General features: G+C 39.2%; 4 protein-coding genes and 1 long non-coding RNA gene across 14 annotated transcripts; all 5 read left to right on the plus strand.

Moving 5' to 3' along the window:
* Positions 1 to 12,720: 12,720 nt before the first annotated feature.
* Positions 12,721 to 137,004, plus strand: KCNIP2 (potassium voltage-gated channel interacting protein 2; the record flags this gene model as incomplete). 5 transcript variants are annotated; one of them, XM_081328955.1, is made up of 9 exons in its annotated part: positions 12,721 to 12,793; positions 127,822 to 127,924; positions 129,746 to 129,929; positions 131,491 to 131,560; positions 133,023 to 133,093; positions 135,376 to 135,483; positions 135,602 to 135,706; positions 136,564 to 136,626; positions 136,957 to 137,004. In XM_081328955.1, the coding sequence occupies 9 exons, from the start codon at positions 12,721 to 12,723 to the stop codon at positions 137,002 to 137,004; spliced, it is 825 nt and encodes a 274-aa protein (XP_081185081.1). The 5 variants fall into 5 exon arrangements, with proteins under 5 accessions (XP_081185081.1, XP_081185084.1, XP_081185085.1 ...); XM_081328958.1 differs by having other exon boundaries at positions 129,809 to 129,929; XM_081328956.1 differs by lacking the exon at positions 12,721 to 12,793 and adding an exon at positions 94,247 to 94,364 and having other exon boundaries at positions 129,809 to 129,929.
* A 12,866-nt stretch (positions 137,005 to 149,870) lies between these two features.
* On the plus strand, positions 149,871 to 189,516 carry OGA (O-GlcNAcase). 6 transcript variants are annotated; one of them, XM_081329859.1, is made up of 18 exons: positions 149,871 to 150,337; positions 154,319 to 154,370; positions 157,284 to 157,381; positions 159,015 to 159,145; positions 160,873 to 161,044; positions 164,935 to 165,033; positions 165,179 to 165,463; positions 166,258 to 166,416; positions 168,120 to 168,730; positions 169,542 to 169,716; positions 173,896 to 173,981; positions 174,840 to 174,944; positions 176,795 to 176,880; positions 178,587 to 178,779; positions 180,719 to 180,878; positions 182,045 to 182,067; positions 186,728 to 186,790; positions 189,359 to 189,516. In XM_081329859.1, the coding sequence occupies exons 1-18, from the start codon at positions 150,112 to 150,114 to the stop codon at positions 189,395 to 189,397; spliced, it is 2,763 nt and encodes a 920-aa protein (XP_081185985.1). In that variant the 5' UTR covers positions 149,871 to 150,111; the 3' UTR covers positions 189,398 to 189,516. The 6 variants fall into 6 exon arrangements, 4 of the variants coding, with proteins under 4 accessions (XP_081185985.1, XP_081185986.1, XP_081185984.1 ...); XR_014026730.1 differs by lacking the exons at positions 186,728 to 186,790; positions 189,359 to 189,516 and adding an exon at positions 184,141 to 184,449 and having other exon boundaries at positions 182,045 to 182,552; XM_081329860.1 differs by lacking the exons at positions 186,728 to 186,790; positions 189,359 to 189,516 and adding an exon at positions 184,141 to 184,449.
* Positions 189,517 to 189,792: 276 nt separating this feature from the next.
* On the plus strand, positions 189,793 to 196,898 carry NPM3 (nucleophosmin/nucleoplasmin 3). The gene is made up of 5 exons (XM_081329862.1): positions 189,793 to 189,996; positions 191,156 to 191,241; positions 194,063 to 194,182; positions 194,749 to 194,842; positions 195,448 to 196,898. The coding sequence occupies exons 1-5, from the start codon at positions 189,921 to 189,923 to the stop codon at positions 195,558 to 195,560; spliced, it is 489 nt and encodes a 162-aa protein (XP_081185988.1). The 5' UTR covers positions 189,793 to 189,920; the 3' UTR covers positions 195,561 to 196,898.
* A 14,451-nt stretch (positions 196,899 to 211,349) lies between these two features.
* LOC308669284 lies at positions 211,350 to 223,210 on the plus strand. Its single transcript, XR_014026736.1, has 3 exons — positions 211,350 to 211,488; positions 213,596 to 213,681; positions 222,928 to 223,210. It is a non-coding gene; the product is annotated as an uncharacterized lncRNA (long non-coding RNA).
* Positions 223,211 to 226,950: 3,740 nt separating this feature from the next.
* FGF8 (fibroblast growth factor 8) lies at positions 226,951 to 245,650 on the plus strand (the record flags this gene model as incomplete). The annotated part of the gene is made up of 5 exons (XM_081328562.1): positions 226,951 to 226,982; positions 227,152 to 227,188; positions 229,291 to 229,471; positions 240,040 to 240,146; positions 245,363 to 245,650. The coding sequence occupies 5 exons, from the start codon at positions 226,951 to 226,953 to the stop codon at positions 245,648 to 245,650; spliced, it is 645 nt and encodes a 214-aa protein (XP_081184688.1).
* Between the last annotated feature and the right edge of the window lie 42,708 nt (positions 245,651 to 288,358).

Raw genomic sequence — 288,358 nt, forward strand, 5'->3', positions numbered from 1 at the left:
TGACCCTGAATCACAACAGACCAATACATTACAGAAGCAATGAAATTTTTCCCAAACAAGGAAGCAGCTCTTCTTGCCAAGCCTTTATTTCCTCCTGAGCTTTAATCCTTGCTTCATCACAGTTAGCCTTTTGCTTACCCGTTCATCTCTGATTTTCCAAGCAGCCCATGCTGGGAAAGTATGATGGCTTCCCTCTCCGCAGACTCTTATCTTAGTCAAGGCAGAATCTTCTGATTTTCCTAGGCAATTTGTGGATAATTAGCCATGCTATCTGACTTTAGCACAGCCACCTCTACTCATCTTTCCCTCATACTGTGCTTCAATTTTCTGAATTTGTAGTGAACTGAAACCTTGGGGCGGCCAAGTCACCTCTTACATTAAATCTCTGCAGCATCAACTGCAAGCACCATGGCACTGAAACTCTTAACTACACTTGGGACTTGAAGATTTCAACCAGTGGTGTTTTAGGTTGCATTCATAAGAAGTAGTTACTTTGCTATCACCATTATCCTTGGATTCAGCAGCTTGTAACCTACCCTTCTATCCTATGCTGTTATTCCCGGTATGGTTCCTTCTTCATTACAACAGCTTTAGGGAATGCCTAACTGTCTCATCTGCTACAAACAGATCTGAACTCTAGATGATCTGGATAATCTCTAGACAACCGTAAAGAGTTGTGGAAGACTTTGCAGCTCAGATCTGGTAATTCTAGTACAAGACAAACTTAATTTGCTCAGCAGTGAGGCAATCAGCCTCAATACTCATGTTTTAAAAAAGAGTGGGGAAATGTATCGAGTGGTTAAATTGTGATAGTAATGATTAAATAAGCCACAACTGATTGCATTCACACATTATACTTAGTCATAAATAATGCTTAATGAACTGCAATGGCAAGATACACAAAAAAACGAGGCAAACCACTTTCTGACTTAGTGGAGAGCTTTCTAACCTCATGATCCATATGGCTGCTACACATAGTCATGTGGATCAGTTCTTCTCTCCCTCTCTGTGTGTAGTGCCATCCAGTTGATGTTAACTCTTAAATAAATAGTACTGAAATCTTAAATCTTCCTTCAAAGGGGGGCTTGACAGTCGGCCCCTCCTACCAAGGCTCCTCCTGGAAGGCAAGACACAGAATTTTTACATGCACCAAGGAGAGCAGTAGTTTCCCCTCGACCCCCCTCCCGAGGGTTTACCAGGGTGCTTCTGGTGAAACGTCTTAACCAACCTAGGGACCTGGACATTCGATACCGCCACCCAGGATGCCTCAGTAGCCGGATATCCCTTCCAAAGCACTAGGTATTGCAGCCGGCCCCTCCGCACCCTGGAATCCAGAATCTCCTGTATTTCGTACTGCCCATTGCCCACAGGCCCCGGGCCTACTGACTCCCCCCTTGTCTCAAAACTACCCAGCTAAGCTTGTTATCTTATCCAGTACTCGATAGGTTACAATATATTCCAAAAAATATGTATTTTTTATTCACAAACATACTCAAAGGTGAAATGGTGTTCATGAAAACCAGTTCGTCCAGACTGCAGGTTCCAAAAACCTAGTGGTCTTGCTGGCTGTTTCATTTTCCAGAGAATTGGAAATGAAACCAGAGTTTTGATTATCCTACAACTGATTCTTACCATAGGAAATTGCTAGTTGAAAAGAGAAAAGCAGCAATGACTTTGGGAAGAATGGAGGAATCATCAAATTGGTTTTTAAGATACTGCAGAAAGAGAAAAGGAGAATGGTTCTATACATTACATTTCAGAAGACCCAATTTTAATAAGTTTAAATAAATAATAGATGGACTAAGGTAGGCAGAAATCCTCAGTCTGATGTGAGTGCTGGAGACTTGGAATTTTCTAAAAAAATAAATAAATCTGGAAATACAATTGCACATTATTCCAATATGAAGAAAAATGAGGACCAGTTAAGAAATCATTACAGCTGCGTAGGGAGCTTTTGACTGAGCCAAGAGTTAAAAGGAGCATATATATAAAATGAAAGACGGATGTAGTCAAGTCAGAAATATTTAAGTGCAAAAGGAATTTCAGCTTACAAGAAAAGCTAAAGGCAACAAAAAGGGGTTTGGAGACTACATCAGTAGTACAGAAAAAGCTTCCATTGCTCAAAGACAATAATAAGTAATGGAGAGAGAGAGTGGAGCTCCTCAATTCCTTTACTCCTACTTTTTTCAGTCTTTTCCCCTAAAGGAAATTCAACTGGACCTAAGCAGAATTGAAACAAGGAAACGGTAACACAAGATAAGTGAAGAGATGCTGTAGTCAGGAAGGGTCCCACTGCCATGAAGGAGTAAATCAGCAGAACCAGATCCATTACTCCTGAGTTTGAAGAAGCTTGTAAATGTTATCTCAGAGCTCCTTTCTGTGGCCTTTGAGAACTTACGTAGATGTGACAGATAACTGGAGAAAAGCAAATGATGTTCCTATCACAAAAAAGGCTGGGGTGGGGGAGCATCTATTGTTATAGACCAGTCATCCTGACATCCAGGCAAAACTTTGGAACCAATTATTATGAAAATTTAGAAAATACATTGTTTGGCAGCAAGCAACATAGATTCATCATGACCCGGCTGTATGTCCAAACCAACCTGATCTCTTTATTTGGTGTTCATTTCTGCTTCCCGTCCTCAGAAATGCAATGGGCATATGGCCAGTAAAGGAAATGACAAAGCTTCCCAAGAGGTCCTACTATGGGAGACAGCAAAATGCAGGCTCAATTATACAGAGGATACAGAGTTGATAGAGCAGTTATACTCAATAAGCATAGATCAGTGAGTCCATGACAGACTGGAAGTTAGGTATGGAGTGGCATAAGATTAGGCTGATTTCTAGATCCTCTTCATAAATGATTTGAATGAGGGGTTAGAAAATATAATTATCAAATTTGCAGTTAGCACAAATCTTGGGGGGATGTAGAATTAAATTTCAGTGCTGACATTTAGAATGACTTGTCCAATAGAATTCAGTCATAACCATGGGAATATGCAATTAATCAACAATAAAAGAGATCAGTGATCTGTATTTGCCTAATGAGCTGCTAATTTGTATCCCTCCAACGCTATATTGTGGCTGGAAAGAGAAATTTTATAGTGCTAAATTAGCATGTTTTGCTTTAGTTATGACCAATATTATTATATGTGATAAATCAATTAGTCAATTAATCAGTCAATACAGTATCCATATTGTTATTCTTTGGTTGACTTTTACTTTACAAAGTTACTGCAACTTGAACATGAAACTTATACAGATGAGACTCAATAGTTGGTGCACCATAATTTCTGCTGCCCCGTCACCCCAATTTTTTATACTCAAATCATAGATTTTGTAATTTGTAATAAAGAATCCCATTCATTTCCACCTTGGGTTGCTTTAGACCAGTAATTTTCAAACCTATCAAGTTAAAATATATATTTAACTCCCAGAAATCCTCAGCTAGCATGCTGGCTGGGGAATTTTACGAGTTGAAGTCCACATATCTTAAAGCTGTCACATTTGAAAATCACAGCTTTAGACTTTCAGAAGCAAACTCTGAGCATAATGTTTTTGTAAGCATGTGGTTTTATTCTCTGTTGAGAGACTGACTCTTTTCTGATATGTACAGTATCTGCTGGACTTTTTCCTTGTTCACTGCCACATGTTTAAAATTAAAGGTAAAGGTTCCCCTGCACATGCATGCTAGTCGTTTCCGACTCTAGGGGCCAGTGCTCATCTCCGTTTCAAAGCCAAAGAGCCAGCTCATTCATTAGATTGAGTGTTCCTAGTGCAAGGAACAGTTAAGGGGCACAGCAGTTATTCCCAGCATTGTTCTGTTAATAATGTTCCAAATCTTTCTCTGATATCCCATGGATCCAAAATGCATATAACTGTACACTTGTTTGGCTTTATCAGATTAACATATAATTAATCTTTAAGGCTTTATAAAATTCTCCACCTGAGGGTAAATCAAGAAGCCATTGGAGATTTATTATGTGAAAAGTTATTTTGGATATTAAAGTATGACTCAAAACAAGTTTCTGTCCTCCAAGTCACTGGACAGAAATTACTTTGGCTTCTAGAAATTGTCTTGGAATTTAAAAAGAAACATGAGTTATAACACCCCGTTAGTGGTTTGCCAAATTTCCGGCACTGGAACTCATAGAAGAAAATGCAGGGGGATGCTGGTCATGTCATCACCAGGAAAATAAAATTAGCTTCTCCAGCAAACCAGATGGAAGGTGGCTTTAAATGGGTACATGCATCTCTTATTGCCAGGAAAAACAGAACAGGCAATGAAGGGCAAAAGACCAATCAGCAAACATGGTGCTGGATTTGGTATTCATGTCTTAAATTCCAATTTATTCCTATTTTTAATTAGTTAGTCATGGCAAGTGGTATTGAAGTAGAAAAGTGTGAAAAAATATCTTAACACAAGTGTCAGCAGCATAATAAATTATACTGTTTATATTTGCACTGACTCAGGGCAGTTGACAATATGTTGCCAACCTGGGTTGATCTTGATAGGGCTAAGCAGGATCTGACCTGTTTAGAATTGGATAACAGACTACTAGGAAATCCAGGGCTGTAGACAAGATTGAACTCCATAAACATCCCAGATGAAAATAAAAAAGAAATCATGTCCATAGCAAACATAATGACCGTATGGTTGTTTTAAGTGATACAGCATGACATAATTTTTTACCAACTGCTATGGCTAGAGATAACAACAACAACAACAATAATAATAATATTGGAAGGGACCTTGGAGGTCATCTAGTCCAACCCCCTGCTGAGGCAGGAAGGCCTATACCATTTCAGACAAATGGTTGTCCAGTCTCTTCTTAAAAACTTCCAGTGTTGGAGCATTCACAGCTTTTAGAGGCCGGTTGTTCCACTGATTAATTGTTCTAATTGTCAAGAAATTTCTCAGTTCTAGGTTGCTTCTGACCTGTTTAGAATTTCCATCCGTTGCTTCTTGTCCTGCTTTGGTGCTTTGGAGAATAGCTTGACTCTCTCATCTTTGTGGCAGCCCCTGAGATATTGGAACACTGCTATCATGTCACCCCTCGTCCTTCTCTTCATTAGACTAGACATTCCCAATTCCAGAAACCGTTCCTAATATGTTTTAGCCTTCAGTCCCCTGATCATCTTTGTTGCTCTTCTCTGTATTCTTTCTAGAGTCTCAACATCTTTTTTACATTGTGGTGACCAAAACTGGATGCAGTATTCCAGGTGTGGCCTTACCAAGGCACTGTAAAGTGGTATTAATACTTCACATGATCTTGATTCTACCCCTCTAGGGGATTCTATCCCACTAGGACTCCAAGATCCCTCTCAGAGTTGCTACTATTGAGATATTTCAGTTCTATCCATATTCTTATTTCAACAGAACCTATTTGTATGGCAAGGTGTCTGAAAGCAGAAATATGCAGTTTCAATTCCACATCCAGGATAGCCTGTTAATAAAGTGATGTGCACTAAAGCAACCTCCTTTTAAAGCTTATGCTAAACACAATTGGGTTAATGCCATGTTCATGTAACTTGCAAAGGTCAAAAAGTTAACCATCTTTCAAAATTTGATGGCTACTTTGCATAAGACAATGGTTGTGTTCCCAAACATAGTGAACCACAAACTACCCAGCCCAGTGTACTCTTGCCTAGTCTGTTGTGTAAATGCATTCAATATATAAGGTGAAACTGTGGATGCCAGAACCTGAAAAGGAAAGAAATTTGAAGGTAGTGATGAATAGTTCCCACCAACATCTGGTTTTATTTTTCTGACATTCCTAAGAGAGCCATACCCCATCCAACTAATTTGTGAAGAAGGATGGGAAAAGAATATTGTAACCATGCTTAGAACAGAACTAGATTATTTGGGGGGGGGGGCAAACCTTGAACATGCCTACTCTAAGTGAGATGTATAGAGCCCCATGTGTATTTACTGAATGGAGAAAATAGATCAGCTGACTTGTTTGGCATGATAACCACCCAACATGGTTTTCTATTATTTGATGTTCAAGTCCATACAAAGCATGGATGGGTCCGGAGTACCTTAGGGAGCACCTGCTGCCGGCATCAACTTCCCTCCGCCCTGTGCATTCCCACAGAGAGGGCCTCCTCAGGGTGCCACCAATCAGAGAATGTCGTTTGGTGGCCCCCAGGGGGAGGTCCTTCTCTGTGGGCGCCCCGGAATTATGGAATCGGTTGCCGGTTGAGCTCCGGATGGCGCCCGACCTCCGCTCCTTCCGACGCGATCTGAAAACGTATTTATTTGAACAAGCCGGCTTGGCCTGATGGGGAATGGGTTGGGTTTTTTATTGTTCTTAATATTTGTATTTATTGTTTTTACCTTGGGCATTATGTTTAATTCCTTTTAACTTTTGTATTTTTGTATTTTATACATTTGCCCTGTTCACCGCCCTGAGTCCTTCGGGAGAAGGGCGGTATATAAATAAAATTATTATTATTATTATTATTATTATTATTATTATTATTATTATTATTATTATTATTATTATTATTATTATTATTATTAAATATTATTGCTCAGTATCATTAGAATTTTATCTGATGTGCATTTAGGAATAATAAATTTGACTTGATTTGATTTGCATAAATTCCAAGATCTGGACTACATATTATCTTGAGATAATAATGTGTAATATAAATAATTAACATTTTCAGTTATCTAGATGATTTTGAATATATAGTCAGTGTTGTTGATTTTCAATCACTTAAGAATAATAATTAAAACTGTTTTCCTCTGAACTTACCTTGCTCTAAAAGAATGCTTGGAGAAAATCCAGTAATATGTCAATTTTCCAGGGTGATATGCTTGGTAATGGTATTTATCATGTTTTCTTGAACTTAGCAAATGCTCAGAGTCACTTTCATTCTTATTAGTACAACTCTGTCTCTGTTTCTAGTTAGTGGATCTTGGACATTTAGTACAAAACAAATATTACACAAATTGAAATCTGCCCATTCTTGCATTAATAAAAACATGAAGTGTAAATCTATAGAAACATTTATTCTAAGAAAAAAATACTTATTAATTGCTAATTAGTTTAACATGAGGTTATTCCACCCTGTTACAAATAGAGATAGCTGAGATAGATTTGTTCGTAGAAAAGGAAGTTTGGGGGTACAATACAATGTACTTCATTAGCTAGAATTTGCATTTCTTCCTTATTTTGTCCTTAACAAGATGTTCAATTGTTTTACCATAAATTTAATTTTTAAGAGCTGTTTCCCCCCCCCAAAAAAATGATTAGTCTGAGTTCTGCAAACCTGCAGTAATGAACTTACAAGAACTCCAACAGCTCCTGCTCTTCTCCTCCTCCTGATGCACTTTTTCTTATTCCCTCCCTGCATATTAGACAGCAGCATTTCTGCTGATTTTGACAGTTTGAGGAACTTCTTGGCTGTAGGTCCCTAAACCTACACCCAGTAAGCTGGCTCTATCTGCATTCATGGTCCTCAGTTTCAGCCTTTCCTGATAAATGATTTGGTTTTCTAGCCCACCATCTCCATTCCCTCTCGTCAAATATGTAAGATTCATTTTTAATGCTGGTTTGTGACCGTAATAAAAATCGATTGATTGATTGAAAATTCATTTCTTTTCCTGACATTTTCTTCTCTAGTCTTGCTTTGCCTCCCAAATAACTCAGCTGAATCCAGCTGACCCATCTTTCTCCTGCCTTTGCGGTTTTGCTCCTGTGATCCTTTGCTCCCTTTTAAAGGCTACTGGCACGTTGTTTCATAGACCTCTGTCCACTGCACTAGTTCAGTATCAGACCCCTTCTGAAAGGAGGGGAGCAAAGTGTCAAATGCATAGCGAAACTGCTGAATTCCTTGCTCAGGATTTAAAATGCAAGCAGGGAAAACCTCAGCGTAATCGTTTTCATGCAAGATCAGAAATAAGTTTCTATAAGAAATGCAAGAATCTGAGAAAGAGAACAGAAAGCCAGAAGAAAAACAAGTAGAGCTAAAGAAGCAAGGACTGCATTCTGGCTTGGGGGCCTGATTTCCCAACCTCTTCTAACATGCATGGATCTGAAGAAGGAGTCCTTTCCATCCTGGCTTTCTGAACAAGGAAATGTGGAAGAGACATCTGATCTATTTAGATGGTGAGATGTGAGGATGAAAATTACAAGTTTACTTCTTCCTTCTCTTGAACACGGAAAGTACAGAAAGGTTGTTGACTGGGTGGGTAGGAGACTGATATTTGCTAAGGCCAATTCAGTGCACATCTTAGAAGTCTTTATCCTTCCTTGCTCCCCACCCGAAATTATTAATTTCCCTTTTACTGGAGATTCAGGATCGCCAAGGCAGCCCGAAACCCTTGGGCTTGCCATTGGTATCCACAATAAACACGACAAGGATGGGAACATTTAATATTAGTAGGGAAGTCTTGTTCAGTGTTGCTGATCTTTCTGGCTTGGTTTCCTCCTATGCATTCAGGATAGGCTGGAGGGTTTCCCCCCCCAAAAAAAATCTAAATTTAGCTTTTCCTTTGGACTTGCATTTTTCAGTAAACGATTTAGAGTACATTGTAGCTTTGCGATGATAGTAATTTCCTGCTTTTGACCCCAGAAGGCATGTGAATGTCTTTGTCAGGTAGTCAGTAACTTGTTTGTAAGTTGGCAGGCTGTGGATTATATAAAGTAGAATCTGTCACATTCAATTATAATCACAGATTAGCTGAATTAATGAACTGATATAGACTGAATCTCTCAAGTGGAATGAATTGTCATTCAACTACTGAATTCATTAGAGGAAATAAATGCCATAATCTCAATCAAACAGTGGATCTGATAAATATCACTCTTTACAGCCTCTAATGTATGTGCCCTTCAGACAGACAGCTGTCAGTCTGATAGCTGTAACTCCCTCTGTGACACTCAGTCCATCAAATGAAATTAAGAGTGACATTTCACAAGCTTAGCAGTACTTAGCAGCTACTTGCATTTTCACTTTTCAGAGGGAATACAGCTTTCTTTCTGGAAAAAAATATTTCTCATTGCTATTTATAAGATTCTATTAAATCTCTTCTCTCTAAGTTTCTTTGTAATAGTAGGAGAATGGTACAGGGTAACACATATACTCACACTAAGTTTCCTTTTTTCCTGTTCTATTAAATTTGCTTAAGAGTTTATGGAGAACTGATGAAACCTTAGCTCTTAGCAGCTGGTACTCTGTCCCAAAGGTCTGAGCAGAATTGCTGCCCATTTCCTTTCTCTCCAGAAACAATTTAATCCCAAAGGAAGGATACCATTAGACTTATTCTCTGAACCAGGATGATAAAAATGTATAATAAAACATAATTGATGATTTCTTACCCTTAAATTTGCCCCAGGAAAAAGGCTTCTTTCTTTGCCTAAATGCAGTTATCTTTCTCTTTAGGGTTGAATGCATCAGCTGTTTAGTATCTATCCACTCAATGGCAAAGCATTTGCAAAAAGACAGCTTGCTGAATGGCCAGGGGAAATTAAGGCAAACTGGCTACCAGGATAAGAATGATATTAAAATCATGTTCTCAGATCATATGAAAGCAATATTTAGCATTTATTTATTTTCTATGGCTGGTCATCTCTAGTATGTTACTCTGGGCAGCTAACAATTAAAAACTGGATAAAAACAACCAAATTATAGTTAATGACTGAACTATAGCTAGTGATTTAAATTTAGATTTTATTGTATTTTAATTAATGTAAGACACCTCGAGTGCTTATCCAAACATAAAAACAAAGTTTATAACTGAATAAAATATTAATTGTCATGGTTTCTGAATTATCTATAAGCAGCAGTCAGCAAGTCTTGAGCCATCCCTTTTTCTATGCGCTATTTTTACTTCTATACTGCTTCATAGTGCTTTATACTTTTACAGCAATCTCTAAGCAATTCACAGAGTCAGCATATTGCCCTCAAGTACTGGGTCCTTATTTTACCGACCTCAGAAGGATCGAGGCTGAGTCGAACTTGAGCTGGTCAGGATTGAACTCCTGGCCATATGCAATACTGCATTCTAACCACTGCGCCACCATGGCTCTTATAATTCTATACTGAGTGGATTTCAGATATGCCTCAAGCAGCTGAATCTCCCTTCCCTTCCCTTCCCTTTACATTAGAGGCCATTTCAGTGTCAAAGCAGTTGAAAAATGTCATTAGTTGAGGTCATTTAGTCCCACTTATGTGGAATAAGACCCTTAAAAGCTTACTGTCTCCTCTTTATATTCATACATAGAACTATGGTGTTGGTCACCTTAGGAAAGAGTGGGAACAAAATTAATTATATGAATTATCTCTATTACAGCATTTCACAAACAAATGCTCAATAATGTGAAGTGAGATTTCCTCCGATGAGTGTCGCTTGGTATCTGAGAAATGTTTATTTGCCAGATATTTGTGAAATGGTTTGTAGTTTTCACCCAAGTTCTGTTTAGAAGTTTATACAATTATTTTCCACTATCAAGAAAACAGATATAGGTAATCCTCATTTAGTTACCATAATTGGTACTAACAATTCAGTTCTTAAGTGAAGTGTCTGCTAAGCAAAACTGTGACTCTGCTTATGTTTCTACTTCAGCTTTCTTTTGCTTTATGAAAGTCATAAATGCAAGGTTTGGCCACAGAATTCTTTTTTATCACCATTCTAACTCTGAATGATTGCTAACTGAGGCAATTGCTAAACAAGGACATATTGTTCAAGGCAGTCCCTGTCAATCTCATCTAGATTTATCAATGCTGAATATGATCATAATGAAGACATAGTTGGAGCAAACAAAGGTCAATGCAAAAGCCCTGGAGTTTGGCCAGGGAATATACTGCTACTCTGGCATTTATTCAGCCACAGAAGATGTGGCTTTCTACCATATCTACCATCCTTTTGCTAGTTCTCCACTGCTAGGAAAAAATATCTCAGCACTTTTACCCACGATAATGTCACATAGTGGCTTAGTGCTGCAAATCAATGGGCTGAAATTTTAAATGGAGCAACGAAGACCAGAGAACATACAGTATTTATGCACTGAGATTCATCATTTGAATTAAGGGAAAGTAAGGTGCTATGGCTGCATTTTCAAGCCATGCTTTGGTGATTTAAAAAGAGTAAAATTGCCAGAATGATAAAGAAGAAAAAAGTAGATTGGTTCTGTGATATAGCAGGCAAGCCACCTCCACCTCTTTTTCTAATCATGGAAGGGGGCGGGGGTGTCAACAAGCTATTAATGGGCCTTTGGGATACTTCTTGTAGGAATCCTATCCAAACATGCTTTGTTTGGTAAGAATTCTGCAGAGGATAACAGCGCCAATTAGTCTTCATTATTGGAGGTAGCGGGCATGAACTCAGAGGAAGTAGTGATCCTGCTCATGTGTCCAATAAGTACAAAACCCATTCTAGAGGTTGGGTCTCTGACATCTGAAGAACATCTTGAGAAAAAGCTCTCTCAGATCAGCTGCCCTCCAAATACATTGGATTAGAACTAATTCCCAGCCAGATTAGTTTGTTTTCTGAGGAGCTGATTTCAGAGATGTACTTACCCTGTACACCCACAGGCTCTAGTAGCCACTGGCCAATTCTGCCTGCCTTCTGGCTTTGTCAGATTCTCCTCTTCCAGTACAGCAACAGTTCTCTTCCCTCTCGCCCCTCCCCCTTTCAGCTGGACCCAGGACTTGCCTTTCCCCCACCCCCTTGACAGACTTCCTGTGTTTTTAGTAGCTGGAGAGACAGAAATTCAACAGATGAAGTGTTTCCATCTCAGTATCTCCGTTGTAGCCAGGCTATAGATAAAAGAGACTGTTTGTCATTTTATTTAACTAAGACCTGGTTCACAGGGGGTGGGGTGCTGGTGCTAACCTGCTCTTCTGAAGGTAGAGTAAGATTTGGCGGAGCGTGTCAGTTGGCCGGCACGGATCCTTCAGAAGCGTGAGAGGTGTGTAAGAAAGCGCGAGCACTTGTTGGCGTGATTCGCTCAGTCCCGGGTGAAGCGCTCACCTCCCTCCCCCACCTTGCACGCCCCGTCTCTTGTCCTCGGGGGTCTCCGCGACAGGCCGAGTGGGTAGCTCTGGGGTGGCTCCTGCCCCCGCGAGCCTCTGGCTCCGCCAGAAGTGTGGGAGGACGTCTATTCTTGCGCCAATTTCCCAACGACGCCGTCGTGCGCGTTTGTGTACAGGTGCACGTGTCTCCCAGGCCCTGAAGACACGTGTCTGAGGGAAACTCTTTTCCTGCGGGAGCCCATTTTGCCCCTGGGTTGAGTGCAAGGGAGCGCCCGGATGGACGCCCGGGAGTAAACCGGCACCCTTCTGGCGTGGGGCGGTGCGAGAGGGAGCTCAAGGCGGTCCCCGGGAGAAAGGCACCCAGCCCGGGAATGGGGTCTGGTTCTTCTCCTTTCGCCCCAGCTACAGACGGGCAGAGAAGAAGCGCGCCCGTGTGAACCGGAGAAGCAAACAAGCGGCGGTGCACAGAAGCTGGCAGGCGAGTTGGGGGAGCAGCTCGGAGGCTGGGAAAGGAGGCGCTTGCGCTTCTTCTGTTGCCGGGGAACTGGACGCCGGCTGCCCCTGCCCGGTCCCGCGCCCCCGCCAGGAGGATCTGCAGAGGGGGAGGGGGGCATCAGAACCGGGCGCCCCGGGCGCCACACCTGGCAAGAAAGAGAAGCTGTAAAGGGAAAGGAAGGTGTGCAGCCAGGTCCCGCCCTGTCCCGGCTCCCCGGGGCGTCTCCGCTCCGCAAGATGCGCGGCAAGAGCAGAAAGGAGAGCCTTTCCGATTCGCGGGACCTCGATGGTTCCTACGATCAACTAACCGGTGAGTTCCCCCCAAACTGGCAGCGCATTCTGCTGAGAGCCGCCGCCTTGGCTTGAGGAGGGGGAGGGAGGGGGGAGGGCTAGGAAGATGCAGCATCCCTGTAACAGCAAACTGGGTGGAGGGTGAAAGAGGTCCCACGCAGTAACTGTTGTCGACCCAGCACCACCTGCCAAAGGTGGGGTTTTCCTCCGTGCATCCTTGTCACGATCTAGGGAGGGGTTCTTTAGTCCATTTCTGAACAAAACTTCCACTTGCACAAAGTGATGGTGCCGAGGAGAGGGTGTCGGGTTAGGACGCTGATTTTGTCCCTTGCCATCTCGAAGTAGGTGTATGTTTGTACGTGTGCATGACTGAATGGATTTACAGGCTGGAAAACAGAACCTTTTTATTGCTTGGCTCCTTAAAATGGTCCAAGGTCTGGAGCTAATGCTGGCTGCGATGCCTTCTCCCAAGACTCGAAGGAGATCTTAATGAACTTACTCCTCGGTCTAAAACCAAGGTAGAAGTTGGACAAGATCCCCTTGAGATGGACAAGGAAATCTTCAATAAAAAAAATAAAATTCAATCAGAAGGAATTCATCTACGTCTTTCTGCTGCCTCTGCTCTGTATATTTATTAGAGGGTCTTAGCCGACTACAGAAGGCACAGACCCCGATATCTATACAAAGGGCTAGTAGGAAGAGATGCCTTTCCCTACCAGGAACTAACAAAACCTCTTCAGAGGTCCGGTGCTGTCCGTGGTGCTGGAGTTTGTCAATGCTGCTGGGCTCTCCTCTGCACACGGAAGAGCAATTTCCTCTCTCTGTTGCCCCTGAACGTCATTCAAGCGATTCGATGCCTGCAAAATTGGCTCTTCAGCCACAGAGATATTTTGAGCTCAGTAGAAATTCAAAGCCCACATGATGTCTTGTCTCTCAAGTGACTTTAACACATCAATATGATTTAAAATCAAAATGTAATTTAAAAGAAGCTTAGGTTCCTCCCAGTTGTGACCTTTAATTGTGGAACTCCTGATCTTGTGCCATTCATATTTTGCTATCCAGGTAGGAGTTTGATTTCACAGTATATTAATCAGTCTTCATATTTCCGTGTACCCTTTTTATCTGAAGGGAACTGAGCAGAATTAAAGTCAAGAATTTTTGTGTTCTTCAACTCTCCCTTCCACACAATCAATAGAGCCATTTATCCCTGGTTGATTTTTGATACTATAAATTCACTACTGCTCTCTTTTTCTTTTTACTTTTTCATGTAGTTTTATGTTTAATATAAAGTTATAAGCAACAAAGAGAATATCATTAAAGACAGCTACTAATCTCAGGTGTTGTATAACAGTGTTTTTCAACCACTGTTCCGCGGCACACTAGTGTGCCGCGAGATGTTGCCTGGTGTGCCGTGGGAAAAATTGAAAAGTAATTATAAAATACTTTCTTTGTGTTTATTTGATTCCTATTCAAGAGAATTACTTTATATATAGTCAATATAGGCACAGAGTTAAATTTTTTAACATTTTCTAATGGTGGAGTGCCTCGTGATTTTTTTCATGAAACAAGTGTGCCTTTGCCCAAAAAAGGTTGAAAAACACTGTTGTATAACATATATACTTTGAGGGGCAAGTGGATAAAAATAACATAATAAACTTACTACTTAGTGAAATGCTGGGCACTCGTTATGCAGCACACATACAGTGAATGTCTATATGTTATATTTTGATCATCTCTTCTTCATTTACAAATGGACAAATTCTCTCTTGGAACTAAAGTTCACATCGTAACTGCTGAAAAGAATATGTATATATGACTTTTGCTCTAGTTCCATTTCCTGTTTTCTTTATTTTTGGTCAACCTTCTCACTGTTAACAGACATTACCTTGCTATTAATTCCCTTGAATCATTCACATTCATCTTCTTGTCAGCTTTTTAGGCATAGCTGTTGTGCCTATAGTGGCAAAAAATGTAGCTGGTCCAGAGACTTAATGAGGGACCATGGAATACAACAAAATACTTTGGGGAACTTAAACCATGGCTTCTTAAGACCACACGCAATTACTATTTCATGTTTTGGTATCACTTGAACTATAGGAAATATTTCCTAATTGAGCTGTAAAGAAAGTTCCGTGAATATTCATCTCTTATTGATAGTATTGGAAATGGATATTTCTTCCAAGAGTCCAAGTAGCAGCAAGTTATATGTGCAAAAGTGTGGAACACAGCTGAAAACAGTAAACTGATATCATTCTAAAATTCATATACTCCTGTGTTTCTTTATAATACTATCCAAATAGCTAACTGGCTGCAATCAAGTTAAGCTTTATTATTATGAGTGTAATAACTTTTGATCTTCTGATATTCTTGTTGTTGTTGTTATAATTATTATACAATATAGCCTGAAGTGGACTCTGGCTAATGTATAACAGCTAATATTAAATGAAATGAAATTAGACAGTTTGAACTAAAATCATTAAAACAAAGCAGGATAGCCTCCCCCCTCCCCCACCACATGCACATTGACCCCAGATCTGGGACCAAGTTTTAAAGGCTTTTCAGAAGCCCAGGACACCACTTCCAGGGCATCCTTTTCTGAAAACTCCAGCTCCATTTTAAAACCCATGCATCTAATTTATTGATCATCTTACCCCTCTTCTACTTCCTTCAGTCTTACCTAGTACTTATTTTTCTAATTCATTATCCACCTGTGTCACATGACAAAATGTATTGTTTTGTTTATTTTTCTCTCAAGAAATCTCTGAGCTTTTATTTGATCCAGATTGGATGTATTGATCCTTCTTACAATCTGTGATACCACTTGTAACTTTCTCAAAATCCCTAATTTGAAATACCTATCTTCTTTCCCTTTCCATTTCTCAGTGTCTACTTTTCAAAGATGAATTTGCAGCTTGAAATATTGTTGCTTTCACCTTTCTAATTTTTGTTGTCACTGAAGTATCCTCCGTCTTCATAATCTCGTCTAAGGTTCGCATTGTCTTACTTCCTAGAATTAATCTTTTCTTGAGCACACTGTCCACCTCAAGTTTAAGAAAACAAAAGTATCTTCCACCTTCACAGCTATTAGTTTAGTCAGCATGCTGGTTGACATGGATCTGGATTTCCCACTTTCTATTTCTTTCTCATAATAGCTTAAATCCTCTTTACTTTGGGATAACGAAGTGATGCCTAACTACAAATTTCAAATTGTTAATATTTTGTCTCTACTTTTAATTCTGGTTTCCCCCCCCCTCTCTTCTAAATCTATCATTGTTTTATTGTATTTACTTTAACATAAAAGAAATAAGTGCTGTTATATAGATAGTCCTCAACTTGCAACCATTCATTTAACAACTGTTCAAAGTTACAGTAATGCTGAAAAAAGTGTCTTATCCCTGGACCTTACACTTACAACCGTCACAGCATTCCCACAGTCATAATCAGAATTCAGTTGCTTGGCAACCAGCATATATTTATGACAGCTGCAGCATCACAGGGTCATGTGATTGCCATTTACGACCTTCTGGGGGGTGAAGGTTGGGTTGGCAAGCAAAGTCAATGGAGGAAGCTGTATTCAAGACTATGTGATTTGCTTAACGACTGTGGCACAAAAGTTCATAAAATCAGATGCAATTCACTGAAGTGCAGTGTTTGATGATGGAAGCTCCCAAGTGTGGCCATAAGTCGGGGACTATCTATAACTCATATGATACATCTTGGTTACCATCCTAAAAAAACAACCCAACAATCTTTTGAGAACAAATACCTAACAGCAGTTTATTCAGTTTTGTTATGCTGGCATACCTTTTTGTTTTGTCAGGCATCTTTGTCAATGTCATGAAAGAAAGTGACGTGGGCAAATAGGAGAACTGTTTTTTTCACCAATCAAATCTAGATCGGGGCTTGGCCACGCTTCATTTGTAAATCCCCTTTATAAAGGTTTTCCAAGGAAGCAGGGAGGTTTCCTGCCAATTGTCTACGTAAAAAGCCTTAAGTAACAAGTCTGAAATAAAAAAAGTTAATCCAAGTTTATTAAAATCCTAAGGATGATTGTGTGAATTGATACAGAGTAAGAAACAGAAAATCCTCTCTGCTTTTTTTGGTTTATGTCATACTCCCTGAAGCACAAACTTTTGAAAATGGTTCTTAGCCCTAGCCATTGACTTCTTGGCATTGGCCTTAAGAATCCCTGGAAGACAGTCTAGTGGTCAGGAAAATTTTGTGCTCACATTCCTCGCCCAGCTTAGAGTCCAAATATGGCATTACAATCATGCCAATAGAAATTGCAGTTTCACTTTCAGCATTAAAGGTAAAGGTAAAGGTTCCCCCGCACACACGTGCTAGTCGTTTCTGACTCTAGGGGCCAGTGCTCATCTCCGTTTCAAAGCCGAAGAGCCAGCGCTTGTCCGAGGACGTCTCCGTGGTCATGTGGCTGGCATGACTAGACGCCAAAGGCGCACGGAACGCTGTTACCTTCCCACTGTTGTGGTCCCTATTTTTCTACTTGCATTTTTACATGCTTTCGAACTGCTAGGTTGGCAGAAGCTGGGACGAGTAACAGGCGCACACTCTGCTACGCGGCACTTGGAATTCGACCCGCCAAACTGCCGACCTTCTGATCGACAAGCTCAGCGTCCTAACCCACTGAGCCACCGCGTCCCTACTTTCAGCATTACATCTGGCTAAAAAAACAATCTGCTTTTTCAAGGAAATGGTAGTAACAACATCTTATCTTGTTACTAAATCTTAAAATAAGCTACAAAACAGGTACAGTTGTTGCATTCATTTATAGGCAGTTGCAGCTGTTGTAAAAATTGAATATTCTTCGCAAACAGAGTATTTTGCTGTATATATGCAACTGCTTGTAATGAATAATTGGCTATTTTTTGGTACATTATAGGGTACATTTTCGGTACATTTTTTAAGAGAAAAAGGACCTTGCAGTGGGTTAAAACTGGATGATAAGTATCTGCAGAAATGGCTGTGCAGTTTATTCATATGAGTAGCCTTTCAAGTAATACCACCTGAAAATCCACAAGCTCTCAAAGTGGTCCTGTAAGCAATCGAAATGCTAAAAAACATTGCTGCGTGCATGAAGAAGAATCTATAAGCATTAATTCTATACCGCTCTAACTCAAGATGTTAATTTATAATAATAAAATTATTACAGTGATTTAATTGAATGCCACTTACCATTGGAAGTGGTATGTTTTTGTTTTCTAACTTGAAGGTATTACAGTAGTGCTAGTGTTTCTTTTTTTTCTTTTCTCTTTCTACAATCCCAGGGGTATTATTTTTCTTAAGGCTTTCTGCATACTGTAAGCATCAGTGGAGCCTCTTCTATCCAAAATAACAGTGAAGTAATGAATAAATAAGAGTACATTACAGGCAGCAACGACTGAATCCTATTGTCTTCAAACTTCATGAAAATGATTAATTGTCTCCATCTTAAACCTCCCCTAATACAATCTAAACCTGTAGCACACAACAGATATAACATTGGATATAGCAATTTTTTTTTGAGCTGAGAGTTTAAAGGTTCACTGTGAAGGAAGCTAAAATATGACCTGTGGATTGGATATTAGTTCCCAAGTCTTGATCCTTCGTGGCCTTTAGACAATCTCAGCTACACATGGGAAAAGGAAAAAAAGCTGGTCTCAATCCTAGATGCATACATTTCTATTTTGGTAGCCACTTCACCACCACGGTGCCTTGATTTCCCTAGAGCGTACAGCCATCTACCTTGCAACTTCTTTGTCATGCAGTTGCTGCTGAACAGCTGGTGCAAAGACAGTTGCATTTGGCAGTGGGTGAATGATCACTATAGAAACAGCCTGCAATGCACTTGGGATGCTGACAAGGCCTACATTTCCTTCACTCCCTTAGAAGTGACAGGTAAAGGGCTACTGTAAGTCATGTTGCTTCTGTCAAACCGCTCAGTGGGAAGGCTGCACAGGCTTGCCTACTGTATATGGTAGCCAACTTGTATCTGTCATGAATCCCCTCATAGCAGAACTATGGTTCAAAGCCTGTTAGCCCTGCAAGGTAGTCCAGACAAGAAGCACAAGCAAGAGTACCAGTTCTACCTTTTTGTAAGGCTACATTAACAGAATCTAGCAATATCGAAGGCATTTCTCTCCTCCTTTCCTTTTATTCTCTGGAAAAATTGAGAGGGCCTCTTCTGAAATGACTCTCTTTCTGTGAGCTGAGGTATCTTTAATGTTGGTTTCCAGTCTTCAGCTCTCCCTCCTGTCTCCCAAGGACACTCTCACGTACCATTATGTACTGTAAGCCAAGCATGGAGTATGGTCCTGTCACCTTGAAGACAATAATAATAATAATAATAATAATAATAATAATAATAATAATAATAATAATAATAATAATAATAATAATAATAATAATAATAATAATAATAAAGTTGGAAGGGACCTTGGAGGTCATCTAGTCCAACCCCCTGCTCAGGCAGGAAACCTTATACCATTTCAGGCAAATGGCTGTCCAGTCTCTTCTTAAAAACCTCCAGTGTTGGAGCATTCACCACCTCTGGAGGCAGGTTGTTCCACTGGTTAATTGTTCTAACTGTCAGGAAGTTTCTCCTTAGTTCTAGGTTGCTTCTCTCCTTGACTAGTTTCCATCCGTTGCTTCTTGTCCTGCTTTCAGGTGCTTTGGAGAATAGCTTGACTCCCTCTTCTTTGTGGTAGCCCCTGAGATATTGGAACACTGCTATCATGTCACCCCTCACCCTTCTCTTCGTTAAACTACACATACCCAATTCCAGCAACCGTTCCCTATATGTTTTAGCCTCCAGCCCCCTAATCATCTTTGTTGCTCTTCTCTGTACCCTTTCTAGAGTCTCGACATCTAGAAATGGAGGTGTCACGACCACTTTCAACTTTTTCTCTGCCTAGGAGGAAGCAATTAAAATTATAGTATTTCATATACAGTTTGACTACCAGGCCACAGCATCATGGACCAGGCCTTCCACCTACTTGTCCCCTATCTCAAGTGGGATATTTTGAAGGGCTGCCTCACATTCTATGGCCTAAAAAAGAAGAGATCTGATCACTGTATCCATGATGTTATTGTATTAAATATACAATTACACATATATTTAGAAAGCAGCGTGGTATGAAGTATTTCTAATTCTATGATACCTTGCAGTGTGTGTTTCTGCATGTGTACACATGTTTATGTGTTTGTAAGTATCTTCCTTTCCATACCATTGCCTTCTCACCCCCTTTAACTCTTTCAACACCCCAAGGCTTTGGTCTCTGGTACAATCTTGCAAATTCTCACATAAACTGTCTGGTTTCATGCTTTGACGTCTGTGGGGATAATGGTTCTCACATAAAGAAAGCTTTCCACCACATGCTCATGGGGGGAGGGGGAGTTTCTGGGCAATTCCTGAATGCTGACAGGACTATGAAGTGATCTCACTTATCTTGCTCACTTTGAGATTTCAAGTGCCAAATAGTTTGCTGTAATTGGGGATGCTGCATCTTGTGAACTAAAATTTGCACTATGATTATAGGTTTATATATGTACTTTGTGGCTACCACCTTCTTTCTGTGTGTTTTGTCCATTTCTGAGACTATGGTCTCTTTTGCTTTCCTGGCTTTGAAACTCTCTTGTTGCTCAATCTCAATCTTGTAATTTCGCTCAATTTCAAATAAGATATTCATTTTTCTAGTGGGCAGATGTGCTGTATGTGTGCAGTTGAGTACTGAAGGCTGTTTTTGTAATGTAAAACATTTGAGTTATTCAAGACATAGGGAGGACAATATTTTGTATTTTCTGTTTCTGCTTTGCAATGTTCAGCCTGTTTGAGTTGGGCAAAAACTGAACAGGACATCTTAATCAGGACCTCTCAGTTTGGAGAGACAAAAAAATAAATGAGAAAATATTGGTCCAGCAACAAATTTGCTTTGAGATGTGAAAGCAGCTTGTGCTATTTTACTTACATTGGGAATATGGTGTTGTGCAAATTCTGTAAAACAGAATAAAAAGACAGAAGTTGTCTAATTTCAGCTTTGATTTCTTGAAGTATTGGTTATCAGTTTCCTTAATTTCCAGACAACGTGGCCCAAAGTTGAATAAAATGGCTGCTTCAGTCTCCTTCATCTGGAGATTAGGGAGGAGAATAATAAGAATATCTGCATTGCTGCTTATGCAAATTTAATGAGCAATTCTGATGAAATTCAAAATTAGAAGAATCAGCTGTTTTCCCTGACCTTGTTATTTGTCTGATCAAAACCAAAGAGACTTTCACCATATGGGATTAAAGCAATGAGTACCATCTATTCTCCTGTATAATAATGCCTCTTTCGGATACTATCTCTATCATGACAGTACTTTGGGTGTCTTGGGGAAATTTAGTGTCCAGGCTGAAACTGCCCAATCAGGAGGGGTTCAGGATTTCATGCTCCTATGCAGTAAAGACACGAACTGGATTTGGTTTTCTGGGTGGGTAGAGCTAGCGGTCTGAAAGAGGAGGAGGTTTCTGCAATTCCATTGTCATGGACAGCTCACTTTCTAATGAGTTTCAGACTGGTAGTTATTTTAAATTTCTGCAGAGCTGGAAAATCAGTTAAAATGTGCAGCAGGTTCTTGATGTTTCTAGATAAATTCTCAAATGGGCTTGGAGAATTTCCTGTTTTGACTGTTGACAATATTGATGAAGCCCTGTTGATGTGAACATGGAGGTGGCCTGGATAATTGACACTATTTGTCCTAAACACTCTCTTTGCTCTAGCAGAGCTTAAGCAACAATTTTGTTTGTGAGGAATCCACGAATGCAAGACAGGAATATTTGGGTGTCAAAAACATCTGAAGTCCTCCTCCCTGACAATGGATGCATCAAAGAGGGCCTATATCTGTCCCCTGACTGCATTTGCACCAAATGGGCCAGCAATCATATCATATGGCTCCTCCTACATCGAGGTGGAAGAGAGTCTTAATACTATTTCTAGGGAAGTCAGTCTAACACAGTTAAAAATTCATTGTAAGTAGTACTTATTCTTTGTGGATAAAGTTGATTAGATTGCCTCAATTTAGCTTCCATTATTGGGGAATGTAATTTTTGGCATTTTCTTGTTGAGATTGTTTTAGAGCTTGTAGATCTGGAGAGGTGAAGTTTGTCACCTGCTTGCTTGATCTTTGCTATTTCCAGCTGATTAAATAAGCTCAACTCATAAACTGTACCTTTTAAAGGCAATTTTAACAGCCCTACTGAACAGCCCTCCCTTACTTCAAAAATCTCTGTGAGTATAGGTTGATCTCAAATATTTTATTCTTGAATAATATGCCTGAAAAAGTGGTAACTTTGCAGTTCTGAATTGACCCATTTCAATTATATTGCATCCATAATGTAGTACTGAAATTGTTTTGGTTGTCTTGAATAACCTGATTCTGAAATTAGGTGGGAAAAGCAGTCCTGCTAGTTCTCCTAGGCCCTTCAGCAGCTTTTCATAGTGTCATGGTATCCTTTTGGGCTATCTAGTGGAGGTAGAGCACTATTTTGCAAATTCCAGTCCTTCTTGTAGGGATTTCTGTTGGAACCCAGGACATTAATTTATATTGTTCCCCATGCTATTTGGTTTAAATATATAAGTGTTGTGGGAGGTCCTTCAGAGCTTTGGAGAAGGGTGCCACTAACATGCAAATGATATCCAGCTTTGCAGCACTTGTTCAGCAAGGGTAGATCAGACCAAGAACTGAACTCCAACATCTACTTCTACTGAGGCTAACTATATCAGAATCTTGCAAGTCTGATTGGGTTGTAGGAATGTCCTTCTTATGGTTCAGTGAGTTAGGAAAACATCTGCCTGAGTCCAGTGGTGGGATTCAGCCAGTTCGCACCACTTTGGCAGAACAAGTAGCTAATTTTTTGTTGCCTGGGCCCAGAATAGACTTACGGAAGTGGCATCCACACAGAGAACCAGTTGTTCACATATTTGAATCCCACCACTGCCTGAGTCTCTCTGAATATCATAAGTCTGCTGTTCAAACCATGTTTTACCCCTCATCATCCTGGCAACAGTGCTTGCAAATTTGTGTCAAGGTGATCTCTCTTTTTCTACACTTACTTTTTTAACTCTAAGGAAGCAATCATTACCCTTGAACGTTGCTTAATCCCAATAATGAACCGGACGGGACCGAATAAAATGAAGATACTCAATAATGAAAAAGCTGAACTCAAGCAAAGTGATGGAACTGCAATCTTTCAGAAAGATGGGAGTAAGGAAGCATTAGCTGACTCTGACTCCAGCTGTCAGTGGATTTGCAAGTGGCAATTGTGGTAAGGGGTGGGTCTGTGCTACCATGGCTAACATGCCAGCCATGACTGTTCGTGAACCTGTTGGACTTAATGATAATTATATGCAACAGGTTGCTACCTATCTTGACTACTGCAAACTGCTCTGTGCAAAGTACAGGAAGTCCTCAACCTATGACCACAACTGAGCCCTAAATTTCTGTCATCAAGCAAGACAATTGTTAAGTGAGTTTCGCCCCATTTTATGACCTTCCTTGGCACAGTGGTTAAGAAATCTCTTCAGTTGTTAAATTAAAAGTACAGTTATTAAGTGAATCTAGCTTCCCCATTGACTTTGCTTGTCAGAAGGTCCCAAAAGGAGATTACATGACCCTGGGACATTGCAACCACCATAAATACATGCCAGTTGCCAGTTTTGATCATGTGACCATGGGGATGCTGCAATGGATGTAAGTGTGAAAAATGGTCTCAAATCACTTTTTCTAGTGCTATTGTAACTTTGAACAGTCATTTAAAACAAATGGCTGTAAGTCGAGGACTACCTATAACTCTTAAAAAATATCTGTAAATTATAGTAAATTATACTATCTGTAAAATATAACAACTAGGCTGATAACTCATGTACGATACAGGAATCACAGGATACCTATGCTGAACATGTACACTGGCTATCAACTGCCTATGGGGATCAATTTAAGATGCTGGTGTTAACCTCTGAAGATTTACATAGCCAATGAGCTTAGGGCCTAACTATCTGACAGGCTGCTTCTCATACTATGTTTTACTCTGGTTGCTTAGATTGAGACATGAGCCCCATTTGAAAATAGCCCTGTTGCCAGAATCATGCTTCTATTACAAAGAAAAGAATTGTGTCTTATGTATCTTCTGGGCTATGGAATACTGTGCATGTGACCTCTTTTCTTCCAGGATTTAGGAAGCTGATGCAATATCCACCTCTGGTGGTAAGTTTTTAATTGTTAGACATCAAATTGTTAGACATAGACATATTTTAATGGTCTTAATTTAATTTTGATTTTGATTGGACTGAGTTTATTATCATATTTTGTATATGGCTGTTGACAGCCATCTTAAATATCTACATAAACAGAAAGGTAGGGCTAAACATTTAATAAATAAATATTGGCATACAATATTAGGAATATGGCAGGTCTTGAGAAAGAGCAACTCTAAACCTACCCATAATCGCAGATGTGGTTTATAGAGGTTGTGTTGCATAAACTCATATTCACTTTAAAAACTGGTGGGTGAAATCCTTTGATTCAGATAATGGGTGAACAGCAAAGAGAAATATGGAATTATTGATTTTCTGGGAGGTATGTTCTCTCATCTCAACTCTGATTGACTTGTTCCTGTATATGTAGCCTTTAAATTTCGGAAAGATTATAAAATGAGTTTATTAAAATGAGAATTACCCATTGGGGAACTTTGGGTCAGATTAAAGTAAAGGCAGATTGGTTTTTCTAATGAATGGCTATCCCACTCCTCCCCCTGCTTTTCCTGCTTTTCGTTTTTTTATCAGCAATGGTTTCATTAAACAAAGTGCTTTTAGTTTGGTTTGAGGCAGATTGCTACCCTGAAAAGCTGGTGATTAATCAACTGGGTCAATAGCTTCTCTTTTTACAGTTGGTATATATAGTAAATGCTGAAAGAGGCTTCAAAGATTGTTGGACTCTGAAAAATTGTAGACAAATTTGGTGACATCCTGGAAACTGGAGATGCTATTAATATAATTGAGACTGGAGACTGCCCTTACTGAACAGCAATTGCAATGAATGTCCATTTGCAAGAAGTCAGTATAGCCATAATAATACAAATGGTCAGTGGAGTTACATCTTCCTGGGATAGACAGTAGCAATTCAACTGGGGGAGTGTTGTATTGTGATCATGTAAGACAGGGGGACGGGGCAAAATTTAGGAAATCTACCAAGGGCTAGGTGAAAGTTCTTTCTTAGTCATGTTTGCTATCCTGTTAAGTCTCAGTAGGATTTTTAATAGGGTTCCTTGAAAGGGGAGGGGGAAATGCTAGGGAGGTAGGAGACAAAGACAACCTGGATGCACAAAAAGCTCAGCAAAAATAAAAAATGTCACACATGTAAAAGATGAAAAAAAAGACAGGTCATCAACAAAAATCCATTGAATAGTGCAGATTTATTTATTTTATTTTATTTATTTTAATTCCATTTATATCCCGCCCTTCTCCGAAGACTCAGGGCGGCTTACAAGCTTAGCAGTAGCCTTCATTCTATGTATATGCCCGCTTATTAGGGCTTTCACACACACCCCAAGCGGCATTATTACAAAGTCAGCTTAATTGCCCCCAACAATCTGGGTCCTCATTTTACCTACCTTGGAAGGATGGAAGGCTGAGTCAACCTTGAGTCTGGTGGGATGCGAACCTGCACTGATTGCAGGCAGCTGGTGTTACTTAAGGAGGCATTAGCCGACTGCTCCACCAAGGCTATAGAGTTGTTGTTGGAAAAGCTAAAGCTCTGAATGAACAGAGGTTACAGAAGGATTGTACCTGTTCAAAATAAAGGAAGGAAAAGGAAACTACATGCCATCTGATTAGAGAAAATGGCAAACTATAAGAAATAATAAGACAAATCCTATTTTGGTTCAGGATTCTCTAGGAAGAGGAAATGCATTCTACCAGGCAATTATGTGTGAGTTCAGCTCTCAGGACTGCATGGCTTACAATCATCTCTCAGTAGTAAAGATGTTGCTCGCAGTCTGGATGAATCTGCCAGCATCTTAAATATACTCCACCAATTACCAGAAATCAGCAAAGGTCTTGCTAGCCTTTCTTTGTCTCATTTTTTGAAAGGATAATTTCCTTCATAGACTATAGAAGTGCTTTCAATTTATATTTTGACTTGGGCAAAACATTTGAGAAAGACTCCCTGTCATGCTGATCAGCAAAGTTGTTAATTATGGGCTGGATGGCATATCTGTTAGATGAATCTACAGTTAATGATGCTTGAAAACCATAGTTAAAGAGTGTTAATCAATGGTCTGTCATCAAACTGAAGTGAGATATCAGCTAAGATGCCACTGGCCTGGTACTCACTAATAACTTAGATAAAGAAGTGGAACGAATGTTACTGAATTTGTAAATAACACAAATTGATGGGATAGCTAATAACCTAGGAGAATTTATTCAATTGCTTAATATTGGCTAGGTCTGCAATATTATTGTTATTATTACATCATTATCATCATCATTTTAACAGCTGTAGAAAAAAAATTGAATTTTTGTCAAGGTGCATCTTTTCCTTCCAGCAGGATTCTTCGCCAATCCCCCCTTCAAGAAGGCAGCATGTTGGCTGACCTCATTCCAGAGGCACAGCAAGAGTTAAGCTGCTGAGGCAGCAGTTTTTCCAATCAACTGAAAAACGAGAGGAAAAGATCACTGCCACTGGTCTGGGGACTAGTCTCTGTAAAAGGATATTGGAATCATGGCTGATCACAAGCTGAATATGTGTCAGCAATGTTGCATTGCCAAAAATGAGGAACGCAATTAAGGATGGTGCCCTTCCTGTTTATGTTTAGGAAGGCAGTCAAAATAGTTTTTCTGCAGAATGGTTAATGTGCAATATTATGATTATTATAAGGTTTTAAATATATAAATTGCTTATTGACTGGATTTGCATTGTGACTTCTTATTTTATGTGAACTCTTGTAAGCCACTAAAATTCCTTGGAGTCCTCTGTGGATGGGTGGATGGATGGATGGATGGATGGATGGATGGATGCATGGATGGATGGATGCATGGATTTTAGATGGCATCAATATTCAATTCCCAAATCATGGGAGGTCATAGTTCCATTATGTTCTGCATTAACCAGACTATTCTTGTGTCCAGCTCCAAAGATTCTAAGAAAGATTCAGAGAAACTAGAGCAGTCATAAAGAAGGGCAATTAGAATAATCAGAAGACTAGAAATTAGGTCTTATACAGACAGATGTAGGAACTTATTGTTAATCTTGAAGGGAAGTTGAGTCACTGGGCAGTGGGAGATTGTAAATGTAACTTTTCAGTACCTGAAAATGGCTTAGCGGGTTAAGATTTAAAAGATACCTTCATTCTCTCCACAGAATATCAAGATTTGTTTTCAGTTGTGTTAGCGAGCAAGACATGGAATCATGATCTTAAATAAAAGGAAGACAGATTTTAGATTGATGTGAGGAAAGAAATCCTTGACTGTATGAGCAGTCTGACAGCCAAATTAATTGTTGAGGTTGGTGGTGAATTTTCCTTTGTTGAATGTGTTTGAGCAGACACTGCCATCTGTTGAAATTGTCTTAATTTGATTCCTGTACTGATCAGGAATGAACTTGATGTCCTAAATTGTCTCTTCCAAATTTATAATTCTGTTGAACAGGAAAAACGATTACAGGATTCTTATGAGGTTAAGATCGTGGGCACTTTGCAAGCAGAATTGCTTGAGGAATAACCTCTTCCAATGTTTATGTAGGATTGAATCTGTACTGTGAAGAAGATAGTATTTTATGTATGTATGTATGTATGTATGTATGTATGTATGTATGTATGTAGTGAAGAAGGTAAGCATATGCTCATTAATGTACACCTTTCATAGTGTGAAGAGGCCATGTGTAATTGCTCTGCTTTCTGAAATCATAGCTATTCACTCTCTTTTACTGATGATAACATTCTGAGCAAGGATTTTCCTCCTCATTTTTCCGGTTTTGTGGTTATATGCACAGAATATATATTTATGGCTTAGCTGGTTAAGCTTTATAAGATGACTTCATTATACAGTCAGTTAATATGCCTGTGCTGTACACAATTTTAATGTGTCATGATGCAGAGCATTGTTTCCCTATCTAGTGCTCTCTAGGTCTGTTGGCTACAACTTCCTTCATGCTCAGTTCTGCTGGGTTAAGGTTATGGTAGTTCAACAGAACTGGTGGATGCCAGGCAGATAAAGGATGCTGTGCGAGAGTGGGTGATCTGCGACATCTAGCTCTTTCTGAACGTGAATACAATCGCAATCATTTCTCATAATCATAATCTTGTCCATCATTCTTGAGTTAAAATCTCATCAGCCTCTCAGCAGGACTGATGAGATTTTAGCTCATCAACTATTGACAAGGTACAATTTGCCCACTGTGCGCAGGGATAAGTAGCAGTCCCCTTTTAAAGAAGTAGAAGCTGACATTAACATTATGGAAACATTTAGAGTGCTCAGAAGCAATTGAAGTCACAAAGCTAAAGCAGTGCTGTCAGATTACAAAGAAAGGTATGTGTAGGCTAGGAGCGAGGTAAGGTTTGTAGAAATACAAAAACACCTACACAGAAAATCACAAAAAAACAGTCTCATATGATGTGAGCATGCTGAATGGGTTTCTTGAGTTCATATCACACAAATGTACTGCAAAGGTTTGATTTGGGCTCTAGGTATCATGTGAACACAATTGCAAGATTTGTAAATGATGGTTTATGGCTTAGGAGGTGATACAAGCCCATTCAATTGTGGCTTGATAAACTAGGGTTAAGTAGGATATATAATTCAGCTCTAGTGGGGTTGGGGGTAGATTGGGGAATAGAATGACCTGGCAGGCATTTTGAACACAATATTCATCAATGTCTTGTTATGGGTTTCACTTCTAATAACAAAACTTCATATCTTGAGTTCTGGGGGAAAAACCCTTCCCTGACGTGTAATATAGATAGTTCTCAACGTATGACCTCAACAAGTTGTCTACAGAACAACCTGTGAAGTTCAAACAGTGGTGTTTTTTTTCATACCTAGGGCTTCACCAGAGTGATATGCCATACTTTGAAGAGTGGGCTTTTTTATAAAAAAAAAACATTTCTCTCTTGAGGGCACGTGATGTAATGGCCTTGACGGCTTTTCATGATTTCTTCATATCAATTCTATATATATCTTGCATTTATAGAACAGTAAGCTGGCCAGTGGAAGATGAGTTTCCTGTATTTTATTGAACCTTTGTTCTTCCCACTAACAAACAACTAACACTGTACTGGGCAATCCTGATATAAAGGTTGAGGAATGCACATACACAGAGAGAGCATCTAAATTCGTATAACTGAAACTATATTATATTCTAATATTTACATATCAAATTTGGTAGTCACAATGTTTAGTCACCTTTATTATGTTGTCCTTATCATATTTTTCTCTACTACTTATTCAAAAATATATTGAATTTACATTGACCATATAAAGCCAAACTCATGCCAGACATTTTTTTATGGACAAACATCAAGAATTCAACAACTCACATAAATTCCTGTATCAATTATCTTTATAGAATAGTTCTTCCTAGCCACCTCATTTTATTCTTTTGCAAGAGATTTCTAATGTTCAGTCACAATACTTTAGACATTGTTTAACTTTTTTTAAAATATATTTTATTTTAATCAATGTCCAATTAAATAGCATTAAAATTTAATGGAGACATTACTGTGTTTCAAATGGACTTCAAATAATCTTAATTCTTTTTGCTATATAACCTGTTTAGGATCAATTTTCATCTTACTTTAAAATGATAGTTCAGTATATATAGAATGGAGAAAATGCAGAACTTTTTAGCAAGTGCATTACTAAGTATCTTTCAGTTGGAAAATATATCGGTGAAAATAAATTTTTCAAGTTCTTTGTTTCTTTGATTTGAGTTTCTTTATAATCAGGTTCTCACCTGCTTTAAGCCAACAAGATACATTTTCTTTTGTTTCCTCTTTCCTTTCTATTATTTTCTGCCTTGTCAGCAAATAAAGACATTCAAGAAATATGTACATTCATTATAATACTATAATGACCATAATATAGTTCTAGAGCTCATACATTGAATGAGCAATTAGCCTTCTCTATCCTTGCATTTTTCTGTGGTCTAGGCTGCCCACCTTGGATCAACAGAAGAAACCTGTGCTATGATAATGCTCACAAGTATTGAACAAATAGTTTTCTTAGCTCCACCCAATCTATTTTATTTTATTGAAGTTGTTTTGAGGATAAATGAAATGTAAGCCAACTTGACTGCTGAAAAGCATTACTGCTTCTCCTCCTACCATTTGCTAAATTTGTGGTGAGAATTCAGTGGGTCTAGATTCTCTTTGTAGCCAAAGCATCCATGGGCAGCAACAACACATGGATTACAATGGCAGGCTTCTCCAACCCTATGCCAACTATTGGCTATACTGCCTAAAGGTTATTGGATGCATAAACCAACTTATTAGAAAGGCTCCTAGTATGGGAATACAACAGAGCATGGCCTCAGAATTGAAGGAAGCTGGCTCATTCATTGCTAACCCTTTTCCATCCTGGAAAGTTTTATGAGATTTTTTTCCCCCCTGTAATGTTGGAAAAAGACTGTTATAAGAATGGGGGGGGGGGAATGCAGAAATAAAGTTGGAGCTTCTTATAATCCTAAGAATTTACTTTCTGTAGTTTTGCTTTCACTGCATTTGAAAGTTATTGTGTCCTTGAAGTTGGGCTACAGAGAGAATAGCAGGTGGAAACTGTGGAATGGTTGCAGATGGCAATGGATAAAAGTTCTTGGGAAATAGAATGCATCTATTTCTTTGGAAACTGATGGCTGAGACCCAGAAATAGAGTGCATGTGATAATCCTGATTGCTTGATTGCTTGATTGCTCTTCATATCCCATTTAAGCAAGTTGACAAAAGTGAACTCATGCACGTCTATGCAGATTCTCAGTCATCCAGGTCATGATTGTCCCAAAGGTGCTTTTTCAAAAGGCAACTGGAACTTTGTTTTTCCTTGAAAAAGTTTTGCTTCTCATCCAAGAAGCTTCTTCAGTTCATTCAGTTCTTCAGAGCTGAAGAAGCTTCTTGGATGAGAAGTGAAACTTCAGTCATAATCTTAGCATGGCCTTATTAATGTAGTAGCAAAAGTAGTCATTTGGTTTGCATACAAATCTGCCTGAAGGAATTTACAATGTAAAATTCAGGAAAAGAAATAAATGTGGAAAAAAGGGGAAAGTAGGCAGGAATATACAGAGAAGTAATCTGAGGCTGTTTCCAATTCCAAATGCTTCAATTGCACTTTAAACCAGATTTATAGTGGTGTTATTTAACTTTTCATATATAGATTCACTTACTTTGCTGTGTCAATATTGTGTATCCCATAGAATTGCATGCACAACTGTCCTTAGCAACTGGTTGTTTTATGGGCATACAGTAAATATTGCAGAATAGCTGTTCTTCACCTCGTGAGAACAGGACAAAGAATATCAAGGGTAGGAAAGGCAATGAAAATTAGCCTAACTTCCTCCTAATGTCTAATTTACGTATGGATCAATTTTTAATTCTCTCACCTGAAGCACGTTTGAGGGGCCTAGGAAGTCCACAACTTCCCCAGCAAGTTATTTCCTAACTGCCATTTCGTCAGCACCAGAGCTTGTCTCTTAGCTGGATTAGATAAATGAACTTCCATGTGGATACTCATGTGGCTCTTTTCTAGATTTTTGTTTTCACATTATATTGTCAGAGTCTTTCTCAAAAGCCTGTAGCTTTGGAGATCCCTGTAAAGCTGTAATCCAGGCAATTTTACAATTCTGCCAGTCTTCTACATTGCTCCTTCTGTTCCAGAAACTGGTCTTCCTCCCTGTTCAGCCATGTCCCCTCTGACTTTTTACCCTGATGGAAAGAAGCTGGGCCCATTTGATATTCAAGCCAGATATGCTCACTCTTTCACTTTTTCCAATAAAATGTCAATGAATTCCAAATGGCATGAGTTCCAATGATGAAAGTCTGAATTGCCTTGAGAGTGGGTCCAATACTCTGCAGCAATGAAGGTATGAAATCTTCTTGAAAGTTGTACTGCTCCAATTTTGACTGTCAGCTGAGGACATAAAGGAATAGAAGGAATACCCTCCAGTAGAAGGCAACCCAGCCAAGGGCTGGTTCAAAGGTTATTTCAAAAGCAAGAGGTTGCTTCCTCTGTTTCTGTAGCAAGATGCTTTGTGCATCTTAATAAAAAATTGCCAGTGGATGCTAGTAATATGGAGAACCCTGCAAGGCCACTCTGAAAACAAAGAGCTGGAGATGTTGTTGGAGCACCTTCATCTCCGGAAGCAAAGATTCAGGGCAGAGTTTTCCCACTTGCAATGGTACCAAGGAAGTAGCAGATTTAAGAATTTGACACACCACATGGCTGCTTTGCTGGAGGTGAGATGTGACGGATAGGGAGGTGACAGTGGTGTTGATTTGCAGAGGTAGGTTATTCCTCACATGCTAAATCCATGGTCTCTGTGGATCTGTCACATGTTCTTTATTTTCTGCAGAGAAAATGCTTGAGTGTGGGGGAAAAATGTGAAAAGCCACAGGCATATTACCTATTTCACTTAATACTTGAATGTTGAATGAACCCAGCTTCTTCCCAGCATGTATTCTATTGCTGGTTATGAGTTCCTTTTTTCTGTTGCTTCTTAAGCCTCATGATAAGCCGGAGGATCTCTTTGCTCTCCTCTCAATTTGTTAATGTGGTTCAGAGCTAGTTTGTTATATAACTAAAAAGGTCAGCAAAGCTCTGTAGCTTTGATTAGTTTTTCACCTGCAGGCTTTTTCTTGTGGATGTTTTTTCTGAATCCCAAGGCTTTCTTCCAAAATAGTTCCCTCTTTATAACCAATGTCGGGCCTGACCTATACTCTATTTGTGGTACCTGAACTGCTACTGGGATCTATGCATCCATGCTTCATTGAGAGGGTTCTGTTAATGGTGAACGTGTTTATTTGCTTGTTTGTTTGGTTAGGCAGAAGTTTAAATTTCTGCAGGGGAAACCCCTGCTTTTCCTTGCCTCAAAATAAATAGCCATAATAGCACTTAGACTTATATACTGCCCCACAGTACTTTACAGCACTCTCTGGACAGTTTACAGTGTCAGCATATTTTCCCAAACAACCTGGGTCCTCATTTTACTGACCTCAGAAGGATGGAAGGCTGAGTGAAGCTTGAGCTGGTCAGGATCAAACTCCTGGCTGTGGGAAGAGTTAGCCAGCAATACTGCATTTTAACCACTGTGCCGCTAGAACTCCTATATAAATAAAGAAAAGAGCAAAAGGCTAGGGGGATAGGCAGTGTCAGGCAAGGCTGCAAACCAAATCATATAGCCAGCTTTCTCTCCTGCTATGTCCTATCCAAGACCTTAGGAATGAACCACATCTTGAAGTCACATTTCTTGGGTTGTAGCCAGAGCCAATTCCTTCCACAAGAAATCACTTGGCTTTTCACACACGTCCACATTGTACCTGCCATAAATGTGCTATTTTTTCTTCTTCTTCTGAAAGCATTTGTGTTAAATCATGCACAAGGAACAGGTCCCTGTCTTAGCAGGCTAAGTAACATGCTCTTGTTGGGGGTGGGAAATACTGTATGCCCTGTGAAGTGGCCTTCTTACCAATGCTACTCCCACTTATTCCCACAGCCTAAATGGGGCAGCTGCTGCAGACAGCAAGGCAGAGCATCACCTGCAGAGCCACTATCCTGGCAGTTTTGCTGGTGGGGGTTGCTACTCTATACAATGAAGTTGCTTGCAGCACTAGCTTGATAAAAGTATGTGTAGCCTAGCAACTCCCTAACCTTCCATTCTCCTACTCAGAAAGCTTCCTTTTCTATTGTAATGCTGATTCCTGAATACTGAATCTGCTTTTCCCCCTCACTGCCTTCTTCCAAGGTAGTTCCCTGTTGGGAGCAAATGCCGGTCCTGATCTGTCCTCCATTTATAGTACCTGAATATGTTTGCTCTCTCTCTCTCTCTCTCTCTCTCTCTCTCTCTCTCTCTCTCTCTCTCTCTCTCTCTCTCTCTCTCTCTCTCTCTCCCTCCCTCCCTCCCTCCCTCCCTCCCTCCCTCATAATTACAATCCTGTGAGGTGGACTTCCCAATCCTGGGAAGAATGAACTTTACCAAAGTCATCCAGAGAGGTTCATGGAGGTCAGTGGACTTGAACCTGGATATCCTCGGGTTTTAAATCTTCCCCAAACATTTTAATTTGCCCAAACTTCAAGTGTCTGCAGAATCTGTGTAAATTTGAATTAGTGACATCTGCAGAGGGAGTCAGAAAAGATGAAAATGATATATCTACAAAGGGCTTCCACTGTTGCAATCTCCATCTTGACTTCACACACACACACACACACACACACACACACACACACACACACACACACACACAAATGGAGGCCACTGAACTTAAACACACATAATTTGCCATATGATTAAATAATGCCTGGATTTCTGTATTAGATGAAGCTTCAACTCCCATTTTGCCATCAGCATATTATTGTTGACTCCATGGTCTGGCCTGGCTCATCTAATAACAGCCTCAGCCTGCCAGATAATGTATCTCTGACTTTGTACCCTTAGGCAATGTTGATACCTAAGAGTCGGTGCTCCCAGAATTCCATAGCTTCATGGAGGATTGTTTGGCAGAAATGCAGAGAAAGGCAGGAGATAAGACTACCATATTTGAGCTGATAAATCCATGTTATTGTCAGAAGGCTGTTCTTCCCTGTTGCTGTCTTGGGGATCATCTAAATTCATGCAACCAAAATATAACAGGAGGAGGAATTCCTACTAGAAAAGATTCCAAAGGGACAACATATAATAAATGTCCCATTTTTTAAAATACTAGGTTGGGCTACAAAAGGATGAGTCAGCTCCTCCCCACCTCTTCACCATCTTGGACTGTTATCTCCTTTTGACCTGGATGCTCTATTACCCCCTTGGTACTCCAGTCATCTCTGCTTCCTGGCTTACTAAATAATGTGATTAACTCTCACTAATGAAGTGCTTATGGTCTTACGCTTCCCCAGTTATTTAATTAGCTGACTGTAAAAGCAAACCTTATGGCCCTGGGAATTCTGAAAGACTGTAATTAACTCAGAAAGAAGGCATGTAGACAGGCCCTTCCAGCAAAGAGTTAATGCAGAATGTCACAATTCCCCATTCCTAGATATTAAAAAGGGACGCGGTGGCTCAGTGGGTTAGGACGCTGAGCTTGTCGATCAGAAGGTCGGCAGTTTGGCGGGTCGAATCCCGAGTGCCGCGTAACAGAGTGAGCGCCTGTTACTCGTCCTAGCTTCTGCCCACCTAGCAGTTCGAAAGCACGTAAAAATGCAAGTAGAAAAATAGGGACCACTACGGTGGGAAGGTAACAGCGTTCCGTGCGCCTTTGGCGTCTAGTCATGCCGGCCACATGACCACGGAGACGTCCTCGGACAAACGCTGGCTCTTCGGCTATGAAACGGAGATGAGCACCGGCCCCTAGAGTCGGAAACGACTAGCACGCATGTGCGGGGGAACCTTTACCTTTTTAGATATTAAAAAGAAAGAAAATATTGCTGAGAAGTCACTCAAAATTTCAGAGAAGAAATGGGACCAGGAGAATGAATAGCTTGTGACAGCTGAATGACCAAAAGGGACACCATAGGGAATAGCTAGCACCTTTGCAACAGCTGAGAACAGCTTATGGCCTCTTGTCCTTCCTTGGCTCCCCATTTCAATTTTATCCCAAGAAAAGATGGCATGGGGATGGGAAATGGCTTCCATTTTAGTAGAGAAAATGGTTGGGAAATTTTGGAAGCAATCATCCAGCCAGCTCAGAGTAAATGTACTTGATTATAAAATGGGAGGAGAGAGACTATATATCCAAAACTAGCTTGCAAGCCGTAGAATCAGGTAATACTGGTTGAATATTGCCACACTATTTACTGAACTGGCACTATGAGTTAGCTGCAGAAACATGCCCAGCCTATTGGCTTATACTTCATTTTCAGGCACAATAACAGACTGATTTATTTATTTATTTCAAAGGGACACTGCTTTACCTATCACCATTTGAGGGAAATTTGTAGTAGGATGCTAAACAGCATGTATATACTTTCTTCTGCCTCTAGTTTTCCTGTGCTCTTTCCCGAACCTTTCAGCTGTTTGCTTCCTGCTTCTAAAGTCGCATCTGCCATTGCATTGCTGCTGAAATTCCATGAAAAAATATGGCTCATTTCAGGATATTGCCTCCTGAAATCCAATGCCTTGACAGCAAACTGTCATCTGCATTTTGCCGCCTTGTAAAATCCTTGAAGCTATACACTTCTAATGAATTCCACAATGACTGTGCAGGTATTTCCAATTTAAAAATAACAGTCGCAAGGAATCTGGTTTGAGTCTGTTACATTTGAAAGAGAGAGTTTAACTTTTTACCTACTCTTCATACTAGTTAAATTTCACACGTAACTATAAATAATATCAGCAAACTAAACTATTCTTTAAAACGTTGACTGAAAGTTGCATGCTGGGATAATTAAGAACTGATAAAAAAGGGTGAGAAAGATAAGGAAATCTTCATTTTAGAAAGGTATATTCCACAGTCTAAGTCTTGTTCCCCACAGCTGTTCATTAACAGATTAATGATGAGAGTCTTAGTGCATTAAAGTGAATTGCAAGCAGTTCTGAGGCCTCCATATAAATATGCATTTAATATTTATAATATGATTGACAAGGTACAGAGTATCCTTTTGGCCATAACTGTTCTGCTGTTGAACCTGTCTGGTTTCAAATGTTGATTGTTCCTATGGTAGTTCACAGTTACTCAAGGTCAAAGAGATAACAATACTCAAAGCATGCAAACCAAAAGAGAGTCTCTGACAGATGCTTGCCTGAAAGGTTAATTTTTTCAAAGAGAAGCATGTGAAGGAATAGTCCTAAACCAATCCAAGCTTACGAGAGTCAGGTCAGGGCTGTCAGCCAGTCCAAAGATCAGAATTTCACAGGCAGAGTCCACACACACTGTCACATAGGAGCCAGAGATCAGATGATTGTTTCCAGAAAAACAAGAACATAGGTTTTAAATCAGGCTGCAGCCAGAGATTTGCTCTCTTACTTGGTAAGAAGCATCCTAGAACATCTCTGCTCTGTGCTCTACTTGCTGGATGTGGTGGCTGGGAGGCCTTATATCAGGGGTGTTAAACTGCCGGCCCGTGGGCCGGATGCGTCACACCAAAACTGTGCCCACCCCACTGCCAGCAATGGGGAAAAAGTCATGATACGTCATGACACATCACGTGACATCACAAGTTTGACACCCGTGCCTTATATCATCCTGATCTGAATGTTCCAGCTGTCCAGATGGTATCTGATTTTGATCAGTTTCATGTCACTCTTGACTGTCTGTCTCCTGAAGATGACGTTCCACAGCTTCTGCTGGAGCATCTTCTTCAAAAGTCAAAATCAGTTTCTGCATCCTGCCCATGACAATAACTACTTCGTAACAACAATATACATGACACACAATTAGACTAAATTTAATCAAGTTTGCAGATTAAAAGAGAATAAAATGAAATCTTGCCAGGAGACCAAAATCACATCTCCGTATTCTAAAAGAAGTATAGGTATAAAAGTATAGAAGTAGTTTTTTAAAAAAACTAACCTACTTTATTCCCCTAGCTTTGGGGAATCAAAGTGCTGTACAGAAAAATATCTAAGTTTAGCCTTCTTAGAAGTTTATCACCTATAGATTGCTTTGTGTGCAAGGTGCTAGTTTTCCAAATATCATGTCCTAACCGATTTAGGACTTTTATGCCAGTATTGCTAGCCTGAATTGGGTTTGGAAACAAGATCTAAGCCAGTGAGGTTGGGGTGAGATATGGCCTGGAAACTGCAGCCCAGAAAATTATTTAACTGCAGCATTGCACTTTCTACAATGGCATATTTCAGCTATGGCTTTAAATCTTAAATTCAGGAGGAGTTTTTATCTATAACTTGTTTTAAAAAATCATATAGGATTTTGTATGCAGTGTGAGAGCTTAGACAGTGAAAGTCACATAAAACAATTCAGGAGCATGATCTCTCATTCTCTAACTACTTTATTGGAGCATATTCTATAAGTATAAAAAATTATTTGTGGGAGAATCTGAATTTTTCCAGCGCCATAAGTATGCACACCATGTATCTATGATGGTTCTCACGAAATATTTTTCTATTCTCCTCTGGACTCATTTTTTCTTGTTCTGATGTATCAGTTCCTTTCTCAAGGAAAAGTATGTTTATTAATACTGGCCATATCATCATCATTAGCAGACTTTTCTTTCAGTTTATCAGCTCTAAATGGTGCTCACCGGTGATTTAGTCTGTATTCATCAACTTTCTTTTCTTGTTCTTTTTTTGTGATTCCTCAGAAGTGCCTATAGAAATAAATCTGTCTCTGCTCACATTGAATGTTGAGTTGGTGATGCACTAGCCAATCCAGAAGCATGAGCAAGGAGGTCCATTTAGCCCAGACCTGAAATTCAAAGGAAGGCTCAAATTTAGTTGTTTGCTATTTCTTATTTTATAAAAAATCAAACATGTCTGTCTCTTTGTGGAGGAATTTTGTCTTGTCTATCATGTTATTGTACTTAAAGAAATGGAAGGGACTCTCTGAATCTGAAAACATCTGGCTGTCCAGTCAGATCTTTAGAAAAGGACACTGGAACTTTCCAATCACAACTAGGCCATGTAACCTATTAATACCATGTAAACCAAGTGCAGGAATGCAACTAGTGGCATATCCTTATTTCCTGTTTAAGCTGCTCCTGGCCTGTGCTTATGTTGGTTTGATCCTGAGTCAATTTAAGGAAAGTCTGAGCAGAGATATTCTTGCAATAGCTTGAAAAGTATTCAGTCTGAACAGAAGCAACCACATCCTCCCATTTTATTATTGTTGTGAGCTACCCAGAGATGTGTTTTAAGATGAAAGCCATACAAATCCCTTAAATAAATGAAATATCAAACTATTCTAGAACAAAATTACATAGATTATACTAAAATTTTGTGATTAGAATGCCCAGTGTAATTTTAACCACACATACCCAGTTGGGATCAAGCAATGATCCCAAGGGAAGGGTGCACATCTGTTTCACATATGCTACAGCTACTGGATCCCTCTTTACATTTCTTCTCAATCCCAGGAACTACATCAGATGTTCTGATGTAATTATATATACAGGCTGCAATTTCAACAACTAGAAGAAGCCTTGCTTCTACTTCTTGAATAAGAAAATTCTGTGGATTTTACACAATCATGGGATGGCATAATAGTACAACTGTTTACTGGGAGTTGGGACCCAGAGCCTCACTTGACGAAGGTGCTCACTGTTCAGCCTGATGAGCTTTGCTAAATGTCAGGTCTCTAATTGAGGCTCTCCACTTACCTATATTTAATTCTGGTTAGGTTTACATGAACACAACATACTATCTTGCTGTTATAGCAAGAAGGAGAATTTGAATTCCAAATAGATGCTCTTTTAAATGTACCCCCCCAATTCTTATGAGTCATACACTATTTATTAAAAACATCTCCATCTCTGAACCATCCTTTTCTATTCCAACTGAAGTCATGAATATATTTCCTCCTATATTGTAAAACTATGACTCCGCCGCCTTTCAATTTATTCAGGCATAATTTCCACGTGAATCTAGCAATGGTACTTGTGTTTTATTGTCTCTGACCCGAGGTTATTTCTATGCGAGAAGTTTGCCCCATTGGCTTCATCCTATTAATTCCGGTGATTTAGCCTTGGTGGAGCAGGGGGATAATGCCTCCTTAAGTAACACCAGCTGCCTGCAATCAGTGCAGGTTCGCATCCCACCAGGCTCAAGGTTGACTCAGCCTTCCATCCTTCCGAGGTAGGTAAAATGAGGACCCAGATTGTTGGGGGCAATTAAGCTGACTTTTTAATAATGCCACTTGGGGTGTGTGTGAAAGCCCTAATAAGCAGGCATATACATAGAATGAAGGCTACTGCTAAGCTTGTAAGCCGCCCTGAGTCTTCGGAGAAGGGCGGGATATAAATGGAATTAAAATAAAATAAAATAAAAATAAAATAAATTCCATCTTATTTCCACAATATCATATAAATGTTCACTATGGCTCACTATTAAGCCACTTTTCAGCAGAGTAGAGCAGTGATGGCCAGCATCCTACCCCATTCTCCATATTCATCTCTTCTTGCCTGCTGTCCATAGGGAAGAAGATAACAAGCAAAGAATGCAAGGGTGGCATATTGAGAGCACGGAGGAGCCCTAACATTTTGGCTGATAGAGGTAGGGGGCACTCTGGGATGCAAAAGGAGGCAAGGCAGGAGTTCCTTTTGATAAGAAGCTGCCTGCTCAACAGGCCTAGGGGCAGCTCTGTGAAATTACCACAACATTTCCTCTAAAGCAGGAGCTGAGCCAATTACCAGCTAATTACCTCAACTGTCCAAGCTTTATCAGAATGTTATACTGTACACAATACATCTCCCCTTAAGTTGTTATTGCAGAGGGATGCAGATATTATACAATGTCATGCCCCCATACACAATACCACCTCTTGAAGAAGAGAGAAATTTCTTATTTTTACACAATGTCTACCTTGTGTGGTATTTTTGGTTACATTGATCACCAGGAGGCATAGTGTGACTAGGATTCCTCAGACATGGGTAGCTAGATAACTATGGGGTTCAAACTTTCTACCAGAAACGGAAGGCATAGACCTTTAAGCTATTTTAGAAATCGTCCATGTCCACAGAGTCCCAATAAGGAAGAAACTGGTTACATGGTGCTTTCCAATAGTCAGTATAATTGAAAAATATCACATGGGATATACACAGTGGTGGGATTCAGCCAGTTCACATCGCTTCGGCAGAACCGGCAGCTAATTTTTTGTTGCCCAGGCCCAGAATGGACTTCCAGAAGCAGCATCCACATAGAGAACCGGTTGTTCACATATTTGAATCCCACCACTGGATATACACTGTGGAAAAAAAAGTCCATTAAAAGCCCATACACAGGGGCATGATGTAATGTAATAGATGCTCTTTCTGGTCTAAAAGCTTAAGGGTAGATGGGATGTATAAACCATTCTGATAATTTTTAGTGTATTCCTTCCTGTATCCACCAAGCACCAAAACATGGATCGTTTCTGAAGTTAATGCACTGTATATAATCATCTGTGTGAAGGTCTCTGAGTTCAGTTCCTGACAGATTCCTGAATCCCATAGAATAATACCTGACTACCCATGTCTGAGAAGCCCCATTAAGGATGTATTGTTTTTTTCCCATTGGCTTGCAGTCACCCTGGTTTTTCACACCTTCCCTACAACCTAAATACCCTACATCAGACATTCGGACTGGTCTGGACTCCGACTGGGCTGAGTCTGACAGAGGTGACACGAGCGGTCTTGGTGATGTTATCTGGGAAGAGTTCGATCCTGTGACTCCAGAAGATGTGGACAGGATCGTGGGGAGGCTGAGCTCCACCACATGTTTATTGGACCCGTGCCCCTCCTGGCTGGATTATGCGGCTCGGGAGGGGACACGAGGCTGGCTCCAGGCAGTGATAACTGCTTCTTTGAGTGAGGGTAGCTTTCCCGCCACCTTGAAGGAGGTGGTGGTGAGGCCCCTCCTCAAGAAGCCTGCCCTGGACCCGGCTATTTTGAACAACTATCGTCCGGTCTCCAACCTTCACTTTCTTGCGAAGGTTGTGGAGAGCGTGGTGGCGCATCAGCTCCCTCTGTTCCTGGAGGAAGCTGATTATCTGGACCTGTACCAATCGGGCTTTAGGCCCGGGTACAGCACGGAGACGGCATTGGTCGCGCTGGTGAATGATCTCTGGCGGGCTCAGGACAGGGGTTGTTCCTCTGTCCTAGTCCTAGTAGACCTCTCAGCGGCTTTCGATACCATCGACCATGGTATCTTACTGCGGCGTCTCAGGGGGTTGGGAGTGGGGGGCACTGTTCTCCAGTGGTTCTCTTCCTACTTCCTGGGACGTTCGCAGTCGGTGCTGGCAGTAGGGCAGAGGTCGGCCTCGAGGCCTCTCCTTTGTGGAGTTCCTCAGGGGTCGGTCCTCTCGCCTCTCCTGTTCAACATCTATATGAAGCCACTGGGTGAGATCATTCGTGGTTTTGGGGTTGGGTATCATCAGTATGCTGATGATACCCAGCTCTTCATCTCCACCCCAGTGATGCCCTCGATGTGATGTCTCGTTGCCTGGAGGCGGTTCGAGTCTGGATGGGGAGGAACAGGCTTTGGCTCAATCCCGACAAGACTGAGTGGCTGTGCGTGCCGGCATCTCGGGAAATTCAGGCTATTCCATCTTTAACCATGGGGGGTGAGTTATTACCCCCCGTAGATAGGGCTCGCAACTTGGGTGTCCTCCTGGATTCACAGCTCAGTCTGGAAGATCATATAGGAGCTGTGACCAGGGGGGCTTTTGCCCAGGTTCGCCTGGTGCGTCAGTTGCGACCCTATCTACTGCAATGCTCTGTACATGGGGCTGCCCTTGAGGACCACTTGGAGGCTTCAACTGGTGCAGAATGCAGCCGCGCGAGTTGTGATGGGGGTCTCCCGATACTCCCATGTAACACCTCTACTCTGCGAGCTGCATTGGCTTCCAGTTGCCCTCCAGGTGAGATTCAAGGTGCTGGTGATTACCTATAAAGCCCTAAATGGCATGGGTCCGGATTACTTATGGGAGCACCTGCTGCCGGCGTCAACTTCCCTTCGTCCTGTGCGCTCCCACAGAGAGGGCCTCCTCAGGGTGCCGCCGGTCAGAGAGTGCCGGCTGGCGGCCCCCAGGGGGAGAGCATTCTCTGTGGGCACGCCAGCCCTTTGGAATCAATTACCAGTTGAGCTCCGGATGGCTCCTGACCTTCGCTCTTTCCGCCGTGATCTGAAAACTTACCTATTTGAACAAGCCAGCCTGGTCTAATGGGTTTGGGGTATTTTAATTAGTAATTTTTAATTATTTATTGTAATGGGCTAGTTTTATTTAATCTTATTTTTAACTTTTGTATATTGTATTTTTATTGTATTTTTATTGCCCTGTACACCGCCCTGAGTCCTTCGGGAGAAGGGCGGTATAGAAATTAAATTAATAATAATAATAATAATAATAATAATAATAATAATAATAATAATAATAATAATAATAATAATAATGTCAAACACAAGGCCCAGGGGCCAGATGCGGCCCGCGAAGTGGTTTCATGTGGCCCGCAAAGCCATCCTGGAAACAGTGAGGGAACGGCCCCCACTGCCTTGGCCCTGGCTCAGAGACCCTCCTTCTGCCAGAGACCCTCAGATCTGTCCCACTCCTGCCCAGGCCCCCATAGGCACCCTTGATGCAAACGATGTAGAGCTGGCCACGCCCACCCAGTAGGCCATACGCACTCTACTCTAGTCACGCCCACCCAGTAGGCCACGCCCACCCCGGTCATACCCACCCGGCCCCCTGAGGGCAACCGCAATGCTGATGTGGCCCTCAATGAAATTGAGTTTGACACCCCTGCCCTACATGGTAAGGGAAATTCTCCTATGTGTCCATGTTGTTGTTGCCTGCTTGTTTCTTTGCTTAGTAGTGATGATACTGTTATCACTATGGGGAATTCTTAGCCTTGAGGAATTGCTGGAAAATTTATCTTCCCTCTGAAGAAATTTGGAGAAGTTATCGTCCCAATCTGTTGCCCAACTTACTTTTATTATCCAAAAGACATGGCTTTATAGTTTTCTGCACTAAATTTATAAATAGCCTCTCACTGTGTGAAGGATGATTCATCCTTTGTCACAAGGGATGCCCCTGTGCCAGCATATCCAGCTATTTGGCAAATCTAAAGATATCAGCCATCAGAAAAATTAAAAGAATGTACAGTAAGTGTCTTCTCCAAATCCAGCTGAAGTTTGTGAGTATAATGGCCAGCATTTGTTGAAGACCTAACTTCTTTCTTGTTTTGCAGTGAAATATAGTATCCTGCTAGTACATTACCTGTATGTTTTTTTTAAATTTTGCTCTTGTTGTCATTGACCTATGTGAATTGCACTTGGGAAATTCAAATGTCACCCAACAACCATTCTACTTGCTGAGTGACAAGCAATATGCAGATTATCCACACATATCTCAGGGGATGATTATAGTTCTGATTCTGCTTCCTCGGGAACCTTAATGTGCCTCACCCAAGCACTGAGGGGGCAAAACAAATGTACCATTAATTGGACCCCTGAGGCTTGTAGTTGAGCAGTGGCTCCTTGCTTAGTGGTTATTAATGTGCTTATTTGCATGCTTATCTGCAAAACTGAAGAAAACAAGGATAATATTATGCTGGTAGGACACAGTTGGACTTTAATTTGGCTCATCTTCCAAACCTTTTATCTATTTGGAAACTCATTCAGGATTCCACATGGAATCTTGAAAGCAGGAAAAGAAGGCAGAAGTTGATAGGCTGGAGAACACCCATGTCAACTGGACAGAATCTTAGCTGTGTTGAATCTATAAATATTAGTGATGTAATTGAATAATTGTAGCAGGACAGTATTGTTGAATACTGGGTTCTTTGCTTCAATGACGAGACGAGGCGAGTGAGTTCAGCAAAGATCATTGTTTATTGCTGCAGGAACTGAACTGAGAAACAGGGCTGCGAATGCAGCAATTTATACCCTGGCCTCTAGGTGGTGGCCAATAGGTTTAAAGCAACCTATTGCCACCCTAGAGACAGCCAATGCGGCGCTGGAGACAGGTTGTCTGAGGAGCTGGGAGCCGTTAGTCAGCTTCCCTGCTTAAGCAACCTTCCAGCAATTAACCCACATGGTGTTCCCTTAACAAGACAAAGCCCAATACATTACAAGTATAGTACCTGAAACCTTTTGTTGGATCAGAAAATATTACAGAGTTTGTTTTAAAAACCAGATCTGTTTTCCTGTTACCTTGTTCCTCAAATTTTTACATAATGAAATATCAGCTTTTTAAAAATAAAGTTTAAACCCACTACTTTTCTGTGGCAGTTTCCTAAAGCACTTGATAATGTTTCATAAAGTTTAATGTTCAAAAGCGGCATTTGGCTGGCCCAAAACCTTCCCAGCCAGAAAGAACATTGGGCTGGCCATTTTTAGCATTATATCAACTGGCCATTTTTAGCATGGCATCACAGTTAACTCGGATTTAAAGAAAAAGATTAATAGTGGCAGCCTGGCTTTCCATTAGATCAACAGATGGGAATTCTATTTTGGTGTGGACTACTTGTACAGTCAGAATTAGCTTTTTTACCTCTTTGTAGTGTATGATGATTTCACAATACCAGTTTTGAATTCATGAATCAAAAGACTTCAGCTGGAATATTGTCAGAAGTTAGTCATGTAATTGTGCACAGAGGGAAGTACTGTTTCAAGTCCTATGAAGCCAACTTAATGTTCAGAAAATTAATATAGTACAACCAATATGTACAGGAAGCATTAATCCTGAGAGAAAGAGACCAAATGAAAAACTATAGCAATTGCTTTCTGCATGCAAGGATATTTTGTAATGGTTGAACATTTTAATGCACAATCCATCTGCATTTTGAGGAAGTACAGCCCTTCCAGATTTATGGGGTGAGTTATCATCAGTATGCTAATGATATTCATTTATACCATCTCCAACTCCTAGTGAATTAAGTGATGCTATTGAAGTCTTGTCCTGGTGTTGGGAGGCTGTGGGGCTATGGATGGAGAACAACAGTTTCAAATGAAACCGGGCAAAACCGGTTTAAAAGGTCTTTTAAATCCTGGTCTGTACTATCTTTGCTGCTGAATGGGATGGCACTGCCCCAGATAGTCCTGGTGTACAACTTGGAGAGGGTCACAGTTTTGGCTAGGGAGTCCTTTGTACAAGTTCAAATTGTATGCTAGTTGTACGCATTCCTGGATTGTGAGACTCTGCTCACATTTACTCATGTCCTGGTCATTTCTGCAATCAGTAATACTGCTAATGACTTTGAGCCCAAGCATTTGCTAGATAAGTACCACTGGGCCTTGTAAAGTACTCTACATAGGGAGCGAAGAAGCAATGAGCAGGGAAGGATGCTTTTAGATTCTATGTACCAATACTCTTGTTAATGATGATACAAAAAGTTTGCCAACCTAAAAATGGATATGAAGTTTTTATCATAGTTGTGTCATTCTTTGGTATTAACCAAACAAAAGTCTGATTTACTTTAATATAACACTTTCTTTACTGATGGCACTAGTTTGGATTAGAGATCAGTGTGAATTTTAATGTAGTTATCCCTATAAAGTGATCCAGTCTCAGCAATGTTGACTGGACATCTGGATTCATTAAGGCTCTGCTTCGTGCTGTGCCAAAATTTGTGTTACCTTTTCTCAAAAGCTTTCTTTCTATCTTCTTTTTTAATTTTCTTCTCAACATGCTTATAAATTTCTGTTGAATTGGTCGTTAAGTTTTTGAACATACTTTATAATCGGATGTGATGGAAGGAATTTCAATCTGTATTGTCCTCTATTACTTTTCTTCACTCACTCTGAGAAGACTTTCCTCACTACGTCTTCTGTTGGGATCAAATTGAGGTATAATGAAAAATTCACACCCATTTATCAGAATGCAATTAAATAACTGCAAACAAATACATATTTATATTCTTCCCCTACTCTACTTTGCTATTAAATAACTGCAAGAAGAACCAGTTACTTATCAGTAATTTAAGCTCTTTTATTAATCATATGTGAATTCATACATACAAATTATGCGCTTGCACAGAATCCATTCTACTCCTATTGCTAACAGATTTGGGGCAGGATTTTTGGCCTACCACACATAGGATGCATGACTATGCATGCCTCTTACTAATACTTTCTGAGGCCAACGTAATGGGTCTGATAGCAAGAAACCCTGGTGTTATATGTCACCAAGTGGAGGCTGAAGGCTGGCTACATGACTTTACAGATGACAATCTAATATCTTTAGTTACAAGTGGTAGCCAGTTGTATTTCACTGTGGACTCCAATTCAGCAACTGGTGAGTAGTTAGGCTGCATCTACCTGGGCTTGGAGGTCCAAATGACAGCTTTGAAAAAATATAGAAGGCTAAATCCAGGTAACTGACCAGCACAGCTCTGACTAAGGAATGCTAAGGAGGAAAGCTGCAGATGTTGAAATAGGTCCTCAAATGCCCTCAGATACCAAGCTTGGTCTGTTCAACTAACAATGTTTTTTTAACCATTTGGAGAAATTCTGATCTGACTAGTCAACACTTTCAGATATTTTCTGAAGAACAAAGAACAAACACATCCTTTTCAGTGAAGCAGATTTTGTTTTTGTTGTTTGTTTATTTATTTATGTGTTTGTTTGCTTATCTAATTTATATGACCACCCATTTCACAAAACAAGTGACTCTGGGTTGTGTACAAGAAAGCTAAAGCAATTAATAAATACCTAAAAACTTGTAATATTGATTATTGAAAGCATTAAAATCTGTAAAAGCCAAGCAAAGACAAAGAACTAGTAAGCGAGGGAGTGTTAATAAAGTCAGTTTACCAGTCCCCTGAAGTCCCCGGACCTGACGGCACAATGAAATCTTGATGGATTTTAAGAGGTTCAGATCTGATGTTAGTAATAATATTCATTCCAGAAATTGAAGCGATTTTTTTTCCTCACAAGTTTGTCAGCCTCAAAGGGCTTGACATCAATCTTGAAAGCCTGTCAAAGCAATTATCCAAATCAACTTATACCTAACATAATTAAAGTGGAACTACTCTGAGTTTCACTTTTTCCCCCTCCCCTAGGCTAAGAAATCTTTTTTCATAATGGCTCCTCTTTTTTCATAATGTCTCCCCACTCCATGTCCCCAGCATTTCTTAGACTTCCCATCGCATAAATCTACACAGTTTGTTGAGGTATGCTGTGATGCTTTGGGTACCAGCCAGATGGATGCAAAGGAGCCAAAAATATCTGGTGTGTTGTGTTCCAAATCAGTCCAGCCTGAATGCTTCACAAATAATAATCTGTTTCAGTGGAGAAAGTGCAGAGGCTATACCTTTGGTGAGGTTGTCATACTCAGGATTCCTTAATCTGTAGTAAGGTAAAGGTAAAGGTTCCCCCGCACATGCGTGCTAGTCGTTTCCGACTCTAGGGGCCGGTGCTCATCTCCGTTTCAAAGCTGAAGAGCCAGTGCTTGTCCGAGGACGTCTCCGTGGTCATGTGGCCGGCATGACTAGACGCCAAAGGCGCACGGAACCGTAGTGGTCCCTATTTTTCTACTTGCATTTTTACGTGCTTTCGAACTGCTAGGTTGGCAGAAGCTGGGACGAGTAACAGGCGCTCACTCTGTTACGCGGCACTCGGGATTCGACCCGCCAAACTGCCGACCTTCTGATCAACAAGCTCAGCGTCCTAACCCACTGAGCCACCGCGTCCCTGTAGTAGAGTGAAGCATGTTTGGCATCTGACCCCAATGGAATGTTATAGTGTTATTACACCTGTAAGAGGAACATTGAAAATCATGGGGACCATATCCCAGAGGGAGCAGCTGCCAAGTTTTCAAGCAACACCAAATGATTCTAGCCATCAGCTTTAAAGCAGATATTATTATTATTATAAAATTTTTATTCATAAAACATAAAACTCAGTCAACTGAACACTCAAATTGACTGGCACTAATGGTTGACACGGGTTGCTGCCAGCATCCTAGGTATCAACCAGGTATCTCCTTAAAATGTAAGATGTTCCGAGTAGTGCAGTTTTTTGTAGCTGTTAAGGAATTTATTGTGCAGGGTCTCCTCGTGCTACCAAAGAGTTGCACAGACAAGGAAGGGCACTGAGAGCAGTAAAAGTCACACACAGAAATACACTGAGTTCTAAAAACAAAAAGTATTTTACTTTGAGGTGGTGTAAAAACAAAAATGCACAGTCAAAAATAAACAGTCCAAGTAGCAATCCAAAATACAAAGTCTTCTTACCGGTCCAGAGGTCAATACACAGTTCAGCTTACAACAGTAGTAAACCAACAGCAGAGCAAAAACAGTAACAGTAGAAAGCAGTGAATTCAGAGAGAGAAAGAAGCTACGTTCCTAGCTTCCTCTTATGGCCATGAGAACACTTACACACCCATTGGCCAATTAACTTCTTAAAGACATAGCATTATGGTTAATATATTTTCAACCCAACATTGTAGGCTAACACCATATGCCTAACATTCTCCCCTTTGGGTAGAATAATATATAACTCTTACAATCTTATGCACATTCTTTCACAATTAGCATTGTGTTTCACAGCACTTTGTACCTTCGTAAAATGGTCTGCAATATTTACATCAGATGGACAATACTCTAACTGTATTAATTTATCTTTGACACATTGTCTGACATTTAAATAACGAAGATCAGTATGTTTAGATCTTGTTCTTACTGCAGCATTATTAGCCATCTTTATCGCAGCTTGATTGTCCTCATACACAATAAATGGATCATTTACATTTAAACCCATATCTAACAATAATTGTTTGTACACTAGCAGTTCTGTACATAACACTGATAAACATGAAAATTCAGCCTCCATTGTAGATAAGCTTATGTGTTTTTGTCTAATAGACTTCCATCCAATCAAAGAATCACCCAACATTACAGCCAACCCTGAGGTAGATTTACGACTGTTTGAATCAGAGGCAAAACTCGCATCTGCATATGCAGTAAGGATTAACTCACGATATAACGAGTAGTGAATAGTCTGCTTCAGATATCTTAATACTCGTTTAGCTGATTGCCAGTGTCTAACAGTTGGATTATTGTTGTACCTAGCTAATTGATTTACACAGTAAGAAATATCAGGTCTAGACCAATTACTCAGATACATAAGACTTCCTATCAAAGATTGGTACATAGTCTTATCAAATACAGGACTCTTAAAGTAGTTGCCCTTAGACTGGGTGCAAACACCTCGTCATAATCCTCAGTAGTTTGGGCAAAACCTTGTGCAACCAAACGTGCCTTATGGGTTATAGTTCCATCTACACCCTTCTTTATTTTATATATCCATTTACAACCTATAGCTTGCTCACCAGGTGGCAGTTTTGCTTTCTGATAAACCTTAAGATTCTGCAAAGACTTCAACTCCCTGTTCATTGCAGCTTTCCATGATGCTTGTTCCTTTTCAGGATACATCCTGATCTCATCATAGTTAGATGGCTCTACACTAACTTGACATACTATACTAGCTTCATAGCGATCAGGTGGATGTCTGATACGCATTGAACGCCAAGGAATTACAGGGCTTTGAATTTCTGTCTCCTTTCCTTCCTCTGATTCATCTATTATCTCCCCTATCTCCTCTTCATCTTTTATATTTACAGGAGATGTATTATCATTACTAGTTACGTTATCAGAGGAGTCCTCAAACACTAGAGGATCAGTATTAACAGTTACTTGCTCTAACCTATCCCAACCAACGTGCTCAAGGAATTTTGCACTCGCACTGTTATATACATTAGTTGTGCCTCGTTCCCAGAAACGATAGGATCTGTGATTAGCTTCGTAACCTACGAAGTATAATTGCCTAGCCCTATGTTGGCCTTTACTCCTGAGTTGTGCAGGAATGTGGACCCAAGCTGGGGTGCCAAACGTGTGCAGGTAATCAAGGTTTGGTCTTCTACCATGCCATATAGTATATGGTATTTTACCAGTAGAAGTATTAACAACTATATTCAGAACATGGTTTGCACATTTTGCTGCCTCCCCCCACAGTCTATCTGTTAAGCCAGAATCTTGTAACATGGTTCTCATCATGGCTTGTAACGTTTGCCCACGTCTCTCAACAAAAACATTATGTTGAGGCCTATAAGGGGCTGAATGTTTATGCTCAATGCCAGCTGATTGTAGCATATCAACAAAATACTTATTTGTAAATTCAGTACCATTATCAGTAATTATGCACTGAACCTTTCTCTTTGTTTTTCTCTCCACGAACTTCAGCCAGTTTGCAAATTGTTGGAAAGTATCTGCCTTTGACTTAAGCAGATAACAAAATCCATATCGAGAGTAGTGGTCAAGGATACTTAAAATATAACATGACCCTCCTAAACTTGGTTTCATGGGTCCAATTAAATCAGCAAACACAACTTCCAAAGGTACAGTTGTTTTGAAGCTGTTTAACCTGTTGGCAGGAGTTGCCTTGCTCTTTTCCTGATTACAGGCATTGCAATTCAAATACTTACTACATGGCTTCAGTTTAACTCCTTCTACTAATTCCACTGTTTTACGTAGTGAGTTAAAGTTTACATGCCCTAACCGCCTATGCAATAAATGTATACATTCATCATGTGGCTTCTTGTTCTCACATATTGAGTTAGCTTTAACTGTACTAACCTGGTTACTTGTGAGAATGAATAAACCATTTTTCAAATTAGCAGTTACACAGGTTCCATTCCTCTCAATAGTGCATTGCTCCCCTCTGAATGTTACCACAAACCCAACTTTAACCAATTCCCTTACAGATAACAGGTTGAATCTTAGCTTAGGTATATATAACATAGGTAACTGTTCATCAATGCATGGACAATAGGAATTACCTTCACCAGAGGCCTTCATCCTCCAACCATTGGCTAGTGAAACATATTGGTTGCTGTTTTTCATATTAACAAACCTCTTTTTCACTTTAGTAATGCATTGTGAAGCCCCACTATCAACAACCCACAATTCATTGTTTCTGGATGTTGATTCACCAGAAATAGCCAAACCAATGCCCTTCTTAGCCTTCCCACTGCTATTCACATTCTGTTTTTTACCCTTTCTACAGAATTTGGCTATATGCCCTCTAGCCCCACAAGAATAACATTTCTTGACGTTGTAAGCAGTGGTGAATTGCTGCTTCTCTCGTGGCTGTGTCTCTCTCAGCTGGTCTCTGTCACGCCTTCTTCTGGACTCTTCCAGCAGTCTCCCAGTAATGTTAGTTCCTCTCTGGTCAGGACTTCCAAAGAAGAAACATACCCATCATAACTCTCATCCAAAGATGACAGAATAATGTAGACCTGATGCAACTCTGAAAAAATCAGCTCCTTTTCATGAAGCTCTTGAAAAGTTGCCTTCATGTAATTTAAATGGGTCAGCATATCTCCATTCTTCTGCAGACGAGCCCTAAACAGCTTACGTGTAAGGTGTATATGTGCACCCACACTGTCACGAACATAAAGCCTTCGCAAAACATCCCAACACCTAGCAGCAGACTCCTCACCACGAATATGGATAAGCTGCTGGTCATTCAGTGTTAGTCCAATAATGCAAAGAGCTTTCTCGTTGCTTCGTTTAAAGTCGTCTAACTTCTTTGCATCCTCTTCATCATCTGGATCCCAAGCAGTAGTATCTGGTGGGTTATTTACAACAGCCCATAGTCCTTCCTTGCGCAAAAGCAAGCAGCATTTCGTGGACCAGGAAACATAGTTTGTCCCATCCAACCGGGTTATCCAGGAGCTGCCTGACAACAGTTCCTGTGCCATTTTACACCAAATACAAACTCAGCTAGGAATACTGTGTGTACTAACTCTCAGTACAGGCCTGGGCCCATAACCAGTGTTAAGGAATTTATTGTGCAGGGTCTCCTCGTGCTACCAAAGAGTTGCACAGACAAGGAAGGGCACTGAGAGCAGTAAAAGTCACACACAGAAATACACTGAGTTCTAAAAACAAAAAGTATTTTACTTTGAGGTGGTGTAAAAACAAAAATGCACAGTCAAAAATAAACAGTCCAAGTAGCAATCCAAAATACAAAGTCTTCTTACCGGTCCAGAGGTCAATACACAGTTCAGCTTACAACAGTAGTAAACCAACAGCAGAGCAAAAACAGTAACAGTAGAAAGCAGTGAATTCAGAGAGAGAAAGAAGCTACGTTCCTAGCTTCCTCTTATGGCCATGAGAACACTTACACACCCATTGGCCAATTAACTTCTTAAAGACATAGCATTATGGTTAATATATTTTCAACCCAACATTGTAGGCTAACACCATATGCCTAACAGTAGCTTTGCTGGAGTTATTGTAGGAAGCTGCAATTTCTTGATGTATTTTGCAAAGTTTTTGGACATGGTTCCCAGTGCCCCGATGACAATGGGTATCACTGTTACACGTTTCATCCATAATCGCGCAGTTTCAATGGCCAGGTCGCGGTATTTTGTAATTTTTTTCAGTTCTTTTTCTTCGACTCTGGCATCTCCTGGTACAGCTTCGGTTCTCTATGACTGCAATATCTGGTGTGTTGTGTTCCAAATGACGATCTGTCTGTATTTGGAAGTCCCACAAGATCTTCACCCTCTCATTCTTGAAAACTTTTTCCACCCTATGTTCCCATGACTTTTCAGACACAGGCAAGTCGTATTTTTTACACAATGCCCAGTGGATGAGTTTAGCAACTTGGTCATGTCTAGCTTTGTAATCAGTTTGCACGATTTTGCTGCACTCACATATTAAATGTGAAACAGTTTCAACTTTGTCGTTGCAAAGTTGGCAATTTGGATTGTCAGTAGATTTTTGTACTTTGCTTTCATGGCATTAGTTTGTAGTGCTTGTTCTTGAGCAGCCAGTATTAAGCCTTCTCTTTCTTTCTTGATGGTTCCCATCTTAAACCATGCCCATGTCAAGTTATTATCACATTTTCCTTCAATCTTTTTCAAATGCTGTCCATGCAAAGGTTTGGTTTTCCTTCTATTTAAGGAAATATAAGCCGTTTTTGCTTATATTCTGCCTTTGTTTCTGTTATTTTGATTATGCTCTCTGTTTTCACAGCTTGCAGCAATTTTTCTGTACTTTGATTTACATAGTCATTCAAACTTCATTTTTCTTCTTCTACAGTTTGGTGGATTTGCAGTAGCTCTCTGCCCCTATACTTCTTGGCAGGTACAACCTGTCGATGTCACTTCGTGGATGTAGAGTGTGGTGCATATTCAAAAGTTTACGCGTTTTCCAGTCTAGGTGTTCCAATTCAGCCAATGTCCATTTCATAATTCCAGCTGGGTAGCATATCACTGGGACTGCCCATATATTAATGGCTTTAATTATATTTCCAGCATTCAGCTTTGATTTTAGTATTTTGTGGACTCTCCTGATATATTCCTTTTGCGTTGACTCTTTGACTTTTCCATTCAAGATGTTATCTGCTTCCAATATGCCTAGGTATTTGTAACCATTATCCTTTGCTGGTGCTTTCATAATACTTCCATTTCCCAGTTCTATTCCTTCTATTTTTCCCATTTTTCCTCACTGCATGAATAATATAGCACATTTTCCAAGTCCAAAGTCCATTCTAGTGTCGCTGCTAAACAGTTGAACTGCACTGAGTATTGATTCAAGTTTAGTGTGGCTTTTCGCATACAGTTTTAAGTCATCCATGTATAGTAGTATTTTGCCATGCTGGCTTGAGATGTGGTATCCCAGTTTTGTGTTTCATAATATTATTGTCAATGGAATTAATGCAATTTTGAACAGTAGTGATGAAAGTGAGTCCCCTTGGAAGATTCCTCGTCTGATGTTGATTTCACCAATGTTCTCCCCATTTGCTGTTAGAACTGTTTTCCATTTTTGCATATTTGCTTTCAAAAATGCACAGATGTTTTTGCTGATTCCAAAGTTTTCCTAACACGCATTGATCAAACTGTGGGGTAATGAGTCAAATGCTTTCTTGTAATCAATCCACGCCATATTTAAATTTGTTTTTCGTCATTTTGCATTTTTAAGTACCATTTTGTCAATGAGCAACTGATCTTTTGTTCCTCTTGATTTTTTTATAATTTCCTTTTTGTTCTGCGGGATACAAATTGTTTTACATCAGATGATTGAATACTGAATTTGCCAGTATTCTTGTAAAAATTTTGAACATTGTTGGCAGACAAGTAATTGGGCGGTAGTTGCTTGGTTCTGTGCTCTTTTCAGAGTCTTTCATTATCAAGTATGTTCGACCAGCTGTTAACCATTCTTCACTTGTAGCATTTTGAAGCATTTCATCAAACTGAGTGGCCATGAGGTGATGGAGGCTGGTGAGGTGTTTCAACCAGTATCCATGCAGCTCGTCCAGGCCAGGTGCACTCCAGTTCTTGACCTTCTTTACTTGTTTTGCAACCATATAGGTGGTTATTACAATATTATCCATTTTATTTTGTGTTGCTTGTTTTTGGATATCTTTGATCCAGGCAGTTTTATTATGTTCCACTGGGTTTTCCCACAGTTCTTTTCAAAACTTTAAGGTTTTTTTTCTTTACATGGTAGAACGGTAGTTTGGACTTTATTTTTGTCAAGTGACTGATAGAAGATGTGCTGGTTTCTTCTGAACTGGATGTTTTCACGATATTATTTGTCCTTCATATCTTTCAATTTTCTTTGCTGTTGCTATTACACGCTGTTTTAGGTTTCCCATGATTTCCGTTATTGTTTTTTCCTCCAAGTTATATTTTTTGTATAAACTATTTTTCAGCTTTTCGTTCTTTAGTTTTCCTTCTTTCAAGTATTTCAATTTGCTGACAACTCGTTGTTTTTTCAAGTTGAATTTTCCACTTTGGTGTTCCAATGGGTTTCTTTTGGGGCATTTTATAACCCAATTCTTCAGTTATAATGGTGGCTGTACTGTACATTAGTTGGTTTGTTTCATACAGTGTGCTGGATGGGATGGAAGTTAAAATGTTGTTCACAGCATTTAGTAAATCTTTCACTCATTTGCTATGCACTTCATGGATGGCAAGCAGTCTTTTTCTTTCTGTGTTTTCTTTGATGTGGTTTTCAATCTTCTCTTTCAGTATTTTCACTAGATTACTTAGCTCTACACTTTCGAGTTGTTGCACAGGGGAGTCTTCATCCTGTGTGGCGGCTTCTTCTGCTGGTTGGTCAGTTTGTTGGTCAGTTTGTTCAGGTATTGGAACAATTTCTTCAGCCTGTTCATCATCATTGCTTGTTTTTTCTTTTTAGCCAATGTTCCTAGATGTTGAAGTTCCACATCTGTAAAAACTTTATTACGGATGATGAAACGTCTTTGATCCATTAATTGTTGTTCAGTTACGTCACTTTCTGGGTGCTTTTCCTTCCACAATTGCATCATTCTTTTTTGAAATCCCCTGGCTGTTGGTTCTGCCTGGTAGTAGCATTGGATGATTTCTCGATTTTCTTCAGTTGTCCAGGTTTTGCGCTTTTGATCCAGTTGCTTTACAGTTGTATGCTCTGGTTCCCCAGCACTAGTAACTGAGCCCTGTGACCCATTTTTCGACAGATGTCCAAGAGCCATAGCATCTGACACGGTCCTTGTTGATCTGGGCGATGACCAATCGTATGGATTTTTTTTATTTCTTCTCATCATTGGTGATGGGAGGTGCCTGGGTTGGTTCACAGTGGCTAAACCACTACCAATCTGAAGACCGGTAATCCCATCACCATAGGGACCGCACCCAATAGCCGTCCAGACCCAGCCACGGGTTGTTGTTGTTGTTGTTGTTGTTGTTGTTGTTATTATTATTATTATTATTATTATTATTATTATTATTATTATTATTATTATTATTATTATTGAAGGGACCTTGGAGGTCACCTAATCCAACCCCCTGCTCAGGCAGGAAACCCTATACCATTTCAGACAAACGGTCGTCCAGTCTCTTCTTAAAAACGTCCAGTGTTGGAGCATTCACCACGTCTGGAGGCAGGTTGTTCCACTGATTAATTGTTCTAACTGTCAGGAAATTTCTCCTTAGTTCTAGGTTGCTTCTCTCCTTGACTAGTTTCCATCCATTGCTTCTTGTCTTGCCTGTTGCTCCACATTCAAAAATTTGAAGGCAGTGGAGAAAAAGTTTCTTCAGCGGCATTCATATTTGTCTCTGTTAACTCTCTCTCTATATAGAAATAGATGTAGGATAAAATAAGCGAATTCATATCCCACTCCACATTGCAGGAGGAGCAGGAAGGAAGTAATGAAAATAATTCTAAAGCAAGGTAGTTTCAGGATATAATTAAGGTAACGTTGTGATTCATCACTGTTTACTGTTGGGACCCTTTTATAGGCACAGCAAAATATAAATGCAATGATTGAAGGAAAGTTCATTGTCCTTTTAAAACAATGAAGTAATTCAAGTAAAAAAATTAAGACTGTAGTTCTTAGATAGAATATACACAATTGTTCCTTTTGGCAAATGCACACGAACTTCCAGTTGCACAGAGCAGTTTGGCAAATGTTTCTCCCAAAATTTAATATAATATGCTTGGGAAATACTGTACAAAAAGCACAAACCGTAGAATTGGATCAACCAGTGTCTATGCAGTGGAGGTGAGAAAATTAAACAAAGATGCCACTGACAACTCTGGGCTGGAATCCTGTGGTCCTAAAGAATGATAAAATTGATGATGGATGAGAGCAAGAATTATATCTGCACACTAGCTAAATTGGGGGCTGTCTCAAAATGTCTATGAAAGCTGTGCAGGAAAAGGCTAATGTTTTGCTAAGAGGGGAATTCTGAGCATGAGACAGTGTTATTGAGGGAAATTTCTGGTTATGGGAATGTTTTTGCAATGGACAGGTCTAGTTAGGTAGGTAATCAGAATGATTAAGTAACGTCATTGGTATACAGTAGTTCTGTTCTATAGACCAGCACATGGAGTGATTGGTCTCATGGCTATTATGCAGTGCTGACAAAAGGCAACAGCTGATCTGAAGGGAGAAGTCTGTTATCACTGGAATTTGCAGAAGGAATTTTTCTAGGCCATAAGGAGCAAAAAGGAACAAATTGTTGCCTGACAAATGCTTTCCCATGAAACTACCACTCAAAGCAAAGCAAAGCAAAGCAAAGCAAAGCAAAGCAAAGCAAAGCAAAGCAAAGCCAAGCCAAGCCAAGCCAAGCCAAGCCAAGCCAAGCCAAGCCAAGCCAAGCCAAGCCAAGCCAAGCCAAGCCAAGCCAAGCCAAAGCATGTCAAGAAATGAAAGTAGGAAGAACCTGAGGACAAGCTATTCCATTCTTGGCCCTACTATGTGGCGCATTGTAGGATTTGGTGCTTTTTCCCCTCCTGCTAAACATCTACAAAAAGCCTCTGGCTGACCTCATTTGTCACCATGGATGAGATATCATCAGTACACTGATGATACTCAATTCTGCATTTCTGCCCCGGGCAAATCAAGCTATGCTATAGTTGTCTTATTCTGTGCCTGGAGGCTGTAGAGATCCTGATAGGCCTCCAGGAACAGGTTTCAACTGACCCTGGAAAGATGGAATGGCTTTGGGTTTGGTGGCCAACTGGTTCTGGGACTATGGCATTTTTGGTGCCGGATGGGGTTGCGCTACCCCAAACAGACTGGGCTTCTCCTAGAGTCACAACTTGTGTTCAAATAACAGGTTACATTTATGGCTAGGAGGGCCTTTGCACAGCTTTGTGTTATGTGCTACTTATGCCCATTCCTGAATTGGGATTCATGGTCACTCATGCCATGGTCATCTCCTGAATGGACTACTGTAGTACAGTTTACACAAGGCTGTCCTTGAAGAGTATCTAGAAGCTTCAGCAAAATGCAGTGGCTTGAGCGGTCTATGTGCGTACCTAGAAAGGCTCTTGTTACACCTCTGCTCCTCTAGCTGCATTGATTAGAAATTTGTTTCCAGGTCCAATTCAAGATTCTTTCTTTGATCTTTAATGCCCTTTTGAGGGACTACTTCTTAGTTACATCCAGTGCTTTTTTTGTAAAAGAAAAAAGTGCCGGAACTCACACGTCATACAACCCGCCTTGCCTACCCTACAAAGTTCCATCCAAAAAAGGTGTTGGAACTCCGTTCTGAGTGTTCTATGACAAAAAAGCCCTGGTTACATCTGTCCCTCCCATCACATCTGGGAGAAGAGGTATGTTACGGGTCCCATCTATTAAGGAGTTATATCTGGCAGAATTCTAGGAGATGGTCCTTTTCTGCCATGGCACTGCCATTTGCAACATAATACCATCTGAGGTAAGGTGAGCCCCATCCTTGTTAACTATCTTTTTTTGTATATAATTTTTATTAAAACTTTAAAGCAGCAAGATAAAACTAACATAAATTAAAGTAAAGAAGAGAAAGAAAGAAATCAGAGAAAAAGCAAAAAGTGCAAAGTAATAGCTAAAATGTACAAACTATTTTATATTGAAAATTGAAACTGAGGAAGAACAGGCTAAAGAATGTATGATAAAGCAGGCTAAGAATTTTAGTTATAAAATACAGATGAGTCAGTGGGAAAATATGTGATTAAAGGGTTTGAAATTTATGTTGTGCTATGTTCTCAAAGAATTTTTTTATCACATGATGTATGATTGGTACATAATACCAGATAAATTATATAGAATGCATAAACGTACTTAAAATGTATGTTGGAAATGTGAACAACATAAAGGGAAATTTTATCAGGTTTGGTGAACATGTAAAAAACTAAAAAATTTAGGCAAGGTAGAAAGTTTCCCAATACCTGTCAGATTTTTTTGTTTTGCTAGCCCCATATTGTCTACATTTATTTTGCATTCAAGGTATTCCCATTATTAAAAAAAACCAAAAAGTTTGAGATTCAAGGGCTTGAACTGAGGGCTTCAGGTAGAGAAAGATTGAACTCTGTCACTAAGATATGAGTGTTGACAAATCTTGAGCTCCCAATGTTAGTTTTGAGATGCCTTTTAGGGAAGCTGTCTTGGCTTTTGGCTCTATAAGTCCAATTTTTAGCTGTTAAAAAAGTTGTTAGTTTTGTGGGTTGTTTTTTTTTAACTCCAATCCCTTAGAAAACTGTTATACTCAAGTACTCTTTTTCCCAGTAACAAGTGTCTGGTAGCAATTCTTTTTGTTTTAATGCCTGATTGGTGGCGCAGTGGTTAGAATGCAGTACTGCAGGCAGTTCGATTCTCACAGTTCAAAGTTGACTCAGCCTTCCATCCTTCTGAGGTTGGTAAACTAAGGACCCTGTTTGTTGGGGGCAATATGCTGACTCTGTAAACCGCTTAGAGAGAGCTGTAGAGCACTGTGAAGCGATATATAAGTCTAAGTGCTATTGCTAAGTGCTATTTCTGGGTAAGTAAAACTGCACGTTTTGATCTGGAGGTTTTACCTAAAAGATTGTACCCCCGTGTTTAGATCTGTTTGTTCAAGACAAAATATTGTAAATGTGTGTGCAAGGGGAAGGATATTAATGTTTTGAGATGAGGAATAGCATAATTAGAGAATGGACATTGGCAGAAGTCTACCTTAGTATCACAATTAGATTTCTTAATTTAAGCACCACATAATAAAAGTTTTAATTGCTTTCTGAATGGATAATATATAGTTACTGATTTTAAGCATTTGGGATTGGATATTATTACAGAAGCAATGCTCATCCCTCCTGGTTTATTAAGTAGCTCTTGGAATGCTGACGCAGCTTTTCTCCAGAATCAAAATAAGGATTATTGTATGAATACTTATTTCTCAGTATTATCTTATATTTTGTAAATGTCATATATTAATTATGACCAAATAGAGATACACATACGAGCAAGTGAGCAATTTGCTTAGGGCAAAATATCTGAAATTGACAAATGTTTCTGCTAACTAGAAAGGCCATGCAAACCATCCTGATAAGACAGGACTTTTGACTAGATGCCCATACAATTGGCTCTCTTTCCCCAAAAACAGCGTGCAGAAGAGTGCCCAGACGCTAACAATCTATAGCCCCAAGAATTGCCCCACCTGCCAGACCATCTATACATGCATCCCATCTGAGAGAGTTTCTCTAGATCACAAACAAACTCTCTCACACACCTTTCTTCTGCTTGAGATAAAAACAGTGTAGTATTTTTAAAGAGCAGAGAGGACTTGGCAGGACTAGAGAAAACTGTGAACAAAGGCTGTGAAAAACAGGGGACTATCCTCCTTTCCCATGGTGGCTGTCAGGGATGAAAGATCAGGTCTACACATGAACGTCCAATTAAACTGATTTATTGTTACTGATGCCTATGCACAGGAATATTCTCAACTAATACTTAGCACCTGGTAGGAGTTAGATAACAGTTAATGGAGTTCAAGGGAGAGTTGGACTTATTTCGCTTATGGCTATGTAGAGATTCTAGACTGATCCCTCTTTTAACTTCACCCCCAATTTCTGCCACTCCTTCCCCTGCAGTTTCTGATTAATGTTGGGAAGCTCAGGAAAAAGGGAGATCCAGGTAATTGAAGCAGAGGAAATATCTGTTTCTGAACTCTTCTATTTATGTAGAAATCATAGTTTGAACTATTTATTTCAAGACCTTGTGCTATGTTTGATTGCTGTTTTCTGTATTGTGTAAAATCTTGTTTATCTCTCTACATAGGTCATACAACTAACCATTGAATCCTTAGTTTTCATCCAGGTGGGTTCATGAAGTTATGCTGTTTCTACAGAATATTCCTCCGCCGTATAATATTAGTTTCGAACTCTTCCTCTTTTCTGGACTGTCTCTGGGATGGTCAAGCACATGATAGAATAAATAGGTTTGGATTATAGAGCATTTTAATCAAATATGGAGTTATAATGGTTGGTTACTAAATTTTATAATAATCATGAATAGTATAATTGAAGATATGAGAATAAATGAAATACTTAGTGAATGGTTCAGCATTGTGCAGGAATTAAGAATGGGTAATATCCCTCTAATTGTTTAATATATGTATAAATGTAAAAGGAACTCTTGTAATGATGCTGTTGACTGGGGATGTGATTGTATACTTCTTTTTAATAGAGATGATACCTTGTTCTTGACTGCAAAATGATTTGCAATCAAGAATGCAACTAATTTTGCTTATCCCAAAGGCAACAGAATAATGGAATTGTTCATAGAGTCACCTTTTATGATATCACTTTTTATATCTACAGATTTCACTTGATATTATGGTTATGTTTCTGTCGGGTGCCTCAGACCCAGTGGTGGGATTCAGCTGGTTCGCACCACGCGGCATCCACACAGAGAACCGGTTGTTCACGTATTTGAATCCCACCACTGCTCAGACCAAACATTATTTCTTGGCTGAGTTTCACGTTTGACTGCTGATTTCAGTACAAGCTGAAGCAAAGTCAATGGGGAAACCAGATTCATTTCACAATCATGTTACTAACTTAACAACTGCAGTGATTCACTTAACAACTTTGGCAAGAAGGATCATAAAATGGGGCAAAATTCACTTAACAATTGTCTTGATTAGCAATGGAAATTTTAGGCTCAATTGTGTTCATATGTTGAGTATTACCTGTGTAGATATTGTCTGGATTAAGAAAAGCATTCTAGGTAACACATTCATTCCAATAGTTGCTATTCTCCCCCAAAATGAAAGATTTCATTTTCCCGTCTCTCTAAATCTTCTTTACATCCTCCAAACCTTTTCAGAATTATTTTTAAACAAATAATCTTAGTTTGGGGTATATTAACTCCCAGATATTTAAACATCTTGGCCTCAGTACAAAACCAATCAAATGGTTTTTATCCACCTTTATCATATTTTAGGTAATATTTTGGTTTCTTTATTAATCTTAAAACTATTTACCGGTACTTTTCCATATTCCATTAATTTATTCATTAAAACACAAATTTTCCTTTCCTTTCCTTTCCCTCTGTTTTTAACTCCTGGTAACTACATAGACAATGGTTACATAGGTAACCATTTACCTGAAGAGCCTGAAGTGGAACTAGAATTCATAATCGCAGTTTCTAGCCAGTGGTTTTAACCACTGTACCAAACTGGCACTTAACATTTCACTAGAATCCTCTGTTGTTAAAACAGTTCGTCCACATAAGCTCTTCACTTATATCTTTGTTGGCTAATTTTTATCCCCTGTATTCTCTGGCCTTGATGTCTTTTACCAAGACTTCTAAAGCTATTATGAGCAGGAGTGGCAAAATGGGACAACCATGTCTGGTTCCTTTCTGAATCATGCATGGTTTGGATAATTACCCATTCATGACCACCAGAGCTTGTTGCAAAGTATATATTGTTCTTATAAATGCCATGGAATTTTGTCTAAATTTCATATATTCTAACATTTGAAATAGAAATTTTTAGTTCAAATTGTTAAAACTTTCTCAGCATTAAAAAAAAAGAACAAAGCTGCTTTTTTCATTGTGAACCTCTAAATCAGGGGTGTCAAACTGCCAGCCCGCAGGCTGGATGCGTCATCCGGAAGCCACATCCACCCCATTGCCAGCAATGGCATAACTCTCCCGATACGTTGCACGACATCACGTGACGTTACAAGTTTGACATGTCTGCTCTAAATACTTTAAAACATTTAAAACATATCTAACATTGTCTCTCATTTGTCTATTGAGTACAAATCCACACTGATCTTTATGAATACTCTGTGGTATACACTTCTTCAATCTGTCAGCTAAAATGGTATTAACAAGTTGATAATCACTATTCAAAAAATGAAAGGTCTATAATATTTTGGTAGTTATAATCTTGATTTTCTGTAGGTATTAAAGAGATATCAGGGCCACATTTTCAATTGCTAATATTGTGTAGAAGAGTTTGATGAAAGTTTCTCCTCTGGGGAAAAATATTTGGAGGAATAAAGCAGGAACAAACTAGGTCCAGGGACATAATACGTCAAAGCTTTTGGAAGATGGAGAATGAAGGATGTTTAATTTTCATCTTGGTCCTTCAACAATTGTCACCCCAGCACTCCTTTGGAAGAAGAGATATGGGGACTACTTGTCCATAGAGACATGCTCATGACTCCAATGACTCCCTGGGTTTTTAAAAAACAAATTGAAGAAGATATAACTGCTGAATAGTTTTATATAATTCATCAAGGAAACAAAAACTCAGTAGTAGTTGAGAGACATATGGGCAACCTTTTAACTGGTGAGAGGAGCTGCTAAACAGCTGAAGCACCTTAAAATCTCATTGAGGTAGAGAGATCTGGTTGATTACTGGCCAGTTACCTAAGCTTAAAGACTCTATCATTAGTTCATTGCTAAACAGCCATCCCTATCAGAGAGTTCTTCATGTTAATGTTTTGTAATTTGAACCTAGAAGAGCAACAGAAAGAGGCTGTTTACCTATCCTTTTGTGACAATTTTTCATAAATCTGAAAATATTTGTATTCTATTATCCTTTGTATTATCCTTTGTATTCTATTATCTTTCCTCTGTAGAGGGAAAAAAATGAGATTATCCCTGTTTTGGGGCATTTGTTCCAATATTTTAAGGAGAAATGAGTTTCCCATTTCTTTTATTTGACACCATACTCTTTTCTATTCCCAGCTTCCAGAATGTCAAATTAGCATGATGTTTGTAGGTTTTGTTTTCATATATATCAAATTTATCTTGATTAAATCAATTATTATTTTCTGAGATTTTATTTTTGTTTTGTCTTGAGCTGTTTTGTCCTAGTCTGCTTGATCTTTGGTTATTGGAAAGACATTTTTAGTAGCATAGAAAGCTTTCAGTCTCTTAATATGAGCGGAGTACATAGAATACTCTTCTGCAACATGATGCCAGGGGTGTGTTAGCTCTGTGTAATTGGTATTACAGTGCAATTAGAGGCATTCTTATTTTGGTTGTTCACGCTTGGGGCTGAATGCACTTAATGGTGCATAGTTGGAATGCAAACCAAGAGACTATGGCTAGTTTCTCTCACATCACTGGATCCAAATGTGAGAAGGACTGATTCATCTAAAGAAACACTTTCGGACTCTTGATGCAATAGTTTCACATGTTCTCTTTGCTTTATGTAATAACAGCAAGTATACTTAGTTCTCAATCTCCTTCCCTAACTCTGCTGCTCTCAAACTGCAACTCTCATGGGCCATTTTGGTTTGCAGTTTAAGGAACTGTAGTCCTAACACATTTCAAGGGCAGAAGCTTAAAGGCTGAATTAGACAAAAAGAGAATCTGATAGCTAGGATTTCTTGGTTTTTCTGAGCAGCTGGAGACTTCCTGCAATAACCAGCATATCCCAGCAAGTGCAAAAAATGAGTGGTGAAATGATCTGGCTGGCAGGAGAGGTTGGGTAGTAAACTAATGAGCTTGCTGCACAATTGACTTAATTATCTATTATGTGCAGAGCACCTTTTGCAAAGTAATATTTGCAGCTTTCTCTGCAAATGTAGAGAAGAGAGCCATGATTAATTCCCAACCTGCATGTGATGACATGACATGTAATGACAGCACACCCATTGTCAAAATGATTGCAAATCCTGGAGGCTAATAGCTATGCAAATATTCTTGTTATCTGCCCTATTTATTTTCTTAGTCTTACACCCTCTTCATATATTTGAGGTTTTCTAGCTGTCATACTTAGCGGGAGGGAAGATGGTGTTATGACTGCTGCCCTGAGGTTGCTCAAGAAGCATATCTGTCCTTGCTGACAAATACCTTCTGGCTGTAGATCACTTCTACTAAATTAGATATCTCAGTTTGGTTCAATTAGGCAACTCATTGTTTGTTTGTTTTTAACCAACTCTGAAATGTTTTGATGAAAGCAAAGTGTGGGGTGGTGGAGAAGTAGGAGTTTGGAGGCAGAACTGGTTGCAAACTTGGAAATACAAATAGCTCCAGAGTCCTGCTCTTGACTCTTGAAATCCCAGTCCAAATGGCTCCTTTTTAGAAAATTTCATACAATTAAGTACATGTAAAATGCATTCTTCACCCAATAATTTGCCATGGAATAAATGAAATGATGGCTCTTTTTATTATTTTACATAATGGTTTTGAATTTCACAACTGCAGGTATGAGAGCAAATAATTAGGTATTTTTTATAAAGGTATCAATTTAAACTGTTTACAGTATGAAACATTCAACAGATCTTAATCATTTTACTTATTTTTCCCCCTAGTTATAAAGACCCTTGGTGCTCCCCAGGCTAGAGAAATATCAGCTAGGGATTATGGGAGTTAGAATCCAATACATTTGGAGTGCCTCAATTAAGGAAAATCTCTGTGGCTAAGGCTTATTATCTTTGGAAGCGAATGCGTACTCTTGCTCACCAAAAGTCTTCAAAGAAGTTGGGTGGCCAGTCCCAGAGTCCTTGGGATATTTTGCATGTTAAGTTAAGGCAGAAATTTTGTGCAAATCCCTCTTTGGTGAGTATCAGCTAAAGGTTATTATCTATGAAATTAAAAGTTTCAGTGCTGTGTGGCCACTGCATACAGGTAGTCCTTGACTTACAACAGTTCATTTAGTGACCATTACAAGGGCATTGAAAAAAGTGACTTATGATCATTGTTCACAGTTACAACCTTTGCAGCCTCCCTGTGGTCCTGTGATCAAAATTCAGGTGCTTGGCAACTGGTTCATATTTATGATGGTTGCAGTGTCCCAGGGTCATGTGATCACCTTTTGCAACAGTGGGAAGTCAGCCCCCCCCCCGAGAAGGAAATATTAAAAAGGCAGAATATTATATTTCCTCAAAAGATCTTAAAGAGGCAGAAAATCATGCCCAGTTTTTCTTAATAGCCCCAAGTCTCCCTCTCCCAAGCAGAAACCAGCTCTGTAGAAATGCAGATGTAATAATCCATTCAGGAAGGTTGGAGCCCTCCAGCTAGAAGTTTAGGAAGACAAAGAACCTTAAAATCTACATACCCCACTCACACTCTAAGACTGGACATAATAGGATTAACCCACAGATGCCAAAGGGGCACACTCAGACTCAGGTTAAAGAACATGACACAAGAAATACAAAGCTTCAAACAGGAAAAGGAAACAACCTGAAGAGCCCCAGAGGGTATAAAAACCCACTCCCTAGATGTGCTCGCTCTCTTTTCTTCCACAGCCATCTTTTTGTCTGGCTCTCCTCTTCAATAAACTGCAACCTTCTTTCTAAAGTAGTCACCATGTTGTTTATTTCCAGCTTGGACAGAACCATGATGAAGACTTTTCCTTCGACACAACCTTCCGACAAGCAAAGTCAATAGAGAAGCCAGATTCACTTAACAACCGTGTTACTAACTTAACAACTGAAGTGATTCACTTTTAACAAACTGAGGCAAGAAAGGTAGTAAAATGGGGCAAAACTCATTTAACAAATGACTCACTTAACAACAGAAATCCTGGGCTCAATTGTGGTCGTTAGTTGAGGACTACTTGTATAAATATTCTTTAGCTAGGCGAACTGAGAATAAATATTAATTTATTATGTTTGTTATTTATTATGTTTATTAAATGTTTGGCACTGGAAAACAGGATGCATATTAGCCCTTCTCTATTCTTCTTAACTTCAGTTTATTCGGGTTATTTAATGCATAAAGTTGTGAAGTTATTTTAAGACAAGATCCTTGTCTGAACTTCTGGACGGTGTTGATAGCCTTGTTTATAGCACTAAATCCCTGGTAGCCCTCTACCTTTCTACACTTCTTTTTTTCCCTGCTATTGCTCTTACCAGATGTGCTAATACACATTTCATTGCTAGCAGAAATGATGTATTCCCTGTGCTATCAGGATGCTTTTGTTTAGTGCTAGCCCAGATAGTTCTGTATTAAGAAAATTGATTCTTTGCCAAGTATTTCTCTCTGAAGTTTTGCAAAGTTGGCAACACCTTTGGCAAGAGTTTCAAAGGATATCCCATAGAAAACAAGGTCTTGGTATTAGTCTAAGGACAAGGTCTGCCCTCTATGTACTTCTGTGAATTCTGTATACAGTATCCAAGAAAACATGCACAGGATGCATTTTAGATAATAAGAGAAAGGAAAGGATGATAGAGAAGGAGAAGTACTGTAGTTCACAAAGGTCTTATCATTGTCCAATATGTATTCTGCAAGATTGTGCTATCTCTCTGCTCTAGAATGTTAAGGGAAGCATGAGATTCAACTTCCATGTTGGTGACAGGAATACTTGTACTGTATCACACATAGTTGGATTTTGTACTAATCAGGCAAAATTAGGCAAAGGAATCTGTTAAAACAGGCTTAAGCAACCTGGTGCCCTTCAGATATTTTATATTTGTTCTTTGATCTTCCCCATCCACTATAGATTGCACACATGTTCTGAACCGGGAAAGAAGCCCTATTCTAGACCAAAAATGATAAGTCCCTGGAACCAAATAGACAAGGATTCACAGCCACTTGGTCTTGCCAGAAAGAACCTCTGTCTTTTTCTCCCAATCCAGGTCCCGACAGCTTTCAGGCACTGATGAGTAACCATTAATGAGCACTCTCTGAATATAATTTTCAAGCCACCCATATACCTTAATTCTCATGCTATCCAGCCCAGAGTCAAATAGCTTGTTAATCAGAACATCATGGAGTACTTTGTGAAATACTTTGTTGAATTCTCTCTCTCATGCATTGCATTTTCCTAAATCTGTTAAATAAGTTACTCAATGACAAGGAGATAAATTTGGTAGGCAAGACTTAAAATATTACTGAGAGATCAGTGCTGGCTTCTGATACTACAGCAAGATGCTTTACAACTAAAACTTCTGTAGAACTTTCCAAAATATTATATAGTTTTCCAGATCCTTCTCCCTTTTTTCTCTTCCCCCACCCTCTTTCTTTGAAGATAAGCATAATTTTTTTTCCTCCAATCCTGGTACTTCACTAATTCTCCAGGCTACTTCAGAATTAATAGACACTATTTAACCAAACCAACAGCGTCCCAAGATGCAATTAATTTGGTCTGGAAAATTTAAACACATTCAAAGAAAAGAATTATTCTATGATCCTGATATTTTCAGTGGTCTGCTCTTTCATTTTGCTCTTGTTAATTGCCATGTGGAATACATATCTTCTTGCTGGAAAAGATTGTTCTGTTATAATTCCTGATTCTTTCTCATCATTTTATTTTGAACTTACGCTACATGCTCTTTTTGTTGTTGTTCACATTGTTCCCCAACAGGTTCATTATTTTGGCACTATCTGCATATTTCTGGACTATCTGTCAAGTTTCCGACGGGCTTTTCAATAACAAGTAAAATGTCATTGCTTGACACTATCTATATGTGTTCTTTTGTACTGATCTGCTCCTTTCCACCTCCAATATGTGTCACTTCTTAAGCATGCTTAAATTAGCTTCTTTTGCTATTGCCTCTCCCCCCCTCCCTATTTAACCCATTTACTACATAATTTTTAAGAAATTCCTCCCTATGTTGATTTTCCCCCATTAATTTCCTGGAAGTACCACACTTGACAGAGTTTGTCTCCCATGGATGTCAACATTATTAACGTTCCTTACCACTTGTTTTATCTTTGTATCTTAATGTGCCTTCTTAACATATCTTTGAATTTGTAAAAGACATTCAATTGCCTTTACTTTGTTAAGGAAGTAGAGTTTCCCCATTAGAGATAGGTGAATGACAAATTGCTCCTTTTGGAATACTATTGTCATAGAACCAGCAAGAAAAGAAGAAAGGCTGGAACATATTTTGATTGAAAGAGATCCTGGGAGGATGAGGTGATTATGGGGAAATAAAAACACTTAGAAATTATATTTGCATCTTTAAATAGCAATGAAAAGTAGAGGCAAGAGTTTCTGTCTTATGCTTTCTGTTAGTAAGTTATCTAAACTAGAGCCACCAAAAATAGTTGAGAAAGAAGCCATTTGCTTTCTTACTGAACGGAATGAAGCAGCAACCATAACACCTATGGAACGGAAAGTCAGGAAACATTGCACAGTACTGTGAAAACTTGAAAGAATACTATATAATTATTGCTTCTTTTTATTGCTGTCAGATGTTATCTGTGCTTTTATAGTTTGTTTTTATCCATCTAACTGTATCAGTTTCTTGGATGTTAGTGCCCCTTTGTGGTGATATTATGTCTCTTCAGTCTATAATGTACATTCACTTCAAAAGGAAAAGCTCTGAGTGTTGTTTCCTCCTCCTCCTCCCCCCCCCCCAATTTGCAGACACAAGGCATCTAAGTCAAGTTGTCCACTTACCAGGTGAATTATAGAACCTGAAATCTAATAAATTATTTTTTTTACTATTGTTACTATTGTATAGTAAAATTACTTTTTACTACTTACTGTTCCACATCCTACAATATGGATTGTTTCCATTTAGTCTTCTCAAACCAAAACAGTCCCAGTCTTATCTCTTCCTATGTTTTGGTTTCAGATTTGATCTTCTTTATCATTTATTTATTTTTTTATTGAAAAGTTTTACAGTACATTTTATTTTTAACAAAACAAAACAAAACCCCTCCCAACCCCCTCCCCTCTCCCCAACCCTCCCCACTTTATCATTTATTTTGTCTGTATACTTACAGTATTGCAAATGGCGTCTATTGAATGGAAGGTCATAATGGGGTCCTCCTTCCTGTGGTTTGGAAACTGTACAAATACTGATAATCTTAAAATTCCATCAGCCTCCAGTTTCCAGGCAACTTCCATTCCAAACGCTTTTGCCCAAATATAAGACAATTATATTATAAAATGATGCTTCTGTCATCCTTTATCTTTGCATCTTATTTTTGTTTACTAATATTTATCTGTGTAAAACTTCATTTTTTTAACCTGTTTCTGTAACTTGTTCAGATTGGTCTCAATTTTATTTCCATCTCTTGGGGTGTTATCAAACCTGCCCATTTTTTTGTCATCTGCAAATCTAAAAAGCATTCCTTCTACCTCTTTATCCAAGTCAATAAAAATGGTTAGAAGATCCAGGGCTGAATATTGTGGCAATATGGTGCATTCTAGTTTGATGAGGTACCTTTGATGAGAATTCCATCAATATTATTTTTCAGCCACTTAATTGTCATATCATCCAACCCATGAGGTACTTTGTGAAATGCTTTTATTAAAGACAATATATGGTATTTGAGCAGTATTTATTACATAGACTGTTAAGAAAACTACCCAGTCAGAAATGATTAGTCTCTTCCAGTTTTGTGTTGTGGAGAGAAGGACACAGGAAGGCAGAGCTCTGCCTTCTGCACCTGATTTCACCCTGCTGGGGGCCCCAAAGAGGTGATGAAGAAGGAGGGGTGCCTTGTCGATCATGGAGAGATGACGGTCTCTCCATTTGATCAAAGGAAAGCCATCTAAACCGGCAGGGGAAAGACCGACCACACCTCTGCAGCCAGCCATTAGCTGCTGATGACCGAAGAACAAAAGCTTTAATTATCACATTTTAAACAGCATGTTTGGACTGGGTGAGACTCCCAAGAAGCTTAAAACCATTTTAATTTTTTTATGGGGGCAGAAATACACAATACTGAAGTGAAAATAATACAAAGCTACAGTTTTGATAAATCTGAGAACTGAGATAATAGTTAAGATGTTCTATTTGGGGAAAAAATATTGAGGTGAAATATAAGAAATATAAGAAATCAACCCTTTGTTTTAAGAGTGGAAAATGGGCTTTGAATGACATCTAGTGGTAGATTTGAGTCTAGCACTATAACTAGCTCCTTGGCTGCTAGGTGACTTTCAGCTTAAGGGAGAACAGCTAGCAATAAAGGAAAATATTTTGGCATATTTATCATCCTGTCCTTCTTGGACTGACTATAAATGCCTACTGAGCTTGGACTTTTAATCTCAAGAGCAAGTGGGAGAGAAAGAAAAATTTGACTTTTGAATATGTCTGGCTGCAGGAAGATTGAACATTTTGAACACTTGGAACATTGTGGATTACAACCTTGCCTGACTGAAAATTTTCAGGATACTTGAGACAAAGGATTACTATAAAATATTGCCATTAGGACTGGATTATAAAGGCTATATATAAAGACCAGAAAACTAGAGGAAATTTTGTTCCACTCTTATTGAGACTGGTGATACTAGGGGATTTCTAGGAATGATGCCTCAAGAAAAAACAAATACCTTTCAGAAGGAAATACTTTCTATGCTACAGCAAATTCATCAAACAATTGTTGCACACAAAGAGGACATAAAAAGAAACCATAATGAGACTAAAAATAACCTAGATGATTGTTGTTGTTGTTGTTGTTAGCTGCGAAGTCGTGTCCGACCCATCGCGACCCTATGGACAACATTCCTCCAGGCCTTCCTGTCCTCTACCATCTTCTGGAGTCCATTTAAGCTCATGCCTACTGCTTCAGTGACTCCATCCAGCCACCTCATTCTCTGTCGTCCCCTTCTTCTATTGCCCTCGATCTTTCCCAGCATTAGGCTCTTCTCCAGTGAGTCCTTCCTTCTCATTAGGTGGCCAAAGTATTTGAGTTTTAGCTTCAGGATCTGGCCTTCTAAAGAGCAGTCAGGATTGATCTCCTCTAGGACTGACCGGTTTGATCGCCTTGCAGTCCAAGGGACTCGCAGGAGTCTTCTCCAGCACCACAGTTCAAAGGCCTCAATTCTTTGGCACTCAGACTTTCTTATGGTCCAACTTTCACTGCCATACATTGCAACTGGGAAGACCATAGCCTTGACTATACGCACTTTTGTTGACAGGGTGATGTCTCTGCTTTTTAGTGTGCTGTCTAGATTTGCCATGGCTTTCCTCCCCAGGAGCAAGCGTCTTTTAATTTCTTGGCTACAGTCCCCATCTGCAGTGATCTTGGAGCCCAGGAAAATAAAATCTGTCACTACCTCCATTTCTTCCCCATCTATTTGCCAGGAATTGAGAGGGCCAGATGCCATGATCTTGGTTTTCTTAATGTTAAGTTTCAACCCAAGTTTTGCACTCTCCTTCTTCACCTGCAACAAGAGGCTCTTTAGTTCTTCTTCACTTTCTGCCATTAGAGTGGTATCATCTGCGTATCTTAGGTTGTTGATATTTCTTCCAGCAATCTTAATTCCAACTTTTGATTCATCTAGCCCTGCCTTTCTCATGATGTGCTCTGCATATAAGTTAAATAGGCAGGGCGACAGTATACAGCCTTGCCGGACTCCTTTCCCAATTTTGAACCAATCAGTGGTTCCGTGTCCAGTTCTCACTGTTGCTTCTTGACCCGCATATAGGTTTCTCAAGAGACAAATAAGATGGTCTGGTACTCCCATCTCTTTAAGAACTTGCCACAGTTTGTTATGATCCACACAATCAAAGGCTTTAGCATAGTCAATGAAGCAGAAGTAGATGTTTTTCTGGAACTCCCTAGCTTTCTCCATGATCCAGCGTATGTTGGCAATTTGATCTCTAGTTCCTCTGCCTCTTCGAAATCCTGCCTGTACTTCTGGTAGTTCTCGATCCACATACTGCTGAAGTCTAGCTTGTAGGATTTTAAGCATGACTTTACTAGCATGAGAAATGAGTGCAATGGTGCGATAGTTTGAACATTCTTTGGCACTGCCTTTCTTTGGAATTGGAACGTAAACTGATCTTTTCCAATCCTGTGGCCACTGTTGAGTTTTCCAAATTTGCTGGCAAATTGAGTGTAGCACTTTTACTGCATTGTCTTTTAAGATTTTGAATAGCTCAGCTGGAATACTGTCACCTCCACTAGCTTTGTTGTTGCTCAGCTTTTCTAAGGCCCACTTCACTTCACATTCTAGGATGTCTGGCTCGAGGTCAGTGACCACCTCATTGTGATTATCAGGGACGTTAAGCTCATTCTTGTATAGTTCTTCTGTGTAATTTTGCCACCTCTTCTTAATCTCTTCTGCCTCTGTTAGGTCCCTGCCATTTTGGTCCTTTATCATGCCCATTTTTGCATTAAACGTTCCCTTTATTTCTCCAATTTTCTTGAAAAGATCTCTGGTCCTACCTATTCTATTGTTTTCTTCTATTTCTTTGCACTGTTCATTTAAGAAGGCATTCTTATCTCTTCTAGCTATTCTCTGGAATTCTGCATTCAATTGGGCATATCTTTCTTTTTCTCCCTTGCCTTTCGCTTCCCTCCTTTCCTCAGCTATTTGCAAAGCTTCCTCAGACAGCCATTTTGCTTTCTTGCATTTCTTTTTCTTTGGGATGGTTTTGGTTGCTACCTGTTGTACAATGTCGCGAACCTCTGTCCATAGTTCTTCAGGCACTCTGTCTATCAGATCTAATTCCTTAAATCTATTTGACACCTCTACTGTATATTCAACAGGGATATGATTTAATTCATACCTGAGTGGCCTAGTGCTTTTCCCTATTTTCTTCAGTTTAAGCCTAAACTTTGCAAGGAGAAGCTCATGGTCTGAGCCACAGTCAGCTCCTGGTCTTGTTTTTACTGACTGTATAGAGCTTCTCCATCTTTGGCTGCAGAGCATATAGTCAATCTGATTTCTGTGTTGACCATCTGGTGATGTCCATGTGTAGAGCCGTCTCTTGGGTTGTTGGAAAAGAGTGTTTGCTATGACCATCGTATTCTCTTGACAGAATTCTATCAGCCTGTGCCCTGCTTCATTTTGTACTCCAAGGCCAAACTTGCCTGTTATTCCAGTTATCTTTTGGCTTCCTACTTTAGCATTCCAATCCCCCATGATGATAAGGACATCATTTTTTGGTGTTAGTTCTATAAGGTGCTGTAGGGCTTCATAGAACTGGTCAATTTCATCCTCTTCAGCACTGGTGGTTGGGGCATAGACTTGGACTACTGTGATATTGAATGGTTTGCCTTGGATTCGAACTGAGATCATTCTGTCATTTTGAGGATTGTATCCCAGTATTGCTTTTCCTACTCTTTTATTGACTATGAAGGCTACTCCATTTCTTCTGAGGGATTCTTGCCCGCAGTAGTATACCTGATGGTCATCTGAATTAAATTCACCCATTCCTGTCCATTTTAGTTCGCTGATACCTAAGATGTCAATGTTCAATCTTGTCATCTCTTGTTTGACCACGTCCAGCTTGCCTTGATTCATGGATCTTACATTCCAGGTTCCTATGGAGAAAAAATCTTTACAGCATCGGACTTTCCTTTCACCACCAGACACATCCACAGCTGAGCGTCCTTTCGGCTTTGGCCCAGTCGCTTCATTCTTTCTGGCGCTACTAGTACTAGCCCTCTGCTCTTCCCCAGTAGCATATTGGACGCCTTCCGACCTGAGGGGCTCATCTTCCAGCGTCATATCGTTTTGCCTTTTGGTACTGTCCATAGGGTTTTCATGGCAAAGATACTGGAGTGGGTTGCCATTTCCTTCTCCAGTGGATCACGTTTTGTCAGAACTCTCTGCTATGACCTTTCCGTCTTGGGTGGCCCTGCACGGCATAGCTCATAGCTTCATTGAATTACGCAAGCCCCTTCGCCACGACAAGGCAGTAATCCATGAAGGGGAACCTAGATGATATAAAGGACCAAATGGGCAAATTGAAGGTACAACTGGAAAGCTCCCAGACAACAACTACAAAGTATGAATAAATAAACCAGAGATCAGAGGGTGAAGCAGAAGAAATGGACCTAGAGATGGAGGAGATAGGAGAAGAGAAATATGGATTGCCATACACAAATAAAATACTGCAAGATCTACCTATAACAATGAAAATACAAAAGACCCTTTATTCCTTTCTCATCTGATGACATGGAAGAAGATTCTAGAAAATGTAACATAGAGTGGGTAGGGGAAATGTCTAGGGAATATGGATGCGTGGAGCTCCCCCCAAAAAACATTCTACCTAAATTGTCTTTCTCATACCAAGCAGCTTTCACAAAAATAAAGAAAATTCTTGGGTGATTTAATTGCCTTGGACTGGAAAACTGCTTAGCAAAGTCAGAAATTGAGAGTTAGACTTAAAAAACAGAGCATTTGATCTATCAGAGGGGGCACAATCTATTTAATATACCTGTTTGAATATGATTAAAAGGACGGATGACCCTTAGATATAGCTAGATTTTTACAGTGGAAGATATGCTTTAGAATTAAAATAGCATTTTTCTTCTTCTTTTGATATGGGAAATTTGAAAATAAGAGGAGGATTGGTATGAATAAACTTTTTAGCTATATAAATGTAATTAATATTGAGAAAATCATAACTGACAAAGATACTTTAAATATTGATGGGAAATCAAACTTTAATAAGAGCATGAAAAACAGGATATTGACTTATGAATTGATATTATTGTTATTTCTATGATATTAGTAAAATATGATAAAGATGTCTATATCTAATTTTATATACATCAACAGTACTAAGAATTGTAATTGTTTAATGAGGTCAAAAGGGAAAAAATATGGGGAAGAAAGGAAGATTAAGGAAAAAATACTGGATTGTGCAGAGTTATATTGAAGAAGTCAATGTTAAATATGTGAACCCAGACAACATGTTGTTTACTAAGCTCTAAAGACTGTAATTTTTTTTAAAAAATAAAACTTTTAAAAAAGAAATGATTAGTCTGACAATAAATCCATGCTGACTTATAATCACTACATTTTTTTCAAGATGTTTACAGCTCAATTGTTTTATAATCTGTACTAGAAACTTGTCAAATATTGATGTCAAATTGTCTAGTTTTCTGGATCTCCATTTTTCTTCATTTTGAAGAAGGGGACAAAATATTCACTCCTCCAGTCATCATAATACTTTAGCCATTCTCCAAGATTTCTTAAAGGTAATACATAAAAATTCAACTAGAACTTCTGGAAGTTCTACAGAACCAAATGAAGTAATCTGGCCTTGAAGATCTGAACCCATTCAAAATAATAAGCATTCCCTTATTATGTATCCTCCCATTCTTTCAACCATCTTCATAGTTGCTTGATAGAACACATACCTTCTTTTGTTAGAAAAGACTGAGTTAAAATAGTAAAGGTAAAGGTAAAGGTTCCCCCGCACATGCGTGCTAGTCGTTTCCGACTCTAGGGGCCGGTGCTCATCTCCGTTCCAAAGCCGAAGAGCCAGCGCTTGTCCGAGGACATCTCCGTGGTCATGTGGCCGGCATGACTAGACGCCAAAGGCACACGGAACGCTGTTACCTTCCCACCGTAGTGGTCCCTATTTTTCTACTTGCATTTTTACGTGCTTTCGAACTGCTAGGTTGGCAGAAGCTGGGACGAGTAACAGGCGCTCACTCTGTTACGCGGCACTCGGGATTCGACCCGCCAAACTGCCGACCTTCCGATCGACAAGCTCAGCGTCCTAACCCACTGAGCCACCGCGTCCCTATATGAGTTAAAATATAGCTCCATAATTCTGATTTTTCTGTTATCTGGTACTCTTTTGTTGCCTTCACTGACCACAGGTACTTTGCTTCCCCCCACTCTTCCTTTTCATTTGTAGACATCTGAAGAAACTCTTTTTACTGTTGGTACATCCTTCCTGATCTCATGTTCTTCTAAACTAGCTTTCTCAACAGTTTTATAGCAATTCTGGTATAATCTATATGTATTCCTCTCAAGTGACTTGTCCCCCCCTTCTTCTTCTTGTATGTTTGAGTTCCAAATTTTTGTTAAACTTTAATGAAGCCAAATTAGTTTTCTTCTGGTGTTTTCTTTATTCCCCCTTTGGTACTGCTTGCAACTACATTTTTAATATCTCTTTTTTAAAGGAATTTCTGCCTGTGTTGACCTTTTCTTCTCATTAGCTTCTCCAACCATGGAATCATATTTATCATTCTCTGAGTTTATTAAAATCTGCTTTCATGAAATCCAGGCTATGAATTTGATTATTGTCAGTTTTTTCTTAATAAAAATTCTAGTATTTTTAAGCCACTTTTCCCTACGGTTCCTAGATCTTCTCTTATTTAGTTAATGTTCCTGTAAAGAACCCCTGGATTTGTATTGATCAAATCCATGTGTGAGGTTATTTTGAGAAAGAGATTGAGAAATGCAAGCTGGCCAAGATGTGTAATTCTAACACAACTCAATTTTATTGCAACATAAATAGAGATCCATAAAAAATGTCTCTGGTCTTAGTGTAGCAGAATTCCTGGAATGTGGAGCTTGGTGGTAGATAATGCTCTCTTGATCAATGGAACCTTGACTGACTTTCTCCTCATTCATGGTCTTCCTGCAATTATCTTTATTGGTATATCTGTCCAGTGGTTCTTTTCGATCATCTGCAGCATGGAGAGATTTTTTTTTAAATTACTATTTGTTTGTTTGTTTGTATTCCTAAGCCACTTTCCAAGTGGCATACAGTAGATAATAGTGGGTAAAAAAACCCAAAATAATAGCAAGCAATATATTTCATTATAGCATTAATCAGCACAATTAAATCTAAAAACAAAACAAAACTTATATACTCCAAATGAAGTTTCCCACAGCCTAGTAGTCACTAGTTGTCACTCCTAGAATAAAAGTGTTACCTCAGCAAATCCCAAAACACTTGACACAGTCTTGACTACTGCTTGCTGAACCAGTTTACCTTTCTAGCTGGTCCTCAAAGTTAGCCTCACATAATGCAAACTGCAATAATCCAATTGTGAGGTGATAAGGGCATGTGTGACCATGTTTAGTGCTTCCTGTACAGACAGTCCTTGTGTAACAACTATTCATTCCACAACTGTTTAAGGGGGACTTGTGATGTTTCCAGGAGTTCTATAGCTGACACGGTTTCCCCACAGTTACACGGTTTCTCCAATGTTCCCTGCCATCTTCCCACAAGCAAGTCAGTGAGGAAGTTGGCATACAATCAGAAATTACAATCGCATGAGATCCTTGCTTAACAACTTGCATGATACTCATTTATTGACAGCAACTGAGACTGGTTGGATTGCCATTACTAAGCAACATGGCACGTGACATCATACTTTATGACCCCATTGCTTAGTGATGGAGTTCCCAGTCCCAATTTTGCAACCCAAGGACTATCTGTACTATAAATAGTCCTTATTAATGCACCAGATGCAATTGTGAAGAAGTACTCCTGGCCACAGAAAGCAGGACTTCCTACAAATTGTGAGCCAGTTTTCAGGAATCACCTCCCCAGACTGATAGTTCAGCAAGGTTACTATTGTCTTTCACCTCAATTGGATCTGTCCAGTTGACATCCAATTCTGTATGGTGCAACTTATTTTTTTTCTTCCAAATGGTGAGCAAATTCCTCAGAATGATCCAGCGACAGTTCTTCCAATGCAAATTTCCCCAAGAATGGGTCTCTTTAAGTCTGCCAAATGCCCTTCTTAGATGCAGTAAAAGTGGAGAAGTAGACATATTCAGAATAGACCTATTCAGAGTTCTTATCTGTTTCCAGCTGCATTTGTCCTTAATTTGTAAACCAACCATGAGAATCATCCCATTCTTTGTTATAGCTATGAAATCATACATATATATACACACACAAACACATAGACATCTTTATCTTTCCATAAAATAATTCAAGTTCATGTGTTTATTATTATTAAATTTATTTGCCACCCATCTTATGGTTCTAGGTGATTCTGAAACACTTAATTCATATCTGAGCATTATAAATATACAGAGCAGCCTTTTACAGCATATTCTTTTTTATACGTTGTCGGATTGGTAATATACAGGCATACCAAAATTCTGTGAGTTACCAATCAATAGAGGACACTCTTGATTTATGTTATTTATTTCCTGATTCCAACAATTGGCTTCAATCCATCCCTTTCAAATCTATGATCACTGTAGTCTGTAAATCACATGACTCATCCTACATTTCTATGGTGAAGTTTAAAAAGTACTTTGTCATTGATTCTATACAGTCACTAGCATAAGTTCTTGGAAATAAAGATTTGTTGGAAAAATATTGCAATTGAAAAACTAGTCTTTCTGATGCTGGAAAATGTAATTTCATAAACATGTAAGTCTAGGTACATTTTTTTGCTGTTTTTCACTCTAATTTTTGTTGCACATGCTTAGAAAGTTAAAGAAAAAGTTACTGTGTCCACCCCACATCTTTCTTTCCAATTGTCCACATCCTCCTTTGTCTGTCCAGATACTTGCTAACCCTACATGAGAATGCTTGTCCAATCCATAGGTGGTAATTGGTGAACAAGGTGCATATTTATTCATTAAATTTATATGGCTGCCAGTCTCGGATGAATGATTCTCAGCAGCTAACAATTAAAACAGTAAAACAATAAAACTGCAAATAACAATAAAAATAGCAGCCGAGCAATGTTACGTAGGAACCATCCACAATCAATATGCCAAGAGATAGGCTTGCCAATATTACCAAGACTCCAGGTTGATAGCAATATAAAATCTTTTTTATTTTTATTTTTTATTAGTTGATAGTGCAAAATACAAAAATATACAAAAGAAAATAGTGGGAAAGATGGAGGGCAAGAGAAGAAGGGGACGACAGAGAATGAGGTGGCTGGATGGAGTCACTGAAGCAGTAGGCGTGAGCTTAAATGGACTCCAGAAGGTGGTAGAGGACAGGAAGGCCTGGAGGAACGTTGTCCATGGAGTCGCAATGGGTCGAACACAACTTCGCAACTAACAACAACAACCAGGGAGGGAAAGGGGGAGGGAAAAGTGTAGAGCAAAAGGAAAAAAGAAGGAAAAGACACTGACATCTGACTCCCCTTGGTGCAATAGAATACGATAATAGCATCAAACTTCAACTTTTTACTTTTACATAGTAATATAAATTGGCCATGTCTATAGAACAAATCTAGCATTTTTTTCTACCTCAGGCACAAAGTCCAGAAGTGGTTTCCAAGTAGAAATAAAAGTAATTGTGATTTTTTTTTCTTTAATCAAAACAGTCAATTTAACCGTCTCTGCTAACTCCATCAACTTTTGCCGCCATTCATCCATGGTGAGAATCAAAGTGTCCTTCCAATTTTGTGCCCAAAGTAATTTTGCTGTGGTCAATATTTATAACAATTTTATAAACATTTTTTTCACCAAGTCTTTATCCATTAAACCCCAAAGAATTATATATATAATTCCTCACAGCAAAGAGAAGCAGAGATGGTCAAAACTGATTCTTTTATCCAAGGAAGAGAATATATCTAACCTTGTTTCTATTTTGATATTGCTTCCGGATTTTGTGCTTGCAATAAAAAAATGAAATTTTGATTTTGTTTTTGCTAATTAGATAGGTTTATTATTATAGAAATGGCTTGTACACACTGTTCTGTAAAAGTATAAAGTTGCAGTTTTAATGTTATCTTCTACTGTGCTAAAGAGAGTTGGAAATTGGTGCCTTTTAATTTTCTTTTCCCTCTTTGCGCTATTCTTTTTCTCTTCCCTCCCCCTCCTCTTAGTTTTCTATTACTTTTTTGAATTTCTCTTTGTAATTTATATTTTGATAAACCAATAAAACTATTATCAAAAAAAGTTGTGAATCCTACTTCAATATTTCTTTACTTCGTCATATGCCCACTGTAATAGGTCCTTTTACATTTGCATTTCCTACATTCATTTAAAATACCTTTATATATTCTTGACAAATCATCTGGTGTTAAATACCAGCAATACAACATCTTATAAAAGCATTCTTTTAAATTATAATGTAGTGTAAATTTTAGACCTTTCGTTCATATGTTCTCCCGTTGTTCAATCATTACATTATACCCAAATTCCCTACCCACTGAATTATGAAATACTTTACATATTCATTCTCCAAATTCAAATTCAGTAACAATTTATAAACCTTAGCAATAATATGTTCATCACTGTCATGCAGTAGAATTTCCAATTCACATTTCACAAGTCAAACCCATAACTCTTTTCGTCTGATTTAAATCTTTCTTTCAATTGTAAATATGTAAACCAATGGCAGATACGTCCTTCTGACTCTAACTGCTCTTTAGATTTGAGGATAGGATCACCAAAATTAAAAGATATTAATTCACCGTAAGTCCATCAGTCTGATTTCGCCACCATTTCTTTTCTAAAAAAAAAAGCTTCCTGGCGGGGACACCCCAAAGAGGCATCTTCACAGCAAACCTTGTTATATATTTATTCCAGACTCTTAGGATGTCACATCTAACAAAATGATTATTAAAATCAATATTTACTTTAACCTTGTCATGCCATAAATAGCAAAACCAAGTCTTAAATAACTTGCAATAAGTCAGCAGGATTGGAGCTAATTTGATCTATGGATGTATGAGGGCCGAGAAGGTGAGTGTCACAACTGAAAAAGCTCTCTTCCTGGGTCCTGCCAAATGACATTCCTGTATGGAGAGGATCTGAAGCAGGCCTCTTCTGCCAGATCTAAGAGAAGGGAGAGAGACTACAAGGGAGAGACATGGTCCTGTAAGTAACCCAGCTCCAAGCCATAACAGGCTTTAAAAGGAACCACCGGCATCATGTATTATACCTGGAAGCAGACTGGCAGCCAGTACAGCTGATGAAGCCAAACAATAAGGTAAAGGTAAAGGTTCCCCTGCACATGCGTGCTAGTCGTTTCCAACTCTAGGGGCCTGTGCTCATCTCCGTTTCAAAGCCGAAGAGCCAGCGCTTGTCCGAGGACATCTCCGTGGTCATGTGGCCGGCATGACTAGACGCCAAAGGTGCACGGAACGCTGTTACCTTCCCATCATAGTGGTCCCTATTTTTCTACTTGCATTTTTACGTGCTTTCGAACTGATAGGTTGGCAGAAGCTGGGATGACTAACAGGCACTCACTCTGTTACGTGGCACTCGGGATTCGACCCGCCAAACTGCCAACCTTCTGATCGACAAGCTCAGCATCCTAACCCACTGAGCCACCGCGTCCCTGTGCCAAACAATAGGCACCCATAATTTCCTGAGCTGCCATATTTTGTACTAAGTGAAGCTTCCAAATATTCTTCAAGGGCAGCCCTATGTAGAGTGCATTACATTGCAGTAATCCAAGTAGAGGGGTGACTAAGGCATGAGTGACTGAGCAGAACCTTTGAAATGTTGCTAAGCTTGAATCCTGTGATCGTAACTCAAGGAAAGAACTACTATGAAAAAAGGAGTAGGAGTTCCACCAGTTTCCACTAGATGTCCTTTTTCTCCATCACTTTCTTAATTAGCTTCTTAATAACTAGACAGGAATGTTGGGAGATTCTGCTGAGTGCTTGTTGGATATAGAAAGTTAAGTGATCATTTCAGCTCCTCTGTGTAGCATATTCAAAGAAAAATTGCATGCTTTATTTTTTGAAACAAATCCTTTTTAGACATAAATCCCCCAAGGCATGAAATATTTTTATATAGATCAACAGGAGTCACAATACTTTGCTCTTATCATTGTGCTAAATTTCAATATTTAGAATTTATCTACTTTTTTTTAAACTATCTAGATGTCTTTGGCTGAGTTCATATTCAGTGCTAAACTAGGATTTTAAAAATGATGGGCTGATATACTTTACAAAGTGGCCTGGGCCACAGATAATATTAAGCCATAATGTGAGTTTGGCTTTACACCTTTGTACATGTTAATGTTACATGTGAATCCAACCCATTGTATATGTTAAATAATATCAGTAAAGCCACAAGTTGGTAGCACTATCAGAGTTTGGCTGATCTTTAAAAAGCTGAACACTGAACCTGTTTAAGACTTTGATAGGAAATTTCAGGGCTGGGGGGGCTAGACTGGGAAGTCAGAAATATATCCTGACACTTCCTCCATGTAGTCCCCAGGATATGTTTACCTTAATCCAAATTAATGGGGTTTTCTGCATTTCTTGTTAATATCAAAAAGTAAGCTGCATCTGAGCAGGAAAATGATGTTTTAGCCAACTCCTCGTTTCTGCTTCCTGCAGTCCTGTCTCTTTCGTGCCTAGACCAAATCCCTTTCTTACATATTATTTTCAGAAACCATTCGCGCAAGTTCCTCAACTCCTCTTTCCTCCTTTTCAAAAAAATGTAGACTTCTCTAAATTATTCCAGCTCAGGGGGCAGAGCTCCGGGTGTGCCGGCCGCTCCTGCAAATGTTGCCAGTGCAAATTTCGCGTGGTGTTGGATCTTTTTTCAGATACCGAGCGCTTTGATCATTCGCCAATGCCTCCCGCAGGCGTTTTGTCTTCGCCATCTGTGGCTTCTCCTCTGCTTACAAGGAGAGTTGGAGAAGTCACTTTGCACTCGCCCCATTGTTGTCCAGAGCAGTTTAGCGCTTCGGAATGAACATCCTGGGAGGCTCCAGTAGAAGAGCCGGGAGGAGGAGGGGGAGGCAGCACCCCATTGGTCAGCAGGACCTGTGGAGTCAGACCATTGCCATGCCAACCTAGCACTGCCTCTGGTTTCCTGGCAGCTGTCTTGTGGAGAACTGGGTGTGGCGGAGAAAGATGTCACGCCAGGCAAAGCAACCAAGGATCCGAAGAGGCATCCGCCTGGAGTGGGAAACTGCTGGCTGCTGCCCTCTTCGAGGAACCGGGACAGCCGATTGACCGCTGCGTTGTTGGCGGCTCCAACTTCGCTGTCCGCTCTTCGTTGCAACTTTGCTGGAAATTCCTGCTCAACTGAGCGTCCGGGAAAGGATCGTCGAGCAACTCTGGGTTGAAACGGCGGCCGCTGCCGGTCCCTTCCTTCGCCCAAGTGTCGGTGCACGCTGCGATCTTCTCGCCTTGGTGGGAGGTCACCCCAGCTTTGGCTCTGGGCGTGTCTGTTGGCTGGCCATCTCTGCTCTTCTAGCGTCCCCGAAGCCTTCAACAGCCACCAATCTCAGCTGGATCTTTTCTATCCAGTCCAAACTTTCATGTCTGAGATCAGAGCTCTCTCTCTCTTCGATGGTGGCTCTGACTTTTCTTGCCTGAATACTGACTGTGTAATAGCTGAGAGCAGAAGACACTCTTCTCTCCGAGTTCTACTAGGTTTCAACTGGTCCCGAGAGCCTGCTGGTCCACAGCCAGGTGTGTCCCCCTGCCACTGTATTGCTAGTGCCATGGCTCATTGCCAGCAACGGTGCAAGAAGCAGCTGGGGCGGGCGATCCGTTTCTTCTACCAGTTTGTAACTGGGACCTTATATCAAGGTAGGAGTTCCCAGCATTCTGGAGGAGGGATGGGCTGGGACATGTGTGGCTGGCACAGCAGGCACAGGGATGATGAGACCCTACACATATTTTGTGTTTGTGTGGTGGGCCTTTAAAAATAGCTGAGCTCTACAAGCAATAGAAGGGGAAAGTGCTGTATTGCTCAATACCACCATTGCAGTTGTAGGTTATTGTGGTTCTTCAGAGAAGGAAGAAAACACCATGTGGTAGACATTATATATAGATCATAGGGAGCAAATTTCATTGGATTTAGACAATAGGCATATCTCTGTTGTGACTCAGTACCAGATTACGTTTGGCTTGAGGTCACCAGGGTCAGCTGATAACCTGGTAGATACTGTATAAGCATCACACCCTTTTTCAGAATTCTTCTTTTCACACTGAAAGAACTGTTATGTTAGCTCCCATGTCTTTCCTCCATACCACTCTCTACAAAGCAATTAGTCAACTTCTTCACTGATAGATGGAAACTTTGCTGCTTAAATGAATGCATCTACCCAAGAGATGTTCTGGGAGGAGAGCCAGGTTAAAGATCTGTTGGATCCAGTCTTTGGATTGGAGCTCACCTCCTTTGATTTTACATTCAATAGTCCATACTTTTATCTGTATCAGGGAAAAGAAGATGAGCTAGAACAGATTAGCCCTACTTTAGCTTTCTTCCAACCTGATGCTTTATAGATGAATTGGGCTACGATTCCCACAATCATTTGTCTCTAATCCCCATATTGTAGGGAGTAGTTGATGGGAAATATATTAGCCTGTCCTCTGACCTACTTTATCATTTAATGCTGCATGTTTCCTTTGTACTAATCTACCTTTGCCCTAATCTGCAGAATCATTGCATTCTTTCACCCTGGTCTTTTCTCCACAGACTGTATGACAATTTTCAAAGAGTCTCCATGGCTTAATCATGCACCCCCCATCTTGTAAAGGAGTAGCAAACTATTTGATCACCTTTCTGCTCTGTAATCTATGGAGGGACCCAATGTTTCATGGCTGCATAAATATGTTTCTGGACCAATGGCAAATTGACTTTGCCTTATCCAGGTCCAGGCCCAAATGGGCTGCTTTTACATGATATACAGTACTATAGCACATGATATACTACATCATGATATACTATAGCACATCCTAGATTGTGTGTGAACCCAGTTGATATGGTGATGTTCTGTCTAGGGTACCATGTTAACAGAGAAAATTGGGTTAAGTTAGGAAACCATATAATGGGCAAACATGTGACACACACACATGGCACACATAGAATGGTGTTGGGGATTGTTATTTGAAAAACTGAAGGGCCTCTCTCTCTCTCTCTCTCTCTCTCTCTCTCTCTCTCTCTCTCTCTGTGTGTGTGTGTGTGTGTGTGTTGTAAAATTCTTCTGTTTGAAGCATAATAATCCATCTGCAGTATCTCTCAGCTCCAACTTTAGTATATGTGTATTTTATCCCAAATATGAACAAACAATAGAAGTAATATATATGTTTGAAATATTGCTTATATATATAATTTATCTAGGTTTTATCTTGTGGAGATAATAATTCCAATTTATCATGAGGGCTATTTTAAATTAACTCCCAGGATCTGGAGAGTGAAATGGGGATTCTAAATGATGGTGGTATCTCCGGCTGCATATGGGCTCATAGAGAAATTGATGCTGATCATCAATGCACCGTCAGACAGCATCATGTTGAAATGTGTTAGCAAAGTGCTTAATGCAATATTGCAAAGAAAAATTCCTGCCTTGTGTCATATTGATCTCGTGGAGTGCTTTACAGTTGAACTAGAATAAACCTGCAATTTATTCTATTTTGTATCTATGCCACTGCTTGCTTAGTGCTGAAACGGTAATTGAATATTCAGAAATATGTTTTTAATCATTTGGGGGCTTTGCTATGCCAGAACCACAAACTCTGAAAGGAGCTTATTAGACCTGTTACTACATTGTTTATTACCTAAAGTCCTCCTAGATGAATACCTTGATTTTCCTACTACTGAAACCTCAGAGGCAAATGCAGCCCCTGAAAGACATACAGTAAAAAAATATATAATCAAATACAAGGGAAGTCACCTTGACTAAGAATTGTAATTGTTGTCATTTTAAGAATAGACACCACACTGTAATTTGTGCCCTGATTCCAGCTGCCTTCTTTGGGGAAAGTAGCCCCCCAGCATATTACTCAAAAACCAAATGTGCTCTCCTGTCCTCAAAAGATTGGGCATCCTGTTCTCAGTCATGTAACAGGCATACTCTGAGCCATTGGGGGATTGTCAGGCCTGTGCAATTTTCTTTTTTCCTTTGAGAAGTGGAACAGCAGAATTATTTTATCTCAGTTCACAAGCAAAAAAGCACAGGGGCTACAAGAGGATTCAGTGAATAAAATTTGGGAAGGTGAGTTCAACTTTGTAAGGGTACAAGGTGTACATATCAGATTTTTACTCTTCAGAAAGTCTTTGAGAAACATATATAAAGGTGAGAAAGAAAGTATATTATGAGTTTGTTGCCTTAGAAAAGCATTTTAGGATAAACTTAACAAGTTCAAAGTATGGAGTATTTTGTGAAAGTATTAAGTTGAATGTGCTAAGAGTAGAACATGAAGTATAGCATGTATGAAAAACAATTAGTCCTCATTTAGTGACTGCCTGTACAGCAACTATGCACAGTTACAATGAAGATGAAAAGGAAAGCTGAAATAAGATTGTAAGCATGGCCACTGTTTCACTTTGTGACCAGTTCACTTACCGTAGCTTATTTGAACATAATTTTGTGAAACATATTTTTCTTCAGGATTGCATTCTTACTTTATTAGATCTTTTACTTATCTGTTAAAAGAGTTTCAGAGTTGCTAACATTCAAATAAGTTTAATACTCAGTTCTTTTTTGTAGTAGGAATTTTTTCAGGAAATCTTATTTAATTAAGGGCACTATTCTATAGTGAATGAAAAAAAACCTGCATTTTTCTTAGTATACATTCACATATTACATGTTCAATGGCAAGCAGTTTTCCTACTGTTTCATAGTCCAGGCAGTCTTGTATCCTGCAGATGGCTTTAGAATAGGTGACATTGGACAAAGAGAGAACATTCTTAATTAAATAACCAGAATGAAGCAGTAACACCAGTGGCCAAAAATAGCCTTTTGCCAATATTTGGATGTACTTTATTAATAATCGACTTTCGCTCTGATCAGTAGTTCTATAATAAGATTCAGCTGTCAGCGACCTAAATTTAACTGTGATAATGACAGATTAAAAAAAACCTAAAAATGATAATACATCATTAGATCACCTTAGCAAAGACAAATAATCTGGCTGAATGAGCAGCTCTGAGAAAAGGGGCTCACAGTGCCTCCCTGCCCTCACATGATGCCTTCTAGATGTTATGGAATTCTACCCCAATCATTCCTTCCTAACATAGTCATTCCTCATAGTAGTTGACAACCATAGGAAACGAAAGCCAACATATATTGAAGGTAGTATAATGGAGAAGGATGTTGTGCCATGCATTAGAAGGAGACATAGGAGAACACAGGAGAACAAACCTATCAGGATAAGATTCAACAGTCCATCTGCATTTAAACGACAAAGGCCACCCTTTTAAAGACAGCAAAGTCCACATTTTGGACAGAGAGGACAGCTGGTTTGAAAGATGGGTCAAAGAGGCCATCTAAGTCAAACTTGAACAGCCCTCTCTCAACAGAGGGGGAGGGATAGGACATCATTTATCTTCAGTCTACAACAGAGTCCTTTCAGCAGTTCCAAGAAAGCTCCACACCCATTTGCACCACTCAGGTGACCTTGAGGACACAGATAAACTTCCAAGTGGCCTCAATGATTCTGTAAAAGAATGCAAATGAACAGCTGTCTGCAAGGAATATAAATCCTTCCATTCCCCACCATCCAGTCAGAGCTGAAGAAGGTTCTTGGATGAGAAACAAAATATCTTCAAAGAAAAACAAGAAAGTCCAGTTGCCTTTTGTAAAAGCACCTTTGGGACAACCATGACCTGGATGAGAGTATCTCCATAGACAGAGAGGTTCTCTTATTAAATCAATGAAAGCAAACCTATAGAAAAGGGATTTAGTGTGAAAGGGGGAATATAAGAAAGACAAAGATTTCCCAGTTTTTATTTATTTTACATATTTAAATACCAACCCAATCTATGTGATTGTAAAATCTACAGTCAGTCTACCTAAACCAGTTATTTATTATGTGCTTAAATAAGCTCTTGGATATCAGGATGTGTTTGGAATTCATTGCAAAGAGACCTTCTGGTTCTCCAGCCTAGATTTTGATAAAGCCTTCTCATCCCTTCCTCCCCCTCTACACCTTACCCTTATATTCCCTTTGGAGAAACTGAGCTCTTTTGTCAAAGTAAGGGAACTATGTATCTCCATGTATCCCTAGCCAAAGAAGTCAAGAATTATCTGGTGGTTAAAATTAATGACTTCATAATGACTTAGTTATTAAAAGAAACTTAGAGTTAGAAAGGGACAGTCTAGTTTGTCATTGTATAAATGGGATTATATGGAAGAGGCTTCTTAGGGAAACAAAAGCTGCATTCCGTTTAGTCAGGCAGCAGTGAGACATGCCGGTACATGCACCCACTGGAATTTGGTAAACTAGGTTGCCTGGATCCCATTATGGGTTCTCTGTATCCTCCACTCAAAATATCACTGCCTCTTCTGGGGGGAGAGCCTAATCAATAAATGCTGCTACCAGCTTCTGCTTTTCTTCTTTTTCTGTAGCTTATGGTACTTGGATCATGTGATGAAGACTAAATTCCTGGACAGAAGGGCAGATTCATGGGGAAAAAATATGAGATTTTATTATAAACATTGTGATTAACATAAAGGTAAAAGGTAAAGGTTCCCCCGCACATGCGTGCTAGTCGTTTCTGACTCTAGGGGCCGGTGCTCATCTCCGTTTCAAAGCCGAAGAGCCAGAGCTTGTCCAAGGACATCTCCGTGGTCATGTGGCCGGCATGACTAGACGCCAAAGGCGCACGGAACGCTGTTACCTTCCCATCGTAGTGGTCCCTATTTTTCTACTTGCATTTTTACGTGCTTTCGAACTGCTAGGTTGGCAGAAGCTGGGACGAGTAACAGGCGCTCACTCTGTTACGTGGCACTCAGGATTCGACCCGCCAAACTGCCGACCTTCTGATCGACAAGCTCAGCGTCCTAACCCACTGAGCCATCGCGTCCCTGTGATTAACATACTAAATGGAAAATGAAGCTGTGGAAAAAAAATGAAAGAGAGAAGTCTGTAAGGTTTTTCTCAGTGGCTGCTCCTCCAGCCAAGAATACATACTGTATATGCAGAACCCAGGTAGAACAAAGTAAAGCAATGAATAATAAAGGAAACACAACTCAGATCATTCTCCATAAAATAAAATTCAGCATCTAGTTTCCACTTGGATTGCTGTATATTTCCTGTATCTCTGATTCTTCTCCTTGGAATCCACCCCCCATCTATTCAATTGTGTCCAATTCTTCAAGACTACCTAAGCAGTTTTCTTGGCAAGATTTTTCAGAAGTGGTTTGCCATTGCTTCCTTCCTAGAGCTGAGAGAAAGAGACTGATCCAAGGTAACCCAACTGGTTTCATGTTCAAGGCAGGACTAAAACGCACAGTCTCCATGTTTCTAGCCTTATGCATTAACCACTACATCAAACGGGCTCTCTTGTTCTGGGAATTAGGCCAGTGTCTATATGGCTTTGAACCAGACAGAAAAGGCAAGGCAAAGATAACATTGAGCTTGATCTTGTTTTAAAAGCTGAGATTCTTGTTTCTATCTGGCAGTGTAGCATTGAGTTTTCCTGGTCTCTGATAGTTTCTACCTTTGGCTACTTAGATTGACAGGTTAGATTGTGGGGTTCTTTTAACTGCTCTTTCCCTTTCTTTTCTGAATCTTTGGGAATAAGGTTTCTTTTATTCCCTGCACAGGTTTACAAATTCCAGTCATTCAACTTGGAATAACTTACCAGATGTTTTAGAGGCCACTGTGGAGCCATACCAAAAGCTATGAGTTGGTCAGCTGGATAATCTATTGTTTGGCATCTTTAGCTGATCCTCTCTCCATCTGGCATTGTCAGAATGAGATGGACTCTGTCTCTAACTAGCAAAGAGGATCAGAGTGGTGGGTATTGGTGGTTACAATCCACCGAGTCTGGATAACACTTGTTTGGACAGAGACTTTTTAAGCAGGATTCTTATGAGGTGCTGGAAGGAAACCCATGCTCTGTTTGACTTTTATATTTAATAGCAATGGCTTTGACTCAGAATGCCTTGTGTCTATGACAGGGGGGACTGGCTACAATGCAGTCTAGTGTAGGCATCAAGCATTGTGGCACCCAGCTAGGGCTCAGATTTTGAAACCTTGCTTATGTGCTGCTTTTATCTTCTATTTATACCCAGACAGGTGGGTGACTGGCTAATTTTAGCTCTGTGCCACTGCTGCCTTGCCAGGGAACTGGTGGGTGGCTGAGTCTATATTTGTGAGAAAGAAAGTGAATACATGCTTAGCTATATTTTACAGATGAAGTGAGAAAGGAAGGACAGTAGCACCTGGTTCTTGGGCTTGAGCTGTATGTAAGGATGGACAGAAATTATTTCGTTGCAATACAAGGAAAAATAAAAATCTGATTAAGTTTATTTTGTGATAGTTAGGGTTCTCAAAACAGAGAGGTGATGCAGAAGGAGTTGGCTGAAAGACTGAATTAGGAATGAAGAGACCCTAGGTTCAAATACTGTTTCTTCCATGAGCTAGTTTTGTAGCATTAGCTCATCAGTTCTCTCTCAACTTCACCTGTGCTGAATGGAACAATAATATTAACTGCATATAGGATTATGGAAACTAATGCTGCATAATTTCAACATCTGTAACCCTCACCCATAGCCATATGGACTGGGGCTACTGAGAGTTCAGTTCTGCAGTACCTGGAGGGCAGTGCTTTTTTTGTAAAAGAAAAAGGTGCCGGAACTCACACACGTCATACAACCCGCCTTGCCTACCCTACAAGGTTCCATCCAAAAAAGGTGCCGGAACTCCGTTCTGAGCCTTCTATGAGAAAAAAAGCCCTGCTGGAGGGTCTCAATTCTCCACCTTGATTTTGAGGTTATTGTATAGTAGGATAGTAGGGCCAACTCTTTCATTAAATGGGAGTGAAGCAACTGCCTCAAGCAGGCGGCTAAAAGCAGGTGAGTAAAAAGCAGAGGCAAGATGCTACCAAGAGGCATGGGTATCACATGACCTATCCCAAACTCTTCAAACTTAGATGTATTCAGTGGTACAGTAACCTAAATGTATACACTAGGTGTAATTATCTTACATTTCTACAGTTGTAGAAATATATATTAGTACTATATATTACTTCAGTTGCAAAATATTCAACTTACTCAACATAATCATTATTTTGGAAATGAGTATCATTCCAGGAGAGGTTTTCAATACTTTTTCAGATCAATAGACATTTCTATCTATTTAGTAACATTTCTCTCTATCTTTTCTCATGAATTTAGCTCTTTATCTGAAAAAGGTTGCCTACATCTAGCATATTGAATACACACTGTATACACCTCAGCTGAATTGCATACATATATAACGTTGTCCTCCTGCTATTCCTTTCCAGGACATTTTGCAGAAAAGAAGTAAGAAATAGTATCTCCAAAAAATTATTGGCATGTAATAAAAAATGAAAAAGAGAATACAGCTACCAATAGTACTATTATATCTCTCTATAGCTTTCTCTCTTAGCAAACCATTCTTGCTTTTACTACGTTTGTCCACTAATACATATATTTACTTTTCTTCCTAAAATTGCTCATTGTTCTCTTCTTTAGGATCTGTCCCATATTTTAAAATTTTTCTTTCAATCTATATTGCTGCCTATGCACAAGCAAATCTAGACAACTAACAGCATTAAAAATAATATAGAAACTTACAATAAAATATCCAGAAAAAAGAGCACAAACACAAACCCCTGTAGTGTTAAACTCAGAATTAATATTACTAGATATATGTAATTCCTTGATTATCCCTTCTTCTTAAATCATTCACTCTTTTCTTCACAGAGGTGTGTTGCAGTTTGATCTTCACTCATTTTTTCTATATGACTAAACCACCCCTAACATATCCATATTTCTTTCACTTTTTTTTTCAGTCCACCTTCATTTAGCACCTATTCTTGGCCTTATTTCTCCTTATTTTACCATACACATTTCTTGGAATGATCATTTAGGAGGAAGGAAGGAAACCCATGCCCGGTTTGACATAGAAATTATGTAACCACAGTGAAATAAAGGACATTTGTGTTATACAAATGCTGTGTTTCTGTGAACAAAGGAGAAAGTGATAACACTATTTAGTCATGTGGACTGATCCATGGTTCTAACTCCAAGATATTTGCTATGCAAACAAATATTGTTGTTGTTGCTGAAGTTCCCTCATGACCCTTTTAAGTATCAGCTAGATTGATTATCATTATTGCTGAACACATGCCAGAAGAAAGACATCTATGCGATGTGAAAGCTTGAATAATGATTGTAAACATGGGACAGGAGAATTACTTTGATAGAACTAGTATCACAATTAACATATCTGATGCTTTTATTCTTTATTGAGCTGTTTTTGTCCATCTGATTGTTGAAGCTTAGATGCAAAGATTTTAGATATCTGGAGGTGAGTGAAAATTAAATGACTCTGTGTATTAACACACCTGCACATGTACCTTTGCAAAATAATTCTTCTGAATTTGTAATTTCATTATAACTGCACTAACAGCTGATCCGAGATTCAATTCGTAGTTTCTTTAGATGTGGCTGAGAAAGAGTCAAAACTCTAGACATATACTACAACTATTGAGCTAGTTAAAACATTGATAGAATCTCTTTGGTAAGTAAATACAGATTCCATCTTTCTACTACCATGAATTTCAGAGCAGTATACCTAAGATTTTCTAGCAGTCTCATATACAACTGGTGATCAATCCCATGCCAGTTAACTTATGAAATTGGCAGCATCACATGTTCTTCAGCTATGTTGAGAGTGTCCTAGACAACCTTTTATGGCTTTCTGGACTAAATAAGAGGAAAGTGTTAATATCTGGATTTAAGATAGTGAACCAACTCACTATCCTGAGCTGTAGGCTATCATGTTAAAGGAAGAACTATATGAGGAAGAATCAAATAAGTGAATACAAGAGGAAATTGAGATTACATAGCTAGGGGTTCTGGCTTCTGATCTTCACACCCCTGTAGGAAAATATTGCCCAAAGAGGAGAGTTACACTGTCTCCCAGAAAGGCAGAAGAAAAATAAGAAAAACCCATTAGCTGCCAAACATTTGTAATCACTGAATACATGCAGTACCACTAAGTACAGTTCAAGATTTTTCCAATTCATTATTATTAAAGCTCATTAAAAACAAAGCGGGGGGAGGGGGGAATCCTGATCAGCCAGGCAGAAATGCTTGCTGTGGAACAGAAAAAGACTCAAGCATCAGAGATATGAGAATGGCAGCCAATTCATGGAGGATGTGTTAGTGGAACAGGGCCCAATCTTGATCCAGTAACATATCTTCTCTTCCTATCTCTTGTATGCCCCCCCGAGTTCCCCCCGGGCCAGCCAGTTATTTTTAGATAGGCGCCATGTGTTGGAGAAGAGCAATTAACATAATTGGTCAGGGGAGCCAGGTTCATGTGCATGGCTGAGAGCTCAAGATTGCCTTGGAGAAGCTAAGGTAGCAGAGACTCAGGGAGCCCAGGCAAGAGGAGAAGAGGGACATACCCGGCATGGCGATATGGAGAAGGAATCCCCCCATAGTGACAGCCTCCTGTACGCTTCCCTGATTGTCATTCTCCTGATCATATCCTACTGGTTCACTACAAAATGCTTCAAGATCCTCAGTGGCATTGAAGGTAGGTGTGGGCTGGGAGGCCCTGGCAGTGGGCAGAAAGGAATGGCTTCTTGCATAGTAGGCAGGCAGGCAGGCAGGCAGACATCTGTATGAAAGTGGGAGAGGACCCCCCCCCAATCTCCTTTGTTCTCAATTTCTTTCCATTACTATTAGTCCTTTTGCCATTCTGAACTATCAGCATATTTCTTGTGTAACTACTTGTCTCCAGTTGTATCTACTCTTTTGCAGGTACCCATTTTCTTGGGAATATCCTCTCCGTGTAGGAAGCTAATGATCCACAAATACTTAATTTTTCCCCCGAGGGATATTAATGGTTTATGGTGATGATCATATAATCATCCTGCATCATTTTGTTGTTGTTGTTGAAAGCAACGTCCTTCTTGCTATAGTTGACAAAGTGCATCCTTAAGAGGAGGCTATTTCATTTATATCGTATTTTATAGGTTTTTCCGACTGGTCATAGTGGGAATAAAATGCTGCACTATGGTGGCCTTCCTTCTAAACCAGCACAGTTCTCATTTTAAAAAAAAAAGGTCATGCCAAGATATTACTTCATGCCCCAAACTGATCTATGATCTGATGGTCATTCTCTGTATTTAAATTTCTGCATTTAGAATTTGTGGAACTCAGTTCCTTCTTTTGTTCTGAAAACCTTAACATCTAAATTCCAGTATCAGTTGCCATGACAGGGGAGGGGGAAAGCCCTCTTTAGTTATGAGTGACTGTGTTATGCGGGTTAAATGAGCTTAGCTTCTGAACTCAGTGCTTTCTTGTTCTGCTCAGATCAGCTCCTGGAACTGCACCGAACGAACTACATGCACATATACAAATGCCTTTTCACTTTGCTAGGGAAATAAAAAACATAGCTTTTGTTTCCAATGGTTTCCAATGGCTGTAAAATTGAGATTTGTAGATATTATTTGCCATAACGTCTGTAAAACCTTGGAGATGGGTCTACAACTGTATCAATTTTCCAGGACTGCTTTAGCTGACACTTTACAGAGAATTGCCATAATCTCTTGTTCCATCATGTTAAATGTCTGCATGCTAGCAGTATTTGGAGCGGGGTGTGTGTGTGGTGTGTGTGCTCCTTTGCTCTGCATTCTTTGAAGCAGATCCTAATTCTTACTATTGCGTAACAAGTTGCAGAAGCTTTGACTGAGTTTTTGTTTCACCATTTTACTTTACAGTACAATTTTGTATGTGTAAATGTGCAAGCAAACATATTGAAAGGTGAAGTGAAAAATTAATATTTAGAGATTGGATATAGCCTGAAAGCAATATCTCCAGGACAGGAATGAACAGCAATTTTAGATGGGTGCTGAATGATCTTCATTGAGGTTTGAAGCACAGGGATGTCTCCATTTTCTAGCCACATTCCCTTCTGTATATAAGGGAAATTTGGAAGAGGTTAGCTTGGGAAAATTGTATTTATTTGAATTGTCAATTAATTGGATAGTGGAAGGTTATCTTCTGCATCAAGAACATACCTCATTTCCCAAAGAGAGATCTATATTCAATAAGGTTAGGGGCTATAAGGGTCAAGAGAAGCGACTGCATTAGTAAAATAATGAAGTATTCTGAGTCTGTTCACATTATTGGAAGGATCATATTATTGGCCTATGGCTACTGCCTTCTCTCATCCTGGAGTCCCATATCTCACTGTCATTCAGCACCCAGGAAATGATCCATCTGTACACCACACTAATTTAATCAGTAGAGTGGTGAAATTACCATCACTTTCTGTTTTGAAAGCATCCCTGAATTCCTGTCCACAGCTAAACTAGTTTCTTTCCCAGGTAATGAAAAACACTGTGAATCCAGAAAATACATGACAACTTAAGGCTCCACACATTCTTAACACTTACCACCACTGTGTTTTATTATATAAGCCACAATCAAGAAAGTTCACTGAATATATTGCCACAAACCTAGATATGTCTATAAATACTTAGTCCACAACATGATGGATTAGTTGAAGCTTCCAAATAGTCTTTGAGAGTAACACTATGGGGAATGAGGCACAACACTTCAGCCTTATGACAAAAGCAAACCTATGCCACACATGGGTCCAAGTGGTGCACAAGGTACAATTCCTGTCTACAGCCTTCATTTATTGATCAAACACAAGCTATGAATCCAAGAGAATTCCTGGATGGCAGTTCACCTCCGGATTGGAGAATGAATTCCATTGCCTTTCTTTGGAAATAACTGTCTTTCAAATCCATCATCACTCCAACTCATTGGGATTCAGTTTTGTTTCACCTCATCCAGACTCTAATATCCTCAAAGCACTGGATCAAGCCTGCCAGGCCTAGAGTGCAGATGTGTAAATGAGTATCATCAGTACACTGATGATGCCTTACTGAAAGCTGATGGATGACTTCTAGTAGCTTCAAATAAGGTGTTAGACAACAGAAGATTGAGAATCAAGCCCTATCAAATCATTTGACAGATTTCCTGAGGGCTTGACTTCTCCCTACTGTCCCTACTGACTGAACTGACCAAAACACTGTTTCTCTCCCCTCCCCCCATCCTTGCAACTAGCTCATGATCAGTGATACTGAAGGCTGCTAAGAGATCAAGTCAGACCAGGAGAACAGGTATAACTAGGAAAACAAATGTTGATATTATTATTTTTTTGCTAAAACCAAGGTCATTTTAGAGTCTTGCCTCATCTTACCTAATTTGTAGATTTTGTGTTCCACATTAATAAAGGTATTTGTTGATACTTTCTTTATGAATCTGGTATAAAACATTCAGAGTAATTTCACTCATTATAAATAATTTGTTCACAGTTTCAGTGTGCCAACTATTTTACTGTTCATTATCTCATTGCTTCAAATATATCTGTGAAGAAGGTCATTATCACTTCCACTTTAAGGATGGGAATATGAGACCACAGATATTTCCGCATGAGACAAAATGCAGATGTTTTTAGTGGGATAGTCCTGTAACTCTAGATCCTATGCCAGGAACATTATTATATTTGTATATAATGGAACTGCAATTAGCTCTTTCTTTTTGAATGTTAATTCTAATAGCTGCATAGTCCATCTTAGTAGTAGAAAAAGTCTGATGGGACTATAATGGGAGGAGGGAAGTGAGCTGCAGTGGGGGAATTTAGTAAATCTTTATGCCTTGCCTCTAGTTTCAGCTTTTGGGGGGAAACTTCCTCTATGAGTGTCACTATACTAAATTATATCTCCTTGACTGAGTTCAGAGAACCTGCCAAAAAGGAAGGAGTAATACAGACGCTTACCTTGTAGTAGTTCATTTCTAACCAGCGTGTAGCTGTCCAAAAGATGGATGCAGCAGGAAACACAGAGCTGGGTAGAGTACAGAGTCAGTGATCCTGGAAACAATTAAGACAATGCCTTATATTTCATGAGCAGAGCACAAGGAAGGAAATCGCTACCGTGTGCTGCCAAATCTTTTTGTGTTCATCCAATGTATTTCTTTCTGGGGATTCTTGTACTGAGCAGGGAACTGGATTAGGAGATCTCATTCTATCATCTTATATAAAGTCCTGTGTTGTAGGGAAAACCTTTGTATTCTGGATTTGATAGATTCAAGGACAGCAAGTTGTTTCTAAATGTTATTCCAAAGTCACTACTATTATAATGTCTATTATTTGTTTAGCATGTACACAGCGGACAATTTATTAGATTTATATGTGCCACCCATTTTGTCTAGAGGCAAAAATGAACTTTAGGCCTTTTTTAAAAACATAGGTTTAATATGCATTCATTTTCATAAATGATATAGGGCACATTTGCACTATCAGTTCTGTTCCCCAATTTCAGAAAATAATTTGAAGATTTTCTGCAATCAGCATTGAACTACTGGCATAGAAATGATGAGAATAAGGAGCAAAAATTATTGCCCTGCTCTGAGCTGCTGTATGTCTTGCGCTAACATAAGTCACTGTATTCCTGAACTCCTACTATATGCAAAAAAGTGGAATAATTTGTAAACGCATAGCTACAGTATCCATATCCCTATTCCATGTTACATTATAATGTTTGCCATCCAGAGTCACTTGTTGAGATGGGTGGCTATAGAAATCCATCTATCCATCCATCCATCCATCATCCATCCATTCTTTTCTTTTCCATGTTGAAATAAATCAGTGGCATTGATGTAATGTTGCTTATTCATTTTTGTTTTAATGACCTTAATGTTATATGCACAGAGTATATAAAGTAAAGCACAGATGGAATTGCTTTTTACCAATGATCTATACCAGGCTTTATCAATTAGATAACACATTAGAACTACAGTTCCCAGAATTTACAGACAGCCTGGCCAATATAAAATATTTCTCTGATGCATCGACTTACAGCTTGTCCACTGAGTTTAGATTGCCATCAGTTCTAATTTGATAATTAGAATCAACTAAATCTTCGTATGTTAAGATCAAGCATCATAAAAAATGTGCTCACTTTTATATTAATTATGGTCATTTCCATAATCAGAATGAAGCCACCTTGAAAGTAGAACTGAGTAAAAACCACAAAATCTGGGTTTTAGCTTATCTGACATGGTTCTTTTTATTGTCTCTGTTTACTGTAAATTCAGTGGCTATTCAAATCTAGTTCCTAAGGAATGCTAATTAATCTAGTTCCTAATGAATGCTAATTAAGAAATGTCTTCCTTGTGCAGTCTTTTGTTCTAATTTGCAGTTTTATAAGACTGTCTTGACAGTTTCTACAGGCACTTGACTCACGAGCTTAGTAATTATACCTGAAAATAGGAGTATGAAATTTAACACACATAACTCTCAAACTGCTTTATACACATGACTTAAATATAGATTTTGAAGGAGTGGGCAGTGAGATAGATGTGATATTCTTTTGTTAAATGAGAAAATTCTGCTTAGCTTTCACATAACATCAGGAACATATATACCTCAACATGATACAGTAGATTTATCTACTAAGGTTTTATATATTGATAAGGATATAGCATAACTCATAAATAACAGTGTGAACACGATTAATATTGGTACTATGGTGAGAATTTTGTGCATTTTAACTTGTAGTATGAAAAATAAATTTCTCTTCTGAAACAAAGTTTCTGCTTTAATGGCCTTTTTTTATTTTGAGTCAGTCATTTTCTCACAGTCTGACCTGTTGTATTTCATAGGGTTGCTCTGGGTACATATTGGAAGAATAATGGTATGTATGCTATGTTGCTATATCCTCAAAGAAGATATACATCTAACAAATGAATAAATAAAACATTTCAGCCCTGTGTACTGCTGTTGTGATGTCGTTTCTGGACTACTTCTGTTTTCCTTTCTATGTTATTGCAGTTCAATCAGGAAACTCATGGTGAACATGACTTTATATATATATATCCTATCAGGTATGATTTGATGGTTACACCAGTCAGACCAAAATAGTCTTCTTATTGCACGAAATCTGAATGAAAGGAGGGAGAGAGAGAAAGAAGTGTGTCCTTATTATCTGGAATGCTCCCTAGTTTCTAGTCCATTGGAATTGTAAATGATTGTGCTGTTGTTTGTCTCTCCTGCAGTTTCATGGCTTTCACATGAGAATGTTAATTTTTTTAGAGGATAAAAAAGAAATGCAACTTCTTTCAACTTATCCAAGTAGTGAATTCTGTCCTTGGAACGGGTGTGAGCTGCAGTTTCAGCACCCTGGACACTTCATCTGCTGCATTCAGTACCCTACCGTATTCAGATAGATGACCAAAATATTCTACTATGGAGAACATAATATGAAGGAAGCATTCACAATCTACAATCAGAGTTTGAGAGAGACTAATTGTCAGCCTTCCTAGGTACTGTAGAATTGACACAAAAAACATGACCAGATGAGCTAATTATACATTATTGTAAGGCTACATTAATAGAATCTTGCAAGTCTGATAGTACAAATATCCTGCTGTCTCTTTTACAGCCTGGGAAGTTAGGGAGGTGTCTTTCTGCCCATTATGCAGCTGTGGGCTATGCCCCCTCTTATCTAATCATTCCCTAGGCAGCATCTCTTCCCTCTGTCTCTCAAGATCATTCCCACATACCATTATACTAATGGAAGTTGAAATGTTTTTTTAAATCACAATCCAGGGCCTTTCTTTGAAAAATAATCTCTTTCCATAATTTTTGAGCATAATAAGCTTTGTAATGGAGAAAAGAAACACTGATAAAATGTGGAATGTATTTATATTCAGAAAGAAATTGCAAAAAGTTTTTTATTATCTTAAATGCTTTATTAAATTGTAAAAAGATTTTTATTATCTTAAAAGCTTTAACTTTCTTACAATCATTATAAAAGTGGTAAAATCATACTTTTATTGGTGGCTAAAAACTTAAAATAATTTTATTGATAACAGAAGCTTATATTAAAAACCAATATGTTCAATTAGACTATATTAAAATTTTGTGGAATATATGTATTTTATGAAATATTATTATATTATTAAGAGACCAAAGTTCCAGAATTCACATTCTGTAAGCAGATTGGTGATTTCTCTGCCCTGTCCAAGGGCCCTAAGCTACATTACTGTATGAAAAGTTTTAAGAAGTGCTTAAAATAGCATGAGTAATCTGGTTTTGGAGTGGGGAGATACAACAAACGTTTTGGAAGTAGTACAGATCAGATTAACTATTAATTATTTTTACTAGCTATTATTGCAGCAAAAGCTTGCAATTAAAGTTTTTAAAAAGTTTCAGTGCTGAATTTGCTCCTAAGAGAGGTTCATTAATTCTGAAGTCTCACAATCCTCCATGTTTTGTTCTTGTATGGCTGGGGATGTGAGGTGTTATGGGAGATTCATCTTTGAAGAGGATGGTGCAAGACTTGGTCCATTATTAGGTGTTAAATATTGAATCTGGTCCAAATGAGTCTAGTTGATTAGTAGCTGGTCCAAAACTTCAGATTCCCTTGTGGACATTGTGGCTAAGAAATCAGCCTTGTTTAAGCACTGGCTGTACTTTGTACCTCTCTTTTAAAGTGACTCTTTTTTATGACAGTAGAGCGTATTATACAAGTAGTCCTCAACTTACATCCAGTGCTTTTTTTGTTATAGAACTCACCGGAACAGAGTTCCGGCACTTTTTTTTTGACGGATTTTCCAAGTTTTAAAAGTAACTTTTGAAAATTGAATGTTTGGTCCACATGGACTTGAATCGCCCTGTTGAGCACAGCAGGTCGGCGGCAAAATTATCAAAACGGTGCATGTGTGTCGAGTCTGATGCATGTGTACTTCGTCCAACTGCTCGGCTTGCGATTGGCCATGTGGTCGCGCACGGAGAGCTTACTGTGGGCGGCGACCATTATGTTTCATTACACAACTGACATGTGTGGGTGTGTGTACAGTGATTGACTACATGCGAAAGGTAAATAAAAGATTAACAAGATGTGAGTTCCGACACCTTTTTTCTTACAAAAAAAGCACAGCTTACAACTATTCGTTTAGTGACTATTTAGAGTTACAGTGGCACTGGAAAAAATGACTTATGACCAGTTTTCACACTTAAGACCACTGCAGCATCCCCGTGGTCACGTGATCAAAATTTGGTCACCTGGTAACTGGTATATATTTGTGATGGTTCCACTGTTTTGGGGACATGTGGTCACCATTTGTAATTTTCCTAGCCAGTTTCTGACAAACAGAGTCAATGGGGGAAGCCAGATTTGCTTAACAACTGCAAGATGCACTTAATAATTGTAGTGATTCGCTTAACTGTTGCAAAAAAGGTCATCAAATGGGACAAAAAATCACTTAACAACTGCTTTGTTTGGCAATAGAAATTTTGGGCTCAATTGTGGTTGCATATCAAGGACTACCTATTAAGCTTCTCAGAGAATTTTTCATTTCTAAATCTTAATGTTATATCTTCTGTAAATATAAGAACAATCCTGTCTGGATAGCACTAAGATTTTTAGTGATTTTCAAGATTTCTTACCTCCTGGAATGAGAACATTTGCTGTCCTGATATTTGGTGTGGATAGCTTGAAGAATGCACTTTTTTACCATATAATGGTGTTGTTTATAATAACTTTTGTATCGACTTATAACAGTTCATTTAGCGACCGTTTGAAGTTACAACAGCACTGGGAAAACTGTCTTGTGACTGTTTTTCACACTTATTTATGACTGTTGTAGCATCCCCATAGTCACGTGATCAAAATTCAGATGCTTGACAACTGACTCATATTTATGATGGTCACAGTGTCCCGAGGTCATGTGATTCCCCTTTTGCGACCTTCTGACAAGCAAAGTCAAAGGGAAAGCCAAATTCAACAACCATGTTACTAACTTAAATTACTGTAGAGATTCACTTAACAACTGTGCCAAGAAAGGTCGTAAAATGGGGCAAAATTCATTTAACAAATGTTTCACTTAACGATAAAGTTTTCCCCGCAATTGTTTTTATTGGGTATTGTTGTAGATTGTGATGTTAAAGAAACTAACTTGATGTTGAACATGATAACAGCAGCACGGTTACTGGTGGGACAATATTGGAAGGATAGTTTGCCCACTGTAGAAGAATGGGTGTTTAAAGTTTCGAATCTTGCAGAAATGTCTAAGATTTCTGCTTATTTGAAGGATCATTCACAGGAAAGATATATTTCAGTTTGGAGGAGATGGATAAATTATATTCAAAACAAATATGGGACTAAAAAGTACCATTTAGCTTATGAGTAGATTTTAGTGGGATATTGTTATTGGTACGTTGTTTGTAGTTATGTTAAAAGAGAGTTAAAGCGCATTATGAATTTGGTTAATTGTATATTATGCATAATTTTTATTTAGAATATGATTATTGTAACTATAATCCTGTATTTAGCTCTGGGAAGTGGGGGGGGGAAGTGGGGGGGTTTGGGGTGGGAGGGATTTGGGGATATATTGTAAAATTTTGTTTTTGTAAAACTCTTTAATAAAAAAAATGTTTCACTTAACAACAAATTTTGGGCTCAATTATGGTCGTACGTAGAGAACTACCTGTACTGCTGTTTGATGGCAGTAATTACACATTAATGCCTTGTTTAAGCTTTCCTTGTATATTCTGTGCAATATTTTGCCAAAGTTTCTCCTGCTGGGAGTGTGGAATGGATGAATCATGTAGAAAAGGTGATGTGACTGTTTGATGGGGTACTTCTCATATACCATTCTGAATTTTTTTCTGCATCCTGTGTCTGTGCTAATAGCAGGGCTAGGCCAAGAACTCCTCTGCTATGTGTGTGTGTGTGTGTGTGTGAGAGAGAGAGAGACACTGCCTGTAAGTCTCTTTCGGTTTGCATGGTCCTATCAACAAGACTTGCATAGCACAATTATTATTCCTTAATCTCAATTATGGAACTAACTAACATATAGAATACAGTTTTCCAGATCTGGTCATGAAAATACAAAAAAAAACATGATGAAAGATGGTGAGGTGTTTGGAGGGTCCTATAAAGAACTGTTTAAGAAACTAGATATATTTGTCCTCAAGGAAGAAGGTATAGACCAGGGGTAGGCAACCTCGGCTCTTTTATGACTCATGGACTTCAACTCCCAGAATGGGAGGCTCAGGAATTCTGGGAGTTGAAGTCCATGAGTCATAAAAGAGCCGAGGTTGCCTACCCCTGGTATAGACCATTCTCCATAATTCCTGAGGACAAGAATCAGTGGGGGTGAAACTTTACAGACAGAGATCCTCACTTGAAATAAGGAAGAATGTTCTGGCTGTAAGATATATTAAACAGTGGACAGCCTACCTCCTGGTGTCTTGAGTCCTCAATCAGTGCAGGTTTTCAAGCAAAGTTTGGACAGCTATTTGTTTAGGATAGTATAAAACAGAGATCCCCAACCTTTTGGGCACCAAGGACCAGTTCCGTGGAGAGAGGTTTTTCCATGGACAAGAGGGTGTGTGGTTTTGTGTGCTGTCTGCATCTCGTGGATGGGGCTTTCTCTGGCATGCCACAGCCCGGTACTGGTCCACAGACCGGGGGTTGGGGACCCCTGGTATAAAAGATACCTGCCCAAAGCAGGAAGCTGCACTAGAAGATCTTCAAGGTAATTTCATAATATAAGAAGTTGTGTGTGTGTGTGTGTGTGTGTTTGTACATATGTGTGTATGTATTTTATAAGGCTGGCCAACTTTAGAACAGTTCTGAATGGTGGGAATAATGAAATCATTACTAAAACTTACAAATTAAAAAAGCCACAGTTCTTGGGAAGAAGCAATCATCCATTCTAAAAACAGTCCAGTATGCAGAACCCATCATTCATTGCAATCAAAGTCCTGAGGCAGAGCTAATTTGTCAGAACGCTTTTAAATATGAACAGGGTGGTAGCCAGATGGAACTCAGAGAAAATGTTTTTCCAGAGGGCAGGTGCTGCAACAGAAAACATGCTTCCTAGATCCTATCAGACGACAGTGTTTCACAGATGGAACCTGGAACATGCCAACTCTGCCTGATCACACAGTTCAGGCAGAAACTATGGAAACACATGGTCCCTTAGATAACCAATCCCTATGCCATGAGGTGACAGCCAGCACCTGGAATTACACCTGTAAGCCTTCTGGTACTAGATAAATGGCTGCATTTTATATTTTTTTAAACAGAAGATCACCAGTTGCTTGCTTCTTTATCCTCATAATCCAACTGCAATTTGTATCTAGATACAAATCTAGCACTAGTCCAATCATCCATAGGTCTACTTAGAGTTCACCTCTGCTTACTTTTGAGTAATTGAGTTTTGAATTGCAGTCTGGATTTACATTCATTCCTATGCCTACCTATTGAGAAGAGAGCAGACTTTCTACTTTTCTTCCTTCTCCCAGGATAGATAAATAGTATAAATCTGTAGCCCAAATAAAAAAATGTTGAGGAATAAATGATGTGTGGATGGATGACATACAGCAGTTACCTTTCTTTTCTATTTTAGGCAGTTATCTTTTTTTCCAAAGGACTAATTCTTCTTGCTTATCTTGCATCCGGCTATGCCAGATGGCCACAAGAGGCCACTCTGCTATAGATCTATCTCTATCTACCTGTTTCCCTGGTAAAGAAAGCAGACAGGATATTGACCGTATAAAGAGAGTTGCTGAAGAATGAAACATTACGGGGTAGCTTGTTAATGTTTAGATCTTGACTCTTACAAACAGCAATCAGTTTCCATGGGATAACCTGTCAGGATAGACAGTATGGCAAGAAAACATCACAAGTTGCTCAGGTATTTCCTGACCAAGTCAAATGACTTATGGCCACAATTGGGATCTGAATTTCCATTGCTAAATGATGCAGTGTTATAGTGCAATGTCACATAGTCACATCACTTAGTGACTTAGCAGCTACATTTGTACAACATTCTAAATTTGATTAATGCTATTGCTGGTTTTTTGTTTTATTTTATAGTTAACAGTTTAGTCGTTCTGTGAACTTGGCATATCTGGTTAGTTACCGTATTTTCCGGCGTATAAGATGACTTTTTAACCCATGAAAATCATCTCAAAAGTTGGGGGGTCGTCTTATACGCCCAGTCGTCTTATACGCCGGAAAATAGTACATAAATCAATCGAGCGCCCCCGTTCTTGCAAAGCAACTTCAAGCCTCCTTAGTCCAGTCCCCCCTCCAACGTGACTCTCCCTTCCCACCCCCAAGAGCGTCTCAGCCCCTTCCCCTCCCCCTTGCAAACGCCAGACCCCGGGAGCTCTTGCGTCTATTCCAAAGGGTGGGTGGAAGGAAAAGCCCCTTTCGGCTCCGGCTTGGCTGCAAGTCAGCGAGCCCGGGAAGGCACGCCCTCCCCTCTCACTGTGGAGGAAGCAGGGCAGGCTGGCATCAGGCGGGAGCCGGCAGGGCAGTCCTGCACACGCGCGCACTCCCCGGCTGCTAAGGAGTGCTCCTTAACAGCCGGGGAGTGCGTGTGTGCGCAGGACTGCCCTGCCGGCTCCTGCCTGACGCCGGACGGCTCCGCCGATGCTGCCTCAAAAGGGAAGAGCGTGAGGCACCTGCCATGGCTCCCCGAGGACTCCTTAGGAGCCGGGGAGCGCGTGCGTGCACAGGACTGCCCTGCCGGCTCCCGCCAGACACCAGCCTGCCCTGCTTCCTCCACAGTGAGAGGGGAGGGCGTGCCTTCCCGGGCTCGCTGATTTTCTGGCGGATAAGACGAAAAATCTTGAAAATCATCTCAAAAGTTGGGGGGTCGTCTTATACGCCCAGTTGTCTTATACGCCGGAAAATACGGTATGTTCAGTGTGTTTTGTGAATCTAAAAATGGATTAATTTCGTGACCAGGTTAAGGATTTTTAAAATTTATTTTTATCCCACCTTTATTACTTGCATAAATAACTCAAGGTGGTAAACATACCCAATACTTCTTCTTCCTCCTATTTTCCCCGCAACAACCCTATGAGGTGAGTTGTTCTGAAAGACAGTGACTGTCCCAAAATCACTCCCCCCAGCTTTAATGCCTTGGTAGGCAACCTTGGCTCTTTTATGACTGGTGGACTTCAACTTCCAGAATTCTTGAGTCAGCTGACTCAGGAATTCTGGGAGTTGAAGTCCACAAGTCATAAAAGAGCCAAGGTTGCCTAGCCCTGGCCTAAGGGTTTGTAGCCTGGTGCCTTAACCATAGACCAAACTGGCTTTCTTTGTTGTTTGAATGCAGCCATTATGTCTGAATTCCTTTTGTCTGTGGTACGTACAACATGCAACTTTTTAGATCTTCTTCTGAAATCCCTTCCTCTACAGGTAGTCCTTGACTTATGGCCACAATTGGGATCTGAATTTCCATTACTAAATGATGCAGTGTTAAAGTGCAATGTCACATAGTCACATCACTTAGTAACAGCAATCCTGGCACTCCCTGTTGCCACTGTTAACCCACTTCCACCAGTAATTAGGCAAAGACCCACCCTAATCCAAGCCATTTCCATTTCTCTCAGCTCTGAGCCCCGGAAAGATAAGGGACTGCTTACTCTTGAACTCCCCCAAACTGCCTATTCTCTCTCTCTCTCTCTGCCCCCCCCCCCGTCATCTCTTCCTGCGTGGCTCTGGATCTGCTTGCCATGCTGAGGATCAGGAACTTCTTGGGGTGCTGCCAATCAGGAGCTACAAAAAGCCCCTGAGTTGCAGCACAGTGCAAAACTGTAGCCACCCCAAGAAAACCCAGCTGTCCTAGCAGCGGGGTGCCAAATTTCAGTCACTCTGGGAAGCCCCAACCTACCCCAGTAGCTCGATACAGAGCTGCAGCTGCCCCAAGAAACCCCACCCCAGCAATGTGGCGCCAAAGCCCAACCTTCCCCAGCAGCATGGCACAAGATGCAGCAGTTGTGGAAAGCTCCAACCACCTCAACAGCACGGAGCAAAGCTGCAGCCTCCTCAGGAAGCCCCAGCCATTCCCAGCAGTGTGGCACAAAGTCGCACTCACCTCCAGAAGCCTCAGCTGCCCCAGTCAGTTATCCTCACCACCCAGACTCTGCTGCCCGAGCTGAACTTTGCTGTCTTATTGCTTCTGTTGCTGAGAGTTGTGCCTGCCCTGGGCCTTTGCTAAAGCAACTGCTGGTCCTGTGTGGTCATCTTCATGGGGAAGAAAGCCTCACATGGCCAGCAGCTGCCTCACAAAGGCATGCTTGGTCATCAGCAGGAGCAAGAAGATGGCAAAGTTCAGCTAGGCTAGAAGGGGCCAAAGAATGCAGGGACCAAAACAGTGGGTGGAGATAGGTGATTGGGGGGGGGGATTTGAAGTGCCTCTGTGGTTGTAAATGCAGGTGGACTGCCAAGCACCTGAATTTTTATGACTTGACTCTGTAGACGCTGCAATGGCCCTCAGTTTAGGAATCAGTTGTAAGTCCCTTCATTTAGCACCACCGCAACTTTGAATGGTTGCTGAACAAAGGGTCATAATTCAAGGACTGTTTGTACTTCAATTCCCACCAGACATATTCTCCTCTTAGATCCCTAAATTGGCTTCGGTGTGTCTTGGTCCTTCATTTCATCATCTGCATTTCAAGTGTGCAGAAGGGAACCTGCTGCAGAACTGAAGGGATCTTCTTGGCATATTATACTGTAGATTGACTATAAGATTGACTTTTCCTGAGGAGATAAAAGAAGACAAACATTTGATGGATCCTAGTATAAGATGTATTCCCTTGGATGTTCATCTCTGTGAAAAAGGTGAGCCATAAGCAACCTTTTACCAGCAACACAAGATTAGGTTAGATTCTTTCATCACGTTAACCAACCTTGATAGCTGTTTATTAAATAAGCTTCAAAGTTCTAACATAGAACATTCTAAGCTCTATGATATTGTTTGCAAACCACACTGGCTAGGTGCATGCATTATACTTTAGCTAACCAGCTAAGACAAGCAAATGTCTGATGCTTAGATCTCGGCTCCCAAAGAAGCCGTATAAACTTAAGAAATGTATGAAGTCATGAAAGCTTCATTTACTCTTCCCTGCAGTTTTTAGAATTACAGTTGATGCAACCAATCTATTGTTGGCCTTTTTACTTTTAGCCTTGAGTGTTTTTGTAACATTGATTTGGCTCCCTGCTATTGCAGTTTCAGTTCCCACATGCTGGCTTTTGACAACTTTGGCTTTTCTTTTAATTGACAATGATCTTTCTGTGCTGCAACATTGACTCTTGCTATTCATGCCATATTCTACGTCTCCCTGGATCTTAGCCAAAGCTGGTACAGGAAAAGCAATAGCGGGGACTATACGTCGCTCAAGCAGTAAACAACAGCCTAATCAAGGAACTACCAAGGAGAAAGCAGCACCCCATCAACACTGGCAGCAGGCTGCTTTATATTGTTGTTGTTGTTGTTAGCTGCGAAGTCATGTCCGACCCATCGCGACCCTATAGACAACATTCCTCCAGGCCTTCCTGTCCTCTACCATCTTCTGGAGTCCATTTAAGCTCACGCCTACTGCTTCAGTCACTCCATCCAGCCACCTCATTCTCTGCTGCTTTATATAAACAGAGACAAAACCCGCTCACATCTATGACTGAGGATGTTACCTAGTCTGGTAACCAAACATTTGCAAGCAAACAGCCAAGCTCAGAGAACACCAAGGATTCCAGAGAAAAAGCATCTGGGTGGGGTAGAAGACACAAAGACTTAGAATCACCTGTATAGGTTTGCCTTAACTGAGACTATTAAGAGTCTATCAGGTTTCATGCAATGTTTACTTCCTTTCTTGATTACCTGAATAAGCTGTATATGGAGCAACTCTTTAAAAGTATTTGGGAATTACAATTCATGTGCCATGTAGCAGGTAGGCAGCATTTTTATTTTATGTAAGAGGTTTCTGTTTTTATTTGGTTTTATAATTAAAATTACTGTGGATGTTTTAATAGTTATATCGTGTACCTTATAAGTCACTACATAGGATAAAAATTGGAACAATGTAGTAAACGTTGCAAAGGAACAGAAAAACAAGCTGCTTGATTATAGTAAAGATATGTTTGTGGTGCTACTGTGTACCAGATAGAAAATCAGGTTTTCTGATATGTTTCAGCACCAATTCAGTATTCATCTTCCAGACAAAAAGGCCTATTTCCTCAAACATAAGTTTTATAACTACTGATGCTCCAGGTTTGCATTTCTATTTTACTTATTCTAACAGGCTATCTGCTGCATCATCCATAATTATAATTATTCTGCATATATTTAAGATTTACTTTATCTCAGTCTATGTTTTTCACATATGGCTTTCGTTTGACCTCATTAGCCTACCTTGTCAATGTAACATCCAGTTCTTGAACTGGAACATCTAAAAAGGTGTGGCAAAAAACAAAGTGAAGATCTATCAACCTACCTACTTACCTACCTACCTGTTCACTCATTTTTACAATGTTTAAAGGCATTTTTTAGATTTTTTAAAAATGTTGCCTTTATTACTTTACAGCAGGGGTATCAAACTGATGGCCTGCAGGCCAGATGCGTCATCCCAAAACCGCACCCACCCCATTGCTGGCAATGGAGAAAAAGCTCTGATATGTTACGTGACGTCACGTGACATTGTGAGTTTGACAAGTCTGCTTTATAGGTAACTCAAGGGTATGAGCGTACCTAATACTCTTTCCTCTTCCTATTTCCTTCACAACAACAACAACAACCCTGTGAGGTGAGTTGGGCTGAGAGAGAGTGACTGGCCCAAAGTCACCAAGCCAGCTTTCATGCCTACGGTGAGATTAGAACTCACAATCTCCTGGTTTCTAGGCCAGCATCTTCACTTCTACACCATTCTTCCTCCTCTTCCTATTTTTGTGTTTTTTGAAATGTGTTAGTAACTGGAGAGTAAAACTATTCAAGAGATCATAACCAATTGAAGTCAATTTTTGTGATATGGGGGACCCTTGCCTTCTTCCTGCCTTCTAGAGTTGGAGCTCCTGTCTTAAGATTCTTCTGCCTGCAGAACTGACGCCAGTGCCAGCCTGGCAGCTTCCCCCGGGCTATGTTTATCTGAGTGATGTGCATAGTCTGGATAGAGCCTCCCCCTTTTCTGAATCCTGGCACCAGGCCTGGCATTTTTCTTGACTTTGGTGCAGGCAGATCCTTCAGCATACTGAATGAGGTGTCAGTTATGTTGGTAATTAGAAAATTTTGGGACTGCTGACACTTCGGTACATCTGTAGCAGTTCAACAACAACAATTTTTGTTTTCTTTTATATCAGGCCGTATGGTAAAAAGTTGAAATAGAAGTAATTGGCAAGTGAACAAGAGGGGGATCTTACAAACGTTGACATTTTGGGCTTAAAGAATTGGCAAATGCTATTAAATTTTATTTTTTTGGCAATTTGATTTTACCAAACTGAAGAAGTGGCAGCTTTTAAATTTGTGGTATGTGCTTTGTGTATCAATTTACAGCATCCAGAAATATACCTCCCTATTGCCATTCATCACATCTTTCCCAATCAGTTATCCCTTTAAGTGCTGAATGAAACATTTTTGAAGTGGAAACCCTGAAATCTGCAGTATTTCCATAGAGGCCAGTTCTTCAAAAACCAATCTGTTGGGTTTCCTGTGTATCCAATGGTTTAGTTTATCATTGATACCTTGACTTCAATGGATCTTATATTTTAACTAGCTTGAAGTAATAGTAGTGTCGTCCCTTCCCCAGTCTCCAGCAGGTGAGATAGCAAAAATACTTGAAATGATGGAGAATTTGTCTAACAGAATTATGAAGAACAATAGGAATAAGAATTGGGAAGAGGCCACATGTAATCAGATATCAGTGTCTGTGTGGGATGTCTGTGTAGGCTGGATATGAAGGAATTATGGATGACAAGCAGAGTGCTGAGACAGTGCTGAAAGTTTGCAGGACATATGAGAATATACAGCATTAAGTTCTTTCCTTTGCCCCAGGAGTTGGACCAGAGCAGTCAATCTGGGCCCAAGTCTCTGCTCAGTGGAGGGCTGGGATTTGATATACTGAGGTGTCACACAAGGGAGGTACTCTGCATAACACTCCCTCCCCAATTATACTCCACCTCCCTGAGTGTAAGCCAAGATCCTCTTAACTCTCCCATCTCCTTAGCAACTGCATTAAGCAAATCGATTCAGTTGGTGTCATTGGAATGGGATGGGAGGGCAGGGCTCCTGCTGCACATCTCTCTTCAGCCCCCCCCCCCCCGTACTTATAAGCTTTCTTTGGTCTTCCACACTCCCTCCCGCCCTTTTTCTTCTTTGTAAGCCAAGCAAACGTAGCCTCTGAGCTACTAAGGAGAAAGTCCCACTTCTTCTTCTCTTCTGTGACTTACTTAGGCAAAGTCCTTTGGGGAGGGCCAGAGGTGCACTAGTACGGATTCTGATGCAGAGTGATCTTCCACAGCAGGACTGAAAGCAGAGGCACAGGATGCAAGAATCCACAAGCTAACCTGGGGTGAGGGAGCAGATTAGGGTGGGCTGGGGGCTGGATGCCATGAGTCCCTCTCACCATGAACCTGGAAGGCCTGGAGATGATTGCTGTTTTGGTGGTTCTGGTCCTCTTCATTAAAGTGCTGGAGCAATTTGGGCTCTTTGAGCCTGTCTCCTTGGAAGGTAATGTACAGGGAAAGTGGGAGGGAGAGGGGAGTAATGCCATACTTCCAGGGCTGGCGGCAGAGTCTGCTTTAGTTAGTGAAAGTGATCATTCTAATCATGATAATGAGAAGTTAAGTATTTTATTAAATAGTGAAGATACTCGCAGAGTTTCTGCTGGAGGACTTTAAATGGATGCTAAAGGATATAGAAATGGGACACAGAGCAGAGCCCATATGGGGTGGAAGCAGCCAAAAGACATGGTGTTGGATGCATATTCAGGAAAGAAGCAGCAAAGCCAGTCTTGGATGAGAGAAATGGAAACCACAGTGTTTTCTTGCTATTCAGTGTTCATTTGAGGATTGAAATGAGCTTTGAGTACATAAAATTTCAAAGCAGCAGGTCCGTCAAACAGGCACCCGTCGTGGCAAACTTTTATAGCTGTACTTGGTGTACCTTCTCTAACTGTGTCTGGTGTGTGAATAGGCATGCCAAACTGGTCCTTTTTTTTGCTTGTATTCGCTCACATGTGAAAAATATTTCTGATATGGTATGCATGTTTAAGAATAAATGGACTGTGTATGAATAGGTGAAGTATATGATGAAAATAATATGTTTTTTTATATACACATTTTCATTTTGTTCGAAAGAGCTGTAGATAGTTGAACTGACTGTCCAGTTCTATAATCTATAGTATGTATTAATTAGTAGGGGGCAAATCTGTATACATTGCTGAAAGTTTGCTGGGATCTCTTCCCTTTTTCATATTTGTCCTTTCTTTTTTCAGAAAGGTCAGGAAAGCATTTTTTTTAGTCAGAACTTCTAGGGAAAGAATGAGAATCCTCACTGCAGAGTTACTGGAGGGTTAGAGACATTATGGAATGTATGTTCTCTACATAATTAAGTGGGTCTACTGATTTTCTTTAATACAGGAATAAGATATGGGGTAAATAAACAGTTAGCATATACATTTTCTCTAATGAGGATCTGATTTTCTATTCCTGCCAATGGGTTAGACAATTGCTTATTATGGACATGATTTTAAATCCTTTAAATAAAATTAAAGAAGCAATTCACTACCCAAAAAAATGGATAAATGAGAAGGCTCTAGGCCAGTTTATATTTTGCTTGCCCATTAATACCTGTACAAATTTAGATTCTATGTTACTTTTTCTACTATTGGCATCAATTTCTTTTGAAATGTTACTTCAGGGAAGTGTGTTTCCAGGTTTTGGGAGTTTCTGAAGGGCTTTCTTAAGTAAGGGAATCCTGGATTTCCACTCAACCTCTTCAGATTTGACTGGATATTCAATTTCAATGTATCTGAAGGTGTCCTGATTCTCACCATTAGTTTAGAGAAACAGCCTCTTTATGTAAGATAAGTTTCATGTAAGCAGATTGTTTCACTGGGACAATAAAATCACTTTGTCTGTATTTTCTCCCCTTAGCATTGGGTTTTGTGCTATTGTATTATATATCTTTATGCACGTCTTGATCATATTGTTTTTCAGAATCTTATTGGTTATGTTGAGATTGGGATTTTCCAGAGATCTCTCTGCTGGAAAAGAACTTCCAGTGACCTTCCAGGTGATTTAACTAGCAGAAACAGTATAATTAAAGTGTTTGACTAAGCCAAATTTTAGCCTCAGGGTTTCTTAGATAAATGTTATACCAAAATGAATGCAGTTATTCATTATGTACACATGGCAGCATAACCCAACCTCATGTCCTTAGAGGAATTGCATTGTACTCCCCATCATCCCCAACTAGCATGCTTATAGATATTCTTTTTGAGAATGATGAGAATTGTGGTACAGTTTTTCAGAACAGGTCAACTGATGAGAGAATTTAAATTTTGTATAAAGCATGAACACACAAATTTGGATATAGAAGTGCAAAAGTAGCCACCCACCCATTTATTCTGATATGCACATTTCTTTATAGCACACAGAAGATATAGAAAATTCACATTTCTAGAGGGGGATACAAATCACTCTACAGAGCTCCATTCTCTTTTGTCTTGCATCTTTATAAACACTCCATAGATGATACACTTTCCTGTGTGCTTCATCTTAGCTTGGCGCATATGGAGAAGAAGGATACTCATGTGCAAATTCTGTTTCTTTATTTTAGTTCGGCATTCAACACAATAATTCCTCAGCATTTGGTGAACAAACTGGGCCTATTAGGTTTTAATACTCCTTTATGTAACTGGATACTTGATTTCCTTATTGATAGGCACCAGGTTGTGCAAGTTGGAAGAAAAGTTTCCAACTCCATCTCCCTGAGTACAGGTTCCCCACAGGGCTGTGTCTTGAGTCCATTACTGTTCATCTTGATGACCCTTTACTGCTGTGCCCAATCTGCTACGAATCATATTGTGAAGTATGGAGATGACACGGCAGTGGTGGGTCTTATCCAGAATGACAATAAAGATTCTTACAGGAAAGAGGTGAAGGCTCTGGTGGACTGGTGCAATAGAAGTAACCTGGTTCTGAATGTTAATAAAACAAAGGAGAACATTGTAGATTTTAAAAAGAGCCAGCATAGCCATACTTCTATATCAAGGCTGCAGCTGTGGAGGTGGTCAGCAGTATCAATTATCTGGGGGTACAGATAACTAAAAATCTGACTTGGTCTCTCCACACATCATCCTTAGTGAAGCATCTTCATTTCCTGCATTAGATGAGGAGAGCACATCTTTCTCCTTCTGTCCTGACCACTTTTTACAGAGGCATGATTGAGAGCGTCTTAACAAACTGCATCACTGCTTGGTTTGGTGGTAGCAGTGCCTCAGATAGAAAGTCCATACAGAGAGAGTGGTAAGGACAGCTGAGAAGATTACAGGAAGCCCACTTCCCGTTCTTTGGAGCACTGCTTATAAGCACTACGTGCTTAGAGCTTGAAGCATTGTTAGAGACCCCACACACCCTCTTCACAGTCTGTTTCTGTTTCTCCCCTCTGGGAGGAGGTTTCAAAGTATTTCTAGCAGGACTACCAGATTCTATAACAGCTTTGTTCCCTATACCATCTGCTTGGTAAATTTGCAAGATTTGTTTTTCTCTCCATGTATATGTATACATCTGAACTAGACTGTGTTGTTTCTCTGGGTCATGTGTATGTATGTGGATATATGCATATTTTTGTCATGTTTATGCAGTGTATGCAGATACTCACCCTTTGAGAGCTGTATGCAATGAAATCTCATCTTAATGTGTGCTGATTAATGTACATTTATAGTGACAATAAACTTATTATTCTATTCTATTCTATTCTATTCTATTCTATTCTATTCTATTCTATTCTATTCTATTCTATTCTATTCTATTCTATTCTATTCTATTCTATTCTATTATCACTATATGAGTTGGTTCATATACCTCTGCAGTTACAGATATCCATGGCTGCAGATCAGTCTTTCTAACCTGATTTTATGAAGTTATGTTGGACTTCATCATATTGAGTTACCAATAACTTAATTTCTGGCTGTAGATTATGGTGGCCAGGAGCGAAAGGAATGGCAATTTGACACATTTAGAATTGTCAGGTTGAAATACAGTTAGGAAGAGTCTGCAAAGCAAAAAGTCAAAACTATTTGCTGCTCCATTATACCTGAAGAAATAAAGTTAGTGACAAGTTCAGGAACAAGATTCACAGCTCCTCGAATCTGTCCCTTCCCTCCCCACCAGTTGTCTACAAAGAAATTCCAGAAGTTTCCTTCTTGAATCAGACTATAATTAAGGGGATCTGCACTTCCTGATAACCTCAGCAAAAGGACAGGTGGTGCCTTCATTTAGAGAATAGGGGACAAGCAGTTGCAAATTTCAGAAGGGAAGCCCTGAACATTCCAAAGGAGATTAATTTATTGACACCTGATTCTTTAAGCTCTTTGCAATAAGGTTTTAAATCTAGTTAGATAACTCACGACCAGCTGGATCATCCTTTTAGAGATATTTCCTAAACAGAGAAGACCATAGTGGGAACAGGAGCAATTTCCAAATCAGGTGAAATTGAGTTTTTCCGAGTAATCAGAAAAACTGTTTAATGCAGTGTTTCTCAATCTCAACAATTTTTAAATGTGTGTACTTCAACACACATCTTAAAGTTCTGAAGTTGAAAAACATTGGTCTAGTACGTGTGTTTGTGTGTGTGTATGTTTTCCACCAATACTCAAAAGATACATCCATTGAAAGAAGAACAATTGGTACTTGAATTCTTGGCAGGGGTACAAAGGGTAAAGAAGGGCATCCATCAACTGGGCCTTGAATGAAACAGTGGATTGGCTAGAACCTTTGGTTATTGTAGCTGATGTGGAGGAGGGGCTAAAATCAGGAACAAAGACTAACCTCTGAAGGCCGCATCTTGGAAAACCCCATAGTGAATTTGTTAAATCTATCTTCTTCTTTAGTGGCAGTATTTTTGAATCTCCAATGCTACATAATTTGGGCAGAGAGCATATCTAGAATAGTAGTTTGCAGTAAGATTATTACAAGTTTCTGACTTCAACCACACCTAATTAGGCTTTTTTAACAATTAAATATTGGGGAAAAATACATCTCTTATTATTACCTTATTGACAGTGCAAATATTGTTCTCTGAGAATAGGTTACAGGGCAATTCTAGTGAGTCTATCTTCAATCTGCTATGACTCTTTTGAATGATTGGCTCTGTCTTAGAGATTAATAGAAGGCATTGGGTAACCAATTTGTTAGATATGTCTCATAAAATCTTTTAAGAATAGTAGGTGGACTCTGAAAATCTTATAACCATCTGTAGCAAATCCAAGAACCAGCCTCTCTGTTTTCTAAATATGGCAGAACAAGACTTGAAGACAGAATAAGAAGTACGCCATAAGGACTTGTTTAACACATTATGGTAAGGTCTAATCTAAAAACTTACAAGTGGAATATAAAGGCAATGCCCATTTATTATTTTCTCTTCCCATAACTGATGACCAAAGGTATATATTCTTCTTGAATAGAAGGGTTCCACATTTCCACAGAATCATATAAAGCTGATCTTCAAGGAAAAAGAAATAAAATGCACAGATTGGTACAGATGTTACAAGGTTAGGCAACAGTAGATGTAAAATGGATCTTTGAATTGTAGGCAATTATAAGCTGAAAATGAATCAGCAGTGTGATATAACTGCAAAAAATGGCAAATACAATTTAATTACTTCAATAAACATACAGTTTCTGAAGCACAGGAAGTAATTTTTCCACTCTATGCTGCCTTAGTTAGACTGCACCTCAGGTGCTATGTTTACTTCTAGTTATTTATGTTAAGAAGGTTCAGACAAAGGCAACAGCTGGTCAGAGGACAGAAAACTGAATCCAGTGATAAGATGCTGAGTGAAATGGGTAGATAGTATTGAGGAAAAAAAGACTGGAGATAATAAATTAAACATTGTGCTAAAGAAGAGGGGGTCAGAATCCATTCTACACTTCTCTGATTTATAATACTTACTGCTAATGTGATTTTATATTTTTATATTTTTCTGTGGTTATTTTTATATGTAGTTTTACACATTTGTTGTGTACTGCCGCATGTTGCTTCAGTGAGAAGGGCAGCTATATAAATGTTATGAAAAAATAAAATAAAATAAATCAAAATAGAATATGCAAGATTCAGACTAATAGTCTGTAGGAAGGAAAAGATAGTTCCAGTGTTAAGAAAACATTCCTAAGACAAGTTTGATGCTGAAATCAATTGTCCTGAGAAGTAGTCTGCTTTCCTTCACTGGAAATTAATTACCCATATAATTAAGGATAGGTTAGACAATCATCTCTTGTTTTAATCTGGATCCCTATAAATTGAGCTGGGGGCTGGATCTGATGATCTACATGACTTCCTTGAATTATACAATTCTGTCTGTCATTAGAAAGAATAATGTCTCCTCATGGTTCAAATGCTCTGTTGGGCAGGTAGGGGAAGGATGATGGTGTGACAGGGTTGTATCATCCAGTTTAATCAGGTGTTTTGTAGGGTGCCTGAAATAAACATCCATAGTGAAACAAATTCCAGCTGCTAGTCAGGTTGGCTTCTATGTATGGAATCATAGAATATCTTCAAATATCTTGTGTTAGTCCTGCCAAATATAGCTTGAGATACTATTTATGATGCTGTAAATATAGCCTACAACTTCACTGTATTAGAAGAGATCAAAGCTTTATTCACTCTTAAGCTTGGCAGAATTGCTTTCTTCTGCATTATTTTTCCCTGGTAAACAGTAGCCTGATAAATTTATTTGAGAGACTCTAGTTGGTGAATTCTGTTGATTCTCTTCTTACCAGAGCTAGAACGAAACCGCAGCATTTTTATTTCCCCAGAGGACTTTTTCAGGAAGAAGTGCCAGACAAGACCCTTTCTGATTTTTGTGTGTGTGTTTTATTTAATATATATATATTGATGCTCCAGATTTCTATATCATATATGGACTTCCTTCTTCCAACAAGGAAGCATATTTTTGGGGTGGCTTAGGGAACATTCATGTAGGTCAGTCCCTGCAACTGTGCCCAAACTGATCCTTATGTCTTCGGCACTCAAAACTGTCTCTACCTCTCTCCCCGTGTTATTTTTGACCACGAAAGTGTTCCCAAGCATTGCTGTATCATGCTCCCTTTAATGGATAGAATCCCTCCATCAGCCCACCACAATCAATCACCCTATATCTGTGGTTGTGCCAAAGAGTGTGCTGTGTTTTTTTTTCTGGCTGCTGCCCAACAGAAAAAGGGACAAAATGAGGTAGGTGAGAGTTGCTGAATCAGGAGACTGTTGATGCAGCAAGCCAAAAAAAAGGAAAAAACCAGTCATCTTCATATTCTACAAGTTTCCAGAGTTTTTTGTGTTAATCTGTTGCATCTTAAAGCACCTTGAGAAAAGGAAAAAGCACAGGAAAATAAAATACAGAAAATAACAGAAAATCAGTGATTTATCTATTGATAGTTGTCATTCAGAAAAGAATTGTTCAGCATGATACAGACCAGTGTTTTTCAACCTGGGCAACTGTATGATGTGCAGACTTCAACTCCCAGAATTCCCCAGCCAGCAACACTGATGAATTCTGGGAGTTGAAGTCAGCACATCGTAAAGTTGCCATGTTTGAGAAACACTGATACAGACAGTCTTGAATCAGTTCATTAACATATGTAAGATGGTAAGCAACAGTGATAAAGATTAAGATGATTAAGAAATAATAAACTCCTTAATAAAATAGGTTCAGCGACATAATGTATCTTATGGTGTTTTCCCCCCAAAGAATTACCACCTTGAGGTCAGCAACGAGATGCTCTGGCTGGTGAAATGTCCCTCATTGGTGTTTTTTTTGAAATTATCATTTCTGATGTCTGATTTCTTTCTATTCATTATTTTAAATAGATGCTGAAAACTTTATATAGTGTAGTCCAGACATGTCAAACACAAGGCCCGGGGCCCGGATCCGGCCCGCGAAGTGGTTTCATGTGGCCCGCAAAGCCATCCTGGAAACAGTGAGGGAACGGCCCCCACTGCCTTGGCCCTGGCCCAGAGACCCTCCTTCTGCCAGAGACCCTCAGATCTGTCCCACTCCTGCCCAGGCCCCCATAGGCACCCTTGATGCGAACGATGTAGAGTTGGCCATGCCTACCCAGTAGGCCATACACACTCTAGCCATGCCCACCCAGTAGGCCATGCCCACCCTGGCCATACCCACCCGGCCCCCTGAGGGCAACCGCAATGCTGATGCGGCCCTCAATGAAATTTGAGTTTGACACCCCTGGTGTAGTCCATAATGCTGACATGATATAATCATACTATTAGAAAATAATGGAAATTGTATTTCATCTGGAGGGCACTACTCTGGGGAAAAAAACACCATAATCCTTTAACTTTACTGTAATCACTTTATTATGATGCAGCAAAAATCTTTTTCCAGATCTTCCCAATGTCTTTCTTTTCTCTACCAATCTATTAATACACACAAATAGTACAACTGTCATTGCCAGATTATTGAGCAAGAGATATTTTCACTGCATTTTTTGACATTGAATGGAGATGAAGAAGGTCTAAGATGAAATTACTAAAAGGAAGTTTAGCTTGTTAAATAGTCATCGCTTATAATAGCTGCTGAAAAGCTATACAGGTAATCCTTGATTTATGACCATAATTGAGTGTGGAATTACAGTCGTAGGTTGTTGAAATTGTAAGTTGAGAAATCCTTTGACTGGACCCAATTTTTTGACATTTTTTTGATGGTCATTAAGTAATTGGCATAGTCATTAAGTGAATGCCATGGTTGTTAAACGAATCAATTTTCCTCAATGTGTGTTTTTTGCCAGAAACCTGAAAATAGGTTGTAAGTAGCTTTGGGGAGGTCTGTCATAACTTCAAATGGCTATTAAGTGACTGGTCATAAGCTGAGGACTACTGGGAGTGCTTCAATAGGCAAGCTGTGAGTGTAAGCTAATCACACGTAAACACTAAGTTTAAACAACTTCTGATAAAAGCTTTTTGTAAATGTATACAAAAGTGTTTTAATAGTTTAGGAAGGCTCCACCACAAACCATGCCAGGCAATGCCAGGGATTAATGGCATCTGGAGTGGTGTCCTTGGAACCCATTCTTTTGAAGGACATTGCCATCTTTTCTACTACCCACAAGCTTCAAACTGGCTAACACATTGGTGGTCCAAAACCTGGACGTATTAATAGGAAGAGAGAGGGTCTATAGGGCAGATTGAAAATCTGGTGTTATTGATTGTGGCTCTTAAAATGCTGGCATCAATAATTCAGAAGAACAATTGGCAGGAAACAGAGTAAGTGTGTGCCTAAGTGAGGATGTGACAGAGCTTGCAGGGAGGAAAGAAGAGATAAAAGTCCAACTACAAGAAGCTTGCACATAATCAAGTCTGCAGTGGATACTAGACAAAAGTCCTGATTGAAATTGACAAGTGTGATTCTGTGCACTAGGAAGAAGGGCACAATTAGAGAGCCAGCTGTGGAATAAAAATGTGAATTAAGGTGGTAAGAAGCTACCACTAATCCCCACCATCACCACAAAAAAGATGTAGGTTAGTGCTTCTTTAAACTTCCCAGCAACTTCCAAAACATCTTGGATGCAGAATGGGAACCCTGGCATATGTCAACCATTTGCTGGAGAGATCAGAAAAGGCGCTTCCAGGACCTGCCTTGTTTTTAAAATGCAGCTTTCTTGTTTGAGTTCATGTTCAACATAAACATTGGTAATATTAGGCATCATGGAGCTTCTGAGAATAACAGTGATTTCCTCTTGTAATGTCTGTGAGGAAATCCAAATTATAAATTTAGTAAATTTTAGTATAGACCAGCTTCTCTTTAAAAGAAAAGCACACATTTTATCAGAAACACACATTTTCAATTAGAGTGGCATGCCTTTAGCTGTTTTGATGCTTCCTATTTGTTCCATGGCTCCTCTTTGGAATTTATTTTCATGGAAAATGAACCAAAATATATTTAAAAAATACCTTTCTTATCATGTTTTGCAAATGCAGCATATAATTACTGAGAATTCTCTATCATATTTACCTTAAAGAGGAATTTTTAGCCATATCAAAAAGCTGCCAAGCCCAGTTGCAAAAAGCCAAAGCAATGATGAGAAATTTACATGAGATAACAAAAGTTATGAACATTCCAGGTTTGTTCTCATTTGCTTACTCTAAGATTTCAGTTTATTTTACTTTTATTAGCTTCTCACCAATAGGTTTGTCTTCTTTGCCTATCACCTGCCATGAGATGAACAGTTTTGCAAGGGGTTCTTTTGGGGATCCACTTGGTGCCACCTAACCTCTGTATAAGCTGAGCCTTATAGCAGATGTTTTTTAAGGGTACTGACCAATGTTAGTGATATAATATTTATTTAGGATTTAAAATAATATTATACTTTTTTGCCCTTTCCAGCAGTATAAAAATATAAAGGCATAGTGCTTTTCACCAGCCATAAGTATTTATTTATTTATTTGGATTTATATACCGCCCCTCTCCCAAGGGACTCGGGGCGGTGTACAGGGCAATTAATGTGAAACAGAAGAAACCTGTCACTAGAATAAAGGTTAGTACAGGGAAAAAAATGAAATACAATTGTAACATAGACAGCAAGAGGCATGAATTCTCATTTAGGTAAGAATGGGATAACGCACTATTATTAGTTTATATTTTCAGGGTTGAAGTCACAAGCGGAGGCATAAGGGACTTATAACTGCTGCAGAAAAACTGGAGTAACTTAACCTGTTCTGTTCCATTGTTTGGAGCAATCTTCCTTTCTTTTTCTCTAATATTTTATTCATATGCTTTATGTATTTTAACACGTTCATTTATATTCATCAGAATGGTCTGTCATTTCAAAAATATATTTAAAATATAAATACTTAATATCAAAATAAGGGACAATGACAGAAGCAATAAAATAGCAATATAACACATAGTGAAAAACAATTTAAAGCATTTGAGAATCATAGTGTCTTCATCTGGCATTAGAAATAGGTGCTAAATTTAGTGTCAATAAATTATAGTCAATTGCTTGTATGCCATAATATGAGTCAACTGAGTAACCCATAAGGCCATACCTCCCATTCAACATGTCTGAATGAAAATTACCAGTAGTTTAGGTACTAGAGTTTAAGGTACTACAGAGCAGGTACCATGATAGAAAATGCTCATCTCCTGAGTCCCATCAAAAATAACTCCCTAAATGACAAGGACCTGCAATATGCTTCTGGTAGACTTGATGTAATCAGGAAGAGTGGTCCCTCAAATAACCTATCTTAACAACATGAAAGGCTTTAAAAGTTAAAAGTAGCACCTTGAATTGGAGCCAGAAGCAAACTGCATACTAGTACAGCTCATAGAGCAGAAGTATAACAAATACCACTCTAGGGCCACATAGCATTCTGTACCAGCTAACGCTTCCAGTTATTCTTCAAAGGCAGCCCCATGTAGAATGCACTACTGTAATCTATTCAGGAGTTGACTAGAGCATACGTGACCATAAGCAAAGCCTCCCAATACAGACATGGGTGCAACTGGGGCACAACATGAAGTTGTGCAAAGGCCCTTCTAGTCATGACTCTCACCTGTTGTTCAAACAGGAGTCATGAGTTCAGGATGATCTCCAAGCAGACCCCCAAATTGCGTACTGGGTCTGTTTGGGGCAGTGCAACTCTACTTAGGATGAAAGATGATATAGAACCCAAATTGGCAGGCCCCAAACCCACAGCCATTCCATCTTGCCAGAGCTCCAGTGAAGACTTTTGTGCCTCATCCAGACTCCTGGCACCCCCAGGCATCAGGATATGACATCAACAGAGTTTCTCAGTTTGTCAGGGCCAGAGATGTATAACTGAGTATCATCAATGTAATGATGATACCTCATCCCATGATGATGCATGAGCTTATCCAGTGTCTTCCTGTAAATATAAATAGGAATGGAGAGAGCACTGAACTCTACAGCACCTCACACAGTAGGAGTCAAGAGCAGGATATCTCCAATCACCACTGATGGGTACTGATTATGGAGAAAGGAGGAAAACCAGCATAATACAGTATCTCCATCCCTAAGCCTTAGAGCTGATCCAGACGGTAACTATGGCGATGGCATTAAAGGCTGCTGAGAGATAAACAGAGCCAAGATGGGTGCACAACTACCCTACAGCTCCTGCAGAGATCACCTAACAGCATAACCTCTCATATTCAGGCCTGAATCCCCACTGAAAGGGTTCCATGTAATCCACCTCGTTCAGGGTCCTTTTGCATGACCACTTCCAGCACCTTACCTAAAAAGGGGAGGTTAGATATCAGGGAAAGCGATGGCTCTTTTTTATTATTTATTTTATATTATCTAAAAAGGAGTAAAACGTAAGCATAATGGCGATAGAGATGTAGATACACAAAGAGTATTCTAACAAAGATGTGAAAGAAATATGGCAAAGAAAAACCACAATATACCATTATAATAATATATGTGAAGATTTCTTGAGGATAGGGACAAGGGCCTCCTTAAGAGATGAAGGAACAATCCTCTCACCCAAGGAAGAACTCACCACCACCAGAACCAGCTCACATGACACTCCCCAGGCAGCTTTAATCAGTCAAGAGGGACGTGGATCTAACAGATGACCAACCTTACAGTCTTGAGAACCCTCTACACTTCCTCAGGTCCATCAGGTTCCTATTCCTAGATAACAGGACAGAACTCCAAAAACCAGGCTTTCTCCTGGCACCTGCAACAAAGCTAGTGTCTTGTTATAGAATAGTTTTATTCTATTTCAGTCATTACACTTTCCCCCTTCAATTATTTTCCTTTCACTGATTTCAAATAACATATTATGCATATTGCATACATAAATAAAGAACTGGTTGACCTGGAGGTTAAACGTAAGAAGTAAAACCTAGGGGAAGGGTTTTTAATTGTGTTTTATAGATTGTAATGAGCCACCCAGAGTCATTGTATGAGATAGGTGGTTGTATAAGACCCGTAAACAAACAAACCCCACAATGCAGGAAAAATGTTGGCTTCCATCTCATCTCATTTTGATAAAGAAAAAATAAACTCGAGTCCTTTTTCAACAGACAGTTTTTAATGTATACATAATGCATGGCTGTGCAGTGGTGTTTTTTTTAGGTGGATGACTTTGGATAAATTGTAAGAGTTTATAATTTGATTAAGGTTTTTGCATTGTTTCTGCAGAAAAAAAGAAGAGTTGCATTGGTTGTCGTGTTATGCCTCTCTGTATATTATAACAATGCATATTATTTGTTCTGTGTCCTCCCAACATTCCCCAAACCCAAAAATGTGTCTTTCTTTGCAACAAATATGCCAACACATTCATTTGTAATGCTGAAACACCTTAACAGAGGAATGATGATAATGATGATGATGATGATGATGTTGTTGGAAGGTACCTTGGAGGTCATCTAGTCCAACCCCCTGCTCAGGCAGGAAACCCTATACCATTTCAGACAAATGGCTGTCCAATCTCTTCTTAGAGACTTCCACTGTTGGAGCATTCACAGCTTCTGGAGGCAGGTTGTTCCACTGATTGATTCTTAAGTGAACTGTTAGCTTTCAGAAGGTGATTTTAATATGAAAAATATAATAAGTTAATTCACTCTATCTTTGAACATATTTTCTGGGGTAAATTATATGTTTAATGGCTGACCTTAGAGGGACTATAATAATTGTTCAGTAGGCAGTATGTTATTAATTAGTTAGAATGATATCCATTTCCCCCCCAGAGCTTTATGCAGTTTACCTGGGAATTTCCCTTCATTTTATTCCCATAACAGCATTTGAGATAGCTTAAGCTAAGAGAGGAGGACTGGCTGAAAATCATCCTGTGAGTTTCCATAGCTAAGGGTGGCCTTGAATCTGAGTCTCCTTGGTGCTAGTTCACACTTTAACCACAGTACTACAGTGGCTTTATTACTCTTGTAAAGCAGATTCTCCTTAGGAAGGAAATTCTTTTCACTATGTTCATTGAAGGAGGTATGAGTATGACTTGGGATGTAGATACTTATGTAGCTGTGTTCTTTTTGAAGTTTTATAGTAAATTCTTCATTTGGCATCCCAGCTTCCTTTAAGCTGGTGATTAGTTTTTCATATGATCCCATTGATAATATTTTTTCATATGATTACTTTCTAAGAAGGTGACTAGAGAGTTCAGGTTAGCTGAGAGTTTAAAGTCTATACCATGAAGCAAGCAATCCTATAATAGAATATAGTAGCATGTAACAGAAAGGGATAATAGCCCCCCACCCCCACCCCGCCCCAAACACACACACTAAATGTAAAGGTAACATATCAAAATTGTCACCAGAGCTAACATTTGTGGAGCATTACAGGAGAATAAACAAAGAATCAGAGGTGGCAAAAACTGGCGTGAAAGAACAGGCTGAAGTAGGAAGCTTCTGCTATTCAGGTTACTGCTTAGAAATGGGGTGAAAATATTTTTACAGTCCAGGATTAAAAAGGACCAAAGCCCAAGATATGGACAAATAAAGACATGTGGTGGACTTCTGTTCAAGACAGCAAAGGGATAATATAGCTCTTGTAGCCATTTTTGAAAATTAAAGGTATACTAGCAAAATAAATAAATAAATAAACTATGGCTCACCAAAGTCATGCTTGATACTCTTTAGATGTCCCTACATAACTTATTAAACAACTTACAGGAACTCTAACCATGGAAAAATGAAACTGACAGATTCTTATGCAGTACTTTTTATCTTGAAATTGCAGATCAGAATGAAGCTATATTTGCTTCTGGGCTGATTTATTATTTATTACCCATTTAGAGGTTATTTTCTGGGCAATTTGATCGTAAAGCTGTGTGGTTATCAACTGCTGCAAACGCAGCTAAGGTTTCCAGGTGTGTGCTTATAAAAGGGTGATGTACATATTCTGTGTAGGAATCATCTGTCTCTTCCTAGTTAATATCGTGGTAGATATCAACTAGTTTAACATGTGCATTAGATCTCAACAAGGACAAAAATGTGTGTGTAAGAGAAAGAGTGACTAGTTTTTAAAGTTACTATTTCAACTGCAATTATTATCTGTGGTTAGAAGTAGCTGCCAAGAGAGTAGGTAATGAACTGATGAAAGCCAGGACAGCAAAAATGAATGAAATACAGTGTACGTGGTTTCCTATACCACTTATTCTTTTAAAATGCATGATCAGTTGCTGCATTCTCAGTGCTTTTGCTCAAATGAATTAACCATGTTGTTTTCTAATTTTTGTTTTAAATCTTTTTACACCTGCTCCAGACTTATGCCTATATAACTAATTGCCTTTTAGTGTTCTCAAATTTAGAATTACATTTTAAAACTAAGACCTGCATCAATATGGTCACAAATGTAGTTTTGTGCCTCCTTAATATACAAAACTACAAATGGCGTGAAGAAATAAACAAACAAAAAGTCACCTTGCGATTGTTTAATTTTCATGCCTGAGCTGAGAATGTGGCAGGATTCAACTATACTATTATTTTTATTAACTATCTAGCAATTGTGCAGCAGGGGATAACAGTATGTTTCCAAGTATCAATTCCTTGAATCCACAAAATCTGCCAGTGTGTATTACACTGCCCAGATATGAAGTTTTTTCATGATTTCACTGCATGCTCAGTACTTGGATTTGAGACTGCTAAATTGTGGCTTCTAAATGCTGCTGGCAGAAAAAGAGGATACATAAACATCTGTGCTCTTTTCCTTTCTCATCTTTTTACTTATTGTTTCCTACAATCCACTTTGATTGAGAGGAATGATTATTTGTTTTAGGAGAGTTTTGTGCTGTAACCGAGTTGGACTCTTTTTTGTGTGTGGCAGCACTGAGGTTATGCATGTTTGTCTTCTTTGATTCATTCCATGCTTATTATGGCTGACACTCAGAGGGAATGATTGGGGTAGATAAGAGACGCCGTGATGTGTTAATTCCTTGTGGCGCTTGTCATTTTCTTGCAGGCAATCCATCTGGTCATGCTAAAAAAGCCTTGAAGCAGCGGTTCCTCAAGCTGCTGCCCTGCTGCCGCCAGCCTAAATCCATCCCCTCAATCAGCGAAAGCAAGTGATACTTTGTGCCTCTTTATTTTCTCTGTGCTGTGACATTACAATATCCAGGAAGGGGGGAAAAGGATTCCCTCTGTACAGAATTTATATAAAATCCTTAGATAGTTCTTTTCTTAAAACAAATTTTAGATCAAATGTATATTGTAATAATAATTACATGTTAGTAACACCTAAGATACAAAATGGATACCCAAGGCAGATTTTCTGATTTGAGCCACTAATATTATACCATTGCTTTGTGGTGGAATTGGGTCTTTGTTACCTTCTCTAAGTGCTTACTACAGTGTGCAGAACCATTATGGGCATCAAGGTTTGTGTATTTATTCCTAAAGTACTGGCTAACTCTTGTTGAGAGATGGATCCTTTCCTCTGCCTATTGTAAACCAAGCTTTGTAAGACAGGTTTGTTCTGTATTTATTAACATCATGCCAGACACAAGTTAAGAATGTACTTAATGTCCACTTTCAGCATATTGTTCAACTCATTACCAGTAATAATAGTTGTATGCTACTGCCAAAGCCTGGCCTATTCTTTCAGGATGTTTTAGTGATCTGTGCAAAGTTTAAATAGTCCAAATGATAAGAAATAAACTGTTTTTCTTTCCACTCTTTTCTGATTTTGAAATACTTTTTTATCCTAGCCCCTGGGAAAAATAAATTCATTAGGGACCTTTGCAATATATCTATTGTATATGTATTTATCTGCACTCACACACTTCCCTTCCATATATACTTCAAGCAATGTACTGAAAATTGTCTTAAATTGAGAATACAAGGGTTCTTTTGCAATTCTCAATAGCTTATTAAGTTCATTGCTGTGATTGGCTAAATATCCTTGAGAATCTGTGATTTACCGATGTCAATATGCATAGGGACTAAAGGATAAGGATTAGAGTTCCACAGCTTCAGATTTCTTTTTACATATTTGTGTTTGAGTCTAGAAAACTGGCAGAGAGAGACATATGTAGCAATGCTTGTGTGTTGCACCTCTAACTTTTATTCTCTTGGCTTTTGTGAATTAGTTTATGGTTTTACTTGCCTTGCAACTAATGAATGATCTATCAGCAATTTAACAAAAAGACAATGTTTTTTAATTCCTGAAACTTTCTACCCTCTGTCTTAGAAGGTGAGACATTTCATTTTGTTTGTCTGCATTAAATCACTAAGAAACTGTTGAGTTTGGCCTTAGGGCAGTGTTGGATAATGAAGGAATATCTTTCAGGTGCAACAGCTCTTTGAGTATTCAAAGCATATTTGTAGCTTTGCTGCCTACTGTAAATATTTCTCCCACCTGTTTGAAGATTTATATGCCTTTAGGTAGTCTAACAACATTCCACATTTTTCATGTGTTTTCTCATCTAATTGAATGTAAATCCCCGAAGTTATTATTGTACAGGGAAGTGGCAAACATATATTATTCATTTCTTGTGCTCATGGATGATAGGGTAAGCTGTGGCCTCCAGTTCCCATCTAAACCTATCCTGAAATTTATTTTTCTCATTTTGATTCCTTTTAAGCATAACAAGCAGGGGAACCTGGTTGATACTGCTCTATTATGAATAGACTAGAAGTCTACTCCTCCTCTAGCCTATGGTGTGATCACTGGGGCTCTGAATTTCTTACTATGCCTCTGTTTTAAGACTGTATCTTCAGAGGTTCTGTAGCATGCATACATATTTAAAATAGATTCTTTTACCAGAAAATAAAAAGAGGCATTTATTCTTACGTTCAGTCAAATGTAATGAGCCCTTTTGTGTCAGTCTGAGGATTGGGAAAAAAAATCAGTATCTGCAAGAGGAAAGAAGATGGAGTGAGCAAAGGGAGGAAGAAACTGAGGTTGTGCCTTACTATACTTCTGAGGTTCTTCTTTTTCCCACAGACAGCATAGAGGATGAGCTTGAGCTCTCCACTGTTTGTCATCGGCCTGAGGGTCTGGAACAACTACAGGAACAAACTAAGTTCAGCCGCAAAGAGCTACAAGTCTTATACCGAGGTTTCAAGAATGTGAGTTGAAAAGACTCTCTCCCCTTTCTAGCTGGCATTTCCTTCTTTCCTTCTCTGCATTCTCTTGAGTTGCTTCTTTTTTAAATGAACCACCATAATTATTTATTTACTATATGCTCATGTTATTATACCATTGGTAATTGCTTATTTATATCCTAAAAAACGTGAACAATTCTGCAATCCTTTTTTTTGCAATAAGATATTTTTTCCTGATTATCTAACTTAATACCCCATTCTGGTAGCAGTTTTCTCTTCAGAATTGACCTCTATACTATCTTCTGTCTTTATTGGGACTTCCAACAAATATATATCCCCCTCTTTCTGAAGGTCAAACTGCATTCAGCTACACTTCATTTTACTTTATCCTCCCATTATCTTCATTATTTGGAGACCTGAAGAAGATCACAGTAAGTAGGTGCGGAAGGATTAATTTTATATCTGCAACATTTTCTTTTCTCTCTTCAGTTTAAAAGCAAGATAAAAATCCACTCTCTGTTGTTGCCAATTTAGTTATTTTTCAGAACATGAAGGGTGAATTTTACACTTGAAGGAGAAGACATAAACCTCCCTTTTGATTTTAGTCAACATAACACACAGCAGTATAAAGGGGGAAAAAATGAAGCCTGCTATATATTTATCACATCAAGTTGCTTAAAGACATTATAGAACAGCAAAGAATGATAATTGTTATACAGATGACTTTGTACTATTTTTGTATTATTTTTCACATAAAGCTGCAGTTACACCATTTAGTTCCATGTAATTCAATATTCTTATTTTCTTATTTTCCTCCATGGTATTCTCAGAAGTTTTCTGCAACTCCAAAACCTTCCATATTCTTTCTATCCTACCTCTTCAAAGTCCAACTTTTGCTTTCACAGGGAAAACCTTTTGCAGGTATAAACATGTCACAGCACCTAAATACTTTTTTCAAGTCTTCATTGCAATCCTACCAAGTTTGAGAGCCACTTTGCTGTAGTGATTGAAGCATCAGGCTGTGAGTTTTAATCCCACTTTAGGCAGAAAGCTAGCTGGGTGACTTTGAGCCAGTTACCTTCTCCCCACCCTAAGAAGAAAGCAATGGCAAAATTCTGACTCTGGCCAAGAAAACTGCAAGGATTTGTCCAGATAGTCATCAGAAGTCAACATTGATTCAAAGACACCAAAAAACAAAGAAACAAACAAATAAATAAATCAAATCTTCATCCTACCTTTCCTACCAAATGCTAGTCTGCAGCATATTTCTTGACTGCTGGGTCCTTTGCTATTTATATTTGATCCTGAAAGATAGCAGCTATCCACCACTATTAATTTCTCTGCCAATGTTAAGGCTGGTTGCTACACTTGTTGCCCCTAGTTTGACCTTCCCATTTGTCCACTGCCAATACCCCAGGAGATAACTAATATCCAAGTTCTTCAAAAGGAGAGAATTCCTCTTTCTGTTGTTGTTTGATGGGGAAACTAAAATCAGTTTCTCATAGATAACACTGCTTGCCGCACCTGGGATGTTGTAGATTAGCAATTCCAACTAGTGAACAATGTACACTTTTCTATTTGATAGGAATGCCCTAGTGGGATTGTTAATGAAGAGAGCTTCAAGCAGATCTACTCACAATTCTTCCCACAGGGAGGTAAGTCCTTTATCAGAAGAGCTAATATTTTGGAAATGTTGCAAAGCTAGGTAAGGAGAGTGAGCTGGCAGTTGTTGGAAATAAAACATGAGAGACTTTACATCCTAAGCTATAGTTTCCTTACCTTCATTGCCAAACATATATCCCTGGAATAATCCTCTGTCTCCCTCACAGGATAAAGTAAAAAATGTGAACACTGTTCATTGGATCATACATCAAAGGAATAGTGACTTTGTCAACTGTGACACTTTTAAATTTGGCCATTTTCTTTGCCTGATGTTAAATTGATATTTTCCTCATTTAAAAGATATATATATATATATAGTTATTTAACTCATGTAATCATGACTTTGGATAGCGCATATTAAATATAAACCAAACAAACAACAAGTACAGATAAGAAACCATACAGAATTGTATGTTATCTATAAACAATGTATCGGATAACATCGTTAGTAGCAACCAGCTCCAGAAGACAGATTTATTCATCATCCTGACCCAATAACTGGGACAGAAAGCAGATTTTCAAAGGTTTCTGGGAGGCAGACAATGTTTGGGCCATTTTAAACTCAGAGGGAGGAGATCATTTCAAGGGATCTGCCACAGAACAAATCCCAATAGACAACATAGTCTCAGGGAGAGGATATAAAGCTTACCCAACATGTGAAAGTGGGTGGGATGGGCAAAAATGGTTAAAGTCAAGTGATCCTACAAATAAATAGGCTTTGTTTTGAAATGAACTTCATGATTATGTAATACAGAACAATTCTGTAAAAATGATACTTGTTATATTATCACCAAATCCTAAAGTTTTGCAATAGCTGGATGTGTTATTTCCTTCTTCTAACTTTCCTTTAATTAAAAGAAATTTATTATGCCAGTTCTAACCTGGCATAACTATCGACTCATATTTGAAAAATGAGGGGCTTAAGGTGCACAACTATTCTTGGAATACTGTATTCTCCGTTCTAATGGAGTATCACCAGCATAATCAGAATAGTGATAAAATGTTCAGCCTCCACTTTGGGAGACTTTTAGTTGTGGCTTTCATACTTTTTCTGTAGATGTCCTTTCTGGCGTGTAAAAGATAGTACACTATATTGCATGGCTCTCTCAATTAGTTTCACAGAAAGCAAAATTCAACAGGATGCTACATTGGTTGCTGATACGGTCTTAATGGTATTTTTACACTGTTGCTCACTTGTTACTAAAAGTATTCTTAATTTGATATGTATTTGTATTGATACATTCTCTTGTATACAAAAGAGGATGGTAAATGTTGAAATAACTACATCTTTTGCATCTAAGAGTGAGAGATTATCAAGTTATGGTATCTACAATTTCAAAAAAGTTTCAGCTTAGCTATTTTCTCTAAGTTTCCTGACAATCAAATGATTCAATAAAATCCACTAAAATATACATACATGGTAGTTCTTACTAGGTTTGATGTATCTGTTTTTAGATTCTAGTACATATGCAACTTTTCTTTTCAACGCATTTGATACTGATCACGATGGCTCTGTCAGTTTTGAGGTAAGATTCCATGTACTTATTTATTTATATGTGAGCCCCTATAACACAAAACTAAAAGCAACTGTACCTACTCTTATTTATTATGTGTATATGTGTGCGTGCGTGCGTGCGTGCACACACACACACACAGCAATTAAAGAACAAAAACAATAAAAACAAAGTAAAATGAAATATATAACTGTCAGGATTTTTTTTTTAAAAAGGTGGTAAAATAACCATCTCACAGGCTCTGACAATATGACTCCCATGGCTGGGAACACAACCACTTCTTCAAGGCCTTGACAAAATCCAGCAGAGGTGGGTCCAAGGAATGATGTATTATAATAGAAAAGGCTCATTTCCTGGGTCCTGCAAGATGACACTCCTTAATTGAAGGACCCATAGCATGTCTCTTCTGCTGGATCTGACGGGGCAGGTAGAAATGATGCCTAGGGATAGGCCTTCTGCAGAGTAATTAGTATTTTTGAAGAAATTTTATTTACCTTAGCAGTTATACTCAGGACTCTTATAGACAAATGAAAGCATAAATAACACAACTTTGCAAAAAAGCAGTTAACCTCCTTTAACCTCACTCCACAAAGATGGGCTACAATAGAATTTGTGCTGATGGAAGTCACTTTGCCTTCCAAGAATGCTGTGTTCAGATGAATACCATGTCTAGTTAGATTTTTTTTTAAAAAAAAGGAATACATACTTCTGTATTCTAATTTTGAACCTTGCCATTCAACGAATCATTGAATAATAGGCCATCTGCTGGTACTATCAGAATCTGTATCTGTCTAGTAACTGTTGGAAATGTAGGCAAAAGCCAGGCACATATTATCACCTTTGGTGGACATGGCCTAAAGCAAAAAAAATTTGATGAAAAATACACATGTGGTTAAAGAAAATATTAAGAAAACATGTACATTTTAAGCCAGAACTATTTCTCTTAGATATAATTACAGAGAACAATGAGAAAAATGTATATACTTAATATAACATGTATTAACAGCAGCGAGAATTACATTTGCAGAGTTTTGGAAAAATGAAGAAACACCATCAGAAGAAGATATAATTAGGAAAATTTTGGATTGTGCAGAAATGGATAGGCTTACATTGAAAATGAAAGGGAAATTAGATACAGAATATTTTTAAACATGGGATAATTTTTATAAATGGCTACAAAAGCGGAACAGAGAGTAGAAATGGAAGTTGTATTACTATCCATGTTAAATATGTGAACCCAGATAACACATTGTTTATTAAGTACTAAAGATATGTAACTATAAAAATTTAATAAAATATCTATAAAAAAAGGATCTGTATTTATGTGCCTCAGGGTTTAACACACGACAGAATACATATTTTAAAAGGGGTGTTTATCACTAACAATACAAAAACAGGACAAAAACTATGCCAAAGATTTCCAGCAATTCTAATTAAAGGAGAGGTTGAAAATAATTGCCTATACCTGTGTTATATGTATTAAACTACTAAATCTTGAGCAGTTGTATCTTCATCCAAATATTCTTCTCTACCATGAATGGATAGATAAAATCTGTCAGTCTATACAGGTAGTTCTCAACTTACAACCAGTTTCTGTTGCAAAGCAAAACTCTTATTGAGTTTTGCCCCATTTTACAACCTTTCTTACCACAGTTGTTAAGTGAATCGTTGCAGTTGTTAAGTTGGTAACATGGTTGTTAAATGAATCTGGCTTCCCCATTGACTTTGCTTGGTAGAAGGTCACAAAAGGTAATCATATGACCCTGGAACCCCGCAACTGTCATAAATATGAGAAAGTTGCCAAGCATCTGAATTTTGATCTTGTGATCATGAAGATACTACAAAGGTCGTAAGTGTGAAAAATGGTCAAAAGTCACTTTTTCAGTGCCATTGTAACTTTGAACAGTCACTAAATGTGCAGGTTCGCATCCCACCAGGCTCAAGCTTGACTCAGCCTTCCATCCTTCCGAGGTAGGTAAAATGAGGACCCAGATTGTTGGGGGCAATTAAGCTGACTTTGTAATAATGCCGCTTGGGAGGGGTGTGAAAGCCCTAATAAGCAGGCATATACATAGAATGAAGGCTACTGCTAAGCTTGTAAGCCGCCCTGAATCTTCGGAGAAGGGCGGGATAGAAATGGAATTAAAATAAAAAATAAATAAATAAATGAACTGTTGTAAGTCGAGAACTACCTGTGGTCACTGGATCTACTTTACATTCCTGCAGCATATCACAACTGTAGTAGTGCTTAGACTGTATTTCATGCTTTCTTCATCACCTTGTCTCTCTTGCAGGATTTTGTGGCTGGTTTGTCCATTATTCTCCGTGGCACTATAGATGATCGGCTCAGTTGGGCCTTCAATCTCTATGATCTGAACAAAGATGGCTGTATCACCAAAGAGGTACAGACAGTAACAGAAATCAGTAAGGCCAGAAGATGATGAACTTTGCTTGAATCTGCTTCAGTAAGAATCTGCTGGCCACATTGGCTAATAATTCTTTCTGTGTTTTGACTTTCAGGAAATGTTGGATATAATGAAATCCATTTATGACATGATGGGCAAGTACACTTATCCAGTCATGAGAGAAGAGGCACCCCAGGAACATGTGGAAAATTTTTTCCAGGTAAGCTTAGTAGAGTATTTCCATGTCAGTATCCTGCACTTTTTTTCATGGTCAAGAGTATGTATTACTTTGGTCTGCCTTTTTGGGAGGACAAAGCCTTCCTCTTCCTCTTCCTCCTTTCCCCTTTCCTTCTGGTTCCTTCAGTCTCAGTCCTGCCCATAGTATAATTCCTATAATTATGTCCATGAACTTTTTTTAGCAACTTGATTGTTTCTGTCTCCTTAAATCAGGTGTGTCCAATCTTGGTGACTTTAAGACTTGTGGATCAACTCCCTTGCTGTTTGGGAAATTCTGGGAGTTGAAGTTCACAAATCTTAAAATTTCCAAGGCTTTTCTGCCTTAAATATTTTCAAAATAATAATAATAATAATAATTTTATTTGTATACTGCCCTTCTCCCGAAGGACTCAGGGCGGTGAACAGGGCAAACATATAAAAATACAAGAATACAAATATTAAAAAAGATTAAACAAGGTGCCCAAAACTAACAACAATAAGTTAAAATGCACTAAAACAATATTAAAATCCAAACCCATCACCCATCAGGCCAGGCCGGCTTGTTCGAACAAGTAGGACTTCAGATCGCGTCGGAAGGAGCGAAGGTCGGGCGCCATCCGGAGCTCAACCGGCAAACGGTTCCACAAATCCGGCGCACCCACAGAGAACGACCTCCCCCTGGGGACCACCAGAGATATAAAGCCATTTTCCACTAGTCAGGCTTTTCAGATCATAGACATGTTGCTAAACCAGCTGTCTCTAGGCTGGAAATGTGTTAAGATATTATAGGGTATTTCTCTGCATTTGAAGGTCTTCTAGGAATCTACTTCGTTTCTTCATCAATTTTCATTTACATTTCAGAAAATGGATCGGAACAGAGATGGTGTGGTGACTATCGATGAATTCATTGAATCCTGTCAGAAGGTAACACCATTGTCCTCCTGGCATTTTAATCCTTCATAGCAGTGAATAAGGAAAAAATGCACAGCCAGTCCTATTCTTTGCTCTATAGATGAGAACTTTTTATCATCATCATCAGTGAGATCAGGTAGTGATATTTCATTACTAGCTCTGGTTTATATTAATACTATTGTGGCGCAATTGGGGGAGTAAGGTGAAGAAGTTGGAAAATACTGCTTCAGCCAAGGCAGGTTGTGAGGAGAGTGCTGAAACAACATTTTTAGTAACAGTAAAGCTATACCTTCTTAATTTCCCACTTTTTCTAAGGCCTCGATTCCATCTTTTCTCTGGCAGGATGAAAACATCATGAGTTCCATGAAGCTTTTTGACAATGTGATCTAGCTGACCACACCTGGAGCCAACACCGTCATATGCACACCAGGGCTTTCTCTGAGGCACTCTTCCCTTGGCTGCATGGACAAAGCAGGCCCATTTTGTGGAGACAATCCTCATGTACTCAAGATCCAACTGGGGTGGGATGGGGAATCCCTACAAGGGGAAACAAATGGGAGTCTTTGTTTGGATTCAGTAAGGCTAGGCAAGGAGCGTATCCTAGAATTTACAAGCTCTTATTCTAGGAAATTAACTACAAAATGAATTGCCTCCCCCCAAAAAACTGCACTGACCTATCACTATATAATGTGCTTTTCCTTAAGACTTCTCAAAATCACAGCAACCCCATGATCCTACATTAGGGCTTTCACACGCTCAAATGGCAATGTAAGCATCAATTGTTAAAAACTCTTGTAAGTGCACTCTTACCTTCAAGGAAGGGAGTCCATCTGATCTGCACCAAGGTTCTCACAGCACATGGAGTAATATTCTAATGCTTCCAACAAGTGGAGGCAATATTTTCCAGTGTTAAGATATCTTGCAGTTCCGCTGTTACATTCAACTGAATTCAGCTTTTCTGGAGAAAACTGCAGAAGAATGGTATTTTGCTCTGGAAAAAAAATTGTTTGCATACACACACACACACACACACAAGTGTGGGTACTTTGTATCACTCCAGACTTAAGTGCAAAAGAATTATTAGCTTTTTTTTAGAAATCAGGAGATAAGTTACAAATTATGTTCAGATTGCTATTCAGAGAAAAAGTGCTTAACCAAATAATTGGGTCAAAGATTTTCACTGCTCCCTGACTTAGTAAATAAGGTGCAAACGGAACTAGAAACAGGGAAATTTACTTAGTAGAAATGTTTAGGTCAGAATGGGATCTAAATCTGTTGGACTTGTCTGAAATGGTATAGGTTCTCCTGCTTGAGCAGTGGGCTGGAGTAGAAGACCTCCAAGGTCCCTTCCAGCTCTATTCTATTCTAAGAAAAAATTCTATGAAGCCTCACTGGATGTGTCACCAGATGTTGATGTTACGATATTACTATTAATTACTTTCTGCAGCTAGATACTCTACAGAAATACCAAGAGCTCCAGTATCCTTAGATGAGAAACAAAGGGATCAGCTAAGTTTTGGATAGCAATATGCTTAATGCCATGGTAATATTAATGTATGAGGGCTCTGGACTCGTGGGATTAGGGCAAAATTTAACATTGTGCCTTGTCTTTGAATTTTATGTATAGACAGCTTAGAAGCAGAAGTAGTGTTGAATGGAAGGGGGAACCCACATGAGAGGAACAGGAAAAAATCTATTGGGAAAATAGAGGGAGATACACCTGGGTGTTCCTTTCCTGTGCCAACAATCTCTTTTTTCTGTAAAGGAACTTTCCCTTAGCACTTGCAAAGGGTTATTTTTATGATTTTGTTACTATAGCATTACCGTGATAAACAGCCTATGGGCCCTTCAGTTGTCAAAGCATTACAAACAACGAACAACTTCAGAGCATGCTTGCTCCAAGGACATGCCAGGTTCTATACAGAATATAACAGCAACATAACAGACATGTTGAATAGGCACAACGGGGATGTAGTAATGGGGATGTGCTAGTGAAATCATTAGTAGAGGAAAAACTTAGGGTATTTATAAAGCACTTTGAAAAAAAAGTGAAGCCTTTTTAAAGGGTTTAAGTAAAAATAAAAATAAATACAAGGGTGCTGATAATGGAACAGCTGTGTAAACTCAGGACTACAACATGGAAACTACACGAAAAAGGAAGAGAAGTGATGTGGAGTAGAAATATGAGGAAAGAGGAGAAACTTAACACTGAATATATTGGCAAAGGTCAACTTAAGGGAAAATGTAATATGGCAAGAGATGAGACCACTTGGGATATTCTGAATAGACTGTAGGAAAGATGCCCAGCACGAGGGCATAAAGTAATGAAGATATACTGAATCAAGATAATAGGCAATAGGAAAATAGGTAGGCTTTGTTATTTAAATTCAAAAACAAAACAGGCAGCAAAAGTGAAAATTCTAACAGATTCAAAGCTGAATCATAACAGACCAAGAAAATACCAAAGTATATTGTTATCACTATACACTAGCCTTTCCCCAAAATGATGCCCACAAATTGACTGGGCTATTATACATCTAAAAAAAAGTGCTGCATCTGAAGAAATCCTGCAGAATTATTAATACAGCAGCTTTTAAGAACTCCCAATCAGCACAACCATATTATAGAAGTTACAATCTTAATAAATGAAAGGCACTAGATTGAGAAGTATGCAACAGTTAATATTTAATAAATAGATGGCTATTTTTCATCTTTTCATCCCCTGAAATAAATGGTTTGTTCTAATATACAAATATTAAAATTTAATCCACATTTCTTTTTTAATGGCAGTCTGCACTGGTATTTCCTCTTAATAATCAATCGTGGTAACTTCTGATTTTTCTTTTTCAGTTTCAGATTTTTTTCTTCCAGCTCTTAATATGTATTAGGGTACCTTGTCAAACAAAGCAAGCTTCAAGGACTTCTGCTGTAGGAATTGCATGAGGAATAAATATTTCAGGACTCCAAAAGAAGTTCAGGAAATATTGGATTGAGTCTAGAAATGGAACTGCCTGGCTCAGGATTTATTAGCTATGCAAACAGACTGCCATATGCACTGTAGCCACATATGGCTCTTCCCCTTGAGATTATTTTACATTTTGCTAATCCATTATGCCAGGGGTCTTCAAACTGGGCCCTTTTATGATTTGTGGACTTCAACTCCCAGAATTCCTCAGCCAGGAGTTGAAGTCCACAAGTCATAAAAGGGCCCAGTTTGAAGACCCCTGCATTATGCCATATTATTAAGATTGCTGGAATCTGCTTCTGGAGAAAGTTTAGTACCACCCGTTAAGATGTTTTATTATAATTTTTTCAAAGAAACATTTTCTTAATATTTTGTTGTTTTTTCTTTTATTTGATATAAAAAAAACTATTCTTAGTGTATTTTCCTAGTTTCCGTATTTCATTTCTGCAATCTCCCTCCATACTTCTGTTGGACTAACCTCAGATGAAAGTCGATTCAAATGATGTTCTTTAATTCTCAAAAGGCCCAAAATAGTAGCGGAGGAGAAGAAAAAAAAATCACTTCAGTTCCCTGACCATCTCCAATGGCCACTCAGGTCAGCCAAAATAATTGGTATTGCCTTACTAATACCTGTTTTTTATTCTCTAATTTTTCCTTACAACAGTTGGGTATATGATGTCATTGGAATTAGCTGGTTCCATAAAGTGGCCATTCAATTTAACATGCACAGCATATTACTATCATACTTAAGTTTTCCATACTGCTAGGGACAGAACTGTCTTCCTGTGATATGGAAGCTCAACACAAACAGCATGGGGGAAAGCTACACTTTGTTTCATGATTAATATGGAGAAATGCCACATGGGGAAAGATATTGGTGCTGATAAATATAAGTGGGGCAAAATTAGAGGAGTAGCCTCTGATATTTGTGTTAGAGGAATTCCTCAGCCAAAATGGATAGAGATATGACTGCTGTCTTATATTATTAACAAAATAATTTATTTTTATTTTGCCTAACTAAAATATATTTCTTATTCAAAAGAATGTAAGATTGCCAATACTTGTAAAGCCCAATTTACCATCCAACCCATTACAGTCTTGCCTTCACTATCAGCAGACGATATTTTCCTACTCCCAAGGACATAGATATAATTATAATACTGATTCCTTGGAACCAAGAACAACACAAGAATTTATTCAGCGTACTTTTATTGTTGTTGGCCTATAGACAGGAATCTTGCCAGACTAAAGCACAATCTGCATAACTATTAAATATACCCTATGAAAGGTTACAGAGGTTCCACTCTGGCCTTCTTCCTGCATAGCAAGGATTCTAGACTGATTTGCTCTTTCGTAAAGACTCCTCCTGCAAGTTTGTACCACATTCTACCACAATATCTCATTTACAGGAGACGGAAAATGAAGAAATGTGCATTGTGATGTCATAATGTAAATTCCACACTTTACTTGTGCCAGATATTAGACCTTAAGTGCTGTACAAAATTTCCACTTGGAGTTGCTATGTGTGAGCTGGGTGGCTATATAACTCTATTAAATAAATAAATAAAATATTTGCAACGTTTATGTGATGACACCATTATGAACCTATCGTCATTTTGACATCATCACAGTTTGTTGCACATACAGGTGAACTCGTTCCTCTATTTTCTCTTAATTCAGATACAATTTTAGATCTAGGGGAAATTATCCTGGGAGCAAATAAGGAACTGCACATCAATTTTCTGATCACAATGAACTCTATAGCTCTTTTGCCATCCGGTTAAAATAAGGGCTTCTATCCCCGTTTGAGGAAGCAATTCTCCATGCAAGGGTATTTTATATCTGAAAATAGTGTCTTAGGCTACATATAAAATTTCAGTGAATGCAGACTGTCTTCCTAATATCTAATAAAGTAAGTTTTCACAATTATGGATGGCACAATTTATGAATTTACTACCACTTCTGCAGATACATGTTTATGGGTAAAGTGAGAGTTTCGATTTGCTTTAGAAATTACGATTACATGAACCAATTATTTTATAAAACATGATGTCATGTGTCCTTCTCATTTGGGATTACATTTGCTATTTTCCCCATCATATTAACTTGATTTGGTTCATAAACCGACTCTGAAACCTATACAATTCTTTCCTAATTTGATCCTTCCAGATGTGTTCAGGTCTTATCACTGCCAATCAGCAGTCCACTAGAGTAGATGCGGATGATAGGATTGATAGCTCAACACATCTGGAAGGGTTAGTTTGCAAAAGTCTGCTCTAATCTATCTTTCATCCTGACATATTGATTTAATATGTCTCCATATTACAGTATGCTTTACAGTATGCTTTGTTAAATACACGTGTGGGGCTGTATTCAGTTCTGGAAGTTGGAGACTGCTGCTGCTGCTGACTGTTCCTTACTCACATACTAGCTGCTTCCTTCTACCTGTCTTTCATTACAATCAGTAGTGGGGCCAAGCAGCCTAATTCCACTGCACAAGCTCTGCTATCAGCTTTGCATTTTCATCTGTATATATTTTGTATAATAACAATCAGCTATAACAATAAAATGCACACCTAATGGCTATGTACAAACACCATAGCCTCTGCTACTGTTTGCTTTGCTATGTTCTTTTCACAATGAGTTTTGAGGTATTATGTTCTTCAAAGGGAATATTTACTCTTCCCTTTTTCTCTTTAGTGTCCCTTCTACCTTGGTTCCTCTCATTTCACTATAAGGTTATGAGATTTTCTAATAAAAATTCCATCTAAAGCCTGCTTTCTAAAGTATAGCACAGTGCATTATAATCAATTTTACAGATTTTATATAAAATTGTTTTTAATACCTGTTGGTTATATTTATAGCTCACTTTGTCCTTTGGCAGGGAATAAGTAGCTGTTTTAATATTACATTCTGATTCTTCTGACAAGTGAAACTTCTGATTCCCCAAATTAGATGCTAATACAGTACATTCTAACTATATTTTGCATTGTAATGCTGCCATTACAGTCATAATTAGAACACATCTAATGCCTGATGAAACTCAGATCCATTTTGTACTTTTAGACATTATCAGTTCAGGTATAATCACTGTCTCACAATTTGTCTGCAAAAAGATTAAGGTAAAGGTAAAGGTTCCCCCGCACATGCGTGCTAGTCGTTTCCAACTCTAGGGGCCGGTGCTCATCTCCGTTTCAAAGCCGAAGAGCCAGCGCTTGTCCGAGGACGTCTCCGTGGTCATGTGGCCAGCATGACTAGACGCCAAAGGCGCACGGAACGCTGTTACCTTCCCACCGTAGTGGTCCCTATTTTTCTACTTGCATTTTTACGTGCTTTCGAACTGCTAGGTTGGCAGAAGCTGGGACGAATAACAGGCGCTCACTCTGCTACGCGGCACTCGGGATTCGACCCGCCAAACTGCCGACCTTCTGATCGACAAGCTCAGCGTCCTAACCCACTGAGCATCTTTCTTGATGAACATACGGTACTGTGTAAACTCATGCAAATATACATATGATCTCTATAACAAACGTGGAAACTATGCAGCCACAACTTCTATTTTCCTTTTGCCAGGGCTCATTAAAGGTTGTGAAATTTTATTTCATAATACAATTCAGTATTCTGTTATTTTACTTCCTTTTATGCATTAAATCCCAACTGCATAAATCATGTAGATGCTCAAGATTCCATGAATCTTTTCCTCTAATAAACTATGATCCATTTTATTTCCTTTAAAAGTACATTTATAGTACACCCCATTTTTGTGAAATATGTTGCTAGCTTGGGTTTTACCTAATCAGATTGCTAAAACTTACCATGATCTGTTGCCTTTTGAAGTATTTCTAAACAATTTCCAAATTGGAATTTTCCTTCTTTCTTTCATTTATACTCTGAGGAGTCCTCTAGAAACTCAGGACAGAATACATGATATGATTAAATTCTCCATGCTGCAACCATTTTATTTTTACAGGATTACGAAGTAGGTTAGACTGATTCAATGTAGGGTATACAAGCAACTTCATGGCAATCTGAAGATTGGTTTCTCAAGCTCTGTCCAACTCTTGCTCATGTATAGGAGTATGTGAAGGGGTATATTTCTCAAAGTGCCAATTATGAGGGTCTCAAATTAGGAATTTATAAGTAGACTGACTTATAGAAAATATCTTACTGTAATTCTTTCCCCATGCCTGTTTAATGGATAGTCAGCAAAAATAGAAATGTTGCCAGGTTGCCACCCATTTTATTTCTTAGGTGGGAAATCACCTACCTAGAAGGGAAAGACAACTAGTGGTAAAGATGTTATTTTATAATGATAGAAATAATAATGTACTTTCCCTGCTTCTACTGCAAACATGTTACCCAAACTAGTCGACAATATGCCGACTAGGCCTTCTTATCCATGCTGCAGGTACATTCAGGGGGAAAAAAAGGTTGACCCAAAATCGTGGTTAAAATTAGGAATTTACCTGATTGGCAATGCAGTATGTTTGTGATACAGCAGTAAGTTTGTCTCACATCACTTACTTACATGCTAAGTGCTTTGTTTCCATCCCAACAGATCTAATCAGCTCTGCAGAAGTGATAAAGTGTAACAATCAGCAAAGAAACGTAGAATGAAAAAAACAGTGATATTGTAATATTTCATTCATATACTAACAATTTGAATTGTTTAGTTTAAAAAAAGGAACTAAAATATGAGAATTCTTTAATAAGTATCCAAAAACAAATAAGATGCAAGTTATTGTTTTATATATCAAAATCAAAGAATGCAAAAACTAAATAGCTATGCTATTGATATATATATGATATATATATATATAATGTTTGTTAAGCATTCAGAATACACTTCCTTGGTCCCAGACACGGGACAAATCTTATTTCCTGTTTCAGCCTAGCCCAAGGCCATCTACAAACATTTAACACATATCTCCCTTGCTTCTCAGCTAACAAAGAGAGAAAGAGAGAGAGCCTGTGGCCTAGGGGTTAAAACAACTGCTTAAGACGCAGTCGGCCCAGGTTCGAATCTCAGAAGGGTATGGCTGACTGATGAGAACAAATAAGTTTGAAATGATCATATCAGTCTCCCTTTATTCTTTGTTAGCAAGCCAAAAAATGTACACACACACACACACACACACACACACACAGTGCCAAAGAATGTTCAAACTATCGCACCATTGCACTCATTTCACATGCTAGTAAAGTTATGCTTAAAATCCTACAAGCTAGACTCTAGAAGTATGTGGATCGAGAACTACCAGAAGTACAGGCAGGATTTCGAAGAGGCAGAGGAACTAGAGATCAAATTGCCAACATACGCTGGATCATGGACAAAGCTAGGGAGTTCCAGAAAAACATCTACTTCTGCTTCATTGACTATGCTAAAGCATTTGACTGTGTGGATCATAACAAACTGTGGCAAGTTCTTAAAGAGATGGGCGTATCAGACCATCTTATTTGTCTCTTGAGAACCTATATGCGGGTCAAGAAGCAACAGTGAGAACTGGACATGGAACTACTGATTGGTTCAAAATTGGGAAAGGAGTCCGGCAAGGCTGTATACTGTCACCCTGCCTGTTTAACTTATATGCAGAGCACATCATGAGAAAGGCAGGGCTAGATGAATCAAAAGTTGGAATTAAAATTGCTGGGAGAAAGATCAACAACCTAAGATATGCAGATGATACCACTCTAATGGCAGAAAGTGAAGAGGAACTAAAGAGCCTCTTGTTACAAGTGAAGAAAGAGAATGCAAAAGTTGGGTTGAAACTAAAGATTAAGAAAACCAAGATCATGGCATCCGGCCCTCTCAATTCCTGGCAAATAGATGGGGAAGAAATGGAGGTAGTGACAGATTTTATTTTCCTGGGCTCCAAGATCACCGCAAAGAGGGACTGCAGCCAAGAAATTAAAAGATGCTTCCTCCTAAGGAGGAAAGCCATGGCAAATGTAGACAGCACACTAAAAAGCAGAGACATCACCCTGACAACAAAAGTGCATATAGTGAAGGCTATGGTCTTCCCAGTTGAAATGTATGGTTGTGAAAGTTGGACCATAAGAAAGGCTGAGCACCAAAGAATTGAGGCCTTTGAACTGTGGTGCTGAAGAAGACTCCTGCGAGTCCCTTGGACTGCAAGGCGTTCAAACCAGTCAGTCCTAGAGGAGATCAACCCTGACTGCTCTTTAGAAGGCCAGATCCTGAAGTTGAAACTCAAATACTTTGGCCACCTAATGAGAAGAAAGGACTCACTGGAGAAGAACCTAATGCTGGGAAAGGTTGAGGGCAAGAGAAGAACAGAACGACAGAGAATGAGGTGGCTGGATGGAGTGACTGAAGAAGTAGGCGTGAGCCTAAATGGACTCCAGAAGATGGTAGAGGACAGGAAGGCCTGGAGGAACATTGTCCATGGGGTTGCGATGGGTCGGACACGACTTCGCAACTAACAACAACAACCTTTATTTAGCCAAATTGGTTTTCCAGAAAAGGCCTGAGCAAAACCATTCTTCACAAATTTCTCTTGCTCGCTTCCTTTTTCATACCATCCAGGATGGGCACTCGCCTCTCATCCCACACCTCGAGCAAATCTCCAATAGGTAACCTAATTCCCATCCTCGAACTACAGCTAACAATGTTCCCCTTCCGATGTGGGGTTCAATCAGCTTAGTCAGGTCCCTAACGGCACTTCTCAGCCACTCCTGTCCGTTTTTGGGCACTAAAAAAAAATTGCCCAGGAGGACTTCGGTTCCCTAATGAAGTACGGGCCCCTCCTATTGCTGTCACTTTACAGACCAAAAGGGGTCTGAGAAGGACCTGCCGCAACAGGTACACGGCCTACTTCTACCTTACTGCCTTCAGTTTTCAGACTCAGGAGTCGTCTTGGAGGACCTGTGCTTTGTGCAGTAGTATGAGCCCCTCCTACAGGTGGGCTTTGCTTACAGGGCCAGCTGGTTGCCAAAATCCAATGCTTTCACTCACTCATTCCATTCCATTTGCACACAGCTTCTCCTTTTTCCCTAACAAAAGGTTCTGCGCTCTGGCCAAACCCCCATGCTTTCCAGGGTCTGCCACTTGAACAGATCCTTTCTGCGGTTAGGAAAGACCAGAGGGAGCAAAATCCAATTGTGATTGGGAAAAGGATCTTCTCACTCACACGCAGACACATACGCACATTTATTTTGCTCCCCTGGACTTTAAAGTTAAAATTTAGAGGTACTTACCTTACCTTTTTTCCAAAGCAGCCCTTGAGTTCAAACCCAAAACTCCCTTTACTACCCTGGCTCCACATGGGCAGGACCTGGGAAACCCATCCACAGACACAAGGAGTCTGCTGCCAGCAAGATGGGGCTTACCAGTCTCAGTCCTTTGGAGAGGTTAGCTTGGAGTCCCATTCTGGGGTGCCAAATTGTTGAAAGAAAAGTCCTTCATGGTTCAGTCCAAGCCGGGAATAAACAACATGGCGTCTGCTTTAGAAAGAAGGTTGCAGTTTATAGAAGAGGAGAGCCAGACAGAAAGATGGGTCTGGATGAAAAAAGAGAGGGAGCATGTTATGTACTGGGCTTTTGGTACCACACCACATGCGTTGCTGGAGAACTAATGGTTCTCTAGCAACCCAGACAGGACGTCTCTGGTCCTGTAATTGGTCATCTTTGGGAGGCAAGCATGGGTTCAATCTGATTGGTTGCTACCAGAGGGTCTGGCCATATATTGTGGCAAGGTGCACCCAAGTCCTCAGTACAGTTCCAGCTTAATAAAAGAATGAGTTTCTCTGTACTCAGCTGTGCGTCTTCATTCCTGCTCATTAGAGCCCACAACATAATAGAGCACATGTATGGAGTGGGTTTTTATACCCTCTGGAGCTTTTGTTTGGAGTTGTTTCCTGTTCCTGTTTGAGGCTTTGTATTTCCTGTGTCATGTATTCTGACCTGAGTCTGGATGTGCCCTTTGGCATCTGTGAGTTAATCCTATTATGTCCTGTCTTAGACTTTGGATGGGGTATGTAGATTTTAGGTGTCTGTCTTCTTAATCTTCTAGCTGGGGGCTTCCAACCTTCCTGGATGGATTACCGTACATCTGCATTTCTATAGAGCTGGTTTCTGCTTGGGGCTATTAAGAAAAACTGGGCATGCTTTTCTGCCTCTTTAAAATCCTTTAGGGAAATATATTTTTCTGCCCTTTTAATATTTCTTTCTCTGCGGGGCTGACTTCCCACAATGCTATTAACTCACAAGCTGGTGAAACGTATGTTGATATAAGAATTGATAAGTCACTTCTATTTTCAAAACTATAATGTATAAATCTGTATTCTGGAGTTATTTGCAATCCTAGGGATCAAGGAAAAGATAGTTTATTTCAATTTTCCTTTTCAGAACTGGAAAATAAGTGTCAGAAGAAAAAAACAACTTTTCCAGCTACAAATTTAAATCTTACATAAATTATGTAGGATGCACTAAGCAGCTGATGAAGTAAGCTGCAGCTCACAAAAATTTATGCCTTTTAAGAAATTGTATTAATCTGAAACTATGCTTACTAGATTCCAGATTTTTTTTTACCTGTTCTGAATTCTCAACCTTGAAAACTCACAAAAGGGTTGAATTTAAGGTGGGAAAGATGGAGATCCATGAGTCCAAAGCTATGCACTCAACATACTGTAATTTGCAATACTGTAATTTGCAAGAAAACAGCAGTCAATCTTGAGGGATTTCTTTCTAAATTAGGCCACTGGTGTATTATCTTCAGATTACCAACCTTCCAGTTTTTTAAGGACTGATTACTTTTTAATATTTTTTCTGCCAATTACAATCTATTATTATCAGTACTTGACATTAGGTAATATTTTATTTAAAAGCATTTGTATCCCCTGCTCCACTGAATCTTGGTAACTATATAAAATTACTGCAAATGTAAATACTACAATATAACCAATATCAGGTGTGCGAATTATTTTACCATTGAGCAGTTTGTATCCCTTTATTGTTTTTATAAATAACTCAGATTGGTGAACATATCCTACATACTTCCCAGCACACACATATCCTACGATTATCAAATCAACAGAATTAAATTAGCTAGATTGGTATGGTTTTACTAATTAACTCCTAGATTCTCTCCTCGTTCCTTCTAATCCACCCAAACTATTATAGTTTTCATCAGCATTGCCCTTTCTCTCGTGTAAGGAAACTCAGGCTACCGGCTTGCCAGCGAGGTCGAAAAGAAAAAAACAATCACAGAAGGCAATTGCGAAGTTGCCAAACACATCCTGAATTACTAAGGCAGCAGTCAAGTTGGAGTCGGAAAGTTTACTTTTTTTCCGGCTTGGACAGGAATAAGAGATACCGTAATATATTTAGGCAACACATTTGTAGTGGAGAGACAAGCTTCTTCGCTGAAAACTAGAGGGAAATTATTGAATAAGCGAAACAAATTAATGCCGCTTTTCTATCTCAGGACTGCTTGGCAGCCGATAACTCTCCAGGCTTTGTGACGGGATTTTTTACAACTGAAAACACGACATTTTAGTTTGTAAAGTTTGTAAGTTTGTAAAGCCGCCCTGAGTCTTCGGAGAAGGGCGGGATATAAATGGAATTAAAATAAAATAAAAAATAAATAAATTTCTGGTTTACTGGTGAAATATAATATTTCTAATACGTATTGCTGAGTTACTTTATTTTTTTATCTTGTAGGTTAAACGGACGAAGGTATGCAATAGTTTCCCCTAGGCGCCGATAACGTTGCTCAGCAACCAGACACAAAATACAGTAAGAAACGGCTCCTCCTCCTCAACCGCTTGGAAATGAAAATAATGCTGAAGGCAGGCGCTGAACGTTTCAGCTTATACAAGACTCCACCCCCTTGGACAATATTAGCCTAAACCAGGGGTAGGCAACCTCGGCTCTTTTGACTCATGGACTTCAACTCCCAGAATTCCTGAGCCAGCTTGGCTGGCTCAGGAATTCTGGGAGTTGAAGTCCATGAGTCATAAAAGAGCCGAGGTTGCCTACCCCTGGCCTAAACAAACTAATCACTCCCTTTCGCGCTTTAAATTCTGCGCTTGCGCTTTAACAGTGGCTACTTTATTTTCCTTCTCACTTGCGCCGTACCGCCCCCGGAATCTGTCCAGCAACTACGCACGCGCATTAAGGCCTTGCTGCGAAGCCAACGCCTGTCACATGCGCAGTTGAGCAAGGCTTCACGTTTGCGCATGCGTACAGGCGCCTCCCCTCCTCTGACCCTGTTAAGCATGCGCAGTTGGTAGCCTGCTAGACCCTCACGCCTGCGCTGTAAGGTTTCTCTGTCCTGCCCCCACCCTTATAATAGTCCGTTCGTTCTCTGGAGCCAGCGCTGAGTGGTTTGTTCGCGGTTCGTGTTTCTGGCTGGCGCGCGGAGGAAGAGAGGTGGAGCTGCACGTGATCACCCACCGCGGTCCCGGCTGGAAATCAAGGGAGCGGAGCGGTTGGTTCCGGCTTGGACCGGTTGGGGCTGGTTTTCTCCGCGCAAGCGCAGCCTACCCTGGTTTAGAGTGCAGGGAAGGGCGATGGCGGCGGACGGCAGCCCCGGAGTAGATCTGGCTGGGATGGTCGCTGAAAGCCGGGGGGAGCCCCAGGGCGCACCCGTTCCTAGTTCTACGGCCGTTTCCTCACCCCGAAGTGAGTCGTCCCCTACACGACCGGACCCCTCGGGCCCAGAAGAGGTTGCCGAGAGTGGCTCCGGGGCTGTGGGCAGCGCGGGAGCACGGCGCTTCCTCTGCGGCGTTGTGGAAGGTAACGGGGAGATCTTGGAAACGGGAGGGACCCGGGGCTGGGCCACGATAAAGAGCGCCGAAAAAGAGGACCCGCCATTGAACAAAGCGGTGCTTCCCCCCTCCTGCCTTCCTTACTCTTTACCTCTTTGTGTAGCGCCTGACTCCGCCCTACCAGTAAAATCTGGCGGCGGTGGAGATTAACTTGGCTCCTTTTCTCCCCCGTTTCAATTGGTCGCTTTCTGTGAGCTTGGCAGGAGCCCGATGATTAACATACCGTCGGGCGTGAAATTAAGTCTTTAAAAGAAGAGTCACAGATTGAATTGTTTGCGAAGGCTTTTTATGTATGCTTTTTTAAAAAAAAATGTTACAGCACTATAGATAAGATGGATGAAAACACAATATAATATAATATAATATAATATAATATAATATAATATAATATAATATAATATAATATAATATAATATAATATAATATAATAATATAATAATATAATAATATAATATAATATAATATAATATAATATAATAATATAATTAATATAATATAATATAATATAATAATATAATATGAGGGCTGTGGGCAGCGCGGGAGCACGGTGCATCCTCTGAAGATTAATTATCTGGGCTGCAAACTTTCTGAATATTTAGCAGATTGTTCCCACTAGGCTATAGTGTTAACCACATCTAATAAACATGTTTGATAGGGTAGATGTGTGCTCATCCATGATCGCCTGTGAGGCCTGAAATTTAAAATTAATAACTCCTCATTTTCTCAGACTTTTTCCCAAGCAAAGGCTGATGTGTTCGTTTTAATCAGTTTTTTTTAATCCCATTTATATCCCGCCCTTCTCCGAAGACTCAGGGCGGCATACAATCTAAGCACAAATCAATGTGCTTAGCAATAGCCTTCATTCTATGTATATGCCTGTTTATTAGGGCTTTCGCCCCCCCCCAGCGGCATTATTACAAAGTCAGCTTATTGCCCCCAACAATCTGGGTCCTCATTTTACCTACCTCGGAAGGATGGAAGGCTGAGTCAACCTTGAGCCTGGTGGGATGCGAACCTGCACTAATTGCAGGCAGCTGGTGTTACTTAAGGAGGCATTAGCCCACTGCTCCACCAAGGCTCTTGGTTACTAAAAATACTGAGATTTTCTTATTTATGAATTGTAATATTTATGTGTTGTATTGATATTTTGTTATCTTTGGTTTTTGGTTTTTTTATGCATTGAAAGCAATAACTATTTTTAAAATGACTAACTCAAGGTGCATTCACTGGATATGGGAAATACATAATTGGTTATTTTAAAATTAAAGGCCCATATAATTATTAGATTTACTGTTGCCTACAAAAATAGACTACTGCAGATTTAGGAAATATTTTTGCTTAGGTACTGTACCATTTTCAATTCTGTAGTGAACTTAAAACATATAGCTAAGGATATCATTGAAATCTTGGATTGGTTTTCTTTCTACCCACATAGTAACCATTTGGCTGCAGTTAACATTTGTTTTATTGGTTTACGCTATAGCAAAATATTTGTCTCAGAACAGAGAGAAGCAGTGTTATATAAAGAAAAAATAAGCTTCTGTTTAATTATTGTAATATGGTTAATATCCAGGAAGATGCATCTAGGTTAATTACTTTGTACAAACTTCAGGAATGGAATAATAGAATTTGGATGATTAGCAAATATTTCCAGATGTGCAGTAAATATCACATCAATCCCAGTATATTGAAAACATTAATTGAAGCTGTAATATAGTATGTGCTTATTCAACTGCATATGTGCTAAAGTATAGGTAAAGTGGAATGCAATGCATAGATTTAATCCTTCCCCCTGCCTTTTTAAGAATAAGAAAGTTAATAACTGATTGATGATTTTAACAACCTGAGAGGAGCGTAACAGCTTCCAAGCTGGCAATTGTTAAAATTTTTGTGCTTATAACTATAGGAACTTAAAGATTTCAATCTATTTTAGTATAAACATTTTGTATTATAAGTAGCAGTTGTTCTGAATTATGCTGGGATGACTTTATAAACAGAATTAAGAAAAAATACAGAATGGCCATTAGAAAGGAAAGGTGGTGATTAATAAAAACATTGTTCTGTTGGTGAGCTGATGTATATAGAAATAGATATTCCTCCCAGTTTTGGGAGATGGAGTTGTCTCTTTTGCTATTTGGATTGAGCACCATGATTGGTGATAGCAATCCTTTTTTTAATATTCACAATTTTGAGATTAGTAGTTAAAGTAATCATGGATCCAGTCAGGACAAAATACAGTAACTGAAGAAGCATAATCTGTGGTTTTGGAATCACAGAGAAGATATTCTTCCACTTTCACCTCAGAGGACCCTCACAGTGTTAAAGGCTTCCATCTTTAAAGGATGTGTGCTAGAAGACTTGGTATGAAAACAAGATCAGAACAAGAGAGGTGATCTCTTGAGAGTTAATCAAGACTTGTAACAATGTTAAAAAATTTCACTAGCATTTTGAGTAGCCACATGGAGATCTGTGGGAGAAGATGTGGCTATTGGAACTAATACCATTATCATTAACGCATTACAATCGATTTTCAGATAGACATTATTTCAAAAGCTTATTTTTATCCAAATACATTGGGACAAATCCTAGTGTATGATTTTTATGCAGGAAAAGTTGGAAGATTAGATTATAGATTAATTCTCCAATGCCTCTTAAACCATTAAACTGTATCTGCAATTTTGCAATAAACTTGATTCTGAGGCTACTAGTGGAAGATCAAGTGGCAGCTGGATATTTCTTCATATACCTTAAGTGTTTATTTTTGTTATATAAAGCTGCCCTGAAGTGTTTAGAAAGTAATGTACAGGTACTGCAAACTATGGCAGTTATATTGTTGACTGATAACACATTTTACAGGATGTATAATGAGAGTTTTGAATTAACCTTATTCAAAGTTGCCTTTGAGCTCAATTCATTTATAAAGCTCTAAACTGCTTAGGGCAAAACTAATTGAATGACTTCTACTTTTTAAATGAATCTTTCCATAATTTTTGAATGCTATTGTTTATTTTTAAAAATACTAAACATCTTCAAGCTACCTTTACCTTTCCAAGATAAAATTAACAAAAAGGCTGGGTGACAGATGGGCCAGTCATAAACTCAGCCCAACTCACCTCATAGAGTTGTTGTTGTGGGGAAAGTAGGAGGAAAGAGTATTATGTATGCCATCTTGAGTTACTTATGGTAATAAAGGGAGGCTAAAAATCTAATAAACTAAAAAGCAGCAGGTCGGCAATAAAATACCCAAAGACAAATGAATCATTTAAGTTTTTAAAAAACTGAAATGATGGAAACTTTTAGATTCTAATTGTTTCTAAAATTTCTAAAATAGGGTGCTATTATTGCTATAGAAAATCTTCATCTCACCCACCCTAAGTACTTTAGAATGGGTTTGTGAGAAGGAATACTGTTGTGAATCTTAAACCATTAGTAAGTAATATGGGTGAAGCAGCCTTTCAAATAACGGTTCGAAAAACTTCAATAATAATTCTTACACTTTTGGCAAACAATTCAGATGACACAATAAAGAATCAATTATATCGTCTTGATCAAATTAGAAGCTTTGCAGTCATACAGCATATTACAATGTTCTTGCCAGATATGCATGGGTAACTGAGGTTAAAATGAAACATCTTCAAATAAGATATTTATTTAGCATAGAAGCAAAACGGAAAATAATTCTTGGCTGCTACTGTAATCTGAACCATCAGTCCAGGAGAATTCCTAAATTCTATTCTTGTTCTTCAAAGTGATACACTCCATCTGCTCACATAGGATTTCTGTTTCACCTGTTTCTCACAGATGCAGAAATTAGGTAGGCAAGAGAAGATTATAAATTCTATTTTATGTGAATATTATGAAAAGGCATTGGTCAAAGCTTTCTATTGTGGAGGCTGATTATTTCAAACTAATTTTAATACTTAAATTTTGCCTTCAAAATTTCTTACAGGTTTTTATGGAAGACCTTGGGTTATGGAACAGAGAAAGGAGCTTTTTAGAAGGTATAAGACATCATGCTTGTTCTGCAGTTTTATGCTATGTAATTGATTGATTGTCCAAAATGCAATTAAAGCATAGATTTAAAGAACCAAATAATAAACAGTAAGTTATTACAAAATTCTCTAATTGTTGTCTTCATTAATTTGCAACAAGTTTTCCAAAATACCTATGTGGATGTCACTTTATGATTAATAAATTCATTATTTGTGGTTTAAAAGCAAACAACTGCTTTTAATTTTTCTTCCCTTAATTTTTTAAAAAAGCAGGTTCCAGAAAATAAAGTAATGCAATGTTGTTCCTTATGCTTCAAGATTATATTTCACATCCCATTGGCTTACATTGGTTCCAAGTGGTTTGGAGAAATTTGGGTAATTCTATTGATATTAGGGACACGATTCTGAATAAAGATCCATCCACAAAGAAATGACCCAATCATGAGTATTATCTGCAGTAAAAACATGAAATTTACACGGTGGGAATAGGGATATCTGAGAAATAAAAGGATTACATATCTCACCCTTCACTGATGTGACATTTTTCATTTCCACTATCCACAATAAATATCTTTCTTGGGGATATTCTGCTGAAATATAATTTAATTCAGCTATGATTCTTCTTTTTGGCAACTCCAGACATAAACTTTACCATAACAAGCTTAACTATAACGTAAGCATCAGTATTCTAAATTGGTTATAGAAATGTCTAATCTGAAATATGAGTAATATCAGCAATCTGAAGTGACTTCTATTGTGCAGAATGCATTTATTCAGCTCCAATTTATAAATCATCTACGTATCCTTGACTGCTTTTAATCATAAGTTTTCTAGCAGTGAGGTTTCCTTTTGAAACTAATTTTCATCCTATTTCAAAGAGCTGGTTGTTGGTTTTTAAAGTTCTGAATAGTCTGGGACTTCATTATATCAAACAATCTAATTGGAACTTTCTAAAAAAATTGTATTTTTCTATATTTATACAGGAACATGGTACTTTCTGTTGCACCTATGGTACTATGAAATATGCTTCCAGAATGTTTATTCAGCTCTTGGCTCTCAAAAGATTTGGGAAACAATTTTTTACCTTTGAAAACTAGTAACTGTTTGACCTTTTATTACCATTGTGTTTCTTAATTGTTTTTATATTTTCCTTTATATGTTTCAATAGCAGTAATTCTCACAGCAGTAATAGTGAAAAATTTAGTGGTGGCAGCAATGTTTATTGGTGGTTGATTTGTTGAGTTTTTTAAAAAAATACCAGCAGCAGCATTTTGGGCAGGCCTGATGGATATACAGCCTATACAGCCCTGTTAAAATGCCAGATTTTTGAGATGTAAAAAATGAGACCAAGATAAATCAATTCAGAATTGTTTTCATCTTTAATATATAAGCTATACAATTCAATTGTAAAACAAACTGAAATTGTTTAGTGGGGGGAAAATAAAAAAATAGAATAGTGTGGCTACATAAGTGTGCACACCCTCTTATAAGGAGGGATGTAGCTATGTTCAGAATTGGTCATATTCAAATTAATGTTAAATAGCAGTACTCACCTGCCATCAATTAAAATGACTCTGATCAAGCCCATATAGTTTAGCCGTTCTAGTAGAATTTTTCTGACATTTACTCGGTAGCCTCTTAAGCAAAAACCATGGTCTGCAAAGAACTTACAAAGCAACAAAGGAATCTCATTGATGGAAGGTATCTGTCAGGAGAAGGGTATGGAACTATTTCCAAAGCATTGCATATTCCATGGAACACAGTGAAGACAGTTATGAAGTGGAGAAAATATGGTACAATAGTGACATTACCAAGAACTGGATGTCTGTCCAAAATGGATGAAAAAGAAAACTGGTCTGAGAGATTGCTAAGAAGTCTATAGTAACATTAAAAGAGCTGCAGGAATTTCTGGCAAGTACTGGTTGTGTATTTCATGTGACAATAATTTCCTGTATTCATATTTTGGGCTGTGGGGTAGGATTACAAGATAGAAGCCTTTTTTTTACAAAGAAAAACACCCAATCCTGGCTATATTTTGCAGAAAATTGCATCAAAACTGACAGAAGCACGTGGGAAAATGTGTTGTGGTCTGATGAGACCAAGATTGACCTTTTTGGCCATAATTCCATAAAGTATGTTTGTGCAAAAATAACACCATGCATCACCAAAAGTACACCTTCCTCACATGGTGGTTTGGAGTTGCTTTTCCTCAGAACTGGGGCTTTGGTCAAAATAGAGAGAACGATGAACAATTCCAATTACCAGTTATTTTTGGCACAAACCTTTGCTAAAATGCTGAAGATGAGGAATTTCACCTTTCAACATGACAATGACTCAAAGCATACTTCCAAATAAGCAAAAATGGCTTCACCAGAAGAAAATCAAAGTTTTGGAATGGCCCGGTTGGAGCCCGGACCTGAATGCAATTGAAAATCTATGGGGTGACCTGAAAAGGATTGTGCACAGGAGATGCACTTGCAATCTGACAGATTTGTAGAGCTTGCACAATGAAGAGTAAGCAAAGATTCCCAAGGCAAGATGTGCCATGCTGATAGGCTCCTATCCCAAAAGATTGAATGTGGTCATAAAATCAAAAGATGCTTTAATAAAGAATTAGTTTAAGGATGCGACCATGTTATTGTAAAATTTTTATTTTTCCGACTAAAAATTCAGTTTGTTTTTCAATTGAATTGTTCAGCTTATATGTTATATTAAAGGTGGAAAAAATTCTGAAGTGATTTATCTTGGTGTGGCTTTTTTTTTACATCTCAAAACTCTGGTATTAACAGGAGTGTATAGACTTATATCCATTGTATAGTATTGTATAAATATTATTTCAACTGGTAGTGTACAATTTAGCATGGTTGATGAGCAGTTGCATTCTTAGCTTTAAACATTTTTTTTAATCTTTTAACCTTATAGACTTCAGAAATGGGGACTAAACACTTACCTATATGCTCCGAAAGATGACTACAAGCACCGTATGTTTTGGCGAGAAATGTATTCTGTAGAGGAAGCTGGTAATTAACCTCTTTAATTTTCAAAAGTTATTTAGTTGACCACAAATTAGCTAATGAAGCAATCACAGTATCATTCCACACCTAATCTAATGGAATATAGAAAAATCAAAATAGTGAAACTCTTAACATACCAGTTCAATTATTAAATTTACAAACAGATCAAGGGGATCAGAATGAGACCCCTTCCTTTCAAGATGTATAGCAGAAGCAGTAATGCAACAATTAAAAACTAATCCTTCTGTTAATACAACCAACCTATATCATAATCCAAAAAGAGCAGATAGAAAACCCAAATTAGGTAAGCAACCACACATTTGATAGAAACGTTTTAGTAGAAGAAGCAAATACCAAACTATATTTTTCTCGTCATCAGAAGAAAGGCATACTAGACGGATGGATGGATAGATAACCTTTATTGTCATTTTTTACTTTGGGCACATTGGCACACATTAAAAATGAAATTTTGTTGCTCTCAAAAGTGTACACATACATAACACATTTAAACATGCTATATAGAACATGTATAAACCTACACCCTTACAAGGGACGCGGTGGCTCAGTGGGTTAGGACGCTGAGCTTGTCGATCTGAAGGTCGGCAGTTTGGCGGGTCGAATCCCGAGTGCCGCGTGACAGAGTGAGCGCCTGTTACTCGTCCCAGCTTCTGCCAACCTAGCAGTTCGAAAGCACGTAAAAATGCAAGTAGAAAAATAGGGACCACTCCGGTGGGAAGGTAACAGCGTTCCGTGCGCCTTTGGCGTCTAGTCATGCCGGCCACATGACCACGGAGACGTCCTCGGACAAGCGCTGGCTCTTCGGCTTTGAAACGGAGATGAGCACCGGCCCCTAGAGTCGGAAACGACTAGCACGCATGTGCGGGGGAACCTTTACCTTTACCTTTTACACCCTTACATGGAAATAACATATAAATATTAATCATCTTGAATACATAGTGGAAAGAGGAAGCTTTAGAGTTCACAAGATTAATACTGTAAGGAACAAAACTGACTGAATCTGGATGTTCTTCCACGAAGCCTCCCAGAAGGTAACAAGGAAAAGAGGTCATGAAGAGGATGTGTAGTGTCCCAGTGCTTATATGCTATGTCCTGGATGGAAGGGAAAGAACTGTCAATAATCTTCTCTTTTCGAGACCAAAGTCCAAAGAAAACTTACCCATATAAGCCAAATTTAATAGTTAAATTTACATGAACAATAAAAAAAACTTGCATTAAAACCATATTAAGTGGATGATAATATACTGCAACACACCAGAACTACATAACAGAATTAATTACTTGCAAGACTTCCTTCAATACAATAGACACACAAGCAACTTCATCAGAAAGTTGTTCACCTAATTGAATGTAACACAGAAATAATCTATCAACAGGATAGACCTCCCTGACATCAAAGGTGTTTCAGTATCTACCAATTCAGCCATTTGTAACTAGCAATGTTCTTCGTATACTTTTTCAATCCAGACTCTGCATACTGTACACAAACATAATATAAACCTCAATTAACATCCTTAATCACTTTTAATATATATATAAAATTAAAACCAATATATTTAATTTGATGAAATAGATTAACTTATGGTCACTTCTTGTTAAAATAATCGGCTTTTATTTCTAGAACAGCTCATGACTCTGATTGCAGCAGCTCAAGAATATGAAATACAATTTATTTACGCCATTTCCCCTGGACTTGATATTACTTTCTCAAACCCTAAAGAAGTATCTACATTGAAACGCAAGCTAGATCAGGTATTGACCATTTGTGCATATTATGTTGTTTAAAATATTAATGAGATCATAATTGAAGTATAATTATAGTATAATTATTCACAGGCAGCAATGTTTGAAATACTGGGCCCTTTTGTGCTAACTTGTAATATGGATTATTGGTTATAGCCTAGGCCTATTGTAGCAATGGAAATCTGACTTGAATCAAATAATTAGAACAATTGTAGTTATTTTTTATAGCTGACAGACTTGAAATTTATTGCATGTACTCATTAAATATTATCAATTAATATTTAGCTCTGATTTTGTTCCATGTGCACGGGTTTTTCAGAACTATTTTTGTACTACAGTTGACAAGTTATAATTGTAATAGAGCGTGTCCGTCATGGTTGTAACTCCTGATAGTTGTAGATTGGGTGACTCATGTAACCAACCTGATTTTACAGCCTTTTAGTAGTGGTTGTTAAGTGAACACCATGGCCCTTAAGCAAATCAATGGTTTGCTATGGACTGGTTTTATCAAAAATTGGAAGTAAAACATGGCCATGTGACTATGGATGTTGCAAATGGCCGTAAATGTTGCCTGGTTTTTGACTGCCTAAAGCACAGTCACGTGACTGAGGGGCCCCTGATCATTGGAACTTGGAATATGGGTCATAAGTATCCTGGGGGAGTCTGTTGTAACTTCGAACAGTCGCTAAGTATTTATTTATTTATTTATTTGATTTGTATACCGCTCTTCTCCCTAAGGACTCAGGGCGGTGAACAGTGACATAAATATCAAATGCACAAATACAGATATTGAAAACATTAATGTAGAAGATAAGTTACCTTAAAACAATAATTACAATAGAACCTGTCAGACCAGACCGGATTGCTCAAACAGATAGGTTTTTAGGTCGCGTCGGAAGGAGCGAAGGTCGGGAGCCATCTGGAGCTCAACCGGTAAACAGTTCCATAGGTCGTAAGTCAAGGACTATCTGTATGTGCTTACCTCATAGAGTTTTTATAAAGGTAAAATTGGGGAAGAAAAGCAGGATACAGTATTTGATGCATATGGTGACATAACAGTGCCATAGAGTGTGAAGATACAGTGTTATCTTCAGACAGCATTTGTCTATAAATACATTTCAAAAGATTCTCTTTGAAAAATAAGATATTCATGAGGTACTGAAGGAAAACTTATCAGCCTCAGTCCAGTTGATTTTGTAAAAATGCAGCATCAATATTAAGTGGTTAGATCTGGAGAATTTTGTGACTTACTCAGATTAGTTTTCCACATCATGCTATAGCTGAAAAATAATTTACAAGGTTAATGAACTATTTTTGGTAAATGTACACAAATCCAGTATCATCATTACTAAAAGTGTTCCTTTGATTTATGAAGGAAATAGTAACATTTGATTGCAGTTATATGCACATGCACTTTTTTGTTGCATAATGAATATTGTATTTGATGAAACGTAGCGGTTGCTTAATGTGACATAGTGCAATATTAGGTCTTTGCATGAAATGAGGCGAAATACAATAACGTATGTATTCTCATTGTTTTGCTTTGCTTTGCTTCCTTTATTCTTCCTGTGTAAACGTATGTGCAATTGAAGTGGGGAAAAAACATTTTGGCTAGGGGGTGGGGTTTTGTTTTGTTTTTACCTGAACTGTGGAGCTAAAAATGAAATAAATTAATAAATTTGGAATAGGTTTGTTAATTCCTAATTTCAATGCTTAGCGTTTTGTCTTTATTTTAGGTTTCTCAGTTTGGTTGCAAATGTTTTGCATTATTGTTTGATGACATTGATCACAATATGTGTGCAGCAGATAAAGAAGTGTTCAGCTCCTTTGCCCATGCTCAGGTTTCAATCACCAATGAAATCTATCAATATCTTGGAGAACCAGAAACATTCCTCTTCTGCCCCACAGGTAAGCTAAGCTAAGTTAAATTCTGAACCATAGGAAAGGCAACTAACTCCCTTTTAGGAGGGTGCAGTCAACAGAGCTCCACCTGAACTCTGTGACCGGTTTGCATGATTTCTTGCTGATAGTTATTCCGATGGGCAGTCTCTTGAGTCTTCACAGACAGATGAAGATGTGGTGATGAGGGCAGCACCTTGACATGTTATTTGGAAGTCATGTTAGCCAATGGACTCCAAGAAAGTGAAGAAGGTGCTCTCTGATACATACTCAACCACTTGTTGCTTGGATTCCCTTCCTGGTTCCTTCAGGGGTGATGTACATAGGGGCTGGGGCTGCTAGGAGATTATGAATATCTCATTTCAAGAGCAGTATTATCTGCAACCAATGCTTTGTTGCTTGTTATTGTGGTTCTCGTGACAGTCTCATAATTGCAGTTTGTATAAATAAAATAAGTAAAAATAGAATAGCCAATTACTCTGTTGTATTTAATCTTTTAAATCTCTTTTTAGAGACATTTGTGTTGTTGATAGATCAATACTTCATAAAATCACAGCTTTTGCCTCTACATCTTTGATTCATATTAGAAAAATACACTATGTTATGAGATTGACATTTCCCCCAACATTGAATCCCCAAATTGAGAGCAAAGATCTTTTCTCTATTCACTGCAGTAAGTAACTATATTCACCAACTGAGCTTTTGCAAGACATTGAAAACAATGTTTACAAAGAGCAAATAATCTCTAATGCTACCAGAGTGATTCTATGGAAGGGCTTTTATTATAATTTTTATGAAAGGCTAGTTATCCACTAAGGATGGAACAGAAAACAGGCATGTTAAAACTTATACATCTTGGAAAATAGTCTGTCTTGACTCAGCTTTGCATTCTGATAACAAGGAGAGGCCTTCTTTCTTCTCAACTTCATTTCAGTCAATAGGCAATAGGAAATAACAACAAGAAGCAGAAGATCCAATGGAGCAGCTGCATCAATCTCTAAAGTAGATGGTAATGTTTGTTTTTCTCTGTTTGCTCTCTCTCCTTTTAGCCTGGATGGCTCCTCTTCCTTATCTTTTTGCTGTACTGAGTTGGTGTTCATTTTCTGCTAGAGATTCTATACAAAATCACAATATCTATTTCAGTAGTAGAATAGCCACAAGGAGAACTTCAATTGTGGCATGACAGTAAGGATCCATCCAGTAGGCCATAAAGTTGCCTTTAGTCATCCTCTGGAAGTTCCACAAAGCTGTAAACTGATACGTGGCACAGATGCAGGGGTATGTTGGTTTTGAAGCCCAGGGTCATGTGAAGTGACCAAAACCTGCTGCAACCACCCAGCAGATGGGGGGAATAAAAACCAACCCCCCCATCCCCCCCCTCACTGCCAATCCTCAATAGAAATGCTCACAACAATGAAAACCTCGGATAGGAGGAAGAGTGCCGCCAGGCGGGCAGGCAGGTGTCTTGCTCAGCTGTGGCTTGGGGGGCACTTTTCAGTGCCATTGTAACTTGGAACAGTCACTAAGCGAACTGTTGTAAGTTGAGGACTACCTGCACTTCACTTTTTTCCTTTTTTTGTCGTCAAGTTTTTGACACCTTGCTAGGCGACTGGTGGCTCAGTGGGTTAGGACGCTGAGCTTGTCGATCAGAAGGTCGGCTGTTTGGCGGGTCGAATCCCGAGTGCCGCGTAACAGAGTGAGCGCCTGTTACTCGTCCCAGCTTCTGCCAACCTAGCAGTTCGAAAGCACGTAAAAATGCAAGTAGAAAAATAGGGACCACTACGGTGGGAAGGTAACAGCGTTCCGTGCGCCTTTGGCATCTAGTCATGCCGGTCACATGACCACGGAGATCTCCTCGGAGAAGCGCTGGCTCTTCGGCTTTGAAACGGAGATGAGCACCGGCCCCTAGAGTCGGAAACGACTAGCACATGTGCGGGGGAACCTTTACCTTTAGGTGACTGGTGGTACTCGGATGTTGCCATATCCTAAAAGTGGTACAATGGGTGAAAAGGTTGAAAAGCCCTGATCTACATGAAACCACTACGTGAGGTTATTTGCCAACACAGGGTGTGCTCCCATCAGTGTGTTGATGATACCCACTTAGACATCTCCATTTCTAGCTGGGCAGGTGATGCTATTTCATTTCTGAATCAATGGTGGAGAGTTTGGATAAGAACTAGCCAGTTCCAATTCAACTCTAGCAAGACAGCAATTTGGGGAGGCTTCCCCTCCCCCCCCAAGATCTGGTGATATGTTATTTCTGACTCAGCAAAGTGGCACTTCTCCAGACAGAACTGGTGCCCAATTTGGGGGTTGTCCTGGACTCATAGTTCATTAACCAATGGTGGAGGGCTTTGAACATTGTACCTTTTGTGCCAGCTATGCCTGTTTCTGGACTGAGAGGCCTTGGTCATTTTCCAGTGGGACTATTAGCACATGGGGCTGCTCTTGAAGACCACCCAGAAGTTGCAATTGATCCAGAGTGCAGGGTGTGCCCATTGTTGGATGTCCCTCAGTTTGCCCATATCACATTGTTGCATGAACTGTTACTGCTTCTCACTTGCTTTTCAGGTACAATTTATAGTACTGATTATTACCTTTAAAGCTCTACATTGCACAGGGCAATGTTATTTTGGGACTGCTCTTCATGAGAGTTCTTGCCTGCCTATTAGGTTAGATAGGATGGACATGTTCAAGATGCCTTCCCTTAAATCTACTGCGACCTAGGAAGCATGCCTTTTTGAAAACAGCCTTTGACTTGTGGAACCTCTTCCCACGGGGATCCAATAAGCCACCCACCTTTTAGCATTCTGAAAAGCTGTAAGAAAAAAAAGTTTTTCCCGCAGATCAGGTGAGATTGGTACCTGAGGATTGTATTTTTTGTTGGATTGGAGATTGTTGGTTGGATACCAGATTTTTGGTTTTTTAATGTTTTTTTTATTCTTGTGAGCCACCCAGAGTTGTGTTGAGTTATGTTTCATAGGATGGGTGGTCATATACATTGTTGAATTAATGAATTTTTTCACTGCATAATTCATTCAATTTTAGCAAATTAATAAAAAACTAGATAACATAAAGTGACATATTTTTAATTTTGAAATTCCCTTTCAGCCTATAAAGTTCCAGAGAACACAACCGATGATAAAGCATCTTTGACTATGCTATGCTAAATTGGTGGCACTTATTATTGATACAAGATTAATACAGCTACTAATTATAAACTTGGATATAGGCTTGATATCGCATGTTTCAGGAATATTTTCACATCTTCATATGTTGTTTTAGAATTCAGAAAAAACTATTGCAAGTTTAAAAGCTTAAAATATTTTTTTTCTTGAAATATTGTTTTCATGTTTTCTGGAACAGAATTGACAGAACTATCGAACTATAATTTAGATAATTATAAATTACCTAAATTTATATCTACTCTGGAAAGATCCTAAAATGCGGAGTAAGTGAACCTGTTTCTTATACGCAAGGACCATCAGAACTAGCTGTTTTCCGCATGGAATATTTTGCATATCCTTATTCTTAACTCAGAGCCAACTTTTTTGATTTGAAAAATTCTGAGAATAAGCTTCTGCATTCTCTTAGAACTCTAAAATAATAACCAGAAGTCTAGTCTGTTGCTGCAGTGGGTTCTCAATCCATTAAAAATACAATATTGATGCTTATTTTGTTTGCATATTATTATTGTTTATTTATTGAATATATGTCGCTCATTTGAGTATATTATAAATACTTTAATAATTTTAGGCAATACTAAGATATAGATACATAGTTCATATATCTGGTTTCCAATATCTACAGTAATTCTCTTGGCAGAACCCTATCAGTACCTGAAAGTTCTCTGCCTGTTTTGAGCTTTCAACTTAAAAATGTTGTTTTCTCTCTTCCAGAATATTGTGGCACTTTCTGTTATCCAAATGTTGCTCAGTCTCCTTACTTGCGAACTGTAGGAGAAAAACTGCTACCAGCAATTGATGTATTATGGACAGGTGAGCATCAGTATTTAGCTCTAATTTGAGCAAGGATCACCAGCTTAATTTAGCCTTTTTAAATGAAAGTTTTAGTGCATTTAAATGTTATTACTTTTGAATATACTATGTCCACATTTTTTTAATCCAACTATTTCCATTTTAGGTCCCAAAGTGGTATCTAAAGAAATTTCAGTGGAGTCTATTGAGGAGGTTTCAAAAATAATTCGCAGAGCTCCTGTTATCTGGGATAACATTCATGCTAATGACTATGATCAGAAAAGACTGTTTCTTGGGCCATATAAAGGCCGATCAACAGAACTCATTCCACGCTTAAAAGGGGTCCTGACAAATCCAAATTGTGAATTTGAAGCTAATTTTGTTGCAATTCACACTCTTGCAACTTGGTACAAATCCAACATGAATGGAGTGAGGAAAGATGTTGTGATGAGTGAGTTGATTGATTGGATAATGCACATTGTCTTACATAATGATGTTTATCTGTCTAATTTATATAGCTGCCCATCTCACCAAAAGCAATTCTGGATGGCATACAACAAAGATTTATAGGAAGATTTACATTCAAATCAAATGGCTTTCTTTAGGAAGTGTGATGCATTATCTAATATGAAAACATATTGTTGATAGTTGGAAGGGAAAATTTTGCAATCCAGTTAATATTTAAAAAGGTTGCTAACTTTACAATGTTGACAGCTATGGTAAAGAGTGAATACAGTGGCTCCCCAGAGCTGATATTAATGAAGTTTTCAAGCATGTTGACAAAAAAGAATAATGAAAGAGGAAAACAAACAAATGGAAGAAAATAATAGATTAAATGCTATTAGTGAACATGATTAAAGTTTAGATACCTGTTTCTTATTAGATCACTCATTTGACAAAGGTTCAGATTTTAAAAAAAATCTCAGGCTTCTAATTCTTAGGATTTCTTACTAAAGAGATCAATAATTGATTTTTATGCAAAACACCAAATGAATTATGTGTATTCTGGAATTATTTGGAACAAATTTTATCTGGCTGCTATAGAATTGCCTTGCATAGCCAGTTTTAATCATTTTAAAGGTCAAACTTTAGAACAACTGCAAATTACGTTACTTTAATGAAGAATTATATTAATCTTAAAATAGTGGGTGGTATTAACAATTAAAGAAATACTATTTAAATGCAGACAGCAATTTTGATTCTTGCTTTCACTATTTAATATGCTGTTTCCTGTATTTTCTGCAGCTGACACTGAAGACAGTACAGTGTCAATCCAGATTAAACTAGAAAATGAAGGAAGTGATGAAGATATTGAAACAGATGTTCTTTATAGCCCACAGATGGCTTTGAAGTTGTCATTAACAGAATGGCTGCAGGAATTTGCAGTACCCCATCAATATAGCAGTAAGAAAGATTTATAGTTTTGTTTCAGTTTTAAGCTTGAATAGAATGAAGAATGTTCTTCAAATGAACATTTCCTGCTCTCGGAAAACAAAATGCTAAAGAAAATTCCTGTACTGTTATTTTAGTTTAAAATGATAAATTCTTATTTTGCATTATATTTATATCCTGTTTTCCTACTGGGAATCTTAATGGAGCATACATGACAATCTTATTTTATCTCACAAGAGCACTTCGAAAAAGGTTTGATTGGAATATAGTGGATGAGCTAAAGACATCCAGTAAGTTACATGTTCATTTCATTCTTTGTCTCAAAATTATGCCCATTTCTCCAGATGGAAAAACATAAAAGGCACGGTAAATATTGTCAAGCTACCTTTAACACAGTCTTTTACTCAGTCATAATATTGAGATGCAGAGAAAAGCACTGAGATCCAAAGACTTGATTTAAAAGGTTATGTCAGTGCTGCCATGTTCTTGACGTAGTTGAGGGGAATGTGGAGGCAAAGGAGATTCAGATAAGCTATTTTATTCCTAAGAAAAAGACTTCATTTTATCTAGTACTGCTGTTTGATATATTTATATCCTATCTTTCTTCCAAAAGCTTAAGGTGGCATAGGTAGGGATCTTGCCTAAACTTCATTTTATCCCCACAATAGAACTCTTTAAGGTAGGTTGAAGTGGAAGATCTAGTGAGGGTGGACAGAACTCTGGTATTCCCAACCCTAGTTTGAAACTTTACATACAACAACATTCCCAATAATTATTTTATGGGTTGTAATATAATGAACCGTTAGTGTTCTCTCTTGTGCTTTCTTTTTTGGTTAGGTAGCCAAATCTATGAATAAGCAGTGTGATGTGGTTTTTAGTTCATCTGTATAGAGCAGGCATGTGTCAAACCCGTGACATTATGCGATGTATCGGAACTTTTCCCCCATTGCCGGCAATGGGGTGAACACGGTTTCAGTATGATGCATCTGGCCCACGGGCTGGCAGTGTGACATGCCTGTCATAGAGCAAAGGGCGAAGAGTAGTCACTATGTAAGAATATGGATGAAGAAGAATACTCAAGCAAATAACCAGAGAAATGTAGTTGAGCTGTTACCATATTACTGAAGGACAGCGTTGAAATGGTTACGGTTTCTTTGCTGGACCCAGTTCTATAGCTCTTTATGCAGGTGCTGGCTATAAAAACTCTCAATTGTTTCTAACCCTGCTGGTCTGGAAATTCTAAAAATGTTTACATTTAGTAAGGTTTCTGCATAATTAAACATAAGAAACACTTGATTTTGTAGTCCAAGGACAAACAGAGAGGAAGTTTTGAGTTCCTTTGGTTTTCTATCATAAAGCTTCCCTTCCATGATTTTCAGTAGAAGGGAAATGCTTTCTTTAGGGCCAGGAAAAGGTTGAAAAAGAAGTACATTATTTCTTCACCATTTTTGTATTTCTGAGAAAGTTAAATAACTTGGTATCAAAAGTACTCAGATTTTAAGTCACAATATTCCAAAAAGATCTTACTGCATTCTTTATATATAAAAAATGAAAAAAAAATCATGATGTAACTGAGACTTTTCAAGAATCTTAGTAACAAAATGAACACTCCATATTCATGTTTTTGTACAGGTTGACTATATGAAGGAAAATATTTTATGTGAAATAGTTGAATAGGTAAGAATAAAGATTCCCTATCTGCTCTGTTTTCACAGGTAGGCAGGTGGCCCACAGTGGAGCCAAAACAAGTGTGGTTGATGTACCTCTAATTGCACCATCCTCTTTAAATTCTACCACGGTGGTTACCACTGTATATCAAGAGCCCCTCATGAGTCAAGGAGGTGCCCTAAGCAATGAGTCACAGACTCTAGTGAAAGAGGAGGAAGAGAAGAAGCAGTTAGATGAGGAACCAATGGATATGGTGGTGGAAAAGCAAGAGGATGCTGACAAGAATATCAGCCAAATATTGACTGACATCTCTGAAGCAAAAATGTCAGAAGAGTTAAAACCAATGGATACTGATAAAGAGAGCATAGTGGAATCAAAATCTCCAGAGATGTCGATGCAGGAGGACTGTGGTAGTGATATTGCCCCAATGCAGACAGATGAGCAGATTAACAAGGAACAGTTTGTGCCTGGTCCCCATGAGAAGCCATTATATGCTATTGAACCGGTGACTCTAGAAGATCTACAGCTACTTGCAGATTTGTTCTATTTGCCCTATGAACATGGACCTAAAGGGGCTCAAATGTTACGGGAATTCCAGTGGCTCAGAGCAAACAGCAGTGTTGTCAGTGTGAATTGCAAAGGAAAAGATTCTGAAAAAGTGAGTGACTCTTATATTATCTTTTAGTATTATAGATGACACAATAACAACAAAAAAATACTAAGGAAACTTCTGGGGTAAACCTAATGTAAAAAAAAAAACATTGAGGAAAATGTGCCTGCAGACAGTTGGATATTCATTTCCTTGTCCTGTAATTCTTAACCTGTTACTCTCTAGTTACATTGAGCCTACAAGTCCCAGAATTCTCTGCTATTAATATCCAGTTCCAAACAAATATGTCCAGTTAGGAAAGCCTACACTATAGAGTTTGTCACAGTTTGCATGAATTGCCAACTCCTTGGTTAACTGTTGATAGGTATGGAAGAGATAGATGAACTTTGGATGAATCTTTTTTGGCAGGACGGAAGCAAAGTGGATAGAATTAAGAACAGGTGATCAAAATTGAGCCCAAAATTTCCATTGCTAAGCAAGACAGTTGTTAAATGTGTTGTGCCCCATTTTATGACCTTTTTACCACAGTTGTTAAATGAATCGTGGTTAAGCAAATCTGGCTTCCTCTATTGACTTTGTTTGTCAGAAGCTAGCTGGGAAGGTTACAAATGGTGATCCTAGTGCAGCTGTCATAAATAAACGCCAGTTGCCAAGCACTTGAATTTTAATCCCATTACAGGGATGCTGCAACAGTTGTAAATGTAAAAACCAGTCATGAGTCACTTTTTTCAGTGCAGTTGTAACTTCGAACGGTTACTAGATGAATGGTAGTAAATTGAGGACTACATGTATGTGTGTGTGTGTGTATTTAACTGCTCGATAAAAATGGAATATAAATAACTGGAATGAATTCTATTAGATTGAAGAATGGCGTGGTCGAGCAGAAAAATTTGAAGAGATGTGTAGCTTGGTGATGGGAATGTTCACTCGTCTTTCCAACTGCGCCAACCGGACAATCCTTTATGACATGTACTCCTACGTCTGGGACATCAAGAGCATCATGTCAATGGTGAAATCTTTTGTGCAGTGGCTAGGTATGTTCTTTAGGAACCAATTATAGTGGCAACTAGCATATATGTTTGTCTTCAATTAGCCCACGGGAAAAAGAGAATGTCAAATATTTTCATATTGGGATCATGTTGTACTTAAACTACTTCTGTTTTTGTGCATTATTTTGTGGTTTAATATTAAACTGGTAAAAAAAGCACAAGTGAACTTACACCGAATAGCTCTTGATTTATATATATATTTTTCCTTGGGCTAATTAATCTGATAGTTTTATCTCTGAAATGAGTGTTGACGCAGACTGAATGCACACTGGACTACATTATTTAGAATTTTCAGGCTTATAGCAGAATTGGAAATGACACTATGAAATGTGACCATACCTCAGCTATCTGCTGCTTGCTCTGTTTCAATAATGTTATTGCTGTCTTCAACAGAACAGTTGCAGATGTGACCTTTCACTGGGCTTGGCCAAGAGGGAGCCGAGCTTTGTAGCCTTTCTCTGCGCATGCGAGCTTTAGCATAAGGCTATTCTGGTGCAAAAGTTATTTGCTTTGACACTTGCAAGGAGCCTAATTTTGGGCAAGGGTAAGAAATTACAGAGCTCTGGAGTCTGCTTTTATGCTGGACCGGTGGTTTCTGAAGCCAAAACCAAGAGCTATTTTTTTTTGTCTGCAGCTTTTTAAAAATTAAAATATTTTTGGGAATAGCACCAGCATGGCCTGGGTTCCTCTAGTGACCTCATTTCACTTTCAGGTTTCAATCCAGCTGTAAGGAAATATGCTGTGGACTTGTTTGATGTACACAGCAGGCAGCAAAACTGATGGTTTCTTGTCACCATTTCTGTAGTAGTCACAAATATCTTCATAAGCTCACTGCTCTGTATTGGATCAGCCTACAGTTCTTGGATCACGTAAGTCATTAAGATTATATAAATAGTTGCATAAAATAGAATCTTGGGTTGAAGCTTAAGATAGCCAACATTTTTGAGCTTTTAGTGTGTAGAATTTTTGCAGTGGGAGTAATTTTTCCCAGATAAAAAAGGGAATCATTCAGATTTAGAGCATTATAGTAGCGCACATTGTGTCCAGCTGCTCTATACGTTTTTATGAAGAATTTGACTTACTTTGCTTCCATGTTCACCTTGGATTAGGTTTAGAGATTATATGTAATTTCCGAGAAAAGAACAAGAAAATAGCATTAAGCAATCCTTATTGCCTTCAAAATATTTTTTCTATCATAAAGACAAAAAGAGATATAGAAATTAGAAATAGTTACACAGCGGATAAATAAAGTTATTCTCTGACAATTCTTTAAACATTGTCAGCTAACTTGCTAAGGCAGAAACAGCACTGCATGGCTATGTAGGTTAAGATTGTGATTTTAAGCTAAAACGTCTCTGCAATTACTTTACTGAAATTCAGTGACAAACTAACCCAAGTCAAAAGATTAGGCTTGTTAAACAGAAGATAAAAGCTAAATTTGTTTTATAAAGATAACAGGGACCCAATGTAAGGGACTAGAAATATAAAATTTCCATATGATAGAATTGTATAGTGAGGGGGAATTTCCTAGAACAACTAATTCAACCCCTGCCATCTGTAGGAAAATCAATAAAAGTACATGTAAGAGATAGCTGTCCAGTCTCTTCTTAAAAACCTTCAGGGATGGTGAACCCACAGTCTCAAAAGATGGACTGTTTCAGCTTCTAAATTTTTAGAAATACAGAGTAAGCAAACTAAACTGACAAACCTACGCTGCTCATACCATGCTGTGCAATAAGTAAAAACACAGGCACACAGCAAGTCATGGTATTCCTATGCAACATAGAAATAGTGGCATTGTTTTCATAGGGTAGAAACTGAAGTAGAAATCAATGGATTGAGCATAGGATTCCAAAATACAAGGTAATATTATTTGAAGTAACTGAATAATAACGTATTAGGTAAAGGTAAAGGTTCCCCCGCACATGCATGCTAGTCGTTTCCGACTCTAGGGGCCGGTGCTCATCTCCGTTTCAAAGCCGAAGAGCCAGCGCTTGTCCGAGGACGTCTCCGTGGTCATGTGGCCGGCATGACTAGACGCCAAAGGCGCACGGAACACTGTTACCTTCCCACCGTAGTGGTCCCTATTTTTCTACTTGCATTTTTACGTGCTTTCGAACTGCTAGGTTGGCAGAAGCTGGGACGAGTAACAGGCGCTCACTCTGCTACACGGCACTCGGGATTCGACCCGCCAAACTGCCGACCTTCCGATCGACAAGCTCAGCGTCCTAACCCACTGAGCCACCGCGTCCCTTTAATAACGTATTACCTTCTGAATAAAAGATGCTGGGAGTCTATGTGGGCATTAAAATCAAGACTAAAGTTACCTAGCAGTAATTTTCTTAATGAACTAAGTATGTCATTCTATTTTACTGTGGAGATAAACCAGACAGAACTGTAATAGTAAGTAAAATAGGTTCTCAAACTACTAATTGATCCTTGGGGGAAAAATTTAAAATAAATAAAATCCACTAGAATCTACATTATTTTATATTTTAGCTATACAGGTTGCTCCACTTGGTGCTCTCTTGACAGTAATTGATCACCAATTTTGTACATTTCATGTTCTACTCTACACTTTACCCATACGAGGGGATAAATAAATAAATAAAATACTAAACTGCAATGTACAAAAACTTAGATCGGAACAGTATCAGTGAACATTCAAATGCTTAGTGGTCCACTGAAGGCTGATTTTCTTACTTTTTCTTGCAATCCAGCTAGCATTCAGTTTATATAACTAGCGTAGATAATTCTACTATGGATTACTAATGCCTTCTACTGTCTTCTTCCCCAATGTGTGCAGATGGGAGAATCTTCAGCACAAGTGTCTACTGCTATTGGATGGACCACGCCAGATGCTTTCAGCGTGTCGTGATTAATAAATTTAAGATGGGAAAGTTCTGATTGTGAGGCAGCTCAGATTATCAGGGTTGTAGGCATGGGCTGAAGTCACATTTGCGCAGCGACTTAGGCATTAACTCTTGATTTTCATTCATACAGCTCTTCATTCATGCAGCTCTATAAAATGTACAATAGTTGAAGTGCTAGTTACAGTGTAATCTCAAAGGAGAAGTATTTCAAGTTACCTGTGAAGGGGTTCTGTATAAAGTCTCCATATATGAGAGACTAGCAAATAGAAGCAGTCAAAGCTCAAACTGGGCTCTTTGGGTCACTTCAAGCTTGCTGTGTTAAAGGCTTGCTTTTATAATTTGAAACCAAGGAACAATATCTAGCTTGATTCGCTTTGAGACTGCCTGGCTAGCATGATGTGTGTGACTACTGATCTGAGATTGTTACTTGAACAGGAAGTAGATCGCTGTCCACAAGAAGAAACAAACTTGCGCAGCTTATCTTATCAGAAAACTAGATGGGTGATATACTCTTCACATCATTTATTTATCTCCTTTTTAAGAGCTTAATTATACTGATTGGTTTTCTAATGTCTTAAACAGAATTTTCCTCAGAATTGAGTCACAGTTTAAAATTTATAGCTTCATCCTTAATTGTGCCAAAAATTTAAAGGCATATGGTAAGGCTGGCTGTCAGACATTATACCATTTCTAATATAATTGTGGAATAACTGTAACTGAAGCCATTGTTGCCTTTCTTGGTAATGAAGTATAATGCTGTGTGGTTGAGAAGTAGATAATATTGGTTTCTAATCTCTAAAAAAAAAAGAGGCTTTTGTTCTGCATAGCTGTTTGGGCTATATTATTGCATACCAGACCTAGTTTTCTGGCAAGATTCAAACCGTATGAACATGTGACTTCAGACAGGTCCAAGTATTTTTAAAGGGCTGTGGTAATGGCTAGTAACTGTACGTCCCTTACTGGGTGAAACTAGACTTTTGTTTCCTTATATGTTGTATATTTCGTGTGCCTTTATCAAATGGAGAATCTTAGCAGCTTTTAGCAGTAGTAGACTGTCTGCGCTCTAAAGCTATCATTGTAACATTCTTTTGATTTTACTAATAAAGAACACAAGCGCCTTATGATTAGGAAGCTATGTACTGTGCAACATTATTACAGCCCAGCAAGCTCTTGGATAATAGCTCAGTTAGAGAGCTTTTCCCACAAATATGTGTTAGCTTGTTGGACATTTTAGTATCTCAGGACAATCCCCCTTCTCGTAACATTCTCCGCTTGGATCTGATCTCCACAGGGTGTCGTAGTCAATCTTCAGCACAGTTCTTAAGTGGAGACCAAGAACCCTGGGCCTTTAGAGGTGGTCTAGCAGGAGAGTTCCAGGTATCAATATGAATTCACAACTGAATGACATTGTCTTTGTTTGAGAAATCTTTTTTTTCTTTTCTTTTTTTTTGCGCGTCGGAGGGCTGGAAGGCTTGGTCTGCCGAAGGCTTTCTGGTTCAAAACCCAAACCTGATAGGTTGTTTTAAAATAATTTTCCTCCCATTTCTACAGTAATATCCCAAGGAGATGCTGCCATTCCCACGCGCATGCGAAGCGCAGCGGCTTTAGTTGTACATTTCACATTGTTTCTTTGCAGGTCGCACAGCGTTTTTATCTGCGCCCGCAATTGCACAATGCGCGCCTGCTTGTCTTCCAATGAGAACTCTATGAGCAAAAAGATTGTGATGTAGTGTAGTTAAGAACTCTTTTCAAAGCAAAGATTGGTTGCATTCTTGACAAATCAATTGGAAAATCAGTTTTAAAAGTTGGGGTTTTCTTTCTGTGTTTGAATTTGCTCATGGACTTTTCAGGGCCTTACTTTCTTCCCCCTCACAGGTGCTCTCTGCGCACAGCCAATTGAGTCAGCACGTTGCTTTGGGTTAGTGTCTCTGGCCAGTTAACCCTCTTCAGACCAAACCTTTCCTCCTGACACATGGCTATCTTATGCTGAGAACATAGATGAGATTTGGCAAGATAATACTAAAGCAAAAAATGAGTTTAATGTTAAGTGCTGTAACAGTTGTGTATCTTAGACTTCTATTCAGATAAAATGGTCCTTACGTTTGTAAAGCCTGCAAAACCCTATCTTCCTCTGGGGTGCCTGCAATACCAAAAGTTATCTTGGGAGTCTGCAGTGCGCACCCAAGAATGTATTGTCTCTTGCTTCTCACTTACATTAACTTTTTATTTTCACAGCGTTTGCTGCCTATTGAAGGAGCAAATGACCTCTTCTTTCAGCCTCCTCCTCTGACTCCTACTTCCAAAATCTACACCATCAGGCCCTATTTTCCTAAAGATGAGGTAACCTAAATTCTTTCGTGGTCTTACGAAAACTCGATTTTTGAGAGAACATCTTAATCTAGGCAGCTGTTTACTTTTTCCAGAGTCCCTTGAATGCCTAGAAAATGTATGGCTTGGATAGAAAAGGTTATTATTGAAGTAAGATTAAATGATTCACTCCAGGTTCATTGTAAATAACATGCAGTCCTGGCATTTTATTTATGCCAAAATTTTTCCCAAATTGTAGAATACAGTTAGTTTGCTGCTGTTATTTCTAAAATAAATTGTAAGTAATACTTTGGCTGATTGCCTTCATAATACACCTCAGTCAGAACTTCACATATCCTTGATACTTTGAAAACAAAGTCTGAACGTTTTTAATTTTGAGTTTTGTAATGCCAATTCAAATCAAAGAAGGTGGAAGACTAATGTACATCAATATCCTTTCAATTCTGTCCAGTGAATTTCAATGCTGAGTGGAGTTTTCAAGAGTAATTTTTTTATATAAATCCAACTTAATTTATATTACCGTATATACTTGAGTATAAGCCGACTCGAGTATAAGCCGAGACCCCCCAATTTCACCCCCAAAAACTGGAAAAAGTTATTGACTCGAGTATAAGCCGATCCGCGCTCTGCAAGCCTCTGCCGCCAGCAGAGGCTCGATCCGCCATTTTGCAAGCCTGAATACACAGGAATACCCTGTGTGGCCGCGGCTCTCGGGGAAGCCCTGGCTGTCCGCTTCCTCGCTCCACGCTGCCATTCGGGGCCCGCGCGTTCCCCGGGCAAATCGCGGCGCCCAGCAGGCGAGGAAACACGCCTGCTCCAGTCGCCCCCCCTTCCCTCAGGAGACGCGAAGCAAGTGACCGCCCGGAGCTTACCGAGGACTTGCGCGCGGCCGAGGCTTCGGTGTTTCCAGGATCGCGCGCACCTCTCCCAAGCCGCCGCCGTCCGGAGACCTGCCGAAGTTTGGGGAGGTTTGGGGAGGTGCGCGCGCACCTCCCCAAACCTCCCCAAACGTTGGCAGGTCTCCGGACCTCCGCGCCCTGCCTGCCTGCTTCTTTCCGCTGCGGAAAGAAGCAGGCAGGCAGGGCGCGGAGGTCCGGAGAACTGCCGACGTTTGGGGAGGTTTGGGGAGGCGCGCACCTCCCCAAACCTCCCCAAACGTCGGCAGGTCTCCGGACTTCCGCGCCCTGCCTGCCTGCTTCTTTCCGCTGCGGAAAGAAGCAGGCAGGCAGGGCGCGGAAGTCCGGAGACCTGCCGACGTTTGGGGAAGTGCCCAAACCTCCCCAAACGTCGGCAGGTCTCCGGACCTCCGCGCCCTGCCTGCCTGCTTCTTTCCGCAGCGGAAAGAAGCAGGCAGGCAGGGCGCGGAGGTCCGGAGACCTGCCAACGTTTGGGGAGGTTTGGGGAGGTGCGCGCCTCCCCAAACCTCCCCAAACATCGGCAGGTCTCCGGACCTCCGCGCCCTGCCTGCCTGCTTCTTTGGTTTGGGGAGGCGCGCACCTCCCCAAACCTCCCCAAACTTCGGCAGGTCTCCGGACGGCGGTGGCTTGGGAGAGGTGCGCGCGATCCCGGAAGCACCAAAGCCTCGGCCGCGCACAAGTCCTCGGTAAGTTTTTTTGTTGACTGGAGTATAAGCCGAAGTGGAATTTTTCAGCCCAAAAAGTGGGCTGAAAAATTCGGCTTATACTCAAGTATATACGGTACATTCTATTGTCAGTAGTTGCAATATCTTTGAAATATGAATTGTTACAGAACCATGACTAATAAATGAGCATGTCTGTTTCATATTGGAATAGTATGACTCCCAAAGAAAAACAACATGCTGTCACAGAGTTTAAGTATATTTTTATGTATTGTGTCTTTAGGCATCAGTGTACAAGATTTGTAGAGAAATGTACGATGATGGAACTGATCAGCCTTTTCATAGTCAACCAGACCTAATTGGAGACAAGTATGTATTATTTTGACAGAAATTTGATTGTATTGGGTGTATATTTTGTTTGTACAGCATTGTATACCTATTCCTATCAAAAACTGTAATACAATTCATTGTATATTACATTTGTGCATTGTGACATTTTTGTAGTTTTCATAGCTATGGTGACACGGGGTTAACTAATTATTGGTCATACATTACAAATGTTTAAGATTCTTGTTTCTGAAAGCAACTAAAAATCTCAGAGAAAAAGCCCTAAAATAGTATCTGACTATTAAATACTTACGGAGTTAGAAGCAAACAAATTTTTATAGCATGAACTATGAATATAATATAAATTTCTCCTGAAATTTAACTTCTGAAGTTAACTTCTCCTGAAGTTAATAAACTTTGGATGACTTTCAAAGCTTAATACTGCAGTTAACTTAGAGAGAACTATTTACCTCACATTGCTAAGTTGAGGTAGGGATATATAGTCATTATAGGGTTGTGTACAATGTTCCTTGCATGGAGCAACTAGTTTCAGGTGGCCTATGCCTGGATTGATGCCTGGATATTCCATACAGAAGCATTTTGGGGTTGGAAGAGAAGGATATAGGTAAGATTGTCAGCTATGGTTAAAGGGTGATGATAAAGGAAAGTGTTGGGAATCAGGAAGGAGTGTGCAATTTGGTTGGATATACCAACCTAGAATTCAAGAGTGGCACTAAGAAAACGTGGGGAACGGAAGCTGCTGGAAAGATAGGTAGATGAACCTGTGCATGTGGCATACAGAAGGGAGTGGGAGAAAGGGTCTTAATAACAAAGAAAGATTCGTATTAAATAAGTTTGATTTCTGAAATATAATCATACAGAGTTGTTTCATTATTAAGTATTTGGCTTAAGTAGGATTATTAGTTTTAGTCCCTAACCTGGAACATTTGAGATTTCTCTCAGCTAACATCTATTGCTTTGTTATTTTTCTGCTGAATTCTTTTCTTCAAGTGGAATGTCTTGCTAGGGTGGTATGCATATCTTGCAGTTATAATTGTTCAAATCTTCTGTCACTGTTCCATGTCAGGGACTTAATATTAGAATGTTGAGATCAACAAAATGCTGGTACAAAAGGCAGATATTTTATAAAAATTCACTCTTCAGAAATTTCTTTCACGTTAGTATTATAATTTAGGGGAAACAGATTGTTGTGCTATTCTTTAGTAGATCTAGCTTTACTGTTTTATTTGTCCTTTCCCTTTTCATGCTTGATCTAGAGTTTCCAGTTTAAGAAATGACTAGTTCAGATCTCTTTTCTTACTATCTGAGGCAGCTTTTTCCGAATGCTCTTTCAATCCACTTTGGCGTGTATTTTCCTGAACTGATATGGCCTCATCTTCTCTTTTTGCCATTACCTCTACAGTTTTTTCAAAATTTCCCATAAGGTATTACCAGATCCTTTAAGTTTTTAAATATGCAGTTTCATTAGAAAGCATAGCACATATCCTACTAGCCTTTAATGATACAGTAACAGAATGTTTTTGGTTTGAAGGCGTTGTGTAATATGCACAGGTTTTACTAATTTCATTCATTAATCCAGATCTTCCACATTTTGTTCCCATGCATTATATCAGTGGTTTTGCTTTTCTGTGGATGTATTTTGCGGCTGTTGTCTATTATTTAATTTAGTTTTTGTGATTTTAAGTTTTTGTTGCTTTTGGTCTCATTCACTATTCCTTTCCTCTCAGGTTGGTGGGTGGCTTGCTTTCTCTGAGTCCAGATTACTGCTTTGTTCTGGAAGATGAAGATGGCATCTGTGGTTATGCACTGGGTACTGTTGATGTAACCCCTTTCATTAAGAAATGTAAAATTGCCTGGATTCCTTTCATGCAGGAGAAATATAGCAAGCCAAGTGGTGATAAGGAACTATCAGAGGCTGAGGTTAGTCATGCCAGTTTATGTATGATTTGAACAAGTAATATGAGTACATGTTTCAGTTCTACTTTAGTGGGAACAATTTATTCAGGTCCTTTCCAATGTTAAATTTTAGACTTACAAAGTTTATTAATGCATATGATAAAAAGTTACTACCATGTTCCTCCGAAAATAAGACCCACCCCCAAAATACGCCCTAGCTTGATATTTTGGGGTGGGCCTAATTATAAGCCCTGCCCCAAAAATAAGCCCAGGGGGATGGGTGTGGCTAGCACAAGAGGCAGTGAGCGTGCGGGAGTCGACAGTGTCCAGCAGCCTTGGCACATTGCAAGTATGTCCGAGCACAAAGGAGGTAGGCAATTCTGGTGCAGTCAAGCCAAGAAATGGTGGGATGGAGTGGGTGGCACTTTGGGATCACCTTCCCCCGCCCCCCCCCCCTTGTGCTTTTGCCTCCGCCTGCTGCCAGAGCCGCCCCTCAAGCCTCCCACAAGCCAGAGGGCTGCACAGCACATCCAGATTGCCTGCCACCCCCTGTGCCTCTGGCTCCCCCACACACTTTTTGCCCAGAGGCTGTTGGCTGTTTTGCTTATTAGCTCCGTTTCAAAGCGCCCCATTTGCAAGCAGACAAGGCTTCCAAACTTTCTCTGGGTGAAAAGTGTTTGGGCGCCTAAGGGGCACTTGGGAATGGAGCAAATCGCTCTGTTTCCAAGTGCCCCTATAGGCGCCCAAACACTTTTTGCCCAGATGGAAAAATGACGGAGACTGGAAGCTTTGCCTGCTTGCAAATGGGGCGCTTTGAAATGGAGCGATTAGGAAATAGATGAAGCTTCCAGTCTCCCGTCATTTCTCCATTCGGGCAAAAAGTCTGTCTGCCCTGGGAAGCCCTCGTAAGCCATTGCGGCTGCAGGCAAACAGATGGAGGGAGAAGGCGGCCGGCTGCAAAATAAGACGTCCCCTGAAAATAATGGTTCTCTTGGTCTAAAAAAGAATATAAGACCCCACGGTATAAATTAATTTAGCTCTTTGCCTCAAAAACCTTTATTTTTTATTTATAGATATAGATATGTATATATATGTATGTATATGTATGTGTGTGCGTGTATATATATATGTCTGTGTATATATATATATATATATATATATATATATATATATATATATATATATATATATATATACACACACACATATATGTATATGTATATGTGTATGTATGTATATGTATGTGTATGTGTGTGTATCTTCAGTTCACTGTTTGAATTTGAATTGAAGAGGTTGGATTTCATTCTTAAAAATTTCCTTGAATTATTGTTTGTCATAGCAACCATTTTTATAGGTATATGTAACGTTTTGAGTGGCCCAGGAAGAAATAATTCAGCTTGAGGGGAAATGGAGAAAAAGCCAAGGGCTGATGGCTGTAGGGAGGCACAGGGAAAATGAGAACTCTAGTGGAACACAGTTGGTCCTCAATTTATAACAATTTGTTTAATGATTGTTCGAAGTTACAGTGGCATCGAAAAGAGTGACATATGACCAGTGTTCGCACCTCCAACCATTGCAGCATTCCATGGTCGCATGATCAAACTTTGGGCACTTGGCCAAATACAACTGGCTTGTATTTATGACAATTGCACTATCCTGGGGTCATGTGATCACCAACCTTCTCAGCCGGCTTCAAACAAGCAAAGTCAGTGGGGAAAGCCAAATTTGTTTAGTGTACGATACACTTAACAACTTCAGTAACTCACTCAGCAACTGTGACAAAAAGTCATCGAATGGGACAAAACTCACTTAATTGCCTTGTTTAACAACAAATTTTGGCCTCAATTTTGGTCGTAAATTGAGGACTACCTGTATGCTATGCTTGGAGTACTAAGAGAAGTCAGTATATGCACCTGCATTGCCCTATTTCCTCCTGAATTTTGTTTGTATTTGTATATTATAGAAAATCATGCTGAGCTTTCATGAAGAGCAAGAACTTCTGCCAGAAACATTCCTTGCCAACTTCCCATCACTGATAAAGATGGATATTCATAAAAAAGTGACAGATCCAAGTGTCGCTAAAAGCATGATGGCCTGCCTGCTGTCCTCTCTCAAGGCAAATGGTAAACTGCTGTTGTTGCATTTCAGGTTACTGAGGTATTAAGAGCAGTAACTGCATCCTGCAGTTCAGGAAAAGTCATAACTTTACACACTTAAATATCAGGTAGGGAATGTAAATAACCAGGAATGTGCAAACCATATCCCTTGCTTATTGATACTTTCAGCACAGAATAAAGTGGTCAGATTTGTAATCTAGGAGTGATATGTAATATTCATGTTTAAATTATAGTGAGTTTCACATGAAACTATTTTCCAGAAATGTTTAGAAATAGCAAGAATTCAGTAGTTTATTTTCTTACTTGATGCTTGCCTTCAGTAACATGAGGAAGACTTATTATTGTGTGCCTCTCCATCACATTATCTTAAAATCTATCTTGGAAAGCCTCCTTCTGCATCTGAGGTTCTAAGAGATTATCAAGAGAGGGTCGGTGGTTACAATGTTCACGTGGAACAGTGTTCCCAGTTTACTTATGTATCTCTGTTCAGATGGACTTTTAGCTACTTAACTTCCTTTGGAGTTGTAAATACTAAAAGGCACCTGTCAATAATATTGCCAGTGAGCTCTTGGAAGTTTTGTTCTTACTGACTTTGTCAGAAACCATTGCAATGGAATAAATTGCATATTATGTTTCCATTCACAAATATGGACATCTCTAACATGTAACGATTTAGAGTTGACTCATTGCTGATACTAAAGCATGATAATTTATGCATTATGCATTTCCTTTGGATTACCAGTTCTTTTAATATATATAAAAAAGAAACAAAAAGCCCAAAGAGGCTATCGGGAACACACACATAATAGCCAATGCAAGGATTTGGGGATTAAATACAGAAAACCAGTTAAAGCTAGTTCCATATGCCCAAGACGTTTGAACTTTATGTTTTACAGAAAACCCTGAAAAATGTTCTAGAGCAGTTTATAAGAGCTCCAGACATGCTTGAAGTGACTTTCTGGATGCTTGGCAATTTCATGAAGACTGAAAAACGTTTATCATTCTGCTGTGCGTGATTGGAATTTTGATCAAACTTTAGCCCTGAATGTAAAATGATCTACGCTGTTCTGTGTTCAGTCACCAGTCTAGATTCTCCCTGCTTCTACTCCCTTACCCAACGTCTTCGTTTGATTTTATTCATTTGCAAATCTCTTGTTTCCTTTTTTTTTTAGGTTCTCGTGGGGCTTTCTGTGAGGTGAGACCAGATGATAAAAGAATCCTGGAATTTTACAGCAAACTGGGATGCTTTGAAATAGCTAAAATGGAAGGTTTTCCAAAAGATGTTGTTATCCTTGGAAGAAGTTTGTAAGGGATTTTTTTTAGTGAGCATGTTGAGACTGGAGCCAGCTAACAGTTGGAGAGTAGTGAGCCTGAGTTTTGTTATTGTCTGCCCTTTCAATGGCAGAAGTCAGCTGGCCTGACAGGAAAAAACCACCCATTATTACACTCTCCTGTATTCTGCTGAAAACAGTTTGAAGAATGCTTACTGGTCATCATTTCCTGGTCTTACACAAAGTGCCAAGGGATACTGCGTAGCTTCAGGAAAAGATTCACAAGAATTCTCCATCTCTGTATGCAGCAGAAAGGTCAACTCCTTTTTCTAGTGAAGTGGGATGCAACATGGAAGTGGGATCTTGTATAGAGAAACACAGGGTACCTGTGCAGGTCATTTTATGAAAGGTGAATGATAACTCATTGTCGTGTTGGCTGTTTTGCTTATTAGTAAGGAAATGGCCAGCTCCTCTGAAGAAAATTGATTAAGCTTTGTGCTTTGTAGGGATAAATTGTCCATTTGTCTATGGGGTCACTCAGTGGCAGAAATGTAAATTTCAGTGTGTAAATATATACATATATAGATATATATAAACTTGCTTAATGCTGATGCTTTGTGTTTAATTGTTTTTGTAATTATTTTGCTTTCCAAAGCAAAGTGTAATTATTCTGAGGCAGCACCTTCTATTTCAAAAAACAAACAAGAGGCTCAGGCTTACATTATTTCTGGTCTAGTCTGCTATGTTTCATGTCCTTTACTATAATGCCAGTTTGAAAGCTTTTTAAAAGTGCTGATCTAGAGGGATTGATCCTTTAGAGAATGAATTTTCAGTAAATAGGTAAATATTGCTACCAAGAAAATAAAAACTTACTGACAGTAACTCTAGTGATTGCTACTGAGTTGTTCAGCTGTGCTCAATACGTGGATGGACAAATATTACAACCTCAGTTCCCCATTCTTCCCTGTACAGTCTCATTAAATCAGGGTCTTTTAAGTCATACATATTTGTTACAGACTTCTGGGGGGGGATAACAAATAGCACATTTTATAATTATTTAATTATTACCTAATTTTAATATTACTGCCTGTTCCAAACATTTAAGGTTTTTACTGCAATCTGAAACTATGGAGTTGTAGGAGGGATGATGGATGCACTCTTTTGTTCTAAGAAGCTGTTAGCCAACATAATGCTTCGTTATTTTCACCTACTACAATAAACTATTTTTCCTTTGAAACTATATCTTTTTAGTAAAGATAGAAATTGGACCGATCTTATGGTTTGTTTGTTTTTTAAATGAAATTCCATACACTTTTTAACTGGCATTTTACTGCCATTTTAATTTGCACCCATTTCATAGAAGCTAGTGTTTGGCCTTGGTTATATTTGCTTATTGATATTTGATTTTCACTGAATGAAAAGCAGAAAATTTCAGCTGCAGCAAATACATTTCATTTGAGGAGCAAAACCATGGACAAAAGGACTTTCATGTTTTTTTATGCTTTTCAGTGAATGTTAAACAGCCATTTCATTTGGTTTTAACTAGGCACCGTGTGTGTATTCAGTAGTTGGAATTATTGCAATTTAGTGTGGGGGGCATCTGGATTTTTATACTGTTAAATATAAATTTATCACTGTTATAAGTTAATTGTGTGCATCATGAAAGTTTGAGTCAGTCACTTGCTCTGAGTGTATCAAGTGTAGCACTGACACAACTTTCAGAGACGGTATCAGTTTTCATTGCATACAGTTGGAATGCAACTTTCATGACTGTCTTTAGATCTGCTGTATCTGTAACAAAACAACAGATTGTAAAATTGTATTTGGAAACCATGTGAAAAATAGAATAAATTGCAAAGTCAATGTAAAGGCATGTTTTGGAATAATGTTAGAGAATGAGGAAAATTAGCGGAGAGAAATAATTTTCCTGTGTTTTATAACTGTCTAATGATTGTATGGTAGCAATGAATAGTTCATATTTTGGCTCCACTTTGCAGGTTTGGATATAGCAAATCTGCCTCTTGTGTTCATTTCTCTTGGGCGTGCTGTTCTGTAAATACAGATGAACATTACTGAAGGCTACTGAAGTAGGTGTTTATTCTTATTGAGATTTCACAGATAATATTTTCTAATTTAAAAGAGAATAGTAACTCCAGGTAATAATTGTCAAGACCACTGCTCACAGCACACCTCCAAAGTCCTAAAAAACTTCCAAGGATCCATCAATTAGTAATTTTCAATGTGACGGAATGAAAAATGAGAGTAAAATGTTATCTGTTTTATTAATTAAATGAAAGTGAATTCTACTTTTCCTTTGCTCCAAATAATATGGACCCTGGTCTGCCGATAGGAGAAAGTATTGTAGTTTAGGATTGAGCTGTGGGGTCCTTGGTGCTCTTTGAGCTTGGTTGCTTTCTTGCAGACTTTTCATTACCAAACTAGGTAACATCATCAGTGCTAATAGTGATATCTAGTTTGTTAATGAAATGTCTGCAAGAAAACAACCAAGCTCAGGGACCCTAGTAGTCAAAACCTAACCGTAACTGTATTGAAGTTTATATTTTGCCCAATAGTTCTAGATAGCAGAAAGAAAAATAAAGGAGGTGGGGGAAGCTGTGTAGGGACTTATACTTAATACTAGTCCTATCTTTTTGATTCCATTTTAGTTGATATATATATATACATATATAATTTTGCTGCCATTTCTGTCCTGCAGTACAGTGGACAGTGTGGTAAATATCAGTACACTTTGCAATGCAAGTCAGTTCATTAGCCTATGCTAGTTGGGAACTACAGAAATTGTAGCCTTAACACATCCAGATAGCTGGTTTAGCCAATTAAGCAAGGACTTCAAAGGCTTCAAACTGAAGTTTCATTTGCCTCATTTGGATCTCAAGTATGTTAGTTGCTCAATTTTTCAGATTTATCTGTTTTATATATCATATTTTTTATCTTCAATTTCATACTGTTTAAACAGAAAAGCATTTTTTTTGTGGAAAATTGCCTTCTTTGACTTCATAAAGGTTGGGAATAGTATTATCTAGATTATGTGAAATGGAAACTGTCATGTTGCTCTTTTGTCATTTGTCTGATTTTTCTTGTTCTATATTTTTAGTTCCTATTTCTAAGTTTAATAAAATATTTGACTTGGAACTTGGGGATTGAATAGGTATTTTTTTACTGGCCCAAGTATTTACTCTTTGAATTTCTTCCTTCTATGCTGCAGTCTGTACCAGGAAAGATACTTAGAAAACTAGACTTAGATCACAGTGTCATGCAGAAGTCAGTTAGTAATTATTGTCTTCAGTTGGGGGTCAACTCAAGCATTTTAACATGCTTTTCAGTGTAGAGTAGAAAGTTGAAAACTAAGGATCCTGCCTATTACAGTCATGATGGTCATAAAGCAGGTCATCCCTGACCACTCTGATTTTATGACCTTTAATTTGTGGTGGTCGTTAAAACACTGGTCATTAAGTGAATCCATTGTTTGCTGTGGGATGTTTTTGCTGAACACTAGAAGTAAGTAAAAGCTGGTTTTTGGCAAAAATTTAAATCACAGTCATGTCACTGTGACACTGTAAATACCTATAGCTGTGGGCTGGTTGCTGAGTGCCTGAAATGCAGCCATGACTGGGGGGGGGGGTCAGCGGCTGTTAGAACTTCGGAACCAGGTTATAAATACCTTTTGGAGACTGTCATAACTTTGAATAGTCTCTTAAGTGACCAGTCATTAATCAAAGACTACCGATATGGCAGTCCCTGGGTAAAGAACGAGTTCTGTTCCCTAACTCTGTCTTTAACCCGAATTTGTATTTAAATCATACAGGTTAACATACCTGTACTGTGTATCAGGAATAAATAACAACAACGTTATTTACAATTTTTTTGTAAAGTTTCAACTTATAACATTTATAAGTTTTTTTTATAGATTTTGTATCTTAAAACTGAGTTATAGAGGAGACAGACTTCCAGCAAGGAAAACTTGTTAAATTCACAATCTTCAGAGAAAGAGTTATGAGGTGTTTTTAAATGAATAAAATGACATGGACATAGAATTGCAACTGTGTTCTCTGTGTTACTTCTTACTTTTAAAACAGAACAAAGAATTCTAAAGAAGAGTGAAAGAAAAATGAACAAACAGATACAAAACAAATGTATTCCATATATTAACAAGCTGAGCAAGTTAAAGCATTTCTGTACCAAGAAAAGGACAGGGCAGTCTGAGAAAGAGAATGGAGAGGATGTCTGTGGATAGAGTAACTTGTATCCCAATTCTGTGGAGATTTTGCCAATATTTGGTTGTAGTTTCAAGCCTCAAATTATGAATAATTATTATAGAGCTGTTGTGTGGAGTTAGATTTTTTATTATACTGAGTAAAGGGATCAAATGAGGGGAGACGCCCTGCCATGAGTACTCAGGAGATAAGTTGGGACAGAAAGACAATACAATATGTAATTTATATTTGTTATATACAGTATAATGGATTTCTCACTCCAGATTGATGAAAAAATGGAACGAAGGTAGACTACACAAATCAAGTTCAATTGCAAACATCCTGCTCTTTTGTTCTTCAAAATTCACAGGACTTTGACAGAGCAGGAAGGAAACTGCTACCGGGAAGAATATGGTGGCTGCTTTTGCCAGTGGTATGAGAGTCTTCAATCTATTGAGATGGGAAGGCATAAACCAGCTAGCAGGAAATCTAATTGGGATAATAATCCTTTTGATTTTACTGCACATAAATAAAATGCTAGAAATAGATCATTCAGCAAACTCCCCAACTCTTCATAGCTAGAAAATCAATCAAATCTCCGAAATGTCCTTTGTGAGCCGATTTTTCTGCCTGCGCTAAGTTGCATCGCTGACCTTAATTGGTTTTTTAAATTGCTCCAAAACAGCAAGTCTCCGGCTCAGTACAGACACTGCCTTTACAAGATAATAAGGCCAAAGGTGAACATTATCTCTTCAAAACTACAGAAGAAAAAATATCTTGCCATGATGCTATATATCAAAAGTTCTTTCTGAGAAGGGAAACTGGTTGCCTCAATAGATGATCTTTAGGAATGTAAGACTGCTAATAGCAGAAGGTAACACTGAGATAATGTTACTCCCTGCTCGAAGCAACTATGGACTGTCAAATTCCCCCACGTTTTGACTAGATCATGTAGTCTTAATATGTAGCTGGTGTATATATAGGCTATTATTTAGGAACTGCGTTGGGAGGTGTCGTAGACAATTGTTATTTTTGCATTCTGCTTTCTCTAAGGAATTATTCTTGGGTACTTTTCCTCATAGAAAGTGCAAAACAAAAGAAATCTTAATCCTTTTGGAGCTTTTATCTCTTAATATTTTTTCAAGCACATTTCCTCATTTCTCTTATTTTCAGAGCATCCTAATCACTGCATGACAAATGAAAAATAAAGCGTTACTCCTAGTAACTAATAAAGCGTTAGTTACTCCTAGTTTTCTATCATGTGCAGACTTGATCATTATTCCCAAAACCTCTTCATCTAGGTGGTTCAAAATACTAAATAGCAGAGAACCCTGTGGACTCGGCTCAATATTATGCCATGGCACTCTTCCCAATCTATTTTTAAGATAATTATAAGAAAATGAGACTAATGACATGTTTGCGACAAGCCCATGGTGGCTTTTGTTAATTGTTGCCTCTCTATTCAAGGGCATCTGTTTTTCTATGTTAAATCAACTTCAGCACATGTCCAATAAAGATGTCAAGTTGACAGTCGTGAAATTCCTAGATTTCACATGACAGAAAGTTTGACCTGCATCTCCATGGAGAACTTCAACTTTCAGGGTTTTATAACATAATTGTTTGTTTCAGTTCTTGCCACATTTCTGTTGGGTTTAGGACTAAAACTTGACCATTCCAAACACCGAACTTGTTTTTCTTCATTCTCTCATTGACTTGTTTGTATGTTTGGAATTATTGTCTAAGCTTCAGCTGACAGACGGCTACATACTCTTGGAAAAGTCTCTTGACACAAAGCAGAATTCATACTGTATCTTGTTAAGCAAGACGAGTTGTTTGGGTTCACAGTGCAGGTAGTCCTCAACTTACAACAGTTCATTTAGTGACCATTAGAAGTTGCAATGGCAATGAAAAAAGTGACTTATGACTAGGGTAGCATCCTCAGGGTCATGTGATCACCTTTTGCAATAATATTATTTTGCATTATTATTATTATTATTATAACCTTCCAACAAGCAAAGACAACAGGGAAGCCAGATTCACTTAACCGTGTTACTAATTTAACAACTTCAGTGATTCTCTTAACAAATGTGACAAGAAAAGTTGTAAAATGGCACAAAACTCACTTAACAAATTTCTTAACAACAAATTTTGGGCTCTGGTTATAAGTTGAGGACTACCTGCATAATTTCCATGCTTGATAGTTGGTAGGATATTGTTGGTTGATGCTTGTTACACCCATTTAGCCTCCAAAATTCCACTTTTGGTGCTGGTAATGACCTTTAAAGCCCTACATGGCATGGGTCCGGATTACCTACGGCAGCACCTGCTGCCGGCGTCAACTTCCCTCCGTCCAGTGCGCTCCCACAGAGTGGGCCTCCTCAGGGTGCCTCCAATCAGAGAATGTCGATTGGTGGCCCCCAGGGGGAGGGCGTTCTCTGTGGGCGCGCCAGACCTATGCCGGTTGAGCTCCGGATGGCCCCCGACCTTCGCTCCTTCTGACGCAATCTAAAAACCTATTTATTTGAACAATCCAGCCTGGTCTGATGGGGTTGGGGTTTGGATTTGGTTTTAATATTGTTTTAATTATTGTTTTATATTGGGCATAATTATTTAATTCTTTTTTAACTTGTATGTATATTTTGATATTTATTGCCCTGTACACCGCCCTGAGTCCTTCGGGAGAAGGGTGGTATAAAAATTTAATAAATATAAATATAAATATTCCTCCAGAAGTCTGAAGAGTCAAGGTTTTTGTGAAACCTAAGACAAACATCAATGTTCTCAATAAGGAATTGCTTGCAACTTGCTACTCTCCCATGAATTCCTTTTTTACCCAAGATGAAAGAGGCCTTGGCAAACAAATCCTTCAATGTTATTTTCATTGTATGTGATTTTAGGAATTATTTTGAGAGGATAGCCGCTTTTTATTTCTATTCTCCATTTTAAGACAGTATCTCTGATATGTGGATTGATGGAACTCCCTTTTATAATCTTTTTCCAGACTGATAGGCATCAAGAGGTTTCCCCAAACTGCTTCTGACCAGGCGTGACCTGACTTGTGTGGTGAGAACTTTGCTTCAGACTCCCTTGTAAGCCCTACATGAAAGTCTGATACTGTTCATTGGTAAGGAAGGATCGGAATCGGAGAATTTCCATCGGTTACCTCCCATGCATCACCTTCCTTTCAGAGTGTTTTGGATTTCAATTTCGGGGTCCTAACGCAAAGATGTCCAGCAGAGGAAAGATTTGTTTCCCACAACGGGACAATCTAGATTTTTTTTCCCCTTTCGACACTTACATAGTTTAGTTTCAGAATCTTACTCGTGTTTTTTTTTAAACGAGAAAAATTGTAATACACCTCGGTGGGACACGCGACTTCTGCAATTTGTACTGTATGAATAAGGTCTTGCCTCCCTTCCCTTTCTGAGCGGACAAGCTTGTAATTGGAGAAAAGCTGCGTGGCCGATTGGAGCGGCCCTGGCGGGGCGGGCAGCAGGCGGGGCCCGATCTGAGCGTCTTCCTGCCGTCCTTTTTCCTTTCGGCTCTGAGCTTCCTGGCCAGATATGGCCTCTTTCTTGGATCTAGAGAGCCTGGACGGTGAAACTACGGCGCCGATTTGCACCAGTCATTTCGTTTTCGGTTGGTAAAGATGTGTGTGTTTGGGGGGGGGGGACTTCGCAGGCCGGAAATTTTGACTGGCGGTCGTATTTGTGAAAGGAGTTGTGTGTGTTTGTGTGGGGGGGTGCTCGAAGGCAAAACCAGGCGCTTTGCGGGAGGAGGTTATTTGCTCCGGGAGTGGCGATCGTTTGGGAGGATTTGATCGCTCTCGGATCACTTGAATAGGGCTTTTAATGATTGCATTCGCACGATACATTGAACTGCATAATTAAATAACCGTATTTCGGGTCTTAGGCTGGAAAGCTGAGCACGTGGGCGCACCACGTGCTTCCCTGTCCCGATTCAGCTCGTGCTCTCCAGCTCCTCTCTTGCGAAATGTTTCATAAATCTCATTGAGCAGGGTGGAACTTAATGCGGGCAGGGCTCAATTCCCACTCATATGTTGGAGAAATTGCAGAGCACGGCTTTGTAACGTTGATAAACTAAAAATTAAAGCTGTTAAAACTTGTCTCTTGTTTTTTTCCCTTCTTCTTCATGCAGCCTGGAATACTGATATGCAATAATAGACAGTTCTGCCTGGTTTAATTTGTTTCTATAAAGGTTGATGGAGAGGATTTGAAATGCAACCTATCGCTGAAAATTATCGCCAGATTTTTTTCATAAATTTTTTTCATAAATACTTTTGTTGAGCGGAGGCTTTGAAGTAAATAAAGGACTAAGCAACGTGTTCCTTTATATAACACTAAAACATCATTGGTAAAATCTTTAGATTTTGCTATTAATTCTGAAAATCAAAAATACTTGTTAATTCCTTTGGCTTTAGAATCAAACATAGCACTCCCATCTTTTCAAGTTGGGGAAAACATAGGAGAGATCAATACAAAGCACGTTGAAAAAGCATCACAGAAGAAGACAGTGATGAACTGTTTTTGTATTGTTACCTAAAAAGTGAAATGGATATTTCCATGAGGTAGAAGTAATCAAGCACAGCTAAGAGACCAAAAGCTTTGGGTCTCAGCTTTTGATCATGCTGGATTTATTTTTGGCTTCTGCAAAGGAAGAAGTTGAAATGGGTAGCATTTTTGCAGTTGGAGAAACTTATCTCTTCCATTTAAGAAAAATCTGTGGTTTTTTAAAAAAATGTCTTATTGTTATAATCACTTGTATTTTCTCCTCCCAGGATGTGAGCTGAACAGCAGTGCGCGTTCCTATACTTTTAAAGTCTCGGAAGAAGATGATTCAGAACATGTCCTAGCTCTGAATATGGTAAGAGATTTCACTCTGAAATGGGAAGATTAGTTACAGGCTATTTCCTAGCTAGTGACTTACAACGTTACTAGTCATTGCTGGGGCAGTATAAAGCCTGTCCTCATTATTGTTACGTGGCTTCATAACAATACATTTAGTTTCCAGAGATTATGAAGAAATCATGCAGGCAGATGAAAAGGTGCTGGAGAGAAGATGATGGATCACTTAGTTCTTCTTACACTCCTTGATTCCTATCCTAGTAACAGAGCTAGAAAACTCCCTTTTTAGACAACTAATGGGGAAATGCAGAAAGTTGATGGAAAGGGGGATGGATGGGTCATATCTGATGATGAAAGATTTTTATTTTTGATACTTGTTAGTAAAGTAGAATTCTGTGCAGATTACAGTGCATGAAACTGCGTATCTTCTGTAGCCAACATGGAAGTAAAGTCTGTTCACTTCATGCTCCAACACTGGAGGTTTTTAAGAAGAGACTGGACAGCCATTTGCCTGAAATGGTATAAGGCAGTGTTTTTCATCATCAGATATGAGATGTTGCCTGGTGTGCCGTGGGAAAAATTGAAAAAACACTGACCTAGGAGACAGCGGTGAGAGGAGGAGGAGGAGGAACAGCCGTGGGCGGAGCGGCGCTGCAAGACTCTGGCGGGGAGCGCTGGGCACCGGAGCCTTGGCTAAGCTGACGGCCCTACTTCACTGGAAGCAAAAGCCCGGGAAAAGAAGTGGGCTCGACCTCTCTAGGCACCAGGGCTCCACGGCAGCGTAGCTCCGCCCCCTTCTCTGGCTTCGGAGGGTCTCTTGCTGAAGAGAGAGAAGCTGGGGAGAGGCGACCGGCTCGCTTATCGGAAAAGGACGGACAGGCGGCCAGCCCGGCTCGCCTGAGCTGTCGCGTGGTTGGTTGCCTGCAACGTTCGAAAAAGCTCTACTTCCCCAGCACGCGCCGCTTACTCCTTACTCCCCGCGCGGCTGAGGATGCGAGACTCCCGCCTGGTCGGCTGCCTGGCTCCGCTTTCTTTGCTCGCCGCGACCCCTCGCCCCAGCCTGAAATAGAGGGATCTGACCGCTTCGCTCTTGGAGGCTTCGCTTGCGTCTGAAAAATTACATGGCTGATTTTTTTTTTAACCTCTCCTTTTGATACGTTGCATAATAAAATGTCCTTTGGACCAAAGCAATTAAAAACCTTTGGGGTTCCCCCCCCTCTGGAGTGAAGTGCTTTTGATGGTAAAGTGAGAAAGAAAGAAAAAAGGAAGGGAAAAAAGGAGAAAGGGGGAAGGGGAAAAGGGAGGGAGAAAGTAAAAAAAGGAGAATAGAAAAGAAAGAGAGAGAGGAAGGAAGGAAGGAAGGAAGGAAAAAAAGCAGGAAGAAAAATTAAAAAGAAATGCAAGTAGCTTCCAGTTTCCACAACAAGTAGAAAGCAAGAAATTGAGAGAGGGAGGGAAAGAAAGTGGGAGAGAGAAAGGCAGGAAAGAAAGGAAGGAAGATAGAAAGAAAGAAAGAAAGAGAAAAGAAAGAGAGAAAGAAAGAGAAAAAGAGAAGAAAGAAAAGGAAAGAAAGAAAGAAAGAAAAATGAAGGAGAAAAATGCAGAAAGAAAAATTAAAAAGAAATGCAAGTAGCTTCCAATTTCCACAACAAGTAGAAAGCAAGAAATTGAGAGAGGGAGGGAAAGAAAGTGGGAGAGAGAAAGGAAGGAAGGAAGATAAAGAAAAGAGAGGGAGGGAAGAGAGGGAAGGAAGGAAGGAAGAAAGAAAAGAAGAGAAAAAAATACAGAAAGATAAATTAAAAAGAAATGCAAGCTTTCCTTTTCCTTCACAGCAAAAACAAACAAAAGCCCCAAAATAAAATAAAATAAAATAAAGAGGCTAAGAAGAAGAAGAAGAAGAAGAAGAAGAAGAAGAAGAAGAAGAAGAAGAAGAAGTTGGAAGGGACCTTGGAGGTCATCTAAGGTTTCCTGCCTGAGCAGGGGGTTGGACTAGATGACCTCCAAGGTCCCTTCCAACTTTATATTATTATTATTATTATTATTATTATTATTATTATTATTATTATTATTATTATTATTATTATTATTATTATTATTAGGTTGATAAAAATGCTTTGCTGGCAAAGCTGGTTTAATATCTACCTGCTTAGACAAAATGGCTATGAGACTTTGTATTTTTCTTCATTGTTATGCCACAGAATGCAGCGTGTGCATGCGTGTGTGCATGCATGCGCGCATGCATACTCACGTATACAGAAAATCAAATATTTTGCACTGAAGGCTGCCTTTTCTGATTGTGTCATCTCAGACGTTACTTGCTTAAAAGTATAAAGCTAGAATTATCCTATTAGAACAGAATCTCCTAGGTGTGTTGTAATTATGCATACAGTACTTATTTTAATCAGCAAATATTGCTAAGCACATTGATTTGTGCCTTAGATTGTAAGCCGCCCTGAGTCTTTGGAGAAGGGCGGGATATAAATGGGATTTAAAATATTGACTGCAAGAAGTTTAGTGACATATATATATACCCTGTGTTTGAGTGTATTTTTTCCTTATACCTCCCTGTTTTCCAAAAGCACCCCAAACTTTCCTGAGTAGATTTTGAAGGCAGGTGCATGAGGGCTACAGGATTGATTTAATGGGATGGATTACACAGCCCACAAATTGGCTGATTTGCTGTTTTGGATTCTGTTCATGTTTATTTGTTACCGAATGATTTTGTTCTGTTCTGATTCCAACTGCTTATTGGAAGATGTTCAGCATTAGAGCTCATTTTATTCTTAGCTAAGCATTCCTCAGTATGCCTCTTCCGTTTTGTTTCTCCTCCCCTTTTCAAGGCTTGTCTGTCCGAGGGTGCCAAAGATGAATGCAACATTGTGGAGGTGGTGGGTCGTGATTATCAGAACAAGGAGGTTGCTGTGCCTGTGGCCAACCTGAAGCTGTCGTGCCAACCCTGGGTAAAATGATCTTTTGGGAATGTGGATGTCTTGAAAAAAATCAGCGTGCAATGATTCCGGGATGTTGATTTGAAAGACCTGATAAGGAAAGGAAAATTATCTGCTCTTCCAAACACGATTGGCAATACTTGGGATAGCCTCTCTGATATGCTTCAAAGTTTGAGATGCACAACCAGATTTTCCAGAGCCTGCCTTCTGTGGTTTCTCTAGACTAGGCCAAAGAATGTTCATGCTGAATGAAATATTTGGTATTTAATCAAAAAATCTTTCTGGACCCATGACTTTCAAGATATTATCTGTTTAAACGGGTTAAATAGGTGGCTTGATACAAATTCGGATAACTGGATATATAGCACTGGTATAAAAGGTGTTAACAAGAGTTAAATTTTCAAATTAGGAACACAGTATTTCTTCTTAATTATATGAAAATGTTATGGCTCATACCCTCCCCCCCCCAAAAAAAAAATAGCCACAGATGTAACAAAGCTCAAAACCTGTTGAACTATATGAGACTTGGAGAAATTCATCTAGTTTCACAATTACTCTATCTCCTTATTTTTCCACAGTTCTGTTTAGATAATTTTGAGTTCCAGCCTCCTGTGACCTTTCGTCTGAGCTCAGGGTCTGGCCCTGTTCATCTTGCAGGACAACATCAAATCTGTAAGAATCTGGGAGTGGGATGGAAGAAACTATTGGGTACAACGAGCATGTCATAATAGTTAAGGGACATAGAAAAGTAGTAGTTCTTTCTGGAGGTAAGGCCACAATTCCAGGTTAAATGTCTTGGCTACCCCAGCTAGCATGGTCAATATTGCGAATTCTGGAGCTTTTCCTGGTGTGGAGTATAAGCTGATTGTTGTCATTGACATGGAAAAGAGACCTGCTGTCTAACAGAACTAGCATTTTTGCCCACCTTCTGGTATGGAGCAATGCAAACCATTTAGGATATTGTGTGAAGTACTAAATATGAGATGCTCTGGAAAATAATGGGTAATAGGAAGGATAGAGGCTTGAGGAATTCTCTAGAACAGCGGCTCCCAACCTTTTCGTTCATTCAAGGTTCCGATGAATGAGACACCCTGCACCTCAAGAATGCTTTTGATATATTCTCGCGCCCTTACAAAAGTTCGAATTAACGGCAACGAATTATGCATATGCACTATAATTTCGAAAACCCAAGTTTTCATGCCCCCTGGAATATTGTTGAGCAACCCGGTTGGGAACCCCTGCTCTAGATGGTATAATGAACCCACATTGTTTCTCAGTTCACAGAAAAAATCTCTCAGATGATGACTTCAGTGATGAGGAAGAAGAATCTGTTGACCAGGAGGAAGAGCTTTCTCCATTCAAGCCAGCCAAGAAAAAACAAAAATCATAGCCGAGCTTCTCTGTAGGTACCTGTTCAATTGGCTGAGAATGCTCATCCTGAGTGGAATATTAATATAGTTTTTGTTTTCGTTAATTAAGCTTGTAATGTTATTGTAGGTTACCATGGGCAGTTCTCCATTCACAGCATTGGTACTGACTTCCTGAAATCAGCCTGTTCCTTTAAAGGCTCTGAACAGGAAATGTTCTAGAGCAGGTGTAGGCAACCTTGGCTCTTTTATGACTCATGGACTTCAACTCCCACAATTCCTGAGCCAGCCAGGCTGGCTCAGGAATTCTGGGAGTTGAAGTCCATGAATCATAAAAGAGCCAAGGTTGCCTACACCTGTTCTAGAGCAATGTCTCGTTTAGCTCTTTAACCCCATCTCTGCTTTTATATCCTGCATAGCGTGGTATAGTGTGGAACAGAACTTGCTTTTACAGATGGACAAGGAAAGTAGCCATCTGTAACACTATGATAGGGACCATCCACTGTGCAGCTTTCCTTGTCCTGGTAGTGTTAACAGACACATGTGCTGATCTTGGCAGCAGTTTAATGAAGTTGGTCTGGGATCTCTGCTCCTCTCCAAGGTGAGAGGAGCGGTAGAACCATCTAGGTGTGGTTAGCTGTGGGGCTAAAAAATAGGTGTCCGTATCCTAGATGCGTTTGCTGTCATAACTGAGATTTTTATTTTATTGAGATGCAACTGGAGCTGAATTAAATAGCTCGCTGAATCTGGTGGCTGTTAGAAACAACAGGTGTTTCTTATTCTGTGGGGGGGGGAAATCTGAGTTGTTGGAGAACTGCAAGTGTGTAACTCTCACTCCTGGAAAAAAAAATACTGTGATGCTTTCTAGTAAGAGTTTCTTGATACTAAGAAAAGTATCCAATTGTAAGTCCTTTGTTCCTGATATTTATTTTTTCCAAGTAAAATGCAGGGTCCATTTTCCAAATCTGTTCTTATATCTGTTTTTAAGGTTATATTTTTTTAGTGAACATTATGTACTTCTCAGGAAATGTTACTGACTCCATTTTGCTAACTTTGGGTGGCTCCTAATTTTGTTTTGGTATGAGCCGCATTCCCTGCAATAGTTGGTAAATTCAATAGTTAATGAAGATAATTTCCTAGATTCGCTTTCTGAGAAAAAAATAAAGATGTATTTTTTATTTATCTTCACAATTTTGAAACAGTGTTCGGTATTGACCAGGTGGAGTTTATTACAATTTATAATTCAGTACAAGCTGGAGAGACAGGTTTTTACCTTTGATAGATAGTTGAGAATGCTTCCTGTATGTTTTGCCCTTGTTACTGGTGTGCTTTTTTTAATAAACACATTTGTTATACATGTTCTCTTTTGCTTTTTATTTTCTTGAAAGATGTTGAGTGTTCAAAAATACAAAATGAAGTACTATTACTTCATTTTTCTATAATTTCTTTTCATTCCCTTCCTTAAATATATAAAGGCTTTAATGAGAATTTTTAGTATTTTCTAAAAGAGGCTACAGTTATCGTCACTGTTGATTTGGATTGTGCTGCCACAAGTAGGATTGTTTCAGCCTTGCAAGGATTCATTTGCTGATCAATAATTACAAAAGTAAAACTTTAAATCCGCATTATTTGCTACTCTTATGCTATTTCATCCAGCTTCCTAATCCCGGGTTTATTCCTATTAAACCTGTTAGTCCAGACATGTCAAACACAAGGCCCGGGGGCCAGATCCGGCCTGCGAAGTGGTTTCATGTGGCCCGCGAAGCCATCCTGGAAACAGTGAGGGAACGGCCCCCACTGCCTTGGCCCTGGCCCAGAGACCCTCCTTCTGCCAGAGACCCTCAGATCTGTCCCACTCCTGCCCAGGCCTCCATAGGCACCCTTGATGCGAACGCTGTAGAGCTGGCCACGCCCACCCAGTAGGCCATACGCACTCTAGCCATGCCCACCCAGTAGGCCACGCCCACCCTGGCCATACCCACCCGGCCCCCTGAGGGCAACCGCAATGCTGATGCGGCCCTCCATGAAATTGAGTTTGACACCCCTGTGTTAGTCTATTTACATAGTGCTTTGCTTTAGCTTTGTGTGCTAATTCTCCGATGCTTTTCTCTTCCAGCTGTGTTTGAGGAATGCAAACAGTTGTCTGTTGAATGCAGCTCTTACACAGGCTCTGCCACAGGGTGGCTTATTGTTAGGTGTTGCTCCATTCACACCGGCTCCCTTCCTTTCACTTTCAGGCTGTGCTATCCTACAGACTCTTCCCCAATCAGGTTTTTTTTTTTAACCCAACCAGTGTTTTGTGGCTCTGCTGGGTGAGTCACTCAATAGCACCCTTCAACATTATCTTTCCTCATTAATTTCTTGGTTACAATGCAAGCTTACTCTTTTCTACAGACCACTTCAAGCCTCCTCTGTTTGCCTGCCTTTTGGCTTGCTGAAGGTCCAGCAACTCCTTCGCTATCCTGTATCATCTTCCTGGGTTTCTCTTGAAAGTTGTCTCCGCATACAGACTCTCATACTCACTCCAGCAGCATTTTCCATCAGAGACTTTCTGTTACCTGACTGGGACAGAAGCAGAGACACTACAGAGAATACAGTCTAGACCAGGGGTAGGCAACCTCGGCTCTTTTATGACTCATGGACTTCAACTCCCAGAAATCCTGAGCCAGCATGCTGTGCTGGCTCAGGATATCTGGGAGTTGAAGTCCATGAGTCATAAAAGAGCCGAGGTTGCCTACCCCTGGTCTAGAATGACCATGAATCTACCTAACAGGGCAGGGATTGCAGCTACCAGAAGGTCTGGATCTACTACTGGTACAGAAAAGTGGAGCAATCATTGTCAGGTGGCCTTAAGGATTGGAACAGCATGGCAGGGTTTGCACTGTTCAAAGGGGATTTCTTTTATTAAAGCAATAAGGAAGAAAAATATGAATTCTTAACATGGTCCCTAAAATTTAATTATACCCTATTATTGAAATTTGTTGCTTCTCCTGTTTTTGGTGAAGATAACAAATTGCTTCATATACCCTACCCTATCTCCTTTTGAGTATGTGTATGGATGGGGCATTTAGGTACAAATCTATACATAAAAACCACCAAAACAAATATTTTTTGAACAACAAATCTATTTAATCCTTGTCCAATGATTAAATCGGATTCCAGATCCAAAAAAAACACATTTCATTGGTTCTTAGCTGGGGTTCCTTTACAAGTTCCAGCTTGGCACTTCTGTTGAACTATCAGTTTGCGTTGTCTTCAGCCAGCACAGATGTCGGTTGAAGGGAAATGAGGGCTTGTAATCCAGTGCATCCAAATAGTGCGAGATTGAACCCAGTATTCAAGTATTTATTGAATATTTGCCAAAGAAAGATTGCAAAAGAAGTATAAACTTGGGAAATAATCCACTTTTAACTCCATTAACTAGAGACTTGGGTTGTATCCTTAAAGACAATAGTGTACAGAGATGAGCAGTTTCTTTGGTCGTCTTAAGTGATCAGGCATGTTTTGTGGTATGTTCTATTTGTAGAAATCCTGGAATGCCCGGCAAGGTTTTTTTGTCAGAAAAAAAGGAGATTGTGTGTCTAATCACACTTGGGCAAATAAAGTATTCAATTAAATTCAAATCTAATAAAATAACATTTCTGGGATAAAAAGCTTTGAGGGAAGATGAGGTCGGACAGATTCATCGATGATATCTTGATGTTGGCAGTCTTTCTAAAAAAGGAGTTTGTGTACATCAGTTTTCATGGCAATCTCCAAATCAGCCTCCCCAGTTTGGTTTTCTCTAGATAAGCAGACCAAGAACTTAGAATTCTTCATACCAGGCTAGGAATATGGCTCCAAATAAGTTGACAGATGCAGCTCCAGGTCTGTTTCCCATATCTAGTTCTTAAGGCATCTTGCCTGTTCTGCATATACTTCCCTTCATTTGCTGGAAAATAGGATAAGAAGGTCTCCAAGTGGTTTATGACTTAAATGATTTGTGGAATGGGGTAGCATAATCAACACATTTCCTGAAAGCATGGGAAATTTTTCTGCAACCCAAATTAGTCCTCAGTTCTCAAAGAGCAGGTTCTTCATGTAGCCACAGGATGGCAGCCTTATCAGCAGGAACATCCTTAAAATTTGTTTCTTTCTAGGGACTTTGAAGGATTTAATTTTACCCATTCTTCAAAAGTCTTGGATGGAGTTCAGGATGTGCGAGAAAAAAATATTATGGTGCAATAAAGCTACCTGCACATCATTTTAAGAGACTGAGAAATCTGTATTGGTTATTTCAGCCAAAATGTGCATAAACCGGTTGCATTGCTTTGAACATCCATCACACTTACTATTGCTTATTTGCCAGCACGTTTGAAACTCTCTAAAAGCTGCTTACACTGCTTCAATTCCAAAGCACCATGTGATGACCTGAGAGTCTGAATACTCAATGTATCTTCTGTCAACAGATTCTCACATAAAATTAGACAATAACCTTATGAAGACCAGACCAGTGACACACCATTTCCTATAAACGTTTGAACAATAATGAGATCCTTTAAAGACTGTTAAAAAAGTTATAGTCTCTTACACTGATACAAGTGCTGAAAACTGCGAATGTCATGGACAGCCAAGAAAAAAATGGATCATGAAACAAATCAGCCCCCTTGAGGTATAAATGATCAGGGTCAATTTATCCTCCTCTGAAGAAGATTCTAATGTTGGGAAAGGTGGAAGGAAAGGGAAAGAGAATGGTGAGCAGCAAGGGAGGTGACACAATTGTAGTGGAAATGGGTGTATCTTTGGAAGACTTGAATAGACCGTTATAGTAAAACCTATGTGATTCCTAGATGTTGGTGCTGGCATGATAGTGCAAAATCAGTGGTCAAGAGAAGATTATAACTGCATTAAAAGAAAAGTAATAATGTAGGTAGGTGATCCTATGGAAGTTGAATAGTTGTCAGAGATTTCTTTTAGAGGTTTTACCAATCTGCCCTATTGTATTTCCTTCCTTTTTTTCTGTGATATTATGAATACATTGCATGATATCTTGAGTAATTCTTAAACAGGTGAAATTGTAAATTGAACAAATTGTTATTACAATACTGAGGTTATTTATTTACAGGCAGAAGGAATTCACTGAATCGCATCTCGTTGCAGAACCAGCTGCTTCTACCTTCTCACATAAATCTTTCCTATCCCGTTTAAGCTGTTCTTCCTCCAATTCCACCCTGTCCAAGCTTTAGTCCACTCTCTTCCCTGGGAATACTATATGTAAAGCCAGGTAAATATAGGTCTTGCTGTCATTTTTCTGTCCATCCTCCCAGTATATAAAGGTAAAGGTTCTTCCACACATGCGTGCTAGTCGTTTCCAACTCTAGGGGCCAGTGCTCATCTCTGTTTCAAAGCCGAAGAGCCAGCGCTTGTCCGAGGAGATCTCCGTGGTCATGTGGCCGGCATGACTAGACGCCAAAGGCGCACGGAACGCTGTTACCTTCCCACCGTAGTGGTCCCTATTTTTCTATTTGCATTTTTACGTGCTTTCGAACTGCTAGGTTGGCAGAAGCTGGGACGAGTAACAGCCACTCACTCTGTTACGCGGCACTCGGGATTTGACCCACCAAACTGCCAACCTTCTGATCGATAAGCTCAGCGTCCTAACCCACTGAGCCACCGTGTCCCCAGTATATACTGTGTCCTAAAATTGGAAAACTTTATGTTTTTTTTCCTCTAAAGAACTTTATTCGTATCAATATTTTGCTAGAGATAGGATAATTTGGGTAAGCCTAAGGCAGGGGTAGGCAACCTCGGCCCTTTTATGACTCATGGACTTCAACTCCCAGAATTCCTGAGTCAGCTATGCTGCCTACCCCTGGCCTAAGGTAAACTCCTGAGGCCCCAGGACCGTATATGGTTCTTGAATATCTTAGTGAGACCCCCAGTTGAGATTTTTCCAATTATGTTTTTATATGACAGAATGGGAAATTATTAATATTAATTAGATTTTTATCCCACTTTGTAAGTAATCCAAGATGAAGAATATAGTTAATTTCCCACAACAACAATGTTCTGAGGTGGGTTGGTCTGAGAGAGAGTGACTGGCCCAAAATCACCTAGCCGGCCTTCATGCCTAAGAGAGGACTAGAACTCTGGTTTCTAGGCCAGCACCTTAACCACTACACCAAATTGGCTGTCATTTATTATTATTAAATAATGTAAAGTTTGATGTGATAATAGTTGCTTGTAGTCATTTTATATGAGCTAGAGTGCGATAGACTTAATAGTTTATTGTTGTTAGCATATGGTTGTTTATGATTGCTTTTACTTTTATACCTTGTATTTAGCTCTGGGAAGTCGGGGATGGGGAGGGGGGAAGGGGAGGGGGGAGGGTTAGGAAGGGTTGGGTAGGGGGTGGGGGGGTGGGGTTGTTAAAGATAAAATGTATTGAAAAACTTCAATAAAAAAATGTAAAGTTAATATACGATTGTTACATATAATTTTTGTAATTTTTACTTCAACTTTAGGTGTACATCAATCTTCATTTCTTATCTTCCCATTACTTTTTGGAAGGCAGATCTCCTCTCTCATCCCCATCAGACTTAGTCATCATTACATCGTTGCCAGTTTCCAAGGGCTGAAAATGTTACTGTGGTGACAAAAAGTTGCTCAGGTGTTTGAGAAGGAAGGGAATGCAAAATGGAAATTGGTGAATTATACTATACAAGTTCCCACCTGTTTTCAAATGCTGCTCAGGGCTTTGATCAGTTTAACCACATTCTTTAGAGCAGTCATCATTTTGTATTTGATGAATCCTTGGAGCAGAGAAATTAATGTATCAAAGCTTTTCACTTAGTGAAGCTGGATCCCAATGTTGCAAATTTCCTGGTGTACGAACTGTGATGTCTATATGAACACTTTATCAGCAACCAACTCTTATTTACTAAGTACCTAAAGTTAATATTTAACCTTTGCAGATTCAAACATCCACACTGAGATTGTCATCAAGAGAGAGAGAGAGTGCGTATATGAGAGAAAGATTACTTATATAGGCCGTGTTTAAGGGGAAGAATAGGATTAGAGGGTCAGGCTGAGGCAATGAGTTCTTCTCTAGAGATGATGCTATCAGGATAGACTTAAATACCTTGTGCAAACAGAGGATTGTCTAGGAAAAGGAGATCTTATGTCACAGATTTCTTATTGCAAACCTTTCCAAGAAAAGGAGCTGTTAGTTTATTTTTCCCAAAGAAGGACATGTGGGTATTTATTTCTATTCCATTTACTAGGACTAAGAAAACAAACAGAAAGCCTATTTTTCTCCACATAAATATGGAGCTGTAGAAGTGCTCCTAGCATAAATTTCACAGCACAAAAAAAATGTAATCCCAGGATTTAAACAGACCTGTGAAAGAAATTTTTACCCCCTGATTTATAAAGGGGGTAAGGATTGCAACCCCATTTTTAAAATGTATATATATGGATTTATCACAGAGAATGAATGAAAGTTTAAAAGAAACTGAAGTTACTATCTTGAAAAAAGAAATATGAATTCTATGAAGATTTTAAAATAAAATTTTATAAGAGAAGAGCTTAACTTCTCAGGGATCGGTAGAACAGAAACAAAGCTCACTTTTAAATTAGGAATAAGAATTTTTCCAATCAGCAAAATGTATCTGCAATTAACACAGATGAGATAAGACAAATTTTTCAATACATCTGACATCCAAAGCGATCCTATACCATCCTTTACAGATTATGTGTAAATGGGTACTCATTGGCCAAGTAAATTCAAAATTATTTCATTAGAATAAATGAAATTAATATGTAATTTCCCCCTAATTATTATTGAACCAAAATTTGTTAGGAAGTGTGTAAGAATTTTCAGGGTGCTGGCTTTCACTATCATTCCCAAAAGCTGTTGTTCAGGCTATTTCTGAATACAGATACTTGTGATAACTCTCCTGGATGCTTCCCCAGATACCTCTCCAGATATCAGCTTAGAGGAGGATGAACCAGTTCCAAGCATGTCTGGGGGGTGGGGGTGGGGAGTTGGTTAGTGCTTCTAAGCAACGTCTGAGGATGATTTGGCTGAAGCACAGCTGCAGGAAGACAGCCCTGAGGCTTCAGGTGGGGAAAGCACACAGCTGCAGCTAGTCAGTGATGAGGAACTACCTTCTGTACCTGATCCAAGAACACGTAGGGCAAAGAAAAGGCAGGAGCAGAGAAGGTCAGCCAGTGACTTGCGAAGAGAAAGCCTTGTCAGAAGCTGGCTATTTAGCACAGCAGACAGATGGAGGCGATGCTGGGAGCAACATGTTCATTTCCTAGCTGGGTGTTTTCTGGTCGTTGTGATTCTTTCCTTGCTTTGGATTGACACTGTGCCTTGACTTGGATTGTGCCTTGTGAACTCTGGACTTTTCTTGTCTCGTGAACCGTCTTGTGCATTTAATTTTGCCCGGTAGGTTTATTTTGATTGAGAAACTTTCAAGTGCCTTGTGGACTATTGGCCATTGCTCTGTGGATTAGTATTGGTCTGCTTGTGGTTGAACTTAATTGGTACAGTTCTGGGTTTTTGGTGAAAGGAGTGCTGGGGAATATTAATAAACCCACTAAACCACAGTTACGTGTGAGAGTGGGACAGCACAATACTCTTCTGGAATAACATTAAATCCACATCCAAAAGGAGCCCAATAATTAACTCTGATGTGGCCCAAACATTTTGTATGGGTGAGTTAATGAAGATCAGATGATCTTCATATTTCTTCCAGACATAGGTTTAGCTGCTCTTGTGTTAAACCCCTGTCCAGAAGGGTGCAGGAAAGATGCCTTCTCTGTTGTGTTGCCTGTCCTGTCCAACACTTTTATCTCCAAGATTCATATGGCTCCAACCTATTGGTCTTTCATAAGGCTCCAAAGAACTTGTTTCCCATTAGCCACTGGCCTAGAATATGAAATGAATCTCTAGGAGGCACAGTGGGATCTTGAGTAGCATCCTTTGTTGTTAATCTGCTGTGCTTGTTCTGATATACATTGCTTTTGTAATTTAAGGTACATGCCACAGTTGTCATGAGATGGGCAGTTATCTCAAGTTGACAGAATAAATAAATACATTCATATATAAAGCCGTCCCCTTTGAATGCAATGTGCAAAATATTTGTGCTGCACAAGAACGTATCATTAATCTCCAATTGAATTCAACTGTCCAAAACACTTTCACCCAGTTAGAGGGAGTTTTGACAGAGGCCAAACCCAATAACCTAGCCATCTGTGAAAATGCCTCTGTTCCCCGCCTCATCCCACATTAAGGAAGAGTTGTGATTCCCCTCTCAGCAGGTGGTGACATTTGGTTTAAGAGAGAAACAAAGTCATGGAATCCATCTATTTCTGCTTTTAACACAGTATGCCCTGTACATTGTCATGATTAGCCATTTGTATGAACAGACTCCAGTAAAAAATACTGCATTTGAGATTACCCCAGTTAAGTAGAAGTTCTGTTTGTGTCATATCTATAATATTTTATTCACACATGCACTTCACTACCTGAAGAGATAAATATGCACATGTGAACTAGCCTTTGAGTCTGCAGTAACAAATGGAGATTATTTGAAAGAATTGTGACTCATTAGCATGTAGAAACATCATTTATATCATATTATCTGGAGCAGAGGTCCCCAACCTTTTGGGCACCAGGGACCGGTTCCGTGGATAGAGGTTTTTCTGTGGACCGGAGGGTGCATGGTTTTGTGTGCTGCCTGCATCTCGCAGATGGGGCTTTGCTTGTTTCTGCGGACCGGTTGCTGGCATGTTGCGGCCCAGTCCCGGTCCATGGACCAGGGGTTGGGGACCCCTGATCTGGAGCATAACACACCACATTTTTAAGGTCAAGGTTACATGCAGATGTGAACGAAAGAATTTGAAAGGGTAAGAAGGAAACTAGGTATGGTCAAACTTCACAGTGTGTGTGGGTCCAGAATAAAATCATATTTATCCGTCTTTTCCAGTATATCAAAAATCATCAGTAACTTAGAAGGGGATTGCAACATTGTACTTCTTTGTATAGGTCTCCAAACTTGCCAACATTAAGACTTGTGGACTTCAACTCCCAGAATTCCTCAGCCAGCCATCTGTCCATTTTTGCTATTGTACAAGAGTGAAACTGAACATAATTCTAGAGGGCTTTTACAAATGAATTGCCTCCAGTAAATATAATGACTATAAAATTGAGCATTGAACTAGCATGGCCCGCTTTGGTTTTCATTTTGTGAACTTAAGCAAAACTCTAATGTTTGATGGATCCCTTTATGTATGTGTAAGCAGGAAATGTCTTTTTGGAATATCAGAAGAGACTCTGTTAACTGTTGATTGAGCTTAACATGCTTCCTATGTGTGATGAAGTGGAAAGTATGGTGCCACAGTGAGGAGAGAAGTGGATGGAGAATTAAACAATAATAAGGTTCAGTGAAACCAATGTCCTGCTGGAAAATAGTGCACCCTTAAGGCACTAAAGGAGAAAAATGAATTTAAAAAGAAATTCCAGTTAACAGGTTATTATTTTTCACAATTAACATTTATCAAACCTTTTTAAATGGCCTCAGAATTCAGCTGAACTTATATACTATCACCTAACCTTTACGTAAGGTTTTAGTTTCCCAAGTGTCTTTAAGAATCACTTTGGTGTACTGGTCAAGTCATCAGGCTGGGTGACTTTGGGCCAGTCATTCTTTCTCAGCCTTAGAAAGAAGGCAATGGCAAACACAGCTGGAAAACTTTGCCAAGAAAACTGCAGACACCAGTCCAGGTAATCAGCAGTAATCAAGAGTGACTTAAAAGCGCACACACACCGTGCGTCTTTGCTTTACTTCTGTCTTAGATGCTTAAAAAAGTACTTTGCTTGACATAATTCTACCCAGAATGCCCAATTTAGCAATAATTTGAATGGTGTAAAGTCCTAAAAAGCATCTTTCAGCTCTCCTTGTAGAATTCCTGCTTGTATAAAAGATAGGGGGGGCAGGTTATAACATGGAACTAAAAGGTATTTTTCTCACCTCAGGTGAAGATTCAGATTTCCTTTAGAGATAAAAACATAAGTCTTAATCAAGAGAGATGGACCACCAAAACAAGAGCATCTGCAAAAACAAGTTTCTCATAAGAAAAATAGCATGGATACTATGACTACGTTGCACATTTCATTTTCCTCTCGTTTAAAAACAGAGAAAACAGAGGATTAGCCAGCCAGCCTTAGCTAAAACAGACTTATTTTCTCTCACATTTTCACTTTTCTTTTAAATCTCTCTCTCTTTTTTTGCATCTTAGTTATGAAGATATTTTTGAATTGTTATAAGCTCCTATAAAAACAGAACCAAATTTATTTTTGCCACTTTTCTTAATTTGGAGAGGTTGATATATTTTTGCCTATTCTTCCAATCCAGCAATTTCCAGGCTTTAACGTAAGGAAACAGATGTACACCTCAGTGATTTGAAATGAACAATGAGAAGCAGCATCGCCCGCAGGCTAGAATGTCTAGATTGAAGCTCCAGAGTTTTGCTGATTCATGTGTTCAGTAAATCACCCACAACTCTGGCAGGAGCCCTAAAGGTTCTTTGATAAAGTTTGTTTAGGCTTCTTTTTAAAGTACACACACAGATCTCAAGTTACAGTCTTCCTCACAGTGACATTTGTCTGAACTTTTTTGTCCTGCCCACTTCTACATTTGATGACTTGAACATAGCAGACATTTTCACTCTGAAGAAAGGTGACTGTTTCTCTAGGTAACAGCTTTGATTCCTATACATGTAGTAGCTAATTCTGTGCAATAGGAATTAGACTGACTCAAAATAATTATAAATCAAAGTGCTTCCTAAACAGTTCCAGACTTTTTAGTTTTGCTAAATTGTCTTCATGTGCACTTTTTACGTTTGATTTCCCATTGACTAAAGGTTGAAATGGATGATCTAAAGCAGGGGTCCTGAACCTCAACCCTCCATGCTGCAAGTTAGAGGTGGAAGGGATGTTAGAGGTATGAATGGAATCTAAAAATTCTATTATTTTCTCCTTCCTGTATAATTGACTTACATAATGATATAATAACCCTGATTCCTGGCCAGTCTTGGAGATCCTTGACTATTTAGCAATTTTTTCTGTCCATAATTTTATGAACATAACAAAAAAACCCCTCATTTTCTTGTTTGTTTTTTAATACTTGTATTCTGGTATGCATTTGCCTTATAGCTCAGAGGGAGAATCTGCATAAATGCATACAGCTGAATGCCACCCAGTGGAACAAGAATAACTCCTATATATGCAGAGATGCCTAAATACTTCATGCCCAAAAGAAACAGAATATTTAATGGTATTGAAAATTGGGGAAAGGTCCTTTAGATCAGCAGTCCCCAAACTTTCTGGCTTTGCGGACCAGCGGGGGGTGGGGAGGAGGAGAGGGGACGGTTCCATATGAGCAATAGATGAACGTGTGCTGCTCCACAAATGGAGCTGCACCTGTGCACTCGCCTGGCCACTGTGTGTGCTAGTGGAGATGTGCATGCGTGTGGTGTGCTCGCCTGCTGCTTCTGCGGGCCCGGTAGTGGGCCGCACCTGGAGGTTGAGGACCCCTGCTTTAGATCATCCATCTCAACCTCTAGTCGATGGGAAATCAAACGTAAGCCTCCATGGACAGATGGCATTCCATCCTCAGTTTCAACATATCCAGTGAAAGCATCCCACCACCTCTAAAGTAATAAGTTACACCAGTCTTATTCTTAGGGAGCATTTTTTAAAAATTGTGTCTGTAAACATACAGTAGGTTCCCTTCCACAAGTAAGAAGAAGAGTGCTGATGAAATCACTTATCGGAAGCTGCCTCCTTGCCGAAGTACATTGCTGTGGACTGCATGCAAAAATCAGGCCCATAACAAATGAAAAAAGAAACATGACATTGCACCTTTATGCACCTCCTGCATGGTTCATTCCAGATAAATATGCAGGGAAGCAATCATTGTTTGCATTATTTTGGGAATAGATATTTGGAAATGGTCTTGTGATCCTCCATCCTGACCCTGGCAAGTTACTGGCTCACTTTGGAATTAATTCCTTGTTCTGGGACCCAACATACAAGCAGAATGAAGAAAGCCAGTATAGCAGTACTGACATTTTCACGGGTGATGCCCTGCTCTGAAAATGCCGGCTATTGTGTGTTTTCCTTCTGGTAATCAAAGCAGGTAAATGAAGACTTGCTCCCATGAATGGCTGTTGCTGCCCTGGGGCCATGTTTGTGCTGTGGGTACAAACAACAAAGTCATTCCCATGGAGCATGCCCTAGAAGGCTGGGGAGGGAACACTCTGAGCCTGGGAGAGAGGCAATGTTAATTGGTCTTACAGCCTTGCCTGCGGCAACTGGGAGTCACCCAGCCATAGCAAAGTTGTGCTGTTGTCACTAAAGTGTTCCATTAATATGGCCCTCCTTTTGTAGAGGTGGTGGGAGAGATCATTGCCTATGCTGTGAACTCTGAGATTGTTTTGGTTGACCCAATCCCATCAGTTGTCCAGGTACTTTCTTGCCTAAGGTACATATCTACTTTGATTTCCAGTTGTTCCACATTTTGGCTTATTAAGTAACAGGCAGATGGGGGAGGGGAACATAGCAATGGCCAAGATGGCCAACTGTCATTTGAGATGCTTAGTCTTTGGTTGAGTTGGATGTCCTCAGATTGCCCTTGGGAACTAGGTGGGCCAAGGCCAGCCCAAGGTTTCTTGCTACCTAAATGATGCTTCTCAGTCATCCAAATGTAAATTAAAAAAGCCAGCCAAGATAGTTTTTACACAAGATAGCAGATCCTCTTTCTTTTTGACACACACACACACACACACACACATCATGCAACTTCCTTTGGGGTTATGTAACAGGAAAAGGGTAAGAAATGAGAAGCAAAAAAAATTAAAGTCAGGATATAATAGAAGAGAAAATTCAACTAAATCTAGTTTACGATAACATCTATCACGATTCCTTCCTTCCTTTCCTTCCTTCCTTCCTTCCTTCCTTCCTTCCTTCCTTCCTTCCTTCCTTCCTTCCTCCCTCCCTCCCTCCCTCCCTCCCTCCCTCAATTTCTAGGGCATCTGACTCCAGAATGAACTTGGAGAGGTTCACAATTAAGTTGAGACAGAAAACAATTTCATATATATAAATGAAAGAATAAGTCACTCAGACAGAGAAAATAATTACCTTTATATATCTCACCCTATCCCCCAATTAAAATAGGCCTGATTATGTGCTAGCTCAAGGCCTGGAAGAAGAACCAGGTTTTTAAGGCTTCTTTAAAGGTAGATAGGGTGGGGACCATAAGAAACTCTAGGGCAGGGGTATCAAACTCGCAATGTCACATGACATGTCGCGATGTATTGCGACTTTTTTGCCATTGCCGGCAATGGGATGGGCGTGGTTTCGGCATGACGCATCTGGCCTGCGGGCTAGCAGTTTGACACCCCTGCTCTAGGGGATCCTGTTCCAGAGTGCCACAATAGAGAAGAGCTATTTTCTGGGTCCTGCTACACGTTACTGCTTAATTGAAAAGATCTGAAGCAAGCCAATTCTGTTGCATCATAGAGGACAGACAGAAGCTATGGATGATAGATGGTCCCTCAGGTAACTAGGGCTATACAATGTAAGGCTTTAAAGGTAATAACCAGCACTTTGAATTGTAACCAGAATCTTACCAATAACCCATGTAGTTCACCAACAGGAAAAAAAAAAGGCAGCTGAAGGTAAAAACATCAGAACAAGATCATACAAGCTCAATTACCTCCAACCCCCATGCCTGGGAAAACAGCCAAATCTTAAGGGATTTATGGAAGGCCAGCAAGGTCAAGGCCAATCAATCTTGAGTGGAATTGTTTTCCAAAAAGCAGGAGCAGCAAGGAAAAAGGCTCACTTCCTGGCTCCCGTCAGATGACACTCTTAAAGTGTCAGGACCTGGAGCATGCTCCTCCTGTCAAATCTAATGAGTTGGGTGGAAATAATTGGAGATGAGTGCTCCCTTAAATATTCAGGTCCCATGTAATAAAGGGCTTTATAGGTGACAACTAACACTTTGAATTACATCTGGGAACTATGGGGAGTCAGTCAAATTCATGAACCAAAAGTATCACACAAATATTTTAAGGCACACCAATTGCTTTTCCTGTATTCTGTATCACTTGCAGCTTCCATAGGCCCCGTTGCATTAAACCAGGAGGTGGACCAGCGCACAGTGACTGTGTGCAATACCTCCTGATCCAGGAAGAGGCACAGTTGATGCATAGCACAAAAATTGGGCCAAAGCGCTCCTGTCCAGTGCTGCCTCCTGCTGTTTGAATAGGAGCTGTTAGCCCAGTAGCTGCCACCCCAAACTGCACATTGGTTCTTTCTGGAGGGATGCAGGCTCGTCCAGAACTAATCACTAGATTCAGGAGGCCCTAAAATTCAAACCACTCAGTGTCGTTGTGTTTGAGTTGGTTTGCTTTTCCCTCATCCAGACCTCCACAGTTATTTACTTATACATTTTAGAAGTGAATAGCTGTATGCTTTCCATTTTAGCAAGCACTGATACTCCTTGTTCCCATTTTCATAGAATTTGTAACAAATACTTTATAACAGTGTGGTGCTACAGTTCTACAGTTATTTCAGAGCAACAGAATTCTTATTAAGCATTCTGCTATATTCTTTAAGATACATCACACAATGTCATGCAAGTCATGCAAATGTGATGGGCAGTTTACTAATATTTTTTAACTGGTGTTAATATAACTTTATACAGAAAGGACACTTACAGATAACTTGTTAATTTTGTATATCTTTTGTTTTTATATATCCCCACTAACATCACATATTTAGCTTGTACATACATTTGCACAATATATTCTAAATATTATTATTGTTTACTTTCAAGAATAACTATCTTATTCATGTTTCTTCAAAGGAATTCAGATAATGCGACTTATCCTCAGGTAAGTGTGCATATACAGTTATTGCAGGTTAAGTATTTCAAAAAAGTGCTAAAAGAAGGATCTAGATGTCTCAGTGGACTGCCACTTAATTATGACTCAGAAGTGTGCTGCAGCTGTCAAAAAAGCCAATGCAGTCCTGGATTGCATCAACAGAGGGATAGCATCAAGATCAAGGGAAACGATAGTACCGTTCTGTACTGCACTGGTGAGACCACATTGGAAATACTGTGCCCAGTTCCAGTCATCACAATACAAAAAAGATGCTGAGACCCTAGAAAGAGTGCAGAGAAGAGCAACAAAGAGGATAAGGGGCCTGGAGGCTAAATCCCATCAAGAATGGCTAAGGAAACTAGGTATGTTTAGCTTAACAAAGAAGAAGACTGAAGGAAGACAGGATAGCAGTCTCGAGGAGACGCCGCAAGAAAGAAATAACTGATTTATTCTCCATAGCACCTGAGGACCAGAAGCAATGGGTAGAAACTTGTTAAAGTAAGAGCCAATCTGGAAAGAAGAAGGAGTTTCCTGATAGTAAGAACAATTAAGCAGTGGAACAGCTTGCTTCCCGGGATTGTGGCTGCTCCATCACTGGAGGTTTTCCAGAAAAGATTTTCTGGGATGACATGAGGACTCCTGCTTCAGGCAGGGGATTGATCTAGAAGAAATCCAAGGTCCCTTCCTATGATTCTATTATTCTATGGAAAAGTTTTGATTGGTTTTCTTTTTAATCTATTAAAATTAGCTTGATGTATCTATCACATAATTGTTAATTTTCTGTTGCAGAGAACTTGAATTTTCATTTCCCCCTTTTTTCCTTTATAATATGAGTGTCCATGATTTTTATTTAGAGTTGCAAAAGGATACTATTATGTACAAAATATTTGTTATGGAATACTCATAAATATACAGTATAATATAAACAATATCCATAAAAAGTGGGTATGCGAAGAAAACTGTCTATCAGGAAATGGTTTATACGTGTTGGTGCTTCCAGAGAAGCATAGCCAGCGTATCATTCATGCTGATCCTTGTAGTAACTAAAATGGAAACCACAGAAGCATTAAAAATGAACTCAGTAAAACTTGAGCTTGGCAATACTGTGTTCCCCAAATATTAGAAGAGATGGGCTCCACTCTGGGTAGCATGACATAAAATAAGGGGGATGCACATAGCCCATTCTCATCCAAAATCCATGTCTGGGTAGTTATGACCAACCCCATTGACACAAAATGTGGATGAATTTTGAATTTTTCTCAAAATTCCTAGACATCCAGCAACTCTGTGATATTATGTAACAATGTGCACACTGTTCTAATCTGCAAAATGTATTCCAGATAACGAATATTTTTCAAAATGTCCTTACCAGATAATTCACCTCTGGATATGCACCCGATTTTATAAATGGAGGCAATTGGGGAAAGGAATCTCCTTTACTGGATTAGGATAGTCTTCTTTTCCAATTTGTTCTTTGCTCATTTGTTAATTACTGGGAGGAGGGTCCTTTTCATTTTTAATTTTTTGGCAAATAGAAAATTGCTTATATGAAAATTGGTTTATTTTAATATTAGTCAGTGTCAGATTCCAGGAACATCTTAGTCCACCTACCCACACCCAATGCCGTGCACATTCTCTGGCTTTCCCTCCATCGGTATCAGCAGACAAGGAACTTTGAGTTGTCTCATATCTTAATTACATGCCCTACTTTGATGCAATTTTATATCAGGGATTGTAGTATATTTTAGTATTTGTCATGCGAGAGGCACAGAACGTGTGTCACTAAAGTAAGCCTTGCATGGATTCTGCTAACTCTGGTTACCACGAAAATAATTGGGATTAAAATAGATGAATGCAAACTAGAATAAAACTTGAGAAGAAAGGTTTATTCAAAAGGAAATAGCTTTTCTTGAGATGAAAACCATGGCAAGAGAACACTGTAACTAAGTTGTGTGTATAGATTAAAGAGGAAATTTTTAAAACAGATAAAGAGAATATGGATAAATACAAGCAAGCGAAACTAATCTGGTAACTGAAGATGCTTTATGAACTATATTGCAAAAAACGTAGAAAGGGAGCTAAACTTATTTGAGTTTTGGGGTTTGCTTTTCTCCAGGTCTATAAAATGTCTTTAGAGGAGCACGAATGCCACCTGGTGGACAACAACACAGCTTACAGCAAGAGTATCTAATGCACATAATGGTAAAGTGGCCTTCCCTAACATAATGATTTCCATGTCTGTGGAATCAGTTTCCATCTTACTCAGAAATCAAGATCATGCCATATAACTGGGAATAATAGGAACTCTAGTCCTATTTGCAAAAGTTCTGTATAGGTTTGTCTTATATATAAAGGTAAAGGTAAAGGTTCCCCCGCACAAGCGTGCTAGTCGTTTCTGACTCTAGGGGCCGGTGCTCATCTCCGTTTCAAAGCTGAAGAGCCAACGCTTGTCCGAGGATGTCTCCGTGGTCATGTGGCCAGCATGACTAGACGCCAAAGGCGCATGGAACGCTGCTACCTTCCCACCGGAGTGGTCCCTATTTTTCTACTTGCATTTTTACATGCTTTCGAACTGCTAGGTTGGCAGAAGCTGGGACGAGTAACAGGCGCTCACTCTGTTACGCGGCACTTGGGATTCGACCTGCCAAACTGCCGACCTTCTGATTGACAAGCTCAGCGTTCTAACCCACTGAGCCACCGCGTCCCTTATATATAGTATTGCTTATATAGAGATTTTTCCATATAACTGGTTCCGTATACCCAATCTGGCCTGTTTCCTAGCGCTTCTCATTTCTCATAATGCATTTGGTTTGGGTTCTGACTTTTATGAACACTTGAAGATCTTTTTCACCATCAGGACACATTTATATATTCGCGGATCTTTTCTTCACAAAAAACAATTAGCCAGTTGCTTTTCGGGCAATTTGTCATTGTTTAACCATTCAGTTGTTTTTGGCTCTCCCATTAATTGCTTCTTTAAGTCTTTATAAGCTCATGCTTGTGCCATCAGTGATTTTAGTCAGATTTTAGTGATTCTGCCAATAGACAATCATACTCAATAGTAAATATTTGGAGATTCTGGAAATTCACTAGGACCTGCCTGATATCCCATTACTTCTTGTGCCAGGAGAGTATTGCTAAGACTGCATGCCATTTGTAGCTCATCTCAGTTGGTCAATGAGACAAGTGTAATGGAGGAATCTCCTTTGCTGGCAGGTTTTGACAGTGAATTAAGCAAAACAGTCACTTAACTGGCACTAGGAGTTCCTATAATATGTTTGACTGAATGCAGGTAGTTTACCTCTGTGCATAACCAGGTCTGTTGGGAGCTACATTTAGAAAACCTGGGGCTGGGTGAATGGACTAATGAGCTGTTTTTGATATCTCCATAACAGCCCACTATTTTGCCTTCCTCCCTGAAGTATGTTAAGAACAGGCAACTTTGTGTTTCCTTGGACATTTACATATTTTATAGTGTGTGTGTATAAATATATATGAATATGTACATACGTATGGACACAGAAACACACATACATATGGCTTGAGGTCAGTGTTGATTCCTGATGACTGCCAGGGCAAGTCCCTGTGGTTTTCTTGGCAATATTTCCAGAAGTGATTATGCCATTACCTCCTTCTTAGGACTGAGAGAGGATGACTGGATCAAGGTTACCCAGTTGGCTTTGTGCCTAAGGTCGACACAGAACTCACCGTCCAGCCTGATATCTTAACCACCACACTAAACTGATTCAGGAGCCTTGGTGGAGCAGTGGGCTAATGCCTCCTTAAGTAACACCAGCTGCCTGCAATTAGTGCAGGTTCGCATCCCACCAGGCTCAAGGTTGACTCAGCCTTCCATCCTTCCAAGGTAGGTAAAATGAGGACCCAGATTGTTGGGGGCAATTAAGCTGACTTTGTAATAATGCCGTTTGGGGTGTGTGTGAAAGCCCTAATAAGCAGGCATATACATAGAATGAAGGCTACTGCTAAGCTTGTAAGCCGCCCTGAGTCTTCGGAGAAGGGCGGGATATAAATGGAATTAAAATAAAATAAAATAAATAATTATCTATCACATGTCATAAATAGATTGATTCATACTGTCTGTCCAGCGTCACCCTTGATAGAAACAATCCTAACTGAAACAAGTGTCACAGTCAACAGCAATAAGATTTCCTTAATGTTTACCTAATTTGCATATTCAAAGCTTTTTATATCCAAAAATTCTGCATAACCAAATAGGATGGCATACTTTTATCTCCAAAATTGAAAAGAATCCAAGACAACGTTTTATTAAGTAAAGTAAAACTTGAGGAGGGTAGGAGCTGAAACTTTTTTTAAAAAAAAACAAAGCACTGTCAATCCAAAACAGTTTTTTATTTTCCTTTTTAAATAAAAGTATCAACATGAAAATGTGAGGCTCATTTATTTGGGAGTCGAAAGAACAAAGAAGAACTGTAGCAAGCTGTGTCCTTCTTTTGCTCTTTGGGTCTCTCTCTCTCTCTCTCTCTCTCTCTCTCTCTCTCTGTGTGTGTGTTAAGAGAGAGAGAGAGAGAGAAGTGGGGGAGAGAAGCCGGGCACCAGCTCTTTAATCTGTCACTCATGGCTCAGGCTGACAGGAGCTGTCCTGGTGGCAGAAAGCACTGATTGCTGATTTGAGGAAACAAAATAGCAGTTGTAATTACGGGCCTTGATAAGATAAGGTCTTCTGAGGGGAAGAGGGGAGAGTTCTGAGCCATCACCAGCCATTTACACTGAATTAGCAGCTGTCACTCATTCCATCTTGGGCAGGAGCACAGTGGGAGCACTCTTTGTTCGATAATTTATTTGTAAGGTAGAAGAGCTAGAGGGTATCTTAGCCACAGAAGAATCCTCTTTTCCTTTCCAAATTCTGTACAAGTGTGAATGGCCCCACACCTGACCTATGATAAGAAAATAGATGGTCTCTCTCTCTCTCTCTCTCTCTCTCTCTCTCTCTCTCTCTCTCTCTCTCTCTCTCTCTCTCTCTCTCCCACCCTCCCTCTCTCCTCACACCCCCCATTTCTCTTCCTGAGTATGTGAGAGACCTTCCCTTGAATTTCACTAATTCACTGACACTCATGCCACAGCTTCCTGATCAATGGTAACATTTGCAATCTGCAGGTCCTCAAGAAAGCTATCCTTAATCTTTCTTAAATGAGTGAGAACCACTCTCTTCCTTTTGTTGTTGTTCCCCTCCACTGCCAAGGACTTCTCTTGTTATGGGCAACCTGCGTTTGAAAATCAGGGGAGCAGTTTGCCTTAAGAATAGGATGTCTATCTATCTTACAGCCTTCTGAAATCAGTGCAGACCTGGATGACCTGGGAGTTATCAAGTGCTGAAAGAATGACTTGGTGCTGTTCAGTCCAGTTCTGCAGTTCCTAATTTCTGCCTGATTTGAATTGGGTTAACTCCTAAGTAAGCAGACAAAGATTAAAATCAAAGTGGTAGTTAGCTAATTAGTTGGAACTGTAACAAAAACATTTCTCATGTTTTGTTGTGTGGCCCTCACTTAAGTCTTCAACTTCTCGCTTCATTTCTTGCAAGTGTTTTAATTATCAGTGGTTAGCATATCTCTGTGAGGTCATTTGCCATCTAGTGCTGAACAAGATTCTTCTCAGTTTTGATCCCTAGCAGGGATTTAGCCGAGGTTCTTGTTCAAAATGCGTCTCTTAGTATTTTGGCACTTCAGTGTTTTAATGCATTTTTGCTATGTTTTTTTCTTTCCCATTTTTACACAGCCAATTGCACAGGACCATCCGTCTTGGCAAGTCATATATTTTTTAGAAAAAAACCTCTTCTTTCCACCTAAAAACATAAGCACTAATCCCATACTGCCATACTGGGAAACAAGCTCCATTGAACTGGGTGAGACTTAATTCTGATTAAGTATGCCAGTGCTTAAGCATTTAATTTCTTGCCAGTAGGCAAAAGAATAAGGTGTATATGGATGGACCCTCATTCAGTAACCAAACTTACAATAGCACTAAACAAGTGGGAGATACAACCAGACCTCATTCCTATGGCTGTTGTAGCATCCCCACAGTCACATGATTGCAGTTTGCAAGGTTCCCTGCCAGCCTCCTACAAGCGAACTCAATGGGAAAGCTGGTAGGAAGGTGCAAGTTGCAGTCACGTGATGCCCTTGCTTAACAACCTATGTGGTCCTTGTTTAATAAAAGCACCTGGGATTGCTGGAATTGCCATTGCTAAGTAGCACAATAACATGATTTTTCAATTTATGGCCTCATCAACTCTGGAGTTTCTGGTTTCAATTAGCATTGTTAAATGAGGACTGCCTGTATCAGTTTATTATATTTTATGTTGCTTGGCCCCAATATTCTGGGCAGTGTGCAACATAAAGTGACACATCAATTATCTCAATTAAAAACCCATCCATAAAATGTATGAATTTTTTTCAATATGTTAATTAGTTTATCAGAATATAAAATACAAAAATATAAAGAAAAATGAAAATAATGGGGAGGAAAAGGGGAGGTGGAAAAGTATGGGGTAAAAGGGAAGAGGAAAAATAAATAAAGGCATTGACTTCCAGCTCCATTTGATGCAGTAGAATGAGGGACTTTTTACTTTTTACATAATAATATATATTAACATTTCTATAATAAAAAAAATCCTATCTAATCAATAAAGGCCAAAATCAAAGAATATATGATCTTAAGCATTAAAAGCCTGTCTAAAAAGGAAGAGTTTTAGTATCTTCTTCAACACTAGAAGAGATTGCTCCATCATGCAATGGCTATTGTAGAGAAGTTCTGCTTTCTAGTGGATACTCTCCTCTTACTTCTTGCTTAAGTGGATCCTCTTGAGATTCCTTTACAGAGCAGGCGGACTCAGACCAGACAAATGGTCTGTTACATATACTACTTCTGTGACATTTATGGGCAATTTCTAGTTCTGCTTGCAGTGTATATCTACCATGCTCTGTAATGTGACTGATGATGTGGAAGACATTCGTCCCTAATCAAAGAAAGAAATCAAGCCACAATCAATTAAGCTTGTTTGGGTTGATATGTCTCTCTTGTTCTCTCACATGCACATATACCCAAAGAATTTTGTTTAGCAGCAGGAAACACCACTGGTTCTGATAACCTGTTTCCATAATATTTTCATCGTGCATTGAATTAATCTCCATTTCTTGTCCAGTATAAATGTTGTCTATTCTAGCCACCCATCAGAAGTCTCTAAATATGACTAACTACAGTAAATGGATACAGTATATATAAAAAGCTCAGTTTTTATATTTTCCAATGATAAATTTGCTAATAGGAAAAAATACCCTAAAAAGACTCCCAAAACAGAATAAAATGTTCAGCATAAAACATGGTCATAACTAGTACCTGTAAAAGGCTATTCAAACAAGATCTTTAAAAAGTAAGATTTTAAGACAGAAAAAATCTGAGAAAAAAACACAGTCTTCCCAACTCACAAAAAGGGCCAAAAATACAGCACCAATTAAATTTCTACAAAGGAGGACATGTTTCTGTGCCACTCTTGAAATGGATGCTTTTGCAAATACAAAAATAAATCAAAACACAGAATGACCAAAGCAGTCTTTAAAACACTGTACCTGAATGAGAACAAATGAACCCCCACAATGCTTATTTAGTTTGAAAACTTTGGGAGGTTAAATTTACACCTGCTTTTTGAAAGACTGTGAAGAAGATACCGCATAGCCCTGTTTGAATTGTTGAAACAATTTCCAAAGATAAGGCACATGTACTTTTTTTGCTGTATGAAATATGGAGCCATGGAATCCTTGGTGCTGCTTGCAGACTTTCTATTACCCAACCAGGTAACACCATCAGTGCAAGTGAGTGTGCAGTTTGCTCCCTGTTTATATGTAGTAGCTCCACATAGAAGTACAGAGCCACATAAGGCTATTCCCTCCCCTTCGTACTGAAGGTCTCTTCCGAATATGTGGATTTCTACTTCCAGACTGTTTCACTTTGAGAGCGGGCAACTAAATTTCATTTTTGATGTGTGCCGTTGTGCTCACAGTAAAAAATGACAATAAAGATTATCTTATCTTATCTTATCTTATCTTATCTTATCTTATCTTATCTTATCTTATCTTCTCATCTCATCTTATCATCTTTAAATTAAAAAGGGCGGAGTACGTATTTGAGAAGCTACTCTAACATTTCCTTTTAATTTTCAGTTAATATTAACACTCTGATTCTTTGTTGGTCTTTTCTCTAAAGCAGAGGTGTCAAACTCAATTTCATTGAGGGCCGCATCAGCATTGCAGTTGCCCTCAGGGGGCCGGGTGGGTGTGGCCAGGGTGGGCGTGGCCTACTGGGTGGGTGTGGCTAGTGCATATGGCCTGCTGGGTGGGCGTGGCCAGCTCTACATCGTTCGCATCAAGGGTGCCTATGGGGGCCTGGGCAGGAGTGGGACAGATCTGAGGGTCTCTGGCAGGAGGAGGGTCTCTGGGCCGGGGCCAAGGCAGTGGGGGCCGTTCCCTCACTGTTTCCAGGATGGCTTCGCGGGCCGCATGAAACCACTTCGCGGGCCGTATCCGGCCCCCGGGCCTTGTGTTTGACATGTCTGATCTAAAGAAATAGCTGATTTAACTGCCATCCTAACAGTAACTGAAAACAACTGAAATGTCACATTTTAAAAAAGACAATTATATGGCTTGCCTTATTATTATAAACTTATTGGGATTCGATTAAAAAGTTGTATTTAAAGTGTTTTAGTTAGAATCAAGGGGTCACTAAACAGGGGCATCCATTTACTTTTTAAAGTCAAGATGGCTGCAAAACTGTACAACCGAAGTTTTGCCCCTTTTATATACAATATGTGACATGTTAAATAAGGGCAGAACTTCAACTGCATGATTGTGACTGCCATCTTGACTTTTTTTTTTTACTATATCGCAAACTGTTATGAAGGGATATTGAGTGAGTTATCTTAAAGTGTAACCCCTCAAAGTAACAGTGGAATCCTGGGAGAGAGAATACAGTGCTCTGAATTCAGTTAAAAGGAATGAGTCCTTCGGGAAAGGGCAGTATATAAATTCAATAAAATAAATAAATAAATAAATAAATAAATAAATAAATAAATAAAATACCTTTCTTTTTATTTTCTTTGGGTTTTGTAAAAGTTTTGACAGATTAGATAGATGATAGATAGATAGATAGATAGATAGATAGATAGATAGATAGATAGATAGATAGATAGATAGATAGATAGATGATAGAGGCACAGATACGTACAGATATACTTTACAAATTTCTTTTATATAATAGCTCACCCCCCCCTTTTTGCATCTGAATATCATATTTCCCACGTTTGATTTTAGAGCAGAATAATGAGAAAACACCTTTCAACGTCACATTCAAACTTTATTCCTTTATCCAGCCAGCTGGGGGAGGGTGACCAAATATTTAGATAATTGATTTGCATGAAGAGAGATAGCTGTTTATAAAGTGTTACTTTGGCAAAGAGAAAACAATAATGAAGACCTTAAAAGCTATCAAAATGATTGTGGTTAATACAAAACTTAATCTTTAAGGTAACAAGGCATTTGTAGCTGTTGCAGGTTGACCCCATGGATCTTTCAAAGAGTTACACTTCAGTCTGAATCATTTAAAACTGAATATATACTAGATCTGAGATGACTTTGGTTTTTCCTAATAAAGAAAAAAGCATAGCTATTTGCTAATGCAAAGTACTCCAAAAGAAATGTTCTGTATTTTAGATGCCTCCTTACTTTCCTCTATTCCCAGTTAAGTTAGCAAGGCTGTCACCATTGGTCTTATCAGCGTGCTGAGCAGATAGAGTTACCTCTCAGACAGAAGCTGGGCTGTTTCTGTTGTTTCTGCCCCCCTAGCCAACTGCATCCTTGCTTGATCTTAGCCTCAGCAGACAAGAGGAATTATTACTTTGGAACACTTTAATGGTTTTCTAGGTGTTTAATGCCACCAGTTTTCTCCCCCATCACAAAATCTGGCTTAGGCAGCCTTAAAAGTAGAGTGAGAGAAGTTGGGTAAGCGGATAATGAGACTTAGTACGGATAATAGGTTTGGTGGCTTATTTATTTGTCTAGTAGCATGTTTTTCCTCTCCCGAAACTCTTGTTCTTTACTCTAATCCTTTGAATGTCTGTCACTTGCTGTAGGTAGCTTGCATGGACAGTCTCAATCCACAAAACCAGATTTCCATAGCTCTGTGCATAATGATTCAAGTCCATCACCTTCCTTCAACTGCTGCATAGGAGCACCCAGCCCATCGCCTCTAGTCTAGGAGCTGGCTGATTCCTATGATCCTTAATCTGCAGTAGATCTATAGAACATATAGAAAGCATCTGGGCGGCTGCTAGAACAGGAGGCCTGCAATATAGCATAGGTTAAAACTGCAGCTGATGTCGCCTGTGAGTGTTGAACATGACAAGCCATTTCACTGTCAATGTGTGAACATTTCCCCCCTCCCCAAACACTTGACTACGCATTGCTAGAAACCAAATTACAAGGGGAAGACAAAAACACCTGCTCCAGAAAGTTACACTGTGGGTTCTAAATTTCAAATTAAGGAATTTCATAAGAGATTGTTATATCATTATGGAAAAATTACAGTGTATCTGAACATAAGGGACGCGGTGGCTCAGTGGGTTAGGATGCTGAATTTGTCGATCAGAAGGTCGGCAGTTTGGCGGGTCGAATCCCGAGTGCCGCGTAGCAGAGTGAGCGCCTGTTACTCGTCCCAACTTCTGCCAACCTAGCAGTTCAAAAGCATGTAAAAATGCAAGTAGAAAAATAGGGACCACTGCGGTGGGAAGGTAACAGCGTTCCGTGCGCCTTTGGCGTCTAGTCATGCCGGCCACATGACCACGGAGACGTCCTCGGACAAGCGCTGGCTCTTCGGCTTTGAAACGGAGATGAGCACCGGCCCCTAGAGTTGGAAACGACTAGCACGCATGTGCGGGGGAACCTTTACCTTTACCTTTATCTGAACATACTACCCCATTATCTAGTGAATGAATTCTTAGAGACTGTTTACAGAATGGTCCTTTGACAGGTGCTAAGCTTATCTGCTTTTTGGTATAACATGGTTCTCTTCTGAGGTTCACGGGATGACCTGAGAAAGTGATTGTAAAAATATTAATTAATCATTCTTTATTACTGTCTACAGTCTCTAGGATTGAACCATGACAAATATCCTTATTTCTAGCAGCCAAGCAGCTAACGCAGGGCAGTCTCCAGCTTGTGCCTTCTGTGAACAGAACTGTGGTTTGGGTACAAGAAGATCAGATTTCAGTAAAACACAGTTGCTTTCCTAGAGGTTTTTTCCGGGGGGGGGGGCAGGGGAGAGAAGGAATGCAAGCTTTTCTTTTCCCAGCTTAGTATCTAGATCTGTGAGACTCTTACTGTGATCATTTTGGAACTAACCGTATCTTCTTCATACTTACAGGTTGCTGAACCCGGATACTGTGATCTAACTAACTTCAGGACCAAAGTTCAAATCTGGGGTGGGGGGTTCCAAGAGAATTGCAGGAGGTAGACTTGCACAGACTGATCTGTCCATTGGCAAAAACATGTTGGGTTGCATCCTAGCAGCTGGTGCTCTATACCTTGTCCCCTCTTTTTTCTATTTTTGATAGATAAGTATACCATGTACATAGTTGCACGTGCTCATCTTAATATTTTTGTTTTAAAAATATGTTATTTCTTTCCACAATTAAATGATGTGTATTCCAAAATAAGTGTACGGCTATGTAAAGGTAGGGGCGTGGGGAGGCAGGGAGAGCATAAGTTCCTGGTTGCATCAGTGTCTGGAAGTAATTCTTAATGAACGGCTTCAGTTTTAAGCAGAAGGGATAGGGAACCTATAGTCAGATATTTTGGGGTTTCAATTCTCATCAGCTTCAGTCAGCATGACCAGTGCTCCAGATTGACCAGAGCTATTGTCCAACAGCAATGGAAGCATCTACATCAGGGGTCCCCAACTCCCGGTCTATGGACTGGCACTGGTCCACAGCATGCCAAAAACCGGGCCACGCAAACAAGTGAAGCCCCATCCATGGGATACAGGCAGCACATGAAACCCTGCCCCCTCTGGTCTGCGGGAAAAACCCCCTCTCTCCACAGAACCGGTCTCTGGTGCCCAAAAGGTTGGGAGCCATTGATGTACATTACATCCGATCTGGAGCCAACGTAATTGATGGGGTTCCTACATAAAGCCTCCTCTTTTTAAGGATCAGCTAATGAGGGTTTCCTCTTGAGTAGGAGCTTTGATGTGGTGATACATTTTCATTTGAATAAGCTTTTTCTGACATGTACTTGTTTATGTCAGTTACGCTGAAAATCTTTCTGCTCTTTGAGGTTGCTTTGTTTTTATTGTGATAGAGTCAATATTGTTGGATCGATACTGGGGGACACATATTGTGAGTCAATAGTTTTAGAAAGATAGCATATAATAGTATACAACAATGCAAATATTTCCCCATATTCCTTTGAACTGTTTCAGAATTTACTTGGAGTTGCTGTATTTCTTTTTGAGCAGGGGCAGGACACCTATGGCTGGTCAGGGGCTGGGCTTAATATTGGGCTGTTGTGTAAGATTTGCAAATTGTGAAGGGCCACATTACAGGTATGGCCAGAGCTGGATTTACAGGTGAGTTTGGGGTGGTTTTTTCTTTTCTTTTTGGGAACTGTTTTCATTTATGTCTTGGACATAAAGGGAGACTTCACAGTTTTCAGTAGTCAAGGCCAGAGGGGGTTTCTGAGAGTGTAGTTGCTCACCCCCTTGCCTTACGAAGTCTTACCAAGCTTGGTAAGCTTCAGTTTGTTGAACTACAACTCCCAGAGTTCCTAACTGCATATCTGATAGAGATCGTCTGTTGAAGAAGACATATATTGGGAGGAAGATAGTCCCCCTTCTCTCTGCTTTGTCACTTAAAAAAATGAAAATAGTCTCCTGAATCATATACTTTAAGAGGTGTCTCAACTGCTCATTTGTTACCCCATTGGCTCAGCTTCAATAGACTTGTCTGGTCATTTGTTCCCACCACTTGGTCTTCAGAGGACATCTTTCTCTGTGGACTTTCAGTTTTTGGACAATAATTGGGATATTGAAAGATACTGCATCTTGCAATAATGAAATTATGTCATTTATATTGGATCAATTCACACATTGTACAAAACAATATTGTCGTTTATGACTTGGTATAATGTGTGAATCCAATCACTATAGCTTAGCGTTATGAGTAAACCATGCCACTATGACTTGTTCAAGAACTTGTTTTGCTCTGATCTCTTTTTAAATCCTGGCTTAGCATTATGTATGAATGTAGAAAGTGTATGAAGTCCTCGAATTCAATTTTTCCCCCCTAACTACTATCTAATAAATTATTTTCTATTGGTAATTTCAAGTTCCTTTTGAGCCAAGGGAATTCAGTTTGCTTCACTTGCTCCCCATCTTATATTTTCTCAGTCCAATTAGCAAAGGTGGACAGGAGCTGCAATTTCACCATTCTTACTATATTTTAATCTTCAAAGTGATTAATTGTTGAAATGCAGGAGGGTTCAAGCTGGTATAGAAGCTCAGCCTCCATTCTCCTTCCCACTTCTTTTCCTCTGTAACTTAGGCATTGTTTGGTCTGTCCTGGCTTGGAAGCACTGAATGGTTTCAGGTGTCTTATGGCTGTACCACATCATTAAAATCAAGTTCCAGGGCTGAAGGGCGCTCTCTCTCTCTCTCTCTCTCTCTCTCTCTCTCTCTCTCTCTCTCTCTCTCTCTCTCTCTCTGTGTGTGTGTGTGTGTGTGTGTGTGTGTGTGTGTGAGAGAGAGAGAGAGAGAGAGAGAGAGAGAGAGAGAGAGAGAGAGAGAGAGAGAGAGAGAGAGAGAGAGAGAGAGAGAGAGAGAGAGAGAACCATTACTAGTGTTTGTGGGTATTTGATATTGCTCCACACATGCCAACTGTTATCAGAGCAGCACTGGTTAATCAGGTACGTAATGCGTGGGCATGCATGTTCATATATCTTAGCTACCCGGCTTTATATGTACGTTTTAACGCTAAAGGGAGCCTGCTGCTTTGAGGAATGTCTCTGCCGGCGTTGGATGTAAATGGAGGGAATGCTAAATCCTCTGTGCTCTTTGGAAAATCAGAAGAATCCGAGTTTTTGCTTTGGCATTCCTTCCCTTCCCCTTCCCCCGAGTCGCAATCCCGAAACCCCGGAGGAAAGCGGGCATTCCCTACCCGCTCAGGTGACCGCTGCCCGGTAGTTTCACGGGGATTTCTGTATGGCCCGGTTCCCTCTTTGCTCATCTCCTGTCCCGAGCCGCTGGATTATTGCCCACTTCTCCAACCGGTCAGGCAAAGCAGAAGCTCGGTCACACTTGTCAGGCATTACACGTGCGTGCAAACTTTTGGGCAGAAAGGAGCGCTCGAGATTCACCCGACCTGTGGTGCGCGCAGTACTTTCAGCAGGAAATCCCAGCAGCTTCTCCACATACTTGGGGAAAGGCCTTAGCCCTCAAATTGTTTCCGTGCCTTTTCATCACGTCTGCAAGTGTTACACCGATAGGCAGGAAGGCTGGTCGTGGGCAAAGTAGGGGAACCTCGTAGCGTGTCCGTGGCCTCTTTCTGCACCAGGGCAATAACCGCACACCCCGGAAACAGGCGAGGCGTTTGCAAGCAGCCTCCCCTTCGGCCAAGCTGCGGGGTGAGCGAAGTTGGGGTGGGGTGGGTGGGGGGAGGGAGGGAGGGAGGGAGGGAGAGTCCCTGGAAGCCAGCGCATCTTGGCCAGCGGGGTGCTTTCAAGCGCTGCTGGCTGGTCCCGTCGAGGGGTGGATGGGGGACGGTCTATGATGGGGGGGGGGAAGGTGGGTAGGACGCGGGTCTAGGGACATCCCCGGACAGATGAGAAGGGGCTGGCACATTGGCGAGCAGTGCACAAGAGGAGGGACCAGGGCCGGGCTGGTGCGTACTGCCCCTCGGGCGCTCCGAGAGTGAAGCGCACACCCACCCGGCCGAGCCGCCTGCCTCCCGTTCCGAGCTCCGCAGCCGCCAGCCTCGAAACGCCGGGCTTCCCCTGCTCCTGGCGCGGAGCTGTCAGCGGAGCCTGCCCTCCCCGCTCGGCCCCAGGATCTTCTGACAGCCACCGCCGCAGCCTCGGGCGCGCCGAGCCGGCAGGGCGAAGGTCCGGGCGATTCGGTGCCGCTCGGCTGCGGGACGCTCTCGAGGGATGGGCTGGGAGCGCCCAGGGAGTCCCTCGGCCTGACCAGGAGGTTGAGCCGCCCCGCGGGCCGAGCACCGCCCGCCGGCGAAGGAAAAACGACGCCCGCGGAGAAAAAGCCAGAGCCTCCCCCGCCGACCCCTGCTCCGGACTCCCGCCGGTTCGCAGAAGCCGAAGAAAACCAAGAAAACTCGGGCCCGCGGAGCCCGCTTCTGCGCCTCGAGCCAATCGAGTCCCCGCGTAAAAATCTCGCAGGATGAACCTCTTCTCTTCCATATTCAGCTATTTGTAAGTATTGAGTCTGGCCGCTCTTTAGGGACCGATTTCGATTTTCCCTTCCCTTCCCCGAAATAGCCTCCTCGATTTTCCATCTTTATTTCTGCTCCATTTCAATGGCAAAATTCATCTCACCGTCTACTTTGTTTTCCCCTCCACTCCCCCCTTTCCATTATTCTAGGCTACTGCACTTGTTTGCTTTCTGCTTGCAGGCACAGGTAAGGAATTGTTTTAATCCTTTCTAAATAGCTGCGATGGTTTTTATTATTCGGATAGAGCCAAGATTTTTTTTCTCTTTACTTCCCCCGCCCCCACTTTTTTAAAGTGATGTAATAAAAGGAATTCCCTATGATTAACAGACTATATAACCCAGTGCGGGGAGTAGAGAATAAAATGCAAAAAGTGGGAAAGAGCATTGAATTAAAGTAAGAAGTGATATATGCTGAGCTCCCCAATTGCGGTGTTGAAGAATCCCGATGGGAAATTGGTGATGATCTATTTAAATCTTAGTAAACTGTTTTTCCATCCAATTTCCAGAATAAAATAAAAGCACATTCCTTCCATTATTATGATGTTTAAAAATTATACTTAAGAAATATACCTTAATTTTAGGAAAGACCTTACTAATGCTCTTGCTTCCTAGAAATTAGAAACCTCATTAACATATGGAGCAACACAGTCTGATACTGTGGAATTTATAACCCTTTTGGTGTAGTATTGATTGCAAATCCAGAGAGTTAAGGCCAAATGCTTGCAGAAACATTCCCCCTGCAAGAGAACAGGTGTAGGATTCTGAATTAAATTTGGAATGATCCCTTAATTCTATAAAGCTGAGTAAACAAATTGAATTTGGTGGACCCGAATATAAAAGGAGTGTAGGCTAACAGTGTTGTAATATTTGGGGATATGAGATGGAAATCAAAGAGTATTATGGTTGGCCACATGGTCTACTCATTACAGCAGGCAGAACAATCCAGAGATGTTATGGAAAGAAATGCCAATAGGAAGCCCATGCATCCCTGTGTGTGTGTGTGTGTGTGTGTGTGTGTGCATGTGCGCATGCATGCACACACCACACACACAAAGGATAAGAGTGATACACCATCAAGGGAAGACTTCTATAAAGTCCATCTTTCAGGAAGGAGTTGCTTCCCTGTAACTTTTGGACAACTTCAGTAGCTGATATGGGGCTGAAGATGGGCGGGGTGGGGGGTGGGGAGGCAGTGAGGAGGGAAGCTTTTTTTCATGCACTGCCACCCCATGAAGTTGAAAGGAACAAATCTCCTCAACATTTGCTCAGAATACGTCTTTATAAATGTCAGGGGCAAACTAAAACCCTTCAGACTTAAAAGAGGAACAAAACCCTTCAGACTTAAAAGAGGAACTGGAAACTCGTTGGGGGTGGAAGAAGAGCAGCTTGAGAGAGGAGGGGAAACAGACACGGTCCCCCCCCCCCGCCGCACAGCCACTGCGGCTGGAGCTCAGATCGCCCTACCGTTGCTGAACCTTCAGCTCACGATAACTTTGAATGCGGGTGGGTGGGTGGGTGGGTGGGTGGGAAAAGCACGGCAAGCCTCTCTGTATGGAAGGGCCTCATAAATATTAGTGAGAGACAATTCTGAACTGCCTGGGCTGCTGACACAACCAATTCCTGTTTAAAGGGATAAAATATAGCTATCCTCATCCCCACCCCCATCTACCGATCACTCTGGTCCAGGGCACAGAGCCACTCTGAGCCTTGCAGGACAAAACTCTCAGATGGACCAATTGAAATAGCTGGAAAGCCAATACCAAAGCAGTAGAAACAAATCCAGGAATTGAAAGACTGTTTGCCAGGCAAATAGGACGCTTTGTATTATTCCACATGACTGTATTTAAGCCAGTTAAGATTTTAATGTGCCTTGCATGATATGGTTATCAATGATGGGGCACATTCATTTTTATTTTTGTTTGCCTTGTTGAGTCTTCCTTGATTTAAAATGTCACAAACAGGATTGAGAACCTAGTTTAAATCTGCATAAGTCTAGACACACCTCTCTGAAACCAAAGGAGAGCCATGTTATTACTCGGTTCTGGTCCAAGCTTGTCTTTATTTCCTGCCTCGCATGCCTGTTTTCCAGTGAAAAACTCCTGGGCAGCCCAGTAACTTTTCAGTCACTGCTAGAATCCTGGTCTTTACTATATCAACACATAAGAGTCTCGACTCTACACTGCACCAACTTGGTGCCCTCACCAGATACACCAGGAGCACACCAAGATAGCCTTTCCCAGAGGAGTAGAGATTATAATGGTGTGTTGTATATTTTTTAATTTCCTAAAGGTAACTGTTCAGTCCCCACCTAATTTTACACAGCATGTGAGGGAGCAGAGCCTGGTGACCGACCAACTAAGCCGGAGACTCGTCCGGACCTATCAGCTATACAGTCGAACCAGCGGGAAGCATGTTCAAATCCTGGACAACAAGAAAATCAATGCTATGGCGGAAGATGGGGATGCTCATGGTAAGTCTGCATGTGTGGGCAGGAGCACTGGGAGAGTGGGGGTGGGGAGGGCAATGCATGCAGCCCAGTAATTGATGATTTCCGTCCCCTTTGTTTGCCAGAAATCATTACAAGCATTTGGAATGCAGAAAGCTTCTGATGGAAGAATGTGGGGATCAATATTTGTAATAACAGTATAATGCTTTCCCCTTTGCGGATTGAGTCAGAGCTTCTGTGGAGGAGATTGGGCTGGATTTTACACCCGATCACTGATCACGGAAATGGTGGGATGAGTCGCAGATTTTAAGAATTAAAATCACAGGACTGTGGGAGAATAGGCATCTTCTTGCAGTATGTTCCAGCCTAACAGTGCAGCGGAAATAGGGAAACAGGAAGCACGTTGGGATGTTAACCCCAGGTTTTCTAGAATCACAGGCAAAACTTGCCTTCAGCTAAGGAAGGCTTCTCTGGGAAAAATAAGCTTTTAGGATGCACAAAATGTCCTTCCCAAAGAGAAAAAGATGTGAGAATAGAAGACTGGCTGTAATTTTCTTAAGTGAGACTTAAGTTTTACAAATAACCAGTTTATATTCAGTTCATCAAAAATACACCGCAACAAACCGTAAGTCCATGTTCTCCTTTCTAACTTTAATTATGGTTATGAAACACTGTATAATATTAAATGAGATGCTCCTTAATTGCATTGTCTTCAATTTGTGGTCAATAATGCACATCCTAGTATTGAATCTCCATATAGCTACAATTTATGTATCATGACCAGAATTATTGACTTCTCACATTTGCCACATTAACCCTTCTCACATCAAACTATTATCTGAAAATCATGCAGGCTTGCTTATATTTAAGCTGGCTGAAGGTTTTATTAACATTTCTAGCAGGCACTGATAGTGAGGGAAGAGTCTGCATGTGTATACAGTATGCATCTTAGCTTTCAAGTCATAACTGAAATATACAATATAATTTCATTCTAAATAAAGGGAAAATATGTGCATCCCTTCCTTAAATATATCATTCTCTAAAAAGTTACTTCATGTTTAAATAACAGCATTACAACACACAGGAATGAATGATTTGCAAAAGAAAATATTTCTATTAAAAACGGTTAAGCATTTGAAGCATAAGAAGCAAACTCAGCAGCGATCTGAAAATAGAGAGAACACAAGCAGTTTTTCAGATGTAAGGTTTTAGGAGAATTGCAAGGCTGTAAATGTTAAAATAGAGGTTCAGGATTGTTCTATATGAATCTCTGGAGAGACCCCCATGTCTGGAAGAGCTATTAAAAGTCTTCTTACTTTCACCTTTTTAAACATTTCCTGAATACTTTCTCCTCTTCACATCCAGTTAGGGGATCAAGTGTGCCTCACTGCATTTTTTCTGCATCTACGTAGCCACTTTCCTTTCAAAGTTTGAGCATGAAACATAATTTTTACTGGGATAAATCTGTCACTGAAGGGAAAGAATACAGTTGGAACTGTTACGCTTTCACCCCATCACTAACAAAATCAACTTTTCACACCCTTCAGGTCTTATGTTATACTTCAAGTTGTTTTGCTTTGCTTTTTAATTATTGTTTTTCTTTCTTTCTTTCTTTCTTTCTTTCTTTCTTTCTTTCTTTCTTTCTTTCTTTCTTTCTTTCTTTCTTTCTTTCTTTCTTTCTCTCAAAAAAGTGATTTATTTCCACCAATGGCCATTTTCTCTGTTGTGACATTTTAATAGCTGATTTAAGGTCAGGTCCATTTTTCTTGGTTATCTGTCTTGACTGTCAATATCTGACTCAGTTTTCTAATTAGGAGCGAAGTCTATGGATCTTAAAGCTTGGTGTACTTCTGTCTTATATAGCAATCTGTAATCTGACTTTGAATCACTATGAGAGGAAGTAGTGTTAGAAATGAATGATCATTGTCGCATTTGCTTTCAGTTGTGTCTTTTAGGGAATTTTGCAGAAGTAATAATGAATAATATAATAATAACTTGTGCATGTCTTATTATTTTAGGATTGGAATGGGTATTTTGCTAGTTTGTCTTCTTGCAGGCAGGTTATTGTTTTTCTCTCTGACAATTTCTTCTCTGCTTTCAGTCTGTATCTCTGTGCCAAAGCAATTTCAAACCAGTTGAGTCTGTCAAGGCAGCAGCAATTCAGCGTTAGAGGGTGAGTCCCTGAAGAGGCTCGTGTGGTAAAGCTGACTGACCAACAGGCAATAAATCAGAAAAAGGCCTTTGAAAAGGTAGAAGAGGGAAAAAGCATGTGGCGTTCTGCCTGTGTTTGGGGCTGCTTTTCTATGCCTTTCCACCAGTCAGCAGAGGAAGAGCATGAAAACTGATGCTCTTTAAATGTTAACTGCTCTCTTGATCGACCTCCCTTACTTGTGTCCCCCAAAGACAGATAAATAAGGGAACCTTGTCTATGCAGCTCAATGAAAAGGAGTCGGGGGTCCAATTGTCCTTGGGCAAGGAGGAGGTTACAGATGTTAATATTTTATAGACAAAAAAGCAATAGAGTTAAAGGGATCATAATAAGTTAGAAGAAGAAGTGGTGTGATGCTGGAATTTAGCAATTTGGGGATTGCAGTCGGTGAAGTCCAAAGCCAGTTTGGAGAAGGCCACAGTATTGTAATCCATATACAGTTCAACATTCACCCAGGGAAAAGAACTGGTCTTACGCAGTTTCAAACAGAAAGAGTTATGAGAGGCAGAAAGAGATGATGAGAGTGAGGGTGATGACATCAGGTTAGATTGGCTTCAAAAAGGATTCACTAGGTTTATGGAAAAACTGGCTGTCCATCTCAGTGGCTGAATTGGTGCCATGCAGAAAATGCTCTGCATGTTTCTACTAGTAGTGTCCATTTCCAATAAGAATATTACTTCAAAAAATACAACTTATTTTGAAAGAAGTTCTCAAGGATCTGGGCAATGAAGTAGAAAAACAGAAAACTCTTCTAAAGGAAAAATGTTGAGAAATTTCAAGTTTGCTGTTTCTGCATTATTAAATATTACATTATTAGACTTGTTCTAATCTAGACCAAGGGTGTCAAACTCAATTTCACTGAGGGCCGCGTCAGCATTGCGGTTGCCCTCAGGGGGCTGGGTGGGTGTGGCCTGGGTGGGCGTGGCCTACTGGGTGGGCATGGCTAGAGTGCGTATGGCCTACTGGGTGGGCGTGGCCAGCTCTACATCGTTCGCATCAAGGGTGCCTATGGGGGCCTGGGCAGGAGTGGGACAGATCTGAGGGTCTCTGGCAGAAGGAGGGTCTCTGGGCCAGGGCCAAGGCAGTGTGGGCCGTTCCCTCACTGTTTCCAGGATGGCTTCGCGGGCCACATGAAACCACTTCACGGGCTGGATCCGGCCCCCGGGCCTTGTGTTTGACATCTCTGTTCTACACAGACTTGATCTAACCCATCAGCAATTGTGGCAATGCTTTAATTAGACCAAGAGTAGAATAATCTATTTTTATTATAGAACAAACTTGTTTCTGCAGGAAAGCATATAGATCACTTGGATAGGGAAAGGTTAGACCATCAGGACCATAGGTTGTTTGGAACCTTAAAAGAATTCCCTACCTGATCAGTTTTGTTCCCCATCCCAGTGGTGAAAAGACTGTTTAAGATTTTAATAGTGGTATTTGGAAGAGTTTGGAGGAAATCATTGATTATTTAAAAACTGCTCCTTTCACAAAGTAATAAGAGACCTTATAGTAGCCACTGTCATTCTAAGAAAAGGATTATCGTCTCAAAAAGAGACATGCCTATATTTAAAATATTTTCACACTGGTAACTTGAAGCATCATCTAGCATCACCCAGCCACCTCATTATCTCTTTAGTGACTTCACAATAGTTGGATGTCTCTAGAAGGTGTTGCAAGTTCCTAATGGGGATCTGGAGAAAGTTCAGTCCTGCCCTACAAGCTTTGCTCTATCTAGCCTTGGTGGAGCAGTGGGCTAATGCCTCCTTAAGTAACACCAGCTGCCTGCAATTAGTGCAGGTTCGCATCCCACCAGGCTCAAGGTTGACTCAGCCTTCCATCCTTCTGAGGTAGGTAAAATGAGGACCCAGATTGTTGGGGGCAATGAGCTGACTTTGTGATAAGGTGAAAGCCCTAATAAGCAGGCATATACATAGAATGAAGGCTATTGCTAAGCACATTGGTTTGTGCTTAAATTGTAAGCCGCCCTGAGTCTTCGGAGAAGGGCGGGATATAAATGGGATTAAAATAAAAATAAAATAAAATAAAATACATGTTCTGCTTTGTGACTGGAGTCACTTTTTCACTTTGGCTATTGAGAGTCACAGGATATGGCTATAATGACAATGCATGGATTGTGCCAGAGGAGAATGGAATTCATCTCATTTTGGAGAGCCTGTACTTTTTGAAGTAAAACATTAAAAAAAAAACATTATCTCATCAAGTTGGACTTGATAAACCAGTCAGTTTACTTGGCCTGCTATGTGGCATTTCTCAAATGAACATTGGCATTGGAACTGGGGGGGGGAGAGTCCAAGAGTTCAATAAAAAGGAGCTACATGTAAGTCATATATTGTCTATCTCCATGGCATAAAAATGGGGCAGATTTTGGATGAATTATAGAAACCTGTGAAATAACAGATCCCCAAAAGTGCTATAATCAGCTTTTGTTAATAGCAAGCTTCCATTAATTCAGGATACTTCTGAAGTTATTGTACCAGCCTTGCCTTGATGATAGCAGCCTCTTGGCTTCCATTAGTTTATTTACGTAGCCCTGTAGAGGGGTAGTTTCTGAGTGTTACATTGTGGGCCTTGTAGGTAGAATTTGGGAATCTGGAGCAACTGATGCAGTAAATAACAACCAAAAAAAGTTGTTGCATTGCAAGTTGCAAGATGAATAAAGAGAATAAAACCGAAGACTTGATAAACGTATTGAGTTTTCCTAAACATAGAAGTTGTAGAAATTGTTTCAGTATTGACATAGTAGCCTGGGCACTAAAATGATTATCCCATGTAATCTCTCCCTCTTTCTCCTTCCTAAGAAAAGAGAGAAGGAAATGGTTTGCACTTTGTTGCATGTCATGGGTTCAAGAAGGCAGGGAAGAAATTATTTTTAAAAAGAGATTGAAAGTTTTAACTAACTCATGTAGAAATGTTTGCTGCTTATGGAGAAGGCATTTTGTTAGGCTGACACAGTTTTCTTTTAAAAAAAGAGCCTTCCCTTGATTATGTATCAAATATGCATTCTTTCTTGTTGCAACAGGATCTTTTCCTTTGTAGCAAGTGCAAGCATGTCAAATCTTCAGTATTGATAGGATAATTGATGTGATAATCAAATTGATGTGGTAGTTTATGGTTGCTAGGAAAACAAGTTATCCCTCACAAACTAGCATTCCTTAGACACTCAAGATTCCTAGAAGTTACCTATACTGGTTGGGAATTCTGGAGCTGTGGTCCAAATGTATCTAGTTGGGGCAAGACCTTTTCTTCTGCAAGCAGAACAATTGTGATTGGAAAATGTGGCTATTATAATGATTGGCTAAAAAAGAATAGTTCCTCCCACTGTCCCTAAGCATCACGATGGTGAGTGAGACAGTATGGCTATGGATGACTCAACCGATGTTAAGAAGAGCAACCTAAATGCAAGAGTATTGGGGAGAAGCAGAGGTTAATCCTCCAGGACTCATAGGTTCTTCCCAATGGCTGCCAGAACTGCAAAACTGTGGATGATGCTGACATGATGGCAGCCGAGTTTCTTTTTGTTTTTAATCATTCAGTGACTACTATATTTTTGCAGTGCACTTCTAATAGCTTTATTCTTTCCTTTACACAAAATTAATTCTTGTATTGAAAACTGATTAAAGAAATGATGAGTTAAAAAGATGGAAGTGAGAGAAAGATCATTAGCAGAATTAATAAACCATGGTTAAACCATTTGTGCAGTTTCTCTTATGCGCATGTGTTTGCCCTTAATGTGTACTTCTATTCTTGTGCCACTGATGGTAATATTCTTTTTTATTGAAGACCTTAGCTGAATGTAGTATTTGGAGTAAAATAGTGAGCCTCTTCAAACTTTACACTGAGCTGGTATAGTTCCAGCTGTTCTGCAAGTCCACCAGCCTTTGATAATCTGAATGCTTCTCTCTTTTTTTTACAGTAGAACTTTGACATCCAGTCTAAAAGATAAAAAACAAAAAGATGAGAGGGACAACAAGGAGTATTGTGGAAAGCATTGTGGCTTATCTCCATTGCAATGCTATTCCTCTCTTTCCCTAAAATTCATTATAGGTGAATAGTGCATTACTGCTTTTGAAAGGACTTTTCAGATAACTTTTCTGCAAAGGCTGAAGTGCCATAAAACCACTCACCTGGTTGACTGAGCATGTTTGTGTTTATATTTGCCCTAGTGTGATTAGCCCAGCCTCAGTGAAGTAGGATTTGCATTAATGGGTGCAAATTCAGGATCAAAGGTGATGCACAAAAGTTGTTTCACTGAAGCAACATTCTAGATACTGATAAGAGATAAGTAACTTTATGCTCTCCAGATATTTGGATTGCAACTTCCTTCAGTTCGAGTTATCATGGCTATGGCAAGAGACATAGTCGAAGGCTACCTAGACTGAAACTCTTGTTCAGCACTGTTGTCCCTGATTGTAGTTCTGAGGTACATCTTTTTGATTCCTAATACATCTTATGCTTTAAGTATGAATATGGCATGTTCTAGCATAAGCAAAACTGGTTTGTCACAATCTCATGTCCCCTGAACTCTTGTAGAGCAGAGCTCCCCAACCTTTCCAGGTTGGCGGTCCAGAGGGAAAGGGACAAACGGAAATGTACGCGCGCATATGCATGCACACATGCCTGTGTGTAAAATGGGTTACATGCACCCACAGTGGCACTGGTGGTGGCACTGGTGCCCATGTGCAAATGGGCAGCTAGAACCCGTGTGCATGCGCAAATGGTCCACTAGTACCTGAGCCCGTGCATGTGTGCAAACAGGCCGCTAGTGCCCGTGTGATGCTGGCGGCAGCCCTAGCACCCTGTACATGTGCAAACGGGGCCACTAGCACCCGTATGGTGGCACTAGCGCAAGTGGGAAGGGTGTGAGCACACATGTGCACACTCGCCAGCCATTCCTGGAGCCCACTGGCCAAAAGGCCACAGACCGGTACCGGGCCGGGGCCCACAGGTTAGGGACCCCTGCTGTAGAGGTTTGGTCATACTGAAATGTGAATGAATACCTTCAATCAACTCATCCCAATCCTTACTCATAATGGCTAGGAATACAGATTTGTAGGAGCTATCGCTGAAAATATTAGGGAAGGATGGAAGTATCAGAGTATGAATGAATGAATGAATGAATGAACTTTCATTGTCAAAGTACAACCATGTATACATTGAGATTGGCTGAGCTTTTTATATCTATATACTACGTTTATATCTATATACTACTAACTTTTTATATCTATATACTACTAAATGGTTTGTTGTCATGACCTTTACTGGATGAAATGGTGTATAGTAAGGCAACAATTTTTGAAGCAAGGTACCTCAAATAAACTAACTTACAGAATGCATCCAAATTATGAGGCCCATGACTTTAAGAGAATGAAATTTGAAAAAGTTGTGGCTGCCTCAGTGCTACTGGCTGTTGCTGCACTGGTGGGTTACGGCTGTGGTCATGTGACCTTAATTTTCAATGTTCTATGACAGTTTCCCAGTCAATCTCAGGGAGTGTCAGAAATCCTCCCCCCCTCCCCTCCCCTCCCCCCCAGCAGCAGCTAGTTACCTGCCTTCTGAAAAGGGAAAAGAAGGAGAGGGGAAGGATTTCTGATGCTCCCTGTCAGATTCCCAAGAGAAAGTTCCCAAGAGGCAAGTAATGGGAAGTCACTTTTGTTCCTACTGCTGTTTTGCCCACTCTTGGTCATTCTGTTTCTCTGTTAAGATGAGGACATATCTCTGAAAACATGACCCAATGGTTTGTCTATTTCATATTAAAAACAGGTCCTTGATAGAATACAACGGGGGAGAGTAAGAGAAAGGATCAGATATGGACCACAGAAGAAGAGTTGTTTTACTGGGTAGAAGATACGATGGATTCCAATCATTGGTGTGAATAGTATTACAAAGTCTCAGAATTTGCCCTTTGTCAGCAAAGGCTTTGTCGCAATGGCTCAAGTGTTATCAGAAAAAAGAAGAGTAGGATCCAGTTTAGAGTTATATCATCATTTTATGATCAGAAATGGCAAGCGTGAAGTCCAATTCTTCATAGAAATTTTGAGCACCCTGAACCCTAAACAAACGTTCCACATAGAATCCTTTATTTCTTTCAGACACAATATTATGGCAGAGTTAGATTGCCAAGATAGTTCTTGGAGGACAGCTGGCTCCAGATCTTGGGGTTTATGCAAAAGCAAGAAGAAAGGACAAGCTATTGATCTGTAATTTGCATAGCAGCTCCATAAGTCAATCAATGCCCATTAAAAAACAGATTAAATCAATATACCCTCTCAACTCTCACAAAGAAGAAATGCATTAAAGGGTCAGCTTTTCTCTGCAAAATCAGCAACCATACAAGGAGGGAAGAAGGTGGAGAAGGGTCTTAAACTGTCTTCTGGTTCTTCATGGCCTACAGAGAACAGAAATGCAATGAAGGCAAGATAATTAAGGAAGAAATTCTAAATTCTCTTTGTTGCACAGACCATATTGCTATCTTTAGAAGATACCATTTTTTTGTATTTATTGCTGACCTAGATTTTGTATTAACTTCTGATTTTCTTATTTCTCCATGTTTTGTGCATAGGGTTTTAACCATTTGCCTTGATCATGGCACAAGCATGTGCTGGCAATATTTTATTTTCTTTTTTGTGTTCCCATGATTTTGCCTTCATCTTGTCTCCTGACCATGAGATAGACAGGCTTAATCTCTTCTTAGATGTACCGTATTAACATGCAGTTTTTTCTCTATTTCAACACTGTCTGAGGTCAGTATCAGGGTATATAAAATCTATAAGATTGTTTTACTGTTACCTTGGAAAGTAGCCAGATGACTGCAGTAACTTGAAACAGACAGTTGATGCAGAATAGGGATCTGCTATGGGGACAGGCAATTTCATGGTGGTGTAGGTTTTTTTGCCTAGTGAAGGTTGAGTAAAGAGTATTTCAGCTCAGCAGTCGTGAAAGACTGACTTTCATAGATTACTCCCCCCACCTCAGCTTCCTCATCTGATTAGTTAAATTCTAGGAGTTCTAAGTTTAAGAAGATATAGGAAATTTAAAAATCACATTTTTTGCTTTCTTTATTCTAACCTTTAGACAAAAGGCTGTAGGTTACAATATTGAAATTATTTTTTGTTATTGTTGTTGGGAATAGACAACAGGGGCCAATGCAAAGAATAAACTTGTGAGACCTTAAAAATTAACCAAATTATTATCACATAATTCTTAATGGATAAAAAAAATTAGCCAGTCTTTCAATGACAAGTGGAAAAACATATTTGTGCTATTGATGTCATTGTTCCATTGACTCCCATACCATAGGGAAAAAGTAATGTACAATGCAGCTCTTGGTTCCCTGTAAAACATATTACTTTTTTCTTTGCTTCAAATGGAGACTCTTAAATGAGATTTGGGTGTGGATGGAGCAGGCACATTGCTCTGTGTATCAAAAAATAAATGATATAATAATAATAATAATAATAATAATAATAATAATAATAATAATAATAATAATAATAATAATAATAATAATAATAATAATAATAATTTTATTTATATACCGCCCTTCTCCCGGAGGACTCAGGGCGGTGAACAGGGCAACCATATAAAAATACAAAAAATACAAAAGTTAAAAAAAGAATTAAACATATGCCCAAGCTAAAAAACAGTAAATACATATATTAAAAATGACAATAAAAACCCAACCCATCCCCCATCAGGCCAAGCCGGCTTGTTCAAATAAATGCGTCTTCAGATCGCGCCGGAAGGAGCGAAGGTCGGGCGCCATCCGGAGCTCCACCGGCAACCGATTCCATAAATCCAGGGCGCCCACAGAGAAGGACCTCCCCCTGGGGGCCACCAAACGACATTCTCTGATCGGTGGCACCCTGAGGAGGCCCTCTCTGTGGGAACGCACAGGGCAGAGGGAAGTTGATGCCGGCAGCAGGTGCTCCCTAAGGTACTCTGGACCCATGCCATGTAGGGCCTTGAACACCATTACCAGTACCTTGAATCTCACCCAGAAGACAACTGGCAGCCAATGCAGCTCACGGAGCAGAGGTGTAACATGGGAGTATCGGGAGACTCCCAACACAACTCTCGCGGCTGCATTCTGTACCAGTTGGAGCCTCCGAGTGGTCCTCAAGGGCAGCCCCATGTAGCCATACTCCAGAGTTTTATTCCTTATCACAAGAACAGCACAGTCCCAGGCCCCTTTTGGCTTTATTGTGATTGTATAGAATGCCCAACTACATGGATTATCATTACTTTTCATTGTACTATAAGTCTTGCTACAACAGAAAAATGTCATTCTGTTTGGCTTTTTTTTCCTGTCAGACTTCTATAGGATGTTGATCTTATAACTTGATTTCTGTTGCCTTATTCTTTCCAGCTAAGCTCATTGTGGAGACTGATACTTTTGGGAGCAGAGTAAGAATCAAGGGAGCAGAAACAGGCTTCTATATTTGCATGAACAAAAAAGGAAAGCTGATTGGCAAGGTAAGAAGACGGACAATAAACTGTTGGGAAGATTATAAGAATATGGCTAAATTGGCTTTGATGTGGCAGTGAACAATAGCCTTATGCAAACAGGAGGGTATGTGATTGAAGCTAGAAATTTGCTCATTTGCATACTTTCATTTGTTTTGGGAGATCTTCATGCAGCAAGTTTGTCCTTAACCTCAAAAATCCAGTATTTAAAGCAGTCAGTTAAACACATTTTTAGAAGGTGGAGAAAAGAGAAGAGGCTAAATCAGTACTAGGTAGGTGACTTTTGTATTGGAGGAATATTTGGATAGATGAAAATATGTAGTGGATTTCGTAACTAAATGGTATTGGGATATAAACTTGACTATTTACAAAATGTTAGCGTGGCAGATGTGATCAATCACAAAACACTTATTTTTATAATCCCAATAATTGTTTAGCATTTTGTTTTCCCTTTTGCTTCTGGTTACCATGTCATTGATTTTACTGGTCATAAACAGTTAAGAAAAGTGTACATCAGTTTTAGATGCAGTGTAAAATATAAATGGGTGGGCATGACCATGCAGCCTCTTATTGCGTGATGAGATCTATCACAAGTATGATAGGACCCAGATTATTGGGGGCAATAAGCTGACTTTGTAATAATGCCGCTTGGGGGGCCCCGAAAGCCCTAATAAGCAGGCACAGTGGCGTAGCGTGGGTTGTCAGCACCCGGGGCAAGGCAAGTAATTTGCACACACCCCCTCCACAGTGGGCAGCGACCCGGCGGCCCGGATCGGATTCGCACAGCCAGCACTGCAGTGAGAGAGAGTGAGTGAGCCAGGCAGGGGCAGAGAGCTGCAAGTGCGAGCGCGCCCCCCCAGATGTTGCGGCCGGTGCGGCCGGCCCCCCCTGCACCCCCCACGCTACGCCACTGAGCAGGCATATATATAGAATGAAGGCTATTGCTAAGCACATTGATTTGTGCTTTAGATTGTAAGCCGCCCTGAGAAGGGCGGGATATAAATGGGATTAAAAAAAAAATCTGGATTTTTTTTTCCAGACACAGACTATTCATTTTAAAAGATCAGCCATTTTAATCTTACATCTATGCAGGCTTGTTTGTATTCTAGACGATGCATTGTTTGTATTCTAGACAAAGTTTGTGACTTTGAGCCTTGTAGAAATTCAAATGAAATATCACTGGATTTGTGAAACATATTTTTGAGCCAACACATTTAAAGCTCCACTTTTTGACACTTCTGCTAATTTTTAAACAAATTGCCCATGAAAATTCTATCACTCAAAGGTCTGTTGTAAGTAGACCTCAAACACTGTGGCTTATCTTTCTCTATAAAAGAAAATCATGTGTGGTGCTATAAAAAATATTGATTTGCAGAATATACTAATAAAAAACTTGGAGTTGTCCTCAGAGCCCCTTTACCCACCCTGGAAGCTATTATGTTTGAGGCCACCTTAAATCACAGTATTATGAAGCATTATGCTTTTTAATTCTCCCCTTTTCCTATATTTATACGAAGTATTTGCATGCTGTTTATTCCACTAATGCTCCATAGAAATACAATTAGCATAAAAGTATTTTTGAAGATAGACCTTAAAATGTTATGAAAACATTAAATTAAAAAGTTCAGAACAATCAAAATAACTTAAATATATTTAAGAAGAGAATATACAAAAGATGTCGACAGCAGTCTAGTTAGGGGCAAGCTGAGTGGCACACCCAGATCTCTTCTTCAGGGTTTAGACACTAGGCTGCCTGAGGCAGTTAGTTCAATCTCTTGATGGCAGGGCCAGTTCCTTCCAATTAAATCCTGAGGAGTTAGACACAACATCAGCATCCTGATCCTTGGGGATTAAAGACGACACTGGGCATGACCATGCAGCCATCAAAAAAAGATTGAGGAAGGCCTGGGCCCTGGGGGCTAGACCAAGCTATTTTACTGCCTGAAGTAGAAGAACAAATGCAGTCTTTCCCCAGAGAACATGGGAGGGGAGGGGGGGTGAACCCTGGCCAGGTTAGTTGGCACCTGAGGCAGAAAATCCACAAACTTCTCTCTTAGGTATAAAAACAAAGTAGCAATAAATTAAAAAACAACAACAAGATTTTTTTTTCTTCTCATGAAAACTAGGAAAAGGTTTCTGTGGATGAAATTAACTGCATATACAGCCTCTATAAAGATTCTAATCCAGTCCTGGAGAGATATTCTAGGGTGGTTTAATATTTTCTCCTGTTTCTGCTTTCCTAATTCAGATACGTTGCAGGTGGGAGAATTCAGTCTGATAGATTACATAAAGAAAGAACTTAAATTTGTTTCTCTGGCATTGGGGATCTATCTGCCTGTCCCCCTTTCACTTCCACCACCCTCCCGAGGACTTTTTGATCACAGATCTCCTGTTGCACCTTCTCAACTTTTGAACAGTTGAATAAAATATCTAAAATTACTAATCTCCATTATTTTTTGGATTAAGAAATACTGAACCAGTTGCTTTCATTTTCTTTGAATTTTGATTGAAAAAATGAAAATTCTGGTAAATTCTTCAATTTTTCCCCTAATTGTGACATATGGCAACATTGCAAAGTAATCCCTAACATGTATATCTTACTCAAAAGCAGGAAGTAGTATAGGAAATCTACAGCATAGAATAGTATTGTCGTAGCTAATTATTTTTTTTAATGGAAATGCAATCTAAAAAAACTAATCAGGGTCAGACCTGTTAATAGTTGAATGAGAGATTCTGATTAGGAAAGCCAATGGTGAAGCTAGCAAGAACTTGCAAGTTGTGGTCCTGTGAGATCCTTGCCTAACAATGGCCATTGTGGGCCTGCGGGAACTGCCAATGCTAAATGGTGCAGTCAGGTGATTCTTTTAACTTACGACTATGCTGTTTGAGGATAGAGTTTCTGGTCCCAATTACCATCCTTGGGAAATGACTACCTCAAGAGATGTTTACATACTGCATCTGCACACTCAACATGAAATAAAGTTGTTGCCTTTGGTTTTGTGCGTTTTCCTTTCTCTTTCATGTTCTTTCTCTCTTAGAGCAGTCTTTGGTTCTATGTATTTTTTTAATTAAAAAATTGTGGTGAAGACATCTGAGGTTCTTGGAACAGACCTTGAGGTAGGTTGCAAGCTAGGCTTGGGTAACATGATATAGTTGAGGGAGATCAGGAAAAATGCTGCAAAAGTTGTATTACATTAGCTGATGAAAAAGGCTCAGCAGTATAAAAGTGAAGTGCATTCCTAACTGTTGCCATGTAGATTCATTTCTTCCCATCTCCACTGCAAAGGACCTTCCCCATAGATTCCACTGCTACTCTTAGTAAAACATTCCAAAATATTTCCCATTCCTTGTAGGGATGAGATGTAGCTCAACAGTGGTGCCTTGTGTTTGGAAACACAAGATCCCATGTTTAATCTCTAGTCAACCAAATAAGGCTTTAGCCTAAAAGTGGCTAAGATTACCAATAAGCAAAGACAGTATTGGAAGGATTAGGATCATATCTGGTATAAAATTGCTTGTCATGTTCCTATTGAAACAGTCCTACACTAGAATATGAGATCCTTTATTTAAAAAAGATATTGTTAGACTTCTAGATGCTTTGATATCTTAGCAAAGCTTCCAAAGTCCTTCAACTTTCCATTCAAATTATGAGCCCAGATTTAGATAAATAGATATATGGTTTCCATGATGATTCTTACTGACTTTTCAACTTGGTTGCCTCACTTTTGCTTTGCATGTGCCATGTCTTTATGGTTAGAAAGGATCAGCAACAGAGGAATGCAGAATTGACCAATCTTGTATTGAGATGTCCATCTAGGAGCCCAACTACCTCTGCTGATCAGGCAACACAACATCACTCAATCTACTATGGATATGCTGTGGTGTATTCTGTCTTCTGAATGAATCTGCATTGTTTTAGTGGCAATTATTCTTTGACATTTTAAGGGGAACATTTTATCTAAACCCTATAGTAATTATACCAGCTCTAGATGTTTCTGCTTTCTTTTGGGCAGAAAATTTATTATATGCAGAGGACAAGAAATTCACAATCAGAGTGATTCCTTTGGGGCCCCCTCTGGATTTGCCAGTTGGTGTAAAGTGTTAGTGTTTGGTTTCCAAACACTCCTATTTAAATCTGTAATGAGTTAGGCTGCATTCAAATGAAGTGACACTAATTAGCAGCAACTCAAGTCTGCCATGTTTGTAATAAGTGCTAAGGATACTTGGCACCTTCTGTGAGGTGCCATCTTCTGTATCACGTTAGAGTCTAAGTATTAAGGCAGGGAAAGATTCACTCTATCTAGACACAGCTTTATTAACTAAAACTTAATGAAAGGAAAGATATATACAAACTATAATTTATACATGTATGTATATGTAAGAGAGTGAAGTAAATGGGGGAAAAATAGACATGACAAGGTCATATCAAATGCCTCTTTCAGTTTCTCTAACTTTACACTTCTAGAAATATGTGTTTGTTGAATAGAGAGCTAAATGAAAATTACGGTGTTTGTGCTACTGAATACACCCAACATTAAAATTAATAGTCTTATTGTTAACAGACTCTAAATTTCAATCCTTGTTTTTGTACAAAGCAGGAGAAAAAGTTTGAAAATGACATGTAGTACACAGATATAGAGCTTTGCAGATTTTAAGGGCATCCAATTCTTATGGCATTTACCTGCACACATGGTGGTTGAAGTGTAAACAGATATTTTCACTACTTATAGAACTGTTGCTATTCTGATTATACACAGTGATTTTATTGAGCAACAGTAAGTAAAAATGTCTCTTTCTACTTAAATTGGAGCTTTGGATAATAATAAAAGAAAACATTGTAGTTGTAGGGAAAAAGGGATAGTCAATAAGATAGTAAGGAATAAGTAATCATAAAAGTGAATATATGAGTATATAATTCCTACAAACTTAGTTACTGTATCAGCCACTGCTATTTACAATGGACTCTGAATTTATGGAGAAAAGTTTTTTCTTTAGTCCTGAAATTATACCATATCACAATCATTCTGGCCTTTGCTTCAGTAAAGCTACTTGGCATAATGGAGCATAGAAGCTTGGATATAAATGGAAACAGGAGATACCTAAAATGTTTTATTGGAAGAGGCTTATCATAAGTGTGGGGCTGATACCTGCCCAAAGAGGCTTTAAGGACAGGCGAGATGGGTAAGACAAAAGATGTCAAATTATTCATTCTTTTTCACTTGCAGAGCAATGGCAAAGGCAAGGATTGTGTCTTCACTGAGATTGTGCTGGAGAACAACTACACAGCATTACAAAATGCAAAATACGAAGGATGGTACATGGCCTTCACTCGGAAGGGGCGTCCCCGCAAAGGCTCCAAGACTCGTCAGCATCAGCGTGAGGTGCACTTCATGAAGCGGCTGCCCAAAGGCCACCAAACAACAGAGCCTCATAGACGCTTCGAATTTCTTAATTATCCTTTCAATCGAAGGAGCAAAAGGACTCGAAACTCCAGCCCAAAGCCATCAACCTGACCTGCCTCACCTTCTACCACTTAGGACCACTTTCCTTTGCTGGAGGACATTGTGTAGAGACTCAGTTGATGAACAATAACTAGAGACTTCCCTATGACGATGACTGTAAAAGGGGATTGGAAGAAGAGGGCGAACAAAACTTGATCTAGTTGTTTATAATTGTTCTGTGTTTTTTAAAAACACACAAAAGAGGCTCTATTTTTGTATTCCAACTTTAATGCTTTTTTAAGAAAAAGCAGTATAATGTTTAAATACTCATGGAAGGTTGCTCTTCACTTAGGAGGATTTTTTGTTCTTTGGGAGGGGCCATGCATTATGTTTTGTTAGATTGGTTTTTAACATGGGGTAGAGATTAGTAGGAGGTAGTTGATCTAGGCATAAGCATAAAACGTGCTCTCTTCAATAAATCATACACTTGGGACCAAATTTCTACCTCAGATAAGATAAGTTACTTAAGAGGATGGAGTCCATCCCCAATTCTTTGTGTTAGGGACTTGTTTTGGTGTGCTTTTTTGCACACATGTGAAATGTCTCTGATACTTGCAGATGGTGGTCTTTCTTGAAGTCAAATTTGTTTAAATAAGTCTTTTAGGTCCTACCCAGGTGGGACACGGTCATCATTTTCATTTTTGTGTAATAGAGAAGAGATGATGAAAACATAGTGACTTGTCCTTGCTGGAGGAGATGCTAAGGGCATTGGTTTGCTTTGTTCTTTCAATGCTAATCATTTTTCCAAAGGTCTGAATTTATTGTCCTGTCAATAAAGTGCCAATACATTAAAAATGATATTTCACCTATTACATTACCATTTCTAAGGATATGCCATAAGATTGAATAAAATTAACTCTAGGGCCATCAGGGTATTTTCAGTTCCTAGGTAATCCCAAGGAGAAAAGCAGCCTTCTTTTGAGAAGACTGGCAACTTGAAACCCCTGACCCAAAGTCAGCCCTTTTTTCTTAGTCTTGCAATTTTGTCACTCTAGAATTTGCAATTTTATTTGTAAGCCAACTTCCCAAAAAACTAGCAACTGAACTGATTTGTGATTATTTTTCATTGCCATATTGCTAGTACATGTCAGTTGTTCTCAGTGCTTTTTTTGTAAAGGAAAAAGGTGCCAGAACTCACCCATGTTATACAACCTGCCTTGCCTGCCCTACAAGGTTCCATCCAAAAAAGGTGCCGGAACTCCGTTCTGAGCGTTCTATGAGAAAAAAAGCCCTGGTTGTTCTGATTGCCTGTAGCTACTGATATTTAGATATTTGTATGAGTGTGCTTCACATGAGGTTCAAGTGACATATTTATATCAGCTGGAAAACTATGTAGAAACATTTTGCTGTTTTGATAATCTTTTCTAGTTGTCACTGAACAAACGTAGCTATTAGGGTTATAATCTATTAGAGTTATGTTTATGTTTTCATACATTGCTCTCATTTAAAGATGGATTTTTAAGGCAATGATGTAAGTTTATAAGTTTTTTTTACTACCCTTATACATTAATTTGATTAAAACCCAGGGGAAGGGAGATCATGCATGAGAGATATACCAGATCCAAAGGGCTTAATTTCTCACAAACCTTTCCCGACCAAGCAAGCTTTGCAACAATATTAGATTTTTCCACCATCCTCATGACTGTTTCATTCAGAATTTACCAGGAAACATTATTTGCCATTCTATCTTGATTAGACTTCCAATTGATTACTATGTGAGATGCTGATATTGTCTATTTCCTTTCTGTGCCCTGGTTTAGTTCTTTACCTGGACAAAACAGATCTTGTGCTCAAATCTGCAGTGTTCTGGAACGATGTGTCCTGCCCAAACAGGGATTTCAGAAAGCTTGAATAACTCTGAGGAATGAGATTCTGTGTCACATGTTTGATTTGAAAAGTGTATTTTCAAAGGGTCATTTAAAATAACACCCATAAGAAAAAAGTATGTTAAAAAAAGAGCATGGAAACTGTGAACAACCTTGCTATAACAGCACATCTTTCTCTTCTTGCTCCTTGAGGGCTTAAAAAAGTTTACTGTATACAAATTGAAATATGAAACTGTTGGAAATATTTATTTAATATGTGCATTAAAATTTCTAGTAGTAAAAATGAACTTGACTTTTTGGCTGTGTGACCTGCAGTAGGGACCAGGATTTGCTAGGAGTGGAAGATGAGACTGTGGAGAGCAAATCTGCCAACAACTTTGTTGAGAAAAAAGATTCTGGGCTCCTGATTTTGGCTCTGAAAATGCTTGGCTGCATTTTCTGCAGACATTCTAGCAATGGTTTTCCACTCAGCTGGGGAGAATTTTAATGACCCTTAAAATTTTTAGAAGAGTGGTAAGGATCAGTGCAAGAAAATTTCAAATTCTAACTTTCAATAATTGAAAATGGTTGGCTAATGATTTAAATTAATTTCAGTGAAACCTGGTAATTTAATTTTGAATTTTTTTCTTTTAATTTTGGGGTTAATTTCATAAATTACGTTTAAAATGACATTATTTAATAGCTTGTACTACATGATTTAAACTGAAATGCTATATGTACTTGGAGGTAAATTCCATTTAATTCAATGGTTTATTTGTATAAATAGGATTAGTCTATTAAAGAAGGTAAATATTCTTCTACCTTCTTTAACACTACTGGATACAGTCATCATACATAATTAACTTATAGATTTCATTGCCAGTAGGAGAGACAGCTTTGAAAAACTAGAAAAAAGATGGATGGCTCTATTAGCAGGACAAGTTTTTATATAGGGTAAAAAAGGGAATATGCTAATACCAGGTATTAGTGGGATGGGAATGAGAAAAATTACTGTATGCTTCACAATCCCAATAAGAAACATTTGGTCTAAAGGTGTTGATCTATGAGTCCTTGGAAGTCAAGCATTGAGGATCTAGAAAGATTAAGCAGCATGCAAATGTTGAAGCTGAGGTAAAATAAGTGAAAACATATAGTAGGTTTAAAAGATAGAGTTGCAGAAAAGTACTTGAGAACCTTCTAATTCAACATTTTCTGTTCCAGTTGCCTTTCAAAATATAGTCTTCCTTTGAAATATTGCTATATCCACTGAGATCAATGACCATCACTGCACTTAACATATAGATGAATATTTATCCCAGTAGAATGGATTCTGAACATGCAACAAGATTGGATATAATTCCTCTGGGGTTTTCTGGAGATACTTAATTTGGTTATTTATTTCAAAATTCTCTGTAGTATTTTGAACACTGTAGTGTGTTAACAGTAAAGAAACCAGGGTTAAGGATACCTCTGGTTTACATGACCTCCTTTTCCAAAAATAACACAAGGAGTTTCTTGGCTTGCTGGATGAAGTCAGGTAAAGAAAAGGTAAGAACAGTACGAAGGAACTGCAGACAGATTCAGAATTGCCTTTGGGGGTCCCTTTCAGAATGTGAGGGTTTATGGTTGCCAAACCAAGTCCATCACCTGAATGATATCGGGTAGAATCAGGAAATAGCTCATTCAGTTTTGCTACATAGTAATAATACTAGTGCTTCCATTAACTCTCCATTTGAACCCATGGATTTTTTCTGATGATTTTTAGTATGTGCCCTTGATAAATGAAGTATAATATTGTATTCTCCCTAACGCTATTCAATGAAAAGCAGTGAAATAATATTTACTGGCAACATAGATAGGTGTGAGAAAGAGTTATTACTGTTTTGAAGAATGTTCCTTGAGAATATTGCTTTGTAGATGCCCTGTACGTTGTCTTGTAGATACAGAAATTCTTGGGAAAACTGAGATTTAAGTGTAAAAATATAAATATCCCAAAGACTATTTGGCTCACTCTTTCCTATCTTAGTATACTACAGACTGTGGAATTCAACCACTTCAATTCCCAGTTTGCAACTATACAGTATGAAGCAGCAGAAAGGTTGGGTGTACTGTAAGTCAAATTAAAATCAAATGAAACAACAAATCATTGGGTTGATGTCTTTTGGGAATTTTATTTCCATGCTTTGTGTAAGGAAGAATACTATCATAGAATTACAGCAGAACTGACATAATTAACAGATGCTGATAGACTGCAGCCATTACAAAGATTCCTTTCCTGAGAACGTTTTCCCTACACTATACGAAGTGTACTAAACTATCAGAAACAAACAATAAATTGTGAAGCACCAGGAAGTAAGGGAGAAATTATCAAAGAGATATCCAATCTACAACTAAAGAGAAATTTCCTGACAAGAGAACAATCAGTGGAACAACTTGCCTACAGAAGTTCTGAGTACTCCATCACTGGAGATTTTTAAGAAGAGATTAGACAGTAATTTGTCCAGAATGGTATAAGGTCTCCTGCTTGAGCAGAGGGTTGGACTAAAAGACCTCCAAGGACCCTTCCAACTCTGTTGTTTTTTTATTATTATTTTAATTCCATTTATATCCCGCCCTTCTCCGAAGACTCAGGGCGGCTTACAAGCTTAGCAATAGCCTTCATTCTATGTATATGCCTGCTTATTATTAGGGCTTTCACACACACCCCAAGCGGCATTATTACAAAGTCAGCTTAATTGCCCCCAACAATCTGGGTCCTCATTTTACCTACCTTGGAAGGATGGAAGGCTGAGTCAACCTTGAGCCTGGTGGGATGTGAACCTGCACTAATTGCAGGCAGCTGGTGTTACTTAAGGAGGCATTAGCCCACTGCTCCACCAAGGCTCTTGTTCCATGTTGTTCTGTATTCTGTGAGATTCTGGTCCAGCTGAAGTCATATGATTAGGGGACTGGAGGCTAAAACATATAAGGAACGGTTGCTGGAATTGGGTATGTCTAGTTTAATGAAGAGAAGGGCGAGGGGTAGCAGTGTTCCAGTATCTCAGGGGCTTCCACAAAGAAGAGGGAGTCAAGCTATTCTCCAAAGCGCCTGAAGGCAGGACAAGAAGCAACGGATGGAAACTGATCAAGGAGAGAAGCAACCTAGAACTAAGGAGAAACTTCCTGACAGTTAGAACAATTAACCAGTGGAACAACCTGCCTCCAGAAGCGGTGAATGCTCCCACACTGGAAGTTTTTAAGAAGAGACATGACAGCATTTGTCTGAAATGCTATAGGATTTCCTGCCTGAGCAAGGGGTTAGACTAGATGACCTCCAAGGTCCCTTCCAACATTATTGTTGTTGTTGTTGTTTATATTGATAACACTTCATGTTTCCTTGTGGCCCATTTTTTCCTGTGAGGAATTCATCCTATTTTGAGTGTTCATTGCCTTTTAAAGTGAAAAGGTCTTACGCAGTTTCTTTCTTGGCATCTTGCTGTCCCTTGTTATTGTACTGCCATACAGTACAAGCAAAAATATATACTGAATTATATCAACGTCTCTTGCTGTTTAATGACATGAAAGCTTCTCAGTTAGGTAGAACATTTTTGTAGGCACACTGACTCACTCACGCTCAGCTTCTATTATTCTATTCTTTATGCAATGAAGCCATTACTGAACAAAATGGATCATGGTGACAGGACTGAAGATGGAAGCTACTGAGTTAAATCTCCCAGGTCCCCTGACTCTACAAGAACAGGCCAAGAACATTTGTTTATTGCATAGGACTCAGCTTTCAAACATCTTCCCTTTAGTCCTGTGCATCCTCCTCCTGCTCCATTGGCCCTCCCTGGTCCTTTAATTAATTCTACTTACAAAGTGCTGCTTTATTGTACCATAGAGCCAAGGGCTCCCCGTGGGAAAAGTCACACCTTCTGAACAGCTTCTGATGCCATGCAAATGAAGGAGAAGTCCAGGAAATGCTTTCATGTGGGACTTGTCCAACCCCCTGCTCCATTAATTACGCATGTTTCATTTGTTTGAGAGCAATTCCAATTGATGGGGGAGGGAAAGAGGGCTTTGGGTTTACTGCTAATTTCTCCTGCATTTTCTAAAGACCTCCCTCTTTTTCAAGAGATTTATAGCTAAAAAGGGACTGTAAAAATCCCACCTGGAAGATTCCATATCAATTCCCTTTTTCCATTCTCCACTTCAAACTGGTTCAACTTGGAAACTTTTGCCCCACTATTACTAACTGCTGGATGTTCCGAGAGCATATTATATTCTTAGCACCTGTCAAGATAGAACCACCAAATAATTCCTATCTTCATTCTTACTTTTAAAACTAAGGTTAGGAAGATATATCTGAAATCAGCAGACAAATCTTTGATCAGCTTTGAAATTGGCATGTGCCAAAAGTCATGAAGAGACCAGAATTTATTCCTGATAGTTTTTCTAAAAAGCTTTTCTAAAATAGTGGGAAGTAGGGAAAAAAGTTACTAATACATATTTCTTTGGGGTGGTGGTGGTGGTAAGGGAACAGAATTTTGATTTAAACTGGAGCTATCTGGCATTTAAACCAAAGACTGGTTTAAATTGGATATCTTTGGAATAATATATGGATAGAGGACATTACATTTTCCTTCTAATTCTGATGAAAACTATTCTCTTCTCCCACAATATGCAAACCAATAAACAGTGATCTGGGTTTGGATTTGTTGAGCAACCAGTTTAACTCAATACACAATATGTATATTTGCCTAGCCAGTCAAGATGCATTTTGTCTGTTAATTCCTTAGATTTGGGGTTCTCATCAAGTTTAGCTCCCATGTATTTCACTGAAATCCTATCCAAGTCATCATCAATGGTGCTTCCATACGGATGGTTTCCAGTCCCTAGCTTTCAAAAGATATTGTGTATTTATTCCAATTTCTTCTCATTAACAGCTTCAACCCCTTTTTTTCTTTTTACCTTTATGCATGTCAAGAAAAAAGACAAAAGAAGTGCTGGGGAAACAAAGAATTACAAATGAGAGATGCTATCTGGATGTCCATAAAATTTCATGAGCAAAAGAGGTGGTTGCATGATAACATGATTAGCAAAAACTGCAAGGCTTGTTCTTCATGTCCATTGCATTGAGAAGTGATTGTATCATGGTGCTCAGTTCTACTCTTAATCGCTTTTGCAATTTTGTAAAGGTTGCTGATTGATACCTCTAGAACTATGTACAGTACCCCTTCATAGGTCTCTAAACTGAAGACATTCCACAAAGTGATAATGTTGAGCAATTAAACTATTAGCTAAATTGTTTTGGCTCATTTTAGGCTATCTTTGTGAAAATAGACATGTGGGCAGCCTCACCAGTGGTAGAGGGGAAGATCCAAGGAGTGAAGCCAAATAAAAGTTCAATTAAACATTCTTTGTTGCCCCTAAGAAGTAATTTTCATGCTTGCTGGCCCAAGTGAATTGGTGCTGATACAAATACAATACTCTATTCTAGTTAAGAGGAGTCCAGGCACATATGAGCAAAGGTGTCATCCAGACTGGATTCAAACAATGTATATTGGAAGCTGCTTCACCCAGACTATACGTTGTAATCTTTCACTTGTCCTTTCAGTTTTCTCTATTGACTAAGTTAATGCATTTTCAACTCTTTTTCACTGTTTGTCACTCCCGCTTAATTCTTCAAAGTAAAGATGTCCTGATATGGATTGGAGTTTTCCTGTGGATGATAGTGGAGCAGCAGGAGGCATTACAACCAGGTGATTTGATTGTTGGGGATGTCAAAGGTGTTGGAGTTTTCACAGCCACTTTGCTAACAATTCCTACTGTTTCTTGTGTAAATTAAAAATGCCACGCTATCATCATCTAATTAATAACATGATTTTCACCCTGTTCTTGAATAATGAAGTCAAATTAGAATTAAACTAGGCAACCAGACAATCAGTTCTAAAATCTACCCATCTCTCATGCTCAAGTTCTAGATGTTTTCTCTCCACATTGTACTTCTGTAACATGGATTTTATGGCACGTATCAGAAAGGTTTTCCTTTCTACTCCAGTCAGTGTATCGGCGCGGGCATGTATTGGATTTTTTGCTTTAGATATTTATTCTGCCTTTTTTTCTCACATATAACTCAGGGTGGTGAATATACCACCCCACAACAGCAACCCTGATGTGAGTTGGGCTAAGAGAGAGTGACTGGTACAGATACGATGCCATTGGTAATAGAGACAGAACTTAGTAATAGAGACAGAACATAATTCTGTATTATTCAAATATTTCTAAGCTTTTTTTTTTAAAAAAAAAATCTGTTTACCTTTTTAAAATGACTGGGCATGTTGCTACAGTGAACTAATCATTCAAATGAGACTTTAAAAACTCTGAATGCTGGAGATTCACATTAGGCCTGAGTCTAGCGTAGAACGTAAGGTAAATTCTGGTGCAGAACGTATTTCCAAACACTTGCATTCACAAAATGGCTCTTAGGACCTTCTGTGGTGATAAAACATGGCCCTCATTGGGATTTTTCAGTTGCTTCCAGTGGGTTTTCCTACTGTCGATAAGGTGCATATATAGCTTGTCATTAGCCTAAAAACAATTCTGTACAATCAAAGGGAAATAAAAAAGAGATGGAAATATGTATAAAAACTGATCATTCACATCTTTAGTCCCTCTAGCTCCCTCAGTTTAGTCCAAGATGTGGCAGGAGCACAGTTCTTAGAATCTCAGGCTGATGGGTGATATTAGTTTGGTGAAGGGTAAAGATATTGGTAGAGTATTAATTAAATATAAGCTTTTTTAATTGTCAATTACCTTTCCTGAAGACATAGACAAAATGAAACAAAAGCAGGGAGTTTAATAGATTTCCAGATATAGTCTTCCCTTCAAGTGTCTAGCATCAGGCTAACTTGGTAGACTAACTTCAGAGAAGAAAATGGGTACTAGTGCATTTAATCATTTTTCTAAGGCTGGACAAAATCTTTTAAAGAGGCAATATTTAAGGTGAATATGATAATCCAAAGGGTGGTCTTACTTGATTGAATAAGGCACAATAAAATCATCAAGCACCAGATTCATCTTTTATCATGGAGGCATTGATTTGTTGCTTACCGTCCACATAAAGTGATACCCAAAAAGGAGAGAAAGAGCTTTTCTAATAGCTTGTGAACTTCTCTTTATTGCGTTATCACAGCCCTGCCTGCTAATTTTAACACAAGGTAAATTGCTGAGCATCTCATGTCTCTGTGAAGCAACTGCTGGAAACCAGGTCTTATTGCAATTAACCACCAGTTGGCTTCAGTTCAGCCTGTTAACTATCAGCCTCCTATCAGGAGCTGGTAATGATTGATTCTTCAATAGTTGCAAATGGATGGAGAATGAAGACATGGGCCATGGAGTGGTTTTATAGTTTTTGCCAGTTTGGGGCCTGCCAAACACCCTTCCATAATTCTAACCAGAATTACCAAGTGAATTATGAAATGAATGTCTTGCTGGGAGTTATAGGATTTTCTATCCATATAAATGGAGGCATTTTAATTTCCAGATTACACTTTTGGGGAGTTGTGGAAGTAAACTCTGATACAACTGAAGGATTGCAGATTGGGAAAGATTATTCTATTGCATTTTCAAATATGTATTTCCTCATCTTGGTATTTATTAATACACTGAAGTTTTGTGCACACACTATTCTCCTAATATAGAGTCAGAACAATTTTTTTACTGTATCAGGGCATAAAAGAAGGTTTTTCTATTTGAACTAGAAACTAAATCAACAAAAATAGTTAGGCTCCAAGATTCAAATCAACATTCCCAGAGTTGGCACCCTTCAAATATATCGGACTTCAGCTTTCCTAGTTCCCAGTCAGCATAGTTGGAAATGATGGAAGTAGAAGTCCAATCAATCTGGTGGGCCATTACTAGACCATGCTACCTGGGAAATATGGGAACTAACAACAGATATATATATAAATACAGAGTTGGAGGACATCAATTTGGGAAAGGCTATTCTGGTTTACTCAATAATATTATAAAATTTCCTTCTTAGAAGTTTAGCTTCTTCTTTCAGTCATTTCCACGAATTGCAAAAACTATTCTCAAAAGGCATCCTGAGGGCCATTAAACAGAGGGTTTATATTAGTATTTGTTTTCATATTAATTTTTACCTGTTGCCTTTGTGGGAAAATTCTTAGGGCTTGTTTAATTTTAGTTTTAAATAATTGCCATATAGTTGTTAGAGTGGCCTCACAAGAGAGATTTTTATTATTTGGTATATAGAGACAATTGTCTTCAACATACAGAAACTCCTTTTAAGTGAAATATTCTTAATTACATATAAGGCAAAAATTGATATGGAATTCATAATTGCATTGTACCAAGTGAGGCAAAAGACACTGAAGTATATAACTATTGCTGTTTGCTCACATAGAAATTCTCTAAAATAATAATCAGTTATTTCTTCAATTATTTTTATCATCCTTCCTGCGGGCTAACATCTGTATAATTCTTTACTCTAGTTTATCAACCATTCCATAAAACAATTAGACTAAGACACACCAGTCAATTGAAGATTTCCCTGAGAAAATAGTTAAAAGGAGTTTTAAACTCAAGTCTCTCAAAATACTCCAAGGTTCCTGGTTCTTCATTATATTTCATTAAGGCATTTGCTTGTTGATGACCCCAAATTCCATTTCTGATCTTGAAATGCGATTGTTTTTACGTAGAAGTGGGGGGGGGATTGAAAGTGCCCAGAGACTTGGGTAACTATGTAAAGCTCTTGGATAATGATTATTTTTGAACAAAATAAAAAACCAATATAACATCTGAGACACTCTTGTATTATGCTTTTCAGATGAATTATCTATTGCATGCAAAACTCTTTATTTTATGAAAGCGATGGAAATTATGTCCGTGTGCTAAATAGGTTTATGTCATGAAATTGCTAAATTTAAAACTAAAGACTTATCTATGTTTACAAATCAAAGTTTCCTTCTTTATTCTTGCAAAAAGAGATTTATAAATAAAATAAACTTTATAGGTTAACAGGGTAAGTTCTCCACATTTTCATATGCCATTGAAAAGGGCACGAAGTGTAATAAGCTATTGATATAACTGAACTATCTATGAAATGTAAACTGGAGTTTAAACTTCCAATATATTTATTTGGAGTGTGCGTATAAATCTATGTGACCGAGATCAGATTATTACAAAAGATTCTTGCAATGTTTGGGGACAGATGTGATTCCAATGCAGTTGTTTTCCCAGGCTTGCTATTCAGAAGAGACAAAAAATATTAAATATTTTTATTTAGATGTAAAAAATCTTCTTTTAACACTGAAAAAAAAAAACAAATAAGAGGATTTTTAATGGGGGGGAAGGGGAGAAGGAAGCTTCTGGCCAGCTACTAATCTGCCCCCGTCTATTGCTTTTCTCTTGTCTCTAGCAATACCTGATACATCTGGCTGTGAGCTCTATAGCATTGTTTCTGGTACTTAGGAGCTTTGCTTACACACATGATCAAAGCTTCTGGTTCAAGCTGTAGCACGTAAAGGAGTGGAAAGAGGCTGACACCTGTTTGAAAATATTTAGAAGACAGAAAGTGCTACAGTGATGGAATATCCCTGACCTTATGAAATGTAAAGAGATATAGCTATGCAGATGTTCATACCATCATGACCAGGGAAAGACTAGCAAGTAGATAATGCAAAGATTGAACTACTGTATCAACTTCTCTTTCAGGAGCTGGACTTAAAGGAGCTGTCTTTGCCACATACTGTCATGTTTATGGATAAATCTTGAGGAGAGGGAATAAATCTGCTAAGCAGTTTGTGATTTCATTTGAGCAAAAACTGTTAGAGATTTGAAAACTGCTTATGTGATAGCAAACCCATAAGTAAGCTCAGTATAGATAAAGTGTCAATTCCTTTTAAGTCCATTCTTTGATGAAGAGAGTGTGAGTTCATTTCTGTTGTGTTTGTGTATTCCTTATATAAGGGACGCAGTGGCTCAGTGGGTTAGGACGCTGAGCTTGTCGATCGGAAGGTCGGCAGTTTGGCGGGTCGAATCCCGAGTGCCGCGTAACAGAGTGAGCGCCTGTTACTCGTCCCAGCTTCTGCCAACCTAGCAGTTCAAAAGCACGTAAAAATGCAAGTAGAAAAATAGGAACCACTACGGTGGGAAGGTAACAGCGTTCCGTGCGCCTTTGGCGTCTAGTCATGCCGGCCACATGACCACGGAGATGTCCTCGGACAAGCGCTGGCTCTTCGGCTTTGAAACGGAGATGAGCACCGGCCCCTAGAGTCGGAAACGACTAGCACGCATGTGCGGGGGAACCTTTACCTTTACCTTTACCTTATTCCTTATATTCCCAATGACTTATTCATAGATCTGCTGTTGATAGAACTTACTGAGATCATATTGGATTTCCAATTAGAATTTTAGCCCTCAAGAAAATAGGTTTGGACTGCAAAATGGTTTTGAAAGCAGGAAGTTAGTTAATTATATACCAGTCTACTTATAGATGAGCAGTTGAGGCAGTGCCCTTATGGGATCACATTGTGGGCTAAATTTCAATAAGGATTGAAGAACACAATCCATTCATCTAACAATATTAGCATGTATTCAACTTTTTAATATGCCTTTAATATCCTCCCAAATTGTTTTATAAATAATACAAATCACTGTAAATTAAAATACAATAGTGTAAATTTAACAAAAAAAACCCAACTTCCAGGATTCCCACAGGGTAGTTGGTGGTAATGGTTCTATGTGTTGAAGGTGACATAAGGAAAGAATCTAGATGAGCAAGCTACAGTGATTTTTGTCAACCGCCTTCCTCCACCTTCTTTCAGGAATCCTGATTCTTCTCCTATCACAGGATGGTTGATAGCAATGGCCATGTTGAGGCCACAAGGTAATGTCCTGATGAGCAGACTTCTGGAGTGCTTGTTGCTTGCTTCTGTCTCTTTAAGTAGATACTTAATTTAATTACTTAAAGGAGCTGCAGGGCCTACCACCATTTTGCTTTGGGTCTGATGATGTAAAACAGGGGTGTCAAATTCACGTCACGTGATGTGTCGTGACTTTTTCTCCATTGCTGGCAATGGGGTGGGCACGATTTCGGTATGATGCATCCAGCCCACAGGCCGGCAGTTTGACACCCCTGATGTAGATGTATTACTGTATTTCATCCCCAAATGAAACTACTGGGGACATATGATTTGCATTGAATGGGATTTCCTCCAGATAGAGGATGTCTAGTTTAGTCTTTGTAAAAATGCTCCCATTTAGAAATTATATAACATAACCCTTCAGATGAAAGAGAAGCAGTGCAGGAACTCATATGTCTTGGCAAGTAAAGTCAAAAGGAAAGGAAATAACTGCAACAACAGCATCAACATGAAAACTCCATAGCTTTATTTGCCCCCTCTTTCTTATCCTCCTCCTCATTCTGGAATTGGCTTCTTCCTGGAAAAAACAAATCTATTGGATTGCATCCAATTTTAAATATATTTGGTAACTCAACATAAATTAATATTCAAACAAATTGTGGAAACATGTTTCTAACAGGCAAAGAAAGGATTAGTCGAGTCTCTCAGGAATCAGCCTTCTGTTACATTCAGTAATGATATGCTGGGGAAAGAGAGTGGGCTGATATAATACAATCCACAGATAACTAGGAAACATTACTATTGCAGGGAAAGAGCAGGAAATTAAGCAGGATGGGTTCAGATTATGTCATGAATAGTAGAAACAGAAAGCAAATGCAATCCAGTAACAAAAAAAGTAAGGTCATACCCAATTTTTCATCATCTGGGTGGCTCATAAGCTTGAAAACCACAGAGCAACTAAAGCAGGGGTCGGCAACCCGAAAAAGGAAAAGAGCCACTGGGAACCGGTTCCATCACACATAAAAAAAAGTGGGAGCCGCGTGCGTGCGTCCATGCACACGCATGCGCAAAAAACGTTTCTTGTGCATGCGCAGACGCGCGCGGTTCCCTTTTTTTTTATGTGTGATGGAACCGGTTCCCGGTTGCATGACAGCGACGGCCCGTCTGCAAAGCTGCCGAAAGCGGCAGCTTTGCAGACGGGCCACGGCAGCTTTCGCAACAAGCGGGGCCGCTACCCATTCCGAGAGGTGCGCATGCACCTCCCCAAACCTGCCGACGTTTGGGGAGGTCTCCGTACCTCCGCGCGAACAGGCAGCGGCCCCGCTTGTTGCGAAAGCTGCCGCGGTCCGTCTGCAAAGCTGCCGCTTTCTCCTGAATGGCTGACTCCGCGGCGCTGCCTTGGACATGGCCCCCGGACACCCGCGCGCCCTGAGCGGCAGCTGCGCCTCGGCCGCTTCCTCGCCGGCCTCCCTCCATTCCCAGACTCGCGGCGGGGACGAGCGCGATCCAGCGGCGACACCCCCGGTCGGGCCCCAGTGGCGGAGGAGGCAGTGGCGGCGGCGGAGGCGGCCGCAGCACCGGCAACCTTCCTAGCAGCGGCGGCGACAGAGACAGCGGCGGCGGAGGAGGAGGAGGCGGCGGCGGCTGCAGAGGCAGCTTCCTGGCGGTCTTCTTCCTCTCGGCTTCCTGCCTCTCCACCCGCGGTGCGAGCTCGGACGTTATGGGGCTGGCCGGCCCGGACTGGGTCAGGCGAGTCGATCACCTCCTCTTCCTCCTTTCCCTCCTCCTCCTCCCGCTCCCGCTCTCTCTCCTCTCCAGGGTGACCCTCCTGAATGTTTTTCCCGACAGCCCGCTTCTCCCCGCTTGGTTTTGCAACTTGAAAAAGGACGCCTTGCTTGGGGGAGGGAAGGAGGCAAAGGCTCTGGCCGGGCGGCGCAGAAACGCTTCCTGAGCCGTGCCGGAGACCGCCGAGAAGGCTTGAAAGCTCGCCGGAATCCCATCGCCCTCTCCCGGGGAATCACCCCGAATCCGAGGCGGGGAGAGGGAAAACGCGGGAGCAGGGAAGGCGAGGCGGAGGGGAGGAAGGCAGGAAGGAGGGCAGGCTGGGGGCAGGGCAGGTGAGAGAAGCGGAAAGCAACCAGCCGAGAGAGCAGGCGGTGGCGGCTGTAGGAGCGGCGGCGGCGGCAGCAGCCAAGCGGGAGGAGTCCTGATCCCTCGCTTCTGCTTTCCCCCCCCAGCCCGGGAAGCCTCCTTCTCCCCCACCCCATCCCTCCCCCCCATCCCGGACCCCCTCCTCTCCCGGCCTTTTCCCCGGAGCGCACCTCCCCAAACCTCCCCAAACGTCGGCAGGTCTCCGGACGGCGGCGGCTTGGGAGAGGTGTGCGCGCACTCTCCAAACCGCCGCCATCCCGTTCGCACAGCTGCCGTGAACGCGGCAGGTCTCCGGATGGGACGGCGGCAGCTTGGAGAGGTGCGCGCGCACCTCCGCCCTTCGGAAAGGTGCGCGCGCACCTCTCGGAACGGGCAGTGCCACTCTCCATTTGGAGAGGTGCGCGCGCACCACTGCCTGTTCGAAGAGGTGCGTGCGCACCGGGCGGCTGGGAGCCGCAGGAGGCGGCTCAAAGAGCCGCATGCGGCTCCGGAGCCGCGGGTTGCCGACCCGTGAACTAAAGTAACAAAAAAAAATGACCATGAATGAAGCATGGTTGCAAAAACAACAACATATTAGATTCCCGATAGTGAAGCATTTTCAGAGAAGAAGATCATTTTATATAGACAGGTATTTCTCATTTAGCAAGTGCCACAGACAGAGTTCATTCACAGATACGATGAAAAAGTAACTTTGCAACCAATCTTAGCGTATAAAATCTTCACAGGTCTGTAAAGCAAAGTACAACTGAAGCACAATTTTAAGCACAGTTGCGATCTCACTTAGTAACTGTTTTCTTTAATGGACTGAGTTGCCAGTCCCAATTGTGGTTGCTAATAAGGACTAACTATAATGCTATAGTGAAGCTGTATTTAGGTTCTTGTAAGCATAGTTGAACAAAATAGATAAATTCATGTGGCAAAAGACACAAATAAGGCAGAAAAAGAATAATAAAAATAGAATTTTGTTTTTTTCTACTTTATAATAGCTTAAATTCTTCATCTTGGATTAAAACAGGATGCAGGTATCCAAATCTGTCTTGTCAGTGAATACAAATTTTCTAGAAATGCCTCAGGAAATGCAATCTTATCTTTAGATACCACTATTGTCCATTTAAGTCCCTTCCCCCCACACTACTAAAGACTACTAGAATTTTGTATTCCCTCAATATAGACCAGCAGTATTTTTTTATCAATTTAAAAAAGAAGCAAGTCTACAAAACAACTGCAAAAGATTAAAGAATGGAAACTGAAACAGAGCTGTAACTAAAACTGTTTTGATGAAGGCTAGAAATAGAATATAACATATGTAGCTGAGGGTAGAACTGTGGAATCCTTGGAGCATCCAAGCTTGGTTTGTCTGCAGATGTTTCATTGTCCAATTAGGTAATATCATCAGTGTGACTGAGTGTGGGGTACAGTTCTTTGACGTGCCACTTTTGCGGGTGTGTGTGGTTTTCTCCCTGGTAGTTCCTTTATTAGGGTATTGTTTTCTGCTCAGTTTGTCTTCTGTTAATCCCTGCTTATCTGGATATTGGCTGCTGGTCTTTTTGTTTCATTCTTAACTTTTTTTTATTGTGAATGTTATATAAATGTGATTTATTTATGTCTATTGATGGCTGATTTGCCTGAATGCCAATTTTCCAGGAATTCCCTAGCATATTTGGATTTAGCTTGATCTAGGATGCTCATAGTTTCCCAGTTGAAATTATGGCTGAGTCTATCCAGATTAAGGAATTTCATTATTCTTCTGATTGCTAGTTGACCTTCATAGATGTGCTCTGCTAGTCTTCTGCCTATCTGTCCTATATACTGTAGTGGCTGTTGCAGTTCTTACACTGTATGTTGTAGTTAATTCCTGGTTTTTCTTCTTGGACTATGTAGCTTGTGAAAAATGATGGAACTGTTTTACACTGGCCTTTTTTATACTGTGGTGTTTGAGAAACGAGGCTCCTCACAAGTTAGATTTTTTTCAATATGTTTCTATAGCAATTATAATAATGATAGCTGTTGTATACCTATGTTGATGGGAGAGTGAAGCCCAGGGTTAGACTACCAGCACAGAAGGTAAATTCACCTGCATGATTCCCATCTCTAAGGGAATCATACTATCATACTATATAGCAGGGGTGTCAAACTTGCAACATCACATGACGTGTCGCAATGTATCGCGACTTTTTTGCCATTGCCGGCAATGGGGTGGGTGTGGTTTCGCTATGATGCATCTGCAGGCCGGCAGTTTGACACCCCTGTTATATAGTATCAGAAGTGGGATGCTTTCCTCCAGAAATCTTGAGAAATATGACAACCTGCTATTGCCCTGGCTCTATTTTTAGTACTGTGTTGTGTAGCCACCCATACAGATGTTTTTCTTTAGGCTGCTCTTTGGCACCAAGTCAGTTGGTGAGGTCTTTTAATAAAACTTTAATAAACGTTTTACAACAGCCTTAGTGATTATTCCAGGACCACTGCAATATGCAGCAAAGAAGAATGTGGCAAGATTATGATAAAAAGGCTTTTAGTTCAATAAGGACAAATTAGTGAGCAAAAATAGATCATATTTATTTATAGATCGTAATTATTCTTTTCTTTAGTGTCAAATGTGATTATGTGCAGTTAGAAAACATCTGATAAGAATTGCTAGACTGCTTCCCTAGTCAAGACTAAAAGAGATTCAGACACCATCTAATACTTGATCCAGGACATGTATAATAATCTAATTTAAAATGTCCATACATAATTTTTTAGGAATGATATTATGTGGCACTAGACACCAAGCTCCTCTTCATGAATTCAAGGTAATTATTCTATATTCCATATTCCACAGTATTCTGTGGAATTCTACAGTATTTTCAACTCACAGACTAAAAGTCCAAAGGAATACACAAACACACACACACAAATCCTAACTGCAATAGAATTTCCTAAACTGTTGCTTAGATTTTGCTACCACCCAGCTATTCATGTGCTGGCTACTAAGAATGATGCTGCTAGACAATACATGTTGAATGTTAAAATGCCAAAGTTGATTTAGTTTACAACATCAACAAGAGCAACAGAAAATCTGACAGAAATGCAAGTGGACTTCAATGTGCAGTCAAAGAAAAATAAAGTCCTGTTCTTATTTTATTGATACTCCCCAGGACCCTATAATAAGAGCAAGTGGGAGTATCTCAGGAGAGACTCTTTTTCTCATGTAATATACAGTATATAGATGCAAGTATTGATAAAGAGGAGTTGATACATCTCAGCAAACCATTGGTCTTACTTCTTTCAAAGTGACAGAGAGAACCCCCAAGATAAATATGGGAAAATATAAGTAAGCAAACATAGGTCGTCAGACAACACTGGCTCCCTTGGCCAAGCAACAGTTCCCTAGAGTCAGAAACAAGCCTTGCTGCCATTCTCATGTAGAAGAACAATGTTCTATAAGATGTTTCTGTTTGTTTGTCCATTAAGCCCAAAAGAAAGACCTCTGGTTTCAATTGTACATTCGTTTTTTAAACTCTCCTCATCAAAATATGAACTTGACCCCAATGTTTTTTGGCTTTGTTAAATGTCCACCAAAGATGAAAAAATGTTCCCTCAGTTTCATTAAAATCAAAAGGGAAGGGAAATTCTGCAGCACTATGGGAAGAGGCCAGGAAAACTTGGGGGCTGAAACGGGAAAGGTGCCCATTGGGAAATGTAAGGGTTGAATGGAGCATAGTCTCCTAGGTTTGGGAATATTGTCTTAATGGGCTGCAGTATCACTGGATCAATAATATTATAAAAGAAACAGCTATTGCTGACCAGCAGAAAACAAGTATCCCAGCACAAAATGGCTGCACAGGGCAGTGACCAACTGCTGGATGAGCGTATGCATGCTGGCCACCAGAGCCAATCAGAGTTGGGGTTGTTGCTAGAACGGAATGACGTGCTGGAGACTCTTCTCCCTGAAGGGCTTAACACAACTCAGGTTGGCAGTTTTGAATTGAACCTGGTGCAGTCTGCTTGCAATGGATTGAGAGTGGGAGGCGCATGACATCATCTGTTCCTGCACACAGAAAACAATTGAGTAGTTTGCACTGGTGATTGGTGAAGCAGAAAATATGGATTTTCCCTTAAGTTTGATTGCTATCGATTTTCTGAGTTTCTGATTGGTGCTACTTTGGATTACTGAGAGGACAAAAATTTGGTTTTCTCTCCCAGAGACAATTGCAAGCTTTACTTTGTTTCAGGTACAGTTCTGATGACTTTTTATAAATTCAGTTCAAAATAACATACTTGAGTAACTCCTTTCAAAATTCTATCTGCATTAGTTTGTTGCAGCAAAAAACAATAAATGTGTAGAATTTTTAAAGTTATGTTGTAATACATTTCTTGATTTTTTAAAAAATGCCACAAGATTCCTTGTTGTTATAGGCAAAAACTTTTTTTTTTCCTGGCAGATGGTCTTCAACAAATACAGAACTAGGAGAAATTTAACCAAATATGCTTTATTCAAACTTTTAACTGTAGAATTTATCCTTGTCAGATAGCTATGAAAGGTATAGGAACTCTCGAAAGGAAAGGAGATAAACATTTTTTTCTAAAGAAAACATTTAAAGCAATGTATATTTCCTATTTTAAAATTTACAGTAGATTAGGGGGCATAGAAATGAGAACAACTTATTTTAATTCTGAAGAATCAATCAACTTTGTAATATCAGTATAGGTAGACTCCCCAGAGCACATGCTTTTTGACTTTTACATGTACACACAGATCCATCATTCACCTATAACATAAAAATATATCTTATGGGAACCCTATATTTTCAAATGCCTCTAAAATTTTTTTGAGAATGAGAGATGCCTGTTTTTAAAAAAGAGAGAAAATGAATGTCTCCTACTTGGTTGGCGTTAGTGGAGATGGAAAGTCTCTAGTGACATTTGCAAAAAGTCAGTTATCTACATGCAGACTAGAGGAAGGACAACGGGGGAACAATTAAGCACAGAAAATTCACTTCAAAGATAAACAAGTGTGCAAAAGTCTCCTGGAACTGAATGAATTCCTCCTATAGGTAATAAATTTAGAAATTGAGCTACCTAGAGTCAGATGCCTCCAATGCAGCTTTGTAGGATTGAATTTATTCACCATTTATTCAATAAGCCATATTTTCCTTAAACATAATTTGTTGAATTAGCCATAAATGGCTTGAAAAATGTGAAATATAGCAAATTCTGCATCTCAAACAGGGTAGTGGGATTGCTAGTGTATCCACAGATGCCTTTCTGCTTTCAATCAGGTCATATTTGCTTTAAAAATTGTTAACAATCAGAAAATTTTCCTAAAGCAAAACTTGTACTATACTTTTGCTAAGAACATTGCTTGCCTTGTTGGGTGAGGTGGGGTAATAGCTGAAATGGGAGCAAGACTCTTGCAGATTTAGAGAAGGCAAGTAGGAAACAACATTACCAACATTTTCCTCTGGTAGGGATGTTTGATAAATGGCAGTCCCATGAGAATGTCCATGACAAATCCCCAAAATTCCATATGCGCCCACTCATCTAAACTATAAACTATGGTTTACAAACCATATTGGTTTGGTCCTTACTACACAGTAACCCAAAATCAGACACACATTCTAAGTTGGTATAATGTGTGGTATCCTCTGTTACAGAATGCTAAAGAAATCAAGACTGTCAACTTCACGAACAAAGGCAAATATACGTATCCCAGGTTAATGATGCAATCTGGGACCAGATTTACTCTTCCGAGCTTTCGGACTTGTGCTGGAGTCCATCCTCAGGGTACTCCTCTCTACTGGGATACGTGCTTTGGGCTATTCTGTGAGTTGTGTTTATGTGTTGCGTTCTTAAGCCAATAAACACAACTCACAGAATAGCCCAAAGCATGTATTCTAGTAGAGAGAAGTTCCCTGAAGATGGGCTCCAGCATGGGTCCAAAAGCTTGGAAATCTCTGGTCCCAGTGCCTGACCCAGATTTGATTGTCAACTTCACTTGTCCTTTGGTATCTAAGAGTTTGCCACATTGATTTGTGCTTTAAATTGTAAGCCGCCCTGAGTCTTCGGGGAAGGGCGGGATATAAATGGGATTAAAAAATAAAATAAAAAAAATCTGTAGATGGATAGGTGCCGGGTGGATTTTTCTTGAAAAAACAAACCAACAATTTTATTATTTCTTTAGGAGTGGGCAACCTGAAACCCCTAAGCTACTTATGGTTGATTACAAAGCCATTTTTGCATCCATGTCTGGCTAGAACTGCTAAAAAGTGATGAGATGGCTGCAGTAAAAATATTCAAAATCTGTCTGGTAAGCTTCAAAATAGGCTTGACAGAGCAGAGCATCTCCAAATTTCCTCCAAACCCAAGAATTTCCCTACATATTTTCATTTTCCCTACTTAGCATCATTATCCCCGAGGCTGTTGGATATCCCAGAAATATTAAATGTGGCTCCAAGACTCCAAAATATTTTCCAACCGTGTACTACAGTATTGTCTTTTTTTTGTATTGTTACTGAACATAAGTAGCACAATATGAGTTCTGCCATTCATTCAATTCCAGCTGGTTACTAATTGAAATACTTGTTAGGTGAAAAGCTTATGTGCTATGCTGCAAGAGAAAAAAGTTCCAAAGAACCTTAGGTTGCAGTCTAATACTACTTTACATGGGAAGTGAGCCCCTTATTCAGTGGGTATCCAGGAGTACAATGAGTGCATTGTAAAGTGTATAAATGGGATTCTCATATCCTGCTGAGTCATAATGTAATTTGTCTGGTTTTAGCATGATGTGTGAACCAGACAACTATGGCTGGTGATTTTCTATGGTAACACCAATACCTTTAATTGTGTGGTTTTTTTTTAAAAAATTGAGAATTGCTGAGCCTCATGAGATTTTGGCACAAGAGGCCCCAGCCACATAAAGATTTTGAGCAAAAATACTGAAATCATGCAAAATCTGACCAAGTTGCGACATTTCGGCTTTTTTTTTAAAAAAAATAACTTATTTTGAAGTTTTAGAAAAGTCATTTGAGAATGTTGTTGTGAGCAACATGATGCTGATGGGCATGCATGGCCAACTCCTGAGGTAGTGGGATACCTGACCCCAGCAACTGGATTTTTACCCTTAGTTTATTTTTTAATGCAGTCTCTCCAGCCAATATTTGATATTTCTCACATCTGTTTTACCATATGTTCTTGACACTTCGACTATGGAACAGATTATTGTTGCTGTTCTTTTTTATTTATTTAAGAGCATTTTATGAACCTGTAGAACTCTGAAGTTTCTTTAATTTGGAAAGTAGAATGCTGATGACTATCAAGAGTATAGGAACAGGGTTTGGCATAGACATGACGCACATGCGATACAAAGGCATGTTAGAGGGCTTAGTGTCACATATGAAAGCGCAATTCATCGTAAGGAAAAAACCATGGCTTCCAAATCTCAACACAAAGGATAGCCTATTATGCTAATGAGGGTTCCTTCAAACTATATTATCAACATTGATTAGCATACTCATCAAGAACTGATAGTGGTTTTCTAAGTGTTCCTCTCACAAAAGAAAGAAAGAAAGAAAGAAGAAAGAGTTTCTTTTTTATAAAAATAATAGTCAATCTTAGTCAATCTTAGTTATGCCACATGCATAAACCTGCTTCTGCCTGCTATGAAACATGACCCCCAAAGATTGGAGCCTTCACTCTTCCACTCAATATAAAAGCTGAATGGTTTCCCATCCCTGCACTAGTCAAAATATATGATATTATAAATTAATATGGTTTGTATGAACCTCGTCAATGTTTTATATTGCTTGGAATTAGCTTTCCCAAATGCTATAATCTATGAAAAGCACATTGAAAGGAATGTTCTGATTCCTAGAGCATTTTAGGATTTGTCCTTTAGCTCAGACAGTGATCCCAGTAATGCAAGTTATTTAATCTTGTCTTAAGTTTTTGTCTTTGTAAAATTAAAGGTCAGAGAGCTACTTCCCTTTAGTGATGATGGAGAAATGTGTTTGGAATACATTTTAGTGCAAATATATCCAATTTGTTATTTTTATAATGTATACAAAATACACAATATTTTTATTATGTGTTTATGTTGTATGCTGCTCAGAGTCATACTGAGTTGTGCAACTTTGTAAATAAATAAGTAAGTAAATAAATAAGTGAACTGTAATGCCTTTATATACCAAAATTGTCTTTTCCTCCAAATTTACAATGAATGTACAATTCAAGGGGGACAATACACACAAAAATGTATTAGCAAAAATCATTCACGTAGTACATGTAATAGGCACACAAATCCACATCTTTTAGACAAAACTACGGTTATAAAAAGGAGCACATTAGAACATATGTAAACAAAATACATATGGATTTTCATGTAGATATTTAAACAATTCCAGAAAGATAGTTTATCATTGGAAAGATGAGGATCTTTTGCTAATCTATACTTTTAGCCCTGAATCTAACACAATCCCTTCCTGAAAAACAAAATTTAAACATTCTCATGAAATTTAAGACATCTGAACCACAGTATGAAAATGGTTTACCATTGCCATCTTCCAGGATTTTTTTTAAATACTTCCCAGTCTAAGGATCCATAAATCCAATATTTCATTATTGCTCTTTCATGATAAATGTGGGGAATATTGTCTCATTTTTTTGTACAGTGCACATGGCAAAAAGACTGCCTGGATGCACAGACGTTGCCATTTCAGTTTGTTCCTACTGCAGATAAGTGAGGTTCAAGGTCTTGGTTATGATCGTTAAGTCCTTACATGGCATGGGTCCGGGATACCTCGAGGACCACCTGCTGCCGGCGTCAACTCCCCTCCGCCCTGTGCGTGCCCACAGAGAGGGCCTCCTCAGGGTGCCTCCGGTCAGGGAATGTCGACTGGTGGCCCCCAGGGGGAGGGCCTTCTCTGTGGGTGCTCCGGCATTATGGAACCAACTGCCGGTTGAGCTCCGGATGGCATCGGACCTCCGATCCTTCCGTCGTGGGCTGAAGACCCATTTATTTGAATTAGCTGGTCTGGCCTGATGGGGGTATATGGGTTTTTTAATTGGTTTTTATTATTCTATCATTGTTGTATTTTAATTGGGCATTGGTTTAATTTTCTTTTAATTTTTTTTGTACTGCTATTTATATATGCCCTGTGAACCGCCCTGAGTCCCTTGGGAGAAGGGCGGTATAGAAATCAAATAAAATAAATAAATAAATAAATAAATAAATAAATAAATAAATAAATAAATAAATAAATAAATAAATAAACAACTTTTTACCCACTATTAGTTTTTTCTCCTATGATCCCTGCTTTAATATGAATGCACTCCATGGTTAAACACCATTACTATCTTGTGAGAATTCCAGATACCAAATGGTAAAGATATATCGGGTGATATTTTTCTTAGATAGGTTTTTAGTATAGCTGGGAAGGTATAGGTGAACGTGTGGGGAAATGAAAAATCTGCTAGGAAAAGCAAGAAACCAAACCAACCATAGTCCTAGGGCCTAGTAGTTTATGTTTTCTGCCAGCAGAGGGAGCACCACATCATTAACAAATACATTGTTTTCTGTACTGAAGCTTGCAACTTGGGAAGCAAAGGTAAGAGAAATAGAGATAGACCATGAGCTAGACAACTGTAAAACTCCTTAATTTTAATGTTGTGCACTAAAAATAGAATGGATAAAATGGAAAAAAGATCAGGAACAGTTAATGTTGATAGTGTGAAATATAATAAGTTAAGCAGGAGACCAATCTATTGAGAGTTCATGCAGGTGGCTTAAAATAACCCAAATTGTCAAAACTACTTAGAGGTCCTAAAGAAATTATCAAGATTAATAATCAGTGGATAAAAAAATAATACACTTGCACTGCAGATATGGAAGAAAAACAAAAACAAAGTAATAAAGAAACATTCGTAGATTTGTACTCTTTAAGTATTTCCTTCAAACAGCATCACAGTACCTCATCTCAGTATTGTCTATGAGACAGAATTTAAGACTATGAGAAACCAAACAGTGTGGAACTTCCCTTAGAAACTAGTTCTGAGTTTCCTAATGTTCCTCATAGTTAGGCGCTATTAAGGTAGATCTGATTCCTGGTGACTGCATGGACAACTGTTCACCATCTTGACAACTGTTCACCATCTTCTTCCCCAAATAATTCAAAGCTCTTCCAAGGACATTCACCCAATGAGGGTGAAGGTTCGTTCTCCGAGCTTGTGGGTTGGTTTCCAAACGTTTCGGTACCAGCCTAGTAACATCTCCAACGGAGTTTAGGGGGTGTCAGTGTCAGTGTTCTGTTTATAAGGGCTTCAAGTGTAGGTGTGTCAAGGGAGGGTCCTGTGATGGAATGTTACTCAGTCTGGTAACGAAATGTTCAGAAACCAACCCACAAGCTCAGAGAACGAACCTTCACCCTCCATCCTACACCAGAGCTACAGATATTTGCCACTATTGCAAACATTCAGCAATGTTACATTTTAGCTACATTTTATCTATATAATTGCAACTATGTTTTGTATCACTGTACATTATAGTGGGAGTAGGTGAGAAAAATTGGGATTGATATTTATATTCCTAATCATTCCAATAAAACAATTCCCAACTATTTTCAAATTTGGATTATTCCCAACCACCAATTTCTCATGTGATTTGGAAACGGAGATGTGACTGCTTAACTCTTACTGATCAAGCGTATCTGGTGGCTTTCAAGGCTATTAACAAGGATCCTTGTTTAACATACATTTACCAACATTTCAGAGGTATTACACCCTGAGTCTTCAACAGGCCCAATGGTTTAATTGAAAATTTGATAAGTGAAAGCCACCACCATCATAAAGTCTTTATTTTGGACAAAGATATTTGATGTCTTAGCTTGCCATACATTTTTTCTTATTAATTTACATACCAGTGTAAAACATTTAATAGGGATTAACATTAGATTCCCCCTTTAAATATACATTAACTCTGAAGTTATATTTATTTCAAGATATTAATATTGTCCCAGAGACTTAATGGAAGTTTTAACTATCAAGTTACATCTCCAATTACATCTATATACTTTAACATATTTAATTCAATAAACTGTGATACATTTTAAAAAATAAATCTAAAAATTTATAATGCCTGTACAAATTGTAATGCCTAATCTTTCCACTAATCTATAGATATGCTGGATCCCAGAGGCATCAAATTAGATGTTTTCAGCTTAAGAAACAGTGGTATTAGCACTCTTATGTGGTTTATATGAGTATTACCTGTATAAGCTGTACAATTTTAATAGGTTTTGGTAATGAGATTATATAATCATCCAGAATAACCATATTATAGTATTAGCATTTAAGAATAATTTATCTTCTGTATCAAGAACCAGCGCACTTTTAAAATCTTAAGACTATCTTAACAGAGGAAGACAATGATTCATGAAGCAAAGTAAAGATTAAATGAGACCAAAAACACTTTGCTAGATGTTACAATAAAACTTTATAGGCTTATTAAGAGCCGTTTTGATTGTAATAGCATAGAAATGTTAAGCAAACAAAGAAGAAAATAGATCACTCTAGTTGCTATTGGGTTAAGATAACACACTGAAATCCAGTGTACAAAAGATGGGAGAAACCTGTTATGAAGGTTTATTTATTTCATAAATTTGACCTGAACCATATTAGAGACCTTTTCAGCGTATAATTAAATTAGAACAGCTGATTCAAATTTATCTGCTTTGATACCAAAGAATCTTTCACCAGGCAGCTATTACCAGATGCTTGTCTATTTTTTTTATAAACCCATAAGAAGATGGGTGATTATAAATGGTATTACTTTCTGTAGCCTCTTGCCTAGTGTTGCAGTTAATATTTTAGTATCTATGTTGAGCAAAGATATTGGTCTATAATTTACACATCCAGTAAGGTCTTTCTCAGGCTTTATTATTACTGTAGTACAAAACTCATAACAGAATAGAGATTAAATGATTGATTACAGACCTCTAACAATATAGATGTCAGTAGGGTTATAAAAGTTCTGTATCACTCAACTGGAAATCCATCTGGCCGAGGGTTTCCCAAAGTTCATAAACTGAATTGTCTTTGTAATTTGCGATTCAGTTACAGAAATCTCTGATTTATACAGTATAGCTGAGTACCACAATCATAAAACTGAAAATTATTAAATTCTGTGCCAGTAAATAACTGTCTATCAGCAGCCTAAATATCTAAATATAAATTGTATTGCTTTTGTCATTTCAAATGATAACAATGATAAGTAACTGTCAGTTACCTTTTACTGTTTACTTAGGTGAGATAGGTGATATAGAAATGTATTTATTTATAAATTTTGAAACTGCCCATCTCCCTCAGAGAGGAATTCAAGGCAATGTACAAATAGAATATCAAAACATAAAAACAGTATATAGAAGTTAAAATTTAAAAAGAATTAAGGATAATTAAAAATCAATGTTAAAAGTTCAATACAAGGTGCTGGAAGGCTTTCAGGGTGCGAACCAGCCCCATGGATGCACACTTGCTTCTCTGTGAGCTCCAAGCAAGGCCACAAACAGCCACGTTCAGTCTTTCTGGGAGGCCAGGAGATTGGGGCCCCACCTCATGTCTAGGGGGAGAATGTTCTACAGAGCTGGGGCAATGGCAGAGAAGGCTCCCTTTCTGGAGCCTGCAAGTCCAAATTCTTTAGTTAGCAGGCTTCACAACATGCCTTCCCTGCCTGATTGCGTGGGAAGGGCTGATGTAATGGGATGAAGATGGTTCCGTAGGTTGCCTGACACCATACCATCTAGAATTTTAAATGTTATAACCAATACCTTGAATCGGACCTGGAAGCAAACTGGCACCAATGCAGCTCAGGCAGCAAAGGGATTACATATGCCATTCTTTGGGTATCCAAAATTGTCTATGCAGCCACATTCCGTAGCGGATGAAGCTTCCAGACACTTTTCAAGGATAGCCCCATGTAGAATGCATTTCAGTAATCCAAACAGAGATGACCAGGGCATAATGACTGATTGGACAGCCTTCCTAGCCAGTAAAGGGCATAACTGGTACACAATACCAAGCTGGGCAAAGGTCCTTCTAGCCATGGCTGCCATTTGCTCTTCAAGTAGGAGCCTGAGTCCAGGAGCACCTGCAGATTACACACTAGATTTGTCTGAGGTGCTGTAATCCCATCCAACATCAAAGACAATAAAATCCGGGAGGCAGAGGGGTCCACTCATAGTCACTGCGTCTTACCAGGGTTCTGCTTGACTTCTCGTATGCATCCATCCCTGTCCTACTTTGACCTCACAGTGGTTTTGGTACCATCAACAATATTCTTCTGGATTGGTTCAGAGGATTGGGAGTTGGTGGCACAGTGTTTTGCTGGTTTGTCTCCTTCCTTCAAGGTCAATTCCAGCCAGTGATGATTATTGAGGAGGGGTCCTGCCCTCAGCTCTTAGTATGGAAGTGCTACAGGGTTCTTCTTTCCTTTTTAACATCTGTGAGGCTCCTGATGATATGCTGATGATATCCAATTATGCTGGACAATAAAGTGATGCTATGAACATCTTATCCAGATGTCTAGAGGCTGTGAGGGTCTGGATAGGGAACAAGAAGCTTCAGCTGAATCCTAGCAAGACTGAATGGCTCTAGAGTTTAGGGCCTACTGCTTCCAGGACTATGCCATCATTATACTAGAGGGAGTTGCACTGCCCCAGACAGACCCAGTAAGCAATCTTGGGTTGTCCTAGACTCACAATTCTGCTTGATGAACAGGTCGCAGTTAAGGCTAGGAGGACCTTTGCTAAACTTTGTCTTGTGTGCCAGTTGCACCTGTTCCTGGATCGGCAGGTTCTGATTACAGTCACTAGTGCTCTAGTCACCATCCAATTGGACTACTGCAATGTGCTCTACATGGGGCTGCCCTTGAAGACTATCCAGAAGCTTCAGATGGTAGACAGTGCAGTGGCATGGGCAGTTACATGCATTCCTAGAACAGCACATGCAACACTTCCGCTCTATGAGCTCCATTGGCTGCCAATTTGCTTCGGGATCCAATTCAAGATGCTGGTTTTAACCTTTAAATCCCTTTATAACATGGGACCGGGCCACCCTCTCCCCAGTCACATCAACCCACCACATTAGATCTGGCAGAGAAAGCATGCTACATATACCATCAGCTAGGGACCTATATTTGGTGGGTCATAGGAGATATGCCTTCTCTGCTGCGGTACCTGCCTTATAAAGATGCTTCCCCCTAAAATTAGATTAGCCCCATCCCTTTTGACATTTCAGAATTCCCTCAAGATCTAGTTATGTTATCAGGGCTGGGACTCCTGATAGACAAGCTTAGATGGCTCCATTGTTGAGATGGCCATTCTTATCCTCTCTCTGCCCCAGGTTTGTGTATTGTTTTATAATATTTGCTTTTGAATGTGTTGTTTTTATGTCTGTTGTTTTACCTAATTGTTGTACATTACCCAGAAGTTGCTTTTGGTGAGATGGGCAGATATACAAATTAGATTTATAAATAAAATAAATCTACTTTTTGGTAGTATCTGTGGGATTGAATCTCCTGCTAGAAAGTTCTTAATTAAGTATTCATACTAAGATGTTTAAGATATAAAAACATTGAACTATAAAACAGGTTATTATTAAACACATGTTATGTTTTAATTTGCAGTTGTTTTTCTATGGACTTTGAAAAATGCCATGAAAAACAAAGAAGCTTTTTTAAAAAATTAACAGCAATCAGCTGACATTCTTTATCTGGAAAATAGTTGTTTGTCATAATGGCTTGGTCCTTGGTATTTAAGCATATACTCTATTATTTGTAAAATACTCAATTAAAGAAACAATTGAATAGAATATATGGTATAAATGCCATGGAGGATATTTTAAATGCAGATATTAATTTTTGCATTAGAGTGGTAATGCTCTATGATTTTATCATTTTGCCATTATTTATACTGTATATTGTCTGATTTCTATGTAAAGAATGCTGGTCATCAAAATGATTGTAAATTAATTTCATATTATTAATACATAACTCAAATTACAATTCCACAAAGGCAATCTTATAGTTTTGATATTGTACGAAATTCTAGGAGTGTGAAACGAATGCCATGGGCATTTTAAACAATATATAGAAAAGGCTGTTCTTCATCAAGCCCCATGCGTTAGACCAGGGGTGTCAAACTCAGTGTCACGTGACGTGTCGCAACGTATCACAACTTTTTTTCCCCATTGCTGGCAATGGGGTGGGCCTGGTTTTGGCATCCGGCCCATAAGCAGTTTAGACCAGGGGTAGGCAACCTCGGCTCTTTTATGACTCATGGACTTCAACTCCCAGAATTCCTGACAGGAATTCCTGACAGGAATTCTGGGAGTTGAAGTCCATGAGTCATAAAAGAGCCGAGGTTGCCTACCCCTGGTTTAGACCCTGTAAAGATCCACCATCTTTCATAAGCCCAACTGAAAATGAAATCAGTTTAGCTCCTTGGAAGATGAGCTATCTCTTTTGGTCTTTGCTTAGTTACCTTTGAAGAATAAGGTATGTTGTAATTGTGTCAGATAGTCCTGGAATAAGGAAAACAGAAAAACCCATTAATTAGTCTATAATTAGCTAATATAAAAATGCTACAGATATGACTGTCTGTTAATGTACTTATATATCTTAATTCTTATGTTCTATCTATTCAAAATTACTATATGTTTGTCTTATGTTGTGAAGATACATTTGCTTATTGGCTAAAGAGCACAAAGAAATATTTGGGAGATATCCAATTTATTTTAATCTGGAGATATGTTGTGGGTTCACACCTCATACAGGTGCTTGCATCCTTATAGTCCTCACTGGTCAGCAGTAGCTCTATGAATGTGAGAAACACATTGGATTAAGTGTCCCCTCCTTCCCTCCCCGAAATGAATGGCTAAGCTTCTTTCGATGCAAAAGTTTGTACCATGATTAGAGCGCTCTTTCCTACTGATTGCTGGATCAGGATAACTGTATGTTTAAACATGAAGAGCATTCTCTACAGGATGTCTGAGTTTCTTTTTATAAAATGCAAACTTATTTTTAAAATCACTTTTTACCCCAATGCTTGTTCGCTGGGCCATTTACTGATTCATCACGGAACACTTTCAGCTATTTTGGTGGGAGCATGAAACTCAGCCTGGCAGGATGGAAAGCAGCAGACAAATGATCTTCCAACCTGACTTTTTGAAAAGGAAGCTCAATTTCTTCAAGATAAAGTGAGCCAAAATGAGCTGGAATGCCTTGCTAACCCCCAGAGACCATTGCTATGATAACAGTTGTTGTCCTGGGAATCTAATGCCTGCAAAAGGGTTAAATACTGGCCAATGGGCAATATCAGTGACATGCATCTGAATTGAACATGCTCCCAGAGTGAGACTGTGGACTGGTGTTTCTCAATGAATAGGGGCCACTCCAAGGGAGTTTTCCCTTGAATAGAATGGGGTCAGGGAGCCGCTTTGGGGAACAATAGTTACCACCAGCAAGCTGAATTTCTTACAATCACACACCATACCCCCTGATCAAATAGCTCCTTTGTCAGGCTGATATAAAAACATGTCATACAATGATGATCTGGAAGAATGACATGGGCTAGCCTTTCATGGAGATCAGAAGGGCTTGTTATGCACAAAAGGGAGCTCCTGTCAGAGTCAAGAATGGGGGAAAGAAACAGAGAATAAAAGGGAGCGAATGGAAACAAACAGTAACAGCCACGGCAACAACAACAGAAAAGGGAGTGAGTGGGGAAGTCATGCTTGGTTCTGATGCAAGATGCTTTGGGGGACTGAGAAAATTGCTCTAAATCTGCTGTGGTGTCAACAGATAATTCTAGTGGTTCGGTCCGAGGGACTCTATTGTCATTCTGCACTGGGACAGAAAAAATTGCTGGGTGGGAAAAGGTCAGTAGGCCCAACAAATCTGCCCCAACCTTATTTTTAAAACTTTGCCTCAATCTCTGAGAAATCAGCATTAATAGAACAACAATAAAGCTGATAAAAAGGAATTAACTCTTGTACAAAAAAAAAGAGACAGAATGCATTTCTTTTTGGAATAAAAGGGCAAAGTTCCAGTATATTAAAGCCTGGTATTAAATAAAAGTGAAAGTCAACATCAAGAAAACAATTGGAAAAAATAAATAATTGCCTGGGTATAGTCTGAATATTTCATCACAGGAGATTTTAAAGAAAAGCCTTAAATAAGTATCACTGGGGATTCTTGTAAAAATCAATGCAACATACACAATGGACCATTACAGCTATTATAGTATCTTACAATTATTACCTTTGGCAATAAAGATAGGAATGAAACATATGAATATTCTGATCATAGTTATCCCTTTTTATTTCCCACATAGTGGGAGTTTATATGTGATTGCAACATCGTTTTCTGGAGTTTTAAAACTTCTATCCACATTTATCTTTACTTATCTTTGCTAACTTTCAATATTTTTATTTCCTTTTTTTGACCTAATGCCAGATAAAAGTCCAATCTATTTTGGCATCTGAAACAAACAAACAAACAAAAATCCAATGTTTCTTCTTTCCCAGCGATAAAAAGTATAAAAACAAAATCTGGTGAATAACATTAATTTATCTATCTGACGACAATAACTTAATTCCACCAAGATGTATCATCTGTATTTACTGAACAACTCATTTTTGCACAGTAGCACAATTTGACTATAGATAACCGGGATGAAACAAAACATTACTAAAGGTAGGCAATAAGAAGAAACCTTTTGTGGGGCTGCTGTGTGGGTTGCATTGCAGCTTTAAAATTAAATTAAAATCAAACCTCCTGCAGATAAGCCTAACACCAAGCTAACCTAACCTTATCTGGATATTTCTTAATATCCATTGGATAGCTGATTGTTAACAGAAGCTATTGCACTCTACGTCAAATATGCTAAAAACACAAAGGAATGGCTGTAATTCAGGACAGTGCAATGGTTTTATAAGTTACGTAACAGGCTTCAAATGTAGTTGCTGTCACTTCCATTCCATGTAATGGAAAAAACCTTGGGGGACCACTTCCAACCAGATAACACAGTACTGAGCTAGCGTAATATGATGTAATGTTAGTTCCTATTATATTGGCTATTGTCAGCTTGGACCTCTTTCTTTACACTTTTTCCTATATTTGCAGATGAGCAGACTACTGGATTTTGATGCCTCTTTACTCTTTAAGAGAGATAATAGTATACGCAACTATTTTTTATAGCCGTGGAACTTTTTTTTCTCACGGAAACTCATCAAATCCAGAAGTAGGGAAGGGCTTTTAGTGATGTGGTTAAATTATTTAAAAACCTCTATTGTGTAATTGAATTGTAAGTGGGGTATATTATTAAGTGTGCTTTTTAAAATATGAGCAGTGTTGTGGTAGGCAAGAAATAAGGGAAACGAGGAAATATAAATCAAACCTGTAGCATCAGTTTTAATACTGCCTTGTTTTTCAAAACAGAAAGCCAATTGTGATCTGTGTCATACATACTACATTGATTATAGTAAATATTTGATCTGTATGCACTTAGAAAAGGAAAGAACTAGTATCATGTAGCCAGTTGTACAGTTTCAGAAACAATTGTAACTCTAAAGTTTCTGAATGATTGCAGACATAATGATACCTGTCTTATCTTCCTCCCATCCTTTTCTTCATTTAAATAATAAATACATTTATGTAATTAATAAATGGAAGGATCTGACACTATAACCAAGGTAGCTTAGATAATCCAGTCATCCCAAAATAGGTAGTGATAGAGTTAACTTTTTTAACAAATTAGATCTGCTTTTGCATTAATACCACAGAAACAAGTTGATGGGATCACTTCCTTCCTTTCCAGGAATTGAAGAACAAGAAATCTGCAAACTTGAAATTCTTTCAGATTATTACACTATAATAATCTAGCAGAGAAATAAAAATGAATCAGAAAAAAGCATCTAAACATAAGACTTCTATATTCACTGTACTTCTAAAAATGTGCTCGTGCTTCAATATCAGGTATGTGAATTTAAATGTTTTAATATCAAACTGTTAGTCAAATTTAAGATCCATCCATTGCCACTGATGTTAGATCTATTATACAAAATCCCAAACTGTAAAATTCCTATTACTGAATTCCTACAGTTTAATTCCTAATTAGATCTACTCGGAAGTAAGTCCAGTTGAGTTCAATGGTGCTTACTTTGTGATAAATAAGTATCCCCCAAAGTTCACTGCTAGATATCACTAGACAAATGCACAGTGTTGCACATTTGTTTTCTTGTAATCTTGCAAGTAATTTTGTAGTAAATCTGATCTCCAGTGCTGTACCACAATGGATGCCTGGTGTCATGTATTATATTAATACAAAAGCACTCAGATACCATGGTGATAAGTGCATTAGAAATCCTTAAAACAGCTGCATTCTTATTCTACAAACTGCACCCCTCCCTACTCTGGGCATTTTGAACTGACCAGGCACTTGAAACCTATGAAAAAGACCTTGTGTTTTTACAAGAAACAGAAGCTGCTGGACAGTTCATTGCTATGGGGATGTAACTAAACTGGACTTGTTTAAGGCAGAGGGCGCAAACTAAGAACAAAAAATAGACACAAGAGAGGGGGGGAGAAGGAAGGAGCTGCATTGATTTCAGTCTGTTCAGGTCTAGCTAGAAAACACAATGTAACGAAACGGTCCCTTAGGCGGCAAATCTCTTTAGTGGGGTTTTTTTCCCAGGGTTTGAAGTAGAGTTGGGATGGTGAAGCAGAGATGAGGCAGAGATGTGAAGCATGCCTTACAAAAGAGTAAAGTGCCATCCTTCCGTTTGTACATTTGTATTTGTTGGCATAAAGGTGAAGCACAGAGTCAGGTAGATAAAGATCTCAATCTTGTCTTATTGTAGGTGCAACTGTTAAAAGTTCTAATGCCTTTGAGAAAGTCAATAGGAAAACTGATTTGATCAATTCATGAATTCTGTTCTCTTTGTTACTTTCTTCTATTGTTTAGTTTCTATTCAAATCTCCATATTTTCCTTTAATGTTTATAGTTGATGCTGCAGAGTGCAGTCTTTCCTTCCTTCCCTCTTTTTTTCCCCTTTTATGACCCTTTAATCCCTTTCTTTGGGATGGAGTCAGAGCGACTGAATGGAGCTGAGTGTTTACTGGCTGGATGCCCTTCCTGATGCCTATGCGGAGTTTGCAGCAGATATTTTCTCTTTGCACCCTGATAGAGAAACATCTGCCTCTGCCTAGGATTGAACTCTCAACCTTCCAAGTGATAGGTGAGCGTCTTCACTTCTAGGTCATCACACAGCTCTTTCTTTCCTCCCCTCTACTATATGATTATTCCTGTCCCCCCTTCTCCCCATATTATCAGTTGTTCTGCATTGAAATGAAACATTATTTATCAGGCTTGTTTACAAAGCCACAACTGCTAGTTTCACATATAGCTGCTAAGACATAAATTATTGCTTTAAAAATCACATTAGTTGAACTGTCATATCATGCTAAACCATTTATGTGCTAAACTATATATATAAATCTTTGTCAGAAGATCTGACATTAAATTTTGACTCTAATTTTATCAGACCTTCAATTTCTTCTGCTCTAATTTTAGTTTAAGAATTCTGTCTTGTATTGAAACTGCTTTCTCTATTTGAAAGAGATAATGAGTTAAGATATCTGAAAATGTCTATTTTTTTATCCTGGCCTTCTTCTTTTACATCCTGCTCTGCCTAATTTACAGAGTTATGTAATTAGTTGGTTTATTTTCTTCATCTACTGAATGAGTTAGAATGATGTATAATCAATATGCTAATGAAATTCAATTCTGTATTTTTTATCATTTCAATAAGGAAAATCCACATGGGTATTTGGTTTCAAGAATGAACTAAATGAAGCCAATGAATTGAAGCTAAATCCTGACCAGATTTAAGCTCTTTGATTCACTTATTCATTTATGGAAGTTGGGTGTGCAATGTTTTAGACAGTCTTGCATGCACCTTGAAAGATTATATGTAGTTTGGGAGACTTCCTGGATTCAGCATTGTCACCTGGATTGAGCTGACTATTGAGGTTCAAAGTGCCTATTATCAATCCTCTGCTGATTTATGAAGCATGTCAGCTCTAAATCAGAGGTTGTCTGGTCATATTTAACTATGCTTTCATATATCCTTAAGTGGTCTACAGTACTGGTTAAAGTATATGTCAGAAGATTTTACTATTTTAGTATGAAATGTTTACAGATGTGATTAGATGAGTTCATATTATACTACATTTAAAAGAGCTGCAGTTGTTGCCACTTTGTTTTTGTAACCAGTGAAAGGTACAGGTATTTTTCTTTAAATTATTAACTATTTGAGGCTAATTATTTGAAGAAACATTTTTCTTTATTGCTCCTTTCCCATATCTTAAAACCTTCCCAAAGTACCTTTTGCTCATTATATTACAATGGCAATTTGTAAAATATTTTCCCCAGACAGTTGTGATTGCTGTACTGTTAAAATCATTGTGGATTTACTCAGTCTTTTTAAACTGGCCATCCTTGCCCAATATATTTTCTTGTCTTTTAATGTTGATTTTATTTATATGTTATTTTAATGAATTTTAAAATGTTATTTTCATGTCTGCATACAAATAGAGTCTCTTGGTACAGTAAATTGATATAGTCTTCCTGTCAATATTAATTAAACTCCCCAATGAAAAATATGGCCTGAACTGGCTTTGGAGTTTTGGTTATTATCTTGCTGTTGCTGTTCTTGTTATTGCCAGTACTATTTAATGTTTATTAAAATTATTTAAAAATTAAGTGAAATTATTGTATGCACAAAGATGGAAAGATTCAGAATTACCCACAATGAAGGAATGGTTGGTCAAGAGGATGGAACTTACAGAAATGGCTAAATTTACTTCTTTGAGCAGAGAAAAGATAGTGTTGACATTTATTGCTGACTGGAAACACTTTATAGATTTTTTGAATGAAAGAGGAAAAATGAACTTATGATTTAGGTTTTGATAATTAGACAGGATAGATTATATAAAGAAGATGCTTTGCAGGTTTTTTTTTCCAATTTTACTTTTCTTTTTCTTTTTACACTTTTAGCTTTCTCTGTGATTTCCCCCCCCCCGCTTTTCTTAATATATATTAGCTTGTATTAATTTTTATCTTCTCTTTCACAGAATACCAGAGTTGAAAGGGATTTTGGAAGTCTTCTAGTCCAACCCCTTGCTCCAGCAGGAGACTCTATAGCATTCAAGACAAGTGGATGTTCAGTCACTTCCTAAAAGCCTCCAGTGATGTAGCACACATAATTTCTGAAGGCAAGCCATTCCACTGGTTAATTGTTCTGACTGTTAGGAAATTTCTCCTAGGTTGCTTCTCTCCGTAATTAGTTTCAATCCATTGTTTTTTGTCTTGCCTTCTGGTGCTTTGGAAAATAGTCCTTCTTTTCGCTAGATTAGACATACCCAATTTCTGCAACCATTCTTCATATGAAGAAAAGTTGCAGGAATTAAAATGATTAAAATATTTAAAATGTTTTATAAAATTAATTAAAAATTAGAGAGTCAGTTTGGTTTAGTGGTTAAGGCATTAGGCCAGAAAATAGGAGAGCAGAAGTTCTTAGGGACAAAGACAGCTGCATGACCTTGGGCCAATCAGTTTCTTTCAGTCATAGGAAGCAGGCAGCGGCAAACCACTTCCAAAAATCTTGCCAAGAAAACTGCAGGGATTAGTCGGAATGAAGGAAGGAAATATTACACTAGATCATTTAATAGGAAATTTTCTTTGCACTCCAAATATAGCGTACGTATAACATTATTTAAGTGGTTATTTACAGTTTTGGGGGGGTTAAAAGTTAACATTTGTTAATTTTATTTTTCTAAGAATAGTATGATAAAACTTATCCAAATGCATGAAATAGTTTTATAAAAGAATGATGCATTGTAGGGATAAAAAGAATAAATTGATCTAATCATCAATAATTGGATCAGGTTAGACTCAGTACTAGATCTACGGCATTTTGCATATATCCAGTACAGAAATGAGAGAAGAGTAGAATGGAGCCTTAAAGAATTCAGCATTCTGCCTCTGAATTTATGTATCCTTTACTGTTTTAGAAGAGAGATTTAACATAGTTGAGTCTGGACTAAGAAAGGCAACCTCATTAATTTCTTTCAGAATATAATACAGTGACATACTGCACACATATACATCAAAAAAAATGTGTGACCTGGATCACAGATGTTAAAGCCATCAGAAATGTCAGTCCTCATAGTTCTGAAGAAAAACATTTACTATTTAAATGTTTTTTATGTAAACAAACAAACAAAAATAGCATGTTTTTTTTGTGGCAAGTTTGACATATTACATGACGTGATCCTAACAAAACTCTAGAAGCAGTGAATGCTCCAACACTGGAGGTTTATAAGAAGAGACTGGTCAGCCATTTGTCTGAAATGGCATAGGGTTTCCTGCCTGAGCAGGGGGTTGGACTAGATGACCCCCAAGGTCCTTCCAACTTTATTATTATTATTATTAAAACTGTTACGTTATTAAGAACTCTTAAAGGTACTATCAAAAATATATTCCTTCAATGTTATTTATTTATTTAGAAAATTTGTATCATCACCTACTCGCACATGGCATTTCAAGGTGGCTTACTTCAATAAAAAACACCCTATAAAAATAAAATAACAAGAGGAAAAATAAAATAATATAATAACCCCCCACCTAGCAATATTGATGAAAATTCAGGGGCTGTCCCCCAAAATGAAGGATAGGTCCATGAAATCCGTATAATTTGTCATAAAGGAAAATAACCTTATTATTCCATTAATCATATACCTCTATAAAGACTGCACATTCTATCAAAATTTGAAATGCAAGATTTTTTTTGTCTCTGATCATGGCTTGCATATATTGATGTTTAATAACCTGCATCCCACTATAACTAAAAATAATTTATAACTCTATCCTAGTGCTATTCCATTGCACAATTATACTTAGTACTAATACAAATCATTATTATAATAAAATCCAGACTTCTCAAATGTAAACTTATTCATTTATTTAAATAGTATATATTCATGTAATGTAAATCAGTCTTGAAAACACAATCTTTTAAATCATAAAGTCTGTAACTAGATGTTAAATTGTTACTGTACAGAAAAGATAGAATAAACGTTTAAATATATGTGTGTTGTTAAATACACATGTAATATTTTAAATGACACTGCCATTTGAAACACACTTATCTGGAAGCAACCCCCATTTATTTCGTAGGCCTTACTTCATAGCATTGCATAATTAGAGTGTTTTCCATTTTTCATCTTAACACATTAACTTTTTTTTCTTTTAATCTGTATAGGTTTTATAAGAAAAGGGAAGGATGCTTGATAATATAAGCAAAGATTATTGTGGAGAATACAAAAAATATATTAAGCTATATATTTCTAGGGAATATAGCCTACTAAATCAATTTGTACTTATCTTTATAGGGGCTTTGTTTAATTAAGCAGAAAAGAAATTTGTTGAACGTAATTTTACATTTAAAGGGCACATGTCCGAGGAGAGTAATGCAAATGAAAAGCTTTAAAAGGGCTGTGAATCTTGTTTCTCTCTCTCTCTCTCTCTCTCTCTCTCTCTCTCTCTCTCTCTCTCTCTCTCTCTCTCTCTCTCTCTCTCTCTCTCTGTGTGTGTGTGTGTGTGTGTGTGTGTGTGTGTTGGGGGGGAGTCATATTATGGACTGTTTCTTTGACTCTTGCCTCTGCAGTAAATAGAAAGTAGGCTCAAGCAGTCTTTCTATGAAGTTCTAATTGTTCATGACAAAAGCTTTCAGCAGCCCACAAAAAATGTTCACTGAAATGGGCCCAATTCTGCTATCAAAGGAGTAGGTGGGATTTTGCTATTGATTTCTAGAAAAGCAAGGTCAGGCTTCAAGTGTGAAGGGGGGAGGCTTCTCTTAAAATAAATATCTTTGTAAGAGCCCACTAAAAAGACCCAGGATTCAAACACATTCCTTCTGGAGATCAAGGATGTCCGGCCTTTGAAGCCTGAAGGGTTGGGGCGTTTCACAGTCTGTGTGGCAGTCACACTGTGGCATTAGAAATTGTGCATTTGGAATTGTAAAGCATTTTAAATGGAATCTTTCAGAATTCCACAGCTGGCTGGTGAGTGACAACCTGATATAGCCTGGGGCACAGAGAGAGATGACATTGTTTGGATTAAAGTTAAAATGATCTCCTTGTGAAGAGATACTTAAGCACATTTTGGTTAAAAAGAGGGAATAAAATAAAATTCAAAACAGGGCTGAATGTTTTGTATGGTAACAAAGAATTCTGGCCCCCAAATTAAATGGATATCCTGGAAACCGAGGTGCATTAATAGTTAACACAGTCCTAAACATATTTGCTTAGACATAAGGGATATTGCTTTTTATGGGATTTATAACTATCTAGACTATTTTCTAGGAGTAAACCTTACTCAACTAAATTAAACTTATTTTTGCACAGAAATGCATAGTAGACATTTCAGTCTGCTTAGTGGAAGCTATAAATGGATTTGTGGATTAAAGTCAATCTTGAATTACCGTAGAACAGACATGTCAAACACAAGGCCCGGGGGCCGGATTCGGCCCGCAAAGTGGTTTCATGTGGCCCGCGAAGCCATCCTGGAAACAGTGAGGGAACGGCTCCCACTGCCTTGGCCCTGGCCCAGAGACCCTCCTTCTGCCAGAGACCCTCAGATCTGTCCCACTCCTGCCCAGGCACCCATAGGCACCCTTGATGCGAACGATGTAGAGCTGGCCACACCCACCCAGTAGGCCATACGCACTCCAGCCACGCCCATCCTGGCCATACCCACCTGGCCCCTTGAGGGCAACCGCAATGCTGATGCGGCCCTCAATGAAATTGAGTTTGACACCCCTGCCGTAGAAGTAATATTGAATGTACTGGAAGGAGCAGATAGTAAACCACTGACCAACCAAGCTTGTTGCATCAGATTATGCTACATATGCCTTTCCTTATCTTTTAAAACTACTAATACTTATCTCTTTTTATTGTCATAAGAGACCAATATTTCTTTTAAAATATTAAGTCTGGAAAAGACACAGGGATGTTCCCAATATGTTTAGGTTGTATCTAACTAAAGCTGGAACCATATTCAACTGAACATGATTATTTTGTTCCCATACAGAAGAGGAAATTAGAGTGCAGGCACTGATTGTCCTGTTCTCTCTTTATGCTTAGTATTTCAAACATCAAATATATTTAAGGTTGTACTTAAAGAGACAGAAGCTGAATAGCTGGGAGATGATAGGTACTTATATAACAGAAATTATATCTTGGTTGGACTAGCTGATACAGATTCTTACTAGAGTAGGAGCCTCAGACAGCAACAATAGAAAATTACTGAACCTTTTACTGATCCTAATTTCTATTATAGGAGTATTCCAATTTTTTTTTACGGTCAGAATATTATATTTATTTCATATTTCAAATTTGCTGTTTTCCTATAGAAGGAAAGAGCATTATAATCTTATTTTTTTAAATGAATGAAGTTACTCAGATCTATGAAATTGCTCAATGGGTCAAAGGATATGGCTTTGACGTTGGTTTCTGTCTTAATAGCTATAAATAATACTTTTTTAAAAAGTCATAAATGCAGAACAGCTCTCTCTCTCTCTCTTTTGCTCTGATTTGCTTTGCTACTTCTTCAGAGAAATGAAATCCATGAAGCATAATTTGGAGAAGACTGCACCCCAAATTCAATGCAACCTTTTTTATCCCTCTTAATCCTTTGATAATTTTTTGTGCTTCTCTAGTAGAAAAGCAATTTTGCTAATCACCTTTGTGCCGATGCCTGCATTCTTGACAATAGCGTGAACAACTTCCATCAAAGTCTTTGATGTGGGAAAGACACGCATGCACACACATATAATCTGAAAACAATTCCATTCCTTGCCACTCAATGGAGAGCACTCTGCTTTAATAGAGAGCCGATTCTGTAGAAGTTTCTAATCCTTTCTGCCAAAGAAGAGAGGGACTCAGCCAGGTAGCCCACCTTATTCAGGAGTTAAAATAACATGGTTTTGCTCTCAAGAGAAAATCAAAACAACTCAAGATCAAAACCAGATTTCCCCAACCCTAACAGGGCAGCCTCTCTACTCAGATAACTCTTGATCTAAGTGTGTAACAAGTAACTGGCTTTAATCCCTCAAAGTGATGGCGTTACAGATAAGTACCTCACTAGTATCAGAGGTGTCTTGAATTTCAGGAATACAAAAAAGTGTTAGCTGGAAAGAAAAACAAAAGAGAAAAATCTCATCCGTATGGCTAGTGTCATTTGCTGAAGAGGTAAAAAGCTTGAGCAGCATAAAGAGCAGGTCTTTGAAAAACGAACTGCAAATAAAAGTGACAGTCAGGTAATGAAGAGGTAATTCTTTAATACAGTGCCTGGTGACTTTTGGTTATGTTTTAATATCTTTCATAACTGGTTGCCCTCTGGGTATATTGGACTTCATATTATGCTAACTAGGAAGATGGGAAACTTAAGCCCAACAATGTGAAAAGCACAGATTAGGCAAATATTTGTTCCAAGTTTTGCAAACCACCTTATGCAGCGCATTACATAAGTGTATCTGTGTAAATTCCCGTACACCTAACAAAAAGATTGGCAGTCACCAACATATCTAGAGGTAAGATCTGATAATTTTATTATCACATTTATTCACTTAGAACACAGATGGAATAATTGCTCCTGATAATGGAGATTTTTCTCTCCCATCTTAAATCTTGTTAGATTGGCTGCACCTCCATCTACATTTTTCCCCCTCATAGACCTACATGCCAACCAGTGTGACTTTTATGCCTATCAAATATCCTATCTTACTCTATATACCCCAACTTT

This window comes from Vipera berus, assembly GCF_964194415.1.
Source record: "Vipera berus genome assembly, chromosome: 5".
Lineage (NCBI taxonomy): Eukaryota > Metazoa > Chordata > Lepidosauria > Squamata > Viperidae > Vipera > Vipera berus.

Bases quoted from the DNA above. Each gene is read 5' to 3' on its own strand.
- OGA (XM_081329858.1), top strand. From the start codon at position 150,112: ATGGCGGCGGACGGCAGCCCCGGAGTAGATCTGGCTGGGATGGTCGCT. The intron at 169,717-173,895 runs GTATGTTCTTTA...TGATCTCCACAG, and splicing joins ATCTTTTGTGCAGTGGCTAG to GGTGTCGTAGTCAATCTTCA. The intron at 174,945-176,794 runs GTAACCTAAATT...TTGTGTCTTTAG, and splicing joins CCTATTTTCCTAAAGATGAG to GCATCAGTGTACAAGATTTG.
- NPM3 (XM_081329862.1), top strand. From the start codon at position 189,921: ATGGCCTCTTTCTTGGATCTAGAGAGCCTGGACGGTGAAACTACGGCG. The intron at 194,183-194,748 runs GTAAAATGATCT...ATTTTTCCACAG, and splicing joins AGCTGTCGTGCCAACCCTGG to TTCTGTTTAGATAATTTTGA. The intron at 194,843-195,447 runs GTAAGAATCTGG...ATTGTTTCTCAG, and splicing joins TGCAGGACAACATCAAATCT to TTCACAGAAAAAATCTCTCA.